At 41.6% G+C, this 284,523-nt stretch overlaps 23 protein-coding genes and 3 long non-coding RNA genes across 47 annotated transcripts in view; 14 read left to right on the forward strand and 12 right to left on the reverse strand.

The window, feature by feature from the left end:
* Positions 1-6,507, reverse strand: part of LOC125304110 (zinc finger matrin-type protein 4-like) — a 22,531-nt gene extending 16,024 nt beyond the window's left edge. For 2 of the 3 annotated variants that reach the window (XR_007195192.1, XM_048258136.1), the window contains exons 1-2: positions 6,375-6,507; positions 2,601-2,702 (exon numbers count right to left, since the gene is read on the reverse strand). Coding sequence is in view for 2 of the 3 variants with exons in the window: in XM_048258136.1 (XP_048114093.1) it covers positions 2,601-2,702; positions 6,375-6,461 (189 nt within the window). In the remaining variant the exon portion in view is untranslated. Of the gene's footprint in view, positions 1-2,600; positions 2,703-6,345 lie in introns of all 3 variants that reach the window. The other variant, XM_048258137.1, reaches the window with a different exon arrangement.
* A 7,303-nt stretch (positions 6,508-13,810) lies between these two features.
* On the reverse strand, positions 13,811-19,754 carry sfrp1b (secreted frizzled-related protein 1b). The gene is made up of 3 exons (XM_048259087.1): positions 19,104-19,754; positions 17,628-17,708; positions 13,811-14,807 (listed from the first exon to the last, which is right to left on the reverse strand). The coding sequence occupies exons 1-3, from the start codon at positions 19,621-19,623 to the stop codon at positions 14,488-14,490; spliced, it is 921 nt and encodes a 306-aa protein (XP_048115044.1). The 5' UTR covers positions 19,624-19,754; the 3' UTR covers positions 13,811-14,487.
* A 4,254-nt stretch (positions 19,755-24,008) lies between these two features.
* Positions 24,009-33,121, forward strand: golga7 (golgin A7). The gene is made up of 6 exons (XM_048259774.1): positions 24,009-24,093; positions 26,101-26,226; positions 26,380-26,532; positions 30,417-30,518; positions 31,477-31,545; positions 32,015-33,121. Exons 1-5 carry the CDS (start codon positions 24,085-24,087, stop codon positions 31,513-31,515), a joined length of 429 nt encoding a protein of 142 aa, XP_048115731.1. The 5' UTR covers positions 24,009-24,084; the 3' UTR covers positions 31,516-31,545; positions 32,015-33,121.
* A 1,117-nt stretch (positions 33,122-34,238) lies between these two features.
* sdad1 (SDA1 domain containing 1) lies at positions 34,239-40,437 on the forward strand. The gene is made up of 22 exons (XM_048258985.1): positions 34,239-34,435; positions 34,614-34,718; positions 34,832-34,930; positions 35,041-35,151; positions 35,433-35,504; positions 35,601-35,701; positions 35,798-35,855; positions 35,969-36,043; positions 36,139-36,240; positions 36,406-36,475; positions 36,645-36,748; positions 37,067-37,124; positions 37,300-37,358; positions 37,507-37,583; positions 37,981-38,078; positions 38,205-38,281; positions 38,787-38,913; positions 39,022-39,107; positions 39,279-39,469; positions 39,667-39,751; positions 39,892-40,053; positions 40,226-40,437. The coding sequence occupies exons 1-22, from the start codon at positions 34,346-34,348 to the stop codon at positions 40,274-40,276; spliced, it is 2,058 nt and encodes a 685-aa protein (XP_048114942.1). The 5' UTR covers positions 34,239-34,345; the 3' UTR covers positions 40,277-40,437.
* A 4,717-nt stretch (positions 40,438-45,154) lies between these two features.
* LOC125304184 (ileal sodium/bile acid cotransporter-like) lies at positions 45,155-48,374 on the forward strand. Its single transcript, XM_048258252.1, has 6 exons — positions 45,155-45,513; positions 46,035-46,153; positions 46,307-46,395; positions 46,544-46,719; positions 47,103-47,260; positions 47,463-48,374. Exons 1-6 carry the CDS (start codon positions 45,155-45,157, stop codon positions 47,615-47,617), a joined length of 1,056 nt encoding a protein of 351 aa, XP_048114209.1. The 3' UTR covers positions 47,618-48,374.
* Positions 48,375-48,634: 260 nt separating this feature from the next.
* LOC125304207 (transmembrane protein 144-like) lies at positions 48,635-55,372 on the forward strand. 7 transcript variants are annotated; one of them, XR_007195209.1, is made up of 13 exons: positions 48,636-48,893; positions 49,692-49,874; positions 50,074-50,196; positions 50,403-50,502; positions 50,717-50,797; positions 51,133-51,241; positions 51,341-51,429; positions 51,614-51,732; positions 51,899-52,018; positions 52,957-53,054; positions 53,836-53,884; positions 54,931-54,984; positions 55,174-55,205. XR_007195209.1 is itself a non-coding variant. In XM_048258272.1 (12 exons), coding segments are annotated over exons 1-11 (1,134 nt in total). In that variant the 5' UTR covers positions 48,635-48,799; the 3' UTR covers positions 53,838-53,884; positions 54,931-54,973. The 7 variants fall into 7 exon arrangements, 5 of the variants coding, with proteins under 5 accessions (XP_048114229.1, XP_048114228.1, XP_048114230.1 ...); XM_048258272.1 differs by lacking the exon at positions 55,174-55,205 and having other exon boundaries at positions 48,635-48,893; positions 51,883-52,018; positions 54,931-54,973; XR_007195208.1 differs by having other exon boundaries at positions 53,836-54,984; positions 55,174-55,248.
* Positions 55,373-55,471: 99 nt separating this feature from the next.
* On the forward strand, positions 55,472-69,069 carry klhl8 (kelch-like family member 8). The gene is made up of 10 exons (XM_048258268.1): positions 55,472-55,541; positions 57,838-58,072; positions 59,719-60,267; positions 60,835-61,021; positions 62,531-62,674; positions 64,110-64,221; positions 64,434-64,602; positions 65,692-65,851; positions 68,013-68,214; positions 68,532-69,069. The coding sequence occupies exons 2-10, from the start codon at positions 57,860-57,862 to the stop codon at positions 68,653-68,655; spliced, it is 1,860 nt and encodes a 619-aa protein (XP_048114225.1). The 5' UTR covers positions 55,472-55,541; positions 57,838-57,859; the 3' UTR covers positions 68,656-69,069.
* Positions 69,070-73,432: 4,363 nt separating this feature from the next.
* LOC125304205 (macrophage mannose receptor 1) lies at positions 73,433-96,911 on the forward strand. Its single transcript, XM_048258267.1, has 50 exons — positions 73,433-73,675; positions 75,201-75,349; positions 75,621-75,733; positions 75,988-76,115; positions 76,619-76,842; positions 77,316-77,425; positions 77,773-77,891; positions 78,043-78,178; positions 78,575-78,657; positions 78,971-79,090; positions 79,206-79,307; positions 79,697-79,855; positions 80,055-80,137; positions 80,215-80,356; positions 80,501-80,545; positions 80,786-80,953; positions 81,131-81,250; positions 81,408-81,518; positions 81,616-81,648; positions 81,873-82,007; positions 82,092-82,238; positions 82,355-82,489; positions 82,892-83,046; positions 83,380-83,524; positions 83,669-83,723; positions 83,866-83,932; positions 84,078-84,211; positions 84,314-84,357; positions 84,562-84,735; positions 86,417-86,571; positions 86,882-86,995; positions 87,105-87,220; positions 87,385-87,536; positions 88,003-88,208; positions 88,557-88,731; positions 89,217-89,438; positions 89,940-90,109; positions 90,348-90,418; positions 90,561-90,661; positions 90,932-91,051; positions 93,027-93,176; positions 93,361-93,515; positions 93,920-94,019; positions 94,213-94,439; positions 94,724-94,913; positions 95,019-95,267; positions 95,499-95,678; positions 95,930-95,992; positions 96,268-96,413; positions 96,550-96,911. Exons 1-50 carry the CDS (start codon positions 73,624-73,626, stop codon positions 96,592-96,594), a joined length of 6,495 nt encoding a protein of 2,164 aa, XP_048114224.1. The 5' UTR covers positions 73,433-73,623; the 3' UTR covers positions 96,595-96,911.
* A 1,323-nt stretch (positions 96,912-98,234) lies between these two features.
* Positions 98,235-136,307, reverse strand: aff1 (AF4/FMR2 family, member 1). Its single transcript, XM_048258253.1, is given in 20 exon segments — positions 98,235-100,968; positions 101,736-101,947; positions 102,238-102,272; positions 102,596-102,689; positions 102,866-102,937; positions 103,080-103,216; positions 103,376-103,439; positions 104,349-104,440; positions 104,613-104,895; positions 105,462-105,571; positions 106,410-107,087; positions 107,090-107,545; positions 108,342-108,501; positions 111,452-111,524; positions 112,973-113,009; positions 114,032-114,118; positions 114,635-114,676; positions 122,424-123,224; positions 127,872-127,992; positions 136,081-136,307. Coding segments are annotated over 20 exon segments (3,696 nt in total). The 5' UTR covers positions 136,098-136,307; the 3' UTR covers positions 98,235-100,843.
* A 4,875-nt stretch (positions 136,308-141,182) lies between these two features.
* LOC125305261 lies at positions 141,183-142,807 on the reverse strand. Its single transcript, XM_048259954.1, has 2 exons — positions 142,341-142,807; positions 141,183-142,139 (listed from the first exon to the last, which is right to left on the reverse strand). Exons 1-2 carry the CDS (start codon positions 142,588-142,590, stop codon positions 141,772-141,774), a joined length of 618 nt encoding a protein of 205 aa, XP_048115911.1. The 5' UTR covers positions 142,591-142,807; the 3' UTR covers positions 141,183-141,771.
* A 240-nt stretch (positions 142,808-143,047) lies between these two features.
* gsdf (gonadal somatic cell derived factor) lies at positions 143,048-148,838 on the reverse strand. Its single transcript, XM_048259953.1, has 5 exons — positions 148,469-148,838; positions 146,038-146,213; positions 145,838-145,912; positions 145,561-145,691; positions 143,048-144,452 (listed from the first exon to the last, which is right to left on the reverse strand). Exons 1-5 carry the CDS (start codon positions 148,597-148,599, stop codon positions 144,321-144,323), a joined length of 645 nt encoding a protein of 214 aa, XP_048115910.1. The 5' UTR covers positions 148,600-148,838; the 3' UTR covers positions 143,048-144,320.
* A 4,091-nt stretch (positions 148,839-152,929) lies between these two features.
* Positions 152,930-164,341, forward strand: LOC125305258 (serine/threonine-protein phosphatase with EF-hands 2-like). Its single transcript, XM_048259944.1, has 19 exons — positions 152,930-153,344; positions 154,017-154,082; positions 154,268-154,285; positions 154,428-154,436; positions 154,742-154,869; positions 155,304-155,358; positions 155,452-155,627; positions 155,811-155,925; positions 156,039-156,085; positions 156,574-156,740; positions 156,984-157,020; positions 158,988-159,137; positions 159,551-159,871; positions 161,963-162,148; positions 162,514-162,656; positions 162,946-163,052; positions 163,261-163,424; positions 163,675-163,762; positions 163,907-164,341. Exons 2-19 carry the CDS (start codon positions 154,028-154,030, stop codon positions 164,119-164,121), a joined length of 2,181 nt encoding a protein of 726 aa, XP_048115901.1. The 5' UTR covers positions 152,930-153,344; positions 154,017-154,027; the 3' UTR covers positions 164,122-164,341.
* On the reverse strand, positions 154,142-159,063 carry LOC125305262. Of its 2 annotated transcripts, XR_007195367.1 has the most exons (4): positions 158,911-159,063; positions 155,824-155,870; positions 154,682-154,826; positions 154,142-154,540 (listed from the first exon to the last, which is right to left on the reverse strand). It is a non-coding gene; the product is annotated as an uncharacterized LOC125305262 (long non-coding RNA). The 2 variants fall into 2 exon arrangements; XR_007195366.1 differs by lacking the exon at positions 155,824-155,870.
* A 178-nt stretch (positions 164,342-164,519) lies between the features above and the next one.
* On the reverse strand, positions 164,520-174,743 carry nup54 (nucleoporin 54). Of its 8 annotated transcripts, none has more exons than XM_048259946.1 (15): positions 174,636-174,742; positions 173,835-173,939; positions 172,126-172,203; positions 170,302-170,466; positions 169,687-169,770; positions 169,313-169,465; positions 168,823-169,043; positions 168,281-168,468; positions 167,525-167,721; positions 167,371-167,425; positions 166,928-167,021; positions 166,682-166,789; positions 165,996-166,115; positions 165,543-165,653; positions 164,520-165,140 (listed from the first exon to the last, which is right to left on the reverse strand). In XM_048259946.1, the coding sequence occupies exons 1-15, from the start codon at positions 174,676-174,678 to the stop codon at positions 165,012-165,014; spliced, it is 1,851 nt and encodes a 616-aa protein (XP_048115903.1). In that variant the 5' UTR covers positions 174,679-174,742; the 3' UTR covers positions 164,520-165,011. The 8 variants fall into 8 exon arrangements, with proteins under 8 accessions (XP_048115903.1, XP_048115902.1, XP_048115905.1 ...); XM_048259945.1 differs by having other exon boundaries at positions 170,302-170,478; XM_048259948.1 differs by lacking the exon at positions 173,835-173,939 and having other exon boundaries at positions 170,302-170,478; positions 174,636-174,743.
* Positions 174,744-176,431: 1,688 nt separating this feature from the next.
* Positions 176,432-178,581, forward strand: LOC125304277 (myosin light chain 5-like). The gene is made up of 7 exons (XM_048258401.1): positions 176,432-176,515; positions 176,956-177,063; positions 177,555-177,630; positions 177,876-177,980; positions 178,084-178,162; positions 178,266-178,314; positions 178,399-178,581. The coding sequence occupies exons 1-7, from the start codon at positions 176,513-176,515 to the stop codon at positions 178,498-178,500; spliced, it is 522 nt and encodes a 173-aa protein (XP_048114358.1). The 5' UTR covers positions 176,432-176,512; the 3' UTR covers positions 178,501-178,581.
* On the reverse strand, positions 178,457-186,003 carry hpse (heparanase). Of its 3 annotated transcripts, XM_048258398.1 has the most exons (13): positions 185,488-186,003; positions 185,162-185,298; positions 184,438-184,566; positions 183,693-183,866; positions 183,220-183,391; positions 182,755-182,802; positions 182,144-182,237; positions 180,833-180,939; positions 180,510-180,624; positions 180,291-180,415; positions 180,032-180,184; positions 179,121-179,276; positions 178,457-178,545 (listed from the first exon to the last, which is right to left on the reverse strand). In XM_048258398.1, exons 1-13 carry the CDS (start codon positions 185,703-185,705, stop codon positions 178,464-178,466), a joined length of 1,710 nt encoding a protein of 569 aa, XP_048114355.1. In that variant the 5' UTR covers positions 185,706-186,003; the 3' UTR covers positions 178,457-178,463. The 3 variants fall into 3 exon arrangements, with proteins under 3 accessions (XP_048114355.1, XP_048114357.1, XP_048114356.1); XM_048258400.1 differs by lacking the exons at positions 185,162-185,298; positions 185,488-186,003 and adding an exon at positions 184,778-185,034; XM_048258399.1 differs by lacking the exon at positions 178,457-178,545 and having other exon boundaries at positions 178,717-179,276.
* A 120-nt stretch (positions 186,004-186,123) lies between these two features.
* Positions 186,124-195,853, reverse strand: helq (helicase, POLQ like). The gene is given in 19 exon segments (XM_048258397.1): positions 186,124-186,390; positions 186,587-186,721; positions 187,200-187,313; positions 188,609-188,788; positions 189,250-189,348; positions 189,946-190,103; positions 190,589-190,799; positions 191,066-191,170; positions 191,789-191,930; positions 192,333-192,572; positions 192,759-192,904; positions 193,101-193,199; positions 193,324-193,421; positions 193,519-193,591; positions 193,688-193,888; positions 194,097-194,275; positions 194,409-194,568; positions 194,571-195,038; positions 195,301-195,853. Coding segments are annotated over 19 exon segments (3,078 nt in total). The 5' UTR covers positions 195,481-195,853; the 3' UTR covers positions 186,124-186,300.
* mrps18c (mitochondrial ribosomal protein S18C) lies at positions 192,848-199,167 on the forward strand. 2 transcript variants are annotated; one of them, XM_048258402.1, is made up of 6 exons: positions 192,848-192,954; positions 196,467-196,519; positions 196,652-196,741; positions 196,851-196,908; positions 198,388-198,447; positions 198,921-199,167. In XM_048258402.1, the coding sequence occupies exons 1-6, from the start codon at positions 192,936-192,938 to the stop codon at positions 198,995-198,997; spliced, it is 357 nt and encodes a 118-aa protein (XP_048114359.1). In that variant the 5' UTR covers positions 192,848-192,935; the 3' UTR covers positions 198,998-199,167. The 2 variants fall into 2 exon arrangements, with proteins under 2 accessions (XP_048114359.1, XP_048114360.1); XM_048258403.1 differs by lacking the exon at positions 192,848-192,954 and adding an exon at positions 195,940-196,094.
* Positions 199,168-200,421: 1,254 nt separating this feature from the next.
* On the reverse strand, positions 200,422-201,323 carry hspb11 (heat shock protein, alpha-crystallin-related, b11). Its single transcript, XM_048258298.1, has one exon. It carries the CDS (start codon positions 201,241-201,243, stop codon positions 200,641-200,643), a length of 603 nt encoding a protein of 200 aa, XP_048114255.1. The 5' UTR covers positions 201,244-201,323; the 3' UTR covers positions 200,422-200,640.
* A 1,011-nt stretch (positions 201,324-202,334) lies between these two features.
* LOC125304221 lies at positions 202,335-203,599 on the forward strand. The gene is made up of 4 exons (XR_007195210.1): positions 202,335-202,468; positions 203,096-203,150; positions 203,291-203,389; positions 203,522-203,599. It is a non-coding gene; the product is annotated as an uncharacterized LOC125304221 (long non-coding RNA).
* Positions 203,600-205,360: 1,761 nt separating this feature from the next.
* pde6b (phosphodiesterase 6B, cGMP-specific, rod, beta) lies at positions 205,361-215,367 on the reverse strand. The gene is made up of 22 exons (XM_048258299.1): positions 213,765-215,367; positions 212,844-212,996; positions 212,546-212,635; positions 212,306-212,446; positions 211,956-212,030; positions 211,774-211,838; positions 211,538-211,604; positions 211,398-211,445; positions 210,987-211,136; positions 210,680-210,823; positions 210,517-210,582; positions 210,266-210,412; positions 210,066-210,173; positions 209,830-209,939; positions 209,091-209,178; positions 208,862-208,962; positions 208,651-208,758; positions 208,496-208,559; positions 208,088-208,162; positions 207,910-207,993; positions 207,540-207,693; positions 205,361-207,191 (listed from the first exon to the last, which is right to left on the reverse strand). The coding sequence occupies exons 1-22, from the start codon at positions 214,233-214,235 to the stop codon at positions 207,145-207,147; spliced, it is 2,556 nt and encodes an 851-aa protein (XP_048114256.1). The 5' UTR covers positions 214,236-215,367; the 3' UTR covers positions 205,361-207,144.
* A 6,751-nt stretch (positions 215,368-222,118) lies between these two features.
* Positions 222,119-224,201, forward strand: rbp4l (retinol binding protein 4, like). Its single transcript, XM_048258300.1, has 6 exons — positions 222,119-222,273; positions 222,679-222,796; positions 222,976-223,112; positions 223,322-223,434; positions 223,568-223,780; positions 224,001-224,201. Exons 2-6 carry the CDS (start codon positions 222,680-222,682, stop codon positions 224,009-224,011), a joined length of 591 nt encoding a protein of 196 aa, XP_048114257.1. The 5' UTR covers positions 222,119-222,273; position 222,679; the 3' UTR covers positions 224,012-224,201.
* Positions 224,202-228,453: 4,252 nt separating this feature from the next.
* slc26a1 (solute carrier family 26 member 1) lies at positions 228,454-234,737 on the forward strand. 2 transcript variants are annotated; one of them, XM_048258302.1, is made up of 3 exons: positions 228,454-228,540; positions 231,803-232,456; positions 232,593-234,737. In XM_048258302.1, exons 2-3 carry the CDS (start codon positions 231,830-231,832, stop codon positions 234,108-234,110), a joined length of 2,145 nt encoding a protein of 714 aa, XP_048114259.1. In that variant the 5' UTR covers positions 228,454-228,540; positions 231,803-231,829; the 3' UTR covers positions 234,111-234,737. The 2 variants fall into 2 exon arrangements, with proteins under 2 accessions (XP_048114259.1, XP_048114258.1); XM_048258301.1 differs by lacking the exon at positions 228,454-228,540 and adding an exon at positions 230,764-230,900.
* Positions 234,738-247,266: 12,529 nt separating this feature from the next.
* LOC125304225 lies at positions 247,267-248,538 on the forward strand. Its single transcript, XR_007195211.1, has 4 exons — positions 247,267-247,323; positions 247,755-247,916; positions 248,202-248,252; positions 248,408-248,538. It is a non-coding gene; the product is annotated as an uncharacterized LOC125304225 (long non-coding RNA).
* A 2,028-nt stretch (positions 248,539-250,566) lies between these two features.
* Positions 250,567-258,820, forward strand: zgc:86764 (uncharacterized protein LOC797431 homolog). The gene is made up of 14 exons (XM_048258254.1): positions 250,567-250,703; positions 252,221-252,353; positions 252,464-252,586; positions 252,697-252,930; positions 253,064-253,234; positions 254,732-254,875; positions 255,069-255,219; positions 255,596-255,732; positions 256,260-256,355; positions 256,554-256,700; positions 257,099-257,191; positions 257,475-257,582; positions 258,158-258,250; positions 258,743-258,820. The coding sequence occupies exons 1-14, from the start codon at positions 250,687-250,689 to the stop codon at positions 258,818-258,820; spliced, it is 1,725 nt and encodes a 574-aa protein (XP_048114211.1). The 5' UTR covers positions 250,567-250,686.
* Positions 258,821-260,079: 1,259 nt separating this feature from the next.
* Positions 260,080-284,523, reverse strand: part of si:dkey-247m21.3 (5-hydroxytryptamine receptor 4) — a 29,283-nt gene continuing 4,839 nt past the window's right edge. Inside the window, exons 2-8 of one of the 2 annotated variants that reach the window (XM_048259207.1) lie at positions 283,406-283,500; positions 282,905-283,051; positions 280,167-280,367; positions 277,833-277,986; positions 276,211-276,803; positions 261,996-262,085; positions 260,080-260,659 (exon numbers count right to left, since the gene is read on the reverse strand). In XM_048259207.1, the coding sequence (XP_048115164.1) occupies positions 260,566-260,659; positions 261,996-262,085; positions 276,211-276,803; positions 277,833-277,986; positions 280,167-280,367; positions 282,905-283,051; positions 283,406-283,434 (1,308 nt within the window). In that variant the 5' untranslated portion in view covers positions 283,435-283,500 and the 3' untranslated portion in view covers positions 260,080-260,565. The remainder of the gene's footprint in view (positions 260,660-261,995; positions 262,086-276,210; positions 276,804-277,832; positions 277,987-280,166; positions 280,368-282,904; positions 283,052-283,405; positions 283,501-284,523) is intronic. The other variant, XM_048259208.1, reaches the window with a different exon arrangement.

A 284,523-nucleotide genomic window follows, 5' to 3' on the forward strand; every position in this document is an offset into this window, starting at 1 on the left:
CTTGGAGAGAAGCGGGCAGCGATCTTCATCTCATTTGCAACACTGAGTCAGTTTGTCATTTAGTCATATCCTATAGTTAGCTGCTTCCAATTTGAGAGGTAATATTGAGGTGGCAGCTCAAAGAAATCAGTCTAAATCTAAATTAATTCAGTACTTAAGTGCATGTTGTGTGTGATGTCTGTATGCTACTGATACCCCCTGAATTTCCCCTTGGGGATGAATAAAGTATCTATCTATCTATCTATCATCTACATGTTTACAGTTTTGCGGTTGGCCGGCTGTGCTAATACAATTTTCAGCCAGGCTCCCACCCAACTATTGGTGCTGCAGACAGACCTCATTATGATATTCTATGCTCCCTCTTTATTTGTGTTACTACTGGACTGCTCCGAAATTTCTCAGTCGCTTTCTGAATTTCTAACATAGCACATGTAGCATAAGAGCAGAATGGCCCCCGCTGGCCTCCTCTCTCTCTGAGTTACTTCTCACTTATCTTCCTTTAGAAATGTCTTTGTCCTCCCGAGAGATTACAGGACCTTTTTGCTGTGTGTGTTTGTGTGTGCGTGTGCGTGTGCATGTGCGTGTTTGTCTGTGTTTGTGTGCCTGTGTGTCTGTATGTCTGTATGTGTGTGTGTGTGTGTCTGTGTCTCTGTTTGTGCATGTGTGTCGCTACATCACCTCTGTGGGATACTTCAAAGAAGAACAGCAGTGGACTAATTGATCCCAATCTGCTGCTATCTGCTCACGCTGGGATCTGTGCCTCTCGGCGGCGGAGCACAATCCCCTCGAATGGCTGTCACCTGCCTGCCTCCCCTTAATCTATTCCATTTGATTAACACTATCCACTTATCATTCAGACCCGCTATCTGAGGCCGTATGAAAACTGAACCTTTAAAGGGGCCCTCGGTGAAGGAAGACTAGGCTCTGCTCACTGGACAGAAGACAAATGGCATGGTCAGAGCTGAATGACAGGGCACACTGGCCCTGTGTCCAGACTGGCCTTCTCACAGCGGGATGTCAGAGCAGACTCGGCTCTTGCTTGATGCATGGCCATCTCGGTTGCTGTAGTACTTATTGCAACATTTGAGCTGCATTCTGTGTATGAAAGGTGCTATACAAATAAAGTGTATTATTATTATTATTATTATTATTATTATTATTACTAACATGTCCTAGTCACACTGTACCTTGATTGTTCCCTTTTTTCTGAGTAGCTTTGGATAAAAGTGTCAGTTAAATGACTAAATGTAAATGTTCTTATCCCCCCAGATTTAGGTGAATATTGGAATACACTAGTTCACTTCTGTAGTATAAAGGCACAAACAAACTCTGTAGGTTTATCTCCTTAAGGTTTTGTTGTGTTGTTGTGACAGACTTTGTATGAAAAATCGCCATTATTAAAATTAAAGCCTGTCGTGTAAAGTTGGATGGAAAGTGAGAGTGATTCACAGTTGATGAAAAGGTTGCTCCTTTAAGAGACCTTTTTACTGTTATCCCTAGAAATCCATTAGGAAAGGTTTCACTGTATCTTGTGTGGAAGCCTATATGGTTTATCTTCTGATTGCATGACAAACAGAAATAGAATAGAGAGTCATAAATGCTCATCATTATTAAATTATGATGAGCATTTATGTTATTAAGTTATTTTCTTATTTTCCTATTCATTCACAAATTTATTTTCTGTGAGATTTGATATCATAGTTTGCAGAATGATGAGATGGTAGAGCAGGCCCTGAAGCACACATAATCCAAAACAATGATGTGTTTATAATATTACTTATACAATACCTCATTAAGTGTTTCATACATCAAACAGTATGCTACTTCTATTGGAAGAGATTAGCATTAGATTATCCTAATTTATATGCAACATACTTCTGTGGTAATCACACCAGGGTTAAACATGGAAAGGTCACATCAGCTCCAAGCAATTCAGTTTCAGTATAGTTGCACAGAGTCTTTCATTGCCTAAATGTTTAAGACATGATGATTCATAAGAAATTGCTTAGTAACTACATTAATAAGTGAAGAACTGGTTGTGTATAAGCCCTGGTTACGTGTCAAACGGGGGGATATCATAACGTAAGGTTTGGTGGCCACTGCTGAGGCATGGATACATTAGACACTGTTTAATGGGTTAGTCTGAACCACACCATAGCAACTTCATCTATCTATCTGACACCCCATAAGCAGCGTGCGAAGCTATGGGTCATTGCATCCCTGAAATTGCCTTTCTCTCCATAAAAATTATTCTGTTCCATAAATCACCACACTAGTATTCATATTAGATAAGGGACGTGTGATTGTGATCGCACGTATGCACACTCCCTCACACATACACACTCTCTTACTCAAACTGTTACATATCTCTGCCCACATATTCTGGTGCTCTAGCATGTGTAAGCCCCCACATATACACTTGTGTGGGTTTGCCTTGGAGAACACCATTTGTCATGAGGAACCCATATAGCATACAAAGTTGCATTAAGCCAACTGAAAAAAGGAAAGGATGAACCTATGTCATCGTGATTCTGCAGCAGCATCTAGATCTTGTGATTGGATGGCATGTGCTTAGGATTTGCATGCGTGACATTACTCACCTCGTAGTGGGCGACCCTCTGGGAGTCAGATATGAGCTGGGCGCTGCATACTTTGCAGTAGGTGTCAGTGAAGAGTGCCTGATCCACTTCAGTAGACTTCATCTTTGAAAGAGGTAAAACAGTTCAGTTGTATTTATCAGTATTTACCAGTGAGGCACACTGCTATTTTCAAACATTGATTGAAAATGAATGTTACATAAGAGCAATGAGTCTCGTACAGATAACAACAAAACTCTTCTCCTTGTTATGGTAACAGATTATTTCTAAAAGCTGAATTACACTTTAAGGATATGATCTTTGGCCAGCAGTACCTCTTGAGAGTATGTGCAACCCTGGAAACCAAATGCTCAACCTTCAACTCTGAGCATTACAGTGGAAGAATTTGAATGCTACAAAACTAGAGTCTAGAGGATTATTTTTGCTCATCCAAAAGATGGTTTGGATCTATAGGATTTTGTCAGTTATTGAGAACTCAGGAATCTGGTCTTAAAGTTTCCTTATGATTTATGTTCCTTAATTACCTGCATTGAATATTACATTGTAGTAAATTCTGACATGCATGTTTAGCCTACAATGAACAGTACGAGCTCTAATCTGGAAGTGCTAAAATGGCAATGGTGTTAAAATGTCTCAGGTGCATGTAAAATTGATATTAACATCTCAGATATTAATGGAAGTTTATATGAGAGTGCTAGACAGGTTCTACAGCGACTTTTACAGTTTCACACAAGAAGCTATAGCAATAGCCACAGCAATGCACCTACTATCTGAATGGAAACTCTCAGGTATATATATATAGTATATATTTATATATATATATAAAATATCCTCTCCCTTTTTTGTGAGCTGGGACTACATTAACAAGAACACCTACACTACAGTGCAGGGGCAGCAGGGGCAATAGCCTACGTGCAGCTATATTACAGCTTCTAAAGCCTAAGGTAGGCTGCAATGCTGAACTTTGCCTGAAGAATTAGGTTAAGCATATCTAAGAGCAGACAATTAAATACTCCATCTTAATGAGCAAGGTATCTTACCAGCAGCCTTACAAAAACTCAGCAGCATTCGTCAATTTTTAACACATTATTTCAACCAAATATGGAAAGGAGCAAATTAGGAGATAGGAGGTGGGAGACAGTGGACAAGCCACAACAGCCTTATTTCACCAGTGTCTGGTCCAATTAGTATTGCCTAAACATAAAATGCTGTTGAGCCTTTAATGACAGGCATGTCCATCTATAGACCTTCAAATAAGTCAGAAATAAGTACAGCAGCTCAGTTCCACACCTATGGTGTGCCACAGTATTTTGACACTGACAGATGATCTTGCAGAGTCTGCAAGCAGCTGAATTCCCTGACATTTGGATTTCCCATAGGACGGGAGCCCAGGGGAGGAGGAATAATGATACTGACAAGATGAAAGATAAATTTGTCATTGTGGTGTATCAAAGCACCAGCTCTCTATCGTGCCTTCAGCAAATGCTATTGGGGGTGTCTCAGAGGAACCTTGGCTTGTTTCACTCATTCTCATGAGAAAAAGCAAAATTCCCCTTTGAATTGCTTACGTGCAATGATGTTTATCAAAATACAACGGTTAAACATGTGGCTCTATGAATATAATTATATGAATATAATTATGTTAACATACAGGGCTATCTTGCACAGTGAACATGATTTTTCAGACTGGGTTTTTCTATTCTCTCTTGAGAAATTATTCATTCACTGTCATTTGTAAAGATGTCATGGGATGTGTTATGGTGCTCCAGATTTTGCTTTGAAGGAACAGATCTAAAGTAAAAACACCCTCTGCTTGGGGCATTTGTGATTCAAGGGCACAACAGTCAGAAATTTGAATACTGATAAAAGGGTTTTGCATCTCATAAAGAACAGGGGACTCAGGGACACTTTCCAGACGCTTTTATATTCACTCTAGGGTGACTTCAGCCCACTAAAATATAAGGACATATTTCATTTTTTAACGTGATTACTGTGGCAAACTTGTGTGAAAACATTCATCTTCAAGTAAAATCTTAAGCCACCAATGAGAAAAACAGTCACGCCTCCAAAATCAAATTATGCCCACATTTCTTATCACAACATGGACCCCCATTTGTATTCACCGTGCGAAGCTGCGTCACTATGTTAATCACAACACAGGAAATGCAGACTGTATCGAAAATAGTGGTGTATAGAGACTGAGAGACGTATTTCCAATGTGTGAGTGAATTTAAAGCACTAAGAAAGGTCAAATATTCAAGGCCTCGGGCTGGTCAATAACTATAACATATGGCGTGAGAATAAACGGAGAGAGCCCTGAGACTGCAGGCCAAATAATATAATAATAATTTTAACTGATTGATCTGGTAGTGCCCTATATGAGGCTGGAGGCGCCCTTTTTACTCCTGCAGGTGATTAAACTTGAATTCACCCAACAGCATTCTGAGATATAACCATTTCAAATATACAGTACACAGGAGATATGTTAAATTCCTACTGCTATAGGAAGGGGATATCTCACAGCGGCCAATCAACAACCATGCCTATTTACCATCAAAAACAAGATCACTAAGAAAGCAACCTTGGTGGGCAAAAGAACATCACCGACAGAACAGCCTTTGAGAGCATTTCACTGGGGTTATCAAGCAGGCACCTTCCCTCATCAGAAAGACTAATTATGCAGAGGCATGTTGACCTATCACAGGTACAAATGATACAGTGAGCAAGGTTAGATCTGGAGAGAGTGCATGCTGGAGTGGAGAGTGATCCTCTCCCTATAGTGTGGCCAAATGGAAAGGAAATGGCTCTGTGGAGATGGATCGAAGTGTATCAGTCTCAAGTCTGTGCTGTCAAAGTTAATCAAATCAGTGGCTGCTCAGAGACATCCTTCATGGTGCAACTTATCACCGTGAAGGTCTTCATTCATGTGAGGAGAATTAATGCCTTCATCTGTGGCAATAAAACAAGTATTGATCTCCTTGAGTTAAGGTCAAGTTGTCAGTGATGTAATTTCACTGTTTAATAATATTTATGGAGAAAGGTAAACAAAAAACAAATAAATGAATAAGATTGAACAAATGACAAACCCTGAGAGACACTGAAGGCACAGCTTTATGTTAATAAGAAGAAAAAATGTCTTCTAGAAATCCTGTATAGGGAGGGTTTAATATCCTAGGCTTCACCAAATGCACCTGTCAATAGCCATATGATAACTCTCTTTGAGGAGGACCATGTCTGGTCAGCAACACCTCAGATTTCGGAATTCTGCGACGAGATATGCATGAGCAATATACAGAACGGCTGTGCCCTTGTAAACAGTTTTGTTTAGACGTTCTTCAACACCATGTCAAGCGGTGTAGTTAAAACTAGAGCAAACTATCTGTGCCTTACAGTAACTTTCCCAGCAACTAACCCGGAATAACACACTGCAGTGCTGGATATAATGAGAAACTGATACTAAACTTATCGAGACAAACAAAGACAACAGAAGGCGAAGGCACAAGTTATTGCAAGAGGTAAGGATAAACGTGTTTGGCAGTCGTCTCCATACACCACACAGCCTCACACGACACGACAATATCACATATTTTAAGGAACATCGTTCAAGCATTGTTCACCCATACCGACTATCACGGACTGTTAATTGCCAGCGATATTTACGCAGTCCTTTGCCAAACGAGGAGATGAGTCAAGAAGGCATCATTGAAATCAACTTAGGCTAGCCTACCAAACAAAAACATTTCTGTACCTCCAGATTCCACACAACGAGGATCGTACCTGTAGCTCAAAACTGTATCCTTGGTATAGTTGGTTGGGATACACTGTCAGATGATGCTGCACCTGAAGAGAAACCGTACAGTCCATTGGCAGGAATACAGGCGGCGTGCAGCTGGAGACCGCATCAACAACACACGCCGAGCGGCGGCAACAAGAGAAGGGTGGGCGATAATAACGAGAGATGCTCTCCGCCCTGCACCATCCCTATTGGCTGACAGTCTCTACTACCGAGTTGGGTGAAATTGGTACCTTTGCCTTCGCTGTGTAATGTCAACGGCATCGCCCCACGGCCAAGTTGTAAATTATGAAGAGCCAATAGGTTGAGAGGAGTCAGGACCGAAAGTTCTCTCGCGGTCAAGTCAAAAGTGCCCTTAGCCTAGGCTACTATGTAAATAATTAATAGTTGTTGAGTCTAGTTTAATTGGTATAAGTGTCAGTGGATGCTAATTGATGTCATTTGGGTGAGTAATCAAATTGACCCATCACTTCTTGTTGCCCATTCGTTGGTTGCGGACTGGCAAACCTGGTGTCATATGCCATTCAGTCATAAAGACACAAGAGGGGAAACTGTCTTTCATTAGCCTACGAATTAATAATTTTGGCGATGATTTCGTCAATCTGTCATTGAACGATGTGATTTCAATTCATACTAGCAAGTATGAGCTATTTTAAATGGATTCGCCAAGTCGTAAAAATGTGACAAGATTATGCTGTGTGAATCAGATAGCTTTCTGCATGACAAAACTACCTCCACGCGCTTTGGTGTTACGGAGGCCTGGCACGACTAGAGTTAATAGTCACAAGGCAGATTCCCGTGTGTGTGTCTCTGCACCATCTCAAGCCTACACTCTGTTGCTGTGTGGTCATATAGCCTACTAATGGCTGAGGAGCTCACACAGACTTCAGACCTCAAAGGTAAATAAATATTCGTCTATGACATTATACCTTAACCAGAATGTTACTAAATAAATAAATGTTTTTTTCCCCTTATAACCAATGAGTTAGGTGAATAGAAAAATGAGTTTAATTATCTTAATAGAGTATCAGTTGTGAATGGGGCTTTAGAGATTGGCTGCCTAGCCATTTCTTTTAAGACAAATATAACTGCATTGGTCTGGTCAGTACTGTATCTGAGTGGTTTTCAATATGGCCAAAAGAACTGCAGTTTCAACCAGCTCCTCTTCTCTCAAAGCTCATTTGCATGTTTCAGTTGGCTACAGTGGTGTCCATGAGTAGAATAATTCATGGATTTCTCTAAATATGTATTAGTCCCAGGAAAGCTTACATCTCAAGGAAATATACAGAGGTAGTACATTGATAATGTAAGACCATTCAGATGGTGCTAAACCAATGAAATTAACTGTTAATGACTTATCAAATGTACAGTAGGCCTGGAATCCAATCACATTTATGTCATTAAAAATACATTTGTAACCTAAAGCTGCTATTGCATGAACTACAGCTGTTTTGTAATATGCTGAATATACTATGCATAATATTCACTGATTAATTAGGCATTTTTTAATGTAGTGCAATATTGACAGCAGAGGGCATTGTCTTGAAAATAGTCCCATCTACTGATGAATCTGTCTAACTGCACGATTTGGTCCAGCAGAGCCTAATCACAGCCTAATGCAGGGGTGTCAAACATAAGGCTCGGTGGCCAGATCAGGCCAGCCAGCAGGTTTCATACGGCCCCCCAGATGTTTTAGGTAGGAAGGGAAAATTAGAAAAAAAGATCACATCCAGTTGTCTTCAACAATGTGTAATAAGCAATATCTCTATGATATGATACATTATAACCCAGCACTACAAACCACCCTCAGAATGGAAGAAGTGGAAAAACTAACATGGAAGTAGGGCATTTCAAGAGAGAAAGAGCAGTATATGACAGCAGTACATTATTTGTACTTGTTTGCTCATAAGTGATATCGTCAAATAACACTCTGATACCCACGCAGAAAATGATAATAACCATGACAATGATGGCCCACCACGAGGTCTCATTCCAACAAATCCGGCCCACTACCTAATATGAGTTTGACACCCCTGGCCTAATGCATACTGCACATCTTGAAATTAATTCAGGGCGTCAGCATGGAATTAAAATATTATGTCTGATTTTTAATATAATTAAGTAGATTAGTTCCATGTGTTTGTATTTCTGTTCTTGGTGTAATGGTCACTGCTTTTTAAGCACAATCCATTGACCTGTTGGATATCTATAGGTCCTATCTATTCTTGTGCCTTAGCTCCAGATCATAGTTGGAACAGGGGCAGCCAATGTTGGAAGGAATTAACATTGTGAAAGAAATATTACTGAAATTAGTCCCACTACAACAGCTAGCAGTGATGTCTGCCTATCTGTCTGTATGTTTACTAGTTTGTTTGAGAAATGGAACCAGATGTCCAAAAATGGAATTAAATTGTTTGCAAGAGTATTAGTTGTGAGTAATAGGCTAGTTGTGAGCCATAGGGTACAAACTATGTGTTGTGCAGGGTTCCATCTGTTTTCTAAAATGAACAACAGTTCCATCTAGATCAGGAGCTTAATTTACCCAAAATGTACATTTTGCCCAAACTCATTTTTAATGTGGTGAAGGAAGTGGACTGTTTAGAGAAACTTAGGGAAGACTTGACAAGTGTTGTTCCAGAAAATACCAGTAGAGGGGGATTGATACCCACTGGTGTCTTCAGTATGATTATGGGAGGGCTTGGAGCAAACACTAGTACATTATTTTTTTTTTCCTTCAAATAAATGGATTTGGTCAACATGAAACTGAACATGAACATGAAACTTTTTTTCACGACATAACTGAGCACTTAAAGTTATGCTTTACAAGCTTAAACTGGCTTTCGGATGTCTGAGATGGCTTTCTGTGTTATGCTTTTCCTTTCTTTTTGGTGGAGCAGAATCCTCCCTCCTGGTAGTGAATGAAACAAACTGCATTCCAAACCAAAATTCAGTTAAAACCAGATTTTATCATCGGGGACCAAGCAGGGCCAAAAATTGAAGCAGAGTAACAGGACTAAGGAGGAAAGACATAAATTCTTGGAAAATCTGTCATCATGGAAACCAGGATCAGTCCCTTGGTACAATCAACAAATCGTGGAGACTAAAATAGACAATGTAAAACCCAGAATGCTATTAGAATTTGTATGGCTTCCACGAAGCATTTGCGTTGTTTAGCAAGCTCACATTAAACCCCAACATTCTTAAGATTGTGACTCACTGTTACAACAAAAGCCGTACTAAAACAGCAGATGAAAACCAAAAGTCAGAATAGCTTTTAAAGTGTTCAGGCATCACTAAGCGAAGGACTGCCAACCTCTATTGCACCCCAGCCTTTAATGTGGCCCCGCTTTCATGGCATGTCGTCCACAGGGTCAGAGGATCCAGCACTCTGATTTACAGCCCAGCCTGGCCGTGCCAAGTGCTCTCCAATGCTCTCCAACCTAGCAACAGGGTTCACTGACATCTCTTGGTTATGGCAAAACCACAGCCAGATCAGTGGGTGTCTGCTGATGCTGGTCCCTGCCAAAAACATGATCTAAGCTTCTCCTCTCCTTCTTCGCCAGCCCAAATTTCTTCTGATACAATATAAATTGAGGAAGTTGCCTGCTATGTGCACTTAATTTCATTCGTCCCCACTTGCGGGTTTCTCTGCAGGAGGTGATGGAGTGACGAGAGAGTTGGCTGTCATGTGGAGGCAGAAAAAATAAATAAAGTGGAGTTATATGAAAATGTTTGAGAGCACTCCAGCTGTTAGGGTCGACCATTTTTAATGTCTTCTGCGACCGCATGCCACACCACATTCATACCATGATGGGTTTAATAAAAGTGACTTTTTATTGGGTACTGAAATGAGTTGCTCAGTAAGACAACATGTGGACCTGTTGTCAGCTCAACACCCGTCATTGCATTGGTTCCATGCGTTCATGTAACGCTCAGATGTGCACCCTCATAAAGTCCTTGTCTGACCACCAGAGAAGCATGCGGAGGAGGGTGTGACAAAGAGCAGATAGGGACCTGAGTCATCCTCAGGGCCCAACAGACGGCAAGCGATCGACGCCAGCTGAGATAAGCCGGTCCTGGCGAAGACAACTGTTTTTCTCATCTCCCCCTTTTGTATTGTCGTCGGTTGATACGTGTAGGCCTACATGCAAACACAGTCAGCAGAAGGCCTCGAGTTGGTCTGTTCGCTCTCTTCCTCACACGACTTGTGTGCTGCACACATATCTGCTCTATGTCTCTTGTTTCTCCCAGTGATCAAGATCATTGGCACACAGCGCCGAAGCAATGTCGAGGGGCCACAAAAACTTGCCATGTCAGATCTGCAGTCCCCACTTTTTTGGAGGAACACTTATAACTCCGCTGGCTGAACACACATCCTGTGAGACCATCAAATTATTTATGGACGCTTAAGGAGAGCTGGAGGCTGAGAAGTGAGGCTCTCTCACTCATCACCGACAGAAAATATGCAGCGGCAACGCCAACAGCTGGGTTTCATAATCAGCCTTTGCTGTCTGGCAATCAGTGACAGCCCCCATATTAACACAGCTGAACTATTGACTTAACCTGGAATAAACTGCCACTCACATTTATGCAAAGCTCCATTAACAGAGAAGACTGTTAACCACCATGTTAATTGGTGCTTAAAGATTGGTAATGCAATTCACCCATCTTGCTGTCTGTTACTCAAATTCATAAGTTCAATTCATAAAGCGACGACAGTGTTGAAATTGTTGTTTTCATTACGAGAACTATTAAAAGTTATAAGTGTAGAATTTCATCGTTAACAGAATGACCATATCCCCCCAGTCAGCCTCACAAGAGGATTTCTAATGTTACTCATTTCTCTTTTAATGATGGTGGTTGGTAAGGAGCCTACTCACAGAACCCAGACTCGCAAAGCAAGCGCCTACAAGCACACAGGCTGTCTCATTCCACCTCCCAAACCATTCCGTGAAAATAATCTCACTTCTTATGTCAACACCCCCACTGTAATTTCGATGATATCTCTGGAAGTAAGCATGTAAACAGGACCAGAGCCAAAAAAAATGCCACGTCGATGATAAAAGCAATAGCAGCGCCCCAATTCTAATCAGTCTCTGAGACTCCCTGCTTACAGTAGCATGTAATCCTCCTATCCTCATTTAATGACAGAGCACATTCCTATCTTTGTAAACAATGTTTCAGACTGGGAATACTAAACATGATGAAAATCTGCGCAGGTCAAGGTATCGACTGTCCTTGAAGGCAATTGTCTCCAATTTAGTGTCAGCTCTGCCAGGTACACACAGGTATTCACAGGTCATTGTCATGGCTGCCGTCCAAAAGCTAAGCACCCGTGTCCAAGATTGGGCCAGAGTTCATGATTCTGACAGGCCTGTCAGTGGCTGTTTTCTTAACTACACTGATGGGTCCCAGTCAGCCGCAACAGTCAGCCATGCATAGTCCACATTTTCACTGACAGACCATCACACCACAACCACATTTGGTTGTTATGAAATAATGAAAATGGTGACGGCCAGAGCAATATTGATTTCCCTCTTAAAAGCCCAAACTAGTTCAGACCACGCACATCCACTGCTGAGCAGTAGTCTACAGCAGAAAGTTGGACTACCTTGTTATTCCATTCTATAATGAATAAAGCATGTATTGTGCAACATTAAGTAACAGTGGTAGCGTAGTGGTTAAGAAGCTAGGCTACCATGCAAGTATCCAGAAAAGTTGTGGGTTCAATACCTTGCTTCATTGTGCCCTTGAGCAAGGCGCTTAACCCTGAGTTGCCCCGGCCCTTGTAATATAGATAAAAAAGTATTGGGACATCCCAGTGTTGTGTAATGGGGTGTGATGACAACAACAGAACTTTACAAACCTCATCTAGATAGAGGAATTAACAAATATTTGACTTGTTCCATGTACTCATCATCATTATAGTAGAATTGAATGTCTTGACACATTCGCCCTCTCTTTCATTATTCCTCTTCTAGTGTTTGAATAACATGTTTGTAGATGTTTATTTGCACTGCCCTGAACAGTAACCACTTATACGTATTCAAATTCTAATTAATGGGTGTAGCACTCCCAGACTTGTTTGACACCATCAATGTTCTGACATCATAGCAGTCTTGCCTTACCATACTTAGTCAATTGTACTTTCTTATTACAGAGCCCTGACAGGTTCTGAACATTGAGAGACGATTGAACAATAGGCTTAGCTGCACTGCACATGATGCAGAATTACAGTACATCTGCTTGTAATCCTACAAGGCCAAACAAGCCATGTGCTTTTTAGAGAAGTTTCTCTGCAACATGAGTTCAATTAAAGACTTTTTTCCCCCTCAATATTTTCTACGATTTCTCACAACTCTTTTCTGTTTAATCACAATGTAGCTTTGTTTAAACTTAAATGTAACCTACAGTATTGCTGCACTACAAGAGCCATACACTTATGCCCTATCGTTAATTCTCCAAAAACATGCACCGACACTTAAGCCCACTGGAACTGCCCACATAAAATATAACAGCACTGTGCAAGGTGAAGTTAGTCATGACCAAAATGGCAGGTCTTAAGCAGACTGGGGTGCGAGGGAAAATTCCATCCTCTCGCCTAATCCAAAACAAATAATGAGATCTGCAGTCTACGTACACAAGATGCCAGCACTCTGAGAGCTTTGGTCGCAAACAGCACGCACACACACCGTCGAAAACGCCAGGCTCACAGTCTTGACTTCGCTCCAGGCAGCTCTTGCTCACAGCTCAATCTGGGGGCATTTCACATCACTGTTGACAAGACAAAAGCACCGCAAGGCTCGTGAGGCCATCGATCTGCCAGGGAACTGAAAGGAGCAACAGCTCAATTTTGGTGTTGCTCAGCGGTTCACTTCAGACTGGGTGGAAACAAAATGTTTGTCATTAAATGATTGAGAATTGTGTGTGTGTGTGTGTGTGTGTCACTCCCAGTGTGTGTGTCACTCCCAGAGCCTCAGTGATTGGGTAAATAATTCCAGCATGGCCTCGTTTGGAGACAATTTTCAAATTACATCTTGAGGTCATGCCTCAACCCAGTGAGGACAGGCTCATCCTTGTGTGAACCGAGTTAACTTGCGTTTCCATCCCTTGCCGTGCCAGATAACTGTCTGAGTGTCGTGCTAACACACCTACACAGACTCCTTAGGGATCTAAGCCATTCCTTGAAATCTTCCATATACTTATCTGATGCTCCAGATCATACCACACACCTCGTTAAAGACTTTCGGCTGGCTTAAAGCAGTGACTCACTAGCAAAACTTCTTTTTCAAAAATGACAAAACTTGTTCAATGATCATCTGCAAAAAGACAATAAAGAACGCATCCACATCCACTGGAAACATAACAAACGTGAGGAGAGCTGGGTGTGGTTTGAAATAACAACACATTGGTTGGTTACTGCCGTTTGTGTGGTAACTCAACCCCATTTTTTTTTTAATGAAACTGAATGGGCATCTGAAACAAATGAGGAATCGCCGTCATACACTGCATTGCCGCAAGAGCGAGTGTAAATTGACACACAAAGCTCCAGTCAGTGAGGCACTGGTTAAAAACAGCTGTTCAAACAAATACATGCACCAGATGGCGAATATACCCAGGAGATTAAAAGCATTTTGTACAAAAAAAATATGTAAACTGTATAGAAGTATGTAAATACTGTGGTAATTTGATATCATAGGGTTTATACATTTAAATGAGCCATATCAGACCATTATAGATTAAACTGAGCGTAAAATGAAATTGCCTTGGTAAATGAAGAAAACATTTCTATAATATATGAATATTCACACTTCCAACATAATTTATCACTATATATATATCACTATATACTGTAAGTTATCCATTACCAGTGTTAACATGGAACAATTAAAATAGGAAAATATTCATACTAAAGATACAACACAATCCACTTAGGCAAACGAGTGAAGTAAAATCCTAATGAAAGCAATACACTGCATATTAATGTGAATAATTCGACCATACAGCTTTGTGTGTATAACAAAACAAACTATTATAAAAAGGAAACTATTTTGCTCCGGTTCTCAAAGTAATGGTGCAAGATGTGGCACTACTCCATTAGAAGACGGCTTCAAAAGCAGGGCACTTGTGGGTTTTCAGTTTCTTCAAGGCCTTCCTGAACTTGCCAGATTTGTCCCATTTGTGGATGCCGGTCAGAAGGTACTGTTTGCCCACTTTGCGACCCATAATCAAGTAGTTGGTCCCCAGATTGTCCAGCTGCTGACAAGGACAGTCCGCCCCATTCTTCAGGATAAGCACAAGCTTTTTCAGGTCATTCTTGTTCAAATTGCCAAGCTTCACAGCCTTCTTTCTCTTCTGTAGAATTACTTTTCGGTCTGCATTCTCCTTTTTCACCTCCTTAATCTTGGTCTTAATGGCTAAAACAAAACAAAACAAAATTAAAAGTTTGAAAGAGCTTAAATACAAATACATATGTTTAATCTTGAACATTTTGGAACTTGGAAACTTGAAAGGCCATAGAGAAAAAAAGACCAGGGTGTAATGAAAATGCCTTTGAGGTTTGTGTAACGCTAAATCTATAAATATTAGGAACTAGGCAGTATCTAAGAAGCCCTGAAACACTGGATGGTAGTTTGTGGCTGAAGTTTTGGAAACAATAAATGCCTCATTTATGGTCCCATGGCTTGACACAACACAAGGTGTGTTTTCTTTTCAATCTGTAATTCCTTAATGTATGCCATGAAACGGCACGGCTCAGCTGCTTTTGATGAGGGCATTTTATGTTCCTCTGCAGTTTCCCCGTCGTTTATGTTTTTCAGATGCTTTTCTCTGTTAATTGTGTCAAGTGGAGACATGTGATGCGCTCCACGACTGTCCACTGGGGTTTGTGAGGATAAGATTCTTGGATGTGTTTCAAAAATGTCTGAATGCTGCTCCGGAGCGATGCTCAGGAGAACGGCCCGTGCAGTCACTCTCGATACTTCACCATATATACGCACGCCCTGCATATGGGTTTGCAAACAATTAGGCTGCGTGTTTTGACACTCTGAAGAGAAACTACAGGGGCCCACACACCGACTCGTGTTCCAAAGGCCTGACTGGGCAGAGGGAGCTCATCCAATGCCTTAATATACCCATCTAAAACTAAACACGCAGACCAGTATGCAAACAACAGTATGTGATGTACTGGGTCCAAAAAGTCTGTTTGAAAGGTTAAAAATGTAATTTGCTTATTATAGACTATTCAAGGAATCCTCGTCAGTAAATGACAAAATTAAGCCCTAAAAAGCTAAGACTGAAGCATGTTCAGAAAGACCAGTTAAATAATTTGAGACTCGGCTTTGGACTTGGATATTTGTTTAAATGCTAATAGTTGTTCCATTCCACTTTGCACTGGCTAGCAGGCATGCTGTTGAAATAGCCTTGGCATACATTTTTAGTCCTGTCAACATCATTTTGACAAGCTTCCATGTTTCATGAGAAAACCAACCAATATCAATCTGTCTGGTGGAATAACATGTATTAGTCTCTGCCATCTGAAATCATCTCAACCAACAGTTAAATCAATAGGACAACAACATTTCCTATTGATTGTTGAGGGAACACAGGCGGAAGTATCCTAGTAGCATGCTGAATGGTTTACTCTCTGACACAACCACTCTCTGGTGGTTGGCAATAGGTCCAAGAAGTATTTGTATTTAATGGTGAACAATAAAAGGTCCCATGAAACTGTTGCCATCAGCAACCATAGCTAAACATCCTGAATTTGACAAGCTCCAGAGATTTAAAAGAAGGGCCTGATTATGATGAAGTATCAACAACATCAATGTCTTGATTACAGACAGTGCAAGAAGAGAGTAGTTCTGGCTTTGGGGCGACTCAAAAATGTCGAAATTTCCAATTGACGACAACGGGCAAAAAGATTCGCTGAGGCCATTCCGTACTTATGGCAGAACAAGAAGTAATCTATTCACTGTGAAGGAAAAAAAGAATGCAACGAGAAGTGGCTCTTGGTGGTTAGGCCCGATTGCCATGCATTTGAAAAAACCACCAGCAGCAAGATGACAAAAAGAAGGTCCTCAAAAATAAACAGAGCTAGCCGCACTCTGCCCCGTGTTTACTCCCATGCTCTCCCAGCTCACACATTGTTAGACTTCAGCCACACATGTCAGCTGTATTCACATTGTCTGTGGGGATGTGTATTTATAACGTGTGCTAGAATTATGAAGACAACACAACAAGATTATTATTGAAAGCAAATGTTTAAAAGCCATAAACTTGGCAAACTCTGCAAGTCATCGTGATGATGGGATGCTCTTGACGGGATTTTGATAAGTGAAAGCGTTTCAGTCCATTGCGTGAATATGACCAAATTCTTTCATTGTGGTCAATGCCAAATCTGCTGAAACTCATATCTCTGTAATGGCTGCAACTTCCCCAGCTAATTTTGTGAATGACTGTAACCGTTTACATTTGATTATTGTTGCTGATGTTATGAGACCATCCTCCCATCTCATCTCGAGTTTCTGGTATCTTCTTTCAAGCCAGCTGTTTTTTTAACTACTGTGCCAAATATGTCACTTGTGCACACAATCAGGGAGAGTTCTCCTGTCAGTGCACATCTTTTTTAAATCTGTGTTTACCTGATTTATGATGTGCAGTCTATACTGTGCCTGGTGACTTGCATCACAGCCCCCACACTGCTAATGCTTGTCTTTGTGTTGAAACTCAATTAAAAACCCACAACACACAACATCTCCAACACAATTCATGTGCTCAACAGTAAGACCTTCCAGATTTGTGTAGTGGAGTGTTTGTTTGGCCTGTTTGTATACTCCAAAACACATTCTTTATGTTGTCTCTCATAAGGACATTCTACTTTTCACAACTCTTAGAATATTGCTTTTTTTCTTTTGGTAGTAATTTGTTTGAGAAACTGTAGGCCAAAACCCAGTGGGTAGACTGTTTACAGTGATGTCTTATTCAGCAGTAATAATATACTCTCTCCGCCTTAGATCGGGAGATTTCCCAGAGCTGTTTTGCTAATGTAGGAACACTATTTATTGCTGATCAATTACTGTGTAATTACAGTACTACTGCTGAGTCCAAATATTTGTCAAATAATTTTGATGTCAGCAGCACAAGCTCTGCTCGCGGAATGTGACAGTAAGGTTTCAGTAAACTGGTGCGAAGGTCTTCTGACAACAGATTATTACACTTATCACAAGTGTCCTCACCAAATTCACTCGCACACATGTGCTCCAGGATAGCATCTATGCTCTGTTCATTATCACATGGAGGGCACACAGGAGAGGGCCCTACAAAACAAACATAAACAACAATTAACACACACTATTAGCAAATAGAATGTTTACCATTTCTTTCAACCCAAAGTTTACATATACTCGGACAGAACTGAGTATTGTAGTGCATCCGTGTAAATAGTTTTTCACGAAATGTAAAATAAACATGATCAAGATTTATAGCTTATACTATCAAAACACCCCACCACATAGTCATATACACATAAAACATAATTGCAGCAGTTAACTGTGACAGCCTCAAAAGAATTCATTAATCACTGTCAATGTTGTGTTGTGGAAATTGCAAAATCCTGGCAGGAAGTCTACACCAGGGTGGGGGTGGGGTGAACCGATCTTAGGAACAAGTCATGCACACAACTGACTATTCCAAAAACTTATTTCAAAAACATAATTTTGCACACAATCAGTTTTGCACAAGTCAACAATGATACATTTATCAAAACTACTATCAGTTCAAAATGTAGACTTGAAAAAAAAAGTGTTTGGGGAAATCAAGTGACTTGGTTTCCAACATTATTCTCATGGTATGTTTTACAGTGAAGCACTGTTAATTTGAAAGACATGCAAAAAAGGCAAGCAAAAGTACAAAATGCATGTATATATATAATAAAATATCACACTTCACAGATTTCAGAATACTTTACTTTAGACGTTATATTCTTTCTGTTACGCTACATTCACATCGCTTCAGCATCTATGGCTTCTCAGGGTGCATTTTAAACTGCCTAAACCAACATGCCCTCTATAACCTGTGCAGTATTTAGAAGTCAGAGATTCAGTCTCAATTATTTGTCTTCTTTGGCTTTGGTGGCGGTATAGTATATGTTTTCATCTTTAAATGAGGATTTCCTGTCATGAAATATAGCTTGGTAACTACTGCTGAAGGCCTGAACAGTAACATTTTGAGAGTGGACATGGTCAACCTGTTACTTTTGGAACAGATCCAACACACAAGGTTAATTACACCTGAAATATTCCTGTACAGATATCCCATTTATAGGATGAGACCTCTTCAAAGCACAAACTGCACAACACTGGTGTGTTGCACTGGTCCACTTTATTTGGACCATACGTCTATCTGTTATCTTTAAAAATATGCACAGTATATTACCCTAACATATTTGTGATGTTCTTATTTATAGGTTATTAAGACAGGCACAATGCCATGCTTTGTAACTGCCTTTAAGGGTTTACCTTACAAAATAACCTTAACACATTTGTTGGAACAAATGTATGTTATGTCTCATTCCAATAGTTATTGACTGTTTCTCTTTTCTTTTAAAGAGCTGATGATGTCACTGAACAAATTCCATGTGAAACTGAACTCCGGACTAAAGAGGATCTTTCACATATTCCGCGTTAAACAAACTGAGCTATAAACAAACTTACCAGACATCGGTGACTGTGAGGCACTGGTTTCATTCACTTGTGCAATGCACACATCACCCACAGGAAATTTGCTGCAGGTAAGCATCTCGGGCCAGGGGAAGCCAAATGCCTCCATGATGGGAGTGCAGCTGTCACGGACCGCCTCGCAAAACCCGCGGCACGGGTACACGGGTCGGTCCATGCACACTGGGGCAAAGAGAGAGCAAAGAAACACCTGGGTACCCGGATGGCAAGCCTTGTGAACCAGAGGCACCCAGCTGCCTGCTTGTTGCTTGACCTCGGCCATACTCTCATGCTCTAATAAATTGGGCAGTAGCATCTGTTGGTAGCCTACATTGTGGCATAATCTAAGATCCTCAGGAATGTCAATACACTGCTGGGTTTTACCGTAGCTGTGTCCCCCGTTCCAGCTCAGGTACTCGTACTCGGATGCCTTACATACAGCAGCGACTAAGAACAAACTAAGGGTCCAAATCGGTGAGGAAATTCTCCAGGAGGTAGTCCGGGAAAAGTTTTCCATTGTTTCGTAAAACAACAGGATCTATACTACGACGATACAACAAATCCGTTCGTGCTCGATAAGAGACGACTCGAACTTCCCTGACGCGCTGCTAAGGCTCGGACAAGATAAGCAGACTTCCTCCTCCTAGCCAGTACTTCAGCGCTGAACTGAGTGGTGACACTGCCTGCCCAGTGCACTTAACTGATCCTGGCCAATGGAAGAGCATGGATATCTTCCTGCGCTCAAATTGCTCAATAGCAGGTCAACTCCATGTGGATCCTGCATTACAATTAGCCTACACCAAAAAAAGGGATAATGACAATTGTCCGGAATAATTAACTGGGAATGATTTACTCATGTAAAGAGGTTGGAGAAAAGAAAAGTGGAGGCACCGACCAAGAGGAACTATTTAGATTTCGGGCACCGAGTAATTAACTTTTTTTTTTTACTAGTCTACACCGTGCAATTTGTGCCACAAGCCCATGCGTTTTGTCCATGAAAAAGACATCAGCATCGTGGCTTATTGATGAGAACACATACTTTCGTATAGGCTAAACAAAACCGATCATTTGTGTTGTACGCTTGAACGACTGTTATGCTCTTAATTTTGTGGGCAAAATGCTGAATGCATCACTCACTTAAATAAACTAATTTTGTAGACAAAAGGCCAATTTATGCTTTTGTGGCACGAAATTCACCACGCATAACCTACTGGGACCGGTGTAACAGACTCCTATTCGTGGATAACATTCTGTGCAGCAACATGCATTTATTTATTATAATGATCATTGGCCTACAGTGCAATGTCCTGGAAGGACCATAGAGTCGCACATTCTGCATTTTGCCGCAGAAGTAGGTCTATGTTAGCATATCCCAGCTATTGCAGAATAACTTTGATGAATGAAATGAGATTATATTTTAGCCTCAAAGTGAGAAGACAGTTGAATTCAGTATTTGTGTGACTGTTATTATGATGTAAGATATTTTCGTGAGTCATAGACTGTAATGTATGTGAAGTTACACTAAATGTTACATTGGATATAGACCACGAAACACAATAAACATTTATATGAAGCTGTAAATCATATAGAAAAATATTTCAAATTAAATGCTATATTTCAATGTTAGTTATATAATATGATGCTTTTGAGAGTTAGTCTCCAAGAAACTACGCAGTGGGAGAGCTGAAACTTCCCTGCCAACAGTCATCTGCACTGCTGCAGGCCCTGTGTCCAATGTTGTGTCTGATCTCCAATAAAACTGTCCTTTTAAAATAGGAAATAAGCAACAGGATTGAGGACCTCCACTTCGAGCTGTTTCTCTAATCCCATGGTGGTAATAACCACAACTGAAAGCATGAATGTAAAGAACACATGTTGCATCTGGTATATGCTCTGAATGTCTTCTTTCCTCCAACCAGTGATCACACAAAAGCTTGTTTAGTTGTGACCCATCATTTCTGTGAATCTGTACCAGAACCATGCTATGACTGCAGGAACTGGTGAATATGTGAGACAACTTTTGTATTTTGGATTACATCTATCTGCTGTCATTTAACAAATATAACAAGGACATTAATATGCCTTCAATTAATCAAAACATTCCAGGAGGAACTTCTCTTCTGTATAGTCATCCTATATATAACTATATTTCTTCACATTCTTAAATGTATTTCATTGTATTGTGTGTCACTTTGATAGGAGTATCCCCTATCTCAATCTAATGTAGCACTGACACAGTGCTTGCTGTGAAACATCTGGGTTCCTGTGGCTTGGCAACCATGAGTTTGATGCAGATGGTAGATTGACCCACAACAGTGCAGTTGAGAGCTCATATTCTCAAAGTTACACACACACACACACATACACTCTCTCTCTCTCTCGCTCTCTCTCTCTCACTCACTCACTCACTCTCTCTCTCCTTCTCTCTCCCACCAGAATAGGTCAAAAGAAACACTCATCCTATTTCCATTTCAGAGAAATGTGTATGTCCCATGACAGTGCTTATGGAAAGAATTCACCTGCTGTGTGCACTAAGGGTCACTAAGGGCAAAATCTCATGTCTGATACATCTAATTACTCATACGTATAATACACGATTAACAAAAGGCTGTGATGATGACAGCCATGCAGATATATGTGGTCTTAATGTACAAGAAAGGGTAAGTGAAAGCTCTATTTCTCGTTTTTTTCTCGTTACTCTCACTGGTTACTTTATTCAGATTAAAGAGCTTTTTGCTCCAACTCTAAGAATCTCCCATTCTTTGCCCATATATATAATTTCATTAAAAGATGATATTTTTCTTGAAACTATACCCAGATGGTGTATAGGCCTACTATAAAATATGAAAAATAGAGGAAAATTTAGGAACATAACCGTCTGCAACAACAGCACCCAGTGGCAGTTTAGTGGTACTATCAACGGCTCATGTCTGTAAAAAGTGCACAGGATATGCCAGTAATAAAAATTACATTAAATTTAATACACCTATTGATTATTAGAGCTTTCTTTTAAAAAAAATGAAACTTGCTTAGATCTGGTCAATTCTAAACATTCTTACAAACACATTTCAACAGGGAAAGAAAGAGGGGTGTGGGCAATTATAAGAATTTTTGTGCTGGTGGAATTTGGATCCATGGTATGCATGAAGTTGCATATCAGAGACTGCAAAACAATATCAATTCAACCACAGCAAAAGCAACAGTTAATACATCCCTGAGTTCCATGAAATGCACTAAGCCATAAAGATGTTTTATATTTAGAAAATTGCTTGAAGATGTTCAAGGGAACAAACACTAACCATTAATTTTCGTCATGCACCATTGTGATTCAAACAGACCATGAAGATGTGAAACTACAGCTCAATATGTGTGGTTAATTTTTCAAGCCAAATATGAAAAATATAAACTGTTTGTTTTAGATGGGTAACTCAGCAGTAAATCATAGATTTGAAAGGAAATTGCAAACAAAATCACAAGGAACAAAGGTTGTATTTAGGTGCCATATGCTTACAGATTGTTTTATGGCGTGCATCCAATTCTTTTTTGTTCTTCCCTTTTGTATGATGCCTGAAAATAGTTAGCTATATACGGAGAGTGTCTGACTGAATATTCCAGTGTATATGACACTGCTAACCTCAATAATTATGTGGCGATAGTCAATGTAGTCATTAGACATATGTCTGTACTGCCCTACTGTATATGACACACAGTCAAACCAAACATCTTACCTGAAATATGGGTTAAGTCATGAATGAATCCCAAGTGCCACTGAAAATGTGATAAAACAGTACAAGACATGGGCACAGTAACTCAATAATATGGGACACCAACAAAATTCAACATCTTTTTAAAAAAGGGAATGGATGTCTATTGAACACACTTGTGTTAACAGTACACAGGCTTTAACTTGGCTGTTGACTTTGGACCTAATTAGAAAGGATTCGTGCAGTGGGATAAATTCCTCTTTTATTCCTAGTGGAGGTCCACGGCCCACATTTGGAGCTCCATCAGTTGGGATGAACTGAAACCTTGGGGACTGCTAATGAGCACCATTTGGTTTTCTCATTAGGAACACATGTGAGAGCAGGGAGGCAGTGCACCATTACAACAGCACTTTAACCTAACTGAACTGATGGATTTGTCCATAGCCCATACAGCGCCATTAATTTCAACCACTTGGATTCTGAATCTCATATGGTTCACTGTACATTGTCATAAATCACGTCTGCTGATATGCTGATTGTAATGGGAAATGGTTATGGTTTATGGTGGTTATGGTTGTGTGCAGTTGGCTATCTGAGGGCAACCATTGTAGTCTAATTGTTATTCTGAAAACTATATGTATTTATCATAAGAATGGTCAGACTCATTCCTCAAGAGGACAGGACATTTTAATTTGTTGTGCAAATGTAGTATTTCACAAAGACATCAAAAGGTATCTTCAGCTTTTCAGGCCTTGGCTCAATAATGTGAACACCCATAGCCTGCATCACTGACTTGCCTAAGTGAATACTGCTGAGTTAGGCTACAAAATATTTTCAAACGGAATGTTTAGATAAGGCCTAATTCACATTTTTCATCCTGGATTAGGCCTACCTTAATGCATTTTAAGGAGAAAATGAATCTAGGTTTGTATGATGACAATGTAGATAGACCAACAAATCAAATAATGTCAAAGGTCTAAGTAGCCAATAATAAAAGAATTAGACATAGGCCTAATGTCTATGCCCAACAAAATTACAAAAATAATGTCAAAGCTTGTTAAATGGTTAAATTGGCAAATATAACCTTAGTTATATAAAATATATTTTTATATTTTATTATTATTTCTTATTTTCTTTTTCTAAAATGAATGGCATTAACCCATGTAGTCCCTCACCCATGTTGAGGTCAAGGGAAGCATTATTACGAAAAATTGTTCCTACCCGGATCTTTTACATGTAGTTCCACAGCAAACAGGAGGAGGAAGACGTCTACCATGGCGGAGGTAAAGCCACGAAACTGTACAAATATAGCTGTGTCTATTGTAACTAGTTACACTGGGATAATTTTTAGCCATGCTTGTTCATTGTGTAGTTCCAAATGCCATTTACGGTGACTAACTTTTTGATTACGAGATCCCCTCTGATAATGAAGCTAACGTTAACGTTAGCTAACTATCGTAACGTACGTTAACGTAGGTCTAGCTTTTACTGCTAACCTTAGCTGATCAGCTAATGTTAGTTAGCTAACGTTAACGTCAACTTTAATCACTGTTATCGTCGGTATTTATTGATTGACCAGCCGTGAAATAACGATATACCTGTTCAGTAGTAGTGTTGTATGCGTAAAACAAAGGTGAAAGTAGGTGGCAGGACAACTGTGTTTAGTTCCTGAATGTAATCACCTGGTAAGTTAAAGAGAAGCGAATGTTAGATATCGCTAGCTAGTGCTATTGCTGCATTGTTTGTTATCATAGCACTGAGCAGCTAACGACGGATGATTAACAACCCAGCTCGTTAGCGAACGTAGGCAAGTTAATATTTGATATAGCATTCTAGCTGAGATGTACAAAACAACCTCCTGGACGTACTGTTTAGATTCAGTAGATTGGTCTGAATGTTGTGTGACATAAACGTCTATTGTGACAAGATATGTTGTTGATTTGTTTTACAAGAAAGTTAGCCTACATGACATTTTAGACGTCAAGCAGCTAAAACCGTTGTACGCAAAGTATGACATGAAGTAGTTCCATGAAATGCACTAAGCCATAAAGATGTTTTATATTTAGAAAATTGCTTGAAGATGTTCAAGGGAACAAACACTAACCATTAATTTTCGTCATGCACCATTGTGATTCAAACAGACCATGAAGATGTGAAACTACAGCTCAATATGTGTGGTTAATTTTTCAAGCCAAATATGAAAAATATAAACTGTTTGTTTTAGATGGGTAACTCAGCGGTAAATCATAGATTTGAAAGGAAATTGCAAACAAAATCACAAGAAACAAAGGTTGTATTTAGGTACCATATGCTTACAGATTGTTTTATGGCGTGCATCCCATTCTTTTTTGTTCTTCCCTTTTGTATGATCCCTGAAAATAGTTAGCTATATACGGAGAGTGTCTGACTGAATATTCCAGTGTATATGACACTGCTAACCTCAATAATTATGTGGCGATAGTCAATGTAGTCATTAGACATATGTCTGTACTGCCCTACTGTATATGACACACAGTCAAACCAAACATCTTACCTGAAATATGGGTTAAGTCATGAATGAATCCCAAGTGCCACTGAAAATGTGATAAAACAGTACAAGACATGGGCACAGTAACTCAATAATATGGGACACCAACAAAATTCAACATCTTTTGATTGGTCTGAATGTTGTGTGACATAAACGTCTATTGTGACAAGATATGTTGTTGATTTGTTTTACAAGAAAGTTAGCCTACATGACATTTTAGACGTCAAGCAGCTAAAACCGTTGTACGCAAAGTATGACATTGTTTTCCCTCTATTTATGTTGATTTTGAGGACCGATGCATTGACTGGTTAATTTTATATCAGACTCTTTCTTATTTCAAAATAGTACAGCTATATAGGCATATGGGCAATTAGTGATACATCACTTATCTGTTCAACATCCACTTAGTTCATATGTGTTATGGTTTGTATAGTATTGTTTTATTTTCATTAGGCTGTGACATTAATGTGACATTGTTGTTTATTATTGATATTCTCCGTAATGTAGTCTTACCATGCTATTGTTATTGTTATTATATTATTGATTAAATGTACATTATTGTTTATTATTGCTATTTTCCCTTTTTCATTGTTTATTTCATTAGGCTATTTATTTAATTGACATGGTTGTTTATTATTGCTATTCTTCTCCTTATTATAGTCTGATCTTTTATATTGTTTTGTATTTGAATGTCGCTTTGGACAAAAGCTTAACCATAACCATCACTTTACTATCTACATGATGTGTTGCTTCCTCTGTCCAGACGCACAGCTTGCAAGATCTGCGGCAGCAAGCAGCTATTGCCTCCAAGGTGTTTATACAGAGAGATTACACATCAGGCACCATATGCAAGTTCCAGACCAAGTTCCCATCAGAGCTTGAGACCAGGGTATGTCTTGTGCTTAACACGTTCATTAGGCACCGTTCTTTTAATGTTGGTTTTGCTATTATTTAAAATAGTTAAAAATGCCACAATGTTGTTAATGATGTAAATGTGCCCTAAACCTCTGTGGTGAATGTGCTGGCTTCTCTCCTCTCTTAGATTGATAAGCAACAATTTGAGGAAACCATTCAGACTCTCAACAACCTCTATGCTGAGGCTGAGAAGTTGGGTGGCAAGTCCTACTTGGAAGGGTGTTTGGCCTGCCTCACAGCCTACACTATTTTCCTGTGCATGGAGACCCATTATGAGAAGGTGAGGAAACTCTTATTAGGCCTTTTCACACTGGCAAAATCGCCGCGATTTTATGTACCAGAATTGCGGAGCGACTGTCCCTTTCACATAGACCGAGGCGGAACGGCGGGACAAAGTGTCTCGCCAAATTTACTACCAAGCCCCCTAGACATTTTGCCGAGTTTTTTCGTTCCGGCACCAGTGTGAATGGGTCAAGGTAGAAAGGGGAATCTGGGCGGGCATTTCGATGCTATGTCCAGCCCACCACAGGATATTGCAAATAAATCTAACTGCTCAAAAGCAGCAATAGCAGAGACAGCACATTATGTCAATCTATAAATTCACAAAGTCTCCAGTCATTCAATGCCTGCTAATGCTGACTGTAGCTTGGAATGCAATCAGTTGCCATAATAAGCTATCCTAAAATCCAGCGAAAAAACAAAGCATGAACTCATGAGAGTCTGTCTGCCCTATATGTATATCCTCGGATTCTAATGCTTACAGATATCTAGGCGATATTTGTAACATTTGTTTTGTATTTGGCCTGTTATAAAATCATGTAGACCTATTGAACAATTTAAACACATTAGGGTTACCAGGTGTACCTATGTTACCCAGGAGACACACTGTAAAATTGCTCTTATGTAAGATCAATACTTTCCAAGATACAGCCAGTTTTACAGGGGGAGGGGGGTCAATTTTGTTCTTTTTTTTTCTTTTTATGTCAAAGTTCACAAGCCCACAGCGCAAGAACTAAACCATGTAGGAGGCTCACATTTTGCATGCTGGTACATAAATAGGAATAGTATGTAGCAAAATCGTTATGTTTGGTCTGGATGATCCTGCATGGTCATAGCTGTCCCTCAAAGTTGATAAAAAATGTATTGGCGTTTTTGGCTGGGCTCTGTTTAGGCCTTCAGAAGACATATTTGTACTCAACATAGGCTCTTGATTTATTTTCCTTACTGAGATAAGTAGAAACACTCTCACAAAAAACAATAAACATAAAATAAATTCCTTCATGGTCTAAACAGCAGACCTTACAAGTCTGAAAAATCATTTTGGTTCTCATTTTCAGAGCACCCACCTTGTGGGAATATGCAAAGATATTTGATCCCTTTTTTTAAAAAAAAAAACACCAATTTGACTTGTCTTATGCAAATCTTTCTTTTTTACTTTCCACCCTGAACATGGGCAAAATGCACCATTGAGATCAATATGTTTTGTATAGAGCTACCACAGGTTACTCTATACAACCACAGGTGGCACTGTGGTAACTATATAAAACATATTGATGTCAATGAACACAAGCTATTTTTTATTGTTGTAATATTGAATGATTTCATGAATAAATTGTATGCATAGTGCTGGCGGCGCCACTGACCAAGGCCACAGTAGCCTGTGGACCTCTGATTTTCAAAGGGGAATCACGGCGAACGCAAGGGGCAACTCTTCTCTTCAAGTTCCCTTCCAAATTACTTTTGATTGTCTGAAGACATCTATCGCAAGAATCTAACATTCTAACAGCAAAGCAAATGCAAGCTAACCAAAGTGCAGTCGGTTCTCCCGCCATGGTTTTTGAAATCACACACCTGCTGTATCTGAAGGCCCACGCACGCATAATAAGGCCTACGACTATCACTCTACACGCCCCCTGTTGCACGTCACAATTTAATTTACTATAGCTGATCCTGCCTCCTGGCTCGCCAAAATGCCGCATCATGTGAACAGATCAGCAGGCTGGCAAATTTTCACCTCGCTTTCAGACACAAAAAGACGGCAAAAAGACGTCTCCTCTTCCCGCAAATTTAGCGGGATCTCTGTGTGAAAAGGCCTATTGGTTCACCGTCACTAGAACAAAAGTCTGAAATGACTTGTAGGCCTACTCGTGGTGATAGTTATTGGAAAGAGCTAGCGTTACCTGGCTAGCACAAAAATGGTCTACTTCATTTAAAAAACAAAAATGTATGGCCTTTAGCACATTATTTTAAGTTTTTGAATATTTACATTTAACGATTTAGCAGACACTTTTTTTCAAAGCGACTTTACATATGTTAATTATATTACAAGGGCATTGTTACATTGTTCCCGGAGCAACTCGAGGAACAATGTATAAGTATAAGAAAAATTTGGTCTCTGCATTTATCCCAATCCGTGAATTAGTGAAACACACTCGGCACACAGTGATGTGAAGCACACTAATCCCGGCGCAGTGAGCTGCCTGCAACAACAGCGGCGTTCGGGGAGCAGTGAGGGGTTAGGTGCCTTGCTCAAGGGCACTTCAGCCGTGCCTACTGGTCGGGGTTCGAACCGGCAACCCTCCGGTTGTCCAAAGCGCTAACCAGTAGGCCATGGCTGCCCCAACAGAGTGCGTAGTCGGCAGGATTCGAACCTGCGCGTGGAGACCCCAATGGATTTCTAGCCTTAACCACTCGGCCACGACTACCTATGTCAATTGCCTTGCTCAATTGCTATGAATTTCATATAGGCCTAACATACTGTAGAGATCCACCACCCTCCCAACCCTTCCCTCCATCTACTCCCATGGGAAGAGTAAAGGGCTGTTCACACCAGGAACGATAACTATAACCGTAATGATAAAAGTGTCCGCACTGACCAACGATAAGCAAAGTCTCTCCTTGTGTTGATGAATGTGATGGCTAAAATGTAATGAGTTCTGGGGCTGTTAGCTTTTTATCGTTCTCAAAATCGCTCTGAAAGTGGTCCCCAATCATATTGTTCTTAATGTCGTTATTGTTATAGTCAATGTGTGAACGCCGTCATTCATATAACGAGAACAATATTTTTTATAGTTAGTTATCGTTATAGTTATCATTCTTGGTGTGAACGACCCTTTAAAGAAATAACAGCAAAAAACATTAAGCACTTTCTTATGTGTACAAAAATGGGTGCTGCTTGTTCACCTGCACCTGTCTCTACCACAATGAGACCTGCTGTTTTTACTACACTGGAGCCTGTTTCTGCCAGCAGCTTCACTGACTGACTAGAGTTGAGAACATGCTTGTATCAAGTTTGATCTATGCATTTTGTCTCACTGTTGTCTGCCATTGTAATTTCTGCAGTTGTCTGCAAATGTAATTTCATTTCAGATTAACATTATAATGTAATTATTGAGGCCTATACATTTATTTCTTGCCATCAGATTAACATTATAATGTAATTATTGAGGCCTATACATTTATTTCTTGCCATTTCACACTGAATGGAAAATTTAGCCTACCTATGATGCTGTGCATCTTTGTTCCTCGCCAATGTCTGCTGATTAACGTATTAAAAGCAAGTAGTCTATCTTTATCTTAAGGTAGTCGCTGTCTTTCTAACTGCCATAGCGCGCAGAGAAAAATGAGACTAATGAGAAGCCAGGAAAACTTTGCTGCATGTTGAGGCTATGGTCAAGTTCCGTATGATGTAGAATGCACTCATGAGTCTTGTAGCTCCCAATCCAGCATAGTTATAGATTCATTTCTGAAGTCAAAGCTACAACCAATGTGCAGAATAGGTAAAGCAGGGGTAGAGTGAGGCGGAATCTATCCACTAGTTAATCAGTCGTCGTTGCCAATTATTCTCGAAGACAAAAATAGAAAAATTCTAAAATGGCTGAGAAGTGTGGAAAACACTGACCATCCAAAAGTAAAGTAAAATATTTATGAATGTTATTTACCTCATACACATTTTTGTTAGTGTTCGTCACATTGTTCGCTAATGTAATCTAACTGTATTTTCAATATTATACATTTTCCTTAGATTTTTTTGTCTGTTATGATTTAACTGTGTTTGGCAAACAATATACACTGACCATAAATAGCTAAGTAAATAAATATAGAGCCATATGTGGTGATGTCATGTTATTGCTTCACATAGTGTATTCCGGTATGTTTTCTCAGGTGCTGAAGAAGATAACCAAGTACATCCAAGAACAGAATGAGAAGGTCTATGCCCCACTGGGATTGCTCCTCACTGACCCCATTGAAAGAGGACTCCGGGTCGTATCCTTTTCTGATAGAAATTATGGACTCACAGTAACACTACAGCATTCCAGTATTATGCAAGTTTAATAGCCGCAGTGCTTTATTTAGCATATTGATACTTCATGTTGTGGTCCTACCTCAACTGACGGACCTTGACTACGACAGTCTGAGCATGTGCAACTGAAAACATTCAGGCAGTACTGGATCATGGACTGACTGGAGTCTCAAATGCCCCATCAGCATAGTCATTGCCCTCTCCCATGTTGTAGCTTACCACTGAACACAGATTTGGTCACTCCTTGGTTCACTATGAAAAGCAAGCCTACAAAGATTTTCTGTGCATTGTTTTACAGATGTGGTTCGCTCCTTACAGCTTTGCTGCTTTTTCCCGTAACATGTTGTTGGGAGAGATGCTGCAGCATTTACTAGCATACATAAAAAGGAGGAACAGACTCTTCCAATTGCAGTAAATGAAATGTTGTCCACCCTTAATCAAGATTTCCCCCCCATCTGTAAATCACAGCACATTCCTCCCACACTTTAATCCCCTAAATTGAATTTTCTTGTGGCCAAAATAGTGTAGAGGACCCCTTTGAAATAGAGTCAAATGTCCTGTGAAACTAATCATGGAATGTGAACCGTCAGAGACACTTACTGCTGAGTTTTTGGGCAAGGCAATGCTTTTTCTTCCATTGACAAATAAGGGGAAAAAGAGACCATGTCAGCACAGAGAGGATTTCCAGAGATTATATCAAACCTTTGTCTAGTAACCGGCTAAGTAATGTCAGTAGGTCCTGTTCCACTTGTTGAGCAAGTCAATGATAAAATGTCTGTCTGGAACAACAAACCTGAGAGAGAAAAAAACATTAGTTACCACTGATGCACACATGCGCCCTAATAGTCTATGGTTGGTTGTGGAGTGCATGAATTTAATTGTTAAAGAGTTTCCTACCATCTTTAACTCATTCATCTCCAGGTGGAAATCACCATCTATGAGGACAGAAGCTCCAGATAAAAGGAGAGGGAAAAAAACAAAACATCAAAGGTAAGTGTTGCCCTTTAGCATGTGTACCCCCCAGGTAAGTGTTGCCCTTTAGCATGTTTACCCCCCAGTCACAGTAGTACCACTAGTTCAGGTTTGGGAATACCTCTGCCGCAGTTAGAAAGCATAATTCTTCTGAGATCACTGTTGGGCCTGTCACACACACAAATCTTTAGTGGAACGTGTTTAAGGAACAGGAAGTAGGTAATTATTTTTATATTTCCTGTATCCTTAGAAGTGGTTTGGAATGTCTGCGTCTTGGATTTATACGGCTTTCACATTTCATTTGTTTGGTAACATGCTCATAATTAGATACGGACATGTCGTAGCCGTTTTCGCCTCCATTGTGAGAACAAAACAGGCTTATAAAGTTAGGCTGACTACTGAGGGTTTAGTTCATAGTATAAATTGTATCAGTACTGTTCAGCCATTCTGTATGATGATAAGCTTTCTTGTCTCTTTTTTCTGCCAGTCATGCTGGAGTACACCACTTTGGTTGGCCTTCTGACCTTTCAGGCCTGGCTCTTTACCCCTTCTCAGCACATACTGTAAGGTCCAGACTTTCTCCCTCATGTATCCTCCTTCTCTAGTGAGATCTGGACTTTCTCTCCATGTGGGAAGCAACAGATCATGTGTCCTGGAACTGACTAAAGCACCCTCTCTCTCACCACCCCTTCACCCCCTTACCCTTATTTACACGTTGAAATACACAATAATTGTTTTGTATTTGTACAATGTTGTATTCTAAATTTACTTTGAAGTTGCAAATGTTTTTGTGCCATGTTTTATTTTTTACAAGTACTTGGATGTAGTGTATTTCCCATCCCCCACCCCCCACCCCACCCCTCCTCACTTGTGGTGTATGTACTTGTCTGGAGCAGAACTTCCGTGATCAGTGTGCTCCTCTCGTTCCTCACAGTACAGTGGCAGCCTCCCAGGTGTGATTGTTTGTCTTCAGAAGTAACTAAATTCTGGAAAACAAGTCAACGATCTTCTGTAAAATTGCCAGAATGTGTAAAATGTTCTTAAAGTTACATCAGCAGAATTTGTACAAATTTGCAGTGACACACCAGCTCCTCGCTGTGCGTGGACCTGGCTGTAGAGTGGACACAGTAGTTGGTGGCCATTGTGACTCTTGAATGATGTTTATCTGTATCATTCCATGCAGTTAAGAGTTCTCTCCCAACATGAGATGATAACCATCTTCATCTTCTGCTCAAACCCATGACACTATGTTTTGATGCATATATTAAGCACACACCAGGAAGACTCTTTAACCTGTGTTATGAAATGACATCTTTACTACCCATGTCCTTAGCGTGGTCCTTTCTCTATCATGAATGGCGGTCCACAGAAGCACCATTAAAACCTTAAAAGTATCCTCGGCTTTTAGTGTCTCATATGGTATATATTGCTTCTTTTGTCTTTTTTTCCTGATTTGATTTTTTTTTTTTTTCTGCTGCAATTGTGTGTTGCATCATAATAAACATTGTCAGTCTTGTCTGAGAAAATATTCTCAGCACAATTATTTAAACCATGTATCTGTAATGTACCATAATAAACAGAATGTTTTCTTGAAGTATGAGTGGTCATCAATGTGTTTTTAGTGAAACAATCACTGACTTCACATACCATAAAACTAATTTAAAGACATTGAAAGAACAAAATGTATACGTTTATTTTAATGATTCCGATAGAGAGGTTTTTACAAGGACCAGTACAATAAGTTAATAAATTCCTTGTGTCAAAAGCATCAGCATAGAAGTTCCTCGGTGTGAAAGTGGTTAACATCAAATAACTGCCTGCTGTGAGTCATCCTCTTTACCAGCATACAACCACACTTCCTCCCATGTTGCACCGGACGGGGCTGTGTGTAAAACTGATGACCTAATCTGATGTTTCATGTGGGCTTCCAGACATGGTTCCATCAGACCTGAGTTGGGTCAACTTCAAAATCAGAAACACAAGCTCTGATTTTGGTCCAAATTTTAGGAGAAATCAGATGTTAGCGGGAAGACATGTTAAAAAAAAAGGAAAGCAAAAATGTCTTGCACATAGTCTCATAGTCATAGACAGGAACAGCACACAGTTTTACACACACACACACACACACACACCTCCATTCATTATAGTGACATTTGCCAGTGTTGCCACAGACAAATAAATGATTCTTAGCCAAAGTTAACAAACACTTTTGATTTGACTGGAAGATTAGAACATTATGAATTACTTTGTTTTAAGTAAGTTTAACAAAAACGTTTAAAGTTTAACAAAAATTCTGCAATACATTTACAGTTGCATAGCCAATTATGCAGTGATGCCCCTCTACTGGTGAAAAGGTAATATTACATATCACTACATTACTATGTAGAATATAAATGTAAATATACAATATTAATTACATGTATTTGCATGTAGCCTATCTAAAGGTTAAATGTGAAGTTATGGTGTCAAAATGTACACATATCTACATTTATTGCATACATCTATTCAAGTTTATCAATACATTTAGCCCATGCATTATTTTGAACTGGAAGTATAAACAAATGTTTGAAACGTTAAACAAAGTGATAATGTATTTATTTTTTTCATTTCTTAAAGAATTATAGGCCAAAGCAGCTTGTACCACTCATGTACCACTGTTTTTTAAAACGCTGAAATCGTCATGTCTTGTTGCGCTTTCCGTAGAAAGGAAATCAACATGGCTGCTTACTGAGGAGCCACGCTGGAGCACTAACTGGATTTCAGCATAAGCGAAGAATAAACTATTTCTGTCCTAATTTAGTATAAATTGTTCGGAATCATGTCTGGTAGACATAATAACAAATTACCAACAAATTTGCCGCAACTTCAAAATCTCATAAAAAGGGATCCGCAGTCATACACAGATGAGGTGAGTGACGTTAGCTACCTCGCGACTAGCCTATAACTAAAGTTACTGCAGCTAGTAATCATAGTGTGATATGTAAACAGTGGTATAAATAGCACATACGCAAGTCATAATAGTTATAACAAAGCTAAATAGACCTGTCGTTTGTCGTTAATAGTAATTGTCACAACTGTCTCTTCAGTTCTTACAGCAGTATCGACATTACCAGTCAAATGTCCAGATCTTTAAACATCAGCCAGATAAACCCAACAAGGAGTTTGAGGAGCTGGTTATGTTCCTCGCCCAGGTAGCTGCTACAGTTTTTCTTACTGAAATTACATGCAAATCTCTGTATAGTGATTCGATTTTCTGACCATGGCATAATTCTTAGAACAGTAATCCAGACATCTCTCTTCTCAGATTGGACACTGCTATCAGGAACAGTTGGCTAGTTTCCCTCAGGAGTTGGCAGAGCTACTCTTAAGTCATCATACAGTGTTGGAAACTAGTCTGCGATTGGTATGAGTTGTGTTAAATGCAGTAAAGTTGTTAATGATGAATGCTGTCCATTGGCATTGACTCATAACATTTATCTGTTCTTTGTCTTGTGCGTGACTTGCAATTCTCAGACATTCTGCAAAGCCTTAATCTTACTCAGAAACAAAGAGTTGATCAATCCCACAAACCTCCTAGAGCTGTTCTTTGAGTTGTTGCGCTGTCATGATAAATATCTCAGAAAGGTGAGTATGAAATACCAGGGAAATGTCAGTTATGCAAGGAGTATCATTTTGACTTAGGTGAAGTTTTAAGGACTCCGATCTGTGAATCTGTTACTCTCCTCCAGTTTATTTCTAGGGGAAAAAATGAGCTAAACACAATTCATTATTTTGCCTTAATGACATAAAACCCTTGCTGAGAAAGTTACATCAATAGGTTCCCAGTCACAGTCTTTTCTGCAAAAAGCATGGTAGTTGTGGGATTTATTTGTACCCGCTGAACACTTTGTTTATTGTTTCCTCAGATGTTGTACACACATATTGTGACAGATATCAAAAACATCAATGCCAAACACAAGAACAATAAACTGAACACCGTAAGTTTGATTATCACTTTTCTTCTGAGCTCTGAATCATTCCAAATAATTCACCTCTGTTTATGTACTAAACATTGTTTGTTTCTCTTGACTCAGACTCTGCAGAATTTCATGTACACTATGCTGAGAGATAGTAACCCCATTGCTGCAAAAATATCTCTGGATGTGATGGTTGAGCTCTACAATAGAAATATCTGGTAAGTCTGGTACACTGTGGTTTTTATCCATTATTTAGTGAAATTGGAATTATATTGTCTATTGAAACATTTACTTTATATATGTCTCCATTTTAGGAATGATGCCAAAACTGTCAATGTCATAACAACAGCATGTTTCTCAAAAGTCACAAAGGTACAGGACAGAGTTGTGCATTGTGCTTTTTGTCATCATCATTATTGTTGATATATTTTTAGTTCTAGTGTATGCCGGTTGACTGTGTGACTGATTTTGATTTCACCTCTTAGATCTTGGTTGCTGGACTAAAGTTCTTTTTGGGGAAAGATGAGGATGAAAAGAAGGACAGTGACTCTGAATCAGAGGTACCGTTTAGCAAACCGAAGATGAGCTGAAATCAGCATTTTTTGATACAGCATTGCATTGCACAGAGTTGTCTAATTCAAATCCTTGCTTCTAGAATGAGGGTCCAAGTGCGAGGGACCTCATGATTCGGTACAACACAGGAAAGAAGACTTCAAAAAACAAGAAGAAAATGGAGAAAGCCATGAAAGTTCTGAAGGTAGGCCAACACACAAGAGCCGTGTTCTTTGTTCTCTATGTACCAGCTTGTGAGCTTAAAAATTACATGCAACTTGATTGACAACTTTTAATGGATATGTCTTTGATATCTGGACATTATATGCTATAAACCTTTAAAACCTTTTTTATTGTGTTCATTTAACAGAAACATAAAAAGAAAAAACGAGCAGAGGTCTTCAATTTCTCTGCTATCCACCTCATTCATGACCCTCAAGGTGACAAAGCTGGCTTTCATGCTGAAACCAAGTACCGTAGTCTTTTATCTAGATGGATATTTTATTTGTCCTCAGTAGAAGAATTTATTTATTTATCCGTCACATCACCACGTTTTTTTATCTTCTTTTAAAATATGACTTAAAATTCCCTTATTGTTCCCCCTGTTAGATTTTTCAGAGAAACTTTTCAGACAGCTGGAAGACTCCAAGGAGCGCTTTGAGGTTAAGATCATGATGATGGAACTCATATCCAGACTAGTGGGAATTCATGAGGTAAGCAAACCAATATCTGGACTCCGCTGTAATCATGCGTCAGCAGTGGAATGTGGTATGTCCATAGTATTAGTATATTAACTAAAGTGAATCAGGCGAAAGAGTATTTTTTAAAAACTTATTTTTCAGAAATGATAATATGGCGGTAGTGGTGTTTTGTGCTTGTGCATATCCCAACGGGGATATTTCTGTGACTATATAATATCAGACATTTGTTTTAGAATATTGATGTGCAGTGCAGTGACTGACACTTTCTTCAGCCAATCCTGTTGTTTTACTGGAGCAATCGGTAGTTTAACAGGTCCTCTCTGTCCACAGCTTCTCCTCCTCAACTATTATCCATTTCTCCAACGCTTTCTACAACCACACCAGAGGGGTAAGAGTTTTCAGCATCCTTGAGATCCTGAAACAAACTCCAATCTTGTCTGTACCTGAAATTATTAGTGACTTCATAGATTAGTTACTTCATAAAACAAAAATTTACAAAAAGATACATTATTTGTCTGTTCCTTTCCATAAACACAACTGGTTTGTCCCTTTTCTTTATTTAGAGGTGACAAAGATATTGTTGTGTGCTGCACAGTCATCCCACCAGTTGGTGCCTCCTGAGGTGAGAGAAGGCTTTATTTACGTCCATAAATTACTGCACGCCTTCAGTGCTATAATCAGGTTTACAGCACTAAATAGATTTATTGTGTTGGACTTTTTATTCACGGAACATCTGAAATAAACACTAATTCACTTGTTGTGACCCTCAGGTCATGGAATCGGTGGTAATGACCATCGCCAACAATTTCGTCACAGATCGGAATTCAGGGGAAGTCATGACAGTGGGGTGAGTAACTGTTGTTGCTGTTCTTCTTTTTAAATCCTTCACGGTTGAGTAGCACGATATAGATAGCTAGATAATAGTGTAGGAATTTGTTTAAAAGAATATGCCAACATTTGAGAAATTGGCTTATTTGCCATCTCCCCCAGAGTTAGATAAGATGATGCTATGCTAAGCTAGGGTAATGGTGGGTGCATCAGACGGCTTTGCTGCACACACAGAGACGGGAAGGGAATGTATCATTTTATCTAACTCTGGGCTGGCAAATAAGCTGATTTTCCAAATGATGGTTTAGGCTATTAAGTCACTCCACAGTATCTGAAAGCACACATGTACATATAGCACAATACTTTTTTGCCCATGAATGCTGATATATGAGCTTCTGTGTTTTTATCATCTACAGTATCAATGCCATCAAGGAGGTGGTGGCCCGCTGTCCCCTGGCCATGAATGAGGACCTGCTTCAGGATCTAACACTGTACAAAGCACACAAAGACAAGAGTACGCCAGCACAGCACAGCTCTCGACCTACGACCCACTCTATGCTTACTTAGATGCTACATTATTTTGGCGAAAGTTCCATGTGTGATTTACTTGCCTTTTGTGTTGGTTTTCCCCTCTCTGTAGATGTGACTATGTCAGCCAGGGGCTTGATTCAACTTTTCAGAAGTCTGAACCCACACATGCTTCACAGGAAAGATCGGGTGAGTCTTGAACATGGAAAGTGATATTTCACACATACATCAGTATTTAAATTAAACTGGACACTCACCTGAGGTGCGTTCAAATTTGGCAAACTGTGGAAAACGTTCGTGGTGAACATGTTTTCTCTGAACAGTTAAATTTGAACAATTTGGTGTAAGCATTCCATTGTAACGGTAACACTTTGTCCAGCTCACGTCCAGCTTCACTGTATGTTCACGGAGAACTACCACCTCAGACTGTTTGCGAGTGTTCGCAAACGTGCGCCTATGTATGCGAATTTGAACGCACCTCTGGTCTCTTCCACAGTCAACTCATGTACCATGTAATATGATTGGGAGGCCATTTTGCATGCTGTGTCTTCTAACTTGGTTATATGCTTTTTATACCTTATGTTGGTTTTGATGGGGTCAAATGGTTTAGCTTCCATGCTGCAATCCATAGGGCTGTTTTTTGTGTGTGTGTGTGTTGGGTGTGGTATTCTGACCATGCAAATTCTGTTGCTAGGGCAAACCTACAGAATCCTCCATTGAGGCACAGATACAGAGCTATGGTGAACTAGGGGCAAAGGATTATATCCCTGGAGCAGAGATCCTGGAAGTGGACAAAGAGGAGGGAGACGAGGACGAGGATGGTATGGATGGTCATTTTACTGGTCAAAAATGTGTGAAGCTGTCTGGCAAGAAATGTGCTGTGTAATAATCCTGTATTAAGACTTTAAAGAGCTCTTTATCTGCTGAAGGGTGGGAGAGTGCCAGTGATGAGGAAGATGACGATGGAGAATGGGTGGACGTCCATCACTCATCAGATGAAGAACAAGCGGGAATAGTAAGATAGCAAATTATTCACTGGTCAGTTTGACTGTGTGTGTGTGTGTGTGTGTGTGTGTGTGGGCGCGCTTGTGTGTGTGTGTGTCTGTGTGTGTGTGTGTGTGTGTGTGTGGGTCTGTGTGTGGGTCTGTGTGTATCTTAGCTCATGTCTTCGTTTTTGTTGGATCAGGCGGAAAAGCTCCAGAACATTCCATTGGAGGAAAGAAAGGCCAAGGCTGCCGCGGTCAGCACCAGCCGCCTTCTCACACAGGACGATTTCCAAAAGATCCGCCTGGCACAGATGGCCAAGGATCTCAATGCTGCCCCTGGCAAAGGCCAGAAGAGGAAGAATGTGGAGATTGATGATGAAGAAGAGGAAGGGTAAGACCACCTTTGTGTTGATCTTGTAATGGTGCATCTTTTGTGTGTGTGTGTGTGTGTGTGTTTGTGTGTGGTGTGTGTGTGTGTGTGTGTGGAAAATATGACGTAACTTTATGGAGATCCTGTGAGAACTGTTGTGCACAGGCTATCAGAAACTGGATTTAGGACCTGTCTGTTTGTCTGTCTTCTTTTCACAGTGGGGAGTTGCTCTCATTAAGAGCCATTGAACGACTGCATAAGAAACCCAAATCAGACAAGGAAGCACGACTAGCCACAGCTATGGTGAGTGCACCTATGGCCATACGTAATATTTAAGGACGCAAAGGTTTCCTTTCTAAGATAATAATCTGATTCAAATTACAAAAACTCACACGTGGTGTACTGTTCACTATAATTGAAAGTGTTTTATGTCTTTCATCCAGGCTGGGCGAACGGACAAAAAAGACTTCATAAAAAAGAGAAATAAGCTGAATCCACATGCCAGCACAAGCAACAAGGAGAAGAAGAGGCATAAGAACTTTATGATGATGAGGCACAGTCAGAATGTTCGAACCAAGGGCAAACGCTCCTTCAGGGACAAACAAGTGAGATCCACCATGCCTTCCTTTCTATTACCCTTATGTAACGGTATTTTAAGCATCTCTCTCTCTCTCTCTCTCTCTGTAGTATTTGCAAATTGACTAATGCATAAAAGGTTAGTAAAGTACATTTTGGATATTGTTTTCTTGTGTAATTGTTGGTCTTGTTCCTCTTCAGATTGCCCTCCGAGATTCACTGCTGAAGAAAAGAAAACACAACCGGTTTTAATCGAGTAACTGAGACCACATCATTACTTTTGTGCATCATGTTAAATGGTCATCGTCTGTACATCTGTTCAAGAGGGCTGTCCCTCTATTTACTGCATAAAGCATAAATAAATGTTTGCTTTTTTGTACAGATCACGCCACCATTAAAATCATTTTAGCCTATTTGGTCTTTTTGATGTTATTCAGACAGATTTCTCTCGTGCGCATGCTCTCTCTGTAGTATTTTTATTTGCAAATTGACTATAATGCATCAAACGTTAGTAAAATTACATTTTAAGTATTGTTTTCTTGCGTTTCTTTATTTGTTGGTCTTGTTCTTTTTTAGATTGCCCTTCGAAATTTACTGCTGAAGAAACGAAAGCACAACCGGTTTTAACCGAGTAATGAGACCACATCATTACTTTTGTGCATCATGTTAAATAGTCATCATCTGTAGGCCTACATCTGTTTAAGAGGGTTGTTCCTCTATTTACTGCATACAGCTCTTAGTTTGCTTTTTTGTACAGATCACACGACCATTAAAATCATTTTAGCCTAGTCAGATGTTATTCAGACAGATATCGATTTATCAGATTCTGTTCTTCCTAAATTGGCATTGTTTTAGCGTAACAACTTTTAGAATAGCTTTCAGTGTGACGTCGACGCCTTATACTGCGATGAGACGTCTCCGGTTATAAAGCAGACATAGGGTCTATATTTTATTGCCATCACTTATGTTCGATGAAATGCCGCTGAAAGATGTTCAGGTATGTTTTGTTCTGGCAATATATTTTAGATAATTGCACCTGCTCATCACAAATGATCAGATTTAGCACGTTCACATAACTTCTAGTAGATTTTTCGCTTAGCTGTAAAATATGACCTTATGGATGTGTTTTACGCGCTGTAGGAAACGTACAGGTACAAAGTGGACCCTCCCCTTATGTGGAGTCGGTATAAATATGACTCCTCATTTAATCCAAACAAGTACAAGTAAGTTACAGAACATGGATAATTGCCTTATTTTAGCAGTGTGTTATAGGCCTACTACTTGAGGCTCAAAAAGACCTTTCTCAGAGTGATTTCTCCCCAGGAGGAAGCTTCACGACGTCGTACAGTTCACTGGGTTGTTCCTGAACAAAAGGAGAGAATTCCAGTGCCCTCTGCCTTTTGCGAATGAGATGGTTTCGTTTGACATCAAAAGGCTCCGACATGTGACGACTAAATACTCCTCAAACGCACATCTCAGGTTAGAGAAAACGTAATGCTTAATGCTGCACTTTTATGTAATAGGCTAGCTCAAAATCTTAATAGAATACCAGGTCTATTGGCAACATTTGCTTCCAAATTTAAGTTGTGTTGTTGGTGGATGTAACTTTTTGTTTATCAAATTATTTTAAACGGTGTGATATTTCCCCATTGTAAAAAAAATAATATTTTGGCCTATATTATATTTGTTTGGCCTCAGACTTTTCTATAGGAAAAACAAAAGCCCCATTGCTCATCATGGAGTAAATAGTAGTAATATGTAATGTGTGTATGTTTATCTGTGTCATTGCAAATTTCCAGTGAAAAGACGCATAGTGAGGCATTCTGTAATGAGAAGATGCTACAGAAGCCTGAGCTTACCTTCCACATACAGACCCTGAGGGATGGTCTGCGCTTCTCTCGCTCCCCTGGACACCAGAACCTCAAGAAAAGTTGTGTCTAAAGTGGAGCTGTAGTACTCTCCAAGCTGCTGTGATTCTCACAATAAAACTGTCAGACATTTTTGTTATGTCACATAATTAATTACAGTCAGTGATGCTGCCTGTGTTGGAGAAACTACTCCTTAGAAGTTGAACTAAAGCAAATCTATCCCAGAGAGAAATAGAGCTATACCTGGAAAAAAGAATTCAAACTTATTCACAAAACAAAAAGGATCAAATTGACAATGTAAATGTGATGCAAAGTTGATTTGTATTGTGTAAATTCAGCTCACAAGTAAAAATGTAGGTATGCTGGGTGGAGCTGGAGCTGAGTATCATACAATATATATATTTATTTATGTCTTTAATTGTACAGGGCAGTAGAGTGTGACCGGAAGCAGATAGGAGAGAGAGAGATGGGGTGGGACCGAGAAATGACCGGCTCATCCTGATTTGTTGATATTGAGGCAATGATTCCATGCAAAGGCTTGGGCTTCAGGGCCCCCTGACCCCTTGGGCCCCTGGGCCTGGGCCCGGTAGGCCTGTGCAGTAATCAATCCCTGATTGAACCTCAATGCAGATCTGTTATTATGACCACCGCGCAGCGAAGCGGCGGTCATATAGGTTTAGTCAGATTTTTTTGTTTTTGTTTTTTTTTTCTTTTTCGCATGTCCAAATTTCCGTCAAGGATTCCCGGGACACTGAAAGACTGGGGCAGACGAAACTTGGTGGGCATGTAACCCCATATGGATAGCATGGAACCATCGTTTTTCGTTTTGATCTGTAGCCCCCCCGCTGGACTGCACCCCCCGAAAGGAGGCTAGGGCAGACACAGTTTTCTGTGAATATCTCAAGAACTGTAGGGTTTAGGAGGACCATTTTTTTTGTATGTTGATCTCAAAGGGCCATGTCAACCCATTCCATAACCACTCATTTCATATAACCACTCATTTACACCACCCACCTCACCCGCAAGGCGACCAAAATTGTGAGTGATGCAAGTCACCCCGCTCACAATCTGTTTGATCTACTGCCCTCTGGGAAGAGGTACAGAAGCCTGCGCCCCAAGACTACCAGACTCACTAACAGCTTCATACACCAAGCTGTAAGGATGCTGAACTCTCCCTCCCTCCCCTCCACCCTCAGCTACATAACATCCTGGACATTGGACCCACAATGGCCGCCTGCACTACTCCACCTGCACACTTGAACACTTGCACACTTGTACACTTTACAACTTGGTGTTGTTGTCCTGAAAACACAACACTTCTGCTGCTCTTACATAACTTGCACCACTATGCCACTTTCTTTATTACTTAGGTCAAACAGTATTTTATAGTATTTTACAGTATTTGCACTAGTATTTTATTGACTGTCTATGCACAATGTCAACAAAATTTTGCTGCTCTTATTTTTTCATTATTATTATATGTGCCCTCTTATTTACTTATTTACTTACTTTTTTGTTTACTTGAATGTTATGTTTGTCTGTGGACTTAAAATTGGTCAAATATGTCTTGTCTTCACCGTGGGATAGTGAGAAACGTAATTTCGATCTCTTTGTATGTCTGGAACATGTGAAGAAATTGACAATAAAGCTGACTTTGACTTTGACTTTGACTTTGTATAGCACCACCTAGTTAAACACAAAAAAGTAAAAATGAGGTGTTGTAATCGCAGGTATCTGTGACCTAACATAGTCAAAACTGCACGAAATTGGAAGTGTAGGATCATTATGACACCCTCTGAATGCACGCCAAGTTTCGTGGAATTCCGTTCATGGGGGGCCACACAATAAATGAATTTATGTTACTATACACCAACTGGCCTGTAGGTGGCCGGAGACAGTTTTCTGTGAATATCTCGAGAACCGTAGGTCCTAGGAGGTCCACCTTTTTTTTGTATGTTGGTGTTAAGGGGGCATGTCAACCCATCCCATTACCACTTATTTCATGTATAGCGCTACCTAGGTAAAAATTAAAAAGCAAAAAATTAGGTGTTTTCATCACAATATCTCTGGCTGACATGGTCAAAACTGCACGAAATTGAAAGTGTAGGATCATTATGACACCCTCCGAATGCATGCCAAATTTTGTGAACTTTTGTTCATGGGGGGCCTTACAATAAAATTATTTTTGTGTACATTTAGTGACCGTACACCAACAAGGATTCCCGGGACACTGAAAGGCCGGGGTACACGAAACTTGGTGGGCATGTAACCCCACATGGATAGCATGGAACCGTTGTTTTTTGTTTTGATCTGTAGCCCCCCGCTGTACTGGACCCCCCAAAAGGAGGGTAGGGCAGACACAGTTTTCTGTGAATATCTTGAGAACCGTAGGGCCTAGGATGACCAATTTTTTCCGGATGTTTGCCTCCAGGGGTCATGTTAACCCATTCCATGTGCACACATGTGCATAAACAGATACACACGCACACACATACATTCACAGTAATCATACGTATGACACATACTCACACAGTAGACATATGTACACATGCATGCACATGCACAAACACACATACGCAGGCAAACACACAAGCACGCACATACACACACACACACACCCACACACATAAACATAAACGTGTACACGCACACATGCACACAATTCAAGAATTTCTCAGAATTATCAACAGGCAAGATGGGGGTGGGGTTGTATAAAATAAATTTTACATGTGAAATCTATGAACTAATCATGTTTTGGTACTTGTTGTCTAGCAGATACCAGTGAGAATTGAGTGTGGATAATGCATAAGACAGTTAGAATCATATAGGCCTTTCAGCGTGATCTATTTTTGTGGAAAAAATGTGCTGGACTGGGCGGCGGTCATATTGGGCTCTGCGGTACATCTAGTTTGTAAGTTGCTTTGGACAAAAGCGCCTGCCAAATCCCATAACCATAACCATGTAGTTATTGTTATGGTGTTTATGGCCCTTATGGTCTCCTGTATTTTCTAAAAGCCAGTAAAGAGTTAACACTTGTGTTGAATTAAGGTTGTCAGCTCTGGGGCCCACTTCAAATATGCACTATAATCTTCTTAGCTCAGTCCTACCAGCAATGATTAGAGAAACTCTTGATGGTTTCCCGAGAAAAGTGAAGGAGGTGAGGGGAGGGGATTGAGTGCTGGGTGGGAGGGTTTGAAACTGGACAAAACAGTGTAGCGCTGGAACACTTTCTCACTGTCTTTTCTTCCTCTGTGTGCACACCATGTTAAATAGCAGCATCATAGAAGTGGGCCAAGTGTCTAACACAACTCTGGATGGCCTTGGCACGACCCTCCACCAGGCACTGAACATAATCCTCACCATCTTGTTGGCAGTGGTAGTATTTGCCCTCGGCTGTACTGTGGAGATCGGTATGGTGTTGACCCATGTGCGCCGACCATGGGGCATCTTGGTTGGAATTTTGTGCCAGTTTGGCGTCATGCCGCTCACCGCGTTCCTGCTGGCCCTGACCTTAAATGTGAGACCGGTGCAAGCTATAGCCATTCTTATCATGGGCTGCTGCCCAGGAGGCACCATCTCAAACATTATCACCTACTGGATCGATGGAGACATGGACCTCAGGTTTGTGGCCATGTGTGAACATGTGCTTATTTTCTCACGTGAGGAAATTAGGGTTGTGGCATTGTTGAAATAGGCCCACTACTGCATGTTTGATAGATATTCAGGATTATGTTGGTATTGGCTAAAATGTCTTCAAAATTTTAACATTATGGCATTAGAGATTAGACACATAGGCCGACCTACCACACAACTTTATCAATGTCCTGTTTCATATAAACAGACAGAAATATGCTCTGTTGCTTCAGAGGCACAAAGTGTTGCACAAGATAAGATGTATTGAGATTTGTATCATTCTTAGCAAGTTAACTGTTCAACTGTTGTTGAACCTGAGTAAGCAAAACATTTAACTTGACTTGATTTTAATGTTAATTTTAATGAATTATTAGTCATTTAAGTATGAAACTATTGTAGAGGAATACTTAATTTGTTCATTCATTCATTCATCCATTCAGTCTCTTATTGATAAAATGAATAGGCTATTTGTTAAGATATTTCAATTAGTGAGTTCTGTCCTTGTAAAGCATCACCATGACGAGTTTGTCCACCATATTGGCGATGGGAATGATGCCACTTTGCCTTCTTGTTTACTCGCGGTCCTGGGTGGAGACCGGCAGCATCAGGGTTCCCTACATCCAAATAGGTGAGCAATTCACATATGCTGCCACATATCTGACTGGCCATTGGTTCAAAGAGAACATAATATGATATTGTAATATAAAGTAGCAGTAATATAGTATTATATGTCCACTGAATTGTTTATTTTGTTTTAAGGAGTCTGATATTCCATCCTCAGGTATTACTCTGGTTAGTCTAATTGTCCCTGTGGCCTGTGGCGTCTTTGTCAACTACAAGTGGCCAAAAGCAGCAAAGGTCATTTTGAAGGTGATGGGTTTTCTTCTCTTTGTGCATTCATGTATTATAGCTGTTATAGTAATAAGTAATACGTTATGTCATTAAAGGACACTCACAGGAATGCCATGCGTAAACTAATGGATTATGAACTTTTTTCTCTCTTTGTTGCTTTGGGCAGGTAGGGTCAGTGGTGGGCTGTGTTTTGCTGATGATAGTGGGCGTCGCAAGTGCTCTGCTGTACCGTGGCTCCTGGAACACAGATGCAGCCATGGTGATTGTCGGGCTCATCTTCCCCATGATTGGCTTCACCGCTGGCTTCACTACTGCTATTTTAGCGCGACAGCCGTGGCCAAGGTGAGAGAATTTCACAGTTACTGTAACGATTTCCCCCTTGCTTGGGTTTTGTTGGGGGGAGGGTGATGGCCTTAGTCAATACAAGTTTAAAGAAAGAATCAAGGCAGATACAACTAAGCTTTCAGGAGTTCACTACATTTTGTGTATGTCTCCCCCTCTAACTGTAACCACTGACTAAGTTGAATGCATGGGTGGTTAATCTTTTCAGCAAACCTACCAGCTGCACAAATATGTGGAGGAGTTGGGTTGGTCATTCACTTGACAATGACATGTTTCGTCTGACCTGCATGTTTTATTATGTTTCCAAATCCCTTTTAATTAAAATATGGCAGATTTGTGACCTTTGACCATTTGCTAAAATTTCTGTCCTGTTGTGGTGAGAGGTGCCGGACAATTGCCCTGGAGACCGGAGCCCAGAATGTTCAGATCTGCACAACAGTGCTCCAGCTCTCTTTCAGTCCACAGGACCTAGTGCAGATGTTCACATTCCCTCTCATCTACGGCTCCTTTCAGCTTACATTTGGCCTCCTTCTAATCACAGGTGAGAACTGCATCTACACAGCCCTACTTTATGGAACCTATTATAAAATGTCTTAAGTATTAACGCCAGCTGCTTCCTGTCATCCTGTCAAATGTTCCGTTTCTAGTGTAGCACGTTTGATTTTGTGCAATGCCAAAGCAATGTCTGGCATGTTATTCAATTTTTTTTATTTTTTTTATTTTTTTTTATTTTGCTGCGTCAGTTTATCAGATATACAAGCGGATTTCCACATGTAAATCAGATGGGTCTGTCTTACCTGACCAGGCCCTACAAAGCTGCCCAAGTGCCAACTCTGGACAAGGGGAAGTCAATATAAGTTTTGAGCCTGATTTGTCTGTGCAGTCTTCTTCCAATTAAGACATAGAAATCTGTTCTACTCTGCAAGCACTTTTATGTGTCCTTGATATGTGTATATATGTTGTTGTAACTTTTGTCTGATAGCTTTTGAACATTTGTTTCTTTGTAACAAACAATACATTGTAGTCAGCAATGAAATCATATTTCCTATTACCATAACAGCAACTTTGAATGGTCAGTTTGAGATACAGCCGTGTGAGAAATATTCTTGTCTTGCTGAAGTTGCTAAATGAAGCAGTTTAAGATTTCAAAAATCCTGGACAAACTGTGAGTAACAAATGTTTGACCAAGGAGGACGTTATGGTTATTATGTGTCATGAGACAAAACAGCCAAGCCTACAATCTGTAGGCTATTTCCTAAAAATACTTCCTAATGTGTTGTCATGGTAAATAGGGTAGAAGTAGAGGATACAGAGTAGAGTTTTCATTTTATAATGACATATTTTTATATTGTGATAATTTATATGTATTTATGTATTTTTATCATAATAGGGGATTTAAATATAGTATCAAATACCGCATATAATATAATGATTTGAACTATAACTGTTTATCAACTTAATAAATACAATATGTTTTATTGTTTTTGCCCAACTGAGGATGTTATGATGATGTTTTATTTGTTCTTGTGCCTACAGTTTCAAACACTCAAATCCAAACCTTTTACTTAAACTGTTCATTTTGATTCATTATCATATTCATTAGACTATATAATTGCTGTTGTACACCATTATTTATTTAAGACAAATCCATTTTATTTAGCCTAAATACATTTCTATTTAATGTCAGTTCTGGAAATATGTATGTTGTGTAATAATAATAATAAAAAAATAAAAAATAATATATATATATATATATATATATATATATATATATATATATATATATATATATATATATATATATATATATATATATATATATATATATATATATATATATATATATATAAAACAAAATGACAAAAATTACTGCTGTCTCAGTAGAGATGTTACCATGTCACCTATTAAAATTCCTTACGTAACCCTTACCTTGCACTGTGTGTCCCTGGGGATTCTGGGAAGGGTAAAGTGCAATGCTGTATCTGTTGTCTGCTGAGGAGGTGTGTTTGGGCATGTGAGTGTCTTTGCACATATCCTGAAGTCACTGTGGTGACTGAGCAGTGGTGTCTGACAGTCAGAGATGGCAGTCCTGGGGTCCCTTGTCCAAGCCTGTGCTCTGGCCTTCCTGATGCAGATGGCAACTGCTCAGGTCTATGACACCAGCCTAAATCTCAGTGAGTACCTTGGTAGCCTTTAGTTTATCCTTACAACCTTTATGTTTCCATTTGCCTGTGTTTGGATAGGTATTCAGTTCAGATTCAGGCAAATTATCAGAGATGGAGGAAGTTTAGATTCAGGTAAATTATCAGCTATGTAGGATGGTTCACAGCTAAAGAAAATATTTCCTTTTTTTATTTTTTATTTGACAGTTTTCTCAGATCAGAATTTAAGTTCTATCTTCATATCATCTAGTCACTTCTGCATAGTGTAATTTCTCATTACAAACAAACAGCAAATGTTTTGGCACATCCATTTGATGTTTTACAATTGTCTGCTCTTTTTTACATTATAAACCGCTGGTCAAAAGACATTATACAGGTTTTCTGTTTATTGATTGACTTGATTGATTGGTTTATTAATTGATTGATTAATCAGCTATTCTATTGACTGTCAAAGGGAAATAGCAGAATATTGGATGATAATTGAGCTCATAAGAGACACTGAGTAGGGTGAGATCAGAGTGATCAATGTTTAACCAGTGAAATTGCTGTTCTGAATGTCCGCATCATTTTTCATGTGACATTTTAGTGTCTAAAGAAATGCATTATAGCTTTACAACTCATGAAAGGAACATTAACATCCACTTCTCTCTTTTTATTTAGCGTGGCCCTTGTGACTTGTCCTTACCACATACAAAATGCTTACAGTGCACTTGCCAACATAAAGCTGTCATCACATGTTGCAGAACGTAGTTGTCAGGCGAAGTAACATGTGTTATTGTGTGTCTTGTGTTGTGTGTTCTCTGTGAACAGACGGGTGGCACAGGGGTCCTCTTGTGTTCGAGGGTTCCCAGGGCACTGAGTCCAATGTATCAGAGGCCCTGCCAAACAGCACCAACACACATCTGTACATCAAAGGCTTCATAGCTCTGGGCTTCTCAACCATTGGCTTTGGAAGCTCACTTGTTCCCATCAAACGTACCGAGACAGGAAATGGTGAGAGCCTAGGTTTTTACAGTCTACAACTCATGAGCTAAACCAAGTTATAGCACTGCAGCTATAATCATTAAATACACCTTCCTGCCCTTGGCTGTGAAAGTGCTAATGTTTTTCCATATCTGATTTGAACATCCATGGCCACCAGATTCCTATCTTGTCTGGCTTGTCTAACTGTTTGCCTTCTTGGTCGTGATAGGCTTGTTCTTCCAGTGGGTTTTCTGCTCAACCATGTGGCTTGAGTCTCTCCCTGTGCACTTTCTCCAGGGAAGCTCAGAAACATGGCTCCTCAGCGTAGTGGCAGGATGTCTGTATGGCATAGGTGAGCTGAGATGAAATGAGGACACTCAGATGGTGTGTGTGTGTGTGTGTGTGTGTGTGTGTGTGTGTGTGTGTGTGTGTGTGTGTGTGTGCGCGTGCGTGTGCACGTGCGCATGCGTGTCCTAGTGTGCATGCTTGTGTCTCAGTGTGCTGAATTGCATAATATAGTTTTAGGAATATTACAACTTGCTTCTTTCGATTGTAAAGGCAACCTCACCAATGTACCAATCATAAGGACCATTGGCCTAGGACTTGGATTTCTGATCTGGTCAACATTTTGTCTCCTTATGGGCTGGGCCAGTGGCAGGTAGTTTACGTAACTTTGCAAGACCCTCTTCCTTCACAGTGACATGATACATTTGTTGACCATGGCGGCAGCACTCTAAATGGTTTTTTTCTTAATGAAATAAATGATTAACCAGGGAGATACGGTGGCAGTTTTATGGGCACTTACTCTTTATTAGATGTTATCTAGCGAGTAATTGCTAGATTGTGATGCATGTTCTGCTTATTCTACTCAGATTCGGTTGGTTTGGACTTGATCCACAGGATGTAGCAAGTCCTGTGTTGAATTACATTGGGACTGGTCTGGCAACAGTCAGGTAAGAAATCACCCTTGTTGACATTAAGGCTGTCCAAAGAACATTAACAACACATTTGTCTTCATTGGTGTTTGTGTCAAAAGAGAGATTCACACAAACTAAGTATTTTAACTTTCTGCCCTGACGGAGGATGATGAAATAAGGGCATACGGTATATCAGAATAAAGCAGACAGAGGTTATTATAAGTGTCACTATCATACAAATGCAAGTGCATAGTGTGGTAACCAAAAATATTCTCTGTGATTAATGTGGGCATATCCAATCAAAACGTTTAGCTTAGAACTTGTGTGTATGTTTGTAATAATATGTGGTTTTTATCCCATTGCTCCTGGAGTGTGGTGATTGTGTTGTTTATGAAAATGGAGACTAGGACAGAGGATGAGCAAGCATACGATGTAGAGCCCCTCCTTGAGAACGACACTGACAAGGGTCATGACAGCAAAGTATGGAGAAAAACTGCTAAAATTTAGCCTTGAACAAATCTGCAACAAAAATGTCTTCTCTGACAGATCATCACTTTATTGTTGCTTCTCTCCAATTAGCTGGAGAGCCTAGTAGATGAGTGCATTCTGACTGAGTCCAAAGAAGAGGCATGGGAGGACAAACTCAGCCCCCTTAAGAGAAAGATAGTGTAAGCTACACTATAAAACAACTGTCTTACTTCGGTCTATGCATTTTTAATATCAGTGTTTATAGACATTATTGTTTAATTACACATAAAGTTAAACCAAGAAACTTTGTACACAATAAATAAATGTATTATATTTAGTCTAATGTTTAATAAATATTATGAAATATTCTACTCCCTCCTGTAGGGGCTGCTCTCTGGCTGCATTTGCTGGCGTGCTCTATGGATGTTGTTACACACCAATCATCTTTGTGAAAAACAGTGCAATAAGAAACAACACACATTTTGCAGGTGCCAGTCAATATGGTATGTGTTGAACACAATTGTGCAAAAACAACTGAAGTATTGCATTACATTAACATCAAACTATATTGCCATTCTTCTGCACTAAGTCTCAAACACTTACAGTATAGGCTGCACTGTGTGAACAAATTTGCATGCTGTCTTTCAATTCAGCCCTGAATTCCGACAGATCTGGATTACATTTTTCCATTCATGACTGGCGCTTGTGCCACACCGGCTCTTGCATTCTTTGTTTATTGTGTAATCATGAAGAACAGACCTCATCTTCCTTCAAAATGTGTCCTGCCAGGTAAATAGAAAAACAGAATTGTGTTCATGACCTTCTGTATTTTTGATCACTTAGGACCACATTAGGCCTCCTGTTGTGTTCGTTTCATGTTTACTACTTTTGTGTTCTCGGTCAAAAATGACTGTCGCATTATAACTTGTTGTAAATACATAATAACACATATATTATCATCTAATGTTGTGATAGACCTTTGTATCAACTTAAGTTCCATTGGATATTACCAGTTTTGAACTTCCATTTGCTATTTATGGCCTGCAGGCCTCATTGCAAGACCTGAGCTCATGCAAGTCAGAAAGGGGAAGATTTTATTGGGAAAAGGTTCCAGTGGGGGATGGCATAGAAGCAAAGAGGGGAAGTGAGGATGTGTGTGTGTGTGCATGTGTGTGTATGTGTGTGTGTGTGTGTGTGTGTGTGTGTGTGTGTGTGTGTGTGTGTGTGTGTGTGTGTGTGTGTGTGTGTGTGTGTGTGTGTGTGTGTGTGTGTGTGTGTGTGTGTGAATGCACAGAAGCACAGATACAGTCCATCTGATCAATAATTATATGCCTGGACACAATTTTATACACTGACAATTTTCTCACCCATTCATTTCTAATGGCCGGTCATTTTTGATAGGGAATACACATGGGTGTTCTAAAGTTAAATAAAACACCCAAACTGTAATGAAAATGATTGAATGATAAAAAATTGTTTTGTGTGCTCATATGTCCTGTGATCACAAAGTAATGGAGCCTCACGATAGTCAGAAGAAATGAACAAGATTTTTGAAAGAAAACAAATTTGATCATGAACACAACATGAGGGTTAAATAATGTTGAAATAATAATAAAACTGTGAGGATACACTCAGTGAACCCATGCTACAAGTTATGTAATCAAATGGCATTTCAATAGTTTATTCATCATATCGTGTATTTTAATCTGCTGCTTTCTTTCTCCTAGCTTTTTTTGCAGGAACCTTGCAGTTTGGAAGCCAAATTGCATGGTTTTTGTCTTGCTATTATGTTGGAAGTGTTGTAACATACCCTATTGGTACAGCTGTGAGTACACTAAACAGAATTAGAATTAGTAATTAGATTGTGTAACGTTAAAAGCATTTGTATGAAAATTCTAGAACATTCTTATTATCAAAATTATCAATATGAATATCAATGAATTATAAATAATATTTATTTTTAAATAGCCTTTGTCAAACCCAAGGTTGCTTTACAGGACAGCAATATACACCAACAATCAACAGTACACAACATTGACTCAACATAATATACAAGGACAGCATTGAGAGCAGCAGACAACCATATAGCAGCACCACAGGGAAAGCACAAGAAGCCCTCAGGGGGTACTGTTTACAAGCAGTGTCACGCTATGAGTCATTTGTTCATTTGTTTGCTATTAGTAATTTTTTCACTAGTCACCACTAGTCTCAGATTTACAGTATCCATTGACTGGCATTCAGCCCCAAGAATGAAAACCCAAAAATTCATACAGATGGAATATTCTATCAACTGTTTCACTTGGATTATACACTATATTTTCTAAAAAGATATATACACAAAGAATAACAGACATCTGTGCTACCAATCTGGAGAAAACTGTCTGCCACCAAGCCATGTCCATCGTCATTACAATTTCTGGTCATCTAATCTTGAATTTGAGAATTTTGCATTAAAAAATGTATAACACTACACACCTATCCAAATTATTAAAATTTAAATAATTTATATATATGGCATGGATTGCAAATAAATAGTTTGTATAGTAATTTACCACTCAGAGTGACCCAGGGTTGCTGTCCCAATGATATCTGCCTTGTTCTGACAGGACTGCCAACCACCAGCAGGCTCGGAGTGTTAAAACACGTCCCAGACAGGTAGTTCTCTCTCTGCCTCAAACCTCAGACACAACAGGTCACCACAATAATATGTGCTCATAGGGAAGCGTGAGTTATTTTCTCAAAGTCCATTTCATAGATTTGGTTTATTTTTGGTGTAGCCTACAGGTCTGTTTGGAATCATGTAGCCTATTATCAAAGTAAAAAGGTTCATAGAATATTTCAACAGTGTGAGCTACAGGATACACAGGAGTTCCTGTTCCCAGGACTGAATAGAGGTCAACAGACAGACATAATCAATCAAAGACTAATGGTGACCAAAGAAAATATTGTTAGATAGTGTGATGCCGGTCAGTTTACAGGAGAGACAAATCAACTGAAATGGGCAGGTCTGGGGGATTTTCCATTGGTGCTTTGAAGTTATGCTGCATTAGAAGTTTAACAGTGCCAAGGTGTCCTGTGCCACACCACACTAATTTCGGATCCTTCCGTGAACAGGGCCAAACCGCATCAGGTCCAAACAGGACCAAAAATACTAGCCTTTTGATTGGCTCTTTCATCATCCAGAGCTTGTGTGTCCTTTTTTTTTATCAAGACTTGGTTGTTGCATCAGGATTGAGTCATATGGACAGCCAGAAATGGAGACTTTTGAAACAATGAGAGTTCCACATTTGCTTCTTGATTGGGGGTTAGCAGTCACGACTATCTCTCCCTTTCTATTCACCATGCAGTATATGTGATGTGACATAGGTTATGTTGTGATATACATTCTCGTGTAGGAGAACGGAGATAATTGCTGATACAGGACTAAAACACGAGTCTGGACAGAGATCATTCTCATTTTGGAATGCCATTTTACAATGGAAATGCATTAATGTAGATGTAGTCTCAGTCAGAACTGCTCATTTGGTGAAATTTTATTGCAATATGAAGGACTAGCTAAAATGGTAAGCTATAGAATGAAGGTATAGTTAAGAAGTGTTTTTGAACAAGCTGGTTTAAGCTGTGCTTAAAGTATATGGAGCTGAAGGAAGTTTGCTTGCTGTTATTATGCCATGACAACATTTGGAATAATATGTTCGCAGGGACCTTCTCTTGTGTCTTTGGCATGGAGTGTATTTTGCTTCCGAGAGATTAAGGTAATTTTAGCATTTCCTGACAGCACCACTGAGACAATACACAGCTAGTTGTTTTTTTTTTACTGCAAATATTATAATTGTGTCATAAGCCCCAAGAGAGATGGACTAGCTTGAGGTGGAGCCTAGGCTATGTTGCCCAAATATTGTTTTATCATTTGAATTGTAATATGTGCATCTCTTTTTTTTTAGGGAACCAAGAACTTCATTCTGCTTGGTGTTATTTTGTTAACTGTTCTTACTGGTATTACACTAATTTCAGTTTCAAAATAGGCTAAATTAAGCTTCATCCTGAAGCAAATTGAAATAATTTCTTTGAAATGTTGAAATTAATTGTGTGTTGTTGATTTAGCCATGTTTTACACTTTAATAAAATGTAAGACACCCCCTCCCCCAGTGTGCTGATTGATGTTATTTTGGACTTCATTACCCATAATACAGTTCGGTCATAACAGTGGGAGTGGTAGATTTTTTTTGCTTCGCTTGTGTGAAATGTGCATGCGTGAAAGAGAAAGATAGTGAGAGGGAGGGCGAATGCTGAAGACGAATCCAAAGATGAGGTAGGATCAGATACACATAATATTGTAATTTTGTGCAGTACATAACTTTATGGTTATCTGACTTAACTATAAGCAGTGAACATTGCCACATTTCTGTCACCTTCCTTTATCTGATTTCGTATTGCATACAGGAAGTTTTTAAGAGACAAGTTGCAAGCTTGATACCAACGTTAGCTCGCTGGCTAGCCATGTTATGATGATGGCTGTAAGTGACATAGCCCAGACAGACAGACCTGTCGTGTAATGAGTGGTTAATAGTTACCCTAATGTATCAGCAACCAATTGTACATCTGTGTTCAACCTCCCCTTTGACGTTAAACGATTCTGATAAGGGTCATTAATTACTCGTAGGGAAATTTATTATAAGAATAAATAAGCGTTTGGCCAGGTATTAGGCAGCTAACGCTTGCTAGTTAGCCAACTTTCCTCTAATGTAATGTCAGGCGTTAGCAAACCGAAAGCTAAATGGATGAACCCAAACTTTACAGCTGCACTAATTGTAAGTCATTTACAGGAGCGAGCCTAGAGAGACAAACGAAACGACCTTTGAACTTGTAATGTAGTGTTTATTGACCTTAGAGGTAAGTGGAACGTCAGCTAACTATAACGTTGACTATGATAAATAATTTAACACAAACATTTACCTTAACATTAACAGAATAGGCCTACGTATTTACATTAGCGTCGTTACTCGTCTGTCGTTAAAGACTGTAGATTTAGCTTAGATTAATGACGTTGCTTAGGGTGTGCTAATTGTTATTACTCCAAATATGTGGTGAAAACTCTCAGTAGCTACACATTAGAAATGTTTAGGTTTAACGTTAGACGCTGTCAGAAACGCACGAATGATTCCTGACCATTGTGTGCGGTGTCCCCTAGTCTGGCGACCCGACGAACCTGAGAGCGCATTTGGTGTCAGCCAGTCTAGCTGACCACAATTCAGTTGCGCAGCGTTGAATTTGAACCGTCTTACTTTAAGTTTACTTTCCATACAATTTCGGGAAATCTACTAGTTAAAGTTGTGACCTATCGTTTAAGTATAGAGTAACCATATGATAGGAGGTGGATACTGAAAAATCGTCAGAAAGACCCCGGTAGGATTGCAATGCAATGTGCAATGTGATGCTTCTATCTGTCCCATGTCTTGAAATGCCATATTCCATCATTTGAAAACATCATTTTATCACATTATTTTACTCATATCGAAAATGACTGTAGAAAACATTTGAATCGCACTTTTATGGTTAAAAGCTTACATTTAATACAAAAATGGCATAATGTCTATCAGTGTGTAAGGCAGGAAAATGATTGGTTGAGGATTACAATAGTGATGCAATTTCAAAGAAAGAGCTCTTTGATATTTCACTGGCAACATAACACGTTTTCTAGCCAGCTGTAGCCAACAAAACACCTAAAAGAATAATTTGACATAAAACGAAAGGTTCACTTCCCTCCTACATCTTTAGATTTGCAGTATGAAAATTAATTTGATATTGTACAACAAAAGCTGCATGCTTTGTAAATGTACAGCCACTCCAAGCATGCTATTGGGATCGCAAGAGACTGACACAGACCTGTAGCAAAAAAGTCAGATGATAAGATGTAAGTTTAGAACGATCACCACATCATGAGAGGTTACAGGTTTTGGAGAAGAGGTTGCACTGTTGCTAAGAGCGAGCCTTTGAGCACAGTATATGCTCTGTGAAATATGGGCTATGCAGCCTTCTCCTGTGGCCTCAGTGCTGGGAGGAATACTGATCAGGCCCAGCCTCCCAGCGAGTGCATTCAGAGGGAGTGAGGCCTCTCCAGAGGATGAGTGCAGTTTGTGTGGCGTGGGTGGGAGGGAAGCTTTTTTCCCCCTTTTTTAAATGCTCCTCAAGCATGGAAAGAGGCAGAGAAGATGGAAAGGGAGAAAGAACAAACCCTTAGGGTTTCTACATTACCCAAATTTAAATTGCTAACATCCTTTTCGCTTTTTTTTTTTTTTTTTTTTTCCCCACCACAAACAAAATCAGTTGGTGGCGGTCATTCCTAATCTGGCATTAAGAGATTTGCAGTGTTTGGATCTGTTTTGCTGGACAGTTAGTATCTGTTATGCCATAGTTGGGCCCTGGTCCACCTCTGTTTTTTGGTCAGGGTAGTCTTTAATCTCTTCTTCCCACCATTGTTGTCCTTCCTTTGGCTTCTGGGATGACCTCTCTCTTTCTCCTCCGTCTCTTGTTCGCTCCCTATGCCCCCCCCCCCCACACCCTTCCTTACTTGTCTCACTTGTCTTCTCCCTGTCCACTCGTGGCAGGCTCTGGTGCGCGTGAGTGGCCATGGCTCCAGGCGATGTGGCGACGGAGCAGGGCAAACAACAGCAGCAGCAGCAGCAGCAGCGGCTGAAGGAGAAGCGCCCAGTGCGGCGCCCGGAGGGCGACTGCGAGGCCGACGGCACCTTCGTCTTCCAGGCCCAGGAGGCCTGGAAGGACTTCCACAACTCACTGCGGCAGTTCTACGAGGCCGGCGAGCTTTGTGACGTCACGCTGAAGGTAAACCAACAGCACAGCACACTCCTATTGCTCCCCTAATGCCAAGGCTCCCTAACACCACCATCACACATGCAGGTTTTCTGTAAACATAAACAAACACCACTAGTGTCACAGAAACATTGAACACTCCTGTTACATGAGCCTGGTAATGATGACTGCTCTTTAGCCTTCCGCTCAACTATTTTTCGCTTATTCCTGGTTCTGTCCCGGACAAATCAACTGTGTGCCTCAGCACTGTGTCTGGCTGTGGACGAATGGTGTAGTGAGGTGGACTGGCTGAATGAGCTGAGCTGGTGGGACAGCTGGGCTCATCAGCGTTAATGTAAAGAGTTTTAATTCCCTCCCCATGGTGCTGACAATCCGGAGTATTAGCCTCACTTTCCATGTCCTCAGTGGGGCTTTTGTATGTCACCAGTCATGAATGGATGGAAGTGTTTCACTCAGTGGCAGTTTTTTTCCCCTCTTCCCTCAAATGCAGTCGGTTGAGTGGTAAGCGCCCACTTCTTCCCCTCTGGCTACCGCAGGCCTACATTTGGTCTTTTGATATTTGACCATTCAGCACAGAGAAAAATCTTAACCATGCTTTGTTGTGGAGCATGAATCATGGCAAAGCTTCATCAGGATGTTCTTAGCTGCTGAACTGTGTAAAATATTTAGTTCTCCCTCATCTTGATGTAATAAGAAAGACCACATATTGCTATTGATTTGATGTGGGAGTCTGTTGTTTTTAACTTGTAGCTTGTAATGTGTACTTGTTTTTCATTTGTATCAGTCTTGATGCAACATCTTTCCATTTGTTAAAAGTAGGCGTGTAAAGGTACATGTATTCATACAGATGTGTAGATGTGTAACCGAAGTCCTTTTAGGCAAGTCCCTCCACTTGGTGGCCATATTGCAACGCTTTTTGGGCACTCATCAGGCTTCCTATTCGGCAGAAATGCGCGTGCGCAAGGCTTCACGACACCAATCTTGCTCCAGTGGCGAGCTCACGACACAGGATTGGCACGATGTCTTCACAACACGTCATATGAGTGGCTCAATGTATTCACATCACACCACATGATTAGCTCAATGTATTCACATGTCGACGTTTTGCCGTGGTAGGGGTGGGATATGTGTAGACAACGGCCATATTGGCGTTACAAACTAGCCCCATGCATTTCTATGGAGGAGTTTTTGAGTGCTGTGTCTCCTCATTAGAAAGTCTCTGGTGTTACCGAATGTAAGCTTACCAATTCGGTTCCCACACAGATAAATCAAGTGGAGGACCATATGTCAGTTGAGTCAATTAGTATAAAAAAACATTTGACACCTTTTCAAAATACCAGCAATATTGTCAGTGAATTTTAGGTTAGCAGTACTTACTGTACCGAAAATGAACCGAACCGTGACTTCAAAACTGGGGTACACAATGAACGGTGATTTTTGTGTACAGTTACACCACTAGTTAAGAGTTATGGTGAGACTGAAAGGCACTCTCAACGTCGTTCATGGGGCTATTATATCTCTTTCACTGTACACCTGTTTTCTGTCCTAAATATGTTTTACTTTACAACCCAACACAACATATTGCATTTGAATAGCAATGAATTTGCTTTTCAAGGCACCAAAGCGCTTCACTTCCCATTCGTTGTTGTCCTGTGCAGGTGGGCAGCCGGCTGATCCCTTGTCACAAGCTGGTGCTGGCCTGTGTCATCCCCTACTTCCGGGCCATGTTCCTATCGGAGATGGCCGAGGCCAAGCAGGACCTGATCGAGATCCGCGACTTTGACGGCGAGGCCATACAGGACCTGGTGACCTTTGCGTACTCGTCGCGTCTGTCGCTGACGGTGGACAACGTGCAGCCGCTGCTCTACGCTGCGTGCATCCTTCAGGTGGAGCTGGTGGCGCGGGCCTGCTGCGAGTACATGAAGGCCCACTTCCACCCGTCCAACTGCCTGGCTGTGCGAACATTCGCCGAGAGCCACCACCGCGTCGACCTGATGGCCATGGCCGACCGCTACGCCTGCGAACACTTTGGCCAGGTGGTGGAGAGCGAGGACTTCCCAGCCGTCTCTCCACAGCACCTGCGCACGCTGCTGGCTTCGCCCGACCTCAACATCCACTCGGAGACGCAGGTCTACCAAGCCGCCATCAAGTGGCTCAAGGCTAACCCGCAGCACCACAATGACTGGCTGGACCAGATCATGTCACAGGTCGGAGCAGCTACCAGATCAACCAAATTAGGCAATATGGCAAAAATCATAATCATGATTAGTTTGGTCAAGATTGAGAACACAATTATTTAACACGATTATTAATTAAAATAAGTCCCTTCAGGGCGGAACAAGACCCCTCCGCTGCGCGTCGGGGTCCGGTTCGCCCTGTCGGGACTTATTTTCCCAATAAACACCGGCGTTCTATACATTATCCCTTACTTATGTTGTTTTCATAAGCATTGGAAGGGAAGTCATAATTAACGATTAACCGATTAATTTGAGTAATTGCACAGCCCTGACTGATGTGAAGTAAGCTATTTTATTTTGAGTAAATAGGGTGTTCTACATAGTTGGAATAGAAACAGTGGAACATTGTGGCATATTAAGTTTAAATGTGTTTGGGTTCAGTATGTTAGAATGTGTTTGGGTTCAGTATGTTAGAATGTGTTTGGGTTCAGTATGTTAGTTTATTTCTGGTTTTAATGTGAATAGTTTTAGTATGTGAGTCTCTAGTTTGTGCGCTAGTTTGTGGTGTATTGTGCCATGTGTGTTGTCTGGCTTCAGGTGCGTCTACCGCTGCTGCCAGTGGACTTCCTGACGGGTACAGTGGCCAGAGAGGATATGATCAAGAACAGCCTGAGCTGCCGTGATCTGCTGGACGAAGCCCGCAACTACCACCTGCACCTCAGCAACAAGAGTGTGCCGGACTTTGAATACACAGTCCGTACCACGCCACGGAAACACACCGCGGGTACACACGCACACACGCACACAGACCTGGCTGCCTAATAGGGGTGGGCAATATGGACAAAAAATAATATCTCTATTTTTTGTGATTTTGACTATAACAATAATTAGTCGATATCCTTTAAAAAAATGTTTTTAAAAGTCTAAGTTACTTTACAGCTCATTATTTGTGAACAGTATCATTACAATAATAACCAAAAACCTAAACTGTGACTTTTTAACCAAACCAATGCATTCATTGCAATGCATTGTGTGTGGCAATGACATGGTCTAGCCAGCTACATTACAGAGGATAGATAGGCCTGACAGTTTCCCAAGAGAAAGTGTGAAGCTGAAGTTCCTTTCAAACCTTTACTTAGGTTTCACTGTAAAACTAGTACGTAGACCTTACAGAATAGAAACTAATGCATTAGCTTATAGCTGATGTATATGAGAAATCCCATAGAGATGCTAACGGTTAGCATAATTAATAAAAGTTGATATTTAGAGCGAACTTCATCCATTTACTAAAGAGTAACATTTCAAAAAGAGTAAGAGAAGTTTTCTTTGTTTACAACTGACTATTAAAATACTCAAAGGCTAGCCTAATGTTTACATATAATACAGTGTAGGAAAAAGCGTGACTTTAAATAGAAATAGATAGATAGATAGATAGATAGATAGATAGATAGATAGATAGATAGATAGATACTTTATTGATCCCCAAAGGGAAATTCAAGAAACTCATCATTGCCACTTGAACGAAGTAGCCATACAAAATAAACATTAGGCGTGCGTGTGACAACGTCGATCACTAGCGATCATGTGACTTGCTCTGCTGCAACCAGGGGCTTCTCTCGCATACACCTCCTGGATTTAGTGAAAGAATGGGGGTTCAATGCATGATTTCGAGTGTTTTCCCCCTAAGTAATTTAAATACTCGATAACGTCAATTTGCACATCGTTAAAACAGCAATCACGATATTATCGCAGACGATATATATCGCCCACCCCTACTGCCTAACTTTTATTGTTATTGTACCCCTTTCTGAATGGTTTTCCATGCTGACTGAATTGTTTTCAGTGGCTTTGAGTAATCGGCTTCAGCACTGCCCACTCTGCTGTCATCATCAGTGTCACAGCTAATCTCATGTCACTGTGATGTAATCTGATTTAATATCCATTAAGTACGGAATGAGCAGCGGAATAAGGCAACGCTGGTTAATCTGACAGTCGTTGTCATGTGAGGCTGGGTGTCTATTGTGTGTGTGTGTGTGTGTGTGTGTGTGTAAAATGTACCCCTTTCATACCAAGGTTCCTGACCAGGGTTCAACCCGGGTTGATTTTTCTGTCTGAAAGGGTTAACTTGGGTTGACTGACCCTACTTTGCAGCCCACCTCTTGAGGGTTGGATGTGGGTCAGGTAACCCTGGTCTGACCCAGGTCATTGGTTTGAAAGTGGTATAAGAGTGATTGCATGAGAGCGAGCGAGAGAAGGGAGAGTGGGTGAGTGACCTTTGCCCTCTCCTGCCCAGGTGTGCTATTCTGCGTGGGCGGCCGGGGTGGTTCTGGAGACCCCTTCCGCAGCATTGAGTGCTATAACATCAGCAAGAACAGCTGGTTCTTCGGCCCGGAGATGAACAGCCGACGGCGCCACGTTGGAGTCATATCAGTCGGAGGTGAGGAATTTGAAAACTTAGCTGAGGAGAGGGAGGGTCTATATGTTTGGCATTCTCTTTGTTCTTTGTGAATGAGCTGGGTTACCACCAGTGCCAGAGGACTTTGAATCCGGATGTAAGAATGAAAAAATGTAATTTCTATATTATTCAGTAAGGTCTTTTTCTCTACTCAGCCTTGCTAATCTATCATGCATCTCCGGCCCATCTCGGTGTCACCCACTGAGCATGTGTGCGCTCCAGGCAAAGGCAAAAATAGAACTGATGTGAAAGCAAATCTAAATACTTCAACTCAAACAGAGGATTTTTCCTTTTGTCCCCCATGTCCACAAAACCCAGAAAAATCAGCCTTTTCCACTGTGGTTTTGTTTTGCTCCGCGCTCTTTTCGCAAGCACCTCCAAAGTCGTTAAATTTAGCCCATGGGCCCTCAGATGTGTTATGTGGGCTGCCCGACGAACAGACGGCAGCTTGACTGGAGCGCTGCCACCTCCCCACCCGTTAGATGTGGTCCGGGGCTTACGTTCGTTCGTTCGCTCGCACGCACGCACGCGCACTCTGAGACGCCTAACGACGCCTCCACCAGAGTCCAGGGGGGCCCTCCACACGCGCCTCCTCCCCGCCGGCACGCCTGGTTAAATATTAAAGCCACGCTCTCTCCTTTAAGGCGGAGGAATCTCGCCGGGGCCCTTTCATCGGCTTGTTTGTTTTCATGTGGCGCCAGAGTCGGCATCTGGTCTTACCACGGAAGCCTGGGGGATTTGGGGGGATTGGAATCGAGCCTCGCTGAAATTCACTCGGCCGCAAACATGTCTCAAAATGTGTCCGTAACACATATGTCCAGATCTCTGAGCTCTTAACACTGTGTGGCCTTATGATCTTGGGTTTTAGTTGTGATAGTGTTGAAGTGGCTTCTATACATCAATCATCACTAGTTATTCACTGTGTATGGGTTTTGTGCAATAGCATACTTGAAGTCAGCAAAGCAGTTTTCTGTTCGTTGACATCTCTGTTAACAAGCACCTGAAGAGGAGTGCTTCAGTTGTACCAAAACGTGTGCGAACTGAAAATCCTTCCCTCCTTATTTTGTGCAGCCACTGCACGTAGGCTGGCGTTTTTAAGAAAAAAGGTGGGAGCTAAAATCGCTTTTATAAAGTTTTGAAGCCGAGCATAGTGGCACGGCAGTGCTCCTTAGAGCCGCCCACGGACATTACGAGTCATGCACATTGTAATTCTTACGTTTTGGTATAACTAAAGCCCTATCTTAAGGTGCTTGTTGACATCCATGTGAAAGAACAGGAAATTGGTATGCTGACTTCAAGTAAGCTTGTGCACAGAACCCATAGTGTCTGCGCTGCATAGTATTCTGTCACAAGGAGTAATAGTGTCTGCGCTGCATAGTATTCTGTCACAAGGAGTAACTTGTGTGATTCCCTTCAGGGAAGGTCTATGCGGTTGGCGGTCATGATGGAAGCGAGCATCTGGGCAGCATGGAGATGTTTGACCCACTCACAAATAAGTGGACAATGAAGGCTTCCATGTACATCAAGAGGTGTGTTTGAAGGAGATTTTCTTTAATTCTTATGTATGTATAACTCAGTAGCTACACAGGCATTTAAGAGAAGGATCTGGTGAAGGTTGGAATTTCTTTTGCTGTGAACAAGGGCTTGTGTGCTTGTGTACACATATGCAAATATCTGTAAATGTAATGTAATATCTGACTGTAAATGTTTTTTTGTGGTTGTGTGTGTGTGCGCCCTGAAGGAGGGGCATAGCCCTAGCAGCTCTGGGCGGCCCCATTTATGCCATCGGGGGTCTGGATGACAACTCGTGCTACAGCGATGTGGAGCGCTACGACATCGAGGCGGACCGCTGGAGCACGGTGGCTGCCATGAACACGCCTCGTGGAGGAGTGGGCTCCGTTGCCCTTGGGGTAAGAACAAAGGATTCTGGGTAATTGCTTTACAGCACCAATTTTGTGTAAAGGAATTTATAGATGCTTATCTCAGAGAAAGATGAAAATGTTCAATTATTGTCATGTTTCCCGAATTGAGGTGTGGAGATGACTTGGTGTTTTCTCATTTGTTTTCTTTGATAAAAATCTTGAGTTTTTTCTTTCCTCACACTTCGTCACAATAAAAGCATACTTCTCACCCAAGTGTAATATCCATGAATGCTTCCATTTGACTGTACTGCAGGTATTTTCACAATATGTAAGGGATAATGTATAGAATGCCGGTCATTATTGGGAAAATAAGTTCCGATAGGGCGACGCGCAGCGGAGGGGTCTTGTTCCGCCCTGAAGGGACTTATTTTCCCAATAATGACCAGCGTTCTATACATTATCCCGCTTATTATACGGCTACTTGCCAAAACGAAATAATAAACTTCCCACAATATGACTTTAGCCTACATAGCCTAGCCTTTTTGTTACCGTTCATCGTGGCATTTGCTGAGAAACATAGTTCGCAACAACACACGTTGAACTTGAATCAAACATTCTTTAGAACACAGCTGATCAACCGTCTGCTTTACCCTTTTGAATGAAGTTCCAGTTCTTGCGTAGTGATATGAAATACCTGAAGTAGAAGCACAAACTCCGTTGCCATTGACAGCGGTAATTATATGTTTGCAGCGGTAATTACATGAAAATATTTTACCGTAGAACTTTGGGAAAGCCCACTCAAGTCAATGGAGCATTCTACTTGCCTTGTTAACAGCTGTGTAATGTAGACAGTGTGACATTAATATGTCTGTCAAATATATTTATTTAGCACTTCCACACACAAGGCAGTGGTTTGATTTTTGAGTAACGAGTGATTTACCCCCCCACACACACACACACACGCACGCACACACCATATCCCCCCCATACACTCACACACAGTATACCTTTTTAATTACTACTTAAATGTATTCTTTAAAATTGAGCTGGCTCTTGAGCAAAATAATTTCATTACATGACGATAAACTACTGAACTATTGAACTTGAACTTGAACTTGAACTTGTTTCCCCCTCCAGAGTCATGTGTATGCGGTGGGAGGGAATGATGGCATCGCCTCCCTGTCCAGTGTGGAGCGGTTCGACCCTCACCTCAACAAGTGGACACACGTGCACGAGATGGGCCAGCGGCGGGCCGGTAACGGAGTCAGCGAGCTCAACGGTTGCCTCTACGTCGTGGGTGAGTCGAGGAATGACAGGCTTCTTTGATTGAAGGAGTGGATGGGAGGGTTAGTAAATGAATGATTGAGGGAGGGAGGGTGGAGGGTGAGTGAGCATGTGTGTGTGTGTGTCGCTGTGTGTGTTGGGGGTGGGGGGGGCACTGTTTGTTTTTGTTTGACTGTTGACTGTGTGTGAGTGAGTTTATGTCACTATGTGTGTGTCTGTGTAGTGGGTTGCCATTGTGGGAGTGTGTGTGTGTGTGTGTGAGGGAGAGAGTGAGTGGGACGGAGAGTGTGTGTGTGAGGGAGGAATGGGAGAGTGTGTGTGTGTGTGTGTGTGTGTGTGTGTGTGCTCCTCACACACTAGTGTACCGTTATCCTAATAAAAGAATGTACAAGAAAGAAAAGACATAAGTGGAACATAAAAAAAATGCCCCACTGGTCCAAAGTGAGTGCATTAGGTAGAGGTAGCCTGCTCTTGTTCTTAGTGCATTAGGTAGAGGTAGAAGTAGCCTGCTCTTGTTCTTAGTGCATTAGGTAGTGGTAGCCTGCTCTTGTTCTTAGTGCATTAGGTAGAGCTAGAGCTAGCCTGCTCTTGTTCTTAGTGCTTAGTGCATTAGGTAGAGGTAGCCTGCTCTTGTTCTTAGTGCATTAGCAGAGGTAGCATTAGCCTGCTCTTGTTCTTAGTGCATTAGGTAGAGCTAGCCTGCTCTTGTTCTTAGTGCATTAGGTAGAGCTAGCCTGCTCTTGTTCTTAGTGCATTAGGTAGAGCTAGCCTGCTCTTGTTCTTAGTGCATTAGGTAGAGGTAGCCTGCTCTTGTTCTTAGTGCATTAGGTAGAGGTAGCCTGTTCTTGTTCTTAGTGCATTAGGTAGAGGTAGCCTGCTCTTAGGTAGCCTGATCTTGTTCTTAGTGCATTAGGTAGAGCTAGCCTGCTCTTGTTCTTAGTGCATTAGGTAGAGGTAGCCTGCTCTTGTTCTTAGTACATTAGGTAGAGGTAGCCTGCTCTTGTTCTTAGTGCATTAGGTAGAGGTAGCCTGCTCTTCTTCTTAGTGCATTAAGTAGAGGTAGAAGTAGCCTGCTCTTGTTCTTAGTGCATTAGGTAGTGGTAGCCTGCTCTTGTTCTTAGTGCTTAGTGCATTAGGTAGAGGTAGCCTGCTCTTGTTCTTAGTGCATTAAGTAGAGGTAGCCTGCTCTTGTTCTTAGTGCATTAGGTAGAGGTAGAAGTAGCCTGCTCTTGTTCTTAGTGCATTAGGTAGTGGTAGCCTGCTCTTGTTCTTAGTGCATTAGGTAGAGCTAGAGGTAGCCTGCTCTTGTTTTTAGTGCATTAGGTAGAGCTAGCCTGCTCTTGTTCTTAGTGCTTAGTGCATTAGGTAGAGCTAGAGGTAGCCTGCTCTTGTTTTTAGTGCATTAGGTAGAGCTAGCCTGCTCTTGTTCTTAGTGCATTAGGTAGAGCTAGCCTGCTCTTGTTCTTAGTTCATTAGGTAGAGCTAGCCTGCTCTTGTTTGAGGCTAGATGAGGAGAGCTACCTCTGTGTAGTGGCATTCCTGTTAATGTTTAGCTCTGCCATGGCATCAGCCTTAACCTCACTGGTAACCGTCACATGATCCTGTCTGATCTCTGTAACCGAGAGAGGGAGGGACTGAGATGATGAGGTGGGTAAAGGTGAAGGAAATAGTGGAGCTGATGGAGATTTGTTTTTATGATAAGTTACTGATCAGTGGTGGTAAGCAGAGATGGGGTTTTATGGCAAACTGAAGTCATCTGAAGCTTTAACTCACCAGTCTGTTGGATTTGACCCTTATCAGTGACCTGTGAGACACAGATCAGTGACCTGTGAGTTTTTATTGGATGTTTATAGTATTTACATACTTATGTTGTATACCAAAGATTTTCAAAAGGGTCTGTGCTACAATATTCTTAAAAAAACAGTCAAGGTCGAAAAGTAATCCAGGACAGGAATGCTTAAAATCAACTTTACTAAGGACATATTTCCTTTAGGGGTTCATATTGAGGCCTTTAATTTTTTTTATCTTTAGACTTCCTGAGCCTCAGTGTCCTAGTTGCATGCTGTTCAACACAAGCGAGGATCAATGTCAACTGTACACTGTAATGTATGTGTGATTATTATTGTATTTAATGTATGTGTGTGTATGTGCGTCCATGTGTGTCGTTTGGGCAGGTGGTTTTGATGATAACTCCCCATTGAGCTCAGTGGAACGGTTCGACCCCCGTGCGCATCGCTGGGAGTATGTCGCCGAGCTGACCACCCCCCGCGGCGGAGTGGGTGTGGCCACGGTGATGGGGCGCGTCTATGCTGTCGGTGGACACAACGGGAATATCTACCTGAACACCGTGGAGGCCTTTGAGCCCCGCATGAACAGGTGAGGTGCACCTGCATTGCCAACTTTGAAGGAAAAGGGCCGCCATAGGTAACATCTCACAGGAACATAGCTAGGTTGTATAGCCACTTCGAAATTGGTGGATACAGAGTTTCAGCCAGCTGTTGACATTTAGCCTGAGCTGGAAAGTAACACAATTCACAAGATATTTGGGGTTTTAATGCTTCTATTTCATTCCATGATCTTCATACCCTGTGAACTAATTGTTTCTTTCACAATGGTGCCTGTTGCATCTTTAATTTGTCTCTCTCTGTCTGTCTCAATCTTTCTCTCTCTCTCTCTCTCTCTCTCTCTCTCAGGTGGGAGCTGGTGGGCTCAGTGTCCCACTGCAGGGCAGGGGCGGGCGTGGCCGTGTGCTCCTCCCACATCAGCCAGATCCGAGACGTGGGCCAGGGCTCCAGCAACGTGGCCGACTGCATGTAACCTACCACACACACACCTGAACAACCGCACTGGCCGAGCACACACCTTTACCAGAGCACACACACACAAACACAATGCCATATATACACACACACATAAACAAAGACACAATCACATGTACATACATACACAGGCAATCACAAATATAGCACTGTCATTCTTTAAACATGCTCACACAATCAGTATAAGTGTTGACTGTCAGTAATGCGCGCACACACACACACACACACACACACACACACACACACACACACACACACACACACACACACACACACACACACACACACACACACACACACTCACTGTGACTGAAGCATTTGTGGGAAAAAAGTGACGTTTGGTCTTGTGGACTGACACACATGGGTGTTCCTCCAAAATGTACTATCACTTATAATGCTCTGACAAAAAAAACGACACACACTATTTCACTCTAGTGCTGTGCTCTGCTGTACTCTGTGCTGTAGTCATTTCCAGGCTAAGCTCTTGCTTCGCAGTAGTCGCGGGGAGTCGAATGCGAAGCTTCCTGACTGATTCCTGAACATTCCTCAGTACCGCAGGGTGTTGGCTGGTAAGCTGTCTGTCTGCAGTAGCCTCGCTGTGCCAATGAAGACAAGGTCATTCAGTAAACTCCCCAAATTGAAATGGCCACAAATAGCACAGGTGACCCATTCACTCCCCTGCCTGTGCTCAGACAGGGAGACAGACAGACAGACAGACTCCCTGGCAATGGATCTTAGCTGACTCGGACATGCTTTCCACCTTTTCGCTCTCTGCTTGCGTTAAAAACAATCATAGACGTGAGACGCGATGGCTAGCAAAAGAGAGAGATGGCAACGCAGACTGGTGGTTGGAAGGTGCAATACGAAAACTTTGAAACTTTAAACACGGTTAGTCTTAGAACCTAATACTGCCAACACGTTCTGCAATAAGAGAGGCCTGTGACTGGCTGACAGTGCTGGACGAGGCCGAGGTGCCAGAGGCCTTTGGGGCCGACCCCACTGGCTGGTCTCTGCTCTCGGCACTCCCGAGGTGCGGTCACCTCAGAGCCCATGTCACACACTCGGGGCCTTCCACGCGCTCAGAGATCTTTTAAGAAGAAGAAGAAAAAAAAAAGATATTATTCTGCACTGGTACTGTCAAAGTCGTCACTCATTGTGCACTATTTTCATAGGATAGAATGGATATTTGAATATTTTTTTGTCTTTGTCAAAGATGCTTTGAAGAGAAAGGAACCATGCTATTTTTTGGAGATATTTTATCAGCGATGTTTACTTCCCTCTCTGGATTTGCTCTTAACTCTTCTGCCATGATTTGCATGCGTGAAGAAACGAGGTTAGTTTCCCCCAGCGTATCTCACTCAAGACATTTCCTGAGTGATTCTATGGGCTTGATTTTATTTTCCCTCTTGGACTTTAGTGTTGCTTTGGTGAGACTAAAATGGTTGTCGTCTCACTCCTTGTTTTGGTTTTTTTGCTTTGGTGTACCTCTGCATTTTTGCGGTCCCTTTCCATACCCAGGCTCACGAGCCATGCTGCTGTGGGTTTTTTTGTGCAATCAATGACAACCTGACTGACTGTTGTGATATTTTATTTTATTTTTTTTTTTTGCATTTGCCAGCTAACCTCAGTGCCACCATGTTCCTTTTGTTTTGTTTTGTCGTTTTTATTATCCTGTTAACCGTGCCAGTAAACCTCCTCTCCTCCTGTCTTCCCCCCCCATTCAGCCACTGCAGAGGTGGGCAGTAGGTTGTGGTGAGGCCTTGTGAATAAAGTCTTATCCAGTAGAGGCGAGTAGAGGGATTATTGAAAGCTTGAACTGTGTTTTTCTTTTCTTTTTTTTTTTTTTTTAAAAAAAACCTGCTCACATGCCAGAAATGAGACTGTTTGTGTGGTCTCATCCAGAAGTTCTTCCTAGTAGTGGTCTTCTTTTGAAAGCCTTCTCAGCTTATTCTCATGAATTCATTGCAGTTGTTCATGACTTTTATCTGTCTCAAGCCCATCAATTTGGAATCCCCTAAAAAAACAACAGCTGTCACTGATCAATCAAGTGAGGATATACATAATATAAATATTTGTGGTAAAGATTCATATTGTTATCCTATAATTTACAGGACTTGATTATTTGTGTGTGACACTTGGGTGATTTTGTGATTCCTACCAGGAAAGGTGGGTGGTGTGATCTAAAGAGTGGTGTAATGTACCTCTAAATTATCTAGTGGACAGGTAGAGCTTCAGCTGTTTGTTGTTTTTAGATGTACAGCTACCATGGCACTAGCTAGATTTTCTGACTACAAAGACCTGTTGTATCTTCTCTGGTCACTTCAGCAGAGCAGGGCATCCCTGGAGTGATGTTTTGTAAACATGTAATGCTTTCGTACTGGTTTGATATTGTATCTGTGTTGTATATTTTTGCTTGAATTTGTTATGCTTTTTCATTTCTTTGTATCGTCTTAATAAAGATAAATATTGAATATGTGGATGCTTCCGGTGAATTTTTTTTTTTTCTCCTTAGCTTTTTTATTGTCTGATTTGTTGAGATATATACACAAATGCATAGATACATAACATAAACAATACATAAATGTAATGTTACTTGTATTTATACTCCTATTTAGAACGATGATGACATTTGTAGTTACCAAACTTTTTGCCATTATTAATAATAGCCATCATTATTTTAAAAAGTAAATAAAATCATATGCTCTCAGATGAGTGCAAGTAAATCAATCAATCAGTCACTTAATGTCCTTTACAGAGGCAGCAACATAGAAGACAAAATTAGATCATTGTAAATCTTATGAAAATACATGAAGACATAGAAAGGAACAATACAAATGGGTGTATGGGACTGAAATAAAAGACAATTGAAAGGAAATTAATATTCTGAAGGAAAGACTGATAACTAATAACTAAGAATGGTCACTTTCAAACCCTTTATATGTGCATACAAATTATATGTGTGCATATAAAAATGAATCATGAATGTTAAATTGTAAAGGTTCTGTAAAACTGCTAAAGAATGGTTATTTCAACAACTTTATTGTGATATATATTAAAATAACTTTTGCTTTTATATGACTCATTTTTAAATTATCATTTTTGGAATGTTTTAGAAAGAAACCACATATCAGGGAATCAACACAGTATGACCTCTAACATCAGAAAAACACTAAAGAATTCCCTTTACAGTAGCACCTGGCCCATTTTTCTTTTATTGTTTTGTGGGTGGTTTGTTAAAGTCAGCGCAAATTTACCGTAAAAATGAGTTAAAAAGTAACAGTGAGAAGTTTGGTAAGTTTGTTGTGTAAACTTTATTGACTGGAAGTATGCTGCTATAAAGTATTTTAAATTGCCCACTTTTGAACTTTGCTTCCCCATCACAGCCATTTGTGTGTATGTTTTTGCTTCCTTATCATGACTATGCCCCTTTTCAGGACTCTTTGAAATGTGTAAAAAATCATTAAAATGTTTTGCCACTTTGAGGTCAGTCAATTATATACATTATGAATTATTAAAAGGCCAAATGCTCTGAGTTTGCCCATCAGATGCTCTACCTCGACCTGAAGTACAATACAAAAACCTTAGGCCACCTTTAAATTTTATATTTAATGTTGTGATGTTACAATGATCACATGTTTATTTTTTATTCCTTTCGTTAGAATACAACTAAAATATACAGCAGGGTTCCCACGGGTCATGGAATCTCTAGAATATCATGGACTTTTGATAGTCTGTTCCAGACATGGACAGTGAAGACAATTTGATCATATTTGGGTAATACACAGAATTGGTGTATATCTGGTTATTAACTTTACTGCTTGCTTGAATTGTTGTGGTTAGCCCAATTTTGTTTATTCAATGCTCATCTATTCATCTTCCGCTTTGAAAAAACTAAAAGATTTTTGAACGCTACACGGCTGCTCTGAAAACTTTGGTCAGGATATTGCACCGTTCATTATAGATCATAGAAATTGCCATAGAACGGGTTTTTAGTCAGGAAAAAGTCATGGAATTTTACATTGGACTTAGAGTGGGAGTCCTGATACAGGAAATATGTGCACAGCCTTAAAAAGCATACATACTGTATGTGAACCTCTCACTCTGCTTCCAGTCTTAGGCCACCATTAGATATGTTTTATCAGTGTTAGAATAATATCAGTGTTAGAATTGCTTGGGGGAAACTGTTGATGGAGCCAGCTGGTTTTGTTTGTCATTCTGACACATTTGTTGGATGTGCCAACAGCTCCTAGCGGTGGGCATGCTTTTCAGTGGTCTGGCTGGGGAACGACGGCTCTGTCAACAGCTTGGTTATCATAGCACTGCTAGAACAGCACATTTGTTGTGGCCTAAGACTGAAATCAGACTGGAACCAGAAGAAATCTAATCTACTATGTTTTTTTAAAGTACTGTATACATGTTTCTTGTATTTCCAGGTGGAATTATCATAAAGAGAGTGACATATGGTCCATTGCTAAGGCAAAACATGTAAGGTGGCCTAAGACTTTTTCACAGTACTGTATATCACATACCTAAATCTCAAGAGATGGTCAGGAGACCATGCTGCTCCCAGAACACCAGTTATTTGATAATTTGAGTTATATGATGATTCCTTTAATAATCACAATGTTTATCTCTGTGCCCGTCCACAGAAGTTTTTGGATTGAAAGGATGGACAGCTTGTGTACTTTTATGTAATAACTGCTAGGCCCCCACTTTTTACTGCCTGTAATCTTTGGACCTCAGAGTATGTGTGAAAAGACGTCGCATCACCTGAGGATGCTCACACTTGTGTTGAGTGGCAGCTGCAGGTAACACTGGGCCACTCTTAACACACCTGACGCTCAAACGCACAGAATGAACTAAGCTGGCCTGCTCCTGGACACAACCAGACAGCCACGCTCAATCATATCGTCTCATACTTGTGATCCAACAGGAGTGGTAATCAAGCTGAAAGTGGGAGAGGAGGATGAGAGGTGCTTTCCTACTACTCGCCACCTCCTGTGCTCTTCTCAGTACAGGTGAGTCTCTCACAGAACAGTTTGAGCTTTTTTGATGGTCTATGATGTTTGCGAAATCATAATCATTTGTATTGTGTTTTAGAACATCTCATGTATGTTAGAGCAGAGATCTTCAACAGGGGCTCTTCAAGGTTACTGCAGGAGTTTTGGCAAATTTTTCTATGCCAAATTTGAACTAAATATTTGAATCTGACACGACTATTTTACAGCATTACAGCATTGCAAAGTAATTTTATACATGACATTATCAGCCACTCTAACAGTTTGATTGATTAAGCAAACAATTTGCTTGTTTGAAAAAAACATGGCGACATGGCATGTCTATATCAGCCAAGGGGTACTTGGTCTGACAAACTTAGAAGGGGAGCAATGACAGACATGGTAATGATGTTCACTCACTACTTGTCAATAATGGTGTTGCTTGGTGAAGATCTTGTCTGTGAAGATCTTAAATGACCATATCTACAGTATGAGGTAAATACAGTGACTGATGCTACCGTAAGCAGACGGCCTGAGGAGCAGGTGACTCTTTATGGGTCCCATCACAAAGTGAATAACTCTGGGGTAAAACATTAGCAACACCACACGCTTTGCTTATGCATCAAAAAAAATGTATAATCCCTTGATGCGCTGTTCGGTCACAAGGATTTTATGGCACTAGCTGCCTGAAGTAAGTGCTTATCTCCATCAGATGGGTATTAACACCAGCAAATGAGCAATAAAACAATGCAATATAGACACAAAATTATCATCCTTGTAAATATTTAAGCGTTTCAGACATTGTCATATTGTGACATATTGTGATTCAGGTCATGATCTATCGTTTCCCAACCTTGGGGTCGGGACCCCATGTGGGGTCGCCTGAAATTCAATGGGGTCAGCTGACCAGTACATTACATAAAATAAATAATATATATATATATATATATATATATATATATATATATTAAAACCCTATGATATCCAAGTTAAGTAGCTGATCCTTCATTACAATCTAACTAAGTAAAATAAATTTAAACAGCCCCCATGACATGTTTGATTGACGGAATTATGCTTGATCAATGTTCGAAACAAAGTAGCAAAATAACTAGGCACGCAAGGATATTTGGGGAAAATCAAAGTACCGCTTTCGTCTGGATATTATAGCAGAAATGAGTTGCGCTCTCTCTCTCGCAACATGTGAATGATTGGGGTCGGCAACATTTTGTGACATCAAAATAGGGTCACCTGCCAAAAAAGGTTGGGAACCGCTGTCATAAATGTTTGTCACAGTATATGATTTTGACAGCAATATTTTACCATTTCTGAGGACAGGGGCTTGTCACTGCCCCTGACTACATGTTAACATTCATTTAGCCTCATTCTGTTATATTTACCAAATCAATCAATCAGAATCAATATCAATCCCTGTCAGATTAAATCAAGAATTAAACAAAAAGGGTAATATCATTATCCACCAGTGGTCATATGTTGTTTTGGCGATGTACTTGACTGCTGTAAATCTTAATGAATGTGTGTCCCTCAGCCTGGTGTGAATGTGAGACCGGATGGAGACCCTACGATAACCGCTGTTACTTCTTCTCCACGTCCACCCTGAACTGGAACGATGCGCGCACAGACTGCGAGACAAACAAGGATGCCAATCTGATGAGCATCACAAGCCTCGCTGAGAGAGTAAGAAGCCGTTTCACTGCCATCAGTCCTGGTTATACAGTAGCACCACAAAGGCACCATAACCAGACATAGAAATAACCAGACATACCATAATGTGACCAGACAGAGACATAATCAGGCCCCAAGTGTTACAAGATATGGCTTATCTCATGTTATATAACATGTTACTTAAGATAACAACTCCGATCTCTCTTCCCTCTCTCTTTCTCTCATTTTCTCATTTCTGTCCTCTTTCTTTTTCCACATCTTTTCCTGCTTACCCGTCATGTAGGATTGGGTCCGCACTCAGGTGGGAGGACAGATTTACTGGATTGGTCTGAATGACATTGCTGAGGAGGGTGTTTGGGAGTGGACGGACGGCTCTGTGTGGAACCCCATTCTGGCGTAAGTGTCTGACCTGCATATGGAATTAGAATCAATATTCAACTAAATTTGCATGGTCTGGACATAGACATGGACATGGTCAAGCTCCACCACATAGTCTGTATAGAATATGGTTTGTTTGTATGTCTTCTGCTTGAAATGGTCAGTGTCTGTGTGATTAAGTTTATATGTGTGCCTTGCATGTGTATCTATAGGTTGTTTTGTGGGTGTTTACATTGGATGGGCATAATGCTGTTTTATGTGTCCTACCATAGGTACTGGAGGCCCAACCAGCCTGATAATTGGCAGGGCGATGAGCACTGTGGACAGGCGGACACCAATGGCCGGTGGAACGACGAGGGTTGTGGAGTCAGACGGCGGTATATTTGCAAGCGTGAAAATCGTAAGTCCATATAATGTCGCCTTAATTAATCTGGCGGCCATTGTAAGCCAGAACAAACAGGAGAAGAAGGGTTCGCTCGCTTGTCTGCTGGTCTGCCAGAGTAACCTTCTTCTGCAAGTTTTTTTGTTGGCAGTTTGCAAACGGAGTGCATTACCGCCATCTGCTGGACTAAGGTGTGATGGCAAGTGTACCCTGTAGCCTCGTTCTGGCTTACAATGGCCGCTGGATGAATAAGGCGAATAGCCATTCACAGCCGATACTCAGCCAATATCAGAACACCACCTGTTAAAGCAACACAGATTTCACTAAGATAAACCTATGATCACACAACTATTTTTAGAGTACATATTTGTATTTATATGTTAAAAATCTGCAGCTAATAATAATCTGTCAAAATTACTGAAGTGGTATATGGTATCCTCCAATATGAAGACAAAAAAGACCAAATAAATCACACTTCACATTGACAACAATTAGTGTTTTGCCACATTGTGTCTCCCCAGCTAACCCTACAGTCATGTGTGATGAGACTAATGGCTGGCTGCCATACCAGTCCAACTGCTACAAGATCCGCTTCGACCTGAGGAAGAGCTGGCTAGCAGCACGCACTGACTGCATAGCACAAGGTGGGGACCTGGTGTCCATTACTTCTGCAGAAGAGGAGCAGTATGTCACTAGCCGTCTCGATACCAACGCATTTGACCTCTGGATTGGCTACTCTACACTGGTGAGAACAGTCCCTGGTTTAGAATCAATGCCTCACATCCAGAGGATCTCTCGCTTTCTCTCTCTCTCTCTCTCTCTCTCTCTCTCTCTCTCTCTCTCTCTCTCTCACACACACACACACACACACACACACACACACACACACACACACATACACACACATTCACACACACATTTAATCTCAAGAACACATTAATCAGTGACACCATGGGGGATTGTCCACTCAACCCCCTGACTCACAGCTCCATCTAGTGAGGGTGTTTATTACAGCATTTCAAGTATGGAACTGAAGTACACTTATCACATCAATCTTTCATCTCTGTGGGACATTCTGCGGAGGAGCATATGCTCTAATTTGAGTAGCCAGAGATGATTTATCACTTTTCTTTTACTCATATATATCAAATAAAATATTTGATATATTTGATATGGATTCCGGTTTGGCATGCCCACCGTCCTCTCTGTTCTTTACAGGCCTGCAACACCCTCTCCTGCCAAGTCCAGGCTGACAGCACTCAATTCCGCTGGTCAGACAGCAGCACCAGCACATACACCAACTGGGCACAAGGTCAGCCAGACGAAAGGTGAACACGTCTCTCTATTCACACTGTAGTTGGAACAATAACTGACTGACAGCATAAGCACCACACAGAGGTAACAATAGCAGTCCAGAGGGAGCAGTGGGAGTATTAGCAGGTTTTCACAAACAAAACAAAAAATGATGTTGGTAGGTTTTGCCCAATGGTTTTCTGTGTCAGTCAATCTCTGCTCCTGTTAAGCAATAGAGGGTGTGCTCAGAATGATACATTCTGTCACAGTGATCTCATCCCTGTGACGCTATTGAGGACATACACATCGACTATCATGGACATGTGGTTGTGGTCAGTAGGATTTTGTCATCGTCAACTAATTGTTTGGGTTCCTCTGACAGCGATAAAGCGAACGGACTGTGCGCAGCGACCATGAAGGCAGTCGGAGAAAATTTTGGCAAATGGAAGACCCACGTGTGCCGTCATGAGCGACCGTACATGTGCAAGCGTGGACTGAACAGTAAGTCCACATCTGAAGAAACACTCCTCCTGACCTTATCACTGAACTTGATCTCTCGTAACCTAGCCTGGCGTGACCTGTCTCGTCTTACCAAGAGCTTTTAACTTAACATGGTCACTTGAATAGTTTAACGTGTTTGTCCTGCCCACAGCCATTTGCCCTGCTGGGTGGCTCAGCTTCGCCGGGAACTGCTACTGGGTTGTCAACAACCCCAATCTGCTGACCACCTGGAACGATGCCTTCACCAAGTGCACTGATATGGGGGCCAACCTGGTCACCATTAAGAAGTGAGAACAGACAGTGGGAAGGGCTATAGGGCCCCATGCTGGGCCTATGCTCATGCTTTAATTTTACAGTTTTAAAACAGCTTTGTGTGTGTGTGTGTGTGTGTGTGTGTGTGTGTGTGTGTAGTGTTAAAATACAATAGGGAACAGGCCCAAAAACTTTGTAGGTGAATAGGAGATAGACAATCATTATGTTCTCATAAATAACTGCAGAAAAACTTACTTTCACACATTTAGGCTGTGTCGGACTTATATATTTTTATTAACGCTTTGCTACTGTAATGTGCTTTTTTAATAAAGTAATGATTGTTAATTATGTGGATGAGGTGAGATGAGGTCTGGCTGTTAGGTCGTGAATATATTGCATATTCCAGATGCTTACAGTAGACCTGTTTTCAGTGCAGAGGAACAGTTCTACATTAATGCCCAGCTCCCTGATTTTCACCAAGTGGAAATTCCTGATATCTGGATTGGCCTCTCAGGTAAGGAAAGTTGAGACTCTTTACTGACTGAATATTCAATCACAAAATGAGAACAATCACAACAAAACAATCATAACAATATTGAAAAGATTTGACTGTTACTGAGAACTTTGTAGCTTTGACACAGCAAGATAAGGCACATGGTAAACACAAACAAAAAGTACATGAACATGACATAAAACATAGAAAAAAGTTAAAGAAAATTAATTTCCACTTCCCCCTGTATGTAAGTTTGGCCTTTGTACATATTAAAGCCAATACACCCTGAACACAAGCTTTCTTTAAATATAAACCTGTGTTTTGCTACCATCAGATAAGAACCAGGATGGCAATATCCAGTGGGTTGATAAGACCCCGTTGGAATTCTCAAATTGGAGGGACGGTTTCCCCCAGAATACAGCTAACATGTGGGACTGTGGTCAGATCTACACAGGTGAGGAAGAAATTTACTCCCAGAAACACCCAGACACATTTTTATTCTTTACATTACTTTGCTGTTGATCCTGTGACCTTAGCTTTTGATTTTAACAACCTTTCACTTTCCCCAGGAAATTACAATGGCAAATGGGAGACCACAACCTGCAATAAGAGACTCGGTTACATCTGTAAAATGTCTGGTGGCCAAAACGTCAAACCCACGCCAGCTCCAGGTCAGATTACTGTAATGTTATTACATCCATAAAAACAAAGATTAATGCTCAATATGGCATATACCGGTCTTTGGGAGGGGGAAAAGAAAGTTTAACTACTCTGCCTGAGGCAGGTCTATGACCAAAAGTTTGCAGATTTGAATTGAAAAAATATATATTGCACAGATTTGAGTGTGTAGTTTTTTCTATTTTTACTGTTTTATGACTTTAAACTCCAGAACCTCAGCTACCATATGATCTGTGTTTTTGTCTTTTTTCAAACACAATTCATTAACAAAGACTCTAAGAGCCTGAGATTTGTTTGTTTGTGCATTTATGACTGTTATGATGCATCGGGGTGTCAGACCCAAACTGTGCCGATGAGCTGTGGCTTCCTCCTCTTCCCCCAGAGTCCCACTGTGACCAGGGCTACTTGCTGTATAATGACTACTGCTACCACTTCGAGAGCGATGATGTCATGCCCTGGAATGACGCAGAACAGTACTGTGTTGTGCATGGCGGTCACCTGGCCAGCGTCCACAATCAAGAGCAAATGAGCTTCATCATGGGTAAGACATCAGCACAGGGTATCCAGACACCTAGTTTCCATACCTCTCAGGACAAATCCTGGGCATGATTGGTGTTAAATTTGTCCAGATACCAGTTTGGCTTGCTGTGAAAAAGTAAATACCGGTACTGTGGAATGTTATTTATATTCATTTGAAGCCCTTGAGAAGCCCTTGAGTGTTTCTGACTGCTTTTGTACAGCACACATGCCACGGACCTCATGGGTCGGCCTAAACGACATTCAGACTGAGAACACTTGGGTGTGGACTGATGGCAGTGCGCCGGTAAGTGAAAGCCATGCAGATAGACGACATTGTAGGAGTCGGATCCCAGACATGTCAAATTCTCTTTGTTCCTGCAGGATTTCTTACCCTGGGAGCCACATCAACCAGACAACTGGCAAAACGAAGACTGCGTCTTCATTCGTGGCGTGGAGCACTACAGCCCTGGCTCAATTAATGATCAGAACTGTGCCTACTCGTTTCCTTTCATCTGCCAGAAAGGTGAGGAACGTTTCCGACCCAGGCGGGCACTGCAATGTTCGCACGAACGCCCTGACGTTGTGGCATTAGCAATTCAACTTTCGTGACTTTACAGTTTTTTCTATGTATCTACAATGAATGCACCCTTTCTTCCTCTGTCTTTAGGCAAAGGCCAGGGCCCACCACCTGTTCCCCCAACCTCAGGTCCAGGTAAGAGCAAACTGCTCACCACTACATCTGGTATTATCATGCTGAGGTGGTGTTTGATAAATGTAGTATTTTCATATTGTTTCTTACTAATTTTAGCCTATGGTCACTAACGTTATCACATGGACATGTTAGTGATGGTAGATGTGTGGCTCGTAGATGTGAGTACAGTAATGCTGGTAGCAACAGTACCATAAGCTTTGGTGTTGGCTCTCTGTGTCCCACCCCTTACGCCACCTGTAGGCTGGAATGAGAAGTGCGGCACCTGGTTATCCGATCCCTTCAACGACTACTGCTACCTTGTGAATTCCCTGTCCATGAGGACCTGGAGGGACGCCAGGGCCGACTGTGTCAACCAGGGAGGCGACCTGCTCAGCATCACCGAGCCCTTTGAGCAGGCCTTCATCCATTGTAGGACAGCACTCATTCAAAACAAATTTCATCAGCATTCATGCTTCATCCATAATCTCTCCTTTAACCCAAAAAACCTTTCATTCATATGTCAACACCAGTCTCATGCTGTCCAGTCAAGGTCATGACAGTATTATCTTTTGAACATGACATCTTGTGATCTTTGTGTACCTCCAGCTATAGTGACGCAGATCCCCACTGGCGTGGGTCTGTGGATGGGAGGCCATGACTCTGTGACTGAGGGGGGCTGGGAGTGGAGCGACGGATCCCCCTTCCGCTACATCAACTGGAACGCAGGTGAGAGCGCTGCTGCGAGAGGCTGGATGAAGAGAGGAAAGGAGTGAGACACTGACCACTGCTTCTCATCTACTCTTATCCTAAGAAAACTTCTGCTTCATATAGCATCTGTTGCAAGCAAACATGGTTGTTTTCACCTGAATGTGTTTTCTTTTAGGCAATCCTGATGATTATTATGGAGAAGACTGCCTCGATATTCTTATCAGTAGTGGCCTCTGGAATGATGATAACTGTGACTATGACAGAGGTTATATTTGCAAACGAAGAGGTACTGAATGTTTTTTTTTTAACCCTTTTTACCCATGACTTAGTGTACACGGTTTGCCTCAGTGAGAAACACAGTTTTCTTTGTGTCTCTTAAACAGGAAACACTCCAGAGCCCCCTCCACCTCATGATGGTATGATAGTCTATGGCATGACTCTTCATTGTGTGGAGAATGATATTGATATTGATGATCCTACTTCGCTTCATAAAATGGAAACAAAAATCGAAGTGTGTGCTGTGTTGTCATGTCAGAAGTAAAGTAATGGACTCAGTGAAGTCCATGTGCATGTTGCATGGAGTGGTCAGTACTGTGCCGATGTAGCTGACTTGGTTGTGGATACTGCTGGTCCCCTACAGGTTTCCTCACCGGTCTCGCCTGCGAGGGCTCAAGCATTGTGCTCCACTGCCCACATAACAGCGTCATCGACATCCAATCAGCTTTCTTCGGCCGCAAGAGTGACAAGATCTGCCCTTTCGATGAGGGATCCACAGGTAATACACTCTGAAATGGATGTTATTTTCACTGAAAAGGTGCCATTCTGCTTAATGAACTCTCTTGTTCTTTTATTTGTGCAGGGTCTTGCACTGTGGAGGGCTTTCTGCCTATAGCCAGGAAACACTGTGACAACAGAGCCTTCTGTTTCCTGATGGGAAGAGCAGACCCGGACCCCTGCCCAACAATCTCCAAATACCTAGAGGTGGTGTACAGCTGCGTAGATAATGGTAGGTATTGGGGTTTGTTTTTGCCTTTCCATAATCCTGCTGCTCCACCAATTATCTGGGCCTGCTGTCTCAGGCTACTTGTGTATTTTAACTGGAGAGGGCGTTTTGTTTTGCAGTGTGTCTGAGAGGACTGGGCGTGGAGGATGGGAATGTGACCGACGCCATGCTCTCGGCCTCCTCCTCCATCAATGGCAAAGGTCCAGCCCAGGCTCGGCTCAACGGCGCCTCCTGCTGGATGCCCTCTACTTCCGGTGAGTGTGGTCTCACCTCGGGCAAACATGACACAGTGCACAGAGAGACAGTACCTATAAAAAGTCCCCTTGGATATTTTCCCCTTTTATTACTTTTATAAATGGAATATTGGTCCATTTAATTTGCCCTTTTTTACAATTATTTACAAAAAACCCTCTTTAATGTCAAATTGAAAGCATATTTCTACCTACTATTTTGACCTACTCTACTTCAGCAAGGGAATATATGAACCAGTTTGAAAACACAATATCCATTTTCACATGTGATGATGAATTAACTCACAAAACCTATCGCCACCTATTCCTCCAGTCCAGATGAGCTCCAATCACTTTGGGTGTCAATGTCTGTGTGTTGTGTGCATTTGAAGCCCCACTTGTGTGAAACTTAACCACCTTTTGCAGCTAATTCCTGGATCCAGGTGGACTTAGGCGTTTCAAAGAAGATCACAGGAGTAGTGGTCCAAGGGTGCCCTACTGCAGACCACTGGGTCACCACATTCAAAGTCCAGACCAGTATAGATGGGTTGCAGTGGACTGACTACACACAGGATGGAGGGGTAAACCACACTTGACTTAGCAAGTAGAATCCTCTATTTTCCAGACTGACTGAAACTGAACTGTCCCAAGAATAAAAAAATAAATAAAAAAATGTTTCTAACATAATGAACAAGTTCAAACTTTATCCATATAATTCTTATCAACCTACAGAGCCCCTAAAGGGACATGTGCTTTCAAGTTTCCTTTGTGTATGAGATAATGGTGACAGAATTGTCCATACTGTATATTCTTCATTACAGCTAAATCACAAGTTTCATGTGAGTAGATACAGTGAGTGTGTCACCTGGCTGTGGGCTTGTCTGAAGTGGCGTTTGTGGATGTGTCCCCTACAGGAGTATCCAGGCAGTGTGGACAACACCACTCCTGAGACACAGCTCCTGGGGACACCTGTCTCCGTGCGCTACGTCCGTATCCTGCCAGTGGCCTGGAATGGACAGACTGGACTGCGGTTTGACATCCTGGGCTGTGTCTCTGACTGTGCGTCTATGCAGTATTTACAAGTAACAGTAAATAGTACTGTACAGTAACAAGATCACTGTCAATGTCAAAAGTAAGGATAATTAAATTAAATTAAATAAATAATTTGTATTAATTAGTGCCGTTTTCTTTCGTTTCATACAGATGCCATAAACTGTGATTCAACAATATGGTTGGACCATGCAACTGAAAAAAAAACGTGAGTCAGACTCCATTATAGCAATGCTTCCACTCATCCGTTCATGTTTGGCTTTGTAACCGTGTTAATGTGTTGTGAAAAATGTTCTATGTGATGATGATGTGAACAAGTGAAACATATCTCAATGTGCACATCTACCCAGGTTACACTGTCCGGCCGGATGTGCTCGTGAGCCATACAGTGTGTACGGAACATTGACATATCGTGGTGTAAGTGAATGCCTACAAAACGCACGTGTTTGCAACACTGCATGTTCCCAGCATGGAATATACCTTTGCCAAATGGAATGAAGTATTGAGTGGGAACCATTATGTGTGTGTGTGTGTGTGTGTGTGTGTGTGTTTCTCTTTTTAGGACTCTACCATCTGTGCAGCTGCCATGCATGCTGGAGTGATTCTGAATGAGAATGGAGGAGACTTCACGATCATCAAAACACCAGGACAGTCCTTCTACAGTGGCTCTACTAGAAACGGCATCACCTCCAAACAGTACGTGTCCATTTGTTCTTTAATAAAGGTCCAGATTTTCCTGATGAAATAAAGAAAAGCGTAACCATTTAAAAAAAATGGCATTTTTTAACTCCCTCGCAGATTCGATGGAGACTATGGCATTTCTTTCCAGTTTGCAGATGGAGGTAAGCAGCATCGCCAGATGTCTTGTGATTGTCCAGTGTAATCTTGAAAGGATTTGACACAAGCAATCTGTTTAATTCTAACTAGGTTTTGACAAGAAGCAGTAGCACATATTGTGTTTGAGTAGTATCACATCACATGCACTGGGGGTCATCTCTCTCCAGCCCTGTCTCAAGGCCCTCCCTTGTGTTTTCTTCCCTCTGTAGAACTGCGTTGCTCAGGGCCTGACTGGTATGAGTTTGGGGAGTTCTGCTACAAGCCATATGGTGACAAGAAGACGTGGCGAGGTGCACGAGACGCATGCGGGAAGGAGGGAGCCGATCTCGTGTCCATCGCCTCATTGGCCGAGCAGAGTTGGCTGGAGAGCTACCTCTACCAGGGTATGACACACAGCTAACAGCTTCTGCCATTCTGTCCTGGCACATCATTAATAATTTGGCTGACTGGGTTAACATTTACATTTATTCATTTAGCAGGCGCTTTTATCCTAAGCAACTTACAGCAAGAGAATAACATTCAAACTACAGGCTGGTCAGCTGTGGCCTACTGGTTAGCGCTTCGGACTTGTAACCGGAGGGTTGCCGGTTCGAACCCCGACCAATAAGAACGGCTGAGGTGCCCTTGAGCAAGGCACCTTACCCCTCGCTGCTCCCCGAACGCTGTTGTAGCAGGCAGCTCATTGTGCCGGGTTTAGTGTGTGTACTTCACCTCACTGTGTGTTCACTGTGTGCTGAGTGTGTTTCACTAATTCACGGATTGAGATAAATGCAGAGACCAAATTTCCCTCACGGGATCAAAAGGGTATACTTATACTTATACTACAGTGCACAGGAGACCTTAGCTAGGAATTACCACTGCATCGGTCAATACAATTACTAGAGGATAGGGTTTGTTGTTGTCTGGGGTATATTTTAGATGGAACATGTCCTTTGACTAAACGGCTTCCCTTAATGATACTCAGAAATAATTTGCGGAACAAGACAGAAAGCCAATTTTTACTTTGTGTGCTTTTTTAAAAAAATTATTTATTTTATTTATTTATTTATTTATTTTTTCTTAACAAGACATCACATTGACTTGGCTTCCACAAACATAACACAACATAACATTAAAACAGAAAGGCTAAGGATGATTTGCGTCCAGGATGATTACAGATATGATTATCAGGGATGAAATTGATGACCGGAATGGGGTGGGGGGGTGCGGATGGTAGCTCTGAGAGTGTGAATGAGGTGGTGTTGGGATGGGGGTGGGGATGGGGGGTGAGGGGTAGTGAGGATGTATGTGTGTGAGTGTGTGTGTGTGTGTGTGTGCATATGTGTAAGGCTGGCTTGCTGTTGGGCCAGGAGGAGAGAAGCTGGAACACAGAGAGGGAGGGTTTCAGAGGAGAGGAGTTGTAATTATTCTATTAAAGATAAGTATAATAATAGGAATAACTGATTGCCTGGTTGATTGCCTGACTGATTGCCAACCTGGGCACCCATTAATGGCCACAGTTCCACCCAGCCCCCGCAGTTATACTGCGACGAGCTGACAGAGGGGAGGACCTGCGTGCCTCCCATCCCCCCAGGCCCCCAGCAAATGCACACATCCCCACTACCACCAACCACACCTCGCCCCCAGACCTTCACCCAACACGCCACTCTTGACCTAAATATGTATGTGAATGGCTAGGTTGAGGGATCTATCTAGAGTGTAGCATTAAAAGAAGTGGGCATGCATGGTGAATATCTGTCAGGATTTCCCCATGCACACCACACTTACCCTGTGTAAGATGTATGCCTCCTCAATGTGTGCATTAAAATAAGTGAGGCATGCAGATAAGACACCTGATGAGGCATCTACCTGCACTCCACTCTTACCCTAGCCTGTTTTGTAGTTTTTGTTTATGTTTGATGTATGTCACCTACTTTGTGTGCTTAAGGATTGGCAGAGAAACCATGGCTCACCTGGGATTCAAAATCGAGAGAATTGAGGGGGGATTGGGGATCTCTTGCTTCAAATCCAATGTCCCAGCTAAAGTGGTGCTTTCTGTCTATTTCTCTCTTGCTTTATCCGTAGCCAACTCTGATGTGTGGATTGGCCTGAATGACCTGACCTTCTCCGGTTATTTTACCTGGACGGACAGCTTCCAGGTCACCTTCACCTACTGGGCACCTGGCGAGCCCAATAATCACCTGGGCTTCAATGAGGACTGTGTAGAAATGTACCATCAGGTAGGGCATTACTGTCCCCCCCCTTCCCACAAGCAGAGGTGTAACAATCCAGCTTCAGATAGTAAAAGTCCTGCCACATGTTGGTTCCAACCATTCACTTATCAGCCGATTCTAATAAGCACAATTCTTAAGCCAGGTAGATCAGCTAATTAGTGCAATCACATGTGTGTTAAGCGCACAGGTAGAACCAATACCTGGCAGGACTTTTACTTTCTGAAGCCGGACTTTTAAATCTCTGCTGAAGCACAAGGACAGGTTGTGCAATCATCTCAGTCTCCCTGGTCAAAACGTATGTTTCTTTGTGTTATAGACGGGAAGGTGGAATGACGTCACCTGTAGTGAACTCAACACCTACATTTGCAAGAAACCCAAAGCACATTTCCCACTACCCTCCGTCAAGCCCACTGTCTATGGATGTCCAGCGGTGAGCCAGTGACTTCCTACACTTGTCACCTTACAAAGTGAGGTGAATATGTTGTATACAGTTCATGCTTGTGTCCAAGTATGTTCCACCACCATGGTGTTTTCCTCAGGGCTGGGATGCATACGCCTATGGCTGCTATTGGTTTGAGGAGGCCCCAAAGACACGGGACGAGGCCAAAGCCTTCTGTGAGGCAAGCGATAGCACGCTGCTTCACATCATGGACGTGTAAGTGAACCTCCTTTTCTCGATACTTAGATCTCGATTACTTGATTTCTCGATACTTAGACTTAGATGTTGTCACAAGATTTGTTTTTAATTTGTATACTGTACCTTTTCTTGCATTTTACCTGCCATTTTGTTGAGCTCATTTGTAATTTCCTCTTTGATAGCTATGAGCAAGCCCACTTCACAGCCTTCCTGGGGAAGTACACTGGGGAATGGTGGATAGGCCTGAAGGGACTGGGCGGCAATGTAGGGGTCGACTACTTCTGGGACAACGGAATGGCACTTTCCTTCACCAACTGGGACAGGGAACAGCCAGGTGAGGCCTCCACTGCCTGACCTGAGAACAGCGGGCTGCTAGGCAGTTTATCACTGGAAGAAAACCTAGTGCCTGAAATGAGAGTGGGGAGGTTGCTGCTGCTGGCGTCTCAGAGTGTTAAATAATTTGACGGTACATTTGGGTGGAGGGGAACAGATGTGCTGGTGCACGTTTCATCTCGCTGATGTAAGTGCGGTAAAGTGAGCAGAGCTCTTGTGTGCAGCCTTGTCAGGACATCAATGACAACCCCAGCTGGGCATGTCCTGGGCTGTGACTGTCGTCATGGCAGCAGCAGCCTAATTGGCCGTGTTCTGGATGAGGATGGATGAGATTTCCAGATCAGTAGGGACAGAATTAGCAGGTGCACAGCCAACCACAGTTAGCACCCCTCAGAGTTGTAGCAGTGTTCCAGCAAAAATAAAACCAAATGAGAGAAAAAAAATGATTTACTCTTGAAATTCTGCAGATCATGCGGCAGGGTTTTGTGTCACCATGGCGACGGCTCCCATCGCCGGGTTCTGGAATAACGAGGTTTGCACAGAAGCACGCCCCTTCGTCTGTGAGAAGCCGAGGAACGGCCTGTCTCCCCCAACACGAGTCCCCACCCCCCCTCCTGTCGACGGCTGCGCGAACGGCTGGACCGGTCAACCCCACTACAGGAACTGCTACAGGGTTAGACAGTTGCTTCTCTGACGCTCTGAGCTCTTGATGTAGGGGACCCACATGGTCTAACGGAATATTTTTCATTCTCTCTGTCTACAAATTCCATCCAAACAGTTGTCACTGCTGTGAACATCCTCACAATATATTATTTATATCTGCTATTATTATACACTGCAGCTATCTGGGAAAAATAAAATTTGACTATTTTAGTTTGCAGAATGAAATTAATAACCTGGCCATTGCAAACACTACTGCATATAATCAACTATTACCAAGAGGTTCACTGCAGGGTTTTCCCTGAAAGATGCCCGACTGATACTTGCCTGTTGTGACACGTGGTCTTGTCTCTCTGAGCAGCTCTTCACAGTGGACTACTCCGCGAAGAAGAGCTGGCAGGCGGCACGCGAGGACTGTGTGTCGCGGGGGGCCGACCTGATCAGCATCCACACTGGCGACGAGGAGATCTTCCTGGCGTCCTTCACCAAGGGCAAGACCTCGTGGATCGGCCTGAAGCACAACGCCTTGGATGGAGGTGAGGGGCCACATTTGCATCATTCACTCAAACCCTTTTTCAAAGCGGCCATTTTGAAATGAAAGAGCACAGGTGTTAATACCTTAATGAAGTCTCTGTTCAAGTTCAGTGTAGCAGAATCAGAACCTTAATTAATGTCATTAGTAACACCTGGGCATGCCATAATTAGGATTACTGAACACTGTTAAGATGCTATATATTTCAGTTAAAATCATATAAAATCAATAAGATATGAGAAAATCTAAGATGGGAAACCCAGTTTTAGAAAATAAAAGTCCTAAAACATATTTGTTCCAACCATTCACAACTCCTCAGCCAGGTAGATGTACTTTCAGAAGCTGGATTTTCCATCTGTGAATAAAATACGAATAGTGTGAGGTGTATATGCTGAGACACTGTATCCTCCAATGTACATCTTAATTAACAAGTAACATCACCACATCTTGAATAGTAGAAAATTGCATATGTTGGTGTCCACTCTGCAGGCTACCAGTGGAGTGACGGCTCTGCCGTGAGTCACACTAACTGGGGCTTTGGGGAGCCCAACAACCACGAGGGACGCGAGGAGTGTGTGGAGATGATTACCACCAACAACGGCACCTCCTTCTGGAACGACATAAACTGCGACGCTCACCAGGACTGGATCTGCATGATCGCCAAGGGCAAGACCCCCATTTTGCCCCCTGTGCCCCCTTCACCTGTCCCAGGTGAGTGCTGGTGTTGGACTGACCACCACAGAGCACAAGCGAGTTCAGAAAAAAATTGGCCTTTAGCTACAAGCTGTTTTTCCTTGCTTCCTATGCTGGTAATCCACAGGGGTTCAGTCTCTGTCCCCCCCCCCTTTTTTTTACTCTTTTAACACTATTTATATTGACTTTGCAATGAAGAAAAATGATTATTGATCGGTAAAAATAACTGATAAAACTGATTATTCTCCATAGTGTAGTCTATTATGTTGAAGTCAAGTCAAGTCAACTTTATTTATATAGCGCATTATTTATATATTCATACACAAAGGTCATTCAATGTGCTTTACATAAACAAAAGCAAACAGGAATATCTGATAAAAGCATAGAAGGGCAATAGTCAAAGAATAGTTTAAAAAGTAAAGAAAAAAAAAATTAAGAAGAAAACATAAAACACACAAGGTGCGTGTTGAAGGCTTTATGTGTATGCGTAATTTCATTTTTCATGTCATCCCTTCTCAGCTCCTGACTGTGGCACGAACCCTGGATGGAGGAAGAACAATGGGATCTGCTACCTCTTCAATGACACCGACCCCGTGGACTTCCACACGGCAAAGCGGCGTTGCTATGCTGAGAAAGCCCGGATGGTCTCCATCCTGGATGAGGCCGAGCAGTCGTATGTGGTCACCATGGTACGTGCCAAGAGAGTGCGCTTTTGTCTCAGAGTTTACAGTATAAACTCTACCATGCAAGTGCGAGACATGCATGCATGCAAGTTGGAAAGTTCACAATGTGTGTGTCTCTGTGTGTGTTTTTGAGTTTTTTGTGTGTGTGTGTGTGTGTGTGTGTGTGTGTGTGCGCGTGTGTGTGTGTGCGTGTGTGTGTGCATGCGTGCGTGCGTGTGTGTGTGTCTGTGTCACTGCAACACAGGTGGGAACAAGTCAACTGGCCAGTGCTTGGCTTGGCATGTATATGGCTGGAATAGCAAACGGACAGTATGCGTAAGTATCTCTACCATTCAGAGTTTCTAACATGCTATCACTGACTCATATCTATTTAATTCTTTCATTTTATTCTTTTGCTGTTTTCATCCATCCATCCATCCATCTTTTCATCTCTTCTCTCACTCCCTCCACACTGCAGGTGGGTGGATGGGTCACCTATGACGTATGTCCATTGGGGCCCAGGTGAACCCAACGACGCCAACGGGGAGGAGAAGTGTGTGCAGATGAATAGATACCCAGGTATGTTTACTTGTAGACTAGAAACACTACAGTATGTGTAGTACATTAACACTTCATTCAAATAAAAACCTCAATAAAAACTGAAATAAAACACTGACGGCATGTGAAGTATTGTAATAAAACACCAACAGCAATTATCTATGTGTCTTTTCAAATATTACAGGCAGTTATAATTAGTTCACATTTGTTTTGGACAGTGATGTTTGAAACGATACTCAAACTACCCTGAATGTTTATATTGAGCTGTGTACCTCTGACTTGCCCCATAAGGCTCATGGAATGATGTGAACTGTGGCCGAGACATAGCTGGCTACATATGTAAGAAGTACCCGGGCAATGACCACACCCCTGCCCCACCCACCCCAGCCTGGGACGGAAACTGCCCAGCAGGTGAGACCACCTCTGGTTCCCATACCAACCAAAGAACACTGGCTCTTCCTTAGCAAACTTACTTTAGTCATATCAGGATCACAGTGCAATGGTTCTAGTTAAATCAGTTCCTATCACTGCCATGTCTGAACTCTCTAGGTATTAGTTTTCTTATTAAAACTAATGGGCTAAAACAAAAGATTAGGGCTGCAACTAACGATTATTTTCTCGATAGTAAGTAAGTTGTTTGATCGATAAAATGTTGATCATTGTTTTCCAAAGCCCACGATTATGTCTTCAAATGCCTTGTTTTCATGGCCGTAGATTTAGGGTGGGACGCTAAGGACTAGTCCTACTCAATATTTTAAGATGACAAAATTGTCCCCACCAATATTTTAGCGAACTTATTTGTGCTGCTGATCATTCCGACAGCCAGCACAACAGTACAAAAAACGTCGTCATATGATTTGCTGAAAAACAATGCACGCTACAGTAGGCCTACACGCACGGAGAGTGTCAAAGGCTACTTGTTTGCACCGGCAGTCAAGCGAGCGGGTGTGTCAACGACAACGGTAAGTTAGGGCTCTGCCAATACATAGCCTATCGCAAAAAAGGCCAGAGTAAAACATTGTGATATTCCCTTTGCCCTTCAGCATGTACATCTTTGCCCCTTTTTGTGGTTTGTAGATCAGCTTTGCCATCCCAAAATACGAAGCTTTTTCATTGCAGTCTAGGCAAAATAATTAGCCATACAAACTGGCAACTGGTGACCAGGCTTTCAAATGCGTATTTTACTGTGTAAAATAGCATTAGCTGTTAGGATATTACCCAGGATATTGTCACAGCTAAGCTAGCTTCTGTAATCTTTCAACCAAAGTTAGGAGTCATGTTGAATAAGGGTGTGCCGCACGGACAGTCACATAGGCTATAAGTCACCATCACTGACTGTTAGGCTAATTGGGCTACCAATCTTGCAGTCGCAATAAACAATGAATCCGAGACATTTTCCTGTTCCTATATTCTGTGAATGTAGCCTGCACAATGCAAAGAAATACATTTCCATACTCATAAATGAACATTGCAAGACACTTATCTCTTCTATGATCTCATCCCAGAAAGATTTTCTTTGACTTTTTTAACATTTATTTTTATCTAATGACATAGCAAACATGCTGAATTGAATCCACATATCCTTGCACTCGCGAAACTATTTTTCAGCATTCACGTTCCTCTTAAAGTGACAGGCACTCAATTAGATTTACACACCAAATGTGATGATATAGACAAGTGTAGCCTAATAATTTAAAAATCAATATGATGTAATCAAATTACTAAATATGTTTAGCTATTAGTAATCATGTAGATCATAAAATACTATAAATAATTATCAATATAAATGTATAGTTTATATGAATTCCAAAATATGAAAAAGAAACCTATGACAACCATCACTTTCTATGTGTGTGTGTGTGGAGGGTCAATCAAATTCTATGATTACCACTGATGTGAATGATCTCACAAATCACACAAACCAAATCAAATTTAAAAAAATCGCAATAGTATCGAAATCGAGATTCTTCACTTGCTATTGGTATTGAAACAATAATGTTGGTATCGTGACTACAGGAGTTGTGGATGTGTCCCTACCAAAGCTGTGACCAAACCTACGTCCTTGTTTGTTTTGTTCACACACCAAAGATATTTAGTTCACTGTCATAGAGGAGTAAGTAAAGCTGAAAATATATATAAGTTTAAGATACTTTAATAACATCTTATTAATCGATTATCCGATTATCGTGTGTCCGTGTGTGATTAATCGATTATCAAAATAGTTGCCGATTAATTTAATTTAGATTAATTGTTGCAGCCCTACAAAAGACTTTCACTGAACTGATGATCACTAAGATATTAAGATGATTACAGCAAATCCAGAGTTCCACGTATTGCAAAAAAGGTCATGAAAGAGTTGACTAACCCCTCTCTTTGGTGTCTCCAGGGTGGATGCTGATTGGAAGCAAGTGCTACCTGGTCAAGGGTCCTGATCGCAACAACCATAATGACTTCAAAGCCAACTGGAACACAGCTTGGAAGTGGTGCAAAGATAATGGGGGAGACCTGGCTGTCATCGACTCGCATTATGAAAACGGTAAGACCCAGACATACTGCATTAACTCAAATGCATTCTGTGGCATTCTGCCATGTAACATAATACTGCACTGGTCTATCCCACTGTATGATGATGCCTTTAGTTTTTTTGTTCTCATGTGTGTGCAAACTGTTGGGGCAATATAAAAGGCAGCTTGCTCACAGTATCTCTCTTAACTTTACAGACTTTGTGGCCAGTTACCTGCGGGACCTGGTGAAGCCTGTATGGATCGGTCTGACCGATAGCCTTCACGAGGGCAGGTTTGCCTGGAGTGATGGAGTCAGCCCCGTGCTCTACACCAACTGGGCAGACAAGGAGCCCAACAACCACGACGGCAAGGTGAGACGCTGAAATAGTCACATTCACAGTCAGAAACGTTCATAGACTAGTCTGCCACACTGGTAGTAGCTATGGTGGGTGAAACTATACTGCAGTCTCTATTGGTTCTAGTGCCTGATTCTGAATTCGGCCGGCAGCCATTTTGAGTAATTCAGTAGCATCTCGGGGTTAATGTTTTATGGATTGTCTTGTTTGATGATTCTTATCAGCAATCTGAAACCTTTGCAACTGTAATAAAGTCTCTTCTAGCTGATAAAGGGCAGATGTTATCACCTGGTAGATAGATATCTAGCACAGATTAAACATTGAATGCTGTTTATAGCATGGCATGGTTAAAACTGTGAAGAAATAATGCAAGACCAACAGAAAAGTGACTTCTGGACTCTACTCTGTTGTTTTCTTAGGAGCACTGTACGGCCATAACACACTCCCACCATCAGACAGGCCGCTGGAACGATGATGCGTGTACTCAGGAGTTTGGCTGGGTCTGCTCCCAGAAAAAATGTGAGTACAGGGGGAATGGACATCTGGACATATTGTCATATTGTATCTATACAAAGATGAGATGTTTGCCACTTATATTCATGCATTCATCTCCATTTTACATTACACTACGAGGGATCATATAGCAGAGTCAACCAGCACTGTCCATTTTCACCTCTAACTGCCCAAACCTTGTGTGATTTGACATTCACAGCGAGTAGCCTTCCTCCATCCAAAAACCCGTGTAAAGAAGGCTACATCTCCTGGTATAATAACTGCTACAAGCTGGCGTTCGAGCCCAAGACCTGGGAGGCCGCGCAGGTCGCCTGCCAGCAGGATGGAGGGAACCTGGCCAGCGTGGACATGAGCTATGACCAGGCCTTCATCTCTGGAGCGGTGCTGCAGGGAAGGTCGGACTCCTGGATTGGGCTCAGGAAAAAAGTATGGCCACAGAATTGAAAAGAAATTAAGATATGTTTTCAAATGCATTTTACCATAGAAATTACTGGCTAGAATCAGTGATACTGATTCTTGATCCAGTGATGAGTGTGATATGAATTGTGTGTTTTTTTTAATGAGCATGTGATATTGATTGTTTGTTTGCTTTTTAATGAGTGTGTGATATGAATTGTGTGTTTGCTTTTTAATGAGTGTGTGATATGAATTGTGTGTTTGTTTTTTAAAGAGTGTGTGATATTAATTGTGTGTTTGCTTTTCTCCTGCAGGAGGACAGTGATTCCTACAGCTGGACTGACGGCTGGCCTGTGTTCTTCACCCACTGGGGACCTGGGGAGCCGACCAATCACAAAGGAGAGGGCTGTGTGGCCATACACGGCCCAGTTGGGCACTTCTACGGCACCTGGAACGACACGGCCTGTGACGCCGCCAAGCCCTACATCTGCAAGATCTCCTCAGGTGAGACACTTGTTAAACATTTACAAAGTGATCAAAGGAGCTCTGTAAAAGCCAATTGTCATTAAGGTTGGGCACGGCTTACTGAATCTGGGTACGTCTCCACAGAGAAGCCACCACCAACTCCTGCACCGGGAGATGGGAAGTGTCTGCCCGGCTGGAGGCCGTATGGACGCCACTGCTACTTTGTGCACGACGCTCAGAAGGGCCACTCCTGGTCCGAGGCGAGGCACTTCTGCCAACTGGCCTCAGCCGAGCTGGCCTCCTTCCACACCCGGGCCGAAATAGAGTTCATCCAGCAGTGGAACTACACAAAGTACCATCACCTCTGGATCGGCCTCACCAGGGACACCTCCTGTATGTGTGCACAGCACCACGCCAAGGCTCACACGCACACAGCCAAACATCGCACTTTCGCACTCACACACAGTACACGTCTCACATATGAACACAATATATGATTCTGTGTTCTAAGCCGACCATCAGTGATTGGACATGAAAATGGCCCACTCAATTAATAACTACAGGTAAGTAATGATGTTTTGCTCTGGTTTTTTGTGTGTGTGTGTTGTCCTTTGGTGTCTCCAGACGGTTGGGCCTGGACTGATCTGAGCTCTGTGAGATATTTGAACTGGGCACCAGGAGAGCCCAATGAGAATATCCATGGAGAGCTGGGCAGAGAGGACTGCGTGGAGATGTACCACGATGGCCGCTGGAACGACAACAACTGCGGTCTGAAACGAGGCTTCATCTGTCGGCATCGCCAATGTAAAAACATTTATTTACACATTTTAGATATATTTACATAGGTTCAGTAAATGTTGAAATAATTTAGGGCTGATTTCCAATCCACATGGGTTAAGCCTTGTCCTAGACTATAAGAGAATTTGAAGATTTTAGTTTTGAGTTTTTAGTCTAGTACTGATCAAGCTAACTGGCCCTTAATGTTGATTATTTGATTTTACTCCTAAATGTTTTTCTGGACATCTGTTTAAAAAAAACACTGTGTTCTCTCCCAGACTACTTCACTGATGACAACGGAAATATCATCGTACCAACAGATCCTCCTGCAGGAAGCGGCAGTACGTTCATAACATTGTAACAGTTATTATGAAAGTCACAAGCCATTATCGGTTGACTTAAAAGGCAATTTATTTTGCCATCATGCAAGTTTATTAGTATAGCATTTTAGTTTATTATTTAGCATATTGGTAATAATTGTGGAGGATGTTTATAGCAGAGAAAAGTGACTTTAGTGAGGATTTGCTGTAGAATGACACATTGGGAAATAAAACTAGGAGGGCGTTTCCATTTATTCGTTCAACTGACCTGGCTCTGGATTTTTATTCTCTTCCAGATGGTGGTCTAATTGCCGGGGCTATTATTGGTGCCATTATATGCGTCGGACTAATTGTAGGTCTTCTGTACTATGTTGTTAATGTACGAGGAGTGAAATTGAGTTCCATAAGCTTCCCGAGTCGAGACAAAAGTGCCGTTGACGTGGTAAGTGACAAACTTACAGATGATCAAACCCAGATAAACCTATTTGCCACTGGATGGCGTTTATGTTGTTTAGAATAAGTGAGAGTGCATGAGATGTGTTTCTTTATTCAGACTGGTTTGTTGTGTTCCTCTACAGCCAACTTTCAGTAATCCCAACTTTGGAGGGGAATCAGAGACATGAGGGGATTCTGTGAAGTCGGCTGGATCCCACTGGTCTTGTATAGTACACGTGGCATTGCTGCATGGCAATCACACAGCCTCTCGATTACCAAAATGTTTGCTTCAGTATTTCAGCCTATGAACACATTTCCATGTCAAATTATATGAAACACATGACATTTTTACCACTTTTATTGAAAATGTGCCAAATTAATTTTCTTGTTGAAATTGTAACATTTCTTTGTATATATTTTGTCTGTACTTAAGCTGAAATTAAAATGTAATAAAAAATAAATAAATTTTGAATTAAATGATTTGAATTAAAAATAATAAATTATTTTTCTTACTCAGAATGTTCATTTTTAAACATCTCCTATGTATAGTCTTAAGTAGATTTGATTCCTGTATCAGGATGAAAAATAAATCTAGAAACCCCAGTCAGATTCTGTACACTTTCCTCAAACTTTATTGCCTCTGAAACACCTTAGCAAACAGAGCCGGTTGTGAACAGAAATGTACCATTGACCCAGCCCAGCTCTCATGGCTACAGCGGCCAAGCTACAAAAGAGTCAGCAAAACAGCTTTGGGGAGGAACAAATATTTCAGAGTAAAAAGAAAACAACAAAGGAGGGGGAAAAACAGAATTGAACTGCCAAACAGTCTTTATACAACCATATATATTACAGCTCAGAGTATTTACATATGTTCACAAGGCAAAAAAGTTGAATTACAAAATAATTTCCAAACATTTCCTCAGCAAATGGTTCCAATCCTTTAAGGAGGTCATCAGGTATGTATGAACAAGGAATATATTTCGCTTTGCACACACTTCTCAGCTTTCCCTCTGAAGCACTGGGGTTTCAGAGTTCAAATGAAAACAAGGCAATCAGCCTCTGGAACATTAAATGACATTTGATAAATGAGAGGGAAGCATTCTCAGTCTGAACAAAGACAGTGTTCCATCAAAAACAAGTCATATTTGAATGTGCAGATTTGACTGAACAGTTGAGAAGTTCAAAAAAAAAAAAAAAAAAAAAAACAATAATGCTTATATACAAGAAGCAGCCTTCTTTGGAGGAATTCATCATGAAAAAAGCAAACTCTTGTCTGCTGGACTATATTTTTCACGCCATCATTCGAACTCATGTGAAATAAATACATAAACCTTTTCTGTCCTTTATGAGTCTACATGTAGCCTTTCCCTGGGATCCTCTTATTGAAATACCCTTGGAAACTGCCACTCCAGTGAGCTCCCAATTCATTTTTTATCCAGTATGGAGATCCATGAGTTTTTTAATTAATAAAAAAGAAAAGAAATGAAATGAAGACATGATAAGACCTGTTGGCTCGGATAAAGAGCAGTGGCCTATGAGTCTGCGAGAGCCTCAGCCTCTAGTTGAGGTTGATTTCATTCACAAGTCCACACGATCCATGATCCGACTAGAGCATCATTAAAACAGCATTATTGCTCGACTCCCATGTTTCCTGCTGGCTGGCCACTGGGGCGGCCTCTCAGACGGCATTAAACAACTCCAGCACTAGTTTATTCTCTGACTCAATGGAGATAAGGAGAAAAAAACATAACAAAAAAAAAAAACACATTGGACACAACTAAGAAATACTTTGAAATCAAAATCCAAAAGTGCAAAATGGAAGGGGGCATGAATGTAATTAATGCTCCTGTTCCCTCCTGATGGGGTGTGGAGAGAATTTGGGGAAGGTGCAGAAAGGGGGGGGGGAGGAATAAAGACTTAAGAATATGTATTATGATAGAAAATAAATAATGCACACATGTACTTGGTCATGATGACGACAAAAAGGAAAACCATCAATAAATATCTGCCGTGTTAAATCTAAAGCACATACCTTTCATACATCACAGTCCACCTGAACTCAAACCCTTTCACACCCTCACTGGGACTGACATGACCCAGCGTCTGACCCAAACCAGCCCAGACGTCCAGACAGCCCTTAACATTGCTCCCTTCCTGACCAGCACGGCCATAGTGCACCCTTCACCCTGATAACTGATATGCTCCATGCTGTACGATTAAAAAGTAAAGTCAAACTCATATGGTTGAATTCCACTTTGTAAATGCAGGCACTCGAATCTAAGGTACGAAAGGTCACAGGATTTGACACCAGCACTGACCTCTGGTAGTGGTTTGAACTACAGAAGAAAACAGCGATAAAGCAGCGATGTTGCTTGATATAAATATGTGATAAAAAAAGTGATTTTAAAAATAAAAAAATCTCAGCCACACAATCCAAACAGTCAAACGGCCGTGTGACACTGCAGACGTCCAACCGGACAAGACGTGCACACGCAGGAGGGCGGGAGGGTAGGCGTTTGAGAGCTACCGCTTCCTGTCGGGGCCTGCTCACAGGTGTTCAGCTTTGCCTCACTTCATGCTGGTTTAAAAGTCTTCATATTGAGGAGAATTGGGGGGGGGGGGCATTTGTGAACTTGCCTCTGAACTCATGATGAAGCGAAAAGCCAAATGAGAGGGACAAAGGCTAACTCGCTTCTCTGGAGAAAACAAAACAAGCGCAACGAAGCACAGAAGAAGCATGAGCGCCCAGCACCAGTTCAAAGGTTAAAATGGCCCCTTCATGCGCACATACACACACACGCACGCACACCAAGATGTTCCCACAAGCTCTAAGACTGCTACCATATCAGAATTCACTTTGGCCAAAAGGTGAGGAATTGCTGCACATCATGGTTTAGGGGGAAGGCTTTTCATACATTCAAAGGTTTCTCTGTTTGGGGTTGGGGGATGGGGGCATCTGTAACCAATTTTAAATATAAGGCACAGATTTCATAATGACGTCAACTAAAAGAAAAAAGCTGCTCAGCCTACTTCCAACAAAAATGCACAGACAACATGACTTTCTTCACCAGCCCCAGCCATGTGCAGTGCACACACTCAGAGCAAGTGGAGGCACCATGACACCCCTCTTCTCCAGATGTTGGTAATCCACACTGACAGCAACTCCCCATCACAGCTGAGGTGGTTGGGCTATCTGCCACAGCTGCTCTCTGGAAACATTACGCCATGTGCTCTTGCCCCCTGTGTGCGGTTTGATCCCCATGATTGGCTGATCACAAGATCCCATTGTTGATGACCACAGTTCCGTCCATGCCCTTGAGACAGAGCGTGTTGCAGCGACAAGGACAGACTTCAAAGACTTCCCTCTACTGCAAAGCCCTCTATTTGGCTTGAGAGACATCAGCTGACCACTACAACCATCTCTCTCAGCCTGATGAACATCTGAAATTCAAGCTTACCATTTCATAGTACCCTAATACTGGACAATCCATTCCATAGGGGTCAGTTTTCTGTCGGACACCTACCTCTTGCGGATAGCTAAATAACACTGAAATAAGGGAGGTGGGGCATTCAGCTTTTTCTGGAAAGCTTTTGTGTGTGAGCAGAATAGAGGCTCACACAAGCGGTCTGTTGGCTGTCTAATTATGCCGCATAAATTAATTTCATAAAAAAAATCACCCAAAGCCAAAAACAACATGTCATTACCTTAGCAATAATAATCATACTAAAAATTAAGTACTTCAGGTGACGTCCCTAAAAAAACAACTGTTATTTTTTTTTCCTTCACCCATCTGGTGTTTTTTCTCTCCCATTTGGTGTTGCCCAAAGGACATGAATGTGTGTCCGGCCTGATGGTTTCAATCCTTGTGATGAGCAGAATGTTTCTGGGGTAGTGTTGAAATACCTGTTGTCTGGGGTCTCGGCGCCGAAAATGGAGGGCATTGGATGAGAACTGATGGATGGCCAGACTGCCATGAATTCTCCCAACTCACTTAATGCAGAAAACCAACAGTACTGGGTGTGTTCTTGAGAACATGTATGTTTAAGTGTGTGTGTGTGTGTGTGTGTGTGTGTGTGTAAGGAGGAATGGAAGCTGAGAGCATTGGTGTAGATGCTGCTATGTGGGTTGTGCGTGTCGAGTCACAGTCACAGCACGTTTTGGCCAGCAGCAGCACCGCCGCTCCTGAGGAGACTATAGTGGCCAGAGAAGGACCACTGAGGGGTTAAAACACGACAGGAGGGAGGGCTGCCATGGGACTGAAATTAACTAAAAAAAGTGCCACAGTATCCAGTTTTGAGTTATCCCCCTAAACTGGTGCTTTTCTGTGCCATTCTGAAAATGCACTAGAGTTGCGGGAGTTGTTGGGGAGAGATGGTTGTGTGTGTGTGTGTGTGTGTGTGTGTGTTTGTGTGTGTGTGTGTAAGCAGGGTGGTTGGTCAGTGTGTCTGTTGGGAGTCCTGTCGAAGCCAGTGGAGGCCCTGCCGTGTGTAGCGCACCACTGCGCTCATGGTGGACAGCAAAGTCAAAGGGCCGATGGCAGAGTCCAACTCCCCTAGCACCCCTGCACGAAGATGAAGATACGGTAAAAATACATACACAAGTCTAGGAAGCTCAATCACAGACTCAATTCAGTGCTCTTAGAGGGACAACACTGTATGATGCATTTCATAATCAACAGTTATTCACCCACAATCTTCTGAATTATGTTCTATGAGCCAAAATTAACTTTTCAAAAAATACTGCCGCCTACTGGCCAAGAAAGTAGCAAGAAGGCCTGAAGAAGGTTCCTAAGCCAACTAAGCTGTCAATTCCTCAAGCTTATCACACACTATCATTTTACATCTAATATAGTTCACAGGCTCTTCGGCAAGCCCCACTTCCTCTTTCTCTCCATGCTGCACACAAACCACAGTGGGATTTGTTTAATAGCACTGCACTTAGCTAAACCAAGTGTGTTCTGCTAACCAGGGGTGTGTTTCTCAAAATCATAGTTGCTAACCTGTTAGCTGTTAGTTGGTTAGTTAGTTGGAAAATTGCATTGCAACCAACAAAGTTGCTAACTTGTATGGTTTTGGGAAACGCGCCCCAGGAGCTCAACTAATGACTTCAACTATGTAGAGGAGGCTTAGATGTGAAAAACAAACAGCAGTGGGGCTCAGTTGAGGACTGAGAACCTCTCATCTAGCCATTACAGATGTGCTTCATCTCTAGAGCTGAAGCATTTCAAAGCATTTTCCACTAAACAAAGACCAAGACCTAGATGGGTCTGCTAATGGTCACAACCTAAGGTGATGTGTGGAATCGAGCGCTGCGGAGCGGCCTGCTTACCGCTGCCTTTGGGGGCCATCTCCTCGGCCTGCTCCCAGACACTGTGCGCGCTGAGGAAGAGGGCGGTGATGCTGACGTAGGTGGACGCCACCTGGTGGATGGCCTGTGGCAGTGCCACCGTGTTGGCCGGCGCCGTGGCCGAGCTGTGGCTGGAGCTGCTGGAGCTGGCCGGAGACGCCATGGGAGACATCTGGGAGGGGGTACTGGTAGCCCTGTAGGAGAGGAGGGGGGGCGAGAGAGAGCGAGAGAGAGAGAGAGAGAGAGAGAGAGCAGAGAGAGAGAGAGAGAAAGAGAGAGAGAGGGGTAAAAGAAAGAAAAGGAAAAAAGAAAAGGAGGTGAGCACCTGCTTCAACAGTTTCTTCTTGCATGTGCCAATTTGAGGCTGTTTTGTGCCTTTGCACTGAGCAGCGCAGAGACGGTTCGGGCCCAGTGGCTGCCAGCAGGGCCCTGGCACACAGGAAGAAGCCGCTGTGGCCGCACACACAGGAAGTGGGGTGCTTACTTTGAGACGCGAGGGGAAGGAGACGTCTTGCAGCTCTGCAAACAGACAGACGGAGGGGAAAAAAAGAGACACAGAAGAGCGCTTTTATTAATGAGGCTCCTGCCACTTTCCACTCGCTGCAGCACCATCCCACAGTCACAGGCACAGTCACAGGCAATTACAGATGCCCGCAAGAACTCCCCAGGACAGTCACGCAACAGGGATTTATACTCAGGTGTTAACAAAGAGGAGTTTGTCGTCTATGTGTATGTGTGTGTGTGTGTGTGTGTAAATAATTTTGTATTTATGTAAGGTGCAGACAGACACAAACACAAACAGTGTGAAATTCTCACATCTGACAGAAAGGAGAATGTCCTACCTTGAAATGGTCGGTGAGGGTTCTGGAGTACCTAAGTGCTGCTTCGCGTTTGTAGCGGAACATGGCCATCTGCAGTAGCGACTGGAACCTCATGCTGAACATAAAGCACAAACAGCACGGCGGTCAGAGCACAGCCAGGGGAGAGCGTTAACGAGCCGCTAGCTTGAGCTCTGGCTCGCTTGAACACTGGCATTGCTCTCTGGTGGGTGGGTTGGCCGTTTAGAAATGGGCAAACATAAAGGAACAAGCAAAGTGCTCCTTCGCGCTCACCATAAAATGGCAAAGTCTTTCTCTGACGCAGGGCTGGCTGGGTCGGAGTAGCTCCGCAGTTTTAAGATGAACCTGCAGGGGGAGGTGAGGTGAGAGGAGAGAGGAGAGAGTGAGCAGAAAGCTGAAGGAGAGAAAAAAAAGCAGGTAGGAATTTCCAGAGGGCTAAACAGAGGCTGCTCGGCTGGCTGGCTGGCTGGCTGGCTGGCTGACTCACCTGATCAGGACCACCGTCTCAGAGAACATGGTGTACGCTGACTTTGGCGTCTGGGGATCCATCTCCATGGCAATACCACTCTCCACAAAGGACAGGGCAGCTTCCAGGTAGATGAAGGACTTGCCCACCTTCTCGGACTGCACAATCAGTAAAGTGTGTGTGTGTTTGAGTGTTTCACACAAAAGGACAAAGACAGAAAATACACGGTTAGTTTCCATCAAGTAACGAAATAAGAAATCAATACAGAGCTTAAAGATTGAGAGCCCATAGATAATTATGGGCTGTAGCGGCATTACCATGGCATCAGCTTTGTGCTTCAGTTTTTTGGCTTCCTTCATGTGATGCTCCACAGAATACTGCCTGTGTGAACAATACAAGTGTTACATGATGTTTTATATCCGCGTCAACAATCTGATACAATATAATAATGTGAAGGGCAAACATCAATGGGGCATATGAATTCATAACTCAGCGATTATAACATTGAACAATATGTTAAAAACAGTTTCCGCTGTGGACACCTGAAATTGAAAACAACGTTATGGATTGAAAACAATTTAATTTATTTTCTAAAACTGATAGTTCTGGTCCTTGATTGTGATTGGCTGAATCGTATTCGATGCCGTTGTAAAATGCAGCATAAACATTCATACACCTTGACCGCATTTCATTCTATATTACTGCGCTACCATAACTTGATACAAAAGTTAAAGTAGCTGCGTCTCGACGTTGCTTGGCAACCATTCAGATAGAGGAAATGGCGGAAGAATGATTATCTAGGAATAACTTGTTATATTTCTAGTTGCTGTGCCTTTACTTTATGAAACTTTGCCAGGTATTTATAGTAACAGTTTTAGAAAATCCAGTTAGATATTGCTGTTTGAACTTTTTATTGTTGTATTATTCTGTCAACTATTGTATGATCAATTAGAATTTAGCAATATTGGTTACAGTCCGTAGGTTTGATTCTACAACAGCTAAGGGGGTTTTAGGCATTCCGCTAGCGCGTCGTGCCCAACAACGCCCCTTAGCTGTTGTAGAATTAGTGTAACCTACGGACTCGAGTGGCTTATTGCTAAATTCTACTTGATCATACAGTAGTTGACAGAATAATGTACAACAATAAAAAGTTCTTTAAGAGCAGCTTGGATATCTAACCATAAATAGGAAATGTTCTAATCATCTGTTCAAGCCTTGCAAGTCAGAGCCCCTCTAATGCCCTTACTACACCAGGTATATGCCATATCTACTCCAAGGCCAGTGCCTCACCTGTCGTCCAGTTTGAGCAGGACTCTGTTTGAGGCTGGAGTCCGTTTGGGCTGGGCGGGTTCTGGGACTGCAAAGCTGCTCTTTGGTGACTTCTGCCAACGACACGGACAAAGTATGAAATACAAGAGTGATACGATGGCAAGAAAACATCAGAATAAAGTAGCTATTGTGGAAAAAATGCACTTCTAATGAACTAAAATCATTACAAAGATTTCACAACAAAAGTGTGTGTGTGTGTGTGTGTGTGTATTAACGTTACTTTACCTTGCCAGTCTTTGTGTGCTCACTGCGCTTGCTGGAGCTCTTCTTGTGCTTGACTTCGCCATCGCCAGTCGCTTTGGACTCCGACACGTCGGCCAGGGGTCTCTTGTGTCCGGCCCCCTTGGCCGGTTCCTGTGCTGCGGGGGCTAGTGTGCTAGAGCTCGGGGCCTTCTCTTTCTTTCTTCTTCTTCTTGCGCTCCTTCTCTTCCACCGCAGTCTTAGGGGCTCTGCAGGGACACGGCCCAGAGGACATGTTAGCGATGTGGAGTACGCTAGGCTGTCGGGCCTGGACTACAGGGACTTTCCATCTAACTGTCTTTTTCATCAAAGGCTACACCCACAAACCTGCTCTGCTTTTTTTTAAGTCATTATATATCAGCTCTTGATTATGTCAGTGAATGCAGCGGGGTTTTTTTTTTTTTTGGGGGTTTGTTTGTTTGTTGTTTAAACTGTACTAACCATGCATTTGCCAAAACATAAATTTCACTCAAGCACCAAAGTAACATCACAACAGAGTACATAAATGCATAATGTAACTAATTCGGGATAAAGAGGAATCAGTAACACTTTACTTGACAGTATCGACACAAGAGTGACATGACACGGTCATGAACACATGACACATGAACCCTAGCCCTAACCCTAACCCCTAACCTCTAACCCTAACCTCTAACCTGTTATGACAAAAACTGAATGTCACTTCATAACAAAAGCATTATGTCATAACTTGTTTTTAACTTGTTTTTGACACATTCATGACAGTGTCATGTCACTCTTATGTCGATACTGTCAAGTAAAGTGTAACCGAGAAATCTCTTCAATGGTTCCAGACAGATTCCTGTGTCCACTCACTCAGCTTTGCTGGAGCCAGGGCAGGATGGTGCTATGGGGGAGGACGATATCTTGAGCTCCTTGTCCAGTTTTAACTTCTTCCTGGGCTGAGACTTGTCCTCTTTCTCCGCCTGCAAGACACGTCACAGAATGAGGCATCAGCTAGACACCTCAGCTAGAGACCATTCTAACCCACATCCTTGCACAGCAGCAACCTGCCTGTCTTTTGTTGTTGTGCCACATAATTCTCCTGCAAATGCATCTCAAAAGTAAATCTCATAACTAGCAAAAGTCCCTGATGTGTTTTTAAAACAAACACATGACTGCAAGCCACAAAGTGGGGCAATGGGCAATGAATAATGCATGCTTTCATTGTGACGATAAAAAAAATGTTGCACGAGAGTATGTGTGCATATATATCTGTATGTGCGTGCGTCGGTGCGTGTGTGTTGATGTGTTTACAGGCAGAGGCGTTTGGCACCGAGTGACTCGGCACACGCAGGCTCATCTCACTAAGAGGCGACGCAGATGGCGTATAACGTGACAGCGGCGGTGGCGGGTGCAGAGGAGAGGCTGAGTCACGGGGCTCTCCAGCTCCACTTGCCCGGCCTCCAGGGCAGGGAGTCACTCGCCCCGCCAGCTGAGCCTACCCACCGGCCACGCCAGTGACTCACTCCGGCTCGGCCTGTCTGGCTCAGGGGTTTTACACTGGGGCTCGCAAGAACACGCCTGCTAGTCCCGCATGCTTTTTTTTACGAGTGAGTAAACAGAGCAAACACACACATTTCACACCGAATGCAGACAAGTGGGCTGAGCACAAACAGACACCGGGGCTAATGCCCTGCCCTGAAGAGACCATGATTCATCAACTGATTAACTGCTGCAATATTTACCAACAGTACAGTAAGTCAATTGCATACAAAGTGCATGGTTCAATTTGTATGTAGGAGAAACAGAAGTGAAACCCACGGATCTCTTTCTGCTGGCTTTGGCTGGTGCAGCGTCTGCGGCAGCGTCTCCCCTCTCGGCCCTCTTCTGTCCCGGCTCAGCGGAGCCCCCCGTGGCGGGGGGCCGGGCAGCCTTGGGCGCGGAGGGCACCCTGGTGAGTAGGCTGAGCTGGATCTTGACCAGCAGGGTGCGCGGCGCCTCTGGCGTGGTCTTGTCAGGCGCGTCGTCGTCCGGCCTGTTGACCTGTGCGGGGGAGCGGTCCCGCTGTTTCTTCTTCTTCGATGAGGACTTCGGCAGGCCGTCACTTCGGCCGCCTCCGCTGCTCCGGCTCTTGACCGATGGTAAGGGGAGAGGGGGAGGGGGCGCATGGGCTAGAGAGTCCGGCTCTGCCTCCTTGGGCAGGGACAGCTTCACAGTGACCTTAGGGGCAGCCTCTTTCGCCTTCTTCTTGTCGGTGCGCTTGGCAGCCTTCTTGTCGGCTTTTGAGCCGACTTTGGTCGGGGCCTTGGCTGGGACTGCTTTCGTCTTCACTTTGGGCCGGTCGGCGAGGGAGGGATCTTTTTGATGGGAGGTCAACTCCTTGCTGACCACGTGACGCGAGGCGTCTTCGGGCCGGGGGGCTTTGCTGCTTGAACTCGGCTTCTTGTTGGCCACCGTCTTCCTGGCCCCACTGTCCACATCACTGGGTGGGGAGGAGACTGGGACCTAACGTGCTGGCTTGGACCAGATGGCTTTGACTCAGGGTCTTTGACCTCTGGCCGTGAGGGGGACGTATGAGAACTGAAGTTGTAATGAGCTGGTGTGGTAGTCTCTGAATTGTAGTTGTAGTGGGGCGGTGTGCTAGGCTCAGTCCGCACAGGTGAACTGTGGGAGTTGTAATTATAGTGCGTTGGTGTTGTGGTCTCTGGCTGCACGGGGGAGATGTGCGAGTTGTAGCTGTAGTGTGCTGGGCTGGCAGACTCTGGCCGCGCAGGTGAACTATGAGAGTTGTAGTGCTGGGGCGTGCTGGTCTCCTCCCGCGGTTTGGGGCTGGAGGCAGGACTGGAAGGAGAACAGTGCAACGCATCCCCTTGCGTCTCCACGCTCAGGCTGGGCTGCGGATCCTTCAGCTCCAGCCAGCGACCCAGCTGCCACTCATTCACCGCAGGGCCATCAGCCTGCATGCCACACACACGCAAACAGTAACACACAAACACACACAGAAATGACATACAAAGAGACACACATAAAAAAACAAACAATGACAACTACTCCACTTTGTTCAGTCTTCCCATACAATCAATTTACAATCTACAACATCTAACATGCTAATGCTAACTGGCATGCTAATTGTCTAAATGTTTCCAGACTTTCCTTCTGTGTAAACACCCACACAACTACATTAGTTCATTGACCTGATTGTAAAAATGTTCACTATTGTCATTTCAATTCATGTATGTATGTATGTATGTATGTATGTATGTATGTATGTATATACACACACACACATATATATATATATATATATATATATATATACACACACACACACACACTATAACAATTGTTTGTTGATTGTTATTCTAATGTTGCAAGTCACTTTGGATAAAGGCATACACATAAACACACTTAAAACCGCAGTTAAATGGGACTTTTTACATAACAAAGGGATAGTGAACTATTCTGACTAGGTACAAACCTGAATGCAAGTGAAACACATTATTGGCTTCCAAAAAAGCAGTGGGTGGTTGTTGGCAACCAGGCCCAATGCTTACTCAACACAACCAATAAAAAAACAGCCAAGCAAAAGAAGGGATGGATGTGTGTGTGTGTGTGTGTGTGTGTGTGTGTGTGTGTAGCATTATGTTCCTTCACTTATTTGTACATTCGAGTGTGTGTGTTCATCTTTGTGGTTGGTTGTTGCGTGTATGTTTGTTGGTGTGTGTGTGTGTGTGTGTGTGTGCATTTGTGTACCTTGGCTGGAGGAGGGGGGCTGGCTATATGAGGAGGTGGGGCTTCCTCCAGCTCCTCCCCTCCACTCTCGCTGCTCTCACTATCGGACTCGGAGCCAGAGCTGCTCTCTGATTCGCTGGAGCTTGCAGTCTCCCCCTCACTGGAGCGCGCTGGCGCCACTCTGACAAACACACACACACACACACACACAGTCTATTAGGCCAACCAATACACCAAACTTACTCATCATTTGTAATCATGCAAATGAATATAAACATGCATCACATACAGATCAAACGCAATCTGCTTTCTCACTCACAGATATCATTTATCGCACAGCAGAATAACAATGCACTGGTATAAAATAATATGCAAAAAATAATAATAAACACTTACAACTCTCCCAAAAGAAACAGAATTACGACTCAAGTACAAACCCCATGCATTCACTCATACACACCCATCAAATTAGCATTAGCAAAAAGCATTTGTGCAAAGCATTTTACATAAATTAAGACAAGTAGCTATTACATCCTTGCATTCTATGAACCATCTAAACCTTTCAGTTCTCTGGCCGGCTTAAAATGGACAGCCAAGAGAGGATAGCAAGAGACATAGTGGGTGAGAAGGAAGGAGGACAGGCAGCTCGATGGCGCGCGTGCGTGCGTGCATGCATGCATGCATGCATGTATGTATGTGCGCGCGCGCGCGCGCGTTTGTGTGTGTGTTGGAGGTCTGAGGCTGCCGATGTGGCCCATCCATTCCCAGCTGACTGGGAGTGTGTGAAGTGGCAGGCGTTTGTAAACACTGAGGCTGGGAGATAAACAGCGGGCTGGCTGGGGTCGCAGCTGCTCACACGTGACTGCCCACTCCTGGCCACTGCTGGGTCCACTGGGAGATCTAGAGCCTTCTGAAGTCACAGACGGCAGAGACCTGACCACATCCCAAACCAGAGAGGACATGCAACTACGGATGCCTCTCAATGCTGCAGTAAGCTCAGTCAGAGAGAAGGGTTTCTATCTTGGTCAACAAAGGCGTCAGAGAGACTACATCCCAAGTATTATTTAAGCAGAACAAATCTACCAAAACCGATTAACCAATGACGTCATGATATCTATTAAACTGCAAAGTTAAACAAGATGGTGTACGCATGCAATAAATAAGTAACTGTGGCTTTAAAAAAAACTGTCAGCAGTAAAATGGGGCCTGGGGCCACAAAGACAAAGAGGCCCAAAAATGTGTGTGTGGGAGTGAACTCAACGGCACACAGGCAAGAGGAAGCCCTCTGGGCCCTCAGCGCTGAGGGGTGGGGACACAGCTCATCTGAATGGAACTCCTGTGTGTATGTGCGTGTGTGTGTATATGTGTGTGCTCATGTGCATGTACGCACATACACAAGCATGCATGCACGCAAGCGCAAGCACACACACACACACACACACACACACACGATCTATTTGTTTTAAGCATGTATACATTGCCTGTGTGTGTGTGTGTGTGTGTGTGTTCCGTTTTTACATTGAAAGTGTATATTATATGAAATGTCTATAGACTTCTGTTTGTCTGTGTGTATGTGCGTATGCATGTATCTATCTATGTGTGTATGTATGCATACACTGTATACATATTTATAGGTCTATGAGTATGTGCATGTGATGGTGTTTAAGATTGTTTGTTCGGAATATGATGCTACAATGCAGTATGTATGTGGCCTGTGTGTTAAATTTGTCCTGGTCACAGTGGAGCTTATATCCGCTGGCCTCACCTGCACACATCCTCTATTAATACCGTCGGCTTTTGCCTCCCATCTCCCCTGAGCCAAGCTTAACCGCAGCGCCCAGCAGCCCTTTGACCTAGCTCCTACAATGCAACACGCCTCATCTAACCCCAAGACCCTAGTAGCTCTCTGACACAATTCCCACAATGCAACGCACCACATCTAAACCCATGACCCTAGTAGCCCTATGACGCAATTCCCACAATGCATCAGGCCTCTTCTAAACCCAAGACCCTAGTAGCCCTCTGAAACGATTCCCACAATGCATCAGGCCTCTTCTAAACCCAAGACCCTTGCAGCCCTCTGACGCAGTTTCAACAATGCATAACTGCAGCTGAATAGATCCTTCAGAAGATAAGTATACCATCTCAATCCTCTCTGCTAAAGCCAAATGAAACAGCCAATAAACACAGCTCCCATAATGCACCTTGGCCCAGGTCCTCATCTACACTCCATCTATGCATTTCCCAAAGACTTAAGGCCTTACCTTACCTGATAATGCACGGCCCGATATCTCTGTGACCACAAAAAGGCCCATATAAAAGTACACATGCAGAGGAAACACTAAGTCACTTCCAGAGTTCAAGCTGCAGGGCATTACATGCACTCCAGGAAAATCCATCTCTTCCCGAGAACAGAAAAACAGCAGCGGGCAGCAGTCTCCGGCGCGGTCAGAGGTGTGCACATCGATTACAAACGGATTTCTGAGCTCCCATTTTAGAGCCCAGGCTTGGTGGACAGAGACGGCGCTCAACACAAGCCAGCTCTGTGTTCACATGGCCGTTCATGGAGACGGCTGACTTTAACGTGACTCACATGTGCTGCGCGTACCCAGAGAAATGGACCATGCTTCCCCATTAACTTCCCCAGCAAAAAAAGGCCAAAGGGTCGGTTTGCATGTTACTGAGTGATAATCAAATGTCTGTGAGGAAACAACCGTAACTGCTTTAAATGCAATGCAAACAAACGTAACGTTAATCAGTGGAAAGTGAAGGTGAAGGGGAAGTATGGTAAAAGAAGAGATGGAAGAAATATGCATCTTATGACCCAACCAACAGGGACCGTGGTGAGACCCGCCACGGAGCCCAGAGCGTCACATCAGTGTGTACACGTGAGTGTGTGTATGCATGCACACAAGACCAAGCCACCACTCATGTGACAATCAAGCCTTCCCACACACACACACACACACACACACGTCTGGTTTCTTGGCTATTTCTACAGACGTCTGGACAGACATCTACACCACACAGCCCAGGGCTGCTGCTGTCTGGGGCGGGCGTAGGCATGGTGACCTGACTGTAACCTCATCATGAGCACGGAGCATGGGGGGGGAAGAGGAGAGGAGACTCACGGGGGCTCAGGCTGACAGGACAGCGCAGGTGGTGGCGGAGGAGGAGAAGAGGAGCCACGCCAGGCCTCATGCTCTGTGGAGAGAGAGAGCAAGAGAGAGAGAGAGAGAGAGAGAGAGAGAGAGAGATTAGGTGTCTATTAGGGGTGTCACGATTCTCCAAATCCTCGATTCTATTTAATTTTCGATTTTAAAGTCACGATTCGATTCGATTTTCAATCTTTTTTTAATATTACTATTAATGCATTCCTTATATGTTACTTACTTTTTTTGGCCTTTTCCTTTTCTGTTTCAGGGGGCTTTTATTTTGAAACCGCTTTTTATTTTTAAACCATTCCGACCGCGAGGTTGTAATGTAAACAGAACTAACATTAGGCTAAACAGAGACGTAAAAAAAATAGTGAAATAAAACAACACAGATTGATCAGATTGTTTCATCAGACTCCGACGAGACCCATGGTTAGTGTTCATGGAATACATATCTATGATACTTATCAAGGTGCATTTTAAGCCTTAAAGTAATTTGTAACTAGATCTTTTCACTTGCTAAGTTGAGTAGGCTAAGTTGTTAATTGACGTGAATGAACGACAAAATACTTCCACACTGGTGATTTCAAAATAGGAAGAGGGGCTTCAATTTTGGTCGGTCGATGTGTATATTTTAACCGGCTGCAGCCTAACATTAGAGGATTGTTGACGCCGCAGTTCAGCACGTGTGTGTGTGTGTGTGCCCTGGCATATATGCTGGACTTGACATTGGGGGTGTGGCTGCATCATCAATTCTATTTTTGAGTTCGAAGTTCGTTCGATTTCGATATAAAATTGAAATCGTGACACCACTACTGTCTATCTGTTGTCCCTATTGTTGTAGACCTGGTGATGCAAAGCATATGAGCTTTTGTGGAGAGAGAGTGTGTTTATAATTAGTGTGTGTTTCAGTGTCCAGTGTGTGTGAGTGTATGTGTATGTGTATGTGTGTGTGTGTATGTGTGTGTGTGTGTGCGCACCAGTCACAGCTTGGCCCGCTGCACAAGAAGAACTGTCAAGACGTGAGATCGCTTTGATGGTTCAGCGTCCACTGGAGGATTTTTAAAAGCCCACATTTACCAGTGACCGTGATATAAAGTGACAGCAGCACACTCTGTGTGTGTGCACGCAATTTCTTGTGCATGTGTTTGTGTGTGTGTGTGTGTGTGAGTGCATGTGCGAGACTGTGGCCTTTTGTTTATGTGCATACAGTATGTGAGCTGTGTGCTCACTGTGGTGGTTGTTTAGAATGAGAGCAGTTCACAGCTGTCTTTTACAGTAAACCACATAAACACACTCCTCTTCCACATTCACTCTCTCTCTCTCCCCCTCGCTCATACTCTCTCAACATACACAAAGAAAACTTTCCACAGAAGAATTTGGCTAATCATGCATGCCTTTGGAGCGTGAGTTTACTATAACTTATAGTTATAGACCCTTTTTCATTGCTTAAACTCACAGCACAAGTTACAGATTCCAGGTCTCAAGTTTACTTACTTTGGACCGAGTATCCAGAGTGTCCATGCTGGGACTCCTGCGAAGAGAGAGATGAAGGACGGCATAAGACCAGAGGGAATATCAGCTTTACGCGCTTCACATTTCAGCCCCCAGCGTGTCTGTCTGTCTGTGTGAGGCCATCTACACTATGTCGGACACAAATGTATCTGACGCACTTTCGTTACGATTCGCCCTCCCTTCCACATAAGACCATCGGATCAGTGTCCGAAGTGGAACAATTTGGATCCGCTGGAGACCCCGAACTCTGTCTGTCTGTGTCCGTCCATCCTGCCTGAGCTTGTCAGGGTGGAGCTGGACAGCCTGGACTACCCCAGAGAGAAGGCCGGGAAAGGCCCAGTGAGAGCCATACTCTACAACTTCAGCACATATCTGTGGCTTGTACAGTTTATGTTGTTCCCATACACATACAACATACCAGACAGTTTTCTAATAATATTTTCCCCCCTTTTCTGAGATCATTTTTCATCATTGAAGCAGAGGAGGAAGATTTAGGGTTTGTTTAGTTTAGTTTTAAGAGCTCCAGGGACAGAGAGAGGATGATGTCGGGATAGGTGACGTTTTTTTTAAGGGGGTCCTGGAAGACGTCTGAGGAGATATGGAGAGCTGCTTCAGACAAAACACAGACCTCCTCCCCCAGTTTCTGGAGCGCGGAGGAACTTCCCGCCAACGACACTGTGCCCGCAAACCACGCCAGGCGCTCGCCTCGCTAACACACAATCACGCTAAACAGCTGTCTGAGAGAACTAGGCTATGCATTCGCAATCCATTGCATCACTTCCCGTAAGCACAACATGTGGAAACAAAAATTAGAGACTATGAGAGAAAAGAGGCAGAACTGACGAAAAGGGAAAGAGAAAAAAAGGCACAAAACAGCAGCAGAGTCGAGCGGGTGGGAGAGAGAGAGAGAGAGAGGGAGAGGGGGAGAGAGAGAGAGAGAGAGAGAGAGAGGGGGAGAGGGGGAGGGGAGAGGGGGAGAGAGAGAGAGAGAGAGAGAGAGGAGACAGAGAGGAAGAGGGTTTAAATGGGGTGAGCAGTTACCTTGTTGGGGAAGTTGAACTTGGGAGGGTCGGCAGTGCTGGGCGTGTGGATGGCTGTGAGGAGTGGAGGCCAGGTGTGGGTCATTTCCTGTTCAAGTAGTAAAAAAAGGAGAGAGGGAGAGAGACAGGGAGAGGGAGAGAGAGAGAGAAAGAGAGAGGGGGAGAGAGAGAGAGAGGGAGGCATAAGCGAGCACAGTGATTTTCTGTGTCATGACGTGGCAAGCAGTCACCCAAGGTTCTATTTCAGAACACACACACACACACACACACACACACACAGTCAATGTTGGCAGGATATTACAGGAATGTGGACAACAGCCTGGTGGGCTCAGCAGATGATCTGTCTCAACACAAACTTTATTAAGAGCTCTCGGACTTATTTATCCACCTGAGGGAGGGCAGAGCCTCGGGCTGTGTTAGTCCCCCCCCGGGAGCCGCCATACAGCACTAACTCACCCTCAAGATCTCCTCCACGCACTGGGCATCACTGGACAGCGCCTGTGGGAGGACACAGACCACACGCATGAGTAAACATTCAGAGAAAGAGAAGAAAAGGAGAGGGAGAGAGGGAGAGAGAGAGGAAAGCCATACAGCACTAACTCACCCTCAAGATCTCCTCCACGCACTGGGCATCACTGGACAGCGCCTGTGGGAGGACACAGACCACACGCATGAGTAAACATTCAGAGAAAGAGAAGAAAAGGAGAGGGAGAGAGGGAGAGAGAGAGGAAAAGAGAGAGAGAGAGAAAATGGAAAGAGAGAGTGGAGAAAATTCTCTCACAGCACATAAAAGCATGACCTTGGCCACCACATCTGCTGCTGAGTATGTGTGTGTGTGTGTGTGTGTGTGTGTACGTTGTGCATCTACCCATGAATCCACACACATTGCATGACATGCATGGAAATTAATAACATCTATAAAAGCTTCAGACGCCCAGCTGATTGCGGGTGAGGAGGAACTGAGACAATATTGCTTTGGCCAGCTGTTGGGATAATACAAGAAGGTGCTCATGAATATCCGAGTGCTTGCATCTGCAAGTATGTTTGTACTTACCCGCCTGCGGGCCAACAGCACTTTAAGACCAAGGCAGATGCCTCCTCTCTATGGTCACTTTATGAGTCTTATTAAAGCCCTATTGACCAGAGCTCTGCTTGTGTCAGCGCACCTAGCCGCTCCACAGAGGAGACCAGGTGCCAGACGTCCAGGAGCGTCCCACGCTCTGTCGCACCGCAGGACGACTAGGTCGTTTTAATGAAGTGTCAGCACAGTCCGACACGAGGGGGGAGGGACTGGGTGGGAGGAGAGGAGCGTGTCCCCGTCTCACATAGTATGTTACACAGGAGTGGGTGAGTGGAAAATTCTGCCTCCTACAAAATGACTTAAGCACACAGATGTTGTAGACTGGTGGCTATGAGGTCATTTTACCCAACATTGGGAACTGGAGAGAGAGAGAGAGAGAGAGAGAGAGAGAGAGAGAGAGAGAGAGAGAGAGAGAGAGAGAGAGAGAGAGAGAGAGAGAGAGAGAGAGAGAGAGAGAGAGAGAATGCCATTAAATCTCCATGATTAAGCCAGAAAGGATTAGGCACTAGGCACTAACAAGATGAAACCGGAGAGTTGTTCGAAGAGAGCTTTAAAAGAACAGACTAATCTTTCTACAACGTGTTGGAATTGACGATAGCATCTACTCCTAGATAACACAGCTGCGATGATCAAACACCCTTTAACCCCTGACTGAGCAGTCCTGCCTGATGGGCTTTACTGGCCGGGCCTTGTGTGGGTGCTTGACCGGGAGTTGGGCGAGACTCAAGCCCATCACACAAGCCTCAAGCTTCCTCTCCCAAACCCTGTCAAAACAACAACACAGAACAGCTCCTCCTCTTCAAGCTCCCTTACTGGCACAGTATCGATCACACACACACACACACACGTGTACACAAGCTATTGCAAGCAAGCATAAAACATTTTTTTTCACTTCCTAGGGGCATATTTGTCTCATGACACACACACACACACACACACACGAGGGAGCTGGGGTGTACTACCAGGGGCAGGTTTGAATCTGATGAGTCTGGTTAGCCGCACTATGTATTAGCTTTATGTAGCTTGTGGTTACGAATATCCTGCCAAACAGGATTGTTGTCTTCACAGCAATACTACCTAAACCGGCCATGGACCCAAGCTGGACTCCGGAACACTCTGGAAGTGGAACTGTGCCCCAGTGTTTCCCTCTGCAGCCCAGTGAACTCCGCTAGCTCTGCTGGAGCTGCCTGCTGCTGGCGGCTTCTCCGCGGCCCCATCTTGTTTGAGATAAGGGGAGGTGCTCTGGGCTGCCCTCACAGCGGTTGCGTAAGGTTATGACAAAGTGCATTCATTGTACTGAGCGCACTTCCTGTGCTTGTGTGTGTGTGTGTGTGTGTGTGTGTGTGTAAACCAGCTAAGGTCAGAGCGTGCCTGGAACAAGCACAAGTCAGAGGCCTCACAGAGAAGGGACCTCTGCTGCCTGCACCTAAACAGCAACCGCAACAACAACAACCACCACCACCACCACATAGAGCCCTTTGCTGCTGTGTGGCTAACGAGCCTGCCGCCTCGCCCAGAGCCCAGCCAATCTAAACGACGAATAACATGGCTGTGTTACAAGAACCTGGCCAATCACACCCCAGTATCAGACTCTGCCCTCCTTCTGCGTCTACTTCCAAGGATGTCACAACAATAGCTGGTTACTCTGTTGAGGAAGTAGGCAAAACAATAGGGCTTTTAACCCTACAACCTGCATTCCTAACCAGGCATTCCTGGGGCAGTGGACAAGCGACAGTCCCGGAGCACATTCCACTGGTCCGCTGCGTGAGCGTGACATGGGGGAGAGGTTAAAAGCTGGTTAAAGGACTAAGCCAGGCCGAGAGCCGCTGCAACAGTAAATATGCAGCACATGCTTCCCCACCTGGGTTTGTAGTACTGGAATCTGGCAGAACTCCTAGTTCCACGCCTCATGCACGCACACACTCACTAACTCACTCATTCGCTCAGGTCTCCTGAGACGCGATAAGCCCATTTCACCCGACTTCACCGCCACACGCGTCCCCGATCTCTGCCCTCAACAGACCTCAGCTCGGCCAACGTGAACCCTGCTTAGCCAGCGTGTTTTGGTCAAGTGGATACTTTTTTTTTTTTCTCTCTCTCTCTCTCTGCTGGGCACTGCCATGGGAGTTGCCAACCGGTGCTTAGAATGCCTCAATGAGTTAGAATGCCTCAGTTGGCCGACTGGCCCTTGAGATAGCCCGAGTCACGGGCCTAGTGGTTTGGCCTGCAGCCATAGACCTCAGCTGAAGCCCACTGGTCAACTGAAAATACAGTATGCCATTACCAAGAAATGGGAAGCTACTTTAGGGACACAACACAAGTCAACAATAGAGAGGAAGCGTTTGTTATTTCACAGGAAAATGAAAAGACGATTTGCAACATTTGACCTTTTGTTGGGCGACGAGACACCAAAACAAATCGTGCAGTTAAAGCCTGCGATGAGTTGTGTGCATGCTGGGACTAGTCCTGGATCTCAGTCATCTTACCATCCCAATGCCTGATGCAATCCAAACAGAAACAAACACCCACACACACACACACACACATACAGTGTACACACACACACACACACACACACATACAGTGTACACACACACACACAGACTTACTCACAGGCAGACACACCCTTCAAAAAGCGTCCACTGTGACAGTGTTACTATTGCTCAACTGCATTCCTTGGCTTCCATGTTCATTTGAATTGACTGCAAGAACCCCAGGCACTTGTGTTAAAAAACCACATATGGAAGTCTGGTGTTTTTCAAAAGCCCAACAAACTGAGAGTGAATCTCAACCCAGGACCCTTCTGCATTCTCGTGGAGCACGAAATGTCCCAGGATGCGCAGGCAAGTGCGTCAGCTCACTGTCAGTGGCTTCACCTCGCTCGGGGTGGACCCCACCGACCGACCGATGCTCGGAAAGATTTCCGTCTCCATCGCAGCCGAGCGTGAACGGACTCCGTGCCAGCCTTCTGTCTTATTTTCTGAGTGGGCGCAGCACTGGCCCTCCAAAACCACACACACACACACAAACAAAGGAGAACTGGGCTGCAGTCTGAGGGCTGACCCGAGACGTGAAGTCACGGCGCTGCTGACCACCACACTGTGATGACCATAAGGAGGGCCAACACCATATAATGCTCAACACTGTCTTCTGTGCAGGCACAGACACTACAGGGTTCAGTTCTTTCTCTCAATGACGGCCACAGCGTATCAAAATTGCTAACAGGGCAAAGGCATATTATAGAGCACTTGTGAAATTCCACAGCTCTGCAGCCTGCTGTTTTTTTTTTTGTTCCATATGGAGGAGGACACTGCTCCGAAAAACACCTCGTACCTCCTGACCTCTCTCAGCCCAACACTCTCGCTCTCCAATCTCTAACACAACGCTGGTTAGGTGTAGGATGATCTTTTTTTCCTGCACTTGTTTCTAGTTTCACAAAAATTCTTGAACAACAAATCATTGCATGCATAGGGCAACTACTCTTATTATAGTAGGATGATGTGCATAATCAGGTGATTTTTTTCCTCCAATTGTTTCTAGTTTCACAAAAATTTATGAAAAACAAACAATTGCATGCATAGGGCAACAACTCGTATTATAGTAACTCTATTTTGACACAACAATACAGAGCAAGGTTGTGAACAATAATACTACACAACAATACAGAGCAAGGTTGTGAAGTTAGACTTCTAAAAACATCAAGAGAAATGTGACATCAGACCAACAACAAAAGGTTCCTGACCTTTACAACTTTGAGCTGAAAAGTCACCAGACGACTGAAGTGGCTGTGTAATATACTTAGAAGCCAGACATACAGTATCACAGGAAAAAAGACCATACAGGTTGACTTTGTGAAAAAATACAAATTTGGATGACCCCTCACATTTTACAGGCGAACAGATCAATGATGTGAAGCTGGAAAACTAAACATAAGAGGATTGATAAATCTTTACAAATCTTTAACCTAAATTGAATGTCTGCAGTCAATATGAAATAAATAGCTAACTACAGGATTTCACTAACTAAACTAACAAAGATCAGAAAAGGAAATCACATGTAGAAAGCAAACCTTCTACAGTTTATGGTTAACTATTACACTTCATGGTTTGTTTATGTCAACTATAACACAGCTTTGTCATCGGCATGATAAATGTAAAATACCATTTACAACTTAATTCTCAGAAACAAAACAGACAGAGATTACTAACTCATCACAAGAAAGATTTGGTCTGCAGGGTATAATCAGCCTGATATGTCCTTGGCCGGGACAACAGTATGGTGTGGACAGAAACCCAGCCATGAGGATGTACAGTTGAGGGCCAGCCATTATGGGCTACCAGAGGAAGCGCTGCAGAACCTAAGACCAGAACACCACCACCACATTCCCCATTTACCACACACATCCACTCAACTTCCCTTTAGACAGCGCCTAGACAGCAGGCCTCGCCCTCATGATTGTGCCTGTGATACACCCAGAGCCATCTGCCCAGAGGCCACTGGTATGACCCACTGAGCCATCTAGTAAATGAAACACTTTCTCTCTTGTTTCGGAGTGCCTGCACTCCTCTGTGTTAGCAAGGTGTCTCTCCTGAGCCAATTCAAACAGACGGCTTGGCAAGCTAATGGAACTGGAACTGACTGACATTCATTTGAGCAAGGTCCCGTCAAATCCACTCCCGGCAGAAAGTCCTTGAGAGAAAAGAAAAATAACAAGAAATGCCATCTGGCACTCAGGTGCACCAACAGAACATGGGGCACCTTTCACTAACAACAGCCATTGCTGACATAAGAACAGGACGGCCTGTGAGCCACTGTGACTGATCTCAAGAGTGGCAAAGATGTAACCCTTTCACAGGGAGAAGGTACAATCTGAAGGAGCATCCAAGTCACAGCTTTAGATGGAATATGACACCATTTTAAAGGACGAGAGCTCTCCCGTCTCTTTGGAGCAGAGTTTCTATTTTTACAGTCAAGCAATGTGACCACCGGTACTAAAAAGTACTAGAGTGCTTAAAGCACACACATATTAGGCCTACGTAGGCATCAGGGGAAGGTGTTTTTCATCAAACAAACTCAACACAGATAACGTCACACTACATCACAGTCAGAATAGAACATTTGGGAACATATTCATGATGAACAGCGATGCCTTGCCAGGGAAACTGGGAGAAGAGTGCAAGCTTCGTTTGGGCTTGAAACTTTTTAGATCAGGACAGGTCATTTGTTTTACATTACACATTTACACTTAGGGAATCATCTCTTCATTCAACAATTTCACCTCCATCAGCACTACCTTTCCAATGCATTTAAGTGCATATTTGTGTGTTTGTGTGTTTTGGGATGGGGGGGGGGGGGTGGCGCTGTGAGAGTGATACTTTCGGATGAGATAAGATCCTTTCAGGTGCTTGTTTCATGGTTTGTTGTTTATGGGGGGTAGGTTAGGGTGAGGTTCTTTGGGTGGGGGAAAGGGTAAGAGTGGAAGTATTTGTGGAGGGTGTGGTTGATGCAGTAGTGGAATGGTTGCGGAAGAGTTGGTGTGTGTGTGTGGCGGTGGTGGGGGGGGGGATGAGTCATAGCACAGCCACGCAGGGCTGGATTAGTGGGGCCAACGGTGAAAACAGCTTGCCTATTCAGCATATGCAGTGCACACTCTCACACACCCACACACTCGCTCACACACAGTCACACTCACACGCTCATGTGCATGTGCCCGGCCTGCCAACAATGAAGAGCGCGCCCAGGTGCAGCGGGCATTTCTGCCCTGGGGCAGGCAGCCGAGGAGGGCAGGGATTGCTGTGCGCGGTGGCCGAACAATGGCAGAGTTAGCTTTTCACCCCGGTGGTGCGCACCCAGCTGAAGGTCAGAGCCCACCACACACACACACACACACACACACACACACACAGCTGCTGGGGTTAGTGCAAGGGGTCACAGTGAGCAAGGAAATGAGCTCACTGGGCCAGCTGGGATGCCAGCTCATGACACACAATGGCCCCAAATCATATCAGATCTTCCAACACCTTCTTCAGCCGTCCATTCAATTAAGAGTCAAGGGCCTTTACTTTTATGAGATGTGCTTGATTACAAGATGAAACAACTCATTATGTAGTTAAAAGAGGGCTGTGTTCAAGCGATCACTCGCAAGCACTTAAAAGGTGTGTTTGTAGTGTTTGAAGTACTGAATCATTCAGTGAGAAGAAGAAAAGATCCCAGTCGACCACAACAATGAAAATATTTACAAACGCAATTGTAAATCAGACTGCACTATGCAAATTTCATAAGGGATGTTTGGGTGCGCCCTTTGCATACGAGCGACAGCGGTGGCTGTGTTGTGCAGCTATTCTGCATTTGTGAGGTCTTTCAAGTTCACCCATTCAGGAGCGAGCATTAGACTCTCCCCGTGCCAAAACTAAACTAGATTGAAAAGAAATGCCGTACATCGTGTCATGCTGCGGCTACCTGCCTTGTCATTCAATAATCTCATTTATCAATGTTCCCACAGTAAGGAACACTCACCAGTTGATAAAATCAACAAATATGGTGGTGTTTTCAGAAAGAAAGCTCAGATCGGCATAAATCAGTCATAAACCGACATGTAGGGGAATGCAAAAAATGCTTTCCATAAAACTGTGTTTGGAACTGCTGCAGCAGGCTCGAGTTACATAATACCCCACCTCCTCTTCTTCCAAAGACTAATTCCAGCCCCGGAGTTCAAAGTCTGTCTAAGAAGAGTCCAGTGCATGCCAGTTCAAACTCATTCTGCAGTCCGTGTCTAAGCAGCCTGGCTCGCTCTCAGCACACGCTCAGCACAGCACGCAAGCAGCAGCCACATCCAAACCAAGATAACAGGTCTTTACTCCCTGCACCAAAATAGAAGCCTTTCACTGGAGACCCACACTGATCAAATGGATGGTTGGGATAGAGAGTTTAGCTTCAAATATAGTGTTACCTCCAATGTTAAAGATCGAATTGAAGCAAAAATCTACTATATACTACTTTTTGACTTTTCAATAGTTATATGTACGACGGCCCTACTCTTCTCTAGGGGTATACAAGGGGGGCGGTGGTGGTGTAGTGGTTAAGGAGCTGGGCTAGCGTGCAGTAGACTTAACCCCAAGTTGCTCCGGGGACAATGTGATCCCTTGTAATATAGCTGACATATGTAAGTCACTTTGGTCAAGAAGTGTCTGCTAAATGTAATGTAATGTAATACTGCACACCATCAGCACCTGAAGGAAGAAGGGCTTTGCACAGGGATTTTATACCTTGCAAAAATCTGTCAAAAAAAAAAAAAAAAACATTGTCTGCTTACCTCGAGGGCTGGTGGGGGTAACTTCAGTTGGGTGAGGCCAGGCTTAGAGATGCTCTTCAGGTCCGGTAAGCTCTCGTAAGGCTGCCGATCAAAGTCCGGCGAGGGTTTGAGTTCGGGGGACTCGCTGGAGACCTGGTCCTGGCCGTCCATGGGCCGGACGTAGGCCCAGGGCTTCTGGGGCATGACGAGGCTGGGCTTGGAGGACAGGGGCAGGGGGAAGGTCTGGGAGGGTAGAGGGGCCGTCTCGCAGGCCAAGGGGGCGCCCTCCATCTGGGCCTCCGCTTGGGACGTGTCCACCAAACTAGAGGGCCCAGAGGAGGAGGCCTGCAGGGGCTGCCGAGGCCCGGGGCTGTCCTTACCGTCCATATCGTGCTGCTCGGTGTCACTGGGGTCGCTGGAATGTAAGGGGGACAGAGGGTCGGACGGGGGAGAGAGGGCTGGGGGGAGGCTGGCCATTTCAGGCCACGGTTCACTCTTTCTATCCATGGGCTCTGGACTCCCCTTATCGAGACTGAGAGAGGGGTGCGAGTAGGTGGAAGACAGCAAGGTGTGATCCGGAGCGGGAGACTTCTTCGACGGCTGGGTGGCTGGGACAACTTGGTTGCCTCCGTAGGGGGGTGGGGCGTTCTGGAATGGGGGCTTGGGGACGTCCAAGTGGATGGGCCGACCAGGCCTGCCGAAGGGTACCGAGGCAGAGAGGTCTTTGGGCATGCTGCCAAAGTTCTTGTGCAAGTCTTTCATGTCTTCATAATTGCCCAGCATTCGTTGGATGCGACTGGAGAGCTCATCTCCTTTGTCCGTCTAAAAGTAAACCACAACAACAAAAACATTTAAACAATCTGGCATGCAAAAGTTGAATACTGATTATACATCTCTGTTACTCTGAATAATTTGTAAAAGGCATCAAATAAATATGACATTTATTATATTTCACAAGATTACATTTATCTTTTACAGATTCAAAATAACAAAAAGCAAAAGAGTACGGAATAAAACTTTGAGTACCCTGCATTGTCAGTACTTAGTAACACCTCTTTTGGCCAGCATCACAGCTTGTAGACAGCCATGAGTATTTCAGTTCTTGCTTGGGGAATTTTTGACGACTCTTCCTTGCAAAAGGCTCGGTGAGATTCTTGGGCAGTCTTGCATGTACTGCTCTTTTGAAGTCTATCTACAGATTTTCAATGAGGTTTAAGGTTATAACAAAAACTTAGTCTATTGTATACTTTAAAGTGTATCAGTAATATCATTTTGTTGTAGAAGCCATCTTTGCATCTTCAGATTTAATTACAGATGGTGTGATATTTGCCTCCAAAATTTGCTGGCATTTATTTGCATTTTTTTCTCCAATAATGAAATGTTCCTCTTGCCACTGGCTGCAACAAAAGCCCAAAGCAAGATCGATCCACCCCCACATTTAAAGTTGGAAAGGTATTGTTTTCACTCAATATTTTTTTTTCTCCAAACATATTTTTGCTCATTGCAGCAAAGTAAGTACTATTTTGACTCGGTCCAAAGAACTAAATGTATCCAGCTTTTAAAAAAAAAAGTTAAGAAGAAGTTTCTGGAGCTGAATGATGTGGAAAGGATGCAGTTCAAGTTGGGTTGCATCGTAAAACAGTGCACCACTACCCTGGAAATCCAGAGATCTCACGAGAGCACAATGGAATCGCCTCTACGAGACTCTCTGGCAATGAGCAATGATGCACGTCACTTTTTCCCCTTGCATTCTGGGGAACCAGCTAAACTGATGAAGACAGCGCTGCAACGTTGGACAGTACACATTGGTCATAGTGTTATCCGATTGCGTCAAAGTCCGAAATCCTTCAGAGTAAACATGGTGTAGTGTTATCCAATTGCGTGCAGTGAGATTTTTAAATGCATGCTTGTTGGCGCCCCTCGAGTTAGGCCATTACATTGTTCGTGGCCAGACCCTTAATCTTTCTAGATTACCAGGGTCTGGATTTTCCAGGCTAGTGCACCACCACTCCTGAGCTCAATCTTCCTGAAGGTGAAGCAGTGAAACAGGGGTTTTGCCTTTTTTGCAATCCTACAAGCAGTTATCTCAGTTTTCTTGGTCACCCAGACCTCAAATCGACTTCCACCATTCCGGTTAGATTCCATTTCTTAATCATGAAATCAGTGAATGTTTAGCCTTCTTACAGCTTTCGTCTACTTTGAAAATTAAAATAATTGTTGCCATGGCCCTAACAAGCTGTGAGACTTTGGTAAATGTTAGCAGAGAGCCCAAACATTACCATGGCACTGCTTTCCTTTCCAGAAATTCCATGACCCGTGGGAACCCTGTTATTTAACAACTGAAAATTTCACAATTAGTAGAGCTGGGTTATCAAAATGTTAACAATTTTGCCTCTGCTAGGGTTTCAGAATCTGACTCCTCATACCTATCCTATTGGTTAAGTAATTAACTGTTTTCATAGCCTCTTACAGAAGTGCAGTAGTTGATGTGGCAAATCATTTCATTTTTTAGAACACAAGTAAATTTTGAATTTGAGTTTAATTTGAAATGGCAGCATATTCATAGTGTGTGCCATGTTGCGTGCTATGGTAGGCAACCAAACCGACAGTGGTTTTTCCTGCCAGTATGATCTATTTTTTGTGACATAACCACTACATCTCTGTGAAACAAATGACATGTTATATTATTAACTATGTAGTGCATGACAAATGGAAAAATACATTGTCACTTCAGGGAGTTCAACATCCTTTGGGCTTTCTTCATAGTTTACATCCAGCCTTACTTCCATATACTAGGTCTTCATTCAGAGGCAAATCAAAACCATGCTCTACCGTTTATGACAGCCACTGTATGTGACCTTTAAAAGGGCTAGAGCAACATTAAAGGAGGGAGAGGAGACAGCAGCCCCCCAGGGCTTTGCCAATCACTGGCTACGCTTATCTCAGAAGACAAAGTCCCACAGAGAGGTTGACCCCAAACAGCCGGTCCTGTTTTCCTCTCACAGCCTTCTCAGCTCTTCAGGAGGGACCATGTCTTTGGCACAGCACCAATCATACTCTCAATTCTATGCTCACTTGTTCACATCTCTGGAACAGCTATATAGTAGGGCATGCACAAATAGTCATTACTCAAAGGTTCTGTGCAATACCATCTGATTGATCAGGGGCGCAAGCTCATAAAGCTTCAAATAATGTAGGCAGATCACTGGTTTCTTACAATAAACAAAGCAAAACACACCAAGTAAAATGCGTATTTAATTGTTGTTCTACCATGGGTGCAATTTAGAGCTTTAGCAAGTGTGAATGTACATGTGCTGTATTGTCTTTGTTTTACGTCTTGAGCACCCCCTCGAAAACAAGATGCTTCATCTAAAGGGGTTATCCAGGTCAGGTTTTACCAGGTCTAGAATAAATATAAAATTTATAAAATGGTTAAAGACTAATATTTTTTCAAATTATTGGATGATAACCAATGGTGTATACCCAGCCAGTGATTTCTACAAAATAAACTCCTCAAAGACCCTCTGCTTTGCAGCCTGGTTATCCTGCCAGAGCTCATTTTGCTATAATGCTTAGCTGGCTGCATGCTATTCCTCACATATCACTTTCTTATTGTCTCCGTTTTCCTGCAATAAGCTGTGAAGTAAACCTTTACTCAGCAGCTTTTACAAAGAATGCTGTAAAAATCCCTCTACAAACATGAGCTTAGGCTAACGTAATTAGATTTCCTGAATGTGCTTGTCGTACAAATTAAGTGGCCATTCCGTTAAACTGTCGATAATTAAAATGACAGCAGGTTTAAGTCCTCCTGTTGCACCCACCGCCCGAACAGACCACAGGACACATGTAGTGCTACTCAATGGCAGACCTGCCCATTTAAACGTTCTAATCCTGCTGTGTCATCGACAGCCAATTTACGGAGCACATCCAAGCTGAAAAGCTTACGCCCTTCTCTGGCCCAGCTGACGTGGTGGGGATTTGGCCTGGCCAGCCCCGACTTAAAAGGCACAAAGGCCACCTGTGAGTGGCTTGCAAATGGCCTTCAAGTGGCCTGGGTTAGAGGGGGAAACAGGCTAACTGGCTGGTTGGCAACAGACGCGGGGCACTTCCTGTAGTTTCTTTTGATAGCCGACATCCTGGCTTGCTGCTCAACTGAACTTGCTTTTGTCAACTAAAATTAGGCCGACGTTTGAAAACAAAAACTGATGACATTTTAGACTGCGTTGACTTGAGAAATTGCAGTACACAATCTGGAGATATGGGACAGAACAAACAAAAAATCTATGTTCTTTCTCCTGTCTCTGTTTAGACACACACTAGACTTTGACACTGGTCTCCTACGAGAGCTCACAGCTCAGAGAACATAAATAGCCCTCTCTTTCCCTCCCCTGACACAAATGGCAACTCCAAACAAATCCTGCAAGTCACCAGCAGACTCCAAACCACACCACACATTCCCTTCATCACCTAGTATTTTGATTCTAAATCTATTCATCCCGATGGTCGTCCTTCACAAACCCCGATTTGTACATGCATCTCTCCCTACATTTCCATAAATCTGTGTGCCTGTGAGCTTGGCTCTGCCAGTTTCTATGTCCGTCTCTCTCCTCTCTCTCTCTCTCTCTCTATATATGCACTTCCATTTTTGTCTCTCTCTCTCTCTCTTCTTCGCTCTCTAGTCTAATTAGCTGCTCTGGCTGCCTGGCAGGATGTTGCCACTGATGGGCCCTGATGGGAGGAACTGAGTTCAGGCTGCTCACGTTCCTCTTTTTAAGAGCCCCCGCTCCCCACAGACCCTTGGGAGCCTCGCTCCAGCTGACATTGGGAGAGGGGGGGAGGGAGAGGGGGGCTCCTGGAGGCCTCATTAAATCCCCACTCAGAGCTCAGCTCACGAACAGGCGCCTACACCCCCCAGCAAAGCAGAGCCAAAGCAAACTCTCCCTTTCTCTCTCCCTCCATCTTACTGCACTGCTTCCTTCAGTCGTTCAGAGACATGTATTTATGTCCTCTTGTACAGCTTGTGAAAACAAGACCCAGCCTACCCTGCTTCTACACTTATGCAACCTTGTCTTATGGAATATCTTGATCTGACATCTTGAAATCTTGGCTTCCCGGTAGAGTTATTTTAAATTCCAGACCATCATTAGGCTTGTACTGAATGAGAGCTGGATTTTCATATATAAAAGAGTCTCTAAGACTCATTATTTTGCATGAGCAAATACGTACAAAATGCAGAACTTTTTGTCAACAAAATCTTCATATTAACAATTGTACAGGATAAACCAACATGACTTTGTCTCCCTTTTTAGCAGCGGTCAGTGAAGATGAGCCAACCTGGAAGTTGAACTGTTGGGGGAAATTAAGGTTACCAAGACATAACTATGAGCCCCATCACTACCAGCAGCCCTGAGCCACAGCTAGGAGACACCGAGGGCCTCGGGGGAAGGTCCACCACTCCTCCCATCTCACCTTATAGGGCTCCCCGAAGAGGGGTGCGTTCTCTTGGTACTGCTCCTGCTGCTGCTGGGCCTCCTGGTTCCTGCGCTCCCACTCACGCTGCCGCAGCAGGTTCCTCTCCTCCATGTGCAAACTGTGGCCAAGAGAAAGCATTAAAAGGTTGTATCAGCGATTTCAGGCCCCAAAAAAGGCCCAAACACAAATGATCACATTCATCTAATCTTTCCTAACGATCCGCTAGCTGCCTGCCCCATAAGCAGGCCGTCAAAAAAACGCATCTCTGTAGGCAGCCTAGGCTCAGAGATCTGTACACAAAAACAATTGCTACCAACAAGGGTTGGCAACCCCTCAAAAGCAAAATAAAGTGTTTCAACCAATAACCGACGAGATGCCCGTTTAGGAGAGTTTTAATTGCACGGGAGGGAGAGGGAGTGAGTAGCGTGCTAGCTCTCGGTTTTGTTTGAACATCAACAGAAGTGACGTATCCCCGCTATCGCTGATACAACCTTTAATATTAAGACATGTATCCATATAGCCATGGCTTTCACATAACAAATATGGTACATCTTCAACAGATTCCAAATGTTTCACCTATGCACTACCGTAATTTCCCAACTATTAGCCGAGGTTTATACATTGATTTTGCTAAATTTTGTCAGCTATGAGGTTAATACACGGGGGTTAGTTAATATGGTATTGATTTGGTTTTGGTTTTTTAACTTGCATAAAACACTGTCCTGCGGTTTATACACAACGTGGCTAATAAACAGGAAATTACTGTACAAGAGCATTTCCCCTTGGGGAGTCCATTTGCATTTTGGGTCACATTAACCTACATCACAGATAACCTACTGTTACAATGCTTCCCACACCTAAAGGTTAGATATTATGTTCTGACATGTTAAGTCCTTGTTGCTCCTTGTACCGTTTACAATCGACATCCTTGAGATCATAAACTGTTCATCTCCAAGCACACAAGGTCCTTGAGTGAAAAGCTCTAGACAGACAATACAGTAAGGCAACAAGCCATCAGCAAATGACAATATGTCAGGAGACAGCCCATAAGCAGGCAAAATTAAAATGCAAAAATAGATAGGTGAAGACAGGGCCAATTATCAGATCAGCCAAAACTGCACTGATGCAATTAGCTTCAAGCCTAATGAATCCTGGGGTTGGTGATTTAATCCCCAGCATGTTATGAACTTCAGGATTGCCGCAGCTAGCGAACAGTCCCCATCAGCGAGCAACTGGCTGACAGAGCCCAGATTCCTGTGGGGATGGCTCAGGCAGGCACATCTAATTAAGACCCACGTTAGGCTGGGGATTCAACCACTGCCTGGTTACTGGAGAAGACACAGCTTTAACGCTGGCTCAGTAAAGACTCATCAGTTTCTGAATCCACACTGACCTATGCTTCAAGAGACGCCCGGAGGCATTAGAGATGTGTGTGTGTGTAAGTGTGTGTTAGAGAGGTGGTGGTGGTGGTGGTGGTGGTGGTGTGTGTCAGACGGCTCCTGTTATCTTGGGGGAATGAGTGCCAATCATCGCCTCAGACAGAAGTAATTACTGACAGTGCCCTGAGGGGCTTCTGCTGCACTCGCAACATCTGCCCCAACCACCCCCACCCTCCCCATCCACCCCTACTGAAACCCCAAACATCTCCCCCAAATCCTCCCGACATCACCTGAGGAAGACAAAAGGACTGAAAAAAAGACTTGTTTACAAAGGGGCTGCACCACACACCCTTTTACAATTGACACAATCAAAAAGGGGGAAAAAAACAATCATGTGCACCTCCTGACAGAAAGGGGCACCGGCATTATTCTGCAAGTGTAGCTATCTGCAGTTCACCACACTGTTGAAGCCAGCAAAAGTGGGGTATGGTGACAATTTTTATTTGACTATTTGAAGGCACAGCATCTGCGCTGTCTGACATGTTAGCTGGTAGACAAACCACTTTCAAGCCTCAGTCACGTGTACAAACCACAGCCAAGCCACACAAACCCAACACTCCTGTTGGGAGGCAAACCGTTACAGAAATCTCCGAAAACAAAGCCCTCACAGGGATGCAGCAGGGATGGCCGCTCAGGCACTCTGAGTTAAGGGAAAGTGATACCTGCCCCCATCACCACCTCATGCTATAGACAGGCAGGAAGTCTCAGTTTCTCGGGAGATGACAGAAACAGAGAATTGATGTAAGTAGGAACCATCCTCGTAGGATTAGAAGGAGTTGGAAGTTGTAGAGGTGGTGAAGCGAGAGCCTGTGTATGCGGTACAGGACAGAGGAGGACAGCAGAGTTGTCCAAGGTATTACACAGGGTACCAGGATGCCACTACATGAGCTTTGCACACAATGGATGTCTCCATCTCATGCAGAAATAAGAAAAAAAATTATGAGAGCTCAGTAATGTCAATGAGCATGTGGGCTACAGGTTCTCTCTCTTCCAAAATGAAAAACATTGTTTTGAACATTTCAAAAGTGTAGCAAAAACATGTTGTCAACATCCTTGACATCCAAGCCACTAAAATGTTATGAGGTGGGGGGAAAGGGAGAGAGAAAACACTCAGTCGCCACCCCCTCCCCAAACCTCTACAACCCTGCCTGGCCCTGATGCTTCCATAGCAACAAGTGAGGTGGCCTAGATAACAGACAATGTGCAGCCATTACTCACACATGTAGAGAGAGACTGCCGGCCCCTGACAGAGCGGGAACTTTCTCAACAGTACTGGCTTCCCCTCTCCCACTGAAAGTGTGCCTGGAGAATAGAATGCGTGGTTTACAACTGAATGAGCTTGGTTGTTGATATCACATGTGGCCAATTCAAATGTTTTCATTTACGTTGGTTGTTGTTTTCGGCTGTCCTTTTTCCTGTTTCACAACATTCCCAAACAGTGCCCTTATATACACTATTCACAAAAGTCAGGGATATTAGGCTTTCGGGTTAACATTCAGGATGAACCTAAAATCCACTATAAACTTTACAGGTGAACTTAATGTGACCTTATCTAAACTTTTGAATGGGCATTTCCAACAGTTCTATGTTTCAGTACTTTCTGTACTGAGACATTACATTTCACCCAAAACCCAGATATCCCTAACTTTTTGTGAGTAGTGTAAACAATGTCAGCCATTTAATTTGTCACTGGAGAAAGCACTTCCTACACCACATTCAGAGGGACAATGCATCGTATGCTTCTATAAAAAGGCTGGTGGCTTGTGTGTTTACATGCCCATGGAGGATGGGAAAGGACATATATTTAAGTAACACCATAAGCAAGCAAATAGTAATAGTAAAAGTTAGCTCGAATAGTAAGTTTCACATAGTCCATAAGTGTCCAAAAAAAAAAAAAAAAAGTGTTCCTAGTTGGACTGTAAAATGCTCAGGACTGACTGCAGTTAAGCCAAATGCAAGTCTCTCCAGTTGCACAAGTGCCTGCAGCAGACTTTTTTCTGTGAAGAGGCAGTAGCAGCAGCAGCAGCAGCAGCAGCAGCAGCAGCAGCAGCAGCAGCAGCAGCAGGAGTGATGTTTGGGTCTGGCTCAACCCAGTCCACAATATGCAGAATGTGCTGACAAACTGCGTTGTCCCAGACTGTCATTAGTCACTGCCAGAGAATAAGCAGCGAGGGTCAATCTGCTCGGCAGGCAGGCAGGCAGGCAGGCAGGCAGGCAGGCAGGCACTCACCACCCACCCCCCCCCTCCCGCTCCTAGTCCACAAAGCAGCTCCGCTCGCCCACTGGAGCAGCCCTCTGCAGAGATCCACACCTCATTCTGCTCAACTCCACTACAACAAACATCCTTCCCTCGGTATGGATTGCAAAGAAAATGCACACATTTGCACAAGGCCAGACATTTTTTTTTAAGTTTTGTGTCTGGTTGATAATTGACATGAGGTTGGGAAAAAGGGTCACCTCCATTTTGGTCAGTCTTACATAACACACAAAGGGCATATAAAAACATCTGCCAAGAAAGACCAGGTATGGCACAAAGGCTACTGCACACAGAATAACTGCACACAGTCCAACCAACATTAATTTTACAAAATGTCTCCAGTGTGTGGGTGAGTTTAAGGACACATTAAACACAGAAACAAACATCCTTTCTTAACAGCAGAAGTGTGTCAGGAGCCCCCAATAGTGCTGGAGATGCAGAGTTTAGATGCCCCACACTCCTCCCCACCCCTCCCCCATGATTTGTGTTCAGAGGGAGCTGACGTAGCAGTCCAGCCCCCTCCACCACTCTGTGCCCCTTTTGCAATGAGGTCAAAGGGCAGCTTGTCAGTCACACACAACCACACATCACTCAGGAGAATCCACTTACAGACAGAAGCCAACACACCCACACCTACAAACATTTAGGTTATGAAACACAGGAGGTTTTTTTTCCCCTTCAGCTTTTATCGGGTTGTTGGTTGCCAGTTTGAAATTGTCAGTGTATTTATGAATGTAGTAACTTGGGCGACAGAGAAACACATAAAAGTTATGGATCCGTCTTCCATAAGAAAATTAGCTTGGGGCAACTGTGCAAATTATGCACGTTTTTGGGACAAACAACAGAACATGAGGGTGCAGGGAGTTGGCCTTGATGGCATACAGGAGAAACTCAGGAGAAAATTGGGAGTGTTGGCAGGTGTGTTTTTCACATTCACGTGCATATCCACACAGGCAGCAGTGTTTCCCACAGAATTGAATTCCATTTGTGGTGGTTGGTTTGCAGAATTAACTTGAATACAACAGTTTTTAACAAATTAGCACAGCGTGGTTATGATGCTAACCAGATTTAAGCACAATTTAGTACACCCTGGAAAATCATTGTGTGGTGGTCAATGTTGATATTGTGGTGGGCCGCGACAAATAAGTCAATGTATGGGAAACACTGGGCAGGTTTTTTAAAGGGGTGTGCGTGTCCAAAAGCCAAAATGGTGGCTTTAAAATAACAATCTGACAGAGTATAAAGTAACATTTCTTTACCCATGTTTTCTAAAATGGTGACAAATAAATTACACAGCTTTGGTCTGGAGCAACTTAAAGATTATTCCTCCTTAAACTTAAATATTTTCTGTTTTATTTACTCCTTAATGACAGTAAACTAAATATATTTGATGTGTGGCCAAAACAAGGCATTTGAGGACATAGGCCTATTCTTAAACTTTGGGGAACGTTTTTTTATATTAAAAAAAATCATTAGTTGCAGCCCTTATTGACTGAGGGCTGTGCAATCTGCCAGCAAGGGTGGAGGCTGCAGCAGGTGTTGGTAAGGAGGTGTGCCGGCACAACATCGCAAAACACAGACATGGCACTTTCACAGGTTTACCCGTGTCTAGTCAGAAAATATAGGATTTTGTGTGACAATAGGATTAACCAAGAACCTGACAACCCATTCCACCAGTGAAAAACAAACATCAACTAAAGGTATTGATTGTACCTTGCTGAAAATACATTCATAGTAAGGGTGTGTTGAAACATTCTCAATTCAACTGAAAGCAGAGAACACCTAATGCACACCAGCGCCCTTGGCTATGCTCGTTTCCAAATGTTTCAGTTATTGACACATTTCGCTGAAAGATGGTGAAATACACAGCAAAAGCTAGAAATGTCCCAGGTGTCAAAGCTCCCATTGACAGACAAAAGTTCATTTCAATAAACCTCAGGCTTTCACAAGTCGAGAGAAGGCGAAATCAATCTGTTATGTGGTAGTGGCAGAACTATCGTCATGAGTATTCTTTCTGACTGAGCAAACATACTACTAGAGTGAGTGAAGCCATACACAAAAACAGTGTGTGTGTGTGTGTGTGTGTGTGTGTGTGTGTGTGTGCCCACACAGCTTGGGGGCATTTCATAAAGAGAGGGGAGACCATTTTAGAGAGTTGATTGTGTATGAATCCTGTGTGAGTAAATTAATCTTTCTGTGTGTGCGCCAGAGAGAATAAGGGAAGGAAATGTGAATGCAATATCATATACTGAAAGAACAGGTCACCTTAGAGCTGAAAAGTGGCCTAGATAAAGCAGGCAGCTCATTCTCTTAGCTAAGTGCCCTGTGGAGCACCCTCACCTGCTGACCTCAATCGTTCTCTCTCGTTTAAGCTCACGGTAGAGACCAAACTCATGGGGATACTTTATATTTCTACACTCTGAGCGTCAGATGACAAGGAAGCACTGCTACGTGAAAGTACCACCTTATCAATCCTCTCTGTTGCTGTGGCCATTTAAACCGAGACAGGACTATTCATCTCAGAAAGCATGTCGTAATTATCAGCCAGGGAAATTTCTGAATTTCACTCTTTTACCTGTCTTGAAAAATAATTAGGCATGTAACAGGAACTGCAGGCGGTAAAGTAGAATTAAATGCTACTAAATACTATTGAGCGCTGCTCAAAACTGTCACATAAAATGACACTTCTGGGAAACAAATTCTCTCCAAGCACACTTTTACTTAAATGTGCTCAAACTCCTACCAAACAGAGAAAAAAAGACTTAAATAGAGCCAATTTGAGCAAAGGCATGACCATTACCACCAAACATCTTACTCAAAATAGGCAGTGAAATGGATCCCCATATAGTTTTAAACAAGCTATGTTTATATTTGTAATGAAATGTAAAGGAGCCAAATTCACCTTTTAGGCCTAGTTGTTTCACTTCCATGTCTACTGTAAAAAAGCAAATATGACATTGGCTATCTACAAGCAGGCCTGAACACAGTTGATAGAGTAACTAAAGCCACATAATGTAGTTTAAGTTCTTTATGAAATTGCATGCTGCAAGCCCTGATCATTAAACTATGCTGCATAGGCTATGCACCCATCACAATTTTCAAAAATGAAACCCATTATTAGGCTATTAAAAGCTAAAACCTTTATGACAGATCATATCTGTAATGCGTTGAACGCAAGCATTGTTTGAAAAATCACAAAATCTGAATCACATTATACTGTAGGTTACTTCACTCAGGTAAGAATGCCATTTGACGTTATAGTGTCATACAGCTTGAGCTGCTTAGGCCATTTCCAGCACCCAAGTGTCCCTCAGTAAAGGCCCACGGTTCGTTCAATACAGACCTCGACATATTTTGAAATAGTTGTGTTTAGTTGTTTACCAGTTGGATACCTGGTCATGACACACTGGCTGCTATTAATGCCATAAGGTCAACCCATGAAAGACAACGCCATGTGAAGCACCTATGCACTGGTAATTGACTTATCTTACATTATAACGTGGCTGTTGTGGAACCTTCCAAGGTGGTCCACACATTGTTGGCTTGTTTCCAAATGCAAAATGGCTCCAAATTTCAGGTAAGTTAATCGAACGAATACTACAATTAGGCCTAACATAGAAGACACATAATGAAAGTAGGCCTACATATGAATATCTGATACCGTAATACTGGCAAGCTGTATAACATTAGCTGTTGACACTAGAAATGGATGTGTGTGTTTTTTGTTTTTTTTAGCAACCAACTAGCTAGCAACCAACTGAATAGCTAACTATTGTATCCCATAATTTCCATTTAAGGTGATAAAAATAAATACAGCCAGGCATCAATAGAGTATGGCGCGTGCACACATATGTTTGAATAACTAAGTTTTTGAACACATTTAAATGAATACATAAAAATGGAAAAAAAAGGCAAACTATATCCTGATCAGTTTTCTGTTTTGTTTCTTAAACTATGTCAATTAAAAGAATAAGTCCAAGTATGTCAGCTCTCCAGACATGTAAAGCAAGCTTCACATGATAGGAGAAAAACTTATTTTAACTACAGTAGCCTACTTCATGAACGAAAAATATGTTCCTCTTGCTAGTCTGAAAAATGAACTTAACTGGACAAGTTTCAACTGGCCTGAAATAAAATTATGTTGGCCAACACTATAATGTCCGTAATGTTAACCTAGCTATTGCTCGTTAGACAACGAACAAACACAGCCTTCTGACTTGCCAACGTTTGGTGCTTTAACGATAGCTGGGATAGGTTAGTGCAAAACAGCTGGGAGTAAAACAAGAGACCTTGTTCCAGGTGATTCCATCTCTAGATTTCACGAAAGAAGTCGTTTTCATCATTGTTTCAGATAAAAAGGATATCAGATCGTTTTCAACACGGATATACATTAATCGACGTCATGCTTATCAAACAAGCTAGAAGACACAATCAAAACTTCATAGCTACAAATGTCAATAAGCTAGCCTGTTGGCAGGGTAAATGAATTTAACTGCAGCTAGCTACTTACCTTGGCCAAGCAGCCATAGTGCGCTTTACGAGCCAAATTTCAAGTTGCTTGCCATGGGTTTTCGCTGGTCCGTAGCTGATCGAATGCCCTATCTTACATGGTTAAGCTGTTGAAAAACATCGAACATATAATACAAAATGTTTTTCTACGACTGTTCTTTCATAGTTCTCAACTTATTGTAGCAGGATGGCTAGGCTCTTGATCCCTGAACACCGTGGGTTGTTCTATTCCACCAGTCATCCGGGGATCTAGTGGATTCTAGTGCGCTGATTACACTTCTCAAAGACTGGACTCGTAACCAACGCAAAAATGAAACACACGCCAGGACAACAGTTTCAACACCTGCATAGTTGATCTCCTAATTAACCACGATGAAACGTAGTCACCATAAATGTCAATTCGGTAACTCTGACAAATAAGTTTTTACATCAGCACCCCTGTCCAAAGGAATGGTACGGCCATATCGTTCCTATTATGGACATGTTATTCTGACCAAGCTTGGCAAACTCTTCATGAGTCAGTAGAGTCAGAAGAGACATCTTTCTGTTAAGGAATATAGGCAATCTACAGTAAAAATATATAGAGGTCATGTATTCTTGTAAATCGCATGTGTAGCCTCAGAATGTAGTATCAGAATGAAGAAAGTTCTTAGAGGAAAGCCATGATGTGATATTTAAAGGGCCAAAAGCTCACATGCTGTCTTGTTTTCTTCTGCCATTGAATTTCAAAGGTGTTTTATAGGCTGATCTGTAGGCCAACATTAATATTTGTAATTTTAGTCTAATTCTGTCCTCAAAACAAAAACCATGGAAGAGAGTCTTTAAAACGCAGCTTGTGTGTAAAATTGTGCCCTCTGATTAGAAGGTTTTGGTCTAGTCTTCAATGTATTACTGTTGTTATTTGATCTTAAAGTGCTTAGTGTTAGATCAGATGGAAAACACATTTGTATAACAAAGCAGTTGCAAAACAAACTCAGAAGTCAGGGCTGATACCTCTGTCCTGCACCAGGAGTACAGTTGTGATTTAGTAACCAGCGCTCTGCAATCTTGATATTCAGATTTCTTGAGTGAAACTGTGCATTCTGTCCTATCCATGCATTGTGCTATCATAGTATGTCCTATTTTCCACACACACATCCAATAGGCTTATCGCGGAGTAATGCTATAAGATAAAGATAAGGTAGCCACTCCTCACAAGTTAAAGTCCACTGATAAATAATGGCATGCAGACATGTCCATGCACACAGTGACTGTGTGCAACAGAAAACATAATAACTACATCGACATGGCATAGTTGGTCAAATACTCCATTAACACAAACACTGTCACCACTGACATATTTGGACAACTGCATTTTGTTTTACTTTGCTGTCTATAGCCTGACTATAGACCGACTTCAGTGCTGCAGTTAAAGTCAAATCAAGCTTATAAATGAAGGTACATGTGATGGAAAGTTTCATAATGCATTTTGGAGAATACGCTTTTATAAACTCAATATGTTCATCCATGAGCAGAATCTCAATTTGAGTTCATATCTTACTGTAAAGTGGAAATATCACTTCTTCATCCACAGGCCTGTTTTGGGGATGTGTGAATACAACTCCGATGAGTAGTCAGCCCTTCAAGCCCCATCTCTCCTCACCTCCTACCACAGAGCTGCAAATCCCAGAATCTTGGAAAGGCAGGCGCCCATTCTGTCTGTCTCTCCCTTTCTCCCTTTCTCTCTCTCTCCCTTTCTCTCTCTCTCTCCCTTTCTCTCTCTCTCTCTCTCCCTTTCTCTCTCTCTCTCTCTCAGACACACATACACTATCTCTTACTCACTAATACACCCTGGCACACATTAAACCATGCCAACCAGAGGCAGGACCAGTCACCCAGGGGCTATGATAGGGGGTATTGAGTATCAGGTATTTTTGAAGTCAGAGTAAGTTCACAAGAATAGCCCAGTGAACCCCTATCTGTACAAAGTGAATGGACATTTTGTATGCACAGTGAAGATGTAACTTTGAAAGTCTTATGGCCACTTGGACGGCCAAAAAGAGGTATACCTAGAAATGTAGACCTATAAGTGGTCTGTTGTTAATCATTTTGACCAAAAATAAATGTGCATTTTGGCCTCAGTGTTTCACACATCGGTTTCATTTCCTAGGCTGTCCTCCCAATGACTACCCTGTCAACTGAAAGGCAGGGAGTCCATTAGCTGAATTGCTCACATACATTTCTTAAAAATCCAAAATATTATATTGCCAGTGTAGAGCATGACAGGGAATTCAACAAATCTCAAATCAAGTATCAAAGGCACTAATGGAACTACTGTAAGACACCAACATTCATAACTAAGTACATTAGCTGTTAGCTTGCTCCAAGTTGTGTGCTTTGTTTAAATCACATATAGTCTGTGGTTGGCTCTTTCATATTAATGCACTTATCATAATTATTCATCGACCTTACCTCTTGGGAGAGATATCACCAAGAAGCCATGAGCCAGATCTGTTGACTTTTCTTATTAGATCATATTTGGTTATGTCTGCTGCCTGCTCAACCCATAAAAAAGATAGAAACAACAACCCTGGAAAATGGTATGTGATAAACTAAAATAAACGTTTCTGCTTCTCTGTGTATATATATTTGAGAGAGAGAGAGAGACTACAGAGTGCAATATCTTAGTTCAAGTCTAAGGACCAATCCTTATGTACAATGACTTCCCACAAGGTTCCCTCGACTTAGATTCAGTCATGCTCCCGTCTGCATCTGGTTAGCGCTTCGGACTTGTAACCGGAGGGTTGCCAGATCGAACCCCGACCAGTGGGCACGGCTGAAGTGCCCTTGAGCAAGGCACCTAACCCCTCACTGCTCTCCGAGCGCCGCTGTTGTTGTAGGCAGCTCACTGCGCTGGGATTAGTGTGTGCTTCACCTCACTGTGTGTTCACTGTGTGCTTCACTAATTCACGGATTGGGATAAATGCAAATTTCCCTCACGGGATCAAAAGAGTATATATACTTATACTTACTTACTTATATGTATCCCACTGATGGGTTAAATAGCAACGTCAGGGTAGGAGGGCTTCATGCAGGACCATTTCACTGCGAGAAGAAACTAGAGGCTGGTGGAGGACATGGAACTGAATTTAGTTCTGGAGAGAGGAGCAACATATGGAGGCATGTGGTAATTAACAACACAGGCTTTGGAACTGTATAGGAAGTGCATAGGAGATTGTAGAAAAATTACACTGTATGTCTTAGAGTGATGAAGATAGATTATAATAAGTGTAAGTCATAAAGTTAAAGCTCAAAATGAAGCATATCTGTGCCTCAGTTAGATGAATTAGGAAATAGATTTGGGATTAGAATTCCTAATAAAAATAAATAAATGTATGTGACCTCAGACATCTCCAGCATTTGTATTGTGCTGTTTTTTTTATTTATAAAGCCTGAAGCAGAAGCCCACAAACTAAAAAAGTGAGTGTTGAATTTAACATGCTGTGCACTGTGTGCCTTAAGTATTCTCTTGCAGGATGATGTGTGTGTGTGTGTGTGTGTGTGTGTGTGTGTGTGTGAGAGAGAGTAGTGGTATGGGGTATGGTGGGGTGTGTGAGTAGAGAAAAGGCTTTCCTGTTCCCACCGTCTGCTCTAGACACAGCCTGTGTTTGTACTAGTCCTTTTCCGCTTTTCAGATTTGAACACTTTTTTTCTTTTCCAAAAACTTCCAGGAACTTCCTGGGGTCAAGGCAGGTTCCCATCTGAACAGCCTTGGCAAAATGTTTGTTTATACTCTATCAATAATAGTGTGGTAATTTAGTTTCTTGGTTTTAGTGCAGCTTAGTACTTGCCATTGCATAAGGAGTAAAGAGTTTGTGTAGTAACTACAGTAATCACCACAAGCATGTGAGCAGCACACTACATCCGGATGTGTGTGTGTGTGTGTGTGTGTGTGTGTGTGTGTGTGTGTGTGTGTGTGTGTTTACTCAAGTGTGTGCATGTGTTTGGGAATTTGTGCCTGTGTGGTTGTTTGGGAGCATGTCATGATAATATTTCCTGTCAGCAACAGAATCAAAGCAGGTGGTTGAGAGGACCAATCAGCTGCATGCTTTCCTCTACATGTCAGTGGGCCGTGTCTCAGATTGGTGGATGGCTGTGAGCCTGTGTTTGGCTGAGAGGGGGACAGCTCAGTCGGAGCAAGCATGGGCACAGACACGTGCAGCCATTAATACGCCCAGTGACTCAGTCAAGGAGAAAGGTCAGACACTGGACACTCTCCGCAGATCGGCTGGCAGGCTGGGGTAGGGAGGGAGGGTGGTGGTTCCAATGTGATGGCCATTATATGAAAGACAGCCAGTTAGTATAGTGCCATTTGCTATGTGTGGCAGTAGAAAAAAAATATAAAGAATGTGTGCAAGTAGAATGGAAAGGCAAAAAAAGAAATTGAATCCCATAGTCCAATCCCACATCTTCTTTCAGCCCGCTTCCCAAGTCCCTGGTGGTTTATCAGAGGGTGCCAGAAACTATTTCACTTCACCACTGGCAAAGCTCAGGCTGTAACTCAAACCTTGTAAAGTAGGGGAGCCTGCACACTCTGCATTGCCAGGTTTCCCCTCTCTTCCCCACCATATGACAGATAGAGGGAATTCGGGGGTTAAGGGATTGTGGGGCACTGTTTACACAAGCACACATCTGGGAAATGCACTGAGGACACACTGTCAGATGTTTGACTCCCTAACCCACATGAGTCACACACACTCAAAGATGTTTCTCTGTTTCTCATTCACTCTGTGCTAGCATTAGGCTAGTGAGTGTGTCTGTCATCTTCCGTGTTCTCACGTTTCCATGCCTTTACTTCATCCAAATCCCCCACCAGAATGTCCACTCATAATGAGCCTTGGGTCCCATTTTTGAGGAGACAGAGGAGGCTAGGCTAAAATAGTGTGGATTTGGTTAAATATATTCTCTACGCTCAGCAGGACTTGTGTTGTTCTATATAGAAGGGCTCCATCCTGTGGAAAAACTAGATATAGTCATTTAAGATTATGTGCTCTACATGGACAGTAGAGGGCAGCACAGTCAAAGGAAAGTTAGGTAGTCCTGGCTTGAACTGAAAATCCCAAATGAGTACAAAATGATATGGTTTTATTTATGTTTGCTTGTTAGTACCTCAATAGGTTATACTTTTTAGTGTTATTCAGAGACATTCAGTCACTACTTTTTCACAAGAAGTCACAAAATTCCTTGCTTGGATCAAACATGAACACAGAATTATTTATCAGTAACACAAATTCTCAGCAGCTTCATTTACAGTTTTTCCAATTCCAATTTTCCTAGGTATCAAAGAACTTCCTAAGTCTGATTTAGTCAGTAAAACTCTGACTAGGAAAAAACAAAGTTTTACCAACCCATCTCAAATGGAATATTATGATAAAGGTCTTTGAGTCCATGGTCTGTCCAAGACTCTTGTCCAAACCCTTTTTTTACATTTAAGATTTTTCTATTAGAAGTTAGAGTTAACATTCCTTGTATAAATGGTGTTTAATCAGACTATACATAGGCCTAGCATTCTGCAACCATTCAATACGACTAGCCATAGAACTTCAAATTCTCTGTTAAGTAAAATATTACAACAGGTCACTTTGACATGAACAGGAAAATGTCCTACTAGGTATTACGTAACACAAAGACCATGCAGATTCCAAACTCTCAGTCACCCTTCACCATGGTTGACTGGGGAATGGTTTTGCTTTTGCCAAACTGTCACAAGGAAAGGTGGACATCGCATGCTCTCCCCCAGGATGTGGTGGTGTGGCACCACCTTAACACAGAAAAATGGCTCCCACTTTGTCCCCCCGAAGTAGTCCATGACATTATAGAACAGGCCACATTCATCAGAAAGAGGTACTTGTCCTCGGTGAGGTCTCAGCAAATTCTTGTGTGTGACCGAGGTGGTTTGAAGTCCTGGTGATTCACCACTGATAGTTGACTTGTGTACGGGCAAAATGACATAAGCCTGCAGCAAGCTCTCTCCTGCACTGCAGCTGATGCGCGTGGGCCAGCAGTACTCTCCTTTATCCCCTGTGGGGAAAATACTTTCCATCAAAGCATAGCCTTAGCAAGTTCCTCACAATCTGATATGCAAAGTCTCTGATAGATAGATTCAAGGAAATTCAAGAACCATGATTTCATCTTTGGTTAAATGTTTTGCAAAATTATATGCAATAAAACTATTTAACTTCATATTATACGTTTAACTTTATGCAGGTTTTAAAATCTCACCTGTGTAAGAGCATTTGAAACGGACAGTCTGTATGTCCTGCCTCAATAGCATTCTGCCATACGTCTGTGCGGTGCAGCTCAGCACACACTCCGATGGTATTTCCACATCTCTGGACATCTCCACCAGGAGACTGTCCTCCTCACACAGCATGGCCCTGTCCACAGCCAGTGTAACCATGAATAATGTTGACAAGATGCTAGTGTGAATCAAGAAAGAATATAAATCCGCCATTCTGCCCCAGTTTCCCATCGAGAGTGATTTAGAGACGAGCTAAGCGAGGGAAGGGCAGGAGCCCTTAGCTATTTACTTTTTTTCTTCACTCTTTCCACCAGAGTAATGTCACATGAAAAAAAAAGGTTAATTTAACTGTCTTTCCATATTTATTTAGACTTAAAGAGACAAGTAACGGAAAATAAAACTTTAGAGACACTAGAAGCTGCAGAGTGCTGGTGCCCTGTTCCACAAGTGCGCAACAAGCCATGACAAATGCCGTGGAACGATGCCAGAGATAACTCCAGCAGTTCAAACTAAAAGCCATACAAGCAGAATTGTAAATGTTCAACTGAGTAAAGAGAGTTTACCCGATCTCTTACACTAACTGCTTTTACAAACAAATGTTGTTTTCTAAGCAAAATCCTAATAAAATGAAATGATGACAAACATATGATTTTTTATGCAGCCTTTATTCATGAAAAGTTATGTAATACAAAGTTAACAAAATGTGATGTATTTAAACACAGTAGCTATTACCTAATAAGAAATTGTTAGTGTTTGTGATTAATCATTTCTCATCTACAAGAGCTAAATACACAATTGAAAGTCAAAAATAAAGAGATGAATGAATTCACCATAAATACACATAAGAGGAAAAGAACAAGTACAGAGCAGAAGACCATGTTCCCCAAAAGTAAACAAGATTTATTTTTTTTATACCCAGGGGTGCATATACTAGCGACGTGATCTGGGATATTCAAGAACTTACAAAGACATAATATAACCAGTGTAGGCATACTGAGGTCATGGGAACTGCTTCAACCCTTCAGAACTTCTCAGTTCACCTCTTTAGAACTCACAAGCAGTCATGAGTAAATTACAAAGTAGCCAGTATGTTAAAAAAATATATGTTTTTGACTGTGTGCTCTCTAATGCAGTTGAACAAAATGCCCCTTAGTTAAGCTATGTTGAAAAATATTTGTGACAACATGGTTTACAAACTGTCTTACAGCTAAATGTGATGTAGGCCAACTTCACGTTTGTGGATATTCTTGAAATGTTAAAATCTTATGTAGTAACAGATGTTTTTATTAATTTTTCCCCAATAGGTTGCTGCAGTTTCAAATATGGGTTTCTATTTAAGTCAACACTGTTTAGCAATACTGGCACTTCCCAAAAATAGAGCATTTAGTGAAAAGCCCTGTTTCACAGTCACTAATTAAAATCAGCTTTCCCTTTAATAGACCTCACTGCTGTTGCTTGGCTACATGTTGGAAAATGTTTGGCTTGCATGGCTACAGAGTGCTCACATTTTTTCAAGGAACACAAAGTAACTGTATCTTCTCCCTCCTTGGCAGACTCATGGTACGAGTGAATGAAATATGGCCAAAAAATAGCAGCAAGCACATGTGGAGATTTAATCTAGTCTCCACACTGATTTTAAAATACAAGTGCTCCATGGTGTACTATTTCATATTTCATGTTCCAAAAAACAGAGAAACCTAGGACTTGATAATTACCAAAAAAAACAGATTATGTGCTTCCTGAAACAGCAGACAGCCGCAGTAAAAATAACCTCTGTAGCCTACAGAGATAGATGATCATAATGACCTCAAAATACATGTAACTTGGATCAGATATAAGAGTCTCAGTCCACATATCTAAACCAGACAGAAAGTTGCAGCCTGTCTATTTGTTATTAATGCAGTACCTTTCTCATTGATGATGCAGAGATCACATTGATCTAATGACCTAAAAACATTGACCTAATGAGGATCAGATCCTTGCCCACAGCCACACTGGCGAGTCATAGGCACAGAGGAAATGACCAGCGTGCCGCTCTTATCCAGGTAGAAGAAGGGCACCAGGTCATGGGCGACTGGTTGGCAGCAGGGCACCTGTGTGAGGAATAAGGTTACATTAGATTGACAGATGAAAAGGCCAAAAATCATGCACTTGAACTTAAAAGATTGATTTTGAAAGTGTACTGAAGAGACTGTGATACCCTATCCAGAAGGCTGAAACATACTGTGGCTAGGGTGAGTGGTGTCTTTAACTGAGGGTTATTGTAATTAATTATATTGAATTATTCTGAAGACTTGACTTTACTGACGCATTGTGTGCTGTACAAGTCCTGTATAGTGGGAGCTCACATCCACTGATGCTCTTGGCTGTTTACACAACTGACCTGGGGCGCGTTTCCCAAAACCATAGTTGATAAAAGTTAGCAACTTTGTTAGTTGCAATGCAATTTCCCATTGCCAACCAACTAAGTTGCTAACAGCTTGCCGGATAGACAGAATGGAGTATCTTATTTGTCGTGGCCCACACATAATGATTGGATTGGCTTTAAATCCAGAAGTGAGGAGACTGATATTTTTTGTTGTGATTTCAGAGTATCTCATAATACTTCTCATAATCTCATAATAGATCTTCTGTAAAACTATCAGGTTGTAAAGAAGAACTCCAGTAATTAAAAAAAAATGCTTCAGAAATTATCTCCTACTCTATCTTTAAGTAAGTACTAAGTAGGAGGGGTGCAAAACAATGACAAGTCATTTCAATATTAGTTACAGTGTACAATGCTTACTTTCTTTTATGTAATTTTATTGTAGTTGTGCATGCGCAATGAACCAAAGCACACACTGACCTGACCCAATAGTCAAGCCAGTTTCTCTGCTCTATGAATTGATTGAGCAACCTGGTTTTAAAGTTCATGTTGAGTTTGCTTATATTTGACAGTGTCAAAGAGGTTTTTTGCCAGCATTCCAGTGTTCAAAGTCTTCTCATCTGACATTTAGGAAGACAGTCCTGTCAGTAAGACATTTAGTATTTCTGGACCAAACCCAAATGCTTCTGTCTATAAAGAAATGTCCTCTCTGTGCTGTTGGTGGTAGTACATGTTTTAGAATGTATCTAGTTCATTAGGTCACTCTGCAGCACGTGGATGTAGAGTTTTGCCTAGGGTGGGCAGAGAGGCAGAGGCACATGTGTGAAGTACAGTACCTGTGAAGGGGCGCCAGCGGTGGGTGCACTTGGGCAGAGGGGCTCACTGGGCTTTGACCGTGGGCTGCAAACACTGCACTGGCTGAAGGTGAAGCTCTCTGGGTAGATGACCCAGTTCTCCCAGCCCAAATCTGAAGAACAGGTTGGAAAATTGTGGAAGAAAAATGCAACAACAACCAAAGTTAAAAATGAAATAGGATAGCTTATTCATCGAGTAGCTATTCAGACCAACAAACAAGCTGACAATTACAAAGTGGGAGTGTCTGCGGTTTCTCACCTTTGATGAAGACCTGTGAGGAGAGCATGCAACACTGCAGTTCTGTGGCAGGAGCATCAGGGTATTCTTCACTCCCTATAATGCCAACATTTAACAATGTTTTTCAAGAAATCTTTTAAAATTATATTAAAAAATCGATCCCTATGGTTACAATACTTTCTAATCATAGCAAACTAAATGAGCTGTCTCTGCTGATGTACCTGTCATTGGTAGAGGAGACTGAATGGGGAGGCCTGAGTGGCCACTGACTTTCAAGGCAGCCTTCCACTGCTCCCTCAGCTCTGCCATCCCGGTGTTCTGGTGTTGGGGCTCCTGCTTGAGATTCAGCCCCTGCAAGATGCTCTCGCGGATGGTCTGCAGTGGTTCCCTCTGGCACCTACACAGCATACACACAAAACATAACATCACAGAAGTTAGACTAACACCACCTTATGCAGAGTTAGGTATACATATGCACATCAGGAAAAAGTAAAGACTTGGTGGAGCAGCATTAATGTCACCACCTGACAATTGGTCCACCCTCAATGTTGCAGGTCACTTTGGATGAAAATGTGTGCTAAGTATCAGTCAACTTTAAATTTAACTTTAACAAAGTATCAGTACAGTATGCAAAAGGCAATGTGACAATGACAGCCGATGAAACAGCTTCTTAAACTGTATTGTTAATAGATAGATAGATAGATAGATAGATAGATAGATATACTTTATTGATCCCTAGGGGAAATTCAAGAAAGTTAAGACACATAGCATGTGAGTAATCGACAAACATTTATACAAAAACATACAAAAATACTGTCAAAGTAAGAACAACACTTTAGGGAACACATTAATGCATAACTAATATGTGTATGTATTAGTATTCAACAAGGTCTGTATTCATAATTGCTCATGTATTAGGTCTTTCATTGAACAATATATTATTCTAAATCAATAGGTAATTTATTCTTGGTAAATCCCTATATCAATAGCCTTAGATCAAGACCAAAAACATTCAAACATTCAAAAATAGGCCTATCTGAAAACAGTGACATTCAATAAACCTAAAGGTGCAAGGATTTTTGTCAAATAGAGTCGAGAATGACAAATGAAGGCGAGACACTACAGGTGAATAGGGTAACATTTTTAACAACCAGATATCACTATGAAACTTCCTCAGTTGATTACTTACATTAATATGAGAAAAAAATGTATTACGAGTTTTCTGTAATTTAATGTTTACATATGCAAATTAGGCATTATCTAATTAAATATGCGCTAATTTGCATCCATTTTAAGGCACAAAACCTAAGCATTGGATACAGCCAGGTTCAAAATTATGTTTTCATTGTGTTCAGATATTAGATGGGAAAAAATGTACAGAGGGATTTATGAATATCTACTTTTGGTATCCTGTAAATCAGAATATGCTGTCAATAGCCCTTAAAAATCCATTATTGCCATGTTTTTAGGCACAACATGTCATGTAAGTCAGGCTAGGAATAATATATCAACAAACCCCTCCGTAAAAATCTTCCACATATATTTAGGCATAAGTATAGAAAGTTTGGTGTATGTAAGTGCTTCTGAAGTGGAGTTTTCGTGCTCAGAGTGGGAGAGGAAACTCATTTTGAGAAAACAGCCTTGAAAGACAGCCAATGAGATTCCGTTCTCAGCCTAGACTCACCTTTGAACTTTCGCGATTGGTTGCTGATACAAAGGAAGTGTCCATATATGGATCACATAGCGTGATACAGGAAAAACAGAGCTTTCTAACGGTACTACACATGATCGCGGGAGTGCATGCAGGTTGGAATGCTAACTTTTGCTGAATTTAGGAGAAATATACAGCCGCGAGTAGACATAATATAATGAAATAAACACCTAAATGTGTAAATCGGACTGTTTTGTTGTAGTAGTGTGATAGAATACATGCTAAGGTAACATACTAGCTCAAAATCTCGAAATTGACCAGTGCATGAAAAAACGCTGTTTTCACCTGCCGTGTCTCGCAGCAGCACTAAAAATATCAAACATAAAACAGACCTTAATCTTAAAATATGAATCTTAACATTGCAAAACATATCTTAACAATCACAACTGTCTACACAGCTGACACTTTAAATGGTGTGAAATGTTAACTCAAAATGTTTTGATGGAAAATAGGCAAACACTCTTGTCTTTGCATGCAGCAATAACCAGGTGTGATTGCGCAACATCATGCTGACCCAAAAAGGAAGCAGTTTCCCGCCCTGACTGAATCTTTGGCAGTAGGCAGTAGGTCTGCAGTTACATAGTAAGTAGGCTAACATAGTAACAAGTGTTATTAAGGCTAAGCAAATGTGAAAGTACATACCAAATGAAATCTAAGATAATTTAATGATATAACTCAAAAATGAAGGTGTGTTATCTGTCTAATCCAGTAGTTAAACTTGAAAAAAAAAAAAAAAACATGTCTTTTTCAGTTGGTTGACTTTGATACATGAAACAATTTGTTTTAACTGGAAAATATATTTTCAGGTCAGAGAATCCACTGCATCTGAGTAAAAATTCTTTGAGTCCTTCAAAGAAGCTCCAATTAAAGCACTTATACTCACTGCTAGGAATGGACCTTTGAACATTTTTCATCATTTGACATTAGTGACTACAACTCACCTGCTGCTCCTTTGGGCAGATGATGCAGATACAGCAGAATCAGCAGCTTCCTTCTCCGTCAGTTGGAGGACAAATGTCCTTCCCAATGGACTGGCCAAGAGCAGAATCAGTATAATCATCACCACGGACATGACTGAATTATGTCTTTTTTCCCAGTTTTATCCTCCGGTTACAATGTTGTTGTATCAGTCCGTCGTAGATATGCAACAGGTGCCTTGTGGCTGGTGAGGATCACTGGCTTTGATAGATGTTCATCAGTTTACAGCAGTGGCAGTGTGATTGCCCAGGGATGCTCAGGCAGAGGCAGCTAAATCCAACGGAAGCTAAGTAAGAATGTCTGTTGTTGGTAAAGGCCTGGGAATCGTTTTATCTGAACATTCACCAGGTTGTCCTTGAAATACTCTACATTGTTTTCATGTCTCACAACTCTGAGATGGAACAAGGGAGGGTGGCGGTAGACAAAGAAGAGAAAGACAGGCAGGGAGAACGAGGGGAAGTTAGCAACATATCATACATGGTTGTAGCCTCCCCAGATGATAAGCTACTCTGCCCAGCCAGGTGTTTCACTGGATAGTCTTTAACGGGACAAAAGAGTTTTTCTTAATAATAAAATGAAACATTTGGGCTGTTTTGATGGATTTTCATCCAGCTTCTAAACTGGACAAGGTTAGACACTCTGAATAATGGACCAAATGACCAATGGACCCCTTAACCCTTGACATTATGGTTATTTGAGGACAGATCTCAGATTAAAAATAAAATATCCAATCTAAATCCATGTGTAAAATCATTCAGCCCCTATTCAATATTGTTCTCACTCTTATATCAGATTATGCTATTTTGAGGACTATCCTAAAGCTCCATGAATCTCAATATGAATCTCAATCTCATCTTACCTGTTTGCCCTAGCAATGTTATGAGAACCATATTGATTTTCCACTCTCTTTATTAGAATTCAACCAGAAAACAGGAAATATGTGATGTGGTTTTTGTTCTAGTTCCAGTCCAGTCAATTATACAGTCTCAAGCCACCACTAGATTTGGATGGCCGTTAGAATGGACCAATTGTGGAGTTATAATAACCAACCTTGCAAGGTTGCAAAGGGGAAGATGTTGATGGAGTCGTCATTCCCCTGCAGGCCACTGATAGACATGCCTTCCCTGCAGGTCACTGATAGGCATGCCTGCTAAGTTGCTGGCAGATACACCAATGTGTCAGAACCAGAAACAGACAGTTTGGAGCCCCCAACAAGACTGGTCATTAACACTGCTAAAACAACAATGGGGCTTTTAAGCACACCTATATAGGCACTGGTTGTGTCTCAAACCACCTACTTGCAAATACTTCGTTTGAGTATATTTAGCAGATAACACAAAAACTGTGCACTGAAAGTACCTGGATTACACCCTAATAACAGTCAAAAAGTTTAGTGTGTAACAATGGACACTACTCGCGCCAACGAGCATCACTTCCGGTAAGTGTTTTCCTTTTGGGACAATACTAACAATCGAAAAGTGAGCACTACGGAAGTAGGTGCTCAGTGCACATTAACAGTGTACTGACGGAAGTATGCTGTTTGAGGCACACCCACTGACATGAGTGCACCGACACTTTTTGTCACTTCAGCGCCAACATTTTCAACTGACAAGCATTGTACAATTGAGTGACGGAAGTATGCTGTTTGAGGCACACCCACTGACATGAGTCCTGTATGTCCTGGTTGTATTCTAATAAAGAGAATGGGTAAATATATGTAGTTGTCATAACATTGCCAAACCAACCCATACCATATTCAGGTCCATGTGCCAACCAGGACCTGGGTTTGAGTCCAGCCCGGGTCATTTCCTTAGCCCACCCCATGTCTCGCTTCCTGTCACTCTCTCCACTGTCCTGTCAAATTAAAGGCAAAAAAGCTACAAAAAATATATACTATATACACCAGGCCTCCACTTATGGCACCGGGTCTGTCCTGTCCTGCCACTGTCCTGTCCTGCCACTGCCACTGAACTACAGTCTAGATCATTGGACTGGTGTCATGGATTCCTATACCATTCCAGCGCATATTGAGTATATTGAAACAGTGTAGGATGAAGCCAGTGGCACAAACTTGACCTGACAATCACACAGACTATAGTTTTTTACAACGGCATACAGCTGTTATAAAGATTATCTTCTTCGAGGCCCAAGCATGATGCTGTTCAGTTTCACCCAGCCTCCCTTAGACCAGGGCAAATGACAGGGCTCTTGGCCCCCGAATGAAGCAGCCTTTGTATGGATAGTTGGGGAGGACCCATGAGTCCTGGGAGAGACAGACACGCTAGACGGGGGATTGGCCGACTACTTCCATTAACTCCCTGCAGCTCTGGCCCATGAAAGCCTCAAATCTCGCACTGATAGGATGGAAAATAATATTTGTGCTTTGCACCTGCCCCTCAAGGACAAAGATTCCAGAAAAGTAGCAAAACCCAACACAAGAATGGAATGATGCTTTTAAAAATCTAATCAATGCTGATGTGGGGTTCAAGTGTAAATCAAGATCACCATCAGTATCATTTTTGCTCAGTTACAGTATCCTCAGATGAACTGCTCATTTACCGTATCCTCAGATGAACTGCCCCCCTCCCAGGCTACACCAGGTCCGCAACTGAAGCGCTCCGTTTTAGAAGACTGGTCTATTTTGTAAAAAAACAAAATAGGCCCACATTATGAGATGAGGGAGCATACAGCCATAAACTATCAATGTGGTTGCCTGGAGACCTCATACAATTCTAAGAATTACTCATGAATGTCATTCAGAACTACCAACCACTGAATGTGAAGCATTTCAGATTAAGCAATGTTGGCAGGAAATCCGCCGCAATGTCAAAATCCATCTTTAAAATGTTTTTTGTATTTTGAAGGCCTGGATATCGATATTCATCCCTGAGGAAATCTGACCGCTAATAGCCTGGGATATTTTTGTATTTGAGAATGCCGGTGATGGATAGGGCAAAGTGGGGAGTGTGAGAGTAAGCCGGAGCATAGGGATGTGCCTTCAAATATCTTGGCTAGCATGAGCACTATTAAAAAGTCTTGTAAATATTAGTTGGTGGAGTCTGATATGATGACCATTTAAGAGAATTCATCTTTTTGGGTTCACTGATCCCTGTTGATAATATCTTAGATGTTGGTGTTAATGTCACATTGAGGGTGAGTCTTTTAATAGATAAACTTTTGAACACCACAAATGACTGTATGCAAAATTGGCCTTGAGAGCAATCTGCCACTTGTTAGAGAGGAGGTTTCAAACACCTGCCCCATCAAACATTCTCATAAGGAGGGTGTTGACCACTTCAAACCATATTTTTTATTAACAGTCAACAGTGGATGTAATTGTCTGTGGTGCAGGTGTTAAACCCACATAAGCTGGACGCAGAAAGGGAGACCTATAAATATGATGTCAACAACACACACTGTTTTGAGAGGATGTAGGTTAGATTAGATCCTTTATTAATCCTTTAACAGTAATTACAGTGTCACAGCAGCTCCAAGACAGACATAACACCACAAGTTGACTCAAATATATTCAGACCTAATAAGTTAAAATATATAAAAACACTATACATAAAGTAAAGAAAAGTTATTTTTGTGCATTATGAGTTATAGCAGCTGGTATAAAGGATTTCCTATACCGCTGAGATTTGCACACTGGTGCAATCAGTCTTTGACTGAAGGTGCTGCTGTTTATCACCTTCAGTGGGTGGAGTGGGTGTGCAGGTTTGGCCAGCATTGAACCTAGTTTGTTTAATGTTCTGGTCCCTGCCGCCTGCTGGACTGTCTTAAGTTCAGCCACTGAGCTGGCCTTCTTGATGAGCTTGTCCACTCTGTTTCTGTCTGCTGTGCGGACTCCCTCTCCCCAACAGGCCACAGCACAGTTTTCACATTTTGCTTGTGTGAGATGCTTCTTTAAATTAGAGTTGCTTACAACGGATGTCGACAAAGTCTTCGCTCCTGGACATAATGTACACATTACATGCACGTTCTTGCCTTGATGAATTTGAAGTAGTGCTTATATCTCCACCTTGAAAATGCCAACTTTTCGGATTGCTCCTGACCTCTGCTGTTTCGTCGAATCTCTATTTTAGCTGTTGCGTGTGTGTCAGATAATGTCCGTAAACGGGCTCTGGTATCACGATTCACGCGCTAGTGGTGTGCTTCCTGAACAACGGTCCGTGTGGAACAATCAGATCCCTGCGCGTATAGTGCGCGTCATAGGAATTTAACGAGGCTTCGAGGCAGGGTTTTTGCCTCGAGTCATTTTTGTAATCGAGTTGTTCGAGTAACTCGATGAATTGTTTCAGCCCTAGATCATTCACTTTAAACAGAAACATGTTTGAACAAACATATTTTTCAGCTGATAGAGTGATCCGTTGGGTCCTTACCCAAATATATATCCCTGCCAAAAGTGCAAGCCACCATGTGCCCTTTACCGATACCTTTATCCATCTATTCACAGATGCAGGTGGCCCACACAAAACCTTAGCCTAATCCTAATCCACTTGTGGCTTGTTTTCATTCTGCGGCCACAAGGTTGCCAAACGCACAAAGCTACCAGCACAGAGAGAGCTGCGTAAAGCAAAGTGCTGTGGGTAACGGCGCAAGTCTATTGCCTATTGTGGCCACGGTTCCTCTTCAGACGACTAACAAAAAGGATATGTCACTCGTGTTAATACAAAAAATAAAATCGAGGGTTAGTCAAAAGGTTAGGTCCGGGATGGTGTCAAGCAAACAAACCCTTGGAGGATCATACTCTCCAAATTCCTGAAGCTGACAAACACAAATGGTAAAATGGGATCTCTGTAAAGGATCTAAAAAAAGCAAGGCATAGCGGCCCAGGTAAGTTTAAACACCTTCTTTGACATCTAGTCGTGATTTAGGAAGTTATTGTAGTTTACTTGGTAATAGAGTTCACAATGAACTGAATGATGGTACATGATGCCTGGAAATTCCAAGGAATCTTATAATGTTCTCCTGTATGTATGTTCTCAGTTGCATATCAGCTACATCATAATGCAATGTAATTGTTTTTATTTAGTAAAAAAAAAATACTTTAATGGCACACATAAAAAAACGTTAATGCCACATATATGAGATGTCGTAATAAAGCAGTTGAATACTCCCCTCTATTGCATTACAATTAAAAACTTAAGAGTAACTGATGTAAAAAAAAAACCCTCTAAACTAATTCACTTTGCCTAAAATAAACTCTGAATTTAACAAATGACCTGAAATAATGACCTGAAATAAACCCTTCATGCACGCAAAGTTGACCCTAAAACAGGGAGCCCCCCTCCCCTTTCTGAGAGTCTGCTGGGTAAACAAAGGTGGTTTCATGTTTTTATGAACAAAGAAATAAAAAAAAATGTAATTGTGGAAATGGCAGCTGTGTGGAGTAGGGGAGTGGACCTTTTAGTCTGTGCTTGAAATTGGGCCTTCTTAGTTCAATTAAATGATATTGCCTAATATGTGAATGGTAATCCTGTGACTCTTTGTTGCTTTCTTTGGCAGTGCAAAAGGCAATGGGATGTGGCAACACAAAACCAAACCAGCTACAACTGAAAAAAAGCGAGCGAGGTAACATTGCATTGCATTCCATTTTTAGAAACCTACAAAATGACATTCAAAACTTTGTATCATTGTCATACAGTCCATAACGAATGGATTTATTTATTAGAATAATATAACATTTTAACCATTTTTGCCTGAACAATTTTGATCATTCTCTTGTTAACATTGAGCCATGTGTGTTTTGTTTACAGGTCACCTTTCAGTTCCAGGTAAGCTTTCATTACCCATAAAATATCACTTTAATACATAAGACATTATTAAAAGCCACACCAAATGTGTTCATGCATCATGTAGCATAAGTATTTCACTTGTGCTAAACTGTTTCTTTACTTTGCGCCTTCTGTTATGAAGCTGCAACAGGTGAGTGTTCTCTCAGTTTGAGGGTAGTCCAAATTCAGATTCAGGATTAGTGTACAGTAGAGCTGTGAGATATGTGTAGACCCCAGTTCATAGATCTTGAAAGGCTGCAATTGTATTAGGAGGATATTTAAATCCATTAGAGAATATAGAAATCCATTCATACATGAGTCATCAAAAAAATCAGTCATCCAAAAAAACATAGAGATATACTGTATTCCCATATATGCATATGTGCACGCACGCACCCCAATTGTGCAAACCCCCACACTGACACAGTTTCTCTCCTCCCTCTCGCAACTCCACAGCCATGAGGTCGGCTCTGCTGATCCAGCGCTGGTACCGTCAGTATGTGGCCCGGCTGGAGATGAGGCGGCGCTGCACCTGGAACATCTTCCAGTCCATCGAATACGCAGGAGAGCAGGACCAGATAAAGGTTTATACATGAGTAGATGAATAAATTACATGACTACACTGCCCTACAAAGCCAAAGTGCAGTATCTACGAAAATTCCAAACTGAGAAAAAACAGCATTGTTGTTTGTCTTTCACACTGTACAATGAAAATCCCTATATCTTCAGGAAATGTTTCAGTAGATTAATGACATTTTGATAGATTGATCAGAGGATATGGCACTACATGATACTAAATGAAGATGGGTTCAGAACTGCGATTCCATTTGTGTATTCACATTATCAAATAACATATTTAACTTGGTCCTTTTTTTGTCAAATAATAACAGTACTATTGTAAGTAGATAGAATAAACAAGTTTGCAAAATGCTCAATTGCTATTTGTAATAAATACAGATATACTTCAGAAGGACTTCTAAATTACAGTACTTTTAAATGGCTGTTTTTCTCCTTGCAGCTGTATAATTTTTTTGCCTACCTCATGGACCACTTCACCCCTGCCAGCAGTGAGAGTAAGTCCATAATTAAACAAGGCACTGAGGTTAAAATGAAGCACTATACCAGACTTCATAAAATCTGCACACTGCTCCTCTCTCCTACACTAGGAAACCTCATCTCCCACATCTTCAGGGACAATGACTTGCTGCGAGACATTGAGTGGGAACGCTACTTCAATTATAAGAACATTGAAATTCCAGACGATTACTGCGGACCACACCTGACGTTCCCTCTGACTACTTGCATTGTCACGGAGCTGGTGGAAGCATTTCGGAACAAACAAGTGAGTCTGCACCAAACCAGCAGCCTTAAGGTTTATGGAAATTAAATTACATGTTAAATGTAAGGTAATACCATGTCATATGTAATGTAATAGCATTGTCTTTTCATATTTCACAATCACAGAATATTCCATAAATTGCTGGCCTCGAGCCTTTTCCTCTGGCGTGTATCTTTCTCCCAGTAGCAGCTTCACTCACGTTATGTCCTCCAACTTCTTGGGGAAACATGGAAACTGCTGCGACTCCTGCCAAACATAAACCATGTGTCTACCTGTCATAGCAAGGAAATAACCATCTGCGGTGAGCATTGTGTCCATGTGGGAACATTACTTCTGCGTAATATAAAGAGGAACTATACATTTATATTTAAGAGGCACTCAATTATATTGAAGGTTCCTTTTCCACCATGACAGGAGATCTGCATGGACATCTGGAGGATCTGCTTTTGATATTCTATAAGGTGATCTCTCATAAACTACAGAAGACACAGCATTTGGGCAATGGGGTAAAGGCTCACTGACTAGGGATGCACATGCACATGTACTGGTTTTCTGATTATATACGACATACACATCTTTTTTATTTCCTTTAAGGGTCCGTCCTGTACTATAATTTACCATTTACTCTTATTATGACGGCTTTTTTGCTGAAGATACAGTCACATTTCCTTGAATTCTGCCCTAAATGTAGCCAATACTTTCACTCATGATAAATAAGATAATCATTTCAACTTGGTGTAGATGTAACATAAAACTTTTTCAGATACATAAGACATTTTCAGATACAAATGTAGGGTCTCATCCTATTTGAACAGATCTGTATGATGCTTTCTCTGAAACCTTAATACTTTCTGTCAATTGTAGTCCTTCCCGTTATCTGCCTATACCAATGTCACACCAATAACATTGTGCATCCTTATCACTTACATTTCTTTCTTGCCTATTTCAGAATGGCCTGCCCTCCATGGAGACATCTTATGTCTTCAATGGAGACTACGTGGACCGAGGGAAGAATTCAATTGAGATTCTCTTGATTCTATTTGCTTTCCTGCTATTGTATCCAAATGATGTCTATTTGAACCGAGGGAACCATGAGGATCACATGGTTAATCTCAGGTAACTATGTTCACAAGATGCAATAGAGTATGAACATCAGAGGTATTCATATTTCATCTCACTACTTGGATAGGCTGATCTTTTAAGTACCTGCTTTTTCAAACAGGCACGTCTCACGTACACTATGCTGGGATTGTCAGTGGGGATTTGGTTGATAGATTAACAAATACATGAACTAACTTGGTATCCATATCTTGTTCAGTCTGACTTAAAGTGATGAGGTAAAACTTCTGTTCTATCCAGGTATGGCTTCACCAAAGAAGTTCTGGGGAAATACAGGGTAAGTGTCTCCTCTGCTCTAACCCACACCACTCATTCCAAAACAAACAGTATCAACAGGTCTACAGCTGTCAACTAATCTGCCCCGCCACCTTAGCGTGTATATACACAACCTCTTATATCACGGCTATTTAGAGTGGGGATGTGGGTCACTCCCCCTGTTGGCTAAAGGGATTAGCTGGCCTTTCGCCTAGTTCTATGGGTCAGGATACCTTAAATAGTGTCCGTGCTGACCAGGCATGGCCTGAGCCGCTCATGGAAAGGCTGACTTGCGAGAGAGAAGATTGAGTCGGAGTTTAATGTTGCTGAAGGGGCAGAAGGTATTCCTTCTACCACTACGCTTATGAAAAGATTAATCTTTGCTGTGGCTAAATTTAGTGCAACATACACATAGGTGTGCCACACTACTCCTCTTAAGACTTCATTACACCTTGTTGACCGACGGCCATGATCCCTTTAGTTCCACTTATTTTCCATTACTCTTTTCAGCACTGCCCTACAAAGCCAAAGAGCAGTATCTGCAAAAATTCCAAACTGAGAAAAAGGTGTTTTTCTTACACCAAGTATAAGCATCAAATTATATTCAACAACAAGGGGTATACTTAGATAGATCAAAGTGAGGTGAATATTAAACATTTAGTTTTTTGACATTTAGGCAAAATTTGGTAGTTTATAAGCTTTACTGTGCTTTGCATTACTGCTTATACTTACATGGCCATACAATAACATGTTGCAGTAAGTGTAGCAAGTGATCATAATCACTCAGTTTTTATATTAATTGAGGAGGTACTTACTACATTTTTAGTAAAGATATGCTGCTTGATGCCTTAAAGGGACACCAGGCAACGTTTTCGTGTTAATTAATCATCTTCGTAAGTCGGTATATGGTTAAATGACTCATTATGGGGCGAATGAAGGCTCTCTCGCCCGCCCCTACTGCCTGTAGGAAGAATATCCCACTTGCAAGTTTGGTGTATCCTACCCGCCGACTGAAGAAGTATCAGTTTACAGCACAGAGGCAGGCTAACAAAACGCTAGAGATTGTTGCAAACGTGTGTATAATGGCAGAGCCGGCGAAGAAGCAGCGAAAACCCTTGACAGAAGACGCAAAAAAAAAAGGAAAAGAGCTTCAGACGAGCGAGGGGGAGTTTCGTAGAGAAAAAGCATTAGGCTTGCCTGGTGTCCCTTTAACAATGGCAACTCTGTCATTTATAAACATTTATGTAAAAATGGAACAAAATCAATCAGGTATTCTTGTAGACTTTCATGTCAAGCAATATTGCATTGCTGCACACCAAAACCTAACCTTCGACACCTTTGCACACTGCTGCTTATATTTGTCAAAGGATATGTTAATTACTTTTTGTAAAATCTGACTGACTATTTTGAATATGATACTTTCACTGGCATTTAATATTGTGAGACTGTATCATGATAGACATCTAATGTGTGTGTGATGGTAGTGTGCCTTTTTAGAAGAAAGTCCAGGGCCTTTTTTTAGTCCCAGTCTGTCCCTGTGCACACACACACACACACACACCCTATTAGATTAAGGGCAAGTGAAACAAAGGCAGAATGCAGTAATAGCCACTGAAATCAAGGCAGTAAGGGCAGATACTGCACTCTGCTATGGTTTCCCTCTACTTTTCTATACAAACTGCAAACTAAAAAAGTAAATTTAGCTAAGAAATGTATTAGGTAGCCATATGAAATTTTAACAGATTGAAGAGCAGATCATGTACTTCTTATTCGTGCAAAACATTTTTTTTAAAAAGTGCAGATACTGCTCTTAGCCTTTGCAGGGCAGCGCAGTAGTAGTAGCAGTTGAAGCTCATAAGGAACACATAAGGTGTTTTGCTTCAATTGGCTGTTGAGCCAAAATTTCACCAACCTCTTCTCAGAATTGATGACTGCATCAAAGGTTAGCCTATTCCAGACTGAAGTGGAGATGATTTTTGCTCTCCACAGCTCCATGGCAAGAAGATTCTAAAACTGCTCCAGAAGATCTTCAGCTGGCTGCCACTGGCCACTGTGATTGACCAGAAAGTGCTGATTGTGCATGGGGGGATCTCAGACACCACTGACCTCAGTATCATTGCCAAAATGGATAGACACAGAGTAAGACAAGAAGTCTCCTCACACAATCTTCTTACTGCTTGATACTATTAATACCTTCATCGTGACACACTGGATCCCCATTATAAGCACTTGTTTACAGCCATAACATTCATACCATGTAAACAAAGTGATATAACAGATTATTTAATACTTTTCATGAATATATATATATGTACATTTCAGTTCTTTCGTTCTATATTAACTTGTAATTACAAATTAAAAGTATTTTTTCATTGGAATTAGCCACCTCATACATCTTTATGAAACTCTTGTATGTTGTAGGCTACTTGTTATGTAGTCTTGTTTATATGTGCTATATGTTTGTGGGGCCAAAGATACATTGCTACAGCAGTGTAGCCTATAATAAAGACTTCTATTCTATTATCAGTCATCCTATCCTCTCTTTCTCTAAGTATGTGTCATCGCTGAAGCCCCCTAAACACCGGCGATTTCTAGCCAAATCCAAGGTGTGTGATGACGACTCTGATGTGGAGGACGCAGGAGCAGTGGGCAGCGTGGAGCGCCGCCGGGTGTTCTCCCTGACCCACAGCAGCCCGTCGGCGAGCCTCCACCGGTCCATGCAGCAGCGGCGCTCCCTCCAGTCCTCCAGCGGCGTAGAGGAGGAGCTACAGGAGCAGCGCCGGCAGGCCGGCCTCAGCGTTGAGCACCAGTCGGTCTGCTCCGAGACCGAGCTCACACAGGCTGTGGAGGCTGACGCAGAGGAGTGGAAACAGGTGAGTGAGAGCAGTGTTGTAGAAGCATGTACCAGGTAGGCTACATGATGTACAGTGCATATGGAAAGTATTCACAGCGCTTCACCTTTTCCACATTTTGTTATGTTTCAGACTCATTCTAATATGGCTTCAATTATTTATTTGTTCTCATCAAACTACACACAATACTCCCAACACCCCACACAAGTGTTTGGAGTGTTTTGTAAATGTAAAAAAAAAAAAAAGACTGAAATATCCCATTTACATAAGGATTCACACTTTTTGTTATGACACTTGCCATTGAGCTCTGGTGCATCCTACTTCTATCAATGGTCCTTGAGATGCTTCTACAACTTGATTGGAGTCCACCTGTGCCTAAGTGAATTCACTGGACATTATTAGGAGAGGCACACTTCTCTATAGATAAGGCCTCACAGTTGATGGTGTATGTCAGAGTGAAAACCAAGCCACAAGGTTGAGAGAATTGTCCATAGACCTGCGAGACAGGGTTGTGTGAAGACACAGATCAGGGGAAGGGTACAAGAAAATTTCTGCAGCATTGGAAGTGCCCAAGAGCATGATAGCCTCCAGCATTCTCAAATGGAAAAGTTTGGAACAACCTGTTTAGATCTGGCCGCTCAGCCTAACTGAGTAATCCGGGACAAAGGGCCTTGGTTAGACAGCTAACCAAGGACCCAGTGGTCACTATGAATGAGATATAGAGTTCCTTTGAGAAGATGAGAGAAGTGTAAAGAAGGATAAAACAAAGTCTGAACTATTTGGCCACAATTCCCAATGGAAGAAACCAGGCACTGAGCTGCACTGATGTCCTTCTTTACTCTTCTCTCATCTTTTCAAAGGAACTCTAGATCTCATTCATAGTGACCATTGGGTCCTTGGTTACCTGTCTGATCAAGGCCCTTCATCAGACAGGTAACCAAGATGATGCTAGAATATGAATTAAATGTTTTAAATGTTTTAAAAGGAGCTATAGGCATGCTGCAGGGCACATCTAGGCGTTTATTTCCTTCCATTCAACAAAGTGGTAGGTATTCATAAAACATTGGCAAAACACAACTGTAAGACCTCGGGCCTCAATACGGGTCCTTAACTGCTTAAAGTAAATAAACGTTACAAATACAAACTTTCTTTACGGGAGCTGTAACCTTTCTGGATTCTGCTATCAAGCATTAGACAAACACTAGGCCTACATACAGTCTCACAATAGCTCCTTTTCAAATTAGTCCCCATAAAGTCCCCATAAAGGCAGAAGGCCTCTTTATTCTTAAAAAATAATTAATTAAATTAATATTAAATAACAAACAAGAATATAGCCGAACATGTAAACAGATCATGTTATAAGGGGTTATTTGCAGTGAGCTACCCCTGTCTTTCCTAGAGACTAGAGGTAAAACATAGGCCTGACAGTGTTGCTTTGTTTAGGCTATAAGATAAGGTTTATAAGATTTATTGTTTTTCTACCCTCAGTAAATGTCATGTTGTGTCACAGGTGTGACCTTTACATTATTCAACGATTGCTCAGGAGCTAGGCTTACTCCATTGATTTAATATGTGATGAGATCAAAGTCCCAATAGACTTGCTTAAAATGAGTTGAGTATAACAACCTGTGTAGGTTTTTATAGGCTGTATTATGCTTTCAATGTGTCATATATTTTAAGTGAATTTATCAAGTTTCCGCAAAATTTACCAGAAGTCATCATTTAGGGGTTATTTTTCAAAATGTTCATCATGGGGGAGCATGCCCCTGAACCCCCCTGGCATTTGGGAAGCCCAAATCCCTAGGGATCAATAAAGTATCTATCTATCTATCTATCTATCAAAAGTATTTTATGTCATGGGGCCCAAATTCTCCAGCAGCGAATAATTAGCATTTTTGTAAACTGTGACCACCTATTTTTGAAGGGCAAAGTATGTGAGACAGCAAGGGTGTGTGTGCGCATGTACTGCGTATGGTAGTGAGCCTATTTGAAAGAAAGTCCAGGGCCTTTTTTTAGTCCCAATCTGTCCCTGAGTATAGAAGTATACTATATATTATGCTATAGTCCTCAAGACACAGTCATCCACATCTCATACTCTACCTGTGTGTTCAGCTAGTAGACTTGCTGTGGAGTGACCCCATGACGCTGGACGGCTGCGTTCCCAACGAGGTGCGGGGCGGTGGCTGCTACTGGGGCCCGGACGTGACTGAGGACGTGCTGAACAGACACCACCTACACCTGCTCATCCGCTCCCATGAGTGCAAACAGGAGGGCTACGAGTTCTGCCACAGCCGCCGAGTGAGTACTGTAGGGACTCAATCAGTCCTTCCATTGAGGATACATCTGGGTCAGCACTACAGCACTCATAGTGGCCATGACGCAGGGTCCTGCTGCAGTCCTGATGCTGTGGCTCTACTAATATCAGACTGATCCCCATGTTACCTTGCTGCACACACCTTTCCAAACTGTAAAGCAGAGAGCTACTTTTTCAGTGGCTTATCAACGCAGACAACACACAACTCAACAATTACATGTCCATACTTCAACCAATACAACTGTATTTTGTGTCTCAGAAATATACCGTTTCTTTAAAACATTGTCATATTACAGTGAGACAACAATTTACTACAATAAAGCATATGTTATGTCCGGTGTCTTCCAAGGTCCTGACCATATTCTCTGCCTCCAACTACTATGAAGAAGGGAGTAATCGAGGAGCCTACATTAGACTGGGCCCGGACCTGATTCCCCATGTAATCCAGTACCAGGCCACTCGTACCACAAGGGACCTAACACTTAGGCAAAGGTAGACTCAAGAACAGTTCAGTACCAGTACATGGGAATAACAAAATTGACTGCTATTTATGCTCTTGGCATAAAGCATATGGTGTGAATGTGTGAGCACTGGAGAAAAAAAAAGTACAAGGCGCACTACTGAGTGATACTTTGCATTGTAAATGTCCTTAACTAGACTGGTTAAGCATAATACATTATATACCTCTAACACCATTTTCTTTGAAAAGTCACAAGACCAAAATACTTGGGAACTGGCTGGTGGAATAAAAGAACTTGTTGGTATTGTGCTCTGTGTGCAGCGTGGGAAGGACAGAGCGTTCTGCGCTGCGTGCGCTGAGGGAGCAATTCTTTGCTCACAAGTCTGATCTCATGAGCGTCTTCCAGCAATACGACCCAGACAACACAGGTACTACAGCAGCCGCTCACCACCCTCCACAAAAACGGAATTTTAGAAAATATTTTAGAAGTAAAATAACAAGGTGGACAGATAACAGAGACGTTTTCACCCTGACTGTGTGGTGTTTTGACCTAGTGTTGTCAGATTGGTTCAGGGCACACGACTCCACCTGGTGGTAGAATGTAATTTTTGTCTGTGGCTGAACTTCTTTGCCCAGGTCTGATCTCGCTGAAAGACTGGGCTGTTGCCATGGAGACGGTGTTGCATCTGGCACTGCCATGGCGCGTGCTGCGCTCTCAGTTGGTGAACAGCACTCAGGACGGCATGCTGGACTACCACAGCTGGTTCAGAGAACTTGACATCACCGAGCCCAACAAAGAGGTGAGCACACACACTTCCTCACATGGGCTGACCTAAACACTCCAATACAATTTCCAGTTCCAATATCCACATAGACAGGCAACACTGTTGCTACACCTTGTCTAAAGTGGGTAAATGTCACAAATAATGGGAAAAGTAACTTTATTAAGCTCATTCTTGATCTTTCCTTTAAATCGTAACTGACCAGATGCCTTGCAGCAAATTTGCCTAAGTTAGTACTAATGGACATCCGGTTATCTTCCTTCAACAGTTGGCACACACAAACGTGCTGGAAACTCTCTACAAACACCACTCCAATTTGGAGACCATCTTCCGTATCATTGACACAGACAACTCAGGTGAGTCATTATTAGACAGGTAAACTGCTCCAATTCAACCAAAGCAGCTTTACTATATGCTCTCAGTTGCGTCAGGAAGATTAAACAGCCAGTAATCTAAATCAATGAATGAAATTTAATCAGAATCGCCCGCGTTCTCTGCAGGTCTGATCTCCTTCGAGGAGTTCCGTCAAACATGGAAGCTGCTGAGCTCTCACCTGAAGATGGAGATCAGTGACGAGGCCATCGTTGACCTCGCCCACAGCATCGACTTCAACCACGACGGCAGCATCGACATTAACGAGTTCATGGAGGCCTTCCGGCTTGTGGACAGCACCCATCACGACATGGGCAACAGCATGATCAAAGCCCCATCCTGACCTCATCTATAGTTAGTGGCCAATCAGAGGAAGTCGTCCGGGAAGTTGACCAGTCAGGAGTCCTTGAACACTGACAATACTAAAAAAGACATGCAACCTCTAGGACGGCAGTTGACATATCTGTTGTTGTCAGCAAGAGCAAGTAAGGAATATGGAACACTGCAATCTGTGACAAATCATTAAAAATGACTAAGCTAGGTCAGAGAAATGGTAAATCATATTCAGCTTGACTTTTTTTGCTATATTTTTTCTACAACACATCTGAGCTTGTTTAAGAAATTAGGCGTGCCAATACGGACTGGCTGAAATAAATGATCACCATCAACCATTAACATGCATCATCTGATGTTTAGAGACAACACAATTTCACATGAAAATAAATCAAAAAGAGTCTTGAATATTACAACCTCTACATCTTTATTTAACCAATACAAGCTCATTTTCCTGCCAATTATCGTACATAAAAACAGATTTAAATGCAATAAAACATGTATTTACAGAATAATCATGGCAAAACTATGCGGTTTCTTCTTGTTTCGTATTGCCCATCATTGCCTTTGCATGTGACCTTTAAAAAAACCCTCTACTTCTCACAGCTAAAGTTTAGGCCCCTGCGTATATCAAAATAGACTAGGAGTTGTATTCTCAGTCAGAGATGGTTGGAATGCAGTAAACGGTAAACCCATTTAATAAATAAAAGCAAGTTCTCACATCGATCCTGACCAAATATGTCTGAATCAACCAACCCCGATACCATTCCCACCAAGACATTCTTAACAAGGCACTTAACCTGCATGGATATTTTTCACATTATCAAAAGTTTATTGTTAAGGATGGAGAAGTCTGAAGGTTGAGTTTCCAGGGCATATGTATGTGTGCGTACGAGACTGTCAGCTCAGTTTGCCCCCTCGTATGTGAACGCTGTCGTGGAGACCATGCTCGATGAGTTTGATGTCTTCCATATCATCTTTAATGACGCCAATCAGGTGGCTTAGACCCTCCTGTTGCTGTTTCAGATGCTGTTGAAAACACAACCGGTTTTAGGGCTTAGTCCAAATACACAGATTTGTTCATTATTCCCCCCTGACCAACACACTGCTACGGCCAATTTATACTTCAGGCAGCAAGTGTTGCTCTACAAAATCAATTTGTTGCCGCCAGATTTGGCGGAGCTGTAGGCTTTCATAGTCCAGCGCCAGCACCACGTTGTACTGAACTTGGACATTAAAGAAATGCGACTTTCTGCGCAATTGCTGCCTGCACCTTTAACGTTACATGTCACCGCAAAATGAAAGTCTAGTGCTTACATGGCACTGGGAGACTGGCCAGTAAAGGGACTTTTAGATCAGTTGAGGAGACGGTCATGCCGAAGTGCCAATGCCCACTGTACGCCTTTTCCTCCCTTTCCCCATCAGATGTACCTGTTTGATCTCCCTAAGCAGATCGGCATCCACGCTGTACCTCTCCTCTGAGCGGACCGCACCAAAGTGGTTCTGCATGCGGATCTGGGACATCAGTTCATTCAGCCTGCCCTGGAGAGGCAAACACAAATGCACAAAATGAACAGTCTACCTCATATCGGCTGATCAGTTGATGTAATATCTTTTTCATGTCAAATACCCTTAGAAAACACAGCACTGGAAGAGAGTTCAGTTGTGTATTGGGTAAAATATAAAAATGTAAATCAGGTTTATAGGCCAAGTATACTTGCATATACAAGGAATTTGGTCTCTGCACTTATCCCATCCGTAAATTAGTGAAAGACACAGAGCACTCAGTGAACACAGTGAGGCTGCCCCCACATAGTGCTTTGGGTCATGGAATGAGTTTGGTTGGGGGGGTCAGGGGAAAGTGAGCAGTTCTGAATGGCTCACCTTAAACTGAGTAGGGGCATTGAGTTCAGACTGGATGGTGTCCAGCTGCACTCTGAGGTGCTCCTCGTCCACTTGGATGGCGTAGCCGCTCTTTCTCTGGATTTCTTGTTTTATCAGCACCTGTCCAGAACGTGCGCACACACGCACACACACACACACACACACAAATAAACCTAAATCTCTGAGAACACCCTCAAGGGATTTGTTAAATTGCATCCAACAATCCCCGAGGTTCAAGTGAGTTACTATCAAACCATTAAGCCTTTATTCACTAGAATTCGTTTTAAAAAATCCAGAAATTGCAGAGCCAAGCATGCCAGCCGGGGGTTGCTTTAGCTCTATGAAATGGAAAAACCCACATTTGCACATAATGCCCAGAAAAACCAAAAGGAAAGAAACCAAAAGGTCAAAAGTTTAAGCAATTTTACCATTTAAGACACAAAATATCAGGGTTCACATATCAAATTTGACTCAGACACAGATGGGGTTTTCAGGGTTCTCACTAAGTTACAAGTCAAATCTCCTGGCTTTCCATGAACTGTAACAAACGGTAAAAACAGTCTACCTTTGTTCTGAGTAGACAATAACTAGCCACTTTTTAAAATTCCATGTTATTCCATGACCCGTGGGAACCTTGAGTTTTGCGTATCAGGATAAGTAGCTGGTGGAGCATTGGCAAATCTTACCTGCAACACCCTGTGGGACAAATCCATCAGCTTCCTCTTATACTGAGCGATTTTGGCCACTGTGGTTGCTTGGTTCTTCTGCAGCTCGCTGATGTCATTAGCAATTATCTGGTAAATAACCCAATTAAAGTTCATTAAATACCACTCAGAAGTTCACAACTGATGCAGTTTCTAAGCAGCTTAGTCAAGGTGGATTAGTCCAAAACAAGAGCAAGCTGAGCAAGTACAGGTGTGGACTGCACTCACATCAACTCTGGTCTGGTGCTGTTTGGTCATCTGGTCTTGGATTTTCAGCCGACGGAGCAGCTCCTTGAAACCCACCATCGGCACAGGGATCAGCCTGCAAAAGACCCAGAGTATCCTTGTTATTCAGTTTTGCCAACAAAATTAAAACAGGACATCCTTGTTATTCAGTTCTACAGACAGAATTAACACAGGGCATTCTTGTTATTCAGTTCTACAGACAGAATTAACACAGGGCATTCTTGTTATTCAGTTCTACAGACAGAATTAACACAGGGCATTCTTGTTATTCAGTACTTCTGACAGAATTAACACAGAGCATTGCTGTTAATTTCTAAAACATACAGACTCACAAAACTGTGACTGTAGGGCTTATCCTACAATCCATATGCATACCAAAGTAAGAAAGACAACCAGGGCAAAAAGGGCATTTCATCTCAACCTACTTGTCAGGGTCAGGATTATCCACTTTGGCTTGTTCCCATATGATAGGATCCACACCTACAACACAAATGGCATGTTTTACATATTTAATTTTATAAGTATATGTGGACAGTACAAGCACATCAAACAGAGCATGGCTGCAGTGGCGTGACTCACCTGCAGGTGGGTTCTGGAGCAGCTGCTTGAGCTGGGCTGGGGAGAGGGCAGTGCGCGTGAGGGACATTAGCACGCCCAGCTGCTGAAACTGGACCTTGACGTTGACCTGCTCTGCGAAGCTGAAGAGTGTGCTGGCCGGAACCCGCTTGGACGTGCCGTTAGGCGAGCGCTCCACTAAGTAGATGATTACCTCCGTCCTGCAAGGGACACACAAGAGCAGAGAGGAATATTTTACCTTACGTCTCAGACCTGAAAGTCATCTGATATTGTACTCATTCTAATACACAGCAATACCTGGGAACAGACAAACCCTTAGTCATGAGCTGTATACCCTCTGATTTTAATATTTACAGATATCTAGGCGATATTTGTAACATTTATTTTGTATTTGGTCCGTTATGAAATCATGTATTGAACAATTTAAACACATTGTGAAACTTAAAACCCAAAGTTGGAGACTTGCATGTAGAAATTTTCTGTAAATTCAAAACCGAATTACTCTGGAATGACTAATTGTACAGGGGAATGCTTTACACCTTTGTGTTTGGTAAGGTCTGTTGTTTATTCTGATATATGGTTGTCATGTGTTCAGTGAAGAATTCGTGGAATATTCCACCGAGATGAATGGGTGGGGAGATGGGCGCAGAACTGTATGTAGAATAGTATGATTAAATTAAAGTTACTTTTCTCGTGAACCGTTTACCACAGCAACTAGCAGCTAAAATGGTTTAAAAGCTGACAAAAAGTAGGGCTCACTGGTCATCAGGCAGGGTTTTGACAGCCTCCACATTGACAGAGAGGTTCTGGTGTCCTCCCAGCACCTTGTGAAGGGACTCAACCAGCTGCTGCTGCTGGGCCCTAACGTCGGCCTCCTTCCTGTTCAACACCAGGACCAACAGCCCATCCTCATCCTTACTCCCTGGAGTACAACTGTAGCCCACTGCCTGAGGATGGACACACACACACATGCTATTTTAAATATATTCCCAATGCTGAGTGTGTGGAAGGGAAAGAAAATATACATGGAATACTTTGTGCAGCAAGCTCAAACACACCGGTGACAAAAATAACTTATAAGCATCATTATTCTGTATGCAGTGGTTTGTTAAGAAAAAAAAACTCTTTCTTTAGAGACACAGAAATGTAACAATAATGCCAGAATAAATATACATATTTCCAGGCTGTAACACCAATGCAAGCCTGAAATTTTCCAGACACGGCATACCACTTCTCAGGGTCGCCGAGTCCTTCATGTCTGCCAGATAAAACGAATCCAAATTCCACTCCGGTGAGCCTACCTTGAACCTGCAGAAGGGGTTCTCCTGGGTGAAGTCCACCGGGGGGATGTTGTTGTTGAAGAAGCCCTTGCCTGTGCCCCAGAACGCCTGCAGCTGGTTCCACTTGGCCAGGATGGCATCGCGTTCATCACCCAGCAGGGTAGGCGCTGACAGGGCACTAGCTGTGTTTATGAGCTGGTTGGACTGTGCTGGAGCCTGGGCTTGCTGCCCAAAAAGACCTCCTGTCACACACACACAAATGAAGGTCCAGCTTGATGTTTATGCACATCAGATTGCCAACAGAAATATTTTCTTTCCACTCTTGAGTGCCAAGATCAATTTCATCTGCAATGGTTTTCATCAATCACATCATCTGTGATCTAGATTATATTAGATGCTAAATCACATTATGTATGCTGGGACAACATGCTAGCAAAAAACTTGCTTTCCCTGTCAACAACAAAACATTAATAAACAGTGCACAGCACTGTGCTAATGTTTGAGAGCTCACCTTGCTGCTGCTGTTGCGTTGGCAGGTTGAAGCATCCAAAGCCCAACCCGGCCCCGGTCAAGCCTGTGCCAAAGCCGGCCGGCGCAGCGGCCCCGGCGCCCAGACCAGAGGAGAAGCCAAAGCCCTTATTCTGAGGATTCCCAAACAAGCCACCTATGACAGCAGACACAGCGGTTACACTGGGAGCACCATTAAGGCGCCACAATAGAAGGTAAAGGGTCAATACAGAGGTGAAGACCACTACAACAGAGAGAGAGCTGAGGCAGAAGGGAGGTTGTGGGAAGTTGTTACTACAGTTTAGTTCAGAGCATTTTATTAGGAGAGGCCCAACACACACGCGCACACACACACGCACACGCACACACACACCCCACCTCCAGTGTTTGAGGGTGTGGCAAAACTAAATGTCGACCCGGGGGCAGCAGAAGTGGTGGTGGTCCCGAACCCTCCAAATGTGCCTGTGCAACAGACATTCAGAAGTGATGCAGGGCAAAGAAACCGGTGTGGGAGGGGGGAGGTATTGGACATATGTGCGAAAGATGTTTGAGGTTTGTGAAAATGACAATCATAAACAACCACACATACACACAAAAAACCTGTTTGTGCTATGAAAAGGTGTGTTCACAGTGCATTCCCAATGCACAAGTCAGACAGGTATGTAGAGGGCCGTGCATTGAAATAATGCCATGAAAATAAAGATTTAACAATCTTTAGTGACCTCTACTGGTTTTACATGGTAATGAGATGCTTCAAACAACGATGCAAAGAACTGAACAGAGGCAACCAAGACATTTATCAATACATTCTGAAATACAAGACTTTGTAATACTGAAAGACTTCGAAATGCTGTAATACTACTTTCAAAAGATGAGAATGAGTGACAAAAAAAAAAAATCTACCAGAATATATGAATGACCGGTTGCGTGCAGAAGACACGGATGATTGACTGTCACGGAATGATTGACAGGTGGACTATAAGAAAAATCTACCTGCACTAGCAATGCTATTGCCGAAATTGAAAACGGTGGTTGTGGTGGTGGGAGCCCCAAAACCCCCCACGTTAAAGTTGACAGCAGCTGGGTTGGCATTAATGCCAAACCCTCCTAAACTAAAACCCCCAGCCGTGGTGCTGACCGCACCCAGCCCCCCAAATCCTGCCAACGGGCCAGCAAGAGCAAGATGGGAAGACAGAGAAAGAGAGAAAGCAAGGTTAGTACAGAGCAGTGTTAGGAAAATGATGACAAAATATATTCATAGACGACCATTTTTTGATGATTAGAGACAAGATGATGAGGAGACGGCACTGACGTCATTAAAAGAGAACTATGGCTATCAACATATATATTTGTTGGCCAAAAAAGAGGAGACAGAATATTATAGCCCTTCTGTTTTTTTATTTATTTAAACCCAAACATACCACTTATTGGATGGCATACACAAATGTTTTGTTTCCTTGCTGCACGCATCGTACCAGGACAAAGCAGAGTGATGAGCAACTTAACACTAACCTTTCAACTAACCTGTTATTAATATTATAATAGACTCACATTGACTGACATTCATTTCCAAAATCATGGCTGACGTTCATATCCAAAAAGCTGATTATTTATAAGAAGCTAATATTTAGGCCAGTTTTTGGCATTTGAATCAAAATCAAATTTACTTAGTACATTCACCCATCAGAGATTCCAAATATTACACAGGGTTTAAAGTAGACTTCACAATGCACACAGCATGCGCTGGGCTCGCTGCTAGGTTGCTCTTGGTTGAGGTAAAGTCTCAAAGATTTTTGTTGTGCTTGTTGCCAGATGCAAAATAGTTATTATTTACAGCATGCCGCGTCAAAGTTCAACATGGTTCAACTTCGACCATGGCACGCACCAGAGCTGCACTTTGCTCGGAGCAGCGGCAGAACAGTTCTTGACACCAGCAAGCCATTGAAAATAATGGGTTTATAGCACAGCGCTGCCATTTGCGTGTGCAATGTGAACCCTGCTTAAGGCAAGGAACATTTCGGTGCCTGAATTGATCAAAACTGCCATTATACAGTATATAATTATCCACTTTTAAATGTTAAAAGGCCTGGCCCACACCTACATTCTGGGACAGTGCCTGAGAACATTAAGCCCTTAAAGTTTCACTCTAGCAATAAAAACAATATATAGACAATAACAAGGCTGAGGACAAAAGTGTATTGTTATATCAAAAGGGAAGCAATGGACATAAAATAGCTGGTAAGAATATAAACCTCAAGCAGTACGTCAATGCTCACCCCCAAAAGACAAATGCAGGTCAACTCCTTGATGTAATGTTATGTTGTTTTTTCATGCTGCATTAAGGCAACTAGTAAGCTGGAGGTGTTACATTACATAGCGTTAGGCTGTGTTTTAACGTTAGGCTGTGTTTCAACTCATTATTATGAAAGAGCTGAAAATGGACAGCAAAAGTAACACAGGATTGAATACAGACATAATGTTAGAATGCCGAGTATTTCTCAACATTAGATGGCTGTCTGATATTTTTACAAAGGAAAACGTTTTAACAGCATCTACCAGATTTAATACCATGTACTCTGCAAATACATAACCAAGCCACATAAATTAACAACAAAACCAAAATGTAACATTGTAAAATGTGAAATATAACCAAAATGAAACGTTGTCAGAATAACTTCATATGCGGCGACATCTCAATTCATATATGCTGCATATGTTGCATAGGCAATAGCTACCTTGTAATTATGTTAACATTAACTGTAAAGGAGAATTACTCCCTGTAGGGCACAGACACATTGGAGAGGTACCCATGCTCACCTGTGGTCGTGTTGCCAAAATTAAACCCAGTGGATTGGGTAGTAGTTGTGGTAGGAGCACCGAACCCTGTACCAAAACCTGCAATTTTGAAAGTTATAAAATCATGATCCCTACTCAGTGTAATATACAAAGAAAGTTGCTAGGCTTTTAGTTTCACCATGGCACCCCCTTCACTGAAATGAAGACAGAAAGCTCTAATGTGGATACTTTCCAGGATGAATGTGCAAGCTAAATGCCAACCATTAAGAGGAATGGAAATGCTGACCCTTCGCTCCCGTCAGACAAATATGGATGCTAAGTACGATGAGTACAATGACATGACAAATACAGTGCTTTGGCCGAGAAGAGTGTGTTTATGAATGAACAAGACTACAGGGGTTTGACAGCAATAGCCTAAATAATGTCTAGACTGTTTACTAAACGGTGTCTCAGACTATCCAAAGAACATAAGACACAAGTGTATCAAATTATACATATACAAAATAATCATAATCTAATGTTAAATTATTTTAATACACTTAACCAATGGATTACTCCAATGATATGTAAAGGGGATGTTGTCTAAAAGATTCAATAGTGAGGTGTCTTTCAACACCAGGGTCTAAGATCATTGTGCCTGAGAAAGTGGGTGTTAGAGCAGACCCTCTGGCAGGTTAAAGGGGTGGTTCAGGATTTTGGACATAGGACCTCATTTCCAAGTAAGCAAGTGTGATATTTATCAGTGGAGACCGTTTTCAACACGTTTCATCCAGTCGTTCTAATTGCAGAGTTCGTGAGGTGCTAGGCTAGCGCTAAGTCAACGGTATGTGCTAGCCTGCCACTAAAAACAGTCTTACCTACTCCAAAGGACACTCGAGGCAAATTCCAGACAATCGATGTAAATGTCTGTGTTGATAGAATAGTGTAAGAAATACAACTACCCTCGCATCGCGTTGCAATAGTTATACTTTGTTCCCTGAAGTTGGTAGTAGTCATTTTGCATCTCAGCGGCGGACTGATATTACCAAGGCTACTACTAGGTATCCCCAGAGCCATATAAAGGTACAATAAATAAAACTATCAATACAGACATTTACATCGATAGTCTGGCGTTATAATTTATTTGCCTTGGGTGTACTTTGGAGTGGGTAAGACTGTTTTTAGTGGCAGGCTAGCACATACCGTTGACTTGCGCTAGCCTAGCACCTGCGAACTCTGCAATTAGAAGGACTGGATGAAACGTGTTGAAAACGGTCTCCACTGATAAATATCACACTTGCTTACTTGGAAATGAGGTCCTATGTCCAAAATCCTGAACCACCCCTTTAAATATCCCACTCACCTACAACATGAGGAAACCAATCCTACCTGGTATCCAACCTTAGGCTTAGCAAAACGTTTTTGAGACTTAGCGTCTTAACTAAGGATTTGTACATGAAGGTGCGTGTAGTAAATTCACTACGCGTGCCCCTCTTCACCCTACATACAAGCCTGAATCCGAGAAGCCCCCGGAGTACTTGTGAGCTGATTCAAAAGTGTCCCAATGAAATACTGGGGCTACTGTAACTTCTTGATTGGTTCACGGTTCCAAAGTTTACTTATACTGTATTCTAGTTGACTCCGTTCATATGCAATGATTTTTATGTCGAAAAGCCGTCTGAATACAGATGGCGGAGGGGCTGATGGTGTTTACTCGAATTTTGAAATGAAGATAGGAGACATGAACTTACTACCGAATCCGGAAGAAGCTGTAGCTGTTGTGGGAGCACCAAAACCAAATGCGGTGGGCGCTGATGTTTTGGCAGCGAATGAACCAAATGAAAATCCTGAAGTGCCTTGAGTGATAACAAAATATAACATGAAAACATGCCAAAAAAAATCATGCAATGCAAATGGGTAGCAGCTACATGGATGAAGGAAGCTACCAATGGATATGTAAGCGTTATGTTAGCTCTGCAAATCAAATTGTCTGTAATAGTTCAAACCTAACTATGACAATCAAATAAGTTCACCAGCTAGACGGAATCATGCACACCAGGAATGTAAACGTCTTCTTATATAAAATACAGGCCACGTTATTTCATTTCTTGACATTCGTGACAACGTTATTTCATTTCTTGTCAACGTGACTTCCAGTAACGTTAACGTTTAGTTATTTCACGCAACCAAAATGTCACGCTATTTCAGTTCGAAATGTCAGGCACATGTGTAGTGCTAAAGGTTTCGAAATGTCAGGCACATGTGTAAAGGTATCTAAATGATGGCAGAATCTCAACAAACATATGAATTAGGCTACCTACATTAAGTTACCTATACATCCAAAGGCTCAATAAAAACATATGAATTAGCATCAGTTTCTACCAGCTATCGTTAGCTAGATACCGTTAGCTCTTATCTTATAGCCGTTCGGTAGTCTCTCAGATGACAAATTTGATAGATATATCTCCCTTACAATTTTCACATAATATATAATTTCTTTAATTATTTATTTACCAACTTCACCCTGACCTTTGAAGTACAGAACCACTTACTAGCAGGATTTGTTGCGGCAACGCCGCCAAAATTGAACGCCATGTTTTCCACTGACTGTCCTCCTGAGTCTCGATGTTACAGTCCGTCCGGAAACAAGTCAAAATGTGTATTGTTCCTTCCTATTCTACAGTCTTTTCCGATATTTTGTTACTAATAACAAAGTTTGATCAGCAATCCTACAGTTTATTCACACAAATGTAATATCAGATTTTGCATTTTGTTTTAAGAATGTTTTCTTTTATGTTTGTTTTTGGTATATGATGGTAAAACTTCTAAAAAAACTTCTAAAACTTCTACCTGTAGCTCCTGTATGCTACAGTGCATGTGTTTGTTTATGTATATATCTTGTATTTGTGTGTGGCCTACAACAAATATGTTATTGTATAATGAAAACAGCACTTTCACAGCTTCTGCCTGAATAGTTTATACTATTTGTGGGATAACAAAAAACAACAGATAGTATATCAGGTGATCCATGACATGAATAGGCCTAATTTAAAACATGCACATCAATTTGAAAAAAGCACGGCTTCAATTGCTCCAATATTTGGGCAGTCTGAAAAAGGGGTATAACCTATTGGCAATGCAGTGAGAAGAGTTGAGCCTGGGGTCAAACCCCAGAAAGTAAAAGCATCTTGCATCTGTTGCTGTAAACAATGAACATTTTAATGATAGCCTTTGATGATGATCATACAATACAGGGCAAAACAGATTAATAATTGTCTTACAGGGCAAAACAGATTAATAATTGGCTTACAGTATGGCTGTTCAATTTCTAAATCAAATCAATCATTCTCTGTATCATCAAAACTCAGTGCTCTTTCAGAAATTCCTCTTCCTCCGAGTATTATACCAAACTTCGTGTCATTACTATAATTTAGGCGTTTTCAAATGTCTGATGGAATATTAGTACGGTTGACACTCCACCTAAGAGAAAAGCAACTTTCTAAACTGCATTACCCTCTGGTGGTCACTGTGTTACGCTTTCAAACTTTATTCACTTTTGAATCTTTGAACAAATCATCCCATGACTACAAAGTGGGAGAGAAATCATATTGATATGTTTTGATGTTAAGGAAGTTAATGTTTAGGAGTTTTGATGTTAAGGAAGTTGAATCAGAAAAGTTGGTGGTTTGGAATGTCCCAGTTGGTGAATAGAGAATCTTGGTCATGACTTGGCCAGAATAGAAACTCTCTCCCCCTCTCCTGGGTGTCTTTAAAACCAAAGTGGGGTGTGGCAGCTTAATTTTAGGTAATGAAAGCACTCTGAGAGCAGATGTTAGAAGCACATAATTGTCTGCTATTTGTCTACTATTATATTTAATAGTTAGAAGCTGTTACTTTGGTAACAAAATTGGTCAAAATGTGTCACTGCACATTGGTGTAAGAACAACAACACAAGACAAACCTCTACCTCATAACTTACATACTTCAAGAGAGAACAGTATAAGTATACTTATCAAGTATAATTCTGAAACCACAAAAATAGATGACCAATGCCGTTCCTGAGTGTAAAGGACTAATATTTCCAGTCCTCTCAAATTCAAGCAAGCAGAGATTACCTAAACTATAAGAATTCATCACTGTTAATCCTAATGTCCACACCAAAGTAATGCTTTAAAAGTATCCACTTATCACCAGCACAAGCTAGGCCTCAGGGGCCCCTGGCCCTTACTTACCAACCTGCCCATGTATGGCATACTTGTACCAGACCTGGGGGTCTCCAACCGGATCAGCATTATCCCCTATGGAGCCACCATCATGCCAGCCAGTATCTCGTCCCCACCGGGAGACTGCCAGCTGCCATATTTAAGCCATCTGCCTCCAGGATGACCAGCCACATTCTGATCACGCACAGCATCACAGCACGACAGAGATGGTGAGTTTTCCCAACTATCTTTTCACCACAACATAAAGATAGCTGTTCAATTTATTGAGTTCAGTTGTCAGTGAAGGAGGATTGAAAGTTATTGAGTTGATGCGGTTCAGTAAAAATCTTAGTCTTTCTTTAGTCTTAAATAGCACAGATGTTATAGACTCAGTTTAATTACATTTCTTGATAGTGCAAATATTTTGAAATAATTCCAATGCTAATTGGAAGCAGGTCAACAAAGTTAATGAAAGTCCACCCATCTCCTGAAAAAAAAGCTCTGTAATGGCTAAAACTTGAATTGTTATTGTATTATTAGAGAGTATTGTCATGCATGAACATAGTGTAGCCTGAATGGGTACATCAAGCCTTTCTGGAATCTGAAATTCTAGCACTGCTAGACAAGATGAGGAAATGATTTTGTTATCAAATTGCCCTTCGTCTCTCAGGCCAGCAGGAAGACCAAGAAGAAGGAGGGCGGCGCCAAGCGTGCTCAGAGAGCCTCCTCCAATGTCTTCTCCATGTTTGAGCAGACACAGATCCAGGAATTCAAGGAGGTAATAGGCGCCTGAAACTCTGAGAGAAGATAATGTTGTGAATTAGGCTGCTTTCTCGGGGGAGAAAGGGTGCAGTGATGTACGGCTGAACACAGCTGAGGCACTAATGACAGTGTCTCCTCCTCTGGGTGCTGTTAGTTCAACCTCAACGTTTGCCTTGTGATTCTCTTGCTTCACCCTCTTTCCCCTCATTTCTTTCTACTGAGCTGCCACAAGCAGATGCATCCCTCACTGAACTGAGTTCCTTCACATCAACTGGTGATAGCTCTAAAATGTTTCTTTGAGTTCATTGTTAATCCAGATATGAATAAAACGGAACTGAAAATGTATGTGTAAGTCTGAATGAAAGGTCATAGCCTCATGTAGACTCTGATATGAACAACAACCATGTTATTTACTTCTCTTCACTTACCTCCCTCAGTATTGGGAAGTAACATCTTGTGATGCCTCAGTGGAAAACTAATCACTACTCTTCTCGCTCTTGTATTTAGGCCTTCACACTTATTGATCAGAACAGAGATGGCTTCATCGATAAAGAGGACCTAAAAGACACATATGCATCTCTTGGTGGGTGTTTCCTAAAGATCACAATTGTTTTTTTGTGAACATCCTGAGGAACTATGCCCTAATGAGTACTGAATTCTAATTTCTAGCAACTAGGATACTTCATACTACTTCATCCACTAGTCAAGCTGGTCATATTTATGTTGACATTTAAATGGTTATTTCTGTTTGAGATAATGTGACTGGCAAACATGTATAAATATCCACAGTCTGAAGATGAAAACTATAATACTATGTCTTCTCAATAGGCAAACTGAATGTAAAAGATAAGGAGCTGGAGGACATGCTGAAGGAGGCCACTGGTCCCATCAACTTCACAATGTTTCTCAACCTGTTTGGGGAGAAATTATACGGTAAACTGTGCTTTAGGGTGAATTAGTGTGCCAACACATAATAACAATGAATTCTGGTATGAAAAATTAGTGTGAAGCACCTCTGAAATGTTTCTGCTTAAAGGTACTGACCCGGAGGACACCATTGTGAATGCCTTTAAGATGTTTGATCCTAATGCACAAGGTTTCGTACACAAAGATGAGTAAGTCCTGATTTTTATTTTATTTTTCAAAGGCAAACCGACAAGAAATAACAAAGCTTAGTAACATTACTTTTTCTGATGATCTGTTAACTTTGTCTTTCAGGTTACAACATATACTGATGACACAAGCAGACAAATTCTCTGCAGAGGAGGTAAAGTAGCTTAATTTTCTTCTCTTCTGTTTGGCATAGTGTGAATAAATCTCAGAGGTCTGATAATTTAATCCTGCTTGAAAGGTGAAGCAAATGTTCCAGTCATCCAACATTGATGCAGCCGGGAACCTGGACTATAAATCCTTGTGCTACATCATCACCCATGGGGAAGAACAGGAGGAGTAAGACGCACGACATCCCTTGTGAATCGGGTCAAACCATACGTTCTGTCTGTGAATTGTGAATAAAATCTTTGTCTCAATAATATATATATATTTGTTTGAGTGTGTAAATGGTACAATGAAGTTTGTATGAAGTAGGAGCTATGGGCTCTAGGAACTAGTTGGATCAGAATATTTAGTTTTAGAGGTGAAGTGAAAGTGAAAAGATACTTGAAGTCCCTTTGAAATTGTCCAGTGGTCAACTTTAATAGATATATACAGCAGGAAGTGTAAACATCTTCACAGCATAATTTATGCATGATTTCTGACAAAAACAGCTTGGATTTTGAATATCTTGTACTGTCCATATAAAAATGTTCATCCCTGCAAAAGTAATCAAAGGAGTTGAGGCAAGTGAAAATAATTATTACAACAGTCCTGCTGGACAGAACTGTGAATATATACCACACTGAAATCAGCAATGTGTACAAAAATGCATAATTTATAATATTACAAACAAATCTGAGATCTTTGGCAATTTCACAGTGCAATGACAAACATCATATCTTTCCCTGTTTAAGAGCACAGTGTGTAAAATAAAGTAAACAGTACTGGTCACATCATGTATGAGTGGGAAAAGCTCACTGGCAGGCTGACGCGTGTGCTTCAGTCAGGACGTAGAAGGCAAACGAGAATCCCGGCAGACTCAGGGGTTCCCCTGCGTGAAGTGGGACGCCCTTGAGTTCGGGCAGCGTTTGGTCATCCACCATCTTTAGTACCAAGCCATTTAGCTTCACTGACCTGAACATCATCATATAGCAGTTGCACAGGAGACAAGAATGCAAAAGGAGTTTCAATAATCCTGATAGGCATTGAGCATACACACAAGAATTAGGCTTATTAATGGTACACTATGCAGGTATAGGTTTTTGGGGAGTTTAGAGCTCCCTCTAGAGTCGCAATGTATGTATATGTTACTCTGCTATTGGAAATAGCAAAGTTCTCGTGACTTATCCCCCCTGTACACAATGCAAATGCTTTTGTTGTGGAGGTGAAAGAACTCCAAAGAACTATATCTACTGACAAGGTAATGTTTCAGATTCTCGCAAGTTTTGGCAACACAAACCTATTACAGGTTCGTTTACAATCAAATTGGCTTCATAAAGGTGAAAATCTTGCATGGTGTGCCTTCAAAGCAGGTAAGGTAAACAGGTAAGGTTGATTATTTATCCCTTGAAATTTAAAGGAACAAAAGCTACACATTGCTTAACGGCACAAAGTTAGTGAGGTCAAAATTACATTTAAGATACAAAAGATTTGGAATGCATTTTTTGCTTTGCATTTTGCAAATATTGAATTTACTACATTTAAAATGGGATGTACTGGTTTGCAATATAATGAGAAAAATTGTCAGAAAATAAGATAGTTAGAACGTTGAATAGCAACTCTACATGTCAATAATATTAAACTTTCATTTCTAATTTTCCTGAATGTGTTTAAAATATGCTAATGTCTTAAAAAGTAACACTGTGCTTCCCTGGAGTAAATGACAGTACCTGGAAAGAAGTCCTTGCTCTCCAGGCCTGGGGGCCTCCAACACAAAGGCCTCTGCTGTGCTGTTTGCGAGGTGTGATGGCAGATAGATCTTAGCTGTGTTCTTACTGAGGTTCAGGGCAAACAAGGTGACAGCGCCTCTCTTGTAGCTTGTGCTAAAATCAAAAGTTATAAAAACACAAAAACAATGAATGGAAAAACAGGAACTTAAATAGGACTGGGCCATCGAAAGAGTGTTCTTGAGTGTCTGAGCACACACACCTTCTTTTACTTGTGCAGTGGCAGTACACTCGCAGTCGCCTTCCGGGCTCTAGAGTTGAGAGAACCGTAGCATGCAGCACTTCAGGGCCAACTAGCCTTTTATAGAGGACCGACAGCCAATAATCCTGTGACAGTCATGGGGAGAACAGCATAGGAAGTGTGTGGTGAGGCAAGGGCCATGTTTCCAATATAGTTTTTAATCAAAGTCAAAAGACATACTGGGAGAGGATCCAGGTTGTCATCCACCAGGTGATAGGTTCCTGAGCCAATGAGAACTTGTCTGACGAGAACATCCAATCCCAGTTTTGCACCAAGGCCAAGTTTATCTAGCCACCTGCAAGTAAACAGAACTGATATCAGTGTTCAGCACTAAACAATCTAATTGTATAGAATGGTAATAGAATAATCAGTGAGAATATTCTGCAGGTTTAGCATAAAATACTTGGTCAATCTGGTAGTAGCAGGTAAAATGTGAAATGTGATGCAGGCAATTACTGTGAATGAAGAGGCAAATTTAAAATAAAATCTTATGGTGCACCCACATGAAGCCTGCAGCAAATGTGTCTGATAATCCCAATGCACCACCGCCATATGCCGAACTGGTCTCTCCAAGCCAAACTTTTTTCCCAGGGGAAACCATATCTACAGTCTGCAAACACAATTTCAATAATCAAATAAAGAAATGATGATTAAATAAATAATATAAACTAGAAAATGTAATTTCGAGGAAATTACCAGTGCATGAAAATGCAAAACATACTGTATATTAACATAAAATACAAAACAAACTTTTATTTGGAAATAGTTGTGGGCAGAGGAAACTTGGAAGGAGTCATAGTTGATAACAACTGACAGTTGAAATGGCTGAACAGTTAAATAGTTGAGTAGTTTAAATAGTTCAATTATTTAATAGTGAATTATTGTAGCGAGGACATTTATTTTGAAACAGTTGTGGGCAGAGGAAATAGTTGAATAGAATCTGTAGTCTTAAGAGAGCCAGATTGTAGGTTTAAAGCCTGAGACAGAGTATATAGTTTAAAAGTTGAACGGTGAATGGTTTGAAGAGGATGAATGGATAGAAAGTTGGATGGAATGTGCTTTATATTCTTGTAGAATGGAAAGACACAGAGAGAGTTGGCCTAGTTGAGCAGAAAGCAGTTGATACAGGTGCAATCAGTTTAACTGGCCCTTTGATGGGTCCTAGTTGAGCAGCTGGAAGTTGATACAGGTGCAAATCAAGTTAATTAGCCCATTGTGATGTCATAGTGCCAATGCAAAGTCTATGGGGGAAAATAAGCTTGTTTTTTGTTAATATCTCAAAAAGTATAAAGTTTACAAAAGTGAAAAATACATTCTTCAAGTGTCCTTTTCAAGACCTACGTTACAAAGTTTGAACGAAGTTGAAGCTGAATTAGAAGAAGAAGAAGAAGAACACTAAAATTGGTCTCAATTGAGCCTCAACCAAACAGCATGGACATGCACAGCACAAAAGGCAGAATGCACAGCACAAAAGGCAGAATGTTTTGAGTGAATGGGTATTTAGAGTGGTTGTCTTGAGAATGTGTATGGGTGTTTCTTGATAAGCGTAGGCGTGTGTGTGTGTGTGTGTGTGTGTGTGTGTGCGTACAATGGCTAGTTTTATTGCCAAAAGCAATAAAAGGATGAAATGCCCACACTCTGCTAAAAACTCCCATACATTTATATACATTCCATTTGCCCTGCACCTCACCAGTGGGGATGTACACACTACTACAATTTCTTTATTGCCAAATGCACCTGTGCGATAAGGCTGAATATAGACAGCAGGGCGTGTCCAAAGCAAAGACCTACACTTGGTAGGTGTTCCATTTTACCTCAAGCACTTCATGCGTTTTTGTGGCTAGTGTATCAAGCACATCAGGATCCAGAAAATCTTCCAGTGAAGTATCTCTACCATTGACGTAGTAACTGAAGAGAGAGAATAGTAAAAATCACAAAACACTATGTTACTCTGATGTGTAACCAACATTTATTTTGCTTTATTTTTTGGGGATTGCAGGGGAAAGTATATGCTGTGGTAGCAACATGAACACGGCCATGTTTTTTAAAGTATGTTTGCTGAAGTTGACTTTCCTTTCTTGGACAGTCCATGTGCTACCCTTTTCAGACATACAGTTCTGACACAGTGTCTGGGTTTGGTCTGGGTATGGGAATGCATGGTATGACTACAGAACAACTACAGAACACTGTGTGCTGAGAGAGAGAGAGAAAGAGAGAGGGCAAAAGTGGGAGGAGGAGCTACAGAGTAAAGTGAAAGAGGGGAGAAGAAGAGTGAGAAGAACAAGTGACAGAGACAAAGAATGAGAAAGAGAAACAAAAACTAGAGAGAGAGCAGGAGAAAGTGTGAGAAAGAGAGAAAGAAACAAAGAAAAAGAAGAACTGAGGCAAAAGAGACATAGAGAGAAAGAGTGAGATGCAAACTTACTGATGCCAGGTACATGCGTTGATTGCCTCTGCTCCACTTTCCAGAAACCTGAACGGGTAAAACACTGACTTTGATGCTTATTATTGAGGTAATCCCTTAACTGAACCCCATATTCTCTTACATTGACTGACTAAAATTGTATGTCATCATTCACTCCTGCTTTGCAAACAGTGTTTAAGTTACTGACATTCCATGGTAGCTTTGCACTTAACAGTTCTGTTTAAGTGCACCACCACATATAAACTTTAAACCAGCTTGCTGCAAAGCACAAAAAAACAACAGCAACAAAAACTTTTCTGAACAGACTTGAAAAAAGCACAACCTCAAAAAAGTACATTGAAATGGGTTCAACCCCTAGGGCGCAACCTCCAGATTATTTTTTTGCCTTCACTGTAATTGTAAGTGGCTTTTTAAAGAAGTAGAAGCTAAGCATGGGGGTGAAAACATTGACTGAGGAACACGCACCCCTCCAGCAGATCCCGGCGGTGGTCTCTGGGCTGGCTGACATCAGGTCCATAGAGCCCTGAGGACTTGTACAGTTTGGACTCGCTCAGAATCCTCCGGAGATGGACAAAGTCCTCCCCCAGCTGGTAGCCATCTACCCTGAAGCCAGCCTTCTTCTGATAGCTGTTGGGCTCTAGGGAGGGAAAAGACTCTTGGGTTAAGCTCACACTCATACACATTCTGCTTCAGTAAGTACACATACCTGTAAAAAATGTTTGTTTACTTTGGGAAAATCGGGTGAAAATGTTCTCATATACCCATGTAAACTTTTTTTTCTGTTTTTAAAAAAAAAAAAAAAATCTTCTCATCTGTAATAATGTACTTTGAATTGCCAATGTACATGAAAATATATATATGTTCTATACATAAACTTATAGCCTTGCCTAAGACCATCATACTCTGAGAATGAGGTAAGGATGAGGGATCAGTCATACCGTTGCCCAATTCCCAGGACATTTTATACTGTCTTGATTCACAGTAGTCCAGCAGCATCTGGGCATTGTGACTGTTCCAGGAGTTTCCTTTGGTCCTTAGCAAAGCATTGAGGCCAAAGATGAGGTCCAAGCCGGTGCAGTTTGCAAAGGAGTAGAGCAAATCCACAGCATACTCTGTGCAAAATAATGACATTTAAGATGTTGATAATCAAAGCTATTGTGGATAATTTACTCCAACTAATAACACTTTGGAATAACCTGCAAGGGGATATGGTATGAGATTGATATCAGTACTGCATAACTCTGAATGGAGTTTCTAGATAAGGCTACTTCTGAACCGTTAGAAAAACATGCCAGTAAAGCCAACCACATACCCTCTCACCAAAACTAAGGATAAGACATGCATTCTTGGAGGTGTGGAATACTTTCAGAAAATGTAGATGCAAACACCCAGAATTTTCTTTTACTATGATTGACAACCAGTCTAACCAGTCATCTGAGTTTTGGCAGTTCCATATTCTCCTTGACACTTTAACACTCCTACCACATCTTAGACTGTGTGTCTTATCTGATCTTCACTGAAGATGTACTTGTGATCATGTCAATCTCACGTTAATGGAGCATATAACAGTATTAAATACTCAGATATGTCATCTAGTTAAATACTCTGATATTTAGCTATAAGGGGTAGGCCTATAGTCAATTCAAATACTCTAACGTAAGGGTATCAGAAAAAGATACCCACCAGTAAACCCGACTTTTTTGTACTTTCCCTTCCGTTCTTCTTGTTGCAAAAAAAGTGACTGCAGTGCCCACTCTTTCTTCAGGTTCTCCTCCAACAATGGAGGAAGTTCCATTCTCTTGCATGTATCCCCTGAATGTATAAAAAAAGGAAACATCTTAGCCAATCTATAGCTGTTGCAGAAAGGCATTATTACAGATCTCAAATGCGGGCATCAAAATTGATTGTTTTGATCTATTCAAATGTATTCATCCTTTTCATGGCTCATTAACATGTTGCTTTTCAGTGTAAAAAAATGACATCATCGTCTTTCTGTAAGATACAGAGTAGGCTACACACTAACCAAGCACACTCTTTTGTCTTTGGAGGTAGGCTATCTATGCCTACATACAAATATGTTCCGGTTAAGTTTGAGTTTGGCAATAGGAGACCATCCTGTTTTAATTTCAGATCCCAATTTTGACTACAACACACGCCATTGAGCTTCAGGGTTCGGCTACTCAGGACCACAGATGAATCAACCGACTGTTTGCTCATCAACTCAAAAAAGAATCATGCCAAAAGGAGGTCACGTGACCCACAAACAACCTCATCTAATACAACATGACAGTGGTGATGAATGAACCAGATCTCACATAATTATATATTATAACTATAGATAGATAGATAGATAAAAGAGTGATTGAGCCCACTCTAAATGTTGTCTGTAGCCTAAACAAAAACTCACCAACAAAAGGATGAGAGTTTCTTGGATGTTGCAGATGATAACTGCGGGGGTTGAATTTCATAAAATCTTGTTTGGTCCCTCCAAATCGCAGAAAGCCAGGGCTCAGGGCACTTGATAACGTTTTCAGCTTCGCAGATCTAATAAAAACACAACAGTTAGGCTACTTCTCTTGTTTAATGGAATAATGAACGCATGTCTGTGGCACATCCTCTAGTTGTTTATCATCAGCCATACACTATGTATCAGGAACACAACGCTATTGGCATGAGATAAGATATATCAGGGAATGTTTGAACAGGTCCTGTTCAGAAATCGCCAAGACTTACGCTAGAAGATACATGAACTTCTCCTCGGCGACCAGGCTTGCATCGATGGCAACGGAGAGAAAACGCTCATTTACCCTGTTCGCCACACGATTAAGGTCCACGTCAACATGCACTGCTTCCACATCAAACATTTCAAACAAATCTGGTCGAACGTAAGGCCCGTGGAATATGAGAAAGAACCAGGCGGCCGTGAATCTCACAAATGCATTCATACCCATGTCGAGAATCTTGTCTTTTCACGTCTTACGTCTTGTGCTTTTCTTCTTCATTGATGATGTGCTCATGTACCCTATTCAGTCGCAAATAGATTTGGGTTTGAAACGTAGGCTATTCACTGTCGTCCCGAAGTTCATGTAGTGCGAGCTCCATGAGAATATTCTGTTTTGTGTGTTCCAGTAAGAACAAACTACCTGCCCTGCTGTGAGCGCAAACAAAAACGCATGGGTGGAGCGTGACGCTATAGGACAGGGAAGTGAACATCAACCCTAACCCTAGGGCCAATCCCACCAACAGCAGTGCACGGTCGACGTGAAAAGCTCGTGCAATGGTAAATATGCACACTGAACTCAGACAGCCTAATACATGTTTGTTTATTTAAATAATGTATAATGAAGTAACAGAAACCAGAACATAGCGTGAGGTTTTGTTTAGGTTTTATTTTAGCTGTTTGAGACAGTACCCATATAAACCAAATGTACAGTAACATAAAATACAATTGTATATTTCTTTTTTCTTAATTATAAATGAAGTTACACAAAATACAGCTATATATATATATATATATATATATATATATATATATATATATAAAATCTAACTCCCTACTGAGGGAAGATCAATGGGTTTTGTCAATAAATCATCCACCTCCTCTTGCAAGGCCTCTGCCTTTTCCTGGATCAGCATCTACAAATGAACAACAAATATATATTCAAAACAAAGCATACATATTAAAAGGAATATATCACTCATGTAAAAGGTAGTCTAATGTTGCCAGTCCAATAAACAATCAACATTACTGTACCACACTCATGCAGACTCAAGAAAACATTTATCCATCAATCTCTTTTACATATGTTCAGCACAGTTCAATTTCACTAACTTTCGCTGAGGCCACTATTTGATTGGCCTGCCGTTTGGACAAGTTCTCCACCGACTTGACCAGATCATTGGGGTCTGCATTGGCGAGGTGAGCCAGTGTCTTGTAACCGGCGTTGTACAGCTGCTTGGCCCGAGCCTGGTGAAGACACGCAGGCATGCACACACACACACCCCCCTCATGAGTTCCCCACTGCCTACAGACACTGCACATCAGCAGCAGTCCCACTCCCATTAGGTGTTTCAAATGAGTTAACTCAATTTGGTTTCTTCAGGAATGTCTCGACTTTAAGCAGCTCTCAGGTCTGCCCACAGTGAGCGTTTCCCAGCCACATCTGAACTCATATGGACAAGAGTTGATTTTATATATATAAATTTCTCTCTGGCCTTCTTGAGAGGCTAACTAGTCAGTACAACTGAGAATTTCATACTGAGAGTTTCATATAGATAGGTTAAATACAACATGGTAATGCTATGCTAGTTTATGTCCTCGAGCAATCTGCAATACGGAAGAATAAAGATGATGACTTGTGACAGCTGTGGATATAATGCTGTTGTTATAGAGATGCAAATAGGGAGATAAGTGCAGGGGTTGGGCCTGAACTCTAAACTCTGACCTCCATGACTCCCACCACTTCCATCAGAGGGATGAGTTCAGTCTGCACACAGTAGGTGAGTCTACGGGTCAGCTCAACCAGGAGAGCCTTAAAGGGCCAGAACTCCTCCAGCTCCTAGACCAGGGACACACCAACACAAACAGCTTGGACACACACACTAAAACCTTCCACACATAAACAGAACAGAGATACGGTACATGGAAATGGAAGCCCATTTAGTGCTAAGGGGGCACCCAGTGCGTCAAGGGTCATTGCATCAGGAGCAGTAGAGTTACAGAGTGCAATACTAGGTGCTGAAAATTGAGGAAAAGGGGAATCCCCCCCATAAATGCACAAATAGGCTGACACCAATTTCACTGCATTTCTTACTTCCAGTAACTATATGCATGTGACAGTAAACTTCCTTGTATCCTTGACTACCTAGACGCAAGCCTCTTCTGGGTTGCCAGATGTAATGAAGACTTAGCTAACGTTAGTTGACCTGCAGCCTCTGTAACGTTTCTCCAACCATGACCCAGCTACACATTATGGAAACAGTCAAAACAAAAAATAACTCTCTAACCAACTTAACATATTTAGCTGAAGTTAGCGATGCAGATGAAGTTTAGCCTAGGCTACCTGTCGTGGAGAAATATGGCCAGCTCTGCGTCAGACTTGATATTCTTCATTTGACGAAGACGTCGCCATCTCAGGAAGCTCCTCCGATGTCCACTTAATTGGTTTCTTGTTTTAATTTTGGAAATTTGCCTGCCTCTCGTAGGCTAGGCCTACTCGCTCGTGACTACAACTAACAGCTGTTGACAGTTGGTCTTCGCTGGCAACCCAAATAGGAGAACACGTCAGCCCATTATTAATATTCTATTCTAGAATTAAATGGTTCAAAACATAAACGAAAATTCCAAGAGATTCCACCCGTAAGTCATTTTTTTCACGAGTTTTGCGGGTTATAGTAATGGTGTCAAATAAGCCATTACTTCAATTCATTGTGTTTCCTTACTCTCTGACGACATATAGTGATAATTTTTGGAATGGTTACAATTTATTTTCCATTATTTCCTACATACTGGTCCTTTAAGGTGGGGATCACACTGACCAGCGGTAAGCGGCAGGTTTCCTATTGTTCTCTATGGTTCGGCAGCGGAATGGTGGCAGCGCTAGCGTAACACTAGTGTTGAACAAGCTGAGCGCTAAACTTGGTTCAACTTTTAAAGCGCAACGCAAGCGTATTCAATTATCAGTTTAGGCAAACCGTTTGTGTTACTTAGGAACGAGATATAACTTAATGTGGTCTAAACGTTGCGTTACGCTTGCCGCTGCCGCTTTCCGCTGGCCAATGTGATCCCCAGCCTAAGTGCGAGCAGCTTGTGCTGTATGGCTAGTGTGGACAGGTGTCAGAGGCGTGAGCTGACCTCAACGAAGTGGAGCACACAGGAGCAGAAGGCTGAGGAGGAGCTAAGGAGAGTCTGCACAAAGCCGCGGGTTAGTTGGAAGCGCTCCGACACACTCCACAGGTCGGTCTCCTTCAGCAGAGCATGCAGCACCAGGGCCAGATACAGACGACTGGCCACCTCTGTGTCTACAGACTGAGACTGAGGGAGACATAGAGAGATGGAGAGATAGAGAGAGAAAGAGAAAAAGAAAGAAATAAAGGAGAGATGGACAGATAGATAGAAACAAACAAAAAAGAAAGGATTGAAAGAGTGACAGATGATGAACCATTAATCTCATCACTCAGGCAGCTCAATATCCTGGTTCCATCACCAGATCACACTGTCACTTTGCGATGTCCTTTTCCTGCAATATAAGGTAACCAACATATGCTCCTTAGAACGCCATTTCAGTTAATTGCAACCAAATGATCAAAGAGTCAGTTTTGTGAGAAATTACTTTCTCACTTCTCCTTGAGTGGGGAAAAAGGATTTTAATGTGATGAACAGCAAATTAGAAGCCCTCTGCTTCCTGCCTTCGTTTGGATGAGAAGACCCAGAGATGGAAACTTCATAGCTTTTGATAATAACTTTATATTGAAAAAAGAATCACAGGCACTTACCTTCTTTACGCTCTGGCCTGCCGCCTTCCTCGCCACAAAGCTCTCCGGCACTCCTACCGCGGCACAGATCTTTTGCTCCGACGGAGTCAACAGCGTGAACTGAGAGTGGGACGATCAAGAACGAATTAGCAAAGGTTACAGGCACCGTTCTATTAACTGAAGGCTATGAGACGGAAAGCAAGTGCAGTGGAAACTAATTCTGTGAGGCACATCAGTGAGTGTAAACAGAGAACAAGACACTAGATGTGTTACAGAGAAACAAGCCAGAGCAGGATACATTTGGATATATAAATCACAGGTGCATCAAAAAAAAAAAAAAAAGAATATTGGAAAAGTTCATTTTTAGTTCAATTTATTTCAAAAAGTGAAACTTTCATATAATCTAGATTCATTACACATAAAGTATCTATATAGCATATTTATATTTCATGGTTATTAATGTGCAATGTCCATGTCAAATAAACCTTAAATAAAAAAATAAAATAACAGCTCTAATCAGCTAATTAAGTCAAAACACCGGCCATGGTTTCCTGAGCCTTTAATCTCCCAATCTGGGCAGGGCAATATACTTTTCCACAATATTCTCTGAGATGCACCTGTATGTTGATGACTTGAGCATAAGCATGTTTGATGCATCCTTGTAAGAAGATAATTTCTGTTCATAGAAAGTCTGGGCTGGACTTAAGTCCACCTCACTTGTCGAAAGTAGATCATCCAGTCAGGCTTGCACTGGGAGACCATGTCGTACGGGGTCACCAAATAGACTAAGTGCAGGAAGCTGTTGAGCAGTAGCCCTTCCAGGCCCTTTGACAGGTCTCTGTACAAGACATCGCTGTAGGTCAGATCCACTGAGCCTGTAGGCAAAAACACAACCAAGGCATTCAGTGTGTGGAGTTGATGGGTAGACACAGAGCTCTCTATATACGGCGCTGGGTAGACAACAGCAGTACTGCCCCCATATGGTGAAGCCATGCAGTGCACTTGCTAGGCAGTGAGTGAGTGCTTCATGTTTCATTAATTAGATTTTTTGTGGGTAGCAGCAATAATGCTAATGTTCTGATGGAATCATGACAGTTTATCTCTTTTAATTACTTTTTCAGGAATTCCATTTCATTAGGTCAGATTTTCCAAGTCCAGATAAAATGTAACATCAAAACGGCATTCAAGATGCAAAACACGGTCAAGCATATTGTGAGGTTTTCCCTGTTCAAAAGGTCTTCTATCATCACATAATTATTGCATTCAATAATAGATAATAGATAATAGATGCATTGATCAACATTAGCACACAGAAGCTCAGATACTCTTTGCGGTGGGTATGCATGGACTTTAAACACACCTTTAAAGCTTGCCCGTCCCAGTTTGGTAATGAGTAGAACAGAGCCGTCAGGGTGGTCCGGAGAGAAAGTGATGAGGGCCTTCTCCATGAGAGCTTCCACTGATTGGGCCGCCATCTCTGATAAGCTGCGCTCAGGACAGACATGAGCCTGCTGCACGCCTAGCAGCGTCCCAGATAGGAAATTCCTGATCTGATCCAGAGTCTGTGCTACCTGGCAGAGCCAAAGGCACATGGAGAACGGGTTGTAGAGTTTACAAATGGAGTCCTTAAGTGAGCGATCACAACCAAAACAGGATTAATAGGGTTGGTAAGATTACATTTATACACACACATATAACAGATGCATTGGAAATTATGTAAGATACTAAACATGTTTCAAGTCAAGTCATATAAAGTTGTTTGATTGATATTTCATTCAAGCCTGTTTGAAAATGGAATTGGCCTGTCACAATGTGCCGGTGTGTGCAGCGCACTTACATTCAGTCCAATGAGGGACAAAATGAGACTCAGGAGTCCTTTGCCACCATCATAAAGGAGGTTGCTGTAGCATTTTTCCATTGGAGCAGACAGCAGTTTTTCAGCCTAAGAAGACAAAGCAGGTCATTCTGATGAGGACAGCAACAGCAACTCACGCAAGGTTCTAGTGAGTTGGATTTTTAAATACAACTGAGGGGTCCACTGTAGCAACAAACACCTCAACAAAGCATCAACTACTGTACATGCTGGAATGCAAATATATAAGTATAAGTATTTATACTCTTTTGATCCTGTGAATGAAATTTGGTCTCTACATTTATCCCAATCCGTGAATTAGTGAAACACACTCAGCACACAGTGAACACACAGTGAGGTGAAGCACACACTAATCCCGGCGCAGTGAGCTGCCTGCAACAACAGCGGCGCTCGGGGAGCAGTGAGGGGTTAGGTGCCTTGCTCAAGGGCACTTCAGCCGTGCCTACTGGTCGGGGTTCGAACCGACAACCCTCCGCTTACAAGTCCGAAGCGCTAACCAGTAGGCCACGGCTGCCCCAATACGAAGAAAGTCTTCTCAATATTTTATTTAGCACACCAGTGACATAATTACTGATCACATGGCAAAAATAAAGCCTCACAAGAAAACTAATTTCTACTAATTTTCCTTCATGGCCAAAAGTCATCAATAAACAGAACTGTTGCATCCAGGCTGCTGGCTGCTTGTACCATGATCTTGTCCTTCTCCTGCAGGACCAGGATGCTCTCTCCCATGGAGTCGATGCCAGCTCGCCCTGCTCGGCCCACCATCTGTTTGTACTGACTCCTCCTCAGAAAGTCCATGGCTATGTAGGGCGACCGCAGGATCACCCTGTTACACATGGGGGAACTCATGACTCTCAATAAAGGTGTATTCATATAACAATAACACACACACACACACACAGCCAAATCCCAGTCCAACCACAACATGACACAATGCATATCTTGGTATAATACATACATATCAAGTCCCCGTCTTAATTTCTCAATAGCATATACCGGTACTTAAAAATAATATTGTCTATTAAATATGAACTATGGTTTGGGGGAGCTCAATAGTTTAATATGCTATATAAATGAAAGTGATGTCACTTGACAAATTCTTACAATGAAATAAACACCTTCATAAATCAGTGTCTTAACAGTTCATTATGTTTCACTAAATCCACTAGCATGCACAGCAGCGCAGACAGACACGGCCTCTCTTTGTAGTGCTGAGGCTCCAGCTGACCTGCGGGCTGGGAGGTTGACGCCGGCGGCCAGTGTGGAGGTGCAGGTGAGTAGGCAGAGCGTCCCGGCCGAGTAGGCCTCCTCCACCAGCCTGCGCTCGTCACTGGTCAGGCCGCTGTGGTGGTAGGCCAGGCCGTATGGCACCGTCTTCTGCAGCACGGGACACAGTACCCCGTTCCCACAGTCCTTCAGCTCCTTCAGCAGAGTGGCCTTCTCTGCCTCCTTGTGCTGCAAGAAATCTCTATGGAGGAATATGGCATGTGTATATATTTTTTTAAATGTATGCATGGTTAATTAGACACTGATTAGTATAGACTGAAACCGAATTATATGATCTGATATTACATGATACATATTTAACATAATTTGAGTTTTCCCATTTCCACTTAAAATTCTTTGCTTGAATTCCACTGTCATGTCTACTAACCGTGCCAAGTACTTGCAGATCATTCCAGCCACGTTCTCACAGTTCTTCTTAGTTGGACAGAAAACCAAACAGGACTGCGATGGAATCACCTCCGTAACCAAGGCAACAATATGGTCCGGGTCCATTTTCTTCAAGCTATTGGAATACTTTCAAACCAGAAGGGAATCGTTTTAGGAAATGATGAATTGCTATTCAGGTATACACAAGTTCTACTTCACAAACAGCCATACGGTACACAGGTATACACCAGTTACACTTCACAAATAGCCATACGGTACACAGGTACTGGCAGATTATGGTGGCGTTTCACAACTGGCACAATCCAGAGATGCTAAAACATACCTTATAATTCAAGAGGCGTGAAAACTTAAGACATTGCTCTTCTTTGGGATCAACCTCATATATAGAGTCCTTCAACTTCACATATTCTTTTAACTGGACCTGAAAACGAGTGTCATTTATGAAAGCTCTATTTAACTCTATTTAACATGCACAGAGAAGCAAGATATACAATAGCACATGCCATGATATACCATGTGAGTGCACATCATCCTAAAACACATACCGGCCTAAAATCATTACTGTAGTTTTCTGCCTTTAAGAACTTCTGTAGGTCACCAACATTCCCAAGTGTGGCACTCATTCCAATGATTTGCGTTGATTCTGCACAAACATTCCATTTTTATTACTTATGATGGGATACTGGTATCATTGCAACATCAAATCTTTTTAAAGGATACCTCTTGTGGTAACTACTTACTGCTCACGTGTAAAACTTTGGCCAAAGTCATCTCAAGAACTGCTCCTCTACTTCCATCCCCAAGCATGTGAAGCTTGAAATAAACCAAAAGATTTGAGATTGTAGCCAACTCAATTATTTAAATATTGGCTGCATATTTATTCACACAATGTCTTGAGCAAGTACGTACCTCATCCACCACCACCAGACCAATATTATCCAGCCGACTGGTATCAATCAAGGAGTTGACCAGGCTGTGGCCTTTCTCAATAGTTGTGATGTACAGAGAATTTTTCTGTCTTCTCTTGATAGGCGGGAACTTGCCCTTGCTCCCAGCATATTCCTCTACCAGGAAGTCCAACTCTACACCAAAGCTAGCTAGCCCTCGCACCTATGAACAGAAAGTGAACAAGTGGAAAAGCTGTCAGGCATTGTAAGACTGAAGCGATACAACAAGAATCCATGTGATCTATAATAAACACATTCAATGAACAAGTAAAAAAGAATCACAGAATTATGCCTTGAAGATATCACTTTCAGATGTGTATTGTTCAACTAAATCAAACTTTAGGGCAGAGAGTAAATTAATATTCACATACTTTCTCCTGCACCAACGATACGTATGGCAGAATGAGTAGGGCGTTGTTTTTCCTACACAGGATCTCCTTGAGAATGAGGATTTCAGCCACTAGTGTTTTCCCACCACTGGTGGGTAGGGAGTAAATCAGGTTCCTCCTCTGTTGAACACTTTCCAATGTCAAACACGTCTTCTGCCAATCTAAAACAGAAAAACCAAGATTACAGATGTCCTACAATTAGTGCTATAATGGTAGAAACTGTTGAAATACATAATAGGAACGTGGCCAAAACAGGACATCCCTATGCTGCACACTTGGGAATGTTTTGTTTACCATATAAATCCTCAATGCCCTTCAGTCTGTTGATGAGGTCTTTCACTTTTGAGGGAAGGCCAAAGAATGGTCCGAGGTCCGTTTCCATAGAAATGGACTGCATGGTCTGCATGGCAACGTTTATCTCTTCAGTCACTAGAAGTTTCTTCTGCTGCTGAGCTATTTTTGCAACACTGGGGAAACTGTGGCGGCATTTCCAAGCATGGCTCTTTTCATAGCGTTTGCCATACTCCTCCTGGCCTTGGGACCGCGTTGTGTATCCTCTGTTTTGTTCATGGCATCAGGGTTATGGTCTTCCCTTAGGTTTTTCCCAAGGGGTGTGGAGGTGTGGCCACCATCTGACGGTTCATGCACCTTTTCCTGGAATTCTACCTGTGAGCCAGGAATATCTTGAAATGAGTCATCCTTTAAACAGATCGCTAGGAGGGAGTCTGTGAAGCCCTCGCCATTTGTATCGGCTGCAGTTTTTAAATGTGTGTAATTAGCATCAGGGTTTTCATTACTTTGTCTTGCACAGACTTCCTTATGCTGGGTCACGTGTTGTTCTGCATCATCTAGCTTGGCCATGAAAGAAGAGTCTCCAAGGATGCTGTCGTATCCGCCAAACAGATCCTCATTGTCACTGCAATACTAAAAGATGTGATGGATGAGAAATATGTTTGATCTTTCCAATTATGCAACTGTGGAACATATTTCCTTCCAAGAAACCATACTAGACAACATCCCTCTACGTACAGACTACAGCCAGTTGACAGTGTTGCACAGGTGCTTTATGGTTCACTATTTTACTGCTAATTACAGAACTGAGCAACAATGACTGTAAAACACTATTTTCTACAGTCACTGGTGGAGAACAACAAATGCTGCAATACGTTTACAATGAAGAATTTACCTCTGGTGCATTCCCTTCAGGTGTTACTTCGAGATAGTGTTCTATCTTGGTAGCAGTGAGCTGACTCTGTCCATCAGTGGTCGTTTTTTTCCTTGCAGGAGTTAGACTAGTCCTCGAACCATCCCTCGACCTTTTTCTTACGGATCCACGTTTGACAACAATTTCTGTGTTGTTAATCATGGTGCAATCTTCCCCTCCCTCAGAGTCTTTAAGTTGGACCCAATGACTGTATGTTGAGTCATTGGTTGGAGCACTAATTTAACGGTAATTTTCAGTTAGCTAAATAGCAGCTACCTAACTTAGCATTCGAAGTTATCTTCACAAACATTGTGCGATGACAGGTTAGATACGATTAGAGGTCAGCTTGTTTTGTTCACCGAACAACTAAGAGTAAACGTTCTCGACACTACATGTAACACATCACTATGGAACCTCTAAAATGAATGGCATTACAAACGTAAAGTATTTGTTATTACCATTACATGTCTAGAAAAATTCGAAATCAACACGCATGATACAAGCCATTCAAATACGAGCTCTCATGTCCTTTCTTTAATGCTGCCCGGTAGAAACATTGCCTTCAGATGGAACTATGGTATGGTGTGTAGATTCTAGATTTGCTAGGAGACTTTTACATTGATACACTGTGACCGGAAAGTGCTAAGTTTTGACAGTGGCAAGGTGTCCGTTTGGTAACTGCTTTTGACTGCATGTTTACCAAAATGCTTGCGCTTCGAAGTTGCCGAACAGTTTTTCTTAACCTTCACAGGCGGGATTTAAACGTCAAGTTGCAGGTCATTATCCTGTTAAGTTGCTCCTAATCGTTCTTTATTATCGGGTATTTTGGGTGTGCGAAGGGCGTCTGCTAGCTAGCGCCCATGTTTCTAATAAGAAAGTCATGGTAAAGGACGATTTACAACCTATACCAGTGTAACGTTAAAAATAGTCTTCAGTCGTAACGTTTTTAAACATAGGCCTACCCTTAAAATCCATCAAAATTCTAATGTTGTTATGGATGGAAAATTATATGTCGACTCAACTGTAAGCGTTCTAGGCTAATGTGTTAACATTGTTGGATCTCTTGCAGGATGCATAATTTCGGTAAAGGCTGTTATCAGGACTGTTGCAATTTTTAGGCTAATTATTTGTTTTCTAATTTTCCACAGAGCAAGCTTCCCGAAGTGTATCAGTTGCTAGCGATGAAGACCACAAAGACATGGTGATGCACAATACATTTATTGTGATCAATACCTAAATAATGCAATGGCACAATGTCGACAATACGATTTTTAGTAGATATGTTGATACGTTTGATCTGTAATTGAATTGTTATTGTCTCGTATAACACCAGCCCATCAAAATTGAAAATCCATTCAAGGAGCCTCAGAAAGGATGCATTCTGTGCAGCAACGAGATAAAAGTAGATTACAAAAACATTCAGGTTTGTCTTGTCCATTTCTTGTGATTCTGGTTTGTCAGTCATGGATTTGTTGATCATATGCATACCCTTTAGATTCAGTAACTTACTATACACAATCTTCTCTTTACAGTTGCTCTCTCAGTTTATATCACCACACACAGGGCGAATTTATGGCAGACACATAACAGGTAAGTCAGACAAGCCGTTGTTGTGTGCCTTCTGGTTTTTCCCACCTACTGGTTTCCTTGCGCGTGCTCATGTTGCTCACCACAGCTGCAGAGTTGTCAAACATTCACAAACCAAACCAAACCAAACATTAACCATGCAAGCAACACCGTGCCAACATTTTGTCTTGCATTAGGTGACACAAATGGTATTGCCTTTATCTTATAACTCCTTGTCTGAGCGACTACCAGGCCTATGGTTTTGAAAAGTCAAATGTTCCCTGACAAAGACGTTCAAAAATTAAGAATGTTTATTGACTTGAAAAATACGCTAATTTTTGCAAACTCCCTTCATTCAACCCTTGAAGACATCGCGGTCTGGTGCGCTATGTAGATCGCTTCTTCTCTCGTACCATTTAATTTCTCATAATTAGGTCTACTAGGCCTACAATAACGTCATCACCAAATACATCTTTTATTTTTAGTTGATCAACCACAAGGAGTAGCAGAGGCCTACCTACTGTGACCGTAGCAGCCCAAGGTAACCAGTTGTTTTAGATGAAGGGCAACCACTTGTTTCAGAGCCTGGACATGTTACCTGGGTGTTGCCTACGTTATTAATTGATGGTACCTACAATAGTTAATTGTATCGCGTAACAGCCAGGTATTAGTTGGCTCAAGGAGTAGGGAATCAGGCTGGAGAGAGTCATGCATGTGTTGCTTTTGCGGGATCAAATCCAATTTAATGCTAGTTTTCAAAACATATATTTATATGTTTTATAAATTTGTATATATTTTTACATATGTCTTTTGTCCGAGTGGCTGTAATGTAGCCGAGCTCTCATGGCGTATGAAAACCAGAAGAAAAACCAGAAGGCACACAACACCGTCATTGATAATCTCTGCTGTATGGATACAGTATTATGTTCTCTATGCTTTAATAAAACCTTGATTTATTTAACACAGTGGCTAGTTACACATATATGTGACACATTTAGCCAACATGCCAACTGTGCTTTGTACCAGAGATATTATATAAAGTAGTGTGCACAATGTGTCACAGCCTATGGGTACACTGTTACAAGCAAGCAGATGTTGCTGTTAAACAAAGTGTACAGAGATCAGAGTATGAGCACAATGTTTTTGTAGACCAGAGGCGAAACTTTGCAGGAGGATGATGATTTAAAAAAAATCTACTCTGGCAAAAATCTGGTATTTTCAGTAAAAAAAACAACTACAAAAATAAATGCACAGATCCATACACAGACCCACATTGAAAACAAAAAAATGAGATGTGTGCCATGCACTGCATTAATGTCTAACATTGTAACTACATGTTTACGGGTCTTGTTTTTTTTCTTTTTTATGTAAAACATTTAGATTGAACCTTCCATTGAATATATTTACACAAAAGTAAGCATATGTCATGTACAAGTAGAGGATATGTTTGTGTAACAAATTCAGAAAAAGTAACAAAATAAATGATTGCTCTTTTATTTCCAGGACTTTGTGGGAGGAGACAAAAGGAGATATCTAAAGCTATAAAGAGGGCACATGCAATGGGTAAGATTGCTTTTAAATTATGTTTGATATTCTCATTCAGAAACAGTAAGTGGGTTTACATGGACTCTTTTATTCTGGATCGGAATAAAACTGCCTATCCAATTAGAATTTTAATCCAAATGAAAGGGGTGATGTATTCCGTTCTGTTACCGATTGAACAGCCATGTATACGGTCAATCGAATTGCCTGCTGTATCTTCTCAAGGAAAAGTAAAGCAACAACGGCTATTCCAATCAAAAATTCTAAAGCGCCCATAAGCACCTGATCGAAATAGAATGCTCCCCATGTAAACAGATGGCACAAACTTTTCAATCTGAATAGTTTAATTAATCAGAGTGCCAAAAACTGCCCATGTAAACCAACCTAGTAATACAGTCCTTATTTGTACTTCAATAGCATTGGACATTTATAAATAATCTGTTTTGGAGTTTGTGTCTTTCATACCCATGACTAAAGAGTCTCTCCTTGTCAAGGTTTCATGTCAGTGACGTTAAAAGACCCCCAGTTTATGAAGGACCCCAACATCTGTGACATCAAACATCTGGAATAATATCTTGCATACTGGTCATCAAGTTTCCAAACAGACAGACATTTTATGACAAATGAACATTTTCCTAAAATTATGTCTTAAGATTATTATTTTTTTGCTGTGCTTTGGTTAATTTACTTTTTATAATTCCCAATTGTTAACATGTATATTAAATGTCTGTGTTGAACATGTTTCTGTATCATGATGTTTCTTTGGATAGATAAGTCTAGCCTGGAAGTCAGTCCGAATATACCCAAAATGTGGGCACGCCCAGGGAAATTTAATTAGAAGTCTATATGCCTGGTCAGGATGTGTTTGGGTATCAATATTATCAGGCAAATCAAATCATTTGGGTTTTATACGAGGATGGACAGATGAGCAACAGTGCTGTAGTGCATCCATGTCCCTTGTGCTCAGGTGCACTTGATTTCACTACCACCATCCATCCATGCATACACACACACTCATAGGCATATTGACCTGTGCACACAAGATTGTACAGACACCCCCCCCACACACACATGCATACATACACACAGGTGAACATACAGACACGCATGTACAAAAACATACTGACATGCATCAGTGTCGCTGAAGTATCATTTCTGTCTAATCGCAAGCCCACAGAAGTTTGTAGACAAAAAATTCACTCAGTCACACACATACACCTATCTCTCACACATACACACACACTTAAACTTGATGTTTAAGCAGTTCAGACTGATTAAGTAACCAAGGGGAGGCATGAAATGGGATAAATTGTGACGTGCCATCTACAAGGAGCTGCAGGAGTAGGGCATGGAGAGAACATATATACGGCTCTGCCACCACAGAGTGAACACAGCCATCTACAGGATCCAAGTAGCAAGTGCAATATTTCAATTTCTACCAAAAGAACGGGACAAAGAACGCCAATTTTCAAAATGAAATTATCAATTGAAAAATCAACTCAGAAATATTACTAGGAAAGGAGTAATGGTTTGTAATGGAAGACTTCATGATTACACTAAGACAATAAGGAAATATGGGGACAGAGTGTATGCTTTTGCTGTGAAAAAGATTGAGACAAAATCCAATTGCAACGAAGTATAACAGAAAAGAATGAACAGGAGGCACTTTCAGACTGATATAAAGAGTGAGCATATGATGCATAAGAATAGACACATGGATATTGAATTTCAGTTATGGGCTGAAAATAGATGATAGGGAAAAAATGAAAGGACAGAAAGGACAGAGAACTCACTGCTTGGTAACAGAACACTTTGCGCTAATGTAACACTTCAACGTTATAAAACAATCAAACTTTTTAAAAAATGTACATAAACATGACTGTACTGGTGTAGGGGAATATAAACAAGTGAATGTAGCCATCTGCTGTGGAGCTCATACATGTTACAATTCAAAAAGATATGTTCCAAAATGAGATTCACAAAATAATAACAACATTAGAAATATTTTTTTTATTAAAGACATAGTGCAAAAGATAGCAGTTGTTAAATTAACTTCTCTATTAAAACTGTAACAAATTCACATGAAAATCATTTGCTTTTTGTCAATACTTTGGTTAGACGCAAACATATTCACAAATGATTAGATCCTAAGCAGCCTATTCCTTCGATTGGTATGACACCAGCATGACCACTCCTGTGTGACTGACATCTAAATCAGTTCTTAGCGCTGGCTGCCTCTCCTTCAGCCACTGCCAGAGTCTCTTTGTTCTTCAAAGCAGGGGTAAGTTCAATGGGCACCACCCTCTCTTTGCTCTCCGGCAGGGCCTTGTTGGGCGCCGTTATCTGTAGTTTGCCCTCGGCGAGAGAGCAGGTCACTGCCTCCGGATTCACTCCCTGGGGCAGGTCGAACTCTTGCCTGAACTCCTCACATCTGTAGGAGTAGGAGCCCTTGCCGTCGTCCTGCTTCTTCTCTGTCTTGCCACTGACCCGCAGTTTCCTGCCCACCTGCTTGACGGTGAGCTCCTCCGGGGCAAAGTCTTTGGTTTCAAGTGTCACGGCAAACTGATCTCCCGCCTTGCCCATGTGGAACGTGATGGGCTTGAACGTGGTCGGCGTCAGGCCCTGGTCGATCTCGTTGAAGATCTTCTGATGGAGGCGATCCATGAACTCCATGTTGTTTTTCATCTCCTGCATGTGCCTCATCATCTCCTGTTCCATCTGGAAGAACAGGGGCCTCGTCTCGGGCCACAGGCTGCGTACAGGCCAGTGGAAGTCCATGAATGGGCTGATAGGCTGGAATGCGCTGGGGCAAAGCATCTTGAGTCGTCTGCTCAGTTAAAGTGTGCAGTTGTTTAGTCGTGTTTGGTCTCTGTTTGCTTCTGTCCCAGGCAACTAGCGCACAACTCTTTTTATACTGCGCCATGGAAAGTTCCAGTGGCATTCCAGTGACGTCTTAGGCAGCACAGTTCCTCACACTGACAGACTCTGCTAGGATGTCATGGCTATGCAGGTGCAGTCATACTCCAAAACAAGCCTGCTGTATTTTTGCCGTCTGGCTGTTAAATGCCTCTGCAGTACATCATTGTTCTATTTAAAGTGAGCAGCTTAACTGTTAGGCAGCCTAGCAAGCAACGTTTGTGTTATTGTGCTTCTGTAGGGGGAAAAAGCTAACCAAAAGCAAGCCAAACCAAAAACTAATCTCAATAAACACACACACTCACAAACCATACGCTACTTTTACTTTTGAAACAGTCAATAGGCTATTAAAGCATTTGTGACAGTACTGTGATTTTAGGGCAATTATTTAGTTGTAAGTTAAAGCATGGTGTCTAATGTTATCTTGACCACAATGACACATAAACCATTGTTTGTTGATGTGGTGGCTGAAATGTGAGACAGTGAGTTTGTGATATTTTACTGACTGATATTTTGAAAGTCATGACTAACTGAAACAGCCCCCTGAATATATGAAAGAGAAATAATCAGTCCTTTAAATAGATCTCTCTAAATAGATGTCTCCTTTAAAAAGTTGTGAGTGTCTGTGACAAGTGACAACTGTGATGATAAAATCTAGCTGTAGGATGTTAGTTGATGAAGTTACATGTAACTATTACTGAAATGGACCACATAGAAAACCAACATAGAAAACCATTATTTGTCACACACTGTGGTAAATGTTAATGATAAGGAAAAAACAGGCCTCAGCATAGGGCCATATACATGGCTAATTCAGTAAAGGCTGGACTACATGTTAGATTTCAGATAATGATAAAGATTGTAATCTTATAGCGTCGCATCATATACTAAAAATACTATTACCGTTTGCATCTAATATTAATTCATGAAAAAACATGCCTTACAAGAATCATACAACACGCAAGACACGTTCTCACGTCACGTAAACTTTTTAGGTACGCACTTGACGCAAACGTCGCTCTGACGTCAGGTAAGCTAAATCCACGCACGAGTGTCGCGGTCACTGACGTTCTTGTTTCCTGAGGTGAAAATGGTTCCTCCTGTCCAGGTATCTGCTCTGATCAAGGTAAAGTACATTCCCTGGACAATCTGTCAGTCTGGTCGAGTATCGTGGTCAGCATGCAGGGGAATGCCTGTCGAAAAAACAGCTAACTGAATTCAGTAAATTTCGTTCCTGTGACTACACACAAACCTAACGTTAGCAGCTAGCCAGCTGCTACACAGTTAAGCCAAACCACAGTTAGTTGTCATATTTTCAAGGTTATCAGTCAGTCTTTCTGTTGTTACTACCTGTCAGCTATTTCAAGAGTGTTTGCAGTGTTGCATAGCACAGTTTTCAGCCTGCCAGCCCAGTTCTCTTGACCGTCAATGAGCTAGCGTGAAGCACAACTGGTGGATTGATGCGTTAGCACGTTAGCTAGGAAGCCGAAGGTCAGAAGGTAGGCCTAACGTTAATCAACTAGAACTGGAGCTGCGTTGTTAACTTAAAACTTCAAGAAGTGAAATCAAAACAGTATTGTTGAGACTGTAAAAATATGAATTTTGGACAAGATGTACAGATTTAAACTCATGTTGACAAGTGGCAAACTTTGTTTTGTTACCAAAATAATTGTCACATTCAAGAGAAAGAGGCTTTGATTGATTTTAGCAGCCCTCTAACCCCTACCTATATTTGGTATACTTTTTTTTACAGACTGCAAGGTGGTCTGCCTTGCTGGTCGGAATGGTATACGGTAAACAGCGATATGGTAAGCAGATGTGTCACTAAATTACCAGTGAATATTCACATGCAACACAGAACTAAAAGACTGGAGGCCATAGAGTATTTCAAGTAAAACCCCTTCAATTTAGTCTAAGTAGGCCTAATGTTTTGTGTCTCTGGTGACAGATTACCTGAAGCCCATTGCTGCAGAGGAGAGGAGGGTGGAAGAGGCCGAAAAGAAGTATAGAGAGGAACAAGAGCGCATTTACAAACAGCTTGCTGAAGGTATACTGCCTTTCAGTTATTCAATCTTCTGGCTTCTGACTTGAGTCTTTGATGGTTATTTTTTTAGTTTGTTGTGAGAAACAGATGATGACTATGATGTTTTTGTTTTTGTGTTGTTTGCCTTCCCAACAGCCAACGAGGACACCATTCTGAAATGAGTCATCCTTGCACTAAACCTTTTTTAAGTTAATAAACATCCCAAAACAAATATTGCACTTGTTAGACAGTGTTTGTTTAGCTTTATTTCTTGTTGCACTCTAGACTAGTGCATTTCCTACAGTTTTGTGTTAGCTGTCTCCCTTTGGTTTGGTGATGGTGCTGCCATCATGTGGTCCTTTGGAAATATTAAAACACGGGACAGTTACAAATGCAGTGAAATCCTTGAAAAGAGGAATATGGTCCCAGAGGAATTATTTAAATAATCAAAAAATTAGGCCTTAATGGGTATTAAATCAAAACGTCTTCGTGTCTTGCTATGTTAAGACATAGTAGGACTTTATTACTTGATTTTTTTAAATTATTATTTTGCCATTGCAATTTAAAATCTAAATATTGGCTAAGCTCCTTTAAACTTTTTTGAATAATGTACGAAATGACTCACATTAATGTCAGCAGAACAGGATGATGGAACCACCAACCTTTGTGGCCGGGATGCTGTCTCTTTGTTCTAACGTATACATTTAATGTGTCTACATTACTAGATCCCAAAAATCGTTTTGACAAAGCAATATATTTTAATAATAATATATTATAATTAGTGTAATCTTTGTATTTTGTTAATATATTCTTCTTTCCTTCTAAAAATGGGTAAACTCAGGTACATTGGAATGATAATAAGCATAGATGCTAAGTCTGTGCAGTGGTGAATATTTAGCTGCCCAATAAATGTCTAATTTTGCAGCATGTGTACTCCAAACATGCTAACAGACCATAACTTTTTTCAGGCCTAAGCTTATTTCCAACCTATTTGCTTTGCTGTATATCAAGTACTTATTGTTGTAGTACTTGCCTTCAATAATGTAATCATGAGATGATTTCAGTGTTGTACAATATGGATATTGAACCATGTTGTTCTTTGTATTTGTTTACATTTTAAAGTCCCAAAAGATGGGAACAAATTTGATTGTATCACTGCTATGGCATACTACTACATTAAATTAAATTAAATTAAATTAAATTAATCTGGAAAACTGGGTATTACTAAAGGCTATTGCATGTGGCTTGTTTTCATCAGTAAATTAAGTGCCTGTATTGAAATTCTAATACTTCAGAGAATTGGCTCTTTTATGGGGTAACTTCCCCCTCGGCATTCCCAGTGTTTTTGATCATTCTTGTCCTTCAGTGTTACCACAGCGCAGGTTTTACACAAGGCTAGGCAGGGCTACCTTAGTGTAATCCATTCCCGGTTTAGTGTAAATCCCAGGATTCAGGTCACAAGCCAATATGAGAAAGTGCTGAGTAAACTCTACCACCTCCTACCTAAACAGGGTTGTCTGGAATAGTTTTTTTTGGTGGAGATCCAGCAATTCATGCTAAACGTTGCCACAAACGCTTGATTTTGTTGGGACTTGAGAAAATAAATTACTTTAATACAATTTCACCCGTGTTATCATTTTTAAACATCTTATCATACACATAACATTCCAAATTTCTATATCTTTAATTTTATAATTGTATGCTTGTTGTTATTCCATAAGTAAAGTAAATTCAATCCCCACAATGACCCTGACCTAGGTATCGATTTATGGAAACTGCTTATAGTTATGCTAGATAAGAGGCTTTATGCATGAGTGATTCATGTGTTATGAAATGCGACCACTACAGAAGCTAATTATAAAAGCTACTAGCCCCATTCTGTGAAGATGGATAACTGTCTAGGCCACACTTCATTTTTTCACTTACAGCAGTATCTGTGGATGGTGTCTTCAATGCAACAATATAACTATAAAATGGTGATGCATAACCTTTAAGTTCTTAAAAATTCACATGCTTTATTGGTGCCATAGTTTACAGTAAACTAACAATTACACAGTCATAGTACAAAATATATAGTATATGTGTTATTGTGGACGATAACCTTAAAAGCAGTTTTCTTGCAACTTAATATGAGTCATAAAAGTGGAGATCTCTTTGTGAAAAGTGTTGAACAAATTAAATTGACGTTATTGTAAGAGACCCCCTCATTTTAAATCGAATTGCATATTAACAAGCAGCAGCATTACTTTAGTCATTAGCCATGGATAGACATACTATATTGACAGATGCACATACTTACATTTACTCTTTTACCAACACCTTAGTATTCATTGTGTGTGATACTTGGTACATCACAACGTACATTCACAAAGACAACATGTGTATTCTATCCGTTTCAAGGTACTCATAAAATCAAATACTGGCAAATATACACTACTCACAAAAAGTTAGGGATATCTGGCTTTTGGGTGAAATTTAATGTTTCAGTACAGAAAGTACTGAAACATTGAACTGTTGGACACGCGCATTCAAATGTTTAGAGAAGGTCACATTAAGTTCACCTGTAAAGGTTATAGTGGATTTTAGGGTCATCCTGAAATTTCACCCGAAAGTCGAATATCCCTGACTTTTTGTGAGTAGTGTATTTACAGAGATATTGTGATTCTAACCTTTGTGTTGTCTTGGGTAAGGAGAAAAATAACTTTACCCTTCCAACTATTTTTACATTTAAAAGAAGAGGCATATATTCCGAAGAATATTTGTCTTGGATCAGTCTTGTCAGACTAAGCTAACAATTAACCAGGTGTGTATCAAGGCCACTGGCATTAATATCTTCTTTCACCGTGGAGTCCCCCTGGTAATAATTAAGGATGTTTTACTAGGTATCTGGGGATGTTTTGGTCATTTACAGTAATCTGCCAGACGCCTTGAGCTTCAGAAATTGTACTAGTTCTCTTGTACCCACCGAGAGTAGAGGAGAGAGTTTTTGAGTAGGTATTCATGTTCACCATAGAACTATTTACAGTTATGTTTCCAGTGGGTTCACTTTAAACCCAGAGCATTCTCTGAAAATTAGGACACAGTCAGAACACAATCCACAGTTAAACCTATATCATGTTATTATACATACTTTACACCATATCTGACTGGGAAGATCATCAGCAAGTCACTAACACTACTTAAAAATAAAGTTTGAAAAATATAAATGCCCTCCTCAGTTTTCAGGGAATGGTCCTGGTGCAGCAGTAAATTCACAGAGGAAATGAGAGCTGGCAATGATCGTTTGATTACTGGCAAAACAGTGATCCGCAAAGAGAACTATATGGTGTCATTTCACATGATCAGATGACATGTATTAGTACAGATGACCACAGTCCACTTTCTAATATCAGATTCCAAAGATTAATATTCTATCTTAACATGTAAGGATGTCTAAATGGCCATGGGATTTAATAATCAACCAGTGATAATTCCTGGAACCCTGAGTTTTATAGTACAAAGTAAATTAAACAGAATATGGGATCATCACCATCTTTCTCCAGCTGCATGAATTGGTATTACCCTTAGTCGGTCCACATAGGGATGGGTGGAGTTTCTGGGGCCAAGGTTTATTGGCTTTGCTGAGCTGCATCACCTTCATGTGGTGCCCATCTCTGTCTTTCACTTCTGTTTTCTCATCACAAAAAGGGGCAAAGATTGACCTCTCACCCCTGACTTGTCAGACTATATATGATGGTAAGGTGTTCCGAAATGTCCCGTTCTATCCTTTAGTTCCACCTCTAGCATATTGAGCACGTCTTGGATCCTCCACCACCTGGGTTACCAGCTGCATTTGAAGAAAGTAATTGTTAGCCAAGTCTGCAGTGAATGGACAGTGGAACCAGTCATATAGCTAGCCAACCAGTCCTGAAAAAGTAGGCCACATGGAGTAACATGCTTTGAGTTTGAGTCAAGCTCTCTATTCTTATGAACTAGCACTGTTCAACATGTGTTGGAAGAATTCAGATTGGCTTTTCCTCTGATATAAGAACAAAATGTGTCTAATGACAAAACATAAGTTTCTACTCTACCAACACGGTGTTACAGTAGAGTATGGTGTATTACACTGAAGAAGGTCGCAAATTGGTCTAATGTATATCATGTCTGTTCTGAAATGAATGCAAGCCTGGCTTACATTTGCCTCCAGAAGTGCCCTCTTTGGCCGCCTTAGCATCCTCTAACTCCTTCAGCTGGGCCTCGTGTATCTCTTGCCTCGCCTTCCACTCTTTCCTGTTGTTCAGAATACCATTTAACATTGGCGTGATGGTAGGATGAAAGCGGGAAAACTCCTATAGAGAAAAACAAGGGAAAGAATAATTGCAATGTTGTGAGGCAAGTTCTGCTGGCCTCACCTGCAATGGTCCACTTTCTCTCTTAATATTTTCAACATATGTGTCAAAGTTGAAATTACTTAGAGAGGGGGAATGGAAAAGTAGCGTACTGCCTAGAACCAAAATATCATGAAATATACATATTTTTAGTGTAGTATTTCAGTGTAATCCTACCTTGTATACAAAAGTGCAGACGAAATCGATGAAACCACACTGCATCTTGGGTAAGTCAGCTACCTTAGTTCTGTCCATCATGGGCTTTGAATACAAAGACAAGTTACAAACAGGCCTTGTCCATGCCAGATTGACCAGTTGATAAACCCGAACAAACACTGAATACACCAATACTCACAATGGGTTGCTGGTCCAGAACACTCCTCTCCAAGTCACCTTGCTCCCAGAACTCTTCTGCCACATTAAGAGCCACCTGGCAACAGCCACATTGGGAAGTTTATTTTGGCAAAAAGAGAACTACTTGTGTAGTCTGTATTGTGTAGAAATGGACGCCTCAGACATGGAAAGCAGGCATGCTAAAAGCTATAGGTCTGTCGCTAGCTAGTGTTATGAAGTGTGGTTTACTCACTACACTGCTGTGCTCGTCTTGGGTACTTTATAGCTGGATATGCCTAACTAATAGCCATTATGCCTAACTATTAGTCTTGACACTTAATGCAGCTTTACGACATGTGTATCTTACAACAGTATTTTTTCCACTTGCATACACCTCTAAATCACTTGTTGTCATGTTGTTGCTATTCACCTTGCTTTGAATTTCCCATGGTTTGGCGATGGCTGACAGGTCACAGGCTGTCATCATCATGGCCCTGGAAGTGCAGGAAAACGAGTTGTTTGTCCTCAGTTAGGTTAATGGTTATCTACTCGCTATACCATAAATTGTCATCGGTGTGTACTCACATAACAATTTCTTTTCTCGTTGTCTCCAGGGACATGAAATCTACCCATTTTTTCTCATCCTCATATGTTTCTGATAAATCCACAATCTTCTGGAACATTGTCCTTTTTCTAATTTGCAGACAAAAAATTAGTTGTGATAGATAAATGGTATTGTTGCTGACATGCTATGCATATATTCTTGACAAATAATAAGCTTTGGGACACCACTTACTTGAAATACAAAGCAAGGTCGGTGGCAATAATGGCAATGTCCATGAGATGGATGACATGTTCATTTTGTCTTCTGTTGAGGTTTTGGAAAATATTCAAACTCTTGAAAGATGGAGAGAAAATCATTCTCACTTTAACACCACACAATTGTTCACTTAAAACAGAAGAAGTCAACAGACATATTTTGTGAGCATTGTGTGAATATCTAGTAAGCAACATATGTATTTTACCTCATCCTGAAGCAGGAATTTGCCAAACTCTAAATGATGCCTCTCTAGAATGGATGACCCATGTAGCTTAGCAAGTGGATTGCCAGATCTACAAATGATTGGACAAGAAACTGAAAAAGAGCTGCATCTTACGTTGTACATTTATCATACTTTTAAATGGTTATTCAATCTGTGGTAGGTATTGACACCGACTATAACACACTTTACTTGACAGTATCGACCTAAGAGTGACATGACACTGTCATGAACGCGTCATAAACAAGTCATAAACGTTTATGACATAACGCTTCTGTTTTAAGTGACATTCGGTTTTTGTCATAACAAGTTAGGTTTAGGATTAGGGTTAGGGTTAGGTTATGGGTTAGGGTTAGAGGTTAGGATTAGGGTTACGGTTGGGGTTCATATGTCATGACAGTGTCATGTCACTCTTATGTCGATACTGTCAAGTAAAGTGTTACCACATATTATCACATGTATAAATTGCATATAATCTCGAATAAACATAAGGTTTTTTGAATGGGTTTACTTGAGAGTATGGAATATTTGGCCTAATTTGAAGGTATTTCTTCATGCTTAGGTTTACTTGTTCTGTGATGTCATGACTGTGATGGAGTGCACTATCAATGAGACTTGGTGCCTTGTAGACCTTAGTTCAAAGCCGGTTGAGGTGATTGCTGTCTCCCCTCTCTACAATGACTATAGGTAAATATAAAGTAAAAAGAATTTCTGATATACGTACTTAACCTGGTAGAGATTATTGGTTCCCCTGTGATCTATGTCATGTAGGAAACCAGCTGTGATCATCGCCATCACTTCCAGGTCAGTGTAGTAGCGTTTCAACAGCCCTGTCTGTCAACACACAGTCAGCAAGCTCTTAGTTACTATACTTCTCTTAGCCATAGGCTTACACTATGAAAATTACTTTAGTTGAGTAAATATTTTAGAAATGCTGCATGAATGCAATGTTTTTTTTACCGTTAAAAGAGTGAACATTGTCTGTCCCACGTTGAATCCATGGCGCCAGTTGTGATAGGTGATCCTTCTGTAGCCTTTACTGACTGAGTACATGAACCTTACCAAAACCTGTCAGATCAGTAATCAAATCAAAAGTTCATTTTAGACAATGTCATCTTCCCCACGCCCCTTCAATTAGCGTTACTGTATAACACACTTGCCTCCTGAGGAACCTGGAACTTTTTGACAACTCCGACTTCATAGTACATTTGAATCGCACACTTCACAAGGTCCATCTCTGTGCAGTCAAAGTCAGAGAAATGGAACTCGTAGATTTCAAACTTCTTTGGGCCCGGGAGCTCTTTTTTCTAGAAAGAAACATTGATGATTGTTGCTCATTCATTTAAAGAGCAATTCTTGTATTTCTAGAAAGATGTTTTGCAAAGAAAAAAATCTCTTTGTAGGTGAGTACCAGGATCTGCCGAAATTCATCCTCATCACAGTCTGCTGGTTCTCTATCAAAATATTCTCTTGTTTTCTAGGAAATTGGAAGAAACATTAGACATAGAGTCAGCACTAAGTATTTAGCTGTGACCGTTATTAGGGATAAATGTAAAGATGCCCTTTCTGCTCACCAGAATGTTCTGGATTTCATCATTCCGGCACTTGACATGATACATTACCATGTCTTGGGCAATGTCTTTCTTGTTCTCTAGTTTATTCATCTTGTCGTAGGTGTCTGGGTTTAGTACTGACCATCCAAGGAACTGTGTCAAGGCCTGTGGAAAGAGCCGATGTTGGGATTAAGTGGTTTGTGAACTGTGATCGCTGCAGAGCTCTTGGCAGTCGATGGGGATGCCTTGTTTCTCTTGAGCCACCCTCAGATGAGACGGGATGGATGAGGTGTGTGTGTGTGTGTGTGGGGAGTAGAGGGGTGGTTACCTCCATGAGTTGTTCATCCTGCTCATCGAAGGGCTTGCCATCCTTCCGGTTGTAGAAAGTGGCCACGCCCACGATTTCTTCCTTCTTGTTGACGATTGGCAGGGAGAGGACATTCTTTATTGTCCAGCCACTGCTGTCCAATGGCTCTTTCTGCACAGAAAAGAGCAACTGTCAGAACTAATGACTTATATAAATCTTTTGTATACAGTCACAGCAAGAGGGATCTATGAACAACATTTAGTTTGGGCATCTATTTGGCCCTCAATTGGCTTTTAGTTTCTGTAAATGTTTGTTCTGTTACTTCTGCATTTGCTTGTAATTGCACTTCAAAGATATGGGGAACCTTTTATACATATAGATGGTTTTGGTCTTGTGGATTCGTGATAACCAGCTACAAATGGATATTTTTACCTGAAACTGGAACGTCTCCTCTGCTGGTGCATTCATGAGGTTACAAATCTGAAAATGTGACAATGCAATCGTAAACATGGAGATAAACTAACAACGGCACACTGTAAAGTACATTTCTGTGGGTGAAAAAAATCACATACCAATCCAGTTTCTGCCACGTAAACAGGCATCCCACTTGCTAAAGCCCAATGATCAGCAGGAGGAGATCTGTGGAAGACAAATTAACAAATAACTACCTGCAAACAGTAAGATAACTTCAACAATGATCAAACAAATTAGTGTACCAGTTACCTTGTTAAAGCTGTTAAAGGTTAAATAAAAAACTCTATTCATTGTACCTCAAAATGTTGAATATGCAGAATGGAGCCATACTTACGGAATGACTTTGATGTCTTCCTTTCCATGCAAAATATAATCAATGACTTTGTAGAAGATTACCTCCTAAAATAGGTGTAAAGAAAATGTTTTGTTTTTTAAACATGTTTAATTTTTTAAAAGAAAAAAAACTGAATGGTGTAAAACATAGATGTTCATTGAACTTTGAATTCTGATTCTCACCCTGCCATCCGGGGTCACTGGACCAGAGTAAGGGGCCTGCTCCCCCATTAACACAGGCCAGATATCAAAGAACTCCTGTGGACAAAACACAAATGAGGTGAGTGACCACTGAGTTTTATTTTGTGGACAATTTCTTCTAACATTCAGCATTTCCTGATTGTCTTGTCTTGACAGTAGATCGTTGTGACTGATGAACTAGCTAACTTTCTCCACATTCTGTTTTACCTATGAAGAAGACATTTCAGAACTCTTCACCACCATTCACAGTCAAAACAGTTTAGACATGGGAAGTTGCTGTACACAGAGCAATAATGGACTATCTGGTTACGTTGACAAGCACAAGGTCGTACTTTTTCTTTGGTCATGTCCAGCAGGCCGACTGAGTATCTGTCACAGTTCAGGTATGCACGCACTGTGTACAAAGCCTTGTGAAACTGTCGCTCAATGTCTGTGAGCTCTTCAAACACTTTGTTGGCCGACCACAGCAGGAGCTGTAGCAGAGATAAATCAAAGGGAAGCATTGTTAATATGACATAGTGGAGAAGGAACCACTGCTGCCAGAGCTAGTCATGTCCGTTTTTGACACTCACCTGGCCTTTCCTCGTCTCACAGTTGTGAAGGTAGTTCAAGTGGTAGATTTTCAAGTTCAAAGAGGCAACTTTCATATACTTTAAAAAAAGCTGTGTCAAGAAAAAAAAGAGTCAGCATATTTCATTGGTTCTGCTAGACCAAAATAACAGATTTAATGTCACATTTAACTTAAAAGATAGCATTGTACCATTGTATGAGCTGCATGTGAAATCCATAGTGATAGATCCACAAATTATGAATAGGCTAAATACTATGGTGTGTGTGTGGGTTGGGGGGGGGATGTGGTGGCAGACTCACATCCTCATCCGCATCAGTGAAATGAGGCCCAGTGGTTTTGTTGACGACCATGACAACAGCCACCACATCTTTGCCGTTCATGATGGGCACGGCCATGAGATTTCGTGTTGTATATCCAGTCAGCTCGTCCACAAAATTGCTGAAGTTACTGTTCTGGATAGTGTAGAGATATGTGTCATCAGGAGACATCACAGCTAAGGCATGGACTGCTTTGTACTGCTCATTTCAGTAACATGACCTCCATTTTGGAGCTATAAATCGTCTGCTTGACTACAAAAATGACAATAAAGGTTCAAAATGCCACTTTATAACAGTTGATCAGAAGAAAATTGTTCTGACAAATGTCATTCTTCCAGATAACAACTTAGTAGTAATTAATATAAACATATCTGTTGTCCAGGATTCATACTCATCTTTCTACTATATTTCTTGTCAATTCTAGGGAAGTGTATATGCCCTTGTTATTCCTCATTGGGCTATTCCTATAAATGAATATGATCCTTCCATTTGTCTTGCTGCCCTGCTAATAAAGGCACTGCAGATAAATTAATCCTGGATCCCAAAAGGTAATGGGATATGTCCATAAATGGGATTATGTCAAGAGGATTTAGTGCAGCACTAGGTTGTATTGTATCATGATGTGATATTGTGTAATGCTGAGCAGGTGATCATATAACATTTTTTACATCCATTTTTCTTAGTTTTTCCCAGTAGACAACATAAGCAGTGACGCCTACAATATAATTACAAAATACCAAAGATATACCAAAGGCCTATCATGTATGAGAATTATGTGTAACAATAGCACAGCCTTGGTTGTTCTTGGTTGCTTTCTGTCTTTAATGTTAAGTGTCAATTTGACCTATCTGAAACCTAATTTTGTAAATTGACCTGTCACTGGGGATGACTTAAATCCCTTACCTCTGCCACATCCTTGACATTGGTGTGTTTCTTTGTCTGGGCCACATTGCCCACTATTCCAATATCAAGGGGGAAGACGATCTCAGAGTCGGGCGGGACAATGCAGTCCTCGAGCTCTGAGTCAACGCCAATATTGAAGAGCCGGGTGGCGAGCTCAGCAATGCCGTTCCGCTGCCGGTACATGTAGAGACTGCAGCGGTCGGCCTGGGTGAGGTGACAGATCCTTTTTAGGATCTTGAAGATCACTTTCTCCATGTTCACGTTCTCCTGCATGTCCTTGATGACATCAAACAGGATCTCACTTTCCTCCACCTGGCTCACCTCCTTGAACATGGTGAAGTCCACCGTGGACTCCTCAACACCCATGGCCGAGGCGATGGCCCCAGCACTGAGCTTCTTGTTGAAGTAGCTCGTGGCAAAGGCTTGGTTTCCATCCAGGAACTTGGCGACGTCCTCCTTGCTGACACTCATCTTGGTTTTGGGATCCTCTGCCCCAATCCCAGAAAATATGTGTCAAATTCACGTGAAAATGACACACAAGGTCGGCGGTTGTAGGAGTCACTTTGGCAACAAAAAAAGTTGAAAAAGTTCCCACCTTTAGGTCCTTGAGGCTCCCCAAAGGAGGAGGAAAGGTAAAAGAACACACTGTGGAAGGGAGACACACCTGCAGGCACAGGGAAGACCTGAGTCCAATCCAACTGTCATCAGCAAGGTTTTTTCCTAATAGCATTGAAGGTGAACCAGGATCTGCTAATGCAAAAAAACTGGTCAGCTGACCTACCCCCAGGCTAATGGACGTCGCTCAGGCCACCAGACTGACTTCCTCACTCCCTTCAGTTCCCTCCTGTCTCCTCCTCTAGAAGGACAACTCTCAAGTGATGACCACTCAGCAAGGGCAGCAAGACACAAAAGAGTGTTTTAAAAAATGACCCAGCGGTGTTGGAGAGGGCTGGAGAGTGTGTTTAGGACACCAGGTGCCCGCTCCCTGTCTTCTCGTGTGGTTTTCGCGCACAAGCTCTTTATGTCCTTATTAAAAACACACTCCTCGATCCTAAGCCCTATTTAAGCATGTCACTAGCTGATTATCTCAGCACCCCAGTTCTTGTCTCAGACACGCTGCTTTACCTGCACAATGCCCAGGCACAGGGAAAAAGCCATCCACCTGCATAAGAATATATACTGTGTAACATTTAACCTGTATACTCGTGGGAATGTACCATTCATTGAGATATAAACAAGGAATGCAGGCTTGTATTTGAATCGAGAATTGATTTGGATATCTGTAACTCTAGGATACGAGCATGTAGCCACTGATTTTAAGCACAAAGAACAGAATTTAGAATAGATTGAAACTCCACAAAATAAAACTTCCTAATGTCTCAAGTCCCTTGAAATATTGTCCTTGGCTGGATGTTATATACAAGATTCCTCCCAGTATTTAAGGAAGTAACGTCAAATGTTATTAAAACACATTCTGTACTTAGTCCATCTCTCATATGGCAAATGCCCTTCTCTTTTTGCAGTAGATAAGTGAGGATTGCTATTTGATTACTGTAATGAGACGTTATAGCTCATATTACATATCTTACTGTGATAACTCGAGGACAACAACAACAATGACTCTTCTACATTATCATTTGTAACTTCAATATCATGTCCAATATGATATCATAACTCAATCTATGGATACCAAATTAATCAGTGGCTTTCCCAAGGAAGTACCCATTCCATTATAACATACAGTAATCCTCCCCTGTGCGCAGAGGAGCAGGTCTATATAAAGGACTCTATCCATCTTAAGGAAAAGGTCAGCTAGATAATCTGCACATTAATAGCAAGATGAAGCACTCGGATACAGCGAATGATAGATTTGGTCATCATGAGATGGGATATTGAGAAGGGAGTGCTCTGTACAGAAAGGGCTCAGGGTGGACAGTGTGTGATGCACGAGTGACCCACTTACACCTATTTCTTTTCGAACCATCATGTTTCTCTTATCACAGAGATATCTAAAAAGGACATTAAACAGAGAACTGCTGACATTTTTTTTTAGCTGCTATAAAATGGATTGGAAGATTCTCTGAAATCAACTGCCTGAAGCTTTCTTTTGCACTTCAACAACATTTTGGTTCTGTGTGTTTTTTTTTTTTTTTTTTAGTTCAATTTAAACCACTCTAAATAGAACCTTGCAATGTTTTCTGTTTTAAAACGGAAGGCTAATTCAAACCTTGCTCAACCTTGACCTTTAAAATAAAACATACAACCAACAACCTATTTTGTCGTATGAATTTTGTTGTTTGAAAAAAGGAGTTTGTATTTTGACATTTGAGTTTTTGCCATAGTTTTGGAAGCTTCATTGCCTTGCACCTGGCAAGTCCTGGACATGTCATATCATGTTTAGGGGATGCTTTCACCAATGTTGTGAGGTTGCTAGATTATGTTGTTTCTAACAACCACAAGATGGCAGCAGATCACAGAACACAATATAGGCCAGAGTGTCATGAAAGTGTGCCAGGATGACAGTACAGTGTGCCAGAGTACTGCCTACTCCTGACCTCCGCCATGCTTTCAATAGACTAAATGATTGCTCACAAAGTTAGTTACAGCCCAGCCATGTCTGCTGTGGACTCTAACCGTTACAGGTTTATCAGAGCAATTTCTTTTACACCTCTCCATTGAGCATTTTTATGTTGCAAGGAATTCATTGTGTCGTAAACCATAATTTTCTTACACATCACGCTTTGTAATGGTGTTGTAAGATAAAAAGGTCACTGTGTTCCCAGTATTGCTCCACAACCCCCCAAAACAAGCTCAAAATAGAAGGAAATCCCCAGTAAGATAACATATCTGTTGCTCCTGAAAATACTTTAGTGAAGAGATCATGGTTGTGTATGATATCTAGGCCTACTGGCAAATGTGAGTCAGTCGGAAACTTTCTACCATTTCAAATACAGCTCTAGTAAAGCTAGACATGCATCTGAACTCAAATCAAGGTGCTTTTTATTATGTAACACACTCAGTGTGTGGTTACATGCAAACAATCAGATTTCACTCCAATTAAATTCTTTACTCCAAATAAAAATGTAATCTAAACTGAGTTCTCTGATTGAACTCCAATTTTATAAAATCAGAGAACCTGAGTATTAATTTCAATCTGATTAAATTTGTCATTTAACCCTCTCTGATGTAACCAAAACTCCGATTACAGTTGGAGTTTATAACGTTCTATGGAACCTTATTGTTGTGGAACAGAGTTTTTCCATTGTTGTGAAACTTTTGTTAGAATGTTCAAAACTCCCTGCTGAAGGGTTTTGGGAATCGGATTTTTAGTTAATTTAGTTTAGTTCACAGAATTCTGATAATACTCTGATTGGTGCTTTACTCTGCACATGTTTTGCACATGTAACCACACTGACTGACATAGAGCTGAGACACAGAGCTTAATTGCCAACACACTTAACCCTTATAAGGTGTTAATGTTTTTGCTTCTCAGCCAATGTTCCTGGGTCTGGTGGACCCACCACATTATTAGGCTTTTAAATCAATACAGTGATAACAATTTATGTAAAAACACTTATTTATGTAAAAAAATCAGATGTTTACTTTAGCTCAATTACCAATGATATAGACATCATTTATGGTTCATATTTCCCCCCCTGTGAGATCACATTTATGATCATATGTATGATTTTCGTTTTTTTTTTTGAGAAAATTAGAAAATGCAATTATAAACAAGGTAAAAAATTAGAAACAAGCTTTTTGATAATTATTGAGGCTTATTTCTTAGAACTTAATCAGAACAGGTGCAAGTGCTTAAAATGTAACAACTTTTTGTAACTGTGTCTGGGAATAGCAGGAGCAGAAAGACAACATTCCCGCACACAGTCACCTATACTCAGACATGGTTATGGTTACGCTTTTGTCCAATATGCAGACATGCACACACACAGACAGACAGACACACACACACACACACACACACACACACACACACACACACACACACACACACACACACAGCAGGCCCAGTTAGAAGAAGGACACAGTCAAGGTACATAGTACCTACAATTATTACACTTGGGTCCAATAGACCAGAACACCACATGTGTAATAGTTATGTGTAGGGGAAATTCAGAGAAAATGAGCCAAGGCCAGTGAGTCTGAGTTTGAAGAAATAGCATTGTTCTTCAATAATTGTTCTTTTAGCAAACATTGAAAACGGGTACCACAGACCCGAACACTTCCCGAAGGGTTAAGGCTGATGATGGGAGCCAAACTTCTGTGGTGTTAGTACAGAGAGTTCTAGACTAACACTCGGGTGCACCCTGAAACGGCGCCATATAGCTGGATCAGCAAGGCTGATCAGCTATGGCAAGCGAATGGGTATAGAGAGAGAAACAAGAACACTTTTGTTCTCTGGCGATGGGTCTGGACAAGGGCTGGACCTGGACCCAGCCAACCCTTCTAACACATGGGGCCTCGGTGGGGGATTAGGACGGGATCGGGGGGTTTGAGGGAAGGGAAGGGTGTCCACGTGCTCTGTGTAGCCATATTGGAGGGGTTTACCCGCAGATGAGTGCCGTTTGGACTAAACACAAAGCCTGAGAGGGATCAGAGCTTTGGTGGTGGTGGTGGAGGGGGAGTGATCAGCACGAGGTTAGACTCGGGAGAGGAAGAGGTAAATGTGGCAACATGAGGAGGAATTTGAGTTTAGGGTTAACGGCAGAGACATATGTCGGACATGTGAAGTTGAGCATCGACCATATGACTTGACATGGAGGATAGGCACTTCAGCGCTGTCCAATAATAAACCTTAACGTCATAGTCAAAGCCATAGTCTACTGTTGGCATATAACAACTTTATAGCCTATAATACATTGTTATGCAATATTTCTCTGATCCTCCTCCAGAAACACACACATTTTTGCATACCTGGAGAGAGATAAAAGAACACACAGAAAGAACCATATTCATATTCTATCATATTCTCCATGCATTATATAGGCAGTAAAACACATATCCATGGAAAGCAAAGCAGCATGTAAAAAATGCACCTGCTAAATCTGTTCAGGAGAGAACACAAGAACTTGCTGACATAGTCATAAAACCAAGATGGCAAGCTGCCACTCACTGTTTACATGTGTAAATATAGGAGCCTGCTGCTGGTGCATGCCTAAAGAAAGCCGTGGAAGGCCTTTAAAAAGCCCTTCCCTAATCGTTCAGGCATCATCTCTAAATAGACAATATCACTGTAAGTAGCGTCTCTGACGGATGCCAAAAGCCCAGGTGGCCTTATATCGAGAAGAGGAGCTTTAATCCAGCCAAGTCTGTACACGTTTACAAAATGAGACTAATTTATATTGGAGTATAAATCTAGCAAACCTATTATCAGGGACAGACTGGGATTCTTCCAAATAGACCCACTACACCCTTGCTGTCTCACATAATTTGCCATTCAAAAATAAGTGGTCACAGTTTACAAAAATGCTTTATTCGCTGCTTGAGAATTTGGGCCCCATGACATAAAATACTTTTGGGCCTCCCAAATGCTAGGAGGGTTCGGGGGCAAACATGTAAATGATCTGTTTACATGTTAGGCTATATTCTTTGTTTTTTTTATTATTTAATATTCATTTAATTCATGAAGAATGAAGAGGCCTGCCTTTATGGGGACTTTTCATTTGAAAAGGGGGTATTATGAGACTGTATAGGCCTATGTTTAATGCTTGGTATCAGAATCCAGAAAGGCTACAGCTCTCCTAAAGAAAGTTCGTATGTGCAACGTTTATTTAATTTAAGCAGTTAGGACCCGTATTGAGGCCCAAGCTCAGTTGTGTTATTAATGTTTTATGAATACGTAGCCTACCACTTTGATGAATGGAAGAAAATAAACAGTAGGCCTACTGCTGTGCACATTGTGCAGCATGCCTTTTCGTAGCTCCTTTCAATAACTTTTTTCATATTCTAGCATAGCCTAATGTGTAAAACTGCATAAGGGGTAAGGTTTAAGTCACACCAAACGCATGATAGGCTAGGCTACGATAGATTATTCGAGGGGTAAAGTTTGTCAATAGCCTAAATATAGCCTACCTTTGGGGAAAACTGATTAAATGTCGCTGTTCTCCCACTCCGTTTTATGTTGCCTTTTTCGTTTTATGCCAAGTTTTTCCATGAAGACATCTTAGGCTACTGACTGTAGGCTAATTTACATTCACCATCTGTTCTGTACGCACGTACTTCAAATCTAGCGCATTTTAGAAGCGCAAGGCTATGAGCAAGACAAGAGAGGGGTGAAGGCTGCTAGGCAAATAGTAGCCTACTGTACTATGCCATACCACTGTAATCTTAATCTATGTAGGCCTACTCTACATTCCTTGTTATCAATATGCCATCAATAGCAATAGACAACCAGATGTTGTCAGTCTCTGAAACCAGTCTCAGACCAGAAACATACAGATTGATATTTTCAGTTGAAGTTAAGGATAAAGCTAAGTAAGGGTAATTTCACAGTTTTTTATAGGCTAGACTTAGACTGAGCCGACAATTGAAAGTTTAATATTTCTGAAGGGAAGTATATTTTGTTTTGTTGTGTCAGTTGAATGAGCTCCATTTAAAAAAAAAAAAAAAATCACAGTGTGGCATGCTTGACTGGCATGTTCTAAAGCTTGACTGGCATGTTCTGTTATGTGGATCCATGTGAATCATCATGGCCTCCTCTGAAACTCTGACATAACAGCACCACACATACACAGACACAAACACACACATATGTGCACGCACACACACACACACACACACACACACACACACACACATCGACAGACCATAATCATCAGATCAGTAGAGAGGAAATCAAATAGAGATAGCCCAAAGAAGTTTACACCCAGATACAAATAGCTCCCATTGGATAAGAGCACAGAAAAAGAAATCACTTGCACGTGAGATAGTTACCTGTTTTGAACCTTCAAAGCATCAACACGTGACACATATCTGTCTCATTTCTTTTCCAGCTCACTAAATGTCACTATTATACTTGTTACAAATAAATAATTCAGCTGTTAATGCTGTTAAATAAAGAATAGTCAAATGTTAAACTAGCATGTTGTTGTCTATTAGTTTAAAGTCAGCCCAAATGGATTCTCACGCTGGTTACTGTCTTTAGTCATTAATTAACAATTGTATGCTTTAGCAACCTATATGAAACATTTAAAAATGCATCAAACTGTTGTCATTGCATTATGAACAGCTTTGATCCTAGTTATGAATACTGCATATTGTGAACTAGAGCACTGGATAAAGACTGTGAGCATCTTTGATAGAATCACTGCTCTATAGCCTGTGTGTTGTGTTTAGTACAAAATATAAAATACTTGTCAATTATAATAATATATATTACTTCTGTTAATGAGAATAATTAATTTACAGTCATGCACAAACAGTGCAACATAATTGATCCTAATTACACATCTATATGTAATCATATGCCTCAGCTAAACCCAAACATGTGATGGAAGGCATTACTTCAGTTCTTAGAAAAAAAATACAATATAACAGAATCACCAGAGGTGACAGACATTACACAACCAGAGAGGATGCAGCCACAAACATAAACACAGAGTAATTATAGAGTTAGAGTCGGAGTTTTGGAAGAGACTATTGAACTTAGGCGGATGGTATTGGTGCCACATGAGGTGAGCACATTGTTGGACACAACAACAGAGGGATTACATAAGAGACTTTTTTGCCACGTGGAAAGCTGCTTGAGTAATCATGCCCATCTCATCAGGGTGGCACTATGCCAAAAGCAGCTGGCTAAATCAGAAGTAGCCCCCCAGGACGGTTTGAATCTGACTGACTGGATCAATGAATCCCAATTACTTTCATAAAATTCAGATGAAAAGAATGAACATGGCAGCTTCAAATGCAACATACGTTTTCCAAGCATCTCCCAAACATTTGTGCACTGTGTTACTCTGCAATAATGCTTTCACAGTTACACTGAACATTTTTTTCTTTATATTTGACAATTCATGCTCACTGTCCTGCACACTATGTTGCCAGTATAATGCATCAAGGCACTGATAGGACAGCACAGTCATCCCAAAGACTTGAAATATTTATCTTGATACTAAGTCAATAGGACAGTTAGTAACAGCGTAAAGATGTTTGTTTTTGTAGCACCTAGTACTACACGTTGTTACTCAGGGCCACCTCGCTGTGTCTGTGGGTCGTTACATAAAGACTTAATTGTTTTTACGGCAAACATGGGAGGGTTCAGTGAGAGAGAAGCCAGCTTACAGTAAGGATTTCTACAAACAGCTTAGCCTTAGATTTAAGCACCTTATTTAGTTACATGAAGTGAAAATAATCAATAAGCCCATCTATGGCAGGAATATAAAAGGGCGCCTCTGACAGAGAGTCGTCACAGGCAAGTGGAAAACCACAGAGAGAGTATCCACACAGCTGAAACCTAGCCTATTCTTTGGCTTTGATCTAACCGTACAAGCAGGTAAGACTCCCTATGGGTTAACGAATGAGGGACGAACATAGGACTTGGGCTGTGGACGGTTGACTGCAGGCTGTGAAATAAATTTAATATGAACTTATATTTAATATGAACTCATCGCTTGGGGGTTTTAGTTTTTGTATTGTCATTTCATGACATTTCCTGCATTTGTAGCTCTTTGAAAATCCTCTCTGCTTAAAAATTAGCCTGCACTGTGTTACAATGTCCAGCTGTTAGTGACTTTAGCTGCCTGTATGCGATATGTACTATTATAACAGGATGCTGTGTTGAGGAGTCACTCCTAGATTATTCTTATAACCCACTGAGTTAGCTACAGTCATCATTTCCACTTCAGATGTCATGCATTAGTGCTTTTGCTCACCATCACACTTCTTGTTTGCCACACAGAATGGAATACTACAAGTTCGCTCTGCTCGTTGTGCTCTTGTCCTACATCGAGCGCTGCTGGTCTGCCTCCTGTGTGGTGGACACTTTCACGGTCAAGCAGGACTTCGACCCCAAGAGAGTGAGTCCCAGTCTTGGAGAATTAATACTATTATTCCCCTTAGTCTGGAGGGGGATACTGAAAAGCTGAAGAGAGCTTTATTTTTCATCTGGCTCTCTGCTCGTCTAAAAAAAACTGTGTTGTGTACAGACTGTGGATTTTCCTAAACCCCCCTGGCTCTTTGTGATTCTTCTCTGCAGTATGCTGGCAAGTGGTATGCCCAGCAGAAGAAAGACCCAGAGGGCCTGTTCCTGCAGGACAACATCTCCGCTGAGTACACCATTGATGATGACGGCACCATGACTGCTTCCTCCAAGGGCCGTGTCACCCTCTTCGGGTAAGCTACGGACCCCATGTATTGATTTTCTCAAAAATATAATTAATGGGTTAACTGATGGATTTGTCCCGTTGGTAGACATTTTATACAGACTATGAACCATGATTACCGTGTTTATAATGATTTGTTGATTGATTATGATCTGCATTATTTTTTTTCTCCATTACTAACTGTTGCTAATGCTAATGGTGGCTCTAATTGTGTCATAGATTTTGGGTTGTGTGCGCTGACATGGCTGCCCAGTACACCGTGCCTGACCCCACTGCTCCCGGCAAGATGTTCATGAACTACCAGGGCCTGGCCAGCTACCTGTCCAGCGGAGGTAAGCAGAACCATCATCACAAAATAAAACACACAATGGAACTGCTTTCCATTGGCTGCAATCTTGCCATCCCCCTGCTATTTGGATGTGTGGTTGAGTTTTGTGCTCTTTTTCTCTTTTCATTGCTCTCTAGGTGACAACTACTGGATCATTGACACCGACTATGACAACTATGCCATCACCTATGCCTGCCGCGCCCTGAAGGACGATGGCACCTGCGAGGATGGCTATGCCCTGGTCTTCTCCCGCAACCCTCGTGGTCTGCCCCCAGCCATCCAGCGTGTGGTCCGCGCAAAGCAGGAGGAGATCTGCATGGCTGGCCAGTTCCAGCCTGTTCTCCAGTCCGGTAAGTTCCTCGCATGCCACGAGCAACCTGAGTTTTCAACTTTCCCAAATGGAAAGTCATTAGCTAACAATTCTTGTCCCATAGGTTTATCTCTATTTTTAAGTCAGTACTTTCAAAGTCATATTTAAGTCATTTCTAAGCCAGCATTGAAATGGCATGATGAGGACCAAACCATGTCTGATCTCTGCTTCTCTTGTCTTTTTTTCTGTGTCCACCACAGGAGCTTGCTAAGCAGTGGGCTCTTCTTCAGAGGGATTCCTTCAGCATGCTGGCATGGGAGGGGGCATCCGGGTCAATAGTGGTGCTTTAGAGAGTTGTTATAGCGAGCTGCACGTTGGGAAGAAGCCATTTGTGATTCACTGTGTCAAGGGAAACTTGTTGTGTTGTACCAAGTGTGACAAATAAAATATTTTTAAACAAACATTACCGTGTTGCCCCGTCCTGGTAATTTCATGGAGGTATTCTGCTGGACTTTCTACTGTGCATCAGAATATTTTATAAACATCCCAACATACCAACCAAAATGTATCCATATCAATGATCATGATCAATTATTTTATAGTGGTATTAATTTGGCCTTGTACTATACATTATTATATTATATTGGTTTTAATTTGACCTTTTCAGAAAATTCCCCAGCAAATATTATTTTTGTTGCCATCAAATTTAACATAACTTTGTCTACTAACCTCAAACATACTGACTACTACAGTATATATCTACTCTTAGAGAGATAGAGACAGAGAGAGAGAGAGGTCTAATCTTATTTGTAAAAAAACACTGTAGATAGATAGATAGATAGATAGATAGATAGATAGATACTTTATTGATCCCCAAGGGGAAATTCAAGTATTAACCCTGGCTCATTCAGTATGATTTATTCTGCCTGAGGAAGGTCTGCCGACTGAAAGCATTCGCAGATTTGAGTACAGACTGGAGTGTGCAGATTTTTCTTATATCTTTTATAAGTTACCTACCAATCCTGCACCTCGACAGATGAGCAGTGATCTTTGACTTTATTACAGTAAGAAAAAGCACTTGAAAAGGTCAAGGTTCACACTCAAGTGATTGTGACAGGTGTCTAGTCTACAAAAAATGTTCCTCTTAAGATTTTATGGTTGGTTAGCAGAGGATGTGAATAGCCAATGACATTATACAACTCCTGACTCCAGCAGTCTCGATCTTACAAGTCCAATGTTATGCAACACATTTCAGTCCAGTTAGTAGCTCTATGTGAAGCTTTCAAAATAAACCCTTTTAATGTTTATGCTTATGTTAAGTCATTATGTTAACTGTGATAAAGGTGATCCACTTGTGTCTCCCTAAAGTGGAACAGCAAATGTGAAATACCAACAATCTAACAAAGTGGTGTTAGTCAAAGTTATGTAGAGGATTTCATAAAAATGTTCTGTATCGTTGGTCAACCCAGCAACCATTTATTTTTAATTTCTGGCCCAAGAGAAGATTGGCATCTTTGGGTCGGAAAAAAGGGTCAGATTTAGCCTCAATCCACTCTCTTCAGCATCTGTCCTCTTAAATCTTGTGCCCCTCCCATCCTGTTGATACACCTGGCCAGCACCCTGCCCACACAGCCAAAGGCTAAGGTCATGGATCACCTGAGGTCTATCCTTACACCACACTTCAGTGGGATCCATTTCTGCACTGAACCTTTGGCTAAAGCTGTCTGTAAACGGGATTACACGTGTGTGATTCCAAGCTGTCTCGGAATGTTCTTGTGAAGTAAATGTTGGAAACAGTGAGGAGATGAACACAAACTTGGGCTAAAGAGCCAAAGTGTTCTAAAGAGCCAAAGTGTTGACAACAACCGTGCAGAGTTTCAGGAAGAAGGTCATCATGTTAGGAGTGCCAAGATGTTGAGTTCAGAACACCGGAAGGACAGGCACTGTTACCATGTTCACGCGTTGCATCACACAAGATACTTTACATGTGAGCCGCGGCTGTATGACAGCCTTATGACCTTCAAACAGAAAATATGACACTGATGTGTTTTCACATTTGGAATCAAGCATTCTGTGTGTTTAAATTGTAATATTTGTTTGTTAAGTTGTTCAATTATGCACTAATACACACTTCTTTTCCACTGTCTTATCTGAAGTGATAGACCTAAAATGATTCATAGACCATAGACCATGTTTAAAACGTTTGATGTTTGATGGCGCAGGGAAACCAGTTTTACCCGATTATATATCTGAATTGCTTTCCACCCAACAATGTACACATACCCTAAAGAAACTCCACTGGGGACCACTGGGTCCCTATAGGACCAGATGGCTCCTGTTCCTCCAGACGACAGCTTGCACTGGCCCAGCCAATGAAAGCACCTTATGACCAACAAGTACTCAAGGACGGGACAGAGTTGATTACGTAATTAGATTAGATAGAAAGCTCTGGCAAACTCTGACCAGAGTGGGTGTATGCAAGAAATGAGAAAACTCCACAAGGTCTGTCTCTGTGCATCAGGGAAGGTTGCCATCATTTACCAGTATGATTGGACAAGTGTAGTTTTGTATGCATCAGAAGACACTGGGCCAGATTACGACCAAAGGTCTACCCTTTTTCAGATCCACATCAAATTTAATCCAATCTTCTATTCAGGTTAATGTATGAGATGTTATACATTATTCATGCCCATAAAATTAGCTAATCTATTGTATTCTACTTTAGTCTTGAATATTTGCAACATTCCAAGAACTCCATTTACAGTTGAAGCTAAAAAAACATCTTGAGTTTGATGGACATGCTTTAACAACACAAATGGTAAGTGTGGTTAATGATTCTTATGTAAGACCTCACCAGCACAGCTCTCTGGACAGACCTCTGGTCACGGTTTGACTGCTTTCATCAAACTGTTTGGTTCCCCCTAGTGGTGGGATTCTTTGAGCTGTCCTCCTTTGTCCAACCACCAATGTTTAGATTGACCCACAAGTAACCTGAAATAGATCAACAGGGTTTCATGATAAAAAATAAAAATAAAATAAACATATTTGTCTTATCACTACAAATACAGATACATGTATTTGTCTTTCCAAAAAAACGTCAAAGCCACTGTAACTTCAAAGTAACTTTGGATACAAGATACAAGGATACAAGGAAGTTTATTGTCACATGCATTTTTTTTTTTTACTTTGAAAAAATACAGTGACTTCAAAGAACCTTATCGCAGTGATAAAATCTTTGAGCAGAACATGTATACAAAAAACTTGGCTTGAAAAATGTAATACGTTATTGTTCTCTCTTTCAGTCAAGTTCCTTTGATGGAAGTCACTCTCAGATGACATGACCGGTCAGAACCGAAGTTATTAACCTTACCTTTTTCCAGACAAACCCTTAAAAGACCATAATGCAAGCACTTCCTCTGGCATGGTAGATCTAGGTAGATCTATCTAGTTGGTATAACCTTACAAAGAGTTCATATAACAATTCAACTTTACAGCTGTCCACTCAATACCATATTATTAACTATGATAAGGCTCCTGAATGTAAACTTTGCTACGGGTGAATCAAGCTGATGCGTGGCATCTACTGTACAGTATGTCAGAGATGGCATCTCAATATACTGTAGGTGGCACGTCTGGTCAGATCCTAAACAGCTTGTTCATTTTCACACCACCACGAATGCTGACAGAACACCTCGTGAATAGAACACCTCACACAAGATAAGAGTGCCTCTAAACAAAGCACGAGACCTTGCAATATTTTACCCCCTTTAATGGATCGGCACACAAACATTTATGGTCCGAGATTGTCGACAGGTTGTATTTTTCTTGGAGGAGTTAATGGATAATGATGGGTTAGCGTGACCCAGGAGGACCGGAACACAGGTGGGGCTGGAGACATGACTGTACCACACCAAACAGGCCAGCTGGCCCCTGTGAGAATCCCTCATAATCCCTCGACTGGAAAGTTTGTACTACAAGTTCACAGTAGTTCAAAAGGTCAAGCACCTGCAGCACACCAATCCCACTGGCAATCATCACTTGGTGTACGTGCATCAAATGAAACACCACCCACCCCGCTTTTACATTAAAGCATTTCAGTTCAATAACAATTCTGACAGCTAATTATGAAAATATATACTCTAATAGCAGGGAATTGTGATAACTTTGGATTACTTTCAAAAAGGGGTATTTGACTGTGGTGTTGCACACCTTGGAGTTACTGGGGAATAACTGATTCCCTTAGAGTTAAACATGACATCATATTGTGAGTATATTGAATATAGTATATGTGAAAACAACATCATCAATTTATAAATCTAGCACAGAGAAATGCATAGACATTAGCATTACAAGCAGAGGAATTTGTGTGTTAATCAGCACAAGAATTAGCGCCTCTCTTTTGCCAAAATAGGTCAGGACACATATTTCTCATTAACCCCTCTTATCTTCCTTATACACAGAATCTGTGCTGAATCTGAATCTGTGCTGACCCATAAAGATCCATTTTAGCTCCCTCTCTCTCTCTCTCTGACATAGCAGGGGGGCTCTGTTGCCATAGAGACAAAGCAGCCATCACCACCACCCCCTGCCTCCCCACCCGACACACACAAACACAAAATCACACACACCCCTCCCTTTTCTGTCAGCCTGTCAGTGATTGGCTGTGGCTGAGGCTTATGTGAGATGTGTTTTCCCACAATCCCTTGCTCAATTCCTCCAGCCACCGCTCACCGGAAGACTCAGGGAGGGAAGGCATGGAAGATGCATTCTCTACCCTTTATACATGCTCCAGTCATGCGGGTGAGTTCACTCTCCTATCAGTAAGTTGTTTCAAAATGACACTAATGCTATGAACCATGGTGCCTTTTATGCACATAAGAAAATGAGACGAGGATGGTCCAAAGCCAATGGAAATCTGTAGAGCCATGATGGAGCCATCCATAGAGGCTTAGCCAAACAATGACCCATTTGTGTTTTTACAGCTTATTCTGTCAATAAATGGGGGTTTGGCATTCATAATTAGAGTGGTATCTATGATGTGCATAATTGAGAACATTTGTAAGCTTTCTGTAATGAACACTGACTTAAATATCATATCTTCTAAATGAATAAGTGTAACCAAATGTGAGGATAGCCATTGCTTCCTAACTAACACATATACATTTGACCTGTTTTATTTATCTTAGCCACACATGGCAATAATACATGATAACAGCTAATAAAACAGTAACCAATAACATTTATCAGTAAAACACAGGCATCTCATTTGGCTTTTCTGAAGTCCTCCAACTCTCCATCTTCAAGCAAAATGTTCTACCATAGCACTTGCCTACATTTGAAACAATGAACACACTATGACTATATAAAGCTAGATACACTGGTGCTATATCCTTCAATACCCATCTGTGACAATTGTGTCATTGTGTACATATACGAGGGAATACTGGGAAACACTATTTTGTGTCTTGTGATTGTCTTGGCTCTCTCTATTCTATACGAGAATAGACCCCATACATCTCAAGCATGACTACATCTCAACATTTTCCCCATACAATTGTAACATGAATATTGTGGTGGCTAGATTGAAGTATTGTGAAGGTAGAAACAGCACACACACTGGATTTTATGCTTTAGAAATTGTAACCGATTCCCCTTAACATCATAAGATTGAACCATGTGACATACAATGAATCAAAACCCATTCCTCTTGTCCAACATCACAGCATTGTCAGTGCATGCATAATGCAATAAGCCCCCATGCCCACGCAGAAAATGGGGTTACAAATCAACTTAAGATCAAAAAATCAGAATGGCTTAACTAATCCCAGAAATGCTGATTTTGATCTGCAAGTGCACTGAGCTTTAAGACAATGAAGGGCAATTCCACGGAAAATTGACTTTTTGTCACATCCATAACGTCAGTGAAATGTCTTGCCATTTGTATGATGTAAATGATAACATTCATTTTTTGTGCATTTTTTCTCATGTACATTCTTCATCCAAAAATAGCAAATGCTCAGATTTCATGTAATCATTCACATCATACCATATACTATCACATTTTATCGCCGTTATGGATGTTATCAAAAATGTAATTTTCCATGGAATTGCCCTGAAACAAATAACAGTATCCATACGTATCTATATCTTTACACTGCACATTTTTTTCCATATCTTTTCTCTCAAATTCTGAGGAACTCTTCAGAAATAGTATTGGGCAGACGTGTAACCTATCAGTACAGAGCCCAAGAGGTGTCGTTGCAAGATATGTTTATATATCGAGAGAATGTGCACTCATTTTACTAAAGTGTGCGCTCTTTTTACTTAATTGTGATCTAATTTTACTAGATTGTTGCAAAATTTCAAATGAAAGCACAATTTAGTCAATTGAGCACACTGCTTAGTAGAACATGCACACTATTTAGTAAACTGTGCGCACATCTAGTCAATAGAGCACAATTTAGTAAAATGAGCACACAATTTAGTAAAATGAGCACCAATTTTCTCAATATAAAAAATATCTTGCAATGACACCTCCAGGGTTCTGTATATCTATGAGCAACAACAGGAGCTCTTCTAACACAACATTCATGATATTGTGTTGGCCTGTTAGCTATCCAATTAGCAGATACATTGACAGAGGGGACACAATGAATTACGCTTTGAGAAAAACATCCTCTTAAAAATTACTCTGCAAAACGTCAATCAGTATTGAAAAGAATGTGGTAAGGTGAAGAACAAACTGTGTGCATCTGCAGGACATTTTCTCTGTGAGGGAGAGAGAAAGAGTGTGTGTGCATGAGAGCTAAGTCACACACCCACTCCTTACCCTCCCACTTCCACCCAGCCAGTCAAAGATTGACTTTTCTCTCTACAAATGCTGCCCTGTTCCTCACTATATTGCTCAAGCCAGAGCTCCACAAATAAATAGCCATTATACTTCACACAAAGCATACACCTCTGATCCACCCCTTGTTCATTCAGCCTATCAGAAACATCTTTGCATGATTAAAGACTTCCCTTTTTTTGGTTTTGAGAGAGAGGGAAACATAAAGTCTACTCCATGACTGTATAGTCGCACTACATCTGTCTACTGTGGTAGGACTTAATGGACATTTTTCGTCTGCCACCAAAACACTATCAACTACCTTGACTTTAGGGTGAGTCATTGTTTTTGTTCATAAACTACCACATTTGTTTATGGGTTAGGCCCTATTGCTTTGGGATGTTTGTCCTTATATATCAAAGTTCAACATTTCACAAAGTTCTGGTTTCTGCATTCTGTGTTTTGTTAGTTTGTTTTGAAAGTATCTGTCTGAAACTGTTAAGGTCAGGTCACAACAGCCACGTCTTAAGTGTTTAAAATTGGTCACTTTTTGCTTACTGCATATAGATGTTTGTATTACTATGTGGAACTAGCTCATTTTCCTCTCTGAAGTCAAATGCATTCCTTGCAACTATAAGAGGAAACTTGGAAACTCATGTCAAAAGTTTTCCCCCCTATAGTCATTATCGTCATTTAGAATGATACCATCTCGCATTGTTGTGTCTCATCCCTATTTAATTTATTCCCCTGAGCACACAGTGATTGCGCAACCCTTTGCTCGCTATCTAAACTTTACTCTGCAAAATCCCCCTGGCAGTAAAATCTGCATTACATACTTGTGTCAACCATATTTTTTCTCAGCATCAATAAAGACCTCAAGTGCTAGGATACCATGTAATAAAGGATTGCGGAAAAAGAGACATGACAATAAAATTTACAATGGTGTTCCATTTTATGAAAGTTTAACTAGCCTGTCATGACCTGTAACTTGCAAAAATCAAATGTGTCATTGTTTAATGGTTTACCTTTTATTCAACTGTAAATAGATTACAGAATTATTCACTGAATTTGTCTGTGATCATTGTATTTTTTGTCTCAGGCAACAATGATCAAACAGGATAACACCTTTTGGTAATGGCTCTAAATGCCTGTGAATGAAGCCATGATTATCATTAAATGGTTTCAATCACTCATAAAAGATTAAAGCCTTCTCTGAATGCTTTTTTTTCATTTCAGGAGCTTGGCTGAAAACCCCATTACCCCATGGGTTCGCTCTCACCAGACAATATGGAGGACACCAAATCATCCGTGATAGGACCTCTGGAGAGAAGAGTCCGACAACGCAAAGCCCCTCTCGAAGTGATAAAGTCCAAAATAGGCAGAAGCTTAACCTGCTCCGTGCCCAGGTTAAAGGGCGCATTGACTGGACTCTTCCCTGTAGTGCTATGGCTGCCAAAATACAAGCTAAAAGAGTATGTTTGGGGCGATCTCATGTCTGGCCTCATAGTGGGCATAATTCTTGTCCCCCAAGCAATCGCCTACTGCCTACTGGCAGGGCTGGAGCCCATCTATGGCCTGTACACATCATTTTTTGCCAACATCATCTATTTCCTGATGGGCACCTCCAGGCATGTGTCAGTTGGCATCTTCAGCCTGATGAGCCTCATGGTTGGCCAGGTGGTAGACCGAGAGGTCTACCTGGCGGGCTTTGATCTGAATGAGGACGCTAAACAGGGGCCCGCTGGTGGTAATGCACTGAACTTCACAGAGGATTCCTACAGTGGTGTTATGAATGTCTCAACATTAAGAGTGTTGGACATGGAGTGTGGGAAAGAATGCTACGCTATCGGAATTGCTACTGCACTAACTTTACTTGCTGGGATTTATCAGGTATGGGCATCTTCTAAATACTATCAGTACTTTACTCTCCATTCTGTACACATAACTAACCAGCCATCAGCACTATCCATTTCTGCAAGCTTAATAAATGACCACCCTGTTGTTATTCTCACTTGTATGTATGCAGGTGTTGATGGCTGTGTTAAGGCTGGGATTTGTCTCAGTCTACCTCTCTGGGCCAATGCTTGATGGCTTCGCCACTGGTGCCTCGTGTACAATCCTCACTGTCCAGGCCAAGTACCTTCTGGGACTGAAGATCCCTCGTCACCAAGGCTACGGCACTGTGGTAGTCACCTGGATCAACATCTTCAAGAACATTCACAAGACCAACTTCTGTGACATGATAACAAGTGCCATTTGCATCAGCATCCTGGTGGCTGGCAAAGAGATCCAAGAGCGGTTTAAGGACCGCCTGAAAATACCACTTCCCACTGAGCTTGTGGTGGTTGCAGGTGCAACCGTAGCATCCCATTTCGCTGACTTCCATGGAACGTACAGCTCCAGTATTTCCGGGGCAATTCCCACAGGCTTCATCCAGCCAAAGGTCCCTAGTGTAGACATGATGTCCCGGGTTGTGTTCGACGCAATCCCGCTAGCAGTCATTAGCTTTGCTTTTACAGTCTCCCTATCGGAGATGTTTGCCAAAAAGCATGGATATACAGTTAGGCCCAACCAAGAGATGATAGCCATTGGCTGTTGCAACATCATCCCTTCCTTCTTCCATAGCTTCACTACCAGTGCTGCCCTGGCTAAGACCATGGTGAAGGACTCTACAGGATGCCAAACACAAGTGTCCAGTGTTGTGAGTGCCTTTGTTGTCCTCTTAGTCCTGCTCTTCTTTGCCCCTTTTTTCTATGCTTTGCAGAAGTGTGTCCTGGCCTGCATCATCATTGTGAGCCTGAGGGGTGCTCTTCGCAAATTCAGGGATCTGCCCAACATGTGGCGTGTCAGCAAAATGGACGCCATTGTCTGGATCGTGACCATGGCATCAACGGCGCTCATAAGTGTGGAGCTGGGATTGCTTGTTGGGGTGGTGTTCTCCATGATGTGTGTCGTGGCACAAACTCAACATCCCCAAGTGTCTTTACTTGGTCAGGTCAATAACTCCTGCCATTATGAAGACACAGAGGAGTACCAAAATCTACAGACCATCCCCAAGGTCAAAATTTTCCGCTTTCAGTCACCTTTGTACTATGCCAACAAGCAAATCTTTTTGAAGTCCTTGTACAAAACTGTTGGACTCGAACCATTCCTTGAAGTGACCAGGAGGAGGAAAGCAGCAAAAAAAGATTTGGCGGCAAAACAGAGTAAGAAAGCGGACCAAGTGAATGGTGAAGTTACTATAGAACTCATTCACAATGACCTAGAATTCCATACTATCATCATAGATTGTTCATACATGCCCTTTATTGACTCCACTGGGATGACCACATTTAAAAATGTAGTGAAAGAGTATAAAGAAATTGGTGTCACAGTTCTCTTAGCATGCTGCAATACTTCAGTCATAGACTCACTGAAGCGAGTAGCCTTTTTTGGGCCGGCTGACAAGGACATGCCCAGCTTATTGTTTCATACGGTTCACAGTGCTGTGTTTTTTGCCAGTGATGTTCCAACAGCAGAAGCAGCGGGCAATACACCTGTATAAATAACATGGGTCGCGAGAATCGGCATGTGGTGTATGTTTCATTGGAGAAGTTAAGAGATATACTGATGCCAATGGTCATCCACAAGCTATCTGTGAATGGGATATTTAAATATCACTTTAAATGAATGATTTTAAGAACACAATAGCTTTAAAGACCATGTTTCACTTTAAAGTGATATTCCCTTGGTTTACTGAATGTCTGTTTCTGTGAATTTCATTGCACTGAATGAGAGAAAAAACTATATAGATCAGAAGAGAATAGAAAAATGAGAATGAAATTTGACCAAATCTAAAGGATTCATTTTTTTAAAAGTTAAAACCGACACACCTTTTATGTCAGTAATATTTGTTTAAGCATATTTGTCTACGCTTGGGTATCTTAATCAAAAACTACATTGTTACACTTGTTGTATACATATAGGTATACCAGAGAATGTCTAATAAGGGGGGTATACTTGATGTACTTGATACAAATCTTATTTATAGACATGCCATATTTTGATACCTAGCCTAGAAACTAAATGTCATCTCATGGCCCCTGAAGAAAGGCCTTTTTGTTATTTCTGTGACCATGTGTTTTGTTGGATATGTGACAAAAATGATGCATATAAAAAATCCACCCTCAGAGCTGGAAGGCTGTTGTCTCAAATACATTACACAAACACATAAATGCAGAAAATTACAATAAAGTATTCAAATACAGCTTATTCTAAACCTACAGGCCTATTTGATCTGAACAGTAGATCAAACAATAAACCAAAATGTCAGCAGGTAAAAGCTTGTTGTTGGAGGCAAAGAATAGGCTTGACAATATTATTATGACCGCCGCGCAGCGAAGCGGCGGTCATATAGGTTTAGTCAGATTTCTTTTTTCTTTTTCGCATGTCCAAATTTCCGTCAAGGATTCCCGGAACACTGAAAGACCGGGGTGAAGAGCGAAACTTGGTGGGCATGTAACCCCACATGGATAGCATGGAACCATCGTTTTTCGTTTTTGATCTGTAGCCCCCGGCTGGACTGCACCCGAAAGGAGGGTAGGGCAGACACAGTTTTCTGTGAATATCTCGAGAACCGTAAGGTTAAGGAGGACCATTTTTTTCTTATGTTGATCTCAAGGGGCCATGTCAACCCATTCCATAACCACTCATTTCATGTATAAGCCACCTAGTTAAACACAAAAAGTAAAAATGAGGTGTTGTAATCGCAGGTATCTGTGACCTAACATAGTCAAAACTGCACGAAATTGGAAGTGTAGGATCATTATGACACCCTTTGAATGCACGCCAAGTTTCGTGGAATTCCGTTCATGGGGGGCCACACAATAAATTAATTTATGTTACTATACACCAACTGGCCTGTAGGTGGCCGGAGACAGTTTTCTGTGAATATCTCGAGAACCGTAGGGCCTAGGAGGTCCACCTTTTTTTTGTATGTTGGTCTTAAGGGGGCATGTCAACCCATCCCATTACCACTTATTTCATGTATAGCGTCACCTAGTTAAAAATTAAAAAGCAAAAAAAATGAGGTGTTTTTCATCACAATATCTCTGGCTGACATGGTCAAAACTGCACGAAATTGAAAGTGTAGGATCATTATGACACCCTCCGAATGCATGCCAAGTTTTGTGAACTTTCGTTCATGGGGGGCCTTACAATAAAATAATTTATGTGTACATTTAGTGACCTTACACCAACAAGGATTCGGGACACTGAAAGACCCGGGGTACCGCGAAACTTGGTGGGCATGTAACCCCACATGGATAGCATGGAACCATCATTTTTGTTTTGATCTGTAGCCCCCCGCTGTACTGGACCCCCCGAAAGGAGGGTAGGGCAGACACAGTTTTCTGTGAATATCTTGAGAACCATAGGGCCTAGGATGACCATTTTTTTCCGTATGTTTGCCCCCAGGGGTCATTTTAACCCATTCCATGTGCACACATGTGCATAAACAGATACACACGCACACACATACATTCAAAGTAATCATACGTATGACACATACTCACACAGTAGACATATGTACGCATACACACAAACACACATACGCAGGCAAACACACAAGCACACACACACACACACACACACCCACACACATAAACATAAACATGTACACGCACACATGCACACAATTCAAGAATTTCTCAGAATTATGAACAGGCAAGATGGGGGTGGGGTTGTATAAAATGAATTTTACATGTGAAATCTATGAACTAATCATGTTTTGGTACTTGTTGTCTAGCAGATACCAGTGAGAATTGAGTGTGGATAATGCAATTTAGTGAGACAGAATCATATAGGCCTTTCAGTGTATTTTTGTGGAAAAAATGTGCTGGACTGGGCGGCGGTCATATTTTGTACCGCTCGGCGGTACATCTAGTTCTAAAAGTAATTGTGGTGAATAATTACTTAATATTAACTTAGACTGGCAAACTTCAGAAACACTCAGGAATCAGGTTTATTCTGTTACAAGCAGAGAGGGTAAAAAATGGTCTTTGGTCTGTGTAGGCCATGGCCTCTGTTGGATCAACCTCTCCCTCTCTTCCTCAGTTCTCCATCCTTCTTCTTACAATGCAAGTTAGTCACTTTTGTATGGGTTAAACAAAGAAAGAAATTGGCGGCAAAACAATCCCACGTGGTTGGTTCTCCACTTGGCATCAGACACACCTACTCACACTTACTTCACACCTACCCATTCTTATCTGAAGAGCATGAGGAGAGATATCTTATATATCAGAAATATCACTTATAGAATATTCCAAACATTCTCACAATCAAATCATTACAATCCTTGTACTGAGACTATTACAATGATACCAAACATGAATATATTTACATTTCATGACACATGGATACATTATAGCAAGGTAACATCCTTTGTCTTGTGGATCTGATAGCCCTTGGAACCAGTACATTAGCATTTCATTGGGGGAGGGGAGGGTGTCTCTGTTTAATGCCAAGAGGGGCCACATGGCTAACTGAAACTAGTCTTGAAATTAAATTATTATTAATTTTAACCCTAACATTATTGCTATCAATTCCCCCTTTTCAAGTCTGAATGACTTGAATTTTAACATAAGATTCCATAAAGGTCTTGAATGAGCATTCTTGAACAATTTTACATTATTTTTTTATTTTTTTTTTTTTTTATAAAGTCCATAATCAGTCCATAATCAATGTAAGTGTGTGTGTGAGCAAGGAAAGCAGCGTTCAGCATACATCCCTTCTTGCGTTTCTCTTCCGTTGAAGAAGGGTCCTCTTATGAAACTTGAATGTGTCTGCATTGTCTCAGCATTGTATTCAAAGTGTAAGTGTGCACCCTTGTGTCTGTCCAAATATGTTGTGCGGGCAGTGAACAATGTGCCATGAGTCTTTGATGATGGCGAGGCTGCTTCGGCACCCCCTTTCGTTGCTTCCAGTCAGTCCAGTTTTGTTGCTTCCAGAGTCATGGCAGTTGGTTCTGCCACAGGTTCCGTTGGACCTGTGGTTCCTGAGCGTCGTCCAGTCCCTCCCTTTGTCCCTTCTGGCATGAAAGAGACCTGGAGAGACTGGAGAGTGGTTTCACAACAACTTGGAGAGACATTAGCATGAGTGTAAACAGAGTCGAGCAGTGTCTTGTGAATGCAGTTTCACAAGTCAACAAAAGTATGCTTAATGTTTTCAGTTTCTCAATTGGAGACAGTCATACCTATCGGTCGTCTAACACAGCAGCACCTGGTCAGTCTTTTTCCACCCTTCAGGGCTATTTCCCTCCAAACAGAGACTAAACATTTGCATGGGATCAACAGCAAATAAAACAATTAATGAATAGGTTTGCATCTATCAAAAGGCCAATATAAAGAAAATAATTTAAAAAATTGGTTTAAATGTTTAAAAGAAAAATGCACAGACTCATGTGGGTGGGGTGTCCCTGTCTTTTAAAGAGATTTTGCATTAGAAGTGAGGGCCAGTAAAACAAAACATTAAGCATCTAAAAATGACAGTTTTAGCAATAAAACCAGTAAACTTAGAGAATAAAGTGTTTCAAGTCAATACCATCTATCTCCCCCTTTTTATAGTTTCTTAACTATAACAAATTCTGATCCCAATATGAATGAAGAAAAAGAAAATACACAACTAAAAACAAATAAAAGGTAATTTCAAACATAAAGAACTCAAGTTGTGGGTATGAATCCACTCAATTGAACATTTGCCCACATCAAACACGGCGTAAACATGTAGCAAACATTTCCCATTGGCATACAAGCAAAAAATAAAAATCTGTCTTAAAATGTTAAACCCCAAAAGGTATCCCTCAAAAGACAAAATAAATAAAGGAAAGAGAAATGGTTGAAATCAAAACAATGGCCTCCTATTAACACTCCTCTTATCTCCCCCAGTGAAGCTCCTTTGTGTCCATGGGGGAGAGGCTGGGGGGTTGGGTACAGGATACAGTGGTGATGAAAAACAAAGGTGGTGAGATAACAGATAACAACTGTTTGAAAACTTTTGACCCAAGAAAACAAAGAGAGCATCATTTCAACATTCAACGTTTCAGATAATCCTGTTTCATACAAAATAAATGTTGTTTCTGAAGAAAAAATAGGAATCATTAGATCAGACTTAAAATAAATTGTATCTCATCAAGTAGGCCTAAAACATATTAAACAGCAATCCATTTCAGCTGGGAAATAAAAGTTACAGGAAAAGAAAAACTACTTGATACTGTGGAACATAAAATAAAGTTCTTGAAGTCCTTGATCCTGATAAGATTATAAACTTTGCAACAATTCCTCACTCAAACATTTAAAAACAGAAGGACTTCTGTTTTCGTTTGTCCTGCCATGTCCTGACAGGACCACAGGAAACAAAAAATGGAAACAAACACATATTATATAAAGAAATAAAAGATTAATAAAAAAAAATTCACACACACAAAGATTCATTAATACTGTTAAAAAAGCTCCATCAGGAGGACAACACGGGCTGCAGGGGCTTAAAAACAAAAAAGAAGTTTAAGGCATTTTTCATTCATAGCTCATAGACAAAGTTAGTAGACACAGCTCAGGACACTTAAAAGAGGCCTAACCACAGCATGCTATGCTCCATGAATCCTGGTTTCATCATCTATCAGTCAGGAGGATGTAAAACAAAACATCTACTCAAAAACAAAACAAGGGTTTAACACTTTAGTTCTAGCAGCTCATCTCTTGGTGATAAAAAACAAAAACAGCAGCGCCAAGTTTTGGCTAATATTCTGTTTGGTATTGAAGGAATGAATGTTCTGCAAACAAAATGGGCTTAAACTACGTAGCTAGTGTGGTTAGCAGGAACCGCCCAGATATATACCTTCGTTCAGTACCAAAAGAAACGCAGATTAAAAAGCGCCCTTACCTGGGAGCTGTCACCAGAGCGATGAAAAGGATCAGATAGACAAACAGACAGGTGTGTGTGTGTGTGTGTGTGTGTGTGTGTGTGTAAGAGAGAGAAAGAGAAAGAGAGACACTACCAGCATGGACGGATTATGAACTTTCAGGCCCCTGGGCCCAGATGTATTAAGGGCCCCCCACTAATTGTTGAGGGGGACATTGTTTTTAATTTATTTGATGTGATTTCCTGTATTCTGGTGCATTTTGGGGATGGCCTATACTTTAATTCAATCAGATTCATAGCCTATGTGTTGATATATTGTGTTGATATTGAGGCAATGATTCCATGCAATGGCTTGGGCCCCCTGACTCCTTGGGCCCCTGGCTTGGGCTCGGTAGGCCCGTGCAGTAATCCATCCCTGACTTCCAGTGACAGTTGGCTGTTGATAGCTGGCAGTGATAGAATTTAGAATATCGAATAACCTGAAGCACATAGTGCTCTGTTCTTCATGGTTGGTGATATTAGTGACCTTCTAGCCTTCTACATTTGAGCAAGCACATTTTCATAGTTCATGGTGGCACAGTCTAGTTAGGTTATATTCTGAGGTGTGTCTTTCTGTTAGTCAGGTATGGGCTATGTATCCAGTGGCAGATATATGTGGACTGGTGAATGATCACTAGAGACATATGCCAAATTCCTTGTTTTTGTCCATGAGAGAGTTTGGAGATGGGGGTCACAGATCAGCCAACGATTACATTGTTACAGTGCAGTTCTTTTACAACAGAACAAAGCAGTTTGGCACAGGAACTGCTACAAATCCACCTGTAACAGTGAGCATCTGCAGCATGCTAGATTCGCTACTAGAAATCATGTGAAGCAGGCAGGACTCAGTGTCTTCAGAAAAGACATGGTAGACCATCTTCTGAACCTGCAGTAACAACTGCATCAAGTCCTTCTAGAGGGACTTTGTACACTTGTTCAGCAGCAGCTGCTGCCAGCATAGATAAGTGCTTCTTCTGTCAGAAGCAGACAAAAGAGTGTCTTCATGAGGTGTCCTCTTTCAATGCAGGCAACCAACAAAGAACTGTAATATTTTGAAGTAAATGACTTTTAACAGGTAGACAGTGTAAAAATGCTAGTATTGGGGAAATATGTTCATATTTTTGTGTGTGTTAGCAGCTGCATTTTGAATAAGCTGTAAGCTCTTTAGACAGGTATTATTACAGCCAGCATAATAGCATTACAATAGCATTACAATAGTCTATCCTTGAGATGACATAAGGACTTCCTTATCTCTGAAATGTTCCTTAAATGGTAAAATTAAGTTTTGGTGATCTGTTTTATGTGATTACTTAGTGCTAGGTCCTGGTCAATTATAACTCCTAGGTTTTAAACACTGGATGAGGTCAGTGGAAGATCACTATATGTAGCCTGTGATGTGGATAGGATATCCCTCATCTTTTTAGAACCTAAAACCATGCCTTCTGTTTTATCTGAGTTCAAAAGCAGGAATTATTCATCATCCATGTCTTTATATCTCTTATACATGTGTCAAGTTTGGCTAACAGGGTTAATTCATCAGGTTTTATGGAGAGGTATAGTTATGTATCATCTGCTAAACAACAGGGGCCCCAGTACTGAGCCTTAAGGCACTCCATATTTTACCATAATCTGGGTAGACGGTTTATTATGGACCTGTACAAATTGTTGACGGTTAGGAAGGTATGATCTAAACCAAGCGAGTGCTGAGTCTTTGATGCTTATCAAATTTTCAAGCCTAAGTAGTATGTCATGGTCTATGGTGTCAAAGGCAGCGCTGAGGTCCAGGAGGACCAGTATCGATAAGGCTAGGTTTTTTAGATAGATAGATAGATAGATACTTTATTGATCCCTAGGGGAAATTCAAGAATTTTTGAGGGAGGGCTTAATAACAGATGTCTTAAACGACTGCAGTACATGCCCTGATAGAATTATTTATAATCTAGAGCAAAACATTATCCAGGAAGGGGAGATCAGTCTTAAGAAGGTGAGAAGGAATAGGGTTTAGTAGATGTAGATTTTGATGAGGAAATTGTGGAGGTGAGATCTAATATGTTGTGTATCTGTAAATTAATTAAATGTTGTTTGAGGTCTCATCTGTGATTCTGTGATTTTGCTATCTTTCAGGAATGGAGTATTTGTATTTGGTGAAACTGATTGGTTATTGATCTTTTTCCTAATTGTTTGACATACAATCATAATACTGACAATCATACTGTTTCAAATACGAAAATAACTGTTTTGTGAACTTTATTCAACATGGCCAGTAATTTAGGCGAAATTTATGGTGTTAATTATACTGTAGTGTAATATACAATTTCCAGGGCTCGAATTATCTTTTTGTCTTTAAGGGGGTCTCTCTATGTCATAAAAAGTTGGCACACCCCGCGCATAGCCTAACAAGGCAATACAATGAAATAGCCTAGGCTAGTGAAGCTTTGCTAGTACAGTATATCATACGGTAGGCCTAGGCTTTACCTTGACACACGCACACAACAGACATAGATTTTTCATACAAATTGATTACTTTTAATTAATTTCAACATATTATTGATTGTAATAGTCCATATCTCATTTCAATTTCAAATGAGTGATTATGAGTGATTATGGGCCCTTGAGACCAACATACCATAAAAGATTCTTCATCCTCAGTGCCACGGTTCAGGTAGTTATTTAGGAAAAACTGCTTTTTTTGCGGTTCGGGGGGCCCAGCAGGGAGTGGCCCCCGGGATCTAAAACGAAATTTTTCCGTAAAAAGTCTAGTGGGGCTACATACCCACCAAATGTCATGTTGGTGACCAAAAATTCAGCAAGTAGATGACGAAAAAAAAAAAAAACTTTGACAATCCCTATATGACCGCTTCGGTTGTAGCAGCGGTCATAATAATGCATGTAACTTATACACAGGGGGAAAATCACTAACTGGCAGAAATGAATAAAGCCAGCCAAACTATGTTCTAGTATTTAGGCTAATGTGGAACCGTGGAAAATTAATAGACGAACAATTTTGGAGTTTGCACTGAGATATTGTCAGGTAGCCATTGAAAATTCCGACATCAGAGATTGCTAACAGGTGTTTCAAAATAGCTGGGAACTTTCCGGAGCTCTGAATGTCAGAGGATAGCTATCATCAGACAACACAATCATTGTAGGCTGCATTATGGGCCATAATTTATGGCTTTGTCAATCAACATAGAAGTTCAACACCAAACAGGACTTTTCAGCACGTATCAAACCATGTAGGCTAGCCCAATGAACGCCTAGGGACCGTTATAAACGGGGTCACCGGAGGAAAATAGGGGAGGTAATGTCTTTTTATTCTTTGTTAAGGGGAGGGTCACCTAACTTTTTTTTGTCTAGGAGGGGGGTCACCCATCTTTTGTATTAATGAAAACAGCAAAAAATCAAAGTAGCTTGTTTGATTGTTGATTTCTGTCGCCATATAACGTTCTCTTTCGTTCCTCATTCGAGCTCTGTCAACATTGAACAATGAAAATAAGGGAGATTTCCCGGGTTTCTCACGCAAAATACGGAAAATGTCAACATCCGTCCCCATTAACGTTGAAAGGATTGGAGCAACAAAGTAGACTACTTTATTCACGCCTAACAGCCTATATCCATTTGGTCAACTTTATCCAGCCCTAAAAAAGCTAACTTTGGTTTACTTGTAGTTTACCGTGTAGCCTAGCCTAACTGTAAACAGTGTGCATAAAGCATATGTGCTCCATTCATCCACACATCCAGCTCCTAACGTTTTGACAAGCATTTCTACCAGTTGACCTTGTTCCTGCCCATCTCTAGCTTTGCTGTCTCCCTCCTTTCTGTTTTTGTTGTTTGCAAAAAAATATATAGGAGGCCTAGGCCCTATTTATTGGTAACCAGCAACAAGTGCAATTTGTTAATCGCTGTCATTCTCTCTCCTGCCAACAAAAATGTGTTACGTTCCAAGAAGCATTGATAGCCTAATTCTGCTTCATAAAGCAGAATACAGAATACAAATACATTGGTCATATAAATAGCCAGTTTATGGTCTACAGTGTAGGCTAGAGTTGGTAAGTTATGGTAGGCCAACTTGGAGTGAATATAGGCCTTCAGGGGGATTTCTTTAGCTCTTAGCCTGGCAGGTGCAAATGCGAGACATAGCCTACGGCCGAACACTGCAGCGCCAATGAATCGTGCTCTCACGACAACCACGTCGTTAACTTAAATAGGCCTACTGTAGGTTAACATCACTCTGAGTTTGCATTCAAGCAAGCAAAACGATGATTTGAATACATCTGTTTCTCTGGAAGGGCAAGGGGCGACAACAGGACAACACAAAGACAGGCCAGAATGCAGGACTAATGTTATGAGAGTATTACAGTAGGCTAATTGGGATATACGGGAAAATATTAAAACGGCAAGACAGCGGGAAAAAGTTAAAATGATAGGCCTAAACCTGGATAAAGTTGCCATGTTAGGTATTTTTCGATCTGTGATTATTTGTGAAATTGTGCAAACGGCCTTTTCAAGTCATTTGAGAAGGAAGGAGTGTAGCAAGCTCCCAAATTGACGCTCGTCTGAGAAATTGAGTTTTGGATAATGCAGCTTCGGCAGCTTTACAATGACTGAGGAAGCCTACCCAGATAGCAAACATACACTGGCACGGAACTGGGCCACACCTACCACAACGTCCGGCACGGATCTGCATAATGGACCTGATCTGGCGTCCAAACGCACATCGGTCCAAAATTGGTCTGGATCCGTTTGACGGATCTGGTACAAATAAGGGCTACTGGCCCAGTTCCATATGGTAGTCTGTGTTACTGATGTGTTCCAGATCTGTTTATCATATGCAATACGGGTCCGCTTATTGTGTGTGGTAATGGACCCGTTTATCAGACATCAGCCCGGCTTTATTTGACATTGAAATGTGATTGGTAATTAGGGCTAATTATGGAAAAAAATCTGTTTGCTACCAGTGTTGGTCAAGTTACTTGGAAAAAGTAATTAGTGACTGATTACTGATTACTTATCCAAGAAAGTAATCTAGTTACTTTACTGATTACTTATTTTCAAAAGTAATTAGTTACTTTACTAATTACTTTACTTAGTTACTTTACAAAAACACACTAGCTATACACAACCTGAATACGCTTTTTTAAAACTTATATATAGATGTAAATAAAATACAGCAAAAAAAATTATTAAAACCAAAGTCTCTATTAACATTTACATCTTTTAACAGTTGCAGTGCAGAGAGGAGTAATGCATTTACCAAAACAGAAAATGCTGTTGCATGCCACATTTAGGCTGTTCTAATGTCAAGAAGAGTATGTGTTTGAACTGTGTGTGTGCAGTGCCGCTGCTGGCTATTTTGGTGCCCAAAGCAGAACTGTTAGTTTAAAATATTTCTTAAGAAAGACTACTAATTTGATGCAGTTTAACTCATTTATAAATGGTGCGCTGTCACTTTAAGAACATCTACACAACTCTCATAATGATCAGCTCCATTCAAATATAAGCCTATGGCTAGTCCACAAACTCCACATTTGGCACTATATTAGCAATAGTCATGATATTAAGTTGGTATAAACAGCTAGCTAGACATTTTCTGTTTGCAATTAAAAGTGATAGCCTATATGAGCCTGGTAGCACCTACCTGAGTGGAATGTGTTTCAATCGGCATAGGCTACTGTGCTTCATGTAAATGCTTAGTTTAAGGCAGTGGTTCTCAAACTTTTTCTTTCATTCCCCACTTTGATCAAGGGGGCCTTTTCGAGCCCCACCTGCCCCTCATCGCTCTAAGTGGTAGGTCAAGCTTAAAATTGTCAAATGTATTGAAATAATGACAAGTTCTAAATATATCCTCTTCAGCAGAGTTAAAATCAGCTGGTGCTGCAGATATAATAATAAATAAATACATACATAATGTGCCATTGTAAATTAAACACACATATTTCTGTTTTCCAGCAACATATTAGGAAGCATAGGCCAATATTTTACAGCATTGTACAATATATTCAATGAAATACCAACATGCTGCATTAAATGGATCCATAATCCAGTCATACTGAGCACTGCTGGTTGGGAAATATTTTTGAAATAAACTTTGCAGGGATGTGATGTAGGCCTACTGTTTAATACATGGGATCACAAGAGTGGCTCCCGAAGCAGACGTTTCAGCGATTTCACTCAGATTCTCAAAGGCATACTGTTGCGATCGAGACGCCTGTCCCATACCTCAAGTTTTTTGGTGAATGCAGTAATCTTATCTGCTAGGTGAGGTAGGTGCTTGTCTTTGCCTTGTAACTGGATATTTAACTCATTGAGCTTTCCAAATATATCGCAAAGATAGGCCAGCTTCAAGAAATGTTCATTAGTGAACGTGCTTGCAGATTCAAACATGCGCTCACGCTGCCATGACACGAGCGCTTCCCTATGAATAACACAGTGCGTCCATTGCGCATCGGATGCTACCTGGGAATAGGCTACAGATAAAAAAATAAAATAAAAAAAACCTCCTGTTTTTCGCGCCCTACCTGGCATGTCTCCGCGACCCAGTAGAGAAACGCTGGTTTAAGGGAAACGAATTATTGAAGACTTCAACACTCACCAGCCCCATTACAAAAAGGCAAAGACCACATTATATTTTTGCCCATTTTCCAAATCACAGTGAATGCAGCCAGAATATTATAATGACCTGGCTCCTGTTATAACGGGCCAGTAGGCTACAGGGAACCCGCGACGTCCTCTATTTTCATCTAATTACTGTTTTTGCCATTGTAATCCCTTACTTTACTTGTTACTTGAAAAAAGTAATTGGATTACAGTAACGCGTTACTGCCCATCACTGTTTGCTACACATCTGCTAACAGGTTCGTTAGGTTCACCCAGGCTAAAGTTCGTAACGTTTTCCCAACAGCTCAACTGATAAACATAAGCTAGGCTACAAACACAAGGGGGGTAGAAAAACTTTACAAATAAGTTTCTTATTATTTTTTTTATTCAACAACCTGGCTGTAGAAGTGCAATCCCAGACAAAGTTTAAGTCGTGTTAATTCCACTGTTCCCATCGATATTCAGGCTGTCCTCCTCAGTCATCTCCATGGTCAATCTGAAACAACACAAAATAAACATTAGCCATTTATTCCTTTTTGCAAATAGGCTAAGTCACAATTACACTCGTTTTTTATCATCAGTGATCCTGTTAGCGTTATCACTGTTTTTTCCAAAATAGTTATTGTGATGGCTGTTTTGCTTACGTTAAGCTAGTTGTTGTTGCTGGAAAATAATAGTAAAGTTATCAATCGCTCGGTTGCTTGTTGTTGTCTCTGAATAAACCAACAGAGATAAAAAGCAGATAGCCTACTACCTTGAAAAGTTGGGCTGTCCTAGTCCAACCCCAGGCTGGCAAATCATGTCAAAAGATTGATAGTGAGCAAACCAAAGATCCTTGATTAACATTACTGCTTGGACTTCTGCATGCGTGGCAAGAATATGGGGTTGTTTCATAGCACTGTTAGATCTGACACAAACAACAATTGACTACTTTTATCACTGCTAGGTAATAATAAAAATAATGAAACGAACATATGATCAATATTGAGCCAACTATATCTTCTTTTCCAGCCTTACTGTAGAAATGAAGTGGCCATGGGAACATAGTGCACCCCCATGGTTTAAATTTGTGTCATTCCAAAATACCTTTTTTTTTCTTTAGCAGCCAGTTGACAATGAAGTAGGGAAAGGACAGTCAATTTAGCAGAATCAGCACCTTAATTAATATCATTACCACCTGGGTCTGCTGTGAAAAAATGGTCTTTCGGCTCATATCCGTATCACAGGTTTGGGCCAAATCAGTGTTTTGTATTTTAAACGCATCTCCTGACTTCCAGTTGAGTTGCGGAAATTGGACCTGGGACAAATCTGTAAACCGGTGATAAAACAGCATTGCTAGCAGAGCTGAAACCTGTATCAGGGGTAGACCTGGCCCACAGTCAGATACCGTATGTCCGCTACAGGCGAATCTAAAGGCTTTTATGCGGATCCGGCCCAAAGGAAATTGCTATCTGGGTAGAGACGAGTCCATAGCAACAAGTTCATGTGTTGAATTTGTTATTACCCAGTGTGCTTTGTTGAATGGTCTCAATGTTTTATTGTTTTGTTTCATGTGAATACTTACTAGAGGAGTAAATTATTTCAAGTAGGCTAATGCAGTTGCAGGAAATGTGCATTTAGTTTCCATGCTTAATGTGTGTTTCCACAACAATGTTAGTGAGTAAATCTACTGAAATGGCCTCCATCTTGGTGAAGTGTGACATCAAGGACACCGGAGGATGGACCAGAAGACCTGAGACCAAGACGACCCAAGTCCAACCCATAGTATGCTTCACTGACAAATGTTGATGTTGATGCTTCATCATCACATAGACCAAAGGTAATCAAAAATTAATGTTTACTTATGAATATAACTTTATTGTTAAAGGTCTATTTTTGAATGCAGAACATAACCTAAATTGAGGATGAAACTAACTTTTCCTTTCAGTGTGTATCTGTGTGCTTCTCTCCTCTGTGTATATGATATATTAGTTGTGTTGTCTCATGTAAAAGTGTTAGGCTGTCTGTGTGGACTGCTTCACATTTTCGCCTCACCATCATATATCTTTTCTGTGTTAGTAAACTGTAACTATTTGAGGTCCTAATTGATTGTGCTATTTTTTAGGAGGCACTTAGAGGGAATGCCTGAACCCTGAGAGGACTAAGACGAATATTGGTGAGTTTGTTTTATTTGTATGTCTTTCTCTCCAACTCACTTTGTATTTATCTCCAATTATCGTGATAACACAACATTGTTTCTGCACTTTAGCATCTGTATTTGTGTCACTAATATTTTGCATGTTCTATTGGTATATGTTCTGTCTTATTCAGAGACCACCCTGAAGCAGTTCCCAGGCCAGACACTCACTCCAGATTGCTGGGCCAGGCAAGAAATGCCAAAGTGAAAGAACTGAGGTTCCATAACAAAAACAAAGATTTTCAATAAAATAGAATAAAAGATACCAGAAGTGTTGTGTGATTCTTCCTCTTTATACTGATACTATGGTTGATTTTAAGTAAACACAATAGTGAAATATTTATTGATCAATGTGGAAAATATCAAACCATAGTAAAATATGAACTATATTAGAGAAATATATGTCTGAAATATATAGATCATGTGATCAGAATCTTCATCAAGGGTCATGTGATCATGCTTCTTAGTGTCATATATTTAAATATATTTAATTATATGCATAAAATATGATGATATTGAATATTTACTTATATTTTGAAATATATTGATACATACATGGAAATATATGTATTTAACATAGATGTAAATATATTTATTTAACAGATGTGCTTATACTGAAATATGTTCAAGCTGCATATATGTGAATATATTATTTTTCTGTATGGGACAAACACTCACATCAAAGCAGGGTGACTTCTTCAGATTTGCGAGTGCTGTCAAATCGATACGGTTTGCTCATATAGTCTAGTGCAGAGCCATTTATATGGCTCTGGTCTAGTGGTGTGGTGGTGAAGTGTCATGCTGCGTTCAAGAGCGTAGTGTAGGTCTACGTCCCGTAGTAGCCTAGCCTATATTTTAATTTAACGTCTTTAATGGTAAGAGACGACAGAGATGGAAAATGAGCGGTTGTTTAAAATTAAATTACAATGCCAGACACCTTCAGATATGAGAGACCCCCTCAGGTTTTTGACTTTGTTGATTTCATGGGAGCCAGTCCTCACTCTATGGGAGCTCGGCTCCCTCTGGCTCCAACGTAATTCGAGCCCTGATTTCACAAAAATAGGGTTAAAACAGGTAAATAAAAAATGGAGACATCATTTTTCTCCATGTTCAATGACCTCTAAAGACAGTCCAACCACTCTCCAAAAATTAACATTTCAATCCCACAGAAACCACAAAGGCCCCCTGACTACGTCTTAGAATCAGCGACAAAAGTATATTATCTCTGCGGTTGGAACCTCCATGAAAGTAATTGTGGTGAATAATTATAATATTAACTTAGACTGCCAAACTTCAGGAACACTCAGGAATCAGGTTTATTCTGTTACAAGCAGAGAGGGTAAAAATGGTCTATGGTCTGTGTAGCCAATGGCACAGAGGCCATGGCCTCTGTTGGATCAACCTCTCCCTCTCTTCCTCAGTTCTCCATCCTTCTTCTTCTTACAATGCAAGTTAGTCACTTTTGTATGGGTTAAACAAAGAAAGAAATTGGCGGCAAAACAATCCCACGTGGTTGGTTCTCCACTTGGCATCAGACACACCTACTCACACCTACTTCACACCTACCCATTCTTATCTGAAGAGCATGAGGAGAGATATCTTATATATCAGAAATATCACTTATAGAAAATTCCAAACATTGAACAAAACATCCAACATGAATATATTTACATTTCATGACACATGGATACATTATAGCAAGGTAACACCCTTTGTCTTGTGGATCTGATAGCCCTTGGAACCAGTACATTAGCATTTCATTAGGGGAGGGGAGGGTGTCTCTGTTTAATGTCAAGAGGGGCCATATGGCTAACTGAAACTAGTCTTGAAATTAAATTATTATTAATTTTAACCCTAAAATTATTGCTATCAATTCATAATTTACAACAGACTGATATTATGGAGAGAAGAGAGAGGGAGTAAACGTAATGGGTCAAAAGAAAATACTGTAAAATAATTGAATGCTGCAGGGCCAGGCATCAAACAATCGCTTTTATTTAGGGGAACCAGAGAAATTGTCCTTTAAGCATTACAGTGTTGCTGATGTGTATTTGAACGTTAACTGATCAAATGCATTTCTTAATCAGATGCATTCTGTGTTTTTATGTATTTTACACTGACACACTTTTATCACACTTCTTAACTCGACTTCAGAATCAACAAGTTTTTCAATATGCTCTGTTTGCCCAGGTTCATTAGTGCAAAATTTCCAGCAGCACTCCCGAACAGCAGGAGGCGATCACTACACATGGTACCTTTACGTCTGAACTTGACAAATCCAGGAAGAAGATAAGCTGGACAATTCAAATTTCACCGCGTTCGTGTCATTTGCTAGCTAGGCTAGCTATTCGGAGTTGTGACATTTGCGTCTCAGGAATTAAAAAAGCAATTTTCTCGCAACAGTCTTTTCAAGATGACATCAAGGAAAAGGTAAAGGAGTTGGTGCAAATAAGTAGTACGGCGATTAAACATGGCGTTAATGTTGAAGGTAACAAACGGACTGCTTTCGTTTATGCAGAGAATGTCTCTGTAGACGGGCTCTGGTTTATGTTAAGCTTTGTCAACATTACAGCCCGTAAATCGAACAAAAGTCACCGAGTGTGAAATGTCAGGTCGTTAACTAAAGTGGTCGAAAAGTTACCTTTCTTCATTATAACCGTCGTTAATGGCATCTTAACTGAACAAGCGCGATCAATTACAGGAAATGATCTAGCTGCTACCGTAATGGTAATGTTATGCTAGTCTTCTGGCATCTGGCTTCGCGTTATGGCTGCATTATTTAGACACTCTGCTAGCATTTAAGTCATCTTGCCAAATGCCATGAACAACGCACTTGTACAAATCAATCCATTTCATGAGTGACTTATTTTTCTTATAGGTATATGGAGACAACATTACAAAAGATTAGGCTTTACGTTGGCTAACGGTTGGTTGGCTGCGCGTCACACAAGCTGCATTTTGCAGTATTTTTAGCACCAACTTTATAACAACAGATGCAATACATCGTGCATGCGATGGCTGCATTATTTAGAAAATAATCTTGCCTAATGCCAAGAACACATATGCGATCCATTTTATGAGTGACTTCTTTTTCTTATAGATCTATGGAGATAACGCAGTGTTTCCCATACATTAACTTATTTGTGGCGGCCACCACAATATCAACATTGACCACCACACAATCATTTTCCATGTTGTACTATTTAAATTGGATGGAATTCTTTCATTGTAGAGCTATGTGCACCTTTGCACAGACTCTCCTTGTGTCTCTCTGTCGAACCTACATGCATGTTTAAAGAAAACATTAACAATCCTGCAAAGCATAGAAGACGACTAGCTAAATTGTGCTTAAATCTGGTTAGCATCATAACCCCGCTGCACTAATTTGTTAACTTTTGCATCCAAGTTAATTCTGCAAACCTACCACCATAAATAGAATTAAATTCTGTGGGAAACACTGTAACGTTACAAAAGATTAGGCTTCAGTAACGATATTTCCATCCATTTTTTTGCCTGTTTGATTTGATTTTCATGTGTCAACTGGCAGGGCGACCAAATGCACGCATATGTGGTGTGTGTAGTTGTAGGATTCTTCAGTGTGATGTGTTTCTCCTTTGTCCTATGTGTCCATCATTTGAAATTGTAGTGTTAATCAAATTCATTTCCATGCTTGCATAGCATACAATATGTTGATCATGGTTTGGACCAAGAGAGAAAGAAGCACACATCAAAAATTGTCCATTTATCGGTATTGTTTTTTTTATTATTGGTTACATTTGTATTGAGGTAGGCATGGCCCATTATAACCCACCCCTGGCCCTGCCATGAATGGGTTATTTAATGGAAAAATTCCTTCATGGGTATCTTTTTAGTGGTTAATCAATGGCTAGAGTGTATTTTTAATTAACTGTTCCATGCTTAGATGCCACTCTTTGATATGTCCTCAGTGAAACACTGGCCTCATCCCTCATCTCTGGCATAAATATGGCCATGGCACAGCTGGTGGACATATGGGATGGCATTGGCATCATGGAGGAGCAGAGAGTTGAACGGATGTTGACCGTTAAGAAGCACATAGAGGTATGTCATGTTTCATGCAAATAATAATGTATTCATTAATAATAATAATGAATAATGATAATAATGTATTCACGAATGACTCTGATAAAAGTTTATATTTCTATTCAAAGGATCTTTTGAGGGATATGATCACAGAAGAGGAGTCCCTGAGGCACAGAATCAAATCAAGCATTGTAATCTCACAGAAGCAGCTTGAGGCGATATGTGAGGAAATGAAGGAAGGCCCGTATAAGGTGTGTGTGTGTGTGTGTGTGTGTGTGTGTGTGTGTGTGTGCCTCCCGTATGTGTATGTATAGCGGAAGTGTGTGTATAAATGTCTTTTTACTGCACCCCCACCCCCCAGCTGGAAGAGGGCCTGACCATCCTGCAGACGGAGAAGAACCTGCGTTATCGTCTGGAGGCACTGCAGAAGGAGAAGAATGACCGCCTGAGGGATCTGAAGGCTCTGCAGCTAGAGGACGAGGAGTTGTGTGTCCAGCTCTGTTCTACACCCTACTACGTGCCGTCCAATACCGTGCCCTCCTACGAGCAGCTGAAGGCCCTGCGGGAGCACATCCAGGACCTCACTGCTGAGAGGGTAGGGACCAGCACAGCAGGGCAGGACAAGGCCTTTAGAAACCTACCTTTTAGCCCATGTACATGTTCTTTGTCCCTTTTAGCCCATGTACATGTTCTTTGTCCCTTTCCCTGTTGTCATGTCTGCCCTGTAGAGGAGCAGGCTGGCTGTGTTCACAGCGCTCCGTAAAGACATCGCACTTCTGGCCAGTGAGATGGGGCACGACCCAGAGACCAGTCTGGAGAGGGAGGCCGTGAGTGATGACCCAGATGTGTTCCTGCTGACTCACGACAATATCAAAGCTCTTCAGCTGCTGGTTGGGCAGGTATGCTAGAGTCAAGACATAATTCACACAAGATGTATACATTACATCAAATATCTGAGTCAGTTTCCTTCGTTTGAAGTTTGATTAATATGTGCCCCTTGTTGTGTGTGTAGTTACATTAATGCCAATTTCACACTCAAGGATTCATCATTTGGTCTAACAAAATTGGAACATGATGAGCTGTTGTGTGACAGGATGCACAAGAAGCTGTTTTGTCACTTTAAATATAGACATAGAAACTGGAACTTATGTAGGCTACAGAAATGGCAAAACGATCATTCTCCACTGATCCTACAATGTTAAAGGAGAATTCCGGTGTGAAATTGACCTTAGCTGCACTGAAAGATGTTGCCGAGTACTTACCTGTGTCCAATAGGCACCTTCTGTCACCCCCTAGTATTCCGAATTGTGCTGATTTTCGCCGAACTTGCATAAGGTTTTCAGCTAGCTGTGGGGGCATAGCGTAGCCTATGCAGCTAAATCGCTATTTTTACACCATTAAAAATGTTCCAATTAACTCCACACTGCATTGGTAGACTTCTGAGGGTCTTGACATTTAAAACGAGATTCTGAGAACTTTGGAAGTGCACAGGAAGTTTATTAAAAAAGACTGTTTATACAAGCAGTAGAACTACCTTCAAAGAATCTCTCCGATGGCCGACATCTCAATGAAGTCGCGATCAGTCGACTGCCGAGCACGAACGAACAGGAAGGACAGGGGAACAGATTGCAAAAGTAATTACAAAATTACTAATTACAAAAGTAAATAGGAAATATATAGTTACTGTCTACATGAGCATGATGAGTACACGGTATCAACGAAGCTCAAAAGGTTTTACATCAGTGATGGGAATCTCGCGTAATGTTGATGGAAGACGTGCTGTTGCTGTAAGTACACAGCAACATCTTTCAGTGCAGCTAAGGTCAATTTCACACCGGAATTCTTCTTTAATTATCTCAGGAGGTAACTAGACTGTCTAGTATGGATCATATCTGAATATGGAACAAGTTAATGATTGCAGTCAGAGTCAACTTTCTGAATGAGTAGCAGGGAGCCACAGAGCCTGACCCTAGGCTACCTCACTGCCTCACCTGAAGAACAATCCGTAGCCAAGAATGATCCACATGGGAACTTTATTCCAGCGGGTGGTAAATTCTTGATTGGTTTGTTTGCATTACATGGGCTCCAACGTTAGTTCACCTGTTATTCCCCCTCACAAGGCTATGCCTAGATAGGCTGCAGAATAATGGAAGGATAACACGTTTCTCTAGTAAAAGATCCTGTAATATGTGCATCCCTGTCATGGATCAGTTGTCATGTAATCTTAACAGTATAGCGAACCTATTACTAGTGAAGTCGTGTATTCTAGGAGACCCATACGTTTGGCCTAGCCATCTAAATCGACCATTGTCAAAATACGTCAACTGGCAAGCTTTGTTTACATACAAGGTCAGCACACCGTTCACTCCAGAACTCCTTCTGCTTGATGTAGCTAGGGGGTGAAGAAGGGGTCTTTGATTTTAACTCGAGACAAGCTGAAGGAACGAGCCATGAGCCTGTGGAGTCGTTTAGATTGCCCTGAGAAAGATGGCGGATTCCCTCTGGACACTCAAGGGACCCTCACTAATGACATTTCACGGGTAAGGGCCCTGAGAAGGTATGCTTGCCTCACAATGTCCAGCTGTACAATAGTCCATAGCCTACCATACTTCATAATTCTGTATAAATTGGGCTTTTTTGGGGGCTTTTTCCTTTAGCTGTGTTTGTGGATGTTTCATACAAATCTTTCTGCGTAGCTAACTGACTTGGGATCTGTATAATATGCCTGTGCAGTGGCAGAATGAGGTAGACCGTCTGCAGGAGCTGCAGAAAGCCCGTCTGGAGGACGTCATCGAGAAGGCCCGGCTGGAGCTGATGGACATGTGGGACAAGTGCCTGTTTGGACCAGAGCAGAGGGAGGCCTTCAACTGCTACTTCTGTGACGGTAGGGTTGGCTTTCTATTTGACTCCGAAGGGGGTATACCACGAAGTGAGTTTACAGGCTTACCCAGGTGACTTCTGGAGTTACTACTGATCTCCAAACAATGTCACTTTAGAAGCAATGCATGCAGTAATTAAACATTATTTTGAAGATTAGAGGTTACTTAGAAATTACTGGGATAAGCCAGTAACCGCACTTAGTATTACACCCCTCTAGTCATTGTCTTAATGTTGGCATTTGTATATTTTGGATGCTAAAAGGTGTTAAACTAGGTTGAATAATGTCTCTTTGCAAAATGTTGGTTTCCGAGATGCATGCAAGTGTGGAGACGGCTTTGTGAATTTGTTCATTCATGATCTGCGTCTTTCCGTGGGGTCAGTTAATTACACCGAGGAACTTCTGCTGTTGCACGACGCTGAGCTGGTGAAACTGAAGGAGTACCAAGAAAAAACTCGCCCCCTCCTGGAAGCTCTGGAGAAGTGGGAGAAGAACTGGGTCCTCTTTCAGGACTTTGAGGTACTCCTACATCCATCAAAACCCAAATGGTTCAATTAACATGGAGTACACTCCGGTAGATAGATATACATCAGTATTGCACACAAGGGATGGGATTCTGTTATGATATGTGCTATTCTGATATGGCTATTAACTACACTCTGTGTTCTCTTATTATTGGAATTTGAGAGCATTATGTGAGCGAATTCAACACTTACAATTTATTCCCAAGAGTGCTTGGGTAGATTGGTTGAGTCTAGCTGTTGGTCCAAAACCTTCCACTTTCCCTGATGAGATTAGTGCACCCTCATTACCCTGGGTGTATTGTGGTCTGTAAAGTAAACAATCACAGTGCTTCAGAAGATTAAAAAGGAAATTGTGTTTACTAACGAGGAAGTCCATGACAAAACGATCTGTGAAGTGATGGGTGTGCCACTCACTCTCTCTCTCTCTCTCTCTCTCTCTCTCTCTTTGTCTTTCTTTCTTTCTTCCTTTCTCTCTCTTTCTCTCTCTCTCTCTCTCTCTCCTTCCCTTCCTCCATCTCTCAGAGGAAGGCATCTGATCCGAGCCGATTCTCCAACAGAGGAGGAGCGCTGCTGAAGGAGACCAAGGAGAGAACCAAGGTCCAGAAGATGCTCCCAAAGGTATTGCCTTTGCTTGTACTTGATGCTGGCTAAAGGGTTGTTGATCTTTGCCCCCCGACATTTTTGTGCTCCTGAAGCAACACGTGGATTGGTTAGAATAATGTGTGGCCTGTCCAATTTTTGTGTGTGTGTTTCGTGTGTGTGTGTTTGCACGCATGCGTGTGTTTGTGCGTGTGTGTGTGTGGAATGCATGACTAGCTTGAAGAGGAGATGAAGGGAGCAGTGGATGCCTGGGAAAAGAGTCAGGGTTCGGCGTTCCTGGTGCGAGGACTCAAGCTCATGGACTACATCTCCGTTCAGAGAGAGGAGTACAAACAGCAGAAGGACAAGGAGAAGAATGAGCGGGTATGTGTCTCATCGCAGCCAGCGAGCTAGACCACTAAGGCCTCTGTTCGCAAACACCAGGAGCAGTGTTGTCTTGCAAGGTCAATGAAATGTTGGCATTTTATTGAGGTGGAATGTGCCGGTAGCTTGCTCTAAAAGCCACCCACAGCTTGTTGAAAATTCATTCATTGCTATTTCCTGTTTTAAACAACACCAAACTACCGGTACTTTGACCTTTACTTTCACAGAATATTGAATGGGCTTAGGAATGTTGCTACATGGCGGCGGAGTCCCAACTCCATTTTGGCCAATTTTCTGTCCAACACATGTACAGATTTTTTCCCCATCACAGTTGAACTATATGTGTGTGCTGTGCAAGACTACAACCAGTGTGGTATAAAACAAAGGTTGTTTTTCAGATGACCAAGAAGACGGAGAACACTCCCTTTAAGACTCCCACCAAAAGGCCCCCAACAGGCGCATCTGGAGCCACCCCCAACAAGACCAGAAAGGTACCACAACTGAAATTATCCATTGAGCTGCTCAATTCTACTCACAATCTTTTCTGACTCCATCCTTCAGATAATCATTAGATGGAATGGAATTTTTTTTATTTTTTAAAAGATATAATTTAACAACGTCAAACCATTTACCAAAATCATATAAGCCTTATACTTTGTGATATATGCTATATGAACACATTATTATTATTATTATTATTATTACTATTATTATTATTATTATTATGATGATGATGATGATGATTGCTAATCCTTTCACATGATCTCTTAGCAGACGCCCAATCAGACGGTGTTGCGCAGTGCCAGTGTAAGCACCCTCAGCAGTGCTTCATCTACTTACCTGTCTGTGCCCTCAGGGAAGCCTCCAGTGGGCTCCGCCAAGGTATGTGTGCATCGCCACAGCCTGGTCTTGGTCTTAGATATCGAATTAGAATTATATGTTTAATTGGTAGAATTACTAATTACTAATGTTTAATTGGTTATTGCCGTTATTCATTGGTATTCATTGGAATTACTCTGTTATTGGTTTAGCATTACTTAGACTTCACATTCCACTTCCTGAAAAGTGAAAGTTATAGACAAAACCTCATTCGCACGGTTTGGTTTTTTTTTTCTAGAGGAAAAGTTAGTTTTTTTAATGAGTTCTTCACAGCTGAGAATTGACACGATTCAGTATAAGAATCTCTGACCTGCTAAAGAACCCTGGGGAAACTCTGGAATGTTAAGACTGCATATGTATTATGTATGGAGTTTAAAAATCTGGCCAGCTACAAAACAATGCACATTTTCTTTTCACCTATAGATGGTGCAGTTGTGTTGAAAACCAAGTGCTCCTGTTGCATATCAACCAGGCTCTTCTAGCAGACAGGGAGTGTTCAACAGTGGACCATATGGACCATGTGCCTGGTCGTGTTGTTGTTTATTTCATGTTTGTATGTATATTTATTTCTTCCATAGAAAAACAAGATTGAAACCAGCCTCAGAACACCTCTTCAGGTGTTCAACTGCACAGCTGAGCAAATACCTGGCATCACCTACTCAGACTTCACGGTAAGGATGAGCTCTATTGCCCAACTCTCCATGTCTGTCATGCCTGCTTAGCACTGGTCAGAACTCACCCCACAGTCTGGCCCCATATGGCTTACAAAAAAACAACTATGCAATTATGCTTATTTGAACATTTCTCGCCATGCATGTTTTAGTTTCCTGATAACTTCACTGGGTCATGGTGCCATTCCTTGTAGTCATTTGGGCATGCTCCCCCTTCGCTCTCATGCCATGCCAAGATTGCCCATGGCTGGGCCAGAGGTCCAGTGAAATACCTGAGCATTGCAACAAGTTTCTATTTCTGAGCCCTTAACAACTTCAAGACTTTATGCACTGACCTGTTCAAATCCCATAGCACAGGAGGAGAATAAGCCAATCTCTCTCTCGCTCTCTCTCTCTCTCTCTCTCTTCAGAAAGGGGGGGAAATGAGCCCCATGCATCTGTAATAACACGGTCAGGATGTCAGCTTTACTGAACATTGTTTTGTCTCCTCAGAGTGAACTCTCTAAGAAGGCCAGTCAAGAAGCCGTACTCAACAGCACCGTACTGCTGGATGTGGAGAAGGGGAACTAGAGGGGGGCTCACCTTGGAGAACTGTAAGCCCATACTCCTTTGATTTTAAAAAAACATGTATGAACAAAGGGGAGGAGGAAAGGAGAATCGTGGTATGTAGGGGTGCTTCCAATGAGGACCTTTTAGAAGTGGTATGCTGTGCCTTCCAAATACAATGTACTGTTTGCTATTGAAATCCACATATTTACTTATTTTTTGTCTCCCACATTTCCCAATTTGAATGAGACTATACCCACGGTCATTTTGTTTGTGTTCGTGTGTCTTTGTATTTGTTTTTTGTCCTTTATTTGTATATATTTATCTTTCAAAGAACTGTTACAAGGGTCCATTTTTTTTTTAAAACAAAGGGATGGGGCCAGGGAAGTTCATGTATTCTGTTTTGCACATAGAATATGAAACATTTGCATTGCTTCTTCATATATAATAGAATAACTGAATAAATATTATATATTTTCAATTGAAAAATAAATGTTGAATGTATTTTTGTGCTGTTTACAACTTCATGGTCATTCCTGGTCCACTTAAAAGCATACTGAGGCAAAGTCTTGCGTGTTGATACGCAAGACTCTAGAGATCATGGCCAAATCGGGCAGACTGAAGTCTGTCTCTTCAGAGCATCTGATTTAGTCACGTGGGCCATTGTGCGCTCTGGGTGCCTCCTTACCGAACGTAGCCATAATCCAAGATGAATACCTTATTACATTAAACTACTACTCAAAATTGCACGAGTCAGTATTGATTCAAAAGAGCGATGGAGTACAGAGAACTGGTCTGTTGTGACTGGGTTCGCCATTTTGTTTTAATTGAGTGAAAGGCTTTCATGTCTAATTGCCTCGTACAAACAATAGTATAACATTGCATTTATGGTATAATGCTTTCAGGACAACAATGAACATTAGATTACTGAGTCACACAACTAGCCCTGTTAAATGGCATCAAATTGTTTAGATTGCCAATAGATACAGTGGTGTATTTATCTAAACCAGGCTGAAATTGAGAGGGGGAAAAGCTGTCGACACTAAACACTGACCTAATTAGTTGGAGTAGCCAGCGTCTTTTGAAACGGCTTGCTGTTCTGTCACATATAATTTGATGAGCATTTGATCCAAAGGAGAAAAGCAGGAAAAAACTATATATACCGGTATATATGTTGTCACATAGCAACAAGTTATTGCTCCTGAGTCCTGAAGCGCCAATGTGTATATTGAAATAAATTATATTTATAGACCCCCCATCTCTCAGTGCAAACCTGTGTAAATTTTGACATGCTATGGAAAGACACGTTGACAAGACATTCATTCAGCATGATTCTCAAGGTGACTTCTGATGACTGATGAAAGCACAAAGGGTGTTCAACATTTCTTTTAGCAGAAAATACGAAAAAAGTGAATAGAGAAAACACTGATCCAAAAGGCGAGCCCATGTTGAGCTCTTAAAACATAAGTGCCTTCATTTAGCTGCTGTTGAGGCTTTAAAAGCTGACGTACATTCACAAGGCAGTGTTGTACAGTGCACAATCGCACAAGAACCCTCAACAAAGCCATAAAAATGGTCTCGCAAGTAGCATAAATACCATCCGGAAACATGGAATAATGTCTTTTCAATATGTCCTTTAATGTCTTTAAATAGCTTTATGTCCCTTTCCTAGTAGAAGAGAAGCTTCTAGATTCTCTCTGCTGGCCCAGGGCTGAGAATGAGGAGTCCACACTTGATGTCCATTCTGTGTGCAGTTTATCGTATGAGTGTCATAGAGCACCAACAGAGTCCTGAGACTCAAGCTCACTCGATAGAATGCGTCGCCCATTGTCACTGTAGCTCCGGTTGGGCAGAAGAGATAATCTGGTGGGAGAAGACGAGACACAGCTAACATTAATGTCAAATGATTATTTGATATTCACAGACAAAACAATGACTGCTGATAGTGCTCATTGATTTCATTAAATTTGTTACAGTGCAGTTCACCCTCAAAAGTTTTATTATGAGAGGTGTCTAACTTAGCTCACCTTTCATTTAAGGATACTAAATACTGTTACCACAGAAATCTACTACATCATCTTTCCCCCTACTTTACTGCTCTGTAGTTTTGTAATTTTATCCAGCCCAATTCAGTTTAAGCATGGTATTTTAGTGTACATTACATTTAGCAGACACTTCTTGACCAAAGTGACTTACATATGTCAGCTATATTACAAGGGATCACATTGTCCCTGGAGCAACTTGGGGTTAAGTTGCTCACTTGCCTGTGAGCAAGTGCCTGGCACAACGGTGGGCCAGGGAATTGAACCGACAACTTTCAGGCTACTGCACGCTAGCCCAGCTCCTTAACCACTACACTACCACCGCCCCTAGTGTAATCCTAATTAGTAATAGCCTACCTCTCATTTGAAATGTATCACTTTTTGGACCAATGATTTGTGTATAATGTTGTTTAAGTAATATTCTTTAAAAAAAAAAAAAAAACACATTTATGCAAGATTTAGTTTTAAGAATTGCAGAAATGCTATAGAATGTGGCTTCCATATATCCATTTGAGAAACCATACCTCAAAAAAATAGTAATGAGTTCCCATTTTGTTTTATAATTTGTAGTTTTTATAATTCACCCTAAACCTTGATATTTAAAGATGTTTGGGAACTAAAACACTTGGAAGCATATAGTATGGCATAAACTATATGAACTTTAGGAGTATACCTCAAGAGAGGCTGAATTCTTCAAATGCATTCCCTTTTCTAGTCACGGTCTGTGGTATCAGGTTAAGAAAAGTACTCTTATTTGCAGAGGATTTGCATGATTTACTGTCCAACTAATCCTCACTATCCCTTAAGACATGAGCTTCAAAGAGATGAATTGACAGATATTATATCAACTACAGAGGTGGCCGCCTCCTTATTTCATACAGTAAGAGAGAATTTTATTTGCCTAATGACACTTGCCAGATTAATTCAATGAACCCCCTTAGATGAAAACTTGGCCAAAAAAAGAGAGAAAAAGAACTGTGATCAAATACCACTATGCCCAAAACACAGGCACAAAAACACCACAAATCATGAAAATACACACGGTACCCAAATTGGTCAGGGATTGCTTTAAACACCACGAAAAAAATGTAAACACCATGGACACAGTGACAATGACATGAGGATGATCGCAACACAAATTTGTCATCATTGACTACCTAGACATCCTGTTGCAATGGGTGTTTCCACTGTAACCGTTTTTCAGAAGCTGCTGCAGGGTTGGCAATGGCACCTCATAACATGTGTTCCTGATTGGCAAAACATAAAACATACACAAATGTACAAAATCGTTTACTTTGACACAGACAGTGGCCTCTGTCTGAAGTCTCTGGTCAGGAATTTCTTTATCTTATAGTTGAGATTTATTTAAGGTCACTATGCATTTCTGTATGCAAAGTTAAGTCCATAAGCTTTAGTAGATCATCCCTGCATAATTCAGGAGAGGTGCAGTCCTAGAGTACAGGCCTAGACTTCACTGGCTCTGGACTGACTAGGGTTGGAAGACGTGTGGGGAATTTGAATGATGACTTTGGCTTCAAGCAAACTGTCTTTGATTATGAGAGGAGAAAATTTAAAAGGAGTACCAAACCATTTCCATATGCTGTAAAATGGATATACATGTACAGTAGGTTAGTGTGTGTGTGTGTGTGTGTGTGTGTTTTGTGTGCACTCTATTATGACTGGGTTAGACAAACAAATAAATCAAATCTGGATACTAACTTGTATCCCAAACGTTTTGTTTTGACGTCAGTCTAAAGCAGTAACAATGGCAATAACATGTTTAATAATTAGCCACCTCGTATCTGCTAGCAGCTGTTACAGTTGCAATGAATCTGTCCGATAATTGCGATCAAGGAAGGTATGTGCAATGCCTCTCCATCACCACAAGGCAACACTGTGGTCGGTTTTTAATTAACCAATAAATGATGCTCTTATGTTCAGTGAGCCGAATGAAAACCGTATACTGTCAAAACATCAAATTAGTTTTGCAAATGAACCTATGAATCAAATAGGCTTCATTAAGTCCGATAAAATCTTCCCAAACTCAACACGTCTTCAGGGAAAATGAGAATGTGGTGCTTGAGGCCATGTCCTGGGAAACTCTTTTATCCCAGAAACTTAATTCTAAGCATCCCTAGACAATGAAAAATTGCCTGGATCTATTTTTGTCCACGTATACAGTTCATTTTAAGGAAATATTTTCACTGGAGCAAAATAACAATAATCAACTCTTATCTTAAACCACTAACACCAGAAAGGTTGACCACATTCCCATAGAAAATCCCTCATCTCAAATTTAGACTGTGATTCCTGTCCAAAAGACACTCTGGTTACTAACTGAAGAAAGAAGGCAAACAAACTTTGAAGTCATTGCTGCAATCCCCTTTGTGTCCATCCATTGCTTCTCTACTGGCAGCAAACTGACAGGTTTCAAAAACTTCTGGACCGCCTTCCATAATCAGGGCGATTTTCCTGATCCTCTTTATTTCTTTCTTTTTTTTTTTTTTTTTTTTGGTTGGCAGGTCACCCAGAAAGGATACAGGCATAGATACGATCTATAGTCTGTTAAAATGCATTAATGCATCCAAGGCACGGTCACATTATCGCGGATGTTCTGTGTCTGAGTGTATTTGCGCAGTGCAGAGTGAATGAGTGACCTAGATCAAATTAATTTTGGAATGCGACATAAAAAAGTATGTTGGTGACATCTGAGCAGCACTCATTACATGAAGCAATGAGGAATTCTGCCAATGTCCACCACTGTGCCTCCTAACATAAAAGCACTAGATTTAAATGAGGAGACTGCTGTGTGAATAATTACACCAGAAATATCTGTATAACGTGTGTGTTGTGTATGACCATACATGCACCTCTTCAACTAGGCTGGGTGAACCCAGCCTGATCTGCCGGCGATTTCTTTTTCGCCCTGCAGCTCAGGCTGGAAACATGTGCATCTTTTTCTGCAATTTTGCCGGGACCAATCACAAGCTGGCCTATCCACCTGCTGCGCTATTGGCCTACTGGTCAGATTGGTGAATGACTATCCAATTGTGTACAGTCATTTGAACTATGCCTGTTGATCACGCCTCTTGTGCAGTAGAAAATACATAGCGCACTCCCCAGACCAATGTTCAATCTTAAAAGATTGAGCTTAGTCTGGTGAAAGCCAGACTACCTCTTCAACTGCTCATTAACACACACACACATTTCTAATTCACCAATCACATGGCAGCAACTCAGTGCATTTAGGCATGTAGACATGGTCAAGACGATCTGCTGAAGTTCAAACAGAGCCTCAGGGGGAGGAAAGGTGATTTAAGTTTGTATTTCAGAAACTGCTGATCTAATGGGTTTCTCATGCACAGCTATCTTTAGAATGTCCAGAGAATGGTTCGAAAAAAAGAGAAAACATCCAGTAGGCGGCAGTTCTGCGGCTGAAAACGCCATGTTTATGGACGCCAGAGGTCAGAGTTTGGTGGCGATGTCTCCATATCGAAATGTTTTCTCTTGCTCAGGCGTATTTCATTTCTACGGCGATACAGGATGTGGCTTGGTCTGCTGAGTCTTGATTTCTGTTGTGACATTTGAATAGTAGGGTCAGAATTTGGTATGAACAACGTGAGCATGGATCCATCCTGCCTAGCAACAACAGTTCAGGAAGGTGTAATGGTGTAGGGGATATTTTCTTGGCACACTTTGGGGCTCTTAGTACTACAGACTACCTGAGTTTTGTTGCTGACGATGTCCATCTCTTTATGACAACAGTGTACCGATCTTCATATGGCTACGTCCAGCAGGATAATAAACCATATCGCAAAGCTGGAATAATCTCAAAATGGAAGCTGGAAGAAATGTTAAGTTCTGCCAGGAAGACTCAATATGTCATTCATTCATTACTTTCGACCAATCACCAGTCTGCATCAGTCTTTATAATGACATTGCTTTGCACCTGCCTGCAGCTTTTAGGTGCCAATTTTTCGATGTTCCCACTCTTCCTCCACCTAACCACCACCAGTTTGGCCTTGTCCAGCTGTCCAGAGGGTAGGCTCCGCCCCTGCCATCTCATTCCAGCAGGATCTGCAAGGGTCTGCACACTCAGTGACCTGGACCGAGGATGGGGCCTATGCCAAAGACTCTCATTGTTGCTTATGTCTTTTGTAAATCCTTTAATGAATTAAAACATGTGTTACCTTTCATTGTACTTCCCCGAGTCTTTGTGGTAGAACTGGTTTCTTGAACATGACCGTGAGTTCACTGTACTCAAATGGCCTCCAGTCACCAGATCTGAATCCAATAGAGCACCGTTGGGTTGTGGTGGAACGGGAAATTCGCATCATGGATGTGCACCAACTTCATGATGGCATCATGTCAATATGGACCAAAATCTCAGAGGAATGTGTCCAGCACTTTGTTTAATCAATGCCATCAATAACTAAGGCAGTTCTAAAGACAAAGGGGGGGTCCAAACCGGTACTAGCAAAGTGTACCAAATAGAGTGACCAGTGAGTGTATGCAGCTGTATAGACTTTAGATTGTTTGCTCTATTCGCTGTGTTAGCTGTCGCTGCAATTTCAACATGGTCCAGCATGTAGTAACCTGTGCAGAGACCTCTAAAGAAAAGGTCTTCCCTGCTTGAGTGAGAGCCACATGCTGAACAGCAGGCATGGACTCCTGATGGACTTACTAGCAAAACATGCTAAAGACATTGGTCATGCCATTCTTAATGTTAACTGCCCTGTGGTGGGCCAATCCAATTTGGTAAGCCTGGAGTCTCCGAGAGAGGTCAGTGTATTTGCTTTGAAACGGCCTCTTGAAAAATTCCACAAACAACAACAAACAAACAGAATGACAGAATGAATCTTTCTCCTTTAATTTATGAAACTACTACCAGTTGGCATAAGAAAAATATAAGAGGACACTTTCAGAGGATGGGAATTGGAAAAAACATTGGTGTAGTTTGGTCCTTTGGTTAGTTTGACATGGGTGGAAAGTATGGGGGAGCATGTTTGTGTATAAACACAGAAACTTTGGTTGGTTTGGCTGTGTGATGGCTTGGGGTAATTTAAAGTCCAGCACCAAAGGCATGGAATCGGGAGCAAATTCCCCTCCACTGACTCACATTGATCTCACAAGAGGATTGTACTGGTGAGTGTTTTTGTAAGATGAGGTCCAAAAATGGTTTATTGTAGCAGAGCTTTTTTTGCCTATCTTACATAATAAAACCAGGGATCCCTTGTGGATAAAAATTCATACCGGGGTAGTCAGAGTTTGGAAGGTTACATAAATAAAATCAAAATCGGCATCTTCTGATTAGATTCTGCCAAATGCCAGAATTATCTGGCCGAATCTGATTCGGCAAACATGGCCATGATTTAATTTCACCATCTGCTCTGCAGTGCCCAGTGCAGAACAGACTTCATTTCAGCAGAGCATCAGAGGGAAATAGACTGGGAGTTGTCCAGAGTGGATCCCCATTGCTGGCCAAACTGACACTACAGTGGTAAGCACTCAAAGCGACGTTTGGCCGGCATTGCCGAGGAATGCTTTCGTCATCTTGTCATGCCCTAATCAATCGTGGCCGCTGAGAGAGACAAGTGAGGTCGAGCCGCATATTTCCATGCTGTTGCAAATTATTTGTACATACAGAGTGTGTCTCAACAATATACACTGAGAGTGTGGCGAAGCAAAAGCACCAACTTCTGGACTGAAGGATTGCCATTTTTGCCAGAGGTTGGCACGGGACCGCTAGAGAAGGCCTGTGGAATTCTCAGCCTCTGTGCCACAGCAACTGCAAAGTCACTTCAGTGCCTCCAACTAAACCTCTCTTTCTGTATCTGATAGACTCACACAGACACAGCGATATGCAATGAAAAGAACTAGAGAGTGAGGGAAGTACATTTATGGAGAGTCTAGGGGGCCTATTTTAGCGATCTAAAACGCATGCGAATAGCTTAATTAAATTTAGTGCGTTGTCCAGTCCACATTGGGAGTAGTTTTGTTATAAAACGTTATCAAACGTCGGGCGGATGGCGCAACAAGGCGTTCCTATGTTTCTTAATCAGTCATGGGTGTGTTTTGGGCATAACATCGTTTAAACCAATGAGAATGACATCTGTCATTCCCTTTAACAGCAAGCAGTGCAACTTCAAACAGTGCATAGGTATTTTGATAGTCGTGATGCATTTGAAGGAATCTGCTTGCACGCAAGACCATGGTATTCCACTATGGAACATGGTATTCCACTAAACCAAGCTTTACTAAAACCTAGCAGAGTATAGCCTACACACATCTGCACTCGTCTATTATTTCAACTCATTGGCAAATTATATACTGTATATGACCGTTATATACAGTTAATTACTTTCACTATTGACACAATGGGTTACCATCGAAAACATAGCCTGAAAAAAGCCAAACTTACCCTAATAATGTTCGAATGACTGAATAAAAAACCTAAGGACATTTATCCTGCAGAGGAGTTGCTGCTTACATCTCGTGATAGTTCGTCTTCAGCTTCAGCACTTTTATCCACCATTACCAATGTGGAAATGATGGTGAGTAACTACTCATTGTGAGATGTATTTTGTAATATCTTTATCATAATTACAGTATCTTTCCCATTGTAATTTGTAATGTTTTGCATGGATATGCCTTGGTGCGCGTTCCTGTGGATGAGAGAAACAGGGTGCGTTGTGCACCCGCCCATACTGGCGCACATACTGTTGATAACGCGCTCTTGAAATAACATATGAACAACTCGCCAAAGAATTTCTGACCAGGTTTCTCTTGGTCAGTGGCGTAATGATTTTTAGATGGTGTAAGATGGCAATTTCGTGCGCCAGAACACCTTCTGCCACACCCCTGTGTGCAAAGCTTGATAAAGGTACAGCGCATGGCGAAAAATCCGAGAGTAAGATAGGAATAAACTTTGCTTCGGAATAATAATCCGATTTGCGCCAGGTTTTGCGTTGTGAAAATAGGGCCCTAGATGTCCAATGTCTGCATGCAGAAAAGACTTCTCAAAAACATAAGCCTGAGCCAGAAGAAATGGACTCTAACACAAAGAGTTCTGAATTAGAAATGTAAAATGTTTTTACTGGTTGATTTAAATATTCAATTGAATATATCAGTGTTATGCCTATTAAAATGAACTCCTACTTGGACCAGCTAAAGAAGCCCTGTCAATATCCCTATAATCAACATTCAATACTCAATATTTGCATTGCAATGGTTGAAACATTGAATATGTACTTTGTCACTGCAGACAGACAACTAGACCAAACCTTATGACTTTCAATCATAATCTTTCTCACAGGAAGAACCTTGCAAGGCCTATGAATTATAGATGGTTCAGCAGTGTTTTTGCATGCTTAATTCAACCTTAGACGGTCAAAGGATGTAAAAGCACGTTTTGTGCCCAGCTGAATGTCCTCAAAATTGAGCACTTACAAAACCTGTTCATATGTTATGCACTTAAGGAAATCTTAAAGGATACCTGCATGAGCCAAGCTATACAGAACATAGAGTTTATCAGTGCAATTTCATAAATATAATGAAATAAGTGAAAACTTTCAAATGAGCTTAAAAATCACTGTTGTACTGAAAGAAATGAAACTGCCTTAAGGTACCCTGAGTAATTCTAGACTATTTGTATCTATTCGGCAAGTTCACAAAGTCCTCCTCTATATTAAGACAATGCGAGATAACATCAGTAATCCGCTTCAACGGGCCTAGCCTCCATTTATGAGTTACACTCATGCCCAGTGTCCGGTAATACTCCCCAGATGTCAAATCCAGTCTTGCACGAGCGAACCCCCTCCCTCATTTTTCGAGCATTCTAAAAACAGACCTAATGGCGTTTGCCCTCTTTAAACAAAGCATGCAAAAAACGTCACAACAACTGGCCTACATCGAAATAATGGGGTTGACCTTTGAACCGCTGAAGTGGAAACATTTGTGTCCACTTCAAAATATTTTAACAGTTCCTCAAGTGTCATTTCAACATTCAGGCCCCAGAACAGAGACAAGGACATACTCCATAAGTGCGGAAATACACGGAAGGTTTGCAGATTGTGTTGATTATGTCTGCCCAACAATGTAATAACATATCATTTTAATGAAGTAAACATCTAAACTAAAAAGACAGATCCAGTTCATCTGCCATACTTGGTGCTGACTCTAGGGTGATAGTGCTAAGAGCTGGGGGTGGGTTGGGGGGGTGTGGGGGGGTACTGGGGCAGGAGGGTATGAAGTTAGATTTAAATTGTGTTTACAATTTTACAAGTTTCTATTTACATTTTAAAATCAACATAATGTCTGAAGCTAAGCCTTGCCAAATAGACCCTGAAAATAGTATTTTTATACTTTCATATAATCAAATTACAAGAAAGAAAATATAGATTCAAACATCTAACATGCTAAACAATGGATAACCTTAATGGATATAGATTATTTTGGCTCACTTTGGAGAGGCACAGTTCCCTCATACTTGAAGAATATGACACAGCATGCGCCCTAAGAGATTGCAAACAGAGATGTCTGTCAGAACTCGTTAAACATTGTGCATACACACTCTTGCACTAATAAGTACTGGTCAGGGTGAAATAATCCAGCCAAATCCCCGATTAAAAAAATACTACAAGCACAATTTTCCAATAATAATAATTTCTGACAAATGTGCCAGTGTTGCCTGCTGGACAAATGAAAGCTGATGTTATCAGACCCAAGGGTTATTGAATGTGCATGTTTGCCATCTCCCTGGCTTACTGGCTTGGCTTTATTTGAAGATATTAAGAAAAAAATAGAAAAGAATACCTTAGCTGATTGAGGTCACTGAAAAAGAGCTATTATTATTATTATTAGATTGAGGTGTCGTTGTGTTACCTTTATCACCTTCAATGCAATGATCCAGTCCAGACAAGATTATCAATACTGTTTCGTTGACACAATCTTAGAGACCATTTCTGAGTTAGTTAAGATACTGTCTATGTTTTCTGCCAGAAACGGGTATATGCCAAGACACTGAGTATGTCACCAAGAACAGCAACAAGTAGATTCTGAAGTAAAAGTAGAAGTAAAAAATCTGAGATTTATACAAAGGCTTTGCTTTGCATCATTAAACACAGGTTTTATTTAACTAACTTGCAAGGACTTGCAAACTGAATGTATTCTAGCCTTCTAACACTCACTGTTCTGGTCAAAAATGACCAATTTACACATTCCCTGTACCATAAATGTGGCATTTTTCATCAGATTGCCTCAAGACCTTATGATATCCTTCACAAAAGGCTTTTGAACACATAGACTTTATTGTGACTACTTTCTTCGAATTTTGAGTGATTTATTTAACTTGGAAACACTTTTTTTGTTTTACGGTCAAAAATGACCACCATAGGAAATGAATAGGAAAGAGTGCAATTTTCATCCAGGAGATAAAAGACGTCTCCTCACACGCACACTTCTACAACTTACCACCAATGTTCCCACACACATGCATGCACGAACACACACAGAAGCACACACACGCACACACAGACACACATACACACACATGTACATACACACACACACACACACACACACACACACACACACACACACACACACACACACACACTCAGTTCATGTTGCCACTTGTGCATGTGAACCACCAATGCTCGCACACATATGCATTCACGCACATACAGAAACAAACCCACACACACACATACATACAGACACACACACATACACACACATACACACACGTACATCCACTCACACACACACACACACACACACACACACACAAACACACAGTTCATGTTGTCAGTTCATGTTGTCATGTTGTCATGTTGCCACTTGTGCATGTGAACCACCAATGCTCGTACACACATGCATGCACGCACACACAGAAACACATACACCCCCCCCCCCCACACACACACACACAAACAGACACACACACATACACACACATGTACACACACACACACACACACACACACAGTTCATGTTCAGTTCATGTTGTCATGTTGCCACTTATACATGTGAACCACCAGTGTTCGCACACATACAGTATGCATTCACGCACATACAGAAACGCACACATCCACACACACCCACATGCACACATACAGTATACACCCATTCTCTCTCTCTTTTTCTCTCTCTCTCTCTCTCTCTCACACACACACACACACACACAGTTCATGTTGTCATGTTGCCACTTATACATGTGAACCACCAGTGTTCGCACACATATGCATTCAAGCACATACAAAAACACACACACCCACACCCACACACACATGTTGTAGATGTTAATGTTCTAATATGGTTCTTTTTACAATAAATGTTCTATTAAATAATACTTTTTGTCATGGTATTGGTATTTAAGAGCAGTTAAAGCTGTCCGGTCAAATTTGACCGTGAACTGTAAATTAAGGGGGGTAGCAATGAACAGTGTTTAAAGGCTAGTCTCAAATTGTCTGTTTGAAAAATGTGCTGTGCAAATGACTGAGTAAATTGTTTGTGTTTGTGTTTGTGTGTTCTTGTGCGTGTCAGCGTTTCAAACTCCCATGACCCCTGCACTGAAATGGCAACAACCTGAGATAGGAGGATTTTGAGAGATTAACCCTGTCCCATTTATGCCCCAAAATGGCAACATCCCTTTTTTCAGTTACAGTATGGATTAAATAGGATATTTTGCAAATGCTTCCTGCTCACCAACTGCAGATAACTCCACATGCGATTTGTTCCTTAGCTACAGTGTCCATGGTGATGAGCACCAATGAGCCCACCAATGACTGAGAGACAGGTCTAAATGCCAAGCTCATCTTTAGCCGTAGTGTCAGCAAATAAATACAGCTTTTAAAGGCTTTTATGAATACAGTAGCAATATTAAGACACATTGAAAACAGCCACCCAACCTTTGGCAAGCAGAGTAAACATATCTGCTGATACAGCAAAATAACTGACTGATATAGGTGTGCCTCTGTGTACTTCAGTAGACCAGAAAACTGTGTAGGAGATTTGTCCACAGACACAAACAGAAAGAATATGTCTTTACCACTTTGTGTGGTAACAGACAAAATAACAGATTGCTTCAGAGTACTTTTATAGAAAAAAAAAACAGACAAAAAATACTTCCCACAACCAATGTCTGAGATTAGTTAACAACCGCATTTAACTGTGTTCTGCTAAGACTGTTTGTGTAAGGATTGCTAAAGCATTACCATGGATCAAATCAATCCCCCTTCTAATGCCTGGCCATGTCCTTACAATTAATGAAAAAGTACATTGCAAAATCAATACAGCACATCATCTCTGCACAATTGCAGGTCTGCCGTTTGCCTAGCTAAACAGAGAGAGGCATATCTATGAGACTCCACTGTGTGGGATTTGGAATAGACTTAAAAACCATGAAGTAAAAATATATATATTTATATCCTGCCATCCCACGCGCCCCCATGTTTACTGCCTTCATTCATTAATGCAAAATGAATGCTGAATGAATCACTGATTATTTATGTCAAATCCCTCCAAGAATGTTGGGCTGTTTATTATAATAAGGGTTTCATTATTGAACTAGGTCACCACAGTGGTGAATTTGCCTGAAATATACCAGAGCCACAGTGTCGCACCTCCTGGTGTAATCGCTTAATATCCTGAAAAGTTAACAAAGAATGTCATTAATAGCATTCAGAGACCACTGGGATTTATACCTGAGATCTTGCTTTCCTATCTTTTTTTCTACCCATCATTTGTCTGTTTGTTGTCTGAGTTGCGGAGTTAAAGGCAAACTTTACTTCAGAGTTACTTCAGACTCTTACCGTGTTTGGCTACAAAGGTTGCTAACCAGCGTTCAAACCAGCACACTTAGATCAGTATGATTATCAGAAGGGTTCAAAGATAAAGTGCACTGGACTAACTGAGAAAGATGCCAGAACAAATTCAAATACACTCTTGAGCTTCGTCTGGTTCCCAGGCCTGAGGGGAGGAAGGAGTGCATGGACAAAGGTGCACTGAACGCACCCATTGGTCAGGAGGGGAGATTTCTGACTTTATATGGAGCTGCCATGGAATGGCCAGCAGCCTACTCATTGAGTGTCCTTGTAACAGACATGGGAAGACTCATGTTATGGTCTGGGAGGTATGCGTCGATTCATAAGTGTGTGTGTGGTTGTGTCGTGACACGAGGGAGCACGTTTGTTGGACACATTTTCAGAGTGAGTCATTCGAAGGGATTTAAATGCACTGTAGGGCTTATGGAGAAACAAAAGGCTCCGCTCAAACACAGACCAAAATGCAGGGTTTCACACGATAATCAAGAGTCCAAAGTCCAAATTCTCACAATTTTAGAAAAACATTTCTCCTCAGATGCCACTTTGAAACGTGACTTTGTTCCTATTCATGCCTGGGCTGAGGAGGCACACACTCACGGGACAGACCAATTCTGGCTCCGCTTGGCCAGAACATCACATTCTTACAAGGCTTGTCCAACACACTTTGGGCTTAGGGAGGATAGGCGTGCACTCACACACACAAAAAAAAGAATCCACCTGTCACTGCAGGCAGCAGTCTGACAAAAGCCTTTACGTTTGGAAACAGGCTGATATTGAAAGAAGAGACATGGAGGAGATGGGGAAAGGAGAGGAAGAGAGAGAAAGAATGACAATAAGATTAAGAGACCCAGAAGAGGAGAATGCAATCACAGCCATCTGACAGTCAATCGATGGGCTAAAAAGTGAGCACGCATATGTAAAATTGCTGGAAAGTTTCGGAGCGTGTGATTTGGTATGCATCTCCTGGAACGAGGCCAATGGTGTCAACACAACTTTAACCTCGCACTGCGTTTTTCTTGCACATGCTGTTCCAGACCACACAGATTACTTCCATCAGCTGTCAGTCTTCACGCCGCTCAGCATCTCAAACCAGCCTTCACACACAACGCAATTTGTTTCAAAATATGAAATACAATACACTAAAAACCAGGAGACGTAAATGTTCTGTGGTGTTTTTTTAATTAAGCATCCCACTAACGATAGCCACTTATTAATAACAAAAAAGATTATTCTGCAGTTAATCTGCAGCATCACACACTGGGATTGTCATGACCCTGATGGCAGTGATCAGCGTACCACTCTGCACTCTGTTGTGTTTAAGAGTGTGTGAATAATAGGCATATCTGGACTTCCATAAAAAAGCCAAAACACGCATTTAGGCTTTTGGGGGTGCAGGTGCAGCCACTTTTGAAACAATTAAATGCTTCATGCACTCCAGTTGGGCTGGCGAAAAGCAGAGCACTCACAACTCTCCAAGGGTGGGGATATGCACCGCTTGTCAAACCTTTTCTCGTCCAAAAAAATGTCTGTATCTATTTTCTTTCAAATAAATGTGGATATTTTATTCAGATGCTCCAAACTAGACAAAGTGAGCATCTTATATTCAGTCTGTAACGACACAACCTTGATGCTATCACCCTGCAAGCACAAAAACTCAGACGGACTTCAGAAAAGGACCATCAGACGTTTCTGGTGGTCTACATATCCAAAACATATAACCCTAGACAACCTGGCCCAATTATATTTTGTCTTAAATATCCAGGGATTTAGTTAATATCCAGGGAAATATCCAAATGTGAATGCTAATTATACCAGAAAATATACTTTAAAAGAGGACCAGCTCTCCAGCGTGCAGTTCCCTACTGGTATAAAGGTAACCAGACCAGGGATTGTCACCTTAAAACACAGACTGTTCTGAGCGAGACATGGATCAACAAGTATAGCTCCACCACAAAAAAAGGAAAAACAATGGACAAGATCTCAAACATTAATCTAAATATAATGACCTATTTTAGCATGGCCAATGCCGCTGAACACATCAACAGACATATTAACACACAATCCGGAACGATTTGCCGACGGCTTCTATTCTAGTTTCAGTAATTAAATTCAGAGCGGAAAAAAGCAACATCTGCTTTGTGTCTGGGACTCTTTTACACGCACAGACATTAGGGTGGCTCTAATACTATTTGTTTTTTCACTTCCTGTTCGACACATTCTGGGGTTTTCAGCTGTGCCCAATAAAAAACACGGCGTGGCGCGTCAAACGCTGACTGCCATATATGAAATGTTCTTTTCCATAAATGAGTTAAAAGAAAACACATGCGGGCACAGGGCTAGTTTAGCGAAGTTAAGTAAAGCTAAAAAACCATAAACATAAATGCGGAGGAGCGTAAGGAGAGAAAAAAAGCCCACAAACAGCACTGGAACAAAAGAGCAAAGGCGAGACACACCCACTAAAATAACATGTAAAACTACTGTTCACCACCTTAAAGGGGGGCACCAAACCGCCGAGAACAACCTCATTAGCACATAAATAATACAACAGCAGTCAGTCAGTCAGAAAGGCCGCAACATGAAGTCACACTGTTATAACAAAAATAGCAACACAGTGACATGCCACTCATTGTGTTGTTTGTGTGTGTGTGTGTGTGTGTGTGTGTGTGTGTGTGTGTGTGTGTGCAAAGTTGGTCTTCTGTTTCTTAACTCATCCATTAGGATGAGTGTTTTGTTTTGGTGTGGCTTGGGGAGGGATGTGGGGAAAGTGAGGTTACGGTGATGTCAGCCCTCCATGGGCCATTTCTGAAGAGCTGGAAGGGAGAAAAAGGCCCAAGATTTGACATGTGGGGCCCTCTGTCCAGCGGCACTTCAAAACAGACACCAAGCACCAGACAAAAGGTGAAAAAAGAAAATGAATCCAATAGAAATTCCCTCCCTGTGATTTCTCATGCAGTAACCTCTATTCACCATGACATTCCTTGGTAGCATAAATGAAAGAATATTAATGCACTTGATTGTTCCCTGATTTTATTATATTAAATTAGCTGTTCCATACCGCTAATAATAATGATTGAATCAGCAGAGGGTTTATGTTATAATGATGTTATATGCTTTGAAAATGAATGCAGCGCTTTTATGAGTGCATTACACACTCACTCAGAGGGGCCCTGTTTATAGCCTGAGAAAGACGATATTGCATTTATCAAACATTTCTGCGAACTACAGTTATTTTCCTTTTCATCTTATTTTACATTGACTATATACACAAGAACATGTAAGAGCATGTCTATAAGTTATACCAGATGACCTAGCCTCCAGCATCTCATTTTTAAAAGCCCAGAAAAAAAACCCTCCCAAAAACCTAATTTTTCCAATGACAGACAAAGATGATCCTGAGGCCCACAGATAAGCTGTGAAGGCAGGGGGAAGGTAATCCCCCCCGTCCCAATTTTCTTCCCCAAATTCATATCTTTTTTACAGGGGGCCAGACGGGACGCTGAATTCCCCACCACCACCACACACACCACCCACCACCGCCTGAGCTTACCTGAGAGCGATGGTCGTGCCATTGGCCGAGCCTGAGTGCGCTCGTGAGGGCCCGTAGCTGCCCTGGCGCACGTACCGCTCGTCCCCGCAGCACAGGATCATGAGGAAGGCCCGGCGGAAGGCCCGGTTCAGGAAGGCGTAGAGGAACGGGTTGAGTCCCGAGTTCACATAGCCCAGCCACAGCCACGCGGTCCACATCTGCCAGGGGACCGTGTACTGGATGAACGGGTCCACCACGTTGGTGACGAAGAAGGGCGCCCAGCACAGACAGAAGCAGCCCATGATGACCGCCAGCGTCTTGGCCGCCTTGGTCTCGATCTTGATGCGGCTGCTGCTGGAGCCGCCGTGCGTCTCCGACGAGGAGCCCCCTCCACCCCCGGTGCTGCTCAGGTACTCCGGGGCGGAGCCGGCGCGTTGGAGGGTGCCGATCTGCCGGGCGTGCTCCATGGCCGTCACGTAGATGCGCTGGTAGGCCAGCACCATCAGGCCCAGCGGCACGTAGAAGGCCACGGCCGAGCAGATGAGAGCGTACGGACGGTTGACCAGGAACACGCAGTACGTCTCATTGGTACTGCTGAACTTCCTCTGCTCGATCTTTATGGCCGAAACACAAGAGATGGAGAGAGTCCGCAGAGAGAAAAAAACAGCCAGCTGGTAAACAAAGTTCAAACTATTCTCCTTTCCAAGATCAGATAAGAAATTACTTTTTAGAGCCCAATTGTCTGCGAATTAGTAATGATGCAGCTCTATTCCACTTCATGTTTCACATCATCCTTTTCTTTAAGAAGGCTCGAGTGTGATCTGAAAGCTCTTGGTGGACAAAAGAAATTTCCGAGAAAAGCATACCGTGCAATCTATAAATATTTACCATCACTGTAATTGGTTTCAACAAACACAAATTACTTTAAGCAGTTGGGCCTGAACTTTGCACTCGTGAACTGAGCTTGCCTCGGCAACTCCCCGTGCCATTCTGGACCGTTCACAGTGTCAAAACATTCAACACTTCAACGCGTGAGAAGTCTGCTATACATCCAGTCAGCTTCCAGATCGAGGCAATCGTGTCCTTAAATGGGCATTTGCTCTTTTTTTGCACTGTGGTTTTAGGTTCAAGTCAACAGGACATGTTGGGGAAATAAATCATGCGACTGAATCATGCGTGACACAGTATTAATAATAAGTAGGCCTAGAGTAAAGGGGACTGTTTTGTCAGTGTCTATTGTCTTGGCCTTCAAGTGATCTAAATCAAAAGCAGACCTCAGAGGCTAAAATATGCAGTGCAAATATGAGAATATTTTCTCAGATTAATAGACTGATGATGTGTTGATATTAAGGGCCTGAAAATAGACAAGATAGGCTTCATGTAAGGCTTGGTATATCCTGTGTCCGAAGCCAAAGGTTCATCGGAAGACACTGTATCATACTGTATCAGTAAGCGACATAGTTCTCTATTTGGCAAACGTTTAAACATGAGAGCAATTTTAAAGTTCATTTCAAGTCACACTCCACATCAAAGCCAGCTATTTCAGATTCTTTGTAGAGATTAAGATATAATGTTATGTAGAGTTTGTAATAGGCCCGTCTCAGGGTTTCCTCCAAAACCTACACAACCTGTAGCCTACTCACAATGTCCTCGATGCCGATAACGTTCCAGCTTTGCATGATGGGAAGGAAAGAGATGAAGGAGGGGATCACCCAGCATCCTCCCAGCATCAGAGTCACCCTCAACGGGGTCATTTTGTTCCTGTAGACCAGCGGCTGACAGCAAATGGCATAGTACCTGCAGCCAGAGTCACAACAAGCCCGGGAGATATGTTACAATAGCCAAAAATACAGTTAATAATCACAAGCCACGCAAGCAGCTTTAATCTGGGATTCACTGACAACAGTGAGTTATCCTCTCAGCTTTACGTAATTGAGTTTAGATGAGATTTGATTGACATCCATCAAACAAATCATTAATCTAGTTATGCAATTTCATTTTTTAAGAGGTGCGTTTGTCAAACATTTATTATACAGTACCTCTGATTTAAAAATGTAAACAAAACTCCTTACTTAGATGAACAAAATCATTTCCAACACTCATTTGTCATGTGACTTCACGAAGAGAGAATGAGAAAGACCAAAAAGGAACCGCTCTTCAGATCAAATTAGCGGATTATTTGTATGTGTGTGTGTGTGTGTGTGTGCGTGCGTGTGTGTTTGCATGATTTTGAAGTCTGCCCTTCAAAAAGAAAACCAACCTCCACCATCTCCTCACCCATGGAGCTACAGAGAGACTCACTCTGTGGGATTCATGATTGAAAGATTCCAAAATGATGCCCCAGTGTGTAATCACTAGAGGAGCATCCATTAGGACTGGCATTGAGTTAGCACTTGGTTTTGCTGTTGGAATGTGAATTGTGAATAATGCAAAATCGATTAAGGGCAAAATGCATAACAAAGGCAACAGAGGGAAGCAATCTGTGTATACATACAGTAGTAATGGCAAGATATAATAATGAGCTCCTTAAAAGCGTTGTTGGCAGTTGCATATAAAAGAGGAGCCTAAGCAGGGAAATGATGTGTGTATATTTCAGCCTAGTGTTGGATATGAAACAGAATGCTTGGACTGACTGTCAGTGTTATTAAGCAACCATTAAATAATCAGAGCGTGGAGGGTGGCTCTAAAGAAATATGATGCAACAACCTCATCAGATGTTGATTGCCACATTGTGAGGCTGCCCACAACGAAATGGCGGGCCGTTGAACGAAAGCAGACCCTCAGATGTGACATTTCCCAGGCTCGCAAATATCTGATCTATGTTGCGAATGCATTAATTATGAAGATGAGTCAGGGTATGAACACCATGATGGCAACAGAAACAGAAATTAGGGTCTGATGGTGAGACAGCTGTCTCGTGGCATTTGGGGAGGTTGATTTTTTTTCATTAACCTTTGGGCCTTTTTTCATCAGAGATCTGCACTCCCAGATAAGATGCTGATAGGAGCACATCAACCTTTTCTATGTGTACAGACAAAAAGGGCTTTACAACCAGCTGTGTGTTAAACCATACACCGCATGCAATGCCGTGTTTACATTTATGATGGTTAAGCAGACAAGACACGTAATGGTAAAGTAGTATATCCTACTGCTTGCCATATGTTTCCTAGAAACAACAATTAGCTAAAAGAGTCATCCTTGATGTTATAAACGTAACTGTCTTTAACCTCTGCCATGACAAATTATTGTATTACATATATATAAATAAGAACTTATTTATAAAATGTTTTTGACTTAGCTTTTCTGATATTATGCCCTGATATTACGCCCAGAGCAGCATGCATGTAATCTAATGTAATATGATAATATTCATGTTTCAGCAGGATTCCCTCAGGGATCAGTCGTTATTATGTTACATGTTACGTTTGGATGTTGCGTAATATGGCACGTGGCAGTTTGCTCCAGGTCTTAGTGCATCAGACGCACACACAAAAATCACGCTCACTTCTCACTAAGCTTGTTTAATTCTTCAGGTTTTCCTGTCCCATCGTTCATGCAACCGGATTGAAATGCAAAGATCTTCCAGGCCAGGCCCTTGGAGCGGAATATGTGTGATTCAATATGCCCTCAGACTAATTCTGATGGCAAAGGGGCACACTGACTTTAGCCCTGAACATTCTGATGGCAAAGTGGCACACTGACTTTAGCCCTGAAGCTTTTCAGTATATGCCATGAAAAGCCTCCTTGTATTCCACATTGCACTAGGGCAGGCTGTGAGCAAAAAGTTGTGTGGAGTTCATTCAAATCCACTGCCCAAGATACTACACAACATTTTAATCTACTTATAAAATTATTTATGATTATGATTACAATGTTTATGTTTACAAAGTATGATTTATCACCATTAGTATTTTATTTTCAGTAGTGCATGTTTTGGAGAGAATGTTTCATGGCTTAATGCTGTTTCTCATGCTCACCTGTCCAGCGCTATGCAGCACAGGTGCAGTATAGACGCTGTGGTGAGCAGCACGTCCAAGGATGTCCGAATGAGACAAAAGGTCTCGCCATACCTCCACTGGCCTGTGGTCAACTCGATGGCAGCGAATGGCATGACCAGAAGAGCGACTAAGAGATCCGCGAAAGCCAGCGACACAATGAAGTAGTTGGTCTTCTTTTTCCTGCGGACGTACAAAGAATAGTTTTCTATAGCAGTTTAACTCTTCCCATCATGCAGCTGGCCATGTCTCTGCATTAGTCATGTTAAAAATGATAACTTGATTGAACTTTTACAGTAATTTTTCCAGTTATTGGTGGAATGGGTTGTAAATTTGGCTTGATTTTCCCCTTGGGGATCAATAAAGTATCTATCTATCTATCTATCTATCTATCTATCTATCTATCTATCTCTCTATCTAAATCAAAAGATGATTATACGGATAGTCAGCTGTTTTCATCAGAATTTGAAACTGGAGGCATGTTCAGACTTCAGATGTGAAGAGCCTTGTATTTGGGTTCTGACTTTCCCACTATTCAATTCTTGTTCGTGTTTTGAAGCAACCTTATATTTTTGGCAGAGAACAAGCCCTTTTTCTATTGAAACAAGCTAAACATTGTTGATGCCATAATTTGTCAAAGATCATGACAGACAAAAAGGGGATCCAGAGGTTCAGATACAAGTTCAGAAGGGTGTGACGTCACGTCAATACAGGGTGTCTCACATCAGATGACCCAGAATCCAGCCAAAAACTCACATTTGGAGATATCAGATGACAGACATACGAGCTCAGGAGGTATACCAGCTCATCTCAACATTTAACTGGCATGTTTCCACTGATTGTGACTACAGTGAATTAGCTACAGTGAAAGAAAACATCGGTTGGAGTTCAGACTTTTGGATGGTCATGAACATCTGACTCACCACAGGATAAATTGCACTCCAAATCATTGTGATTTAGAACATCTGCAAAAACGGTACATAACATTATATCTTAAGTAAGTGGTGAACAGGCACAAAACCCAGCCCAAAGGTCTTCAGCAAGCTGGAGTAATGGAAGAGGGCTCAGTAAAGATAGTTCTGGTGGTTACACAAAATGAAATGGCCAAAAGCAATGCAAGGTTCTCTAGGAAGTTTCACAGAAGTGAAGGCATCTTTTGGCCATCGGCCGTGCGATGATCAAGTACATTCAATTATCTTTCTTCATGTTGCACCATTAGTTATGGACATGGCCTTCCAGCACTTGGGTGCACCCAAATCCCTGAGCCTGTGAGCAGGCACAAAGGTCACTGTGGCCAGGAAAACTCAGCTCAGAAGGGGTGTGTCTGTGTACATCTTTCAATGGCTAACCCGGAAGGTTCCAGAACACTGACCAACCACCACCACCACAGGAGATGTCCCGGAATTAAGAGTGGTAAAATATGAATGATACCTCTTAGTTGCTGACCCTGCAGTGGTGTCCAGCTGAACTCTCAGCTACTGGAGCATTTACTCAAACATGTTTCTTATTATGATTTGGGACACGTTTATATTTTTAACACAAAATTCCAGTATTCTTACAGAGAACCACTGAGGTTGACTAATGCCATATGGCATTATTTCTTCCATCTCATAACAAATAAATAAATTATCCACTGTAATGTTTACTGTCCGTTTTTAGAAGGGGCTTTCTTTTCTGATTAGTGGAAAAGAAGAAGGAAATGTCATGGGTTGGCAAACACTCAGATGAGAGCAAGCGTCTCTCTAGAATAAGTAAATCATTTGATTTCTCTTCATTCGTCACACAAACGTACAGGCTTTACTGAGTAAGGGGGCATTATTGTGACAAGTACTTAAGAGGCATCAATCCAAGCACTTGATAATGACAACCAGCTGTAAGAAATTGCAGGCCATTCCACCCCGAAACGGGCATTCAAATCAGAAATAATTCAATAAGAATATCCACACCAGCCAAGTAGCCTGCTTATCATTAGAAACAGCAATCCACACCCATGGCTGCACCCACCTACACTTGAATCACTCCATTGTCTGCTTTTGTCACGCTCTGTATTGTCTGATCAGATCCAGTGGACTTGGACATGAGACTAGCGTAGCATACATTAGCGTGTATCCCAAGTGTGCCTCCTTAATAATTACATTCCCCAACCACATTAGTGCTCTCCCAGTTCCACTTGTTTTTCCTCTTCCTAATGCACACAGGAGAGAGATGGGTTTGCTCAACCAAAGTGAGGGAGGGCGAGGTGGGGAAAAAAATGTTCATTTCCTCACAGACCTCCACCGGGTCCACCGGGACACGGATCTCACAGATGTATATGAACACAATGTAAATGTTTACTTGGGGCGAACGAGAATGTCTGCACAGACTTAAGGTCTCTAGTGGTGGGGAACGTAAATCTTTAAATAGGAGCTTTAACGAGTTGCTACACACTGTGCATATGGAGTAATTTACAACACTTTGAAATGATTGAAAATATTGTTTGTTGGATTCTGTCATGATTAGTGCACGTGTTATTATTAACCCAGTGTGTTACAAAAAAGCTTTTGCTGTGATAAAACTGTAGCGTGTGTTGCTGTAACAAAGACCCCATTCAAATCCCTATATTATTTTAAAATAGGTTTGCTATGAGCTTTTAATACACTTTAATGTAAACATAAATGAAAGCCTGATATTGTGATCTTATAAGCTCAATCGCCTACACAGTGTCCTGTCACTTGCCTTACCGTAGCTGTCTGTCTTTGCAAAGGGCCACCATGACCAGGAGGTTCCCCAGGACCGTCATAACGATGATGACCGCCAGGAAGAGGGTAAGGATAATCCTCTCCAGAGAGTTCAAAACATTAGTGGTGTCCACCAGGTCATCAACTGAACTGCAAACAAAAGCTGAATGTTTCCTTGAACTCATTATAACCGTAACCACCATGTCATTATCAATAGTTCCCTAAAACCATTAATAGGGCTTTTCAGGAATTACCACGCCATATATTTCCTTTTTATAACTGTCTACAAGGGTAGGAGTAACAAGGGCAATACCATGTGTCTGACATGTTAACCCTCATCTTTCTATTAAGCTACCTTCATGACCTTGCATAATAGACCATGCATATGGTATCCATATGTCACAGTGACAGGTATTACACAGAGATTGTGAATTATTCATCCCCGAGTGGTGACAGATCTGGCTCAAAGGTTGTGGTTATGCATCGCCTGTTTCCGGTGCTTACTCCTCAGCTGGGTCTGGTTGTGTGGCCATCACTGGAAACCGTCATCAGTGCTGGTCAGATGGGACACCTCTACATGACTCTCCACATCAGGCGGCCTGGAGATGAGTAGAGAGGGAACAGAGTAGAGAGGGAGAGGAGAGAGAGAGAGGGAGAGAGAGAAAGAGGGTGAGCGTGATTGGAAGACTAAATCTCTAACAACGACTGTCTCTCTCTCTCTCTCTCTCTGACTGTCTGCACACATAAGAGAGAGAGAGAGAGAGAGAGAGAGAGTGAGTGGGTGACTGTAACACTGACTGTTTGTCTCTCACTGAGCACATGTATGACTCCACCAACTCGCCTGTCAGTGGTCTTGAGGGTTATTATCCACACAGGGACAGTAGCAGAAGCTGTGTTTAATCACCACACCATTCCACGAAGTACAGAACCCCTCATGGCGCCCGGATCAATCTCCCACGATTCCCTCTCGAGGGGTTAGCAGGATGGGTCCGTCAATAATAAATTTGTGCAACTGGGTGTCGGGAGGCTCCGTGCGACTCCGGATGTTGCGCAGGGGCCTCTGGTAATCACCACATCCTTAATTTGGTTTCGGCATTCTCTTGCCCCTGGTGATAATGAATGCAAACTCCTGTTTTTCTCTTTTTAGAAAGCTCTGGCTTCCTGGAAATGAGATTCCTGGAAGTAGTAAATCAAGATGACAACCCTTCAGATAAGGTGGCTTTAGTCCACACACATGAATGCCCTGCTCGCGAGTGTGGAAGAGAATTTTATCTGCAGCCAGAGGGGTTTTTTTTTTGTGAGAGCGACGCACAGATAATGATAACTACTGGGTGTATATCAAACATGATTATGAAATACAGCTTCCCTTCCTTAAGGAGCACAGGGACTCAGCGCATTTGAATACCATGAATGACAGTCACAATGCCAAAGCGAATGACTCACTGTTCTTAGTAATGTTAACAAGCGTCCTTTGGTTGTTTTTTGGTTGGATATTCTAGGTATTCTTATTATTCTATGTATTGTATTAATTTTGCCTGACACATGTAATCTTCCACACACTCACTCTCTGTCAATTTATCTATGTCACTCTCTCTATCTTTCTCTGTATCTCTCTCTCTCTC

The sequence above is a fragment of the Alosa alosa genome, chromosome 12 (assembly GCF_017589495.1).
Source record: "Alosa alosa isolate M-15738 ecotype Scorff River chromosome 12, AALO_Geno_1.1, whole genome shotgun sequence".
Classification (NCBI taxonomy): Eukaryota; Metazoa; Chordata; class Actinopteri; order Clupeiformes; family Clupeidae; genus Alosa; species Alosa alosa.

Bases quoted from the DNA above. Each gene is read 5' to 3' on its own strand.
- sfrp1b (XM_048259087.1), bottom strand. From the start codon at position 19,623: ATGGAAAACTTTTCCCGGACTACCTCCTGGAGAATTTCCTCACCGATT. The intron at 17,709-19,103 runs GTAAGTTTGTTT...TTTGTTTTGTAG, and splicing joins CTCACAGTCACCGATGTCTG to GGCCCTCTCCTGTGTGCCCT. The intron at 14,808-17,627 runs GTGAGGACACTT...GTTTTGTTTTAG, and splicing joins CATGTGTGCGAGTGAATTTG to CCATTAAGACCAAGATTAAG.
- golga7 (XM_048259774.1), top strand. The intron at 26,227-26,379 runs GTATGTCTTGTG...CTCCTCTCTTAG, and splicing joins CATCAGAGCTTGAGACCAGG to ATTGATAAGCAACAATTTGA. The intron at 30,519-31,476 runs GTATCCTTTTCT...ATTCATCTCCAG, and splicing joins TTGAAAGAGGACTCCGGGTC to GTGGAAATCACCATCTATGA.
- sdad1 (XM_048258985.1), top strand. From the start codon at position 34,346: ATGTCTGGTAGACATAATAACAAATTACCAACAAATTTGCCGCAACTT. The intron at 35,505-35,600 runs GTAAGTTTGATT...CTCTTGACTCAG, and splicing joins AGAACAATAAACTGAACACC to ACTCTGCAGAATTTCATGTA. The intron at 36,241-36,405 runs GTAGGCCAACAC...TTCATTTAACAG, and splicing joins AAGCCATGAAAGTTCTGAAG to AAACATAAAAAGAAAAAACG.
- LOC125304184 (XM_048258252.1), top strand. From the start codon at position 45,155: ATGTTAAATAGCAGCATCATAGAAGTGGGCCAAGTGTCTAACACAACT. The intron at 46,154-46,306 runs GTGAGCAATTCA...TTCCATCCTCAG, and splicing joins GGTTCCCTACATCCAAATAG to GTATTACTCTGGTTAGTCTA. The intron at 46,720-47,102 runs GTGAGAGAATTT...TTGTGGTGAGAG, and splicing joins GCGCGACAGCCGTGGCCAAG to GTGCCGGACAATTGCCCTGG.
- LOC125304207 (XM_048258270.1), top strand. From the start codon at position 48,800: ATGGCAGTCCTGGGGTCCCTTGTCCAAGCCTGTGCTCTGGCCTTCCTG. The intron at 49,875-50,073 runs GTGAGAGCCTAG...TGGTCGTGATAG, and splicing joins ACGTACCGAGACAGGAAATG to GCTTGTTCTTCCAGTGGGTT. The intron at 50,798-51,132 runs GTAAGAAATCAC...TTGCTCCTGGAG, and splicing joins ACTGGTCTGGCAACAGTCAG to TGTGGTGATTGTGTTGTTTA.
- klhl8 (XM_048258268.1), top strand. From the start codon at position 57,860: ATGGCTCCAGGCGATGTGGCGACGGAGCAGGGCAAACAACAGCAGCAG. The intron at 58,073-59,718 runs GTAAACCAACAG...TGTCCTGTGCAG, and splicing joins TTTGTGACGTCACGCTGAAG to GTGGGCAGCCGGCTGATCCC. The intron at 61,022-62,530 runs GTACACACGCAC...TCTCCTGCCCAG, and splicing joins GCCACGGAAACACACCGCGG to GTGTGCTATTCTGCGTGGGC.
- LOC125304205 (XM_048258267.1), top strand. From the start codon at position 73,624: ATGAGAGGTGCTTTCCTACTACTCGCCACCTCCTGTGCTCTTCTCAGT. The intron at 84,212-84,313 runs GTACGTGTCCAT...ACTCCCTCGCAG, and splicing joins AACGGCATCACCTCCAAACA to ATTCGATGGAGACTATGGCA. The intron at 91,052-93,026 runs GTGAGACCACCT...TGGTGTCTCCAG, and splicing joins GGACGGAAACTGCCCAGCAG to GGTGGATGCTGATTGGAAGC.
- LOC125305261 (XM_048259954.1), bottom strand. From the start codon at position 142,590: ATGGGAAACTGGGGCAGAATGGCGGATTTATATTCTTTCTTGATTCAC. The intron at 142,140-142,340 runs GTGAGATTTTAA...TTTTCCCCACAG, and splicing joins TTTCAAATGCTCTTACACAG to GGGATAAAGGAGAGTACTGC.
- gsdf (XM_048259953.1), bottom strand. From the start codon at position 148,599: ATGTCCGTGGTGATGATTATACTGATTCTGCTCTTGGCCAGTCCATTG. The intron at 145,913-146,037 runs GTACATCAGCAG...TTGGCATTATAG, and splicing joins GTCTCCTCTACCAATGACAG to GGAGTGAAGAATACCCTGAT. The intron at 145,692-145,837 runs GTGAGAAACCGC...CCTGTTCTTCAG, and splicing joins CTCACAGGTCTTCATCAAAG to ATTTGGGCTGGGAGAACTGG.
- LOC125305258 (XM_048259944.1), top strand. From the start codon at position 154,028: ATGGGATGTGGCAACACAAAACCAAACCAGCTACAACTGAAAAAAAGC. The intron at 155,926-156,038 runs GTGAGCATTGTG...CCACCATGACAG, and splicing joins CAAGGAAATAACCATCTGCG to GAGATCTGCATGGACATCTG. The intron at 159,872-161,962 runs GTGAGTGAGAGC...CTGTGTGTTCAG, and splicing joins ACGCAGAGGAGTGGAAACAG to CTAGTAGACTTGCTGTGGAG.
- nup54 (XM_048259945.1), bottom strand. From the start codon at position 174,678: ATGGCGTTCAATTTTGGCGGCGTTGCCGCAACAAATCCTGCTA. The intron at 172,204-173,834 runs GTAAGTTCATGT...TCAAAATTGCAG, and splicing joins AGCTTCTTCCGGATTCGGTA to GTTTTGGTACAGGGTTCGGT. The intron at 168,469-168,822 runs GTAGGCTCACCG...GTCCATCCTCAG, and splicing joins ACCCCTTCTGCAGGTTCAAG to GCAGTGGGCTACAGTTGTAC.
- LOC125304277 (XM_048258401.1), top strand. The intron at 177,064-177,554 runs GTAATAGGCGCC...TCTTGTATTTAG, and splicing joins AGATCCAGGAATTCAAGGAG to GCCTTCACACTTATTGATCA. The intron at 178,163-178,265 runs GTAAGTCCTGAT...TTTGTCTTTCAG, and splicing joins GGTTTCGTACACAAAGATGA to GTTACAACATATACTGATGA.
- hpse (XM_048258398.1), bottom strand. From the start codon at position 185,705: ATGGGTATGAATGCATTTGTGAGATTCACGGCCGCCTGGTTCTTTCTC. The intron at 180,940-182,143 runs GTAAAATGGAAC...TTGTGTTTGCAG, and splicing joins AAACGCATGAAGTGCTTGAG to ACTGTAGATATGGTTTCCCC. The intron at 180,185-180,290 runs GTGTGTGTGCTC...TTTTGATTTTAG, and splicing joins CACTGCACAAGTAAAAGAAG to CACAAGCTACAAGAGAGGCG.
- mrps18c (XM_048258402.1), top strand. The intron at 196,520-196,651 runs GTGATGCACAAT...GTATAACACCAG, and splicing joins ATGAAGACCACAAAGACATG to CCCATCAAAATTGAAAATCC. The intron at 198,448-198,920 runs GTAAGATTGCTT...CTCCTTGTCAAG, and splicing joins AAAGAGGGCACATGCAATGG to GTTTCATGTCAGTGACGTTA.
- hspb11 (XM_048258298.1), bottom strand. From the start codon at position 201,243: ATGCTTTGCCCCAGCGCATTCCAGCCTATCAGCCCATTCATGGACTTC.
- pde6b (XM_048258299.1), bottom strand. From the start codon at position 214,235: ATGAGTGTCAGCAAGGAGGACGTCGCCAAGTTCCTGGATGGAAACCAA. The intron at 207,694-207,909 runs GTAGGATTACAC...TTTTCTCTATAG, and splicing joins TCTGCACTTTTGTATACAAG to GAGTTTTCCCGCTTTCATCC. The intron at 207,192-207,539 runs GTAAGCCAGGCT...CTTCAAATGCAG, and splicing joins GGGCACTTCTGGAGGCAAAT to CTGGTAACCCAGGTGGTGGA.
- rbp4l (XM_048258300.1), top strand. From the start codon at position 222,680: ATGGAATACTACAAGTTCGCTCTGCTCGTTGTGCTCTTGTCCTACATC. The intron at 222,797-222,975 runs GTGAGTCCCAGT...TCTTCTCTGCAG, and splicing joins AGGACTTCGACCCCAAGAGA to TATGCTGGCAAGTGGTATGC. The intron at 223,435-223,567 runs GTAAGCAGAACC...ATTGCTCTCTAG, and splicing joins CAGCTACCTGTCCAGCGGAG to GTGACAACTACTGGATCATT.
- slc26a1 (XM_048258302.1), top strand. From the start codon at position 231,830: ATGGGTTCGCTCTCACCAGACAATATGGAGGACACCAAATCATCCGTG. The intron at 232,457-232,592 runs GTATGGGCATCT...GTATGTATGCAG, and splicing joins TACTTGCTGGGATTTATCAG to GTGTTGATGGCTGTGTTAAG.
- zgc:86764 (XM_048258254.1), top strand. The intron at 253,235-254,731 runs GTATGCTAGAGT...TGATGTAGCTAG, and splicing joins TTCAGCTGCTGGTTGGGCAG to GGGGTGAAGAAGGGGTCTTT. The intron at 258,251-258,742 runs GTAAGGATGAGC...TTGTCTCCTCAG, and splicing joins TCACCTACTCAGACTTCACG to AGTGAACTCTCTAAGAAGGC.